The sequence below is a fragment of the Pezoporus flaviventris genome, unplaced genomic scaffold (assembly GCF_033815535.1).
Source record: "Pezoporus flaviventris isolate CSIRO_AGI_PZ_B2104156 unplaced genomic scaffold, CSIRO_AGI_Pfla_v1 ptg000021l, whole genome shotgun sequence".
NCBI classification, from domain to species: Eukaryota; Metazoa; Chordata; class Aves; order Psittaciformes; family Psittacidae; genus Pezoporus; species Pezoporus flaviventris.
In genome coordinates, this window is record NW_026892569.1 from 3,045,494 (window position 1) to 3,333,851 (window position 288,358).

The 288,358-nt window shown below is 40.0% G+C and overlaps 1 protein-coding gene and 2 long non-coding RNA genes across 6 annotated transcripts in view; 1 reads left to right on the top strand and 2 right to left on the bottom strand.

Annotated features, from left to right (window-relative positions):
* The first annotated feature begins 58,851 nt into the window (after window positions 1-58,851).
* LOC133270502 (contactin-3-like) lies at window positions 58,852-160,115 on the top strand. The gene is made up of 21 exons (XM_061455715.1): window positions 58,852-58,982; window positions 84,282-84,416; window positions 112,099-112,194; window positions 124,019-124,222; window positions 124,530-124,632; window positions 125,598-125,782; window positions 133,858-133,994; window positions 136,179-136,308; window positions 137,567-137,717; window positions 143,715-143,842; window positions 145,271-145,446; window positions 149,524-149,641; window positions 150,695-150,853; window positions 150,954-151,103; window positions 151,838-151,908; window positions 152,785-153,019; window positions 153,200-153,315; window positions 153,906-154,092; window positions 157,473-157,585; window positions 159,186-159,354; window positions 159,950-160,115. The coding sequence occupies exons 2-21, from the start codon at window positions 84,362-84,364 to the stop codon at window positions 160,048-160,050; spliced, it is 2,784 nt and encodes a 927-aa protein (XP_061311699.1). The 5' UTR covers window positions 58,852-58,982; window positions 84,282-84,361; the 3' UTR covers window positions 160,051-160,115.
* LOC133270503 (uncharacterized) lies at window positions 159,426-167,393 on the bottom strand. The gene is made up of 5 exons (XR_009743802.1): window positions 166,883-167,393; window positions 166,338-166,470; window positions 165,548-165,668; window positions 159,932-160,067; window positions 159,426-159,539 (listed from the first exon to the last, which is right to left on the bottom strand). It is a non-coding gene; the product is annotated as an uncharacterized LOC133270503 (long non-coding RNA).
* A 20,918-nt stretch (window positions 167,394-188,311) lies between these two features.
* The window catches only part of LOC133270505 (uncharacterized), a 120,285-nt gene continuing 20,238 nt past the window's right edge, over window positions 188,312-288,358 (bottom strand). Inside the window, exon 6 of one of the 4 annotated variants that reach the window (XR_009743808.1) lies at window positions 188,312-189,765. This is a non-coding gene — a long non-coding RNA (uncharacterized LOC133270505). Of the gene's footprint in view, window positions 189,766-252,825; window positions 252,867-280,207; window positions 280,861-288,358 lie in introns of those variants that run through there. The other 3 variants (XR_009743810.1, XR_009743809.1, XR_009743805.1) reach the window with 3 other exon arrangements.

A 288,358-nucleotide genomic window follows, 5' to 3' on the forward strand; every position in this document is an offset into this window, starting at 1 on the left:
CTATATATCTTCATGGATGCTGAAGGCAGTGTGTCACAGAGGGCTTACAGTATCCGTAGGGTGGAAGGGACAGACTTGCAGCCAGGCATAACTCTTTTCACTACTTGTGCAGGAATGGAAAGACATAGACAGAGAAAAAAAGGGAATGGGAGATAGATATGTACATAAACTGAGGACATTTTTCCAGACTTTTGCTGCGGCGCTCAAACATGGACATCTTCTAAGTAATACAGTCCAAGCCATTAAGTTAGACAAGTCAATTGAAACTTACGTCTTGGAGAAAAAAATTCCTTTCTTCATTTGTGTGAGCTAACAAGCAGAAACATGGAAAATAAAATCCTTGAGGACTGAAGCAGCTAGTAGTTTTTATCTGAATTAATAGCTTGGGGTAAATGTGAGGAGACTTCATAGCCCTTCTTGACCTGCTAACTTTGAATTAAACTACATTTTGCTGTCACTGTGATTTAACTTTCTGTTCATTGCCTCATGATTTAAGAATACACCTTTTCCCTGCTGAAAATACATCTCATTGGGTTTTAGCTCAGTTTCTTAACATGTTGATAGCAAAGTCTACACTATACTGACTTTTCTTACTTTATGGGGAGTACTTGTTAAAAGATAATCTATTATATCCTAGTCTAAAAAGCCTTTGAAAGACAGGAAATAATGTACTGCTCGCAGACCTGGGTTTTCGAGATGTATTGAATTTGCTGTGTAAATGCACAGCCTTATTAGCTTCAAAAGAGAACTAGGAGAGAGATTTTCATTGACAAATGATATCTTGGGTCATGAGTCAAGGATGCCTTTAAGAACATATCTAACTTGAAGCACATGAGTCGTTTTGGGGAAGAAATATTATACTTTCCTGAGAAGAAACCTCATTATTGTCTGCATGTCAGTCTGCAGAAAGACACAGAACTGGCACAGGAGGAAGAGATAAATGTAAGAAATGGTAAAGATTTTATTCTGCACTTGTATGAAAATGTTAGACTCTCCCTTTGCTATTCAACCCTGTCTCCTCCTGGATCTCATTTCTCTCAAAATCCATTTGCATTACTGTGGTTATGCCTGACGGGGAAAACTGTGGTATTAGATCAGATAGTCAAGATTAGCCATGCTAAAACATTACTGAGAGGACATATGATGGTTTGTGTGTCTTCTAGTATCTCACCTTGTCTGTCCAGGCTTGTACACAGGTGGAATGCATATACTATATGTGGACCAAATAGCTTTCACTACTGAAGGGTGAGCATGCAACTCATGAGTGGTGGAGCAAGGCACTGAGTCAGGCATGTGTGATCATCTTCAGCAGTGGAAAATAAATTGATTCTGAACCTTTCACTGTGTCTGCTGTATTTTCTGCTTTGTCTATTTGACTGTTTCTATTTCACCTAACAATGGGGACACTCACCTCTCTGGGACCATGCAACAGGTCTCGAGCTCTGGGTCATGTAAAAATAAAGTCTCCCATAAGCAAACTCATCTGCTGCCTCAGATATTCCCATTAAATCCCCCAGAGGCTTTTGTTTTCCACTTCACCTGCAAAGTCTGCACTTTGTGTTAAGTCTTCTGGCTTGTGTCACAGTCACCAGTCTAAGGGGGAAGCTGGTGATCCAGGGCTGGGAAGCATGAGTGAAAAAGGGAGCTAGCATCATCCAAAGTGTGATGAGCTAACATGGGAGATGTTAATGGCTAGTAACATAATTTGCAACCCTGGCAGTCTACTGGGTTAGGTCACCAGTTATACTGGGAGTAGAATATGTAAAAGGGCCTTCTTGGACTGTCCTCTAATCTCAGTGATACTGAAAATACACTGTAAATCTCGCTGAAGACCAACTAAAACACAAGCTATTGTTTCATTTTTCAAAGATGCGATGTTTCACTGTTCACTTTCATTTCTTTCAGAGGTGAAAGACAAATTCTGTTTCCTTGGTAATGCCCTTTGTCACGGGAAGCTGAAGATGCCAGAGGGGAGAGTCAAGTCCTGGATGTTTCGCCTCAAGCAAACAAGATTGAACAGGACAAGACTCCATCAGGGACACGCAAACAAAATGGCTTGAGATGATAAATAAATGAAATAAACCCAGTGTTTTTCTTTTGGGTGAAATAGCAACCTGTGAGGCAGAAAAGCTCCCATTCCACTTCCACATCTTGCTTAACAACCCCCTGTAATCGAGGGAACAGGAATCATCCAGGAGCCTAATGATCCCTGAGGAGCCTTTCTCCTTCTCACTGACTTCTTGCCAATGAGGCCGGGTGAGTTAAACATCCCTCCTCCCTATGCCGTTCCATTTCATTTTCTTCTCTCTCACGCCTAATCCAACTCAATATCTACTATTTAATGTTAACAAGATTATATATAAAGTTTCCTTTCAAAAAATGTCAGTTTCTTCCATAGCACTTCATTATGAGATCTGAATTGCTCAATCCTTTCCTTTTGTCTCTTTTGCTTGTTTCAGCCTCTTCTCTCCTCTCCTCTGCTATGTTGATTCTGGACAATAAAAACCATAAAAACATACAAATACTTAAAAAAAAACCTAAACAAACAAAAAACCACTTTTCCCATTTGTGCCTCACCCAGGTACTGAAGATTTTCACTTCTACTCCTTTGAAGTGTCCAGACGTCACCTGAAGAATTTGTACAGCTATGTTTGAGGCATGTTAAAACTGATGAGCTGTGGGCCCAGAAAAGCTAAACATTCTGTACTGAAATTTGTAATTCTGCTATTGCTGTCTTTGCTTTCAAAAATTTAGAGTGGAGGATTTTTTCCCTTTTTTTTTCCCCCATGTACATATTTGGGAGAAATTTCTACTCTGTCACTGAGCTATTCAGCTCCTCCAGTGACAAAGCTCAGTAGGGAAAAAGCTTTGCAGCTAGATAGATGAGATGGAAATGTTGGCATCATTGCACTGTATTAAACAAGATCTATGATTACACTTGCTACAGTTCTTCTTTGAATTTAATGGAAAACTTTATATTGATGGAATGCTTGATTAATGGGGATTTATAAGAGAAGCTCTGTTAATGTGAATGCATATAAATCTCATTTATCTGTATCTATTTCCTGTCTTTACTAGATTATTTTCACTTGCTTCAGAATTTAACTCTAGTAGAAAACAACTTCTGTGAACAAAAATGTCCAATGGCCATACCAAGATTGCAGCACCACAATTCACAACTTTGTTAAAGTCACTTAAACAGCCCTTCAGATTAATTGCAGCTGCATGAAAAAAAAAATATCAGAATAAAACACATGCTTATTCTCAGCTTTGTAAGGCTTCAGATTTACCTGCTTTTCTGCTAGGTTATGGTGATAAAGGGTTTCTTCCTGACATTAATGCAGTATCCTGTCTCAATCCGAGTCTCTAAAGCCAGCTCACGATGTGACACAGTGTAAGTTGTTTGAATTTGTCTTTTTCACACTTGCTTTTTCCCCCAGAGATTTTACTATTGTAGAGCCATCCACAGGTTTACACGGGCATAAAACTGCTGCAAGAGGGTAGAGAAAATCAGGCTGCTGTTTTGTCTGGACTCCTCCAGTTTTTGCTTTTCCTTGGCTCCTTCTGGCTCTGGGAGCAGTGCTGGGACAGACCTGGAAGCAGTTTGGATGGCTCCTGCTGTGGGGAGACCTCATGAGGTCTCATAACTTCCAAGGAAGTCATGGTTATATGGTACCATCACTTTTCTACTTGGAATAGATGGTTGTTATAGGCTCCAATTTAATTAACAGGCTAACTTAGTACTTGCACAGACGCAGTTGGTATATATAAAGTAAATTCACCAGCCGGTATACATGAGCTATTTCATTTTCCAGCCATTTCTGCCTTCTGGATCTTAGATTCAATCTGATTTTATAAGACTTACTAGAGCTTCCCTGCTTCATGCTAGATGAGGGCCAGATCCATGCATAACTGAAAATATGGCTGATTGATAGAATTTGAATGAAAAAAAAAAATCAAACCAAATTAATAAAGTTTTCAAATTTCAATTAATTACATATTTTATTGATAGAAACAGAAGGAATCCACATTTCTATTAAAGCTTTTTGGTCTGGCATATTGGGGTATCGATCAAAGTTGCTAAGAGAAATGTTTGCCTTTGTGGGAGATTGCCCGAATAAAGATTTCAGTACTGGGCTCTCCAGCACTTAAAATGTTTCATTACTCAAGATCCTGGAGTATGAAGATTCTTGCAGTGGATGTGTTTTGCACTGAAATGTAATTGAAACATATATCCTGGGCTAGAGATGCCTTAGACTATGCTGAAATAAATACATTACATGGTAGATAGAGTTCGTATTGAAATAGGTAAATGGCTTGCCTATTAAAACATGACATATTAAATCAGGTACATCACTGTGAAGCCTGAGTTCTAGGCAGTGGATTGCCATAAATTTCTTTTTAAAAGACAATTTTGCACTGCAAAAGTTAAAGCTTAAGTCTTACTTACATCAGACATGACATTTGAGGCATAGTAAGACAGCTTTGCCAAAGTAGAACTTTTCTAAATGAACATATTCCTTGATTAGGCTTTGGTTCTATGTCACTTGTTTAGTCAGACTGTGTAAAGCACATAAACACTGTTGCAGCATAAGAGGAAAAATGTGTGACATGGAAAAGAATGAGAGAAGGAAACTAATTTTTGGCTGTGAACTTTATGAACTGCATTTTGGCATTTAGGTAATTCTTAGAAACTTGTTTCTTCTACAATTATTTTTTTTTCCCTGCAGGTTTATGTATAGCAGAAAAGAAAAACCTCTGGGGCAATTATTCCAAATAAAAAATGCTTTTGCAATTAGTGTAGGCACAAAAGAGAAGGTCCTATTTTAAATTTTCATGTCTCAAAGTTATCTCAAAAGCTGATGTCTCAAATTCCAGTAGAAATCCACAGTCACTTTGCTTGCTCTGGTTTTAAAGAGTATATGTATGTGTCTAAATTAATACCCGTTATTTTTGGAGTTCTACTTAAGCAAGGCTGAGGGCAGTCTGAAGAAAACATGAGTAAAATTGGTGTCTCCATGTCACTCAAAGTTAGTGTTTAGCAAAGAGATGAAGCAGCATGCTGATTTATTCATATATATATCACAGCAATCTTTTTTCTTCTTTTCTTTTTCTATTACTAGATAGTGGCACAGTACAATATTTTGTGTGTCAAAAGACGAAAATGTTCTATCCACATTCCCTTCCCATGGGTTCGAGTGCGCCTGTCAACCAACCACAAGACAGAGAGGATAATGGTAAAGATGTTACAAAATTCCCTTCCCTGAAAATAACTGCATATGCATTCTTCATAGGAATATCCCTCAAAATACCAACAGGCTGGGGCGCCCCAGTCCAGCACAGTAGTGTGACTTTGTCCAGCATGTTTGACTTAAAGTTCCACCTTCATTTCACTAGTCTCACCCATTTAAAAGAACAAGAAGTAGTATTCTTTCCTTTCTAAAATGCATTGAAATGCAGCTTCTGAAATTTCAAGCACAGATGATTTTTATCTGTGCTGCTAGAGAAAAAAAAAAAGGTGTTGTTTTTCTTCATAGCATTTCTTTTTTCCCCTCCTCTTTGGCTTTGGAACACAAATGATGTCCCAGCTGGATGAACAAGCCAGCAGGGTCAGTTGGGCCACTGATCCCTGCTCACCCTGGCTGAGACTTCTGCATCACCACCTCGGTTTCTTCCTTTCATGCCTTCTTCACAGTAAGACTTTTTGCCACAGCACTAGTATTACTGCTCTGCAAACACACACAAGAACATTTTGTTTTAATTTAAGACTTTATTTGAAATAGAGTATTAAAGATTCCTTGGCTTGAACAATAGCAAAACCACCATAAATCCTGAGACAGATGGTAGACCAATGTAAAGTGTTTGGAGACCATCACCAGGAAAGATAGCACAACACTTTTCTATAGCTTCCCTTATGACCAATGAATCACAGCAAATGGGATCTGGATTTGTGAGCAAAACATTGCATGTTTGACCCAAAGTTTCATGATTGGCTTCCCCCAGCTGTTTGCTTGCATCCGGCGTGATAAGACAGATGCCACTTGTTATGGAAATTCATGGTACTTGAAGAAAGAATATGAATCATGAAAGGCAGCTTTTGGATCTGTTAAATATGTCCCCCTATGGGAGCTATTTCCCAAAGAGCTTTGCCAGTGGGTCTCAACAGCAAGGTGAATTTGGGATGATGTGACAAGAGGAGCACCTTCTGTCACCTCTCATGCATTTGGATAGCCCTTGTTTACTGCATAAAGAAGTACACTACTGGAGTTAAATGGCAAGGGGAATTAAATGTGGAGAGACAGGCTGCTGATAGCAGCCCTGCAACAGATACAATGACTAAGGGCTGCAGACTCTATCAGAATAATTGCAGAGCTCCCAAAGAGCTGTAATTAATAAAGACGATGAGTCAACATGGATTCTTTATATTTTGTCTTTCTTTCCACATGTCCACAAGAATGGCATAATGAACCATTAAATAATATCCATATCCCAGGACAGATTTGCTATTGGGGCATATTATCATAGCTCCACCATAAATATTGGTTCTGTGTCAGCAGGAGCCTCTTATGCTATCTTACAAGCTCAATTTCTCACACCTGTCTAAGAGCAGGCTCTATTTCAGTGATGGATGAGGAAATTGTGGTGGTAAACAAGTCTTTGATTTAGCAGAAAAAAAAAGATATTAAAAAGATTTTGCTGAAGTGAGGCTAATTCAAATTTGAAGTGAACATTTCTAGCCATTAAAATAACTTTTCTTGAAATTAAAGGGACTTTCTGCTCTGTAATACCCTTGAACCAAAAGGAGTCAACTTAAAGTACAACCAAAAAGTATGGGCTTGATTAACAAATTATGGAGTAAAGCTGTTCAGCCCACGTTATCCAATGTGACAGTGATTGCTGTGGTTTGATCTAAAAATCAGGAGGGGTATTATTTTCAGGTATATTCTATAGTTTAGATATTAGTTTTAAAGATGTTCAAATGTGATGTTCTGATTAATCAGTAACTGGTTATTCCTATGCTGAAAACGTTAAGGAGAGACTAAGAACTGCTTTTATTCTATCAGTATCTAGAGAGAATATGTACAACAGTTAAGAAAGTGGCGATCTAAGTAAAAGAAATGATGGAAGCTTTCTTCTGGGAAGGAGAGTGGAAGAAAAATACAAAAGGAAAAGAAACGATAATAGCTTGCCCAGTAACATGAGAGAATACTTTGCTGGCTTTAATGATTTTAAATTTTACTGTCGTTTCATGCCTGAAAAGTCTTGAATGTTTTGTTGCTGAATTCAGTTTTGCATTTCACCGTTAATGCTGAAGGATAATTCCACTGCCTTTATTTTGTAAAGAGGATGAAGAAAAACTCTCCTGCTGGCTGGAAATCAATGACAGTTTTACCAATGATTTCACTGGAAGCAGGATCAAAGTTTATATTTTTTTTTCTTTAATGGTTAATAAATATTATTTATTGCTGCAGCAAGATCCCTTAAATAACTTGTAAGACAGGAAAGGTAACACTGTCCTGCCTGCCCAAGAAGTTGTAATAACAAGAGACAGGAGAGACAAGAAAGCAAGATTTTGATGCAAGTTACCATAAAGATGATGATTATGAACAAAAAACCACAAAAACAAAGACAGCTCTCACTTGCTTGTTGCTGCCAGTGCCTAATACCTCAGAGATATCATATGAAAAGAACAGCCCACCAGTATAAAACATATAGACATTGCAGTATATTGTCGGACTAAGTAACCTGCTGTCTGTCTGATTCTAGTCCCAAAGTTAAAACTTATGGTCTGCTTTAACTTGCACATTGAATTTTGAGGGTTTTTTTAGACTTGCTGGAAGCATTATACATGCAACTCATGTCACTGGTCTGGCTCTGGGGTTTCTTTTCCTTCTGCTGTGTCATCTCTCATATTCTAGGGAAGATTATTTTGAGGTCCAAAACACATGACAGAAATCATTTTAAGTTTCCCCCAGTCAGAATAAGTGCCAGCCTCTAACACAGTGTTAAAGCTTCTGTTTTTTACTCTACAAACTAGTGGAAATACCTGGGGGAGGTAAAGCAGTTCTGCAATAATCAAGGTTGCTTGGAGGCATAGTGGTTGACCAGCCAATCTCCCTTCTGGGATCCATCTCTACTGCTTCTGCATTCCCAGACAGAAACATCGCTTTCCATCTCTTTTGGTTATTCAGTGGTCATTCTTTCAGGCACAAAGTGCAAACAGAATGAAGTATTAGGATATAACTCATTTTCAGACCCAAATACTTCTTTTTAACCACATATCTGCAAGATCTGTACACTTCAGTGTGTCTATGTTATGCAGATGTTAGGCATTTTACTGTCTGTAGTGCATATTTAAAGTCCTGTACTGTCTGTAGCCAGGGCAGGCTGTCAACAGTTGAACTAATGCAACTTTCAGCTTTCACTGAAATTTCTTTGAAGTTTGGGTGACCTTCATTTTAGATCAGGATTTCACAGTTCTTTCCTACCCTCTATATAGCTCTGTTTAATTGCAAGTCATGGCTGTTTGAACTAGTTGGAAATTATTTATGCCTGATAGCTAGGATTTTCTAAGAAGCCTAAGAAAGTTCAGCATTAAAATCTAATCAGACTTTAACAGAAACCAGGTGCTTCAACACAATGAATAGTACAAACTTAAAGAAAATCCTACGGACTACAAACTAGGCTAACAGATACAAAATGTGTGCACGAAGAGTTCTGTGTCTTTCTGCAGATGCCATTGAAAAGATTGAGGTTGTTTTCCAAAATACACAGTGGAGGAAAAGAAGCATATAAACATAATAATGGCAGTCTATGAAAAATATAGCAAGAGAAATTTCTTTCCACTTTATTCCCAGCAAACGGAGAAAGCGACAGTAGCTTTTTCCTCAACCCTCTAAGATTTAATTTTGCAGGGCTTTTACAAAATGTTCTCTTCTTTGGTCCTAAAGGAATTCTTAAGCAAGCAAAAATGACACCTGGATTTACAGTGTCTCCCCTCACCCACCTCCACCCCACTTGCTCTTCTTGTTCTTTATGGATAATGCTGAATTTATTCTGGGAAGCCTCAGAGAAAGAACTATGTCTGGGATGGGGATTTTTGTGCTTTTCATACAGCATCCATTTTCTGAGAGTGGTAAGGAAGTACTGATAAGTTTTCTGGCATCCACAGGCAAGACATACATAAAAATTACTCAAAATGGATATTGTGATGTTGATGGCAATTATTTTATAGAAAAACTAAGGTCAGTGAAATCACTCAGCAGAAAGGCTGTAATTTTTTGTTACCCTTACAGTAAAATATAATAACTTCAAATGTGAAAGAACAGATAGCAGCTAATGGAAAGGCTCTAATTCTTGCTCCATTAGTTTTATCACAGTGAGCTAACAGAAATCAGCTGATAATTTGCCTTTTGATTCAGAGGGAGATATTCCTGATCTATATTAATATAAATAGGAAGAGTATCAGGCTAAAAGTCTGTGGAGGTTTTTTTCAATATATTGTTTCTACAACTATTATATACATTTTCATTAATTATGCTTGGAAGAAAAGCTTGTGTGATAAAACATTCCTAGGGAGCCTCACTTACCTGTTCATCTTCTCAGAGTCTGAAAAATAGTCCCCTTCTATTTTCAAACAATATGCAGTATTTCATTGTCACAGACAAATGTATGCTGCAATACTTAGACTTAAATTATAAGACCCTGTAGTCCTAAATGGGGGGGAACATGCAGGGTGTTTCTGATTCAATTGAGGTATGATCTGAGTGCATCTATGCTGAATTTCTGATGAGTCCATACCCCTTCCAGGATACATGTTTTTACAGAAGGTTGGATTAAGACTTCAAATAAATTTTGCCTTAATCTTTATATGGGTATTTTTACATCCGCTTAGGTGCTTCTGAAGAGAGAGTTGATGCTTTGCAGTAATGTAATTTGAAACCAAAGAGAATGTACAGTACCAAATCTCCATCTGGTATAAAACAGTCAGACCCTACGTAGTTATTGGGATTTGTGCCAGCTTGAGACCTGGCATTTGAGTTTCAAATACGAAGAACAAGAGCCTGTTGTGGTCACAGGCCTGCAGACCCTAACTGCATAAATACACAGAGCAGTTTGACATCCATGGCTTGTGGCATCTCATACGCTGAGCCTGCAATACTGAATCCTCAGTACTGTGTTATTGCCACTGGGCTGGCAGAGAGTGCTCTACATCAGGAACTGGGAGCTGGGAGCTGTGCTCTTGGTGCTTCTGCCCCTGATTCACTGGTTGTCTAAGCTGCTCCTTTTGTACCTCTGCCACTGTCTTGTCTGCTATGACGACCCTCCCATGCACCATTCTCAAATCTCTTGTTCCTTGGTGTCTTTTTTTACTTTTAAATTGATGGCTCACTTTTACTTGCTTCCCAAGAATGGGAAAAATATCCTTTTCCTTACATACAAAATACCACATACTCTGTGAAATTCCTTTCTAGAGCATAGTCTTAAAGTCTTCTGAATGCAGCATGGGATGGCAAAAGAAGGAAAAAGTGTGGAGGAAAAAAATGAAAATAAATAGTCTGCATTTGCATAGATCTTGCAGGTACACAACCTTGTTCCTTCCCCTCTATTATTGTTTCCTTTCCCCCTACTATAGCGAGTCTAATGTTGCTGTTGTTGAATGTAACTAACTTGGCATCTACTAATTACTCTCCAAAATAACCAACAATTTTCATTAAAGACAACAGCAATTTTAGACTTTGCAACCACTAAACCTGAATGTACCAACTCATCAAAAATATGGAATATATATTTTCATTACAGAATCTTTAAATGCCTATTTCCAGTTTAACTTCAAATGTGCATCTTCAAGTGCTATACTCAGCTTACATAGTACAAATATACAATATCACAAAATTATGTTTATTTCCATAGTCCCCAGTCTGCAAACACTTACAAATGTGTTCAAGTTCAGATCTATGACTACTCCCACTGGTTTGTAAAATTAAGCACATGCATAAATGCTACCAACATCAGAGCCTTAGTTTGTGTTCCTTTGAACTGGCAAGGGGCCCATCTTCTACGTAGCTTTAATTCCACTAGACAGCTTCCCTGCTCAGAGAAACACATTTTAAAAATGGAGTGTCTGTATTAACAAGCATTTCCACGAGCAATGAAACTAATGAAGCTTGCTTTCGTATGGACTTGTCTCTTGTAGTTGGATTCTCTGGTGCCTAATAAAGTGAACTCCATCAGAAGTTTTTCACACAAAGGAGGCATTCATAACATCTCCTTCCTGTATAGGAGGAAAGGGACAGACAAATGAAGGTATTTTCCTCTTTTTTTTTTCCCCTGTTTTCAATACAAAAGCAGTGTGTGTTCCTAGTGCAGACATTTCATATCTTTTTTTTGTAGAACTTGGAGAAATAACTTATTTTTGAGATGGATACACAGTCACTAAAAATTGGTTAAAATCAGTCACGGAGCTCAAAAGCTATATAAGGGAGGAGAAGATAGCAAGATGAAGTACATCAAATAAGTTTTGGGGTGTTTTAGGCAAACGAAATTATAATTTTTAAAACCTTGTCCAATTTTGAAGTATATTAGGATCACAAAGGGACACATGAAGAACAATTTCCATTACAGTATCAGTGGTTTACACTTCTCTCCCAAGGCAGGTGAGAATTTAAACTTACTCCTAAGACAATTAAATAATTAACAGCCCCCAGTATTGTATGCAGCCATTATATAGTTAGCAAGTATTCTTTGGGTCATACAAAACTAAACTCTGATATCCATTTTGCAGGCAACCTGAAATCCTCAGTTCCCTTTTCTGGTTAATGTTATGGGGAGAGCCATGTATTATCAAAATCCATAATTACAGAAAGCTAGGGAAGTGTTTTCTAATGCAGAATGCCCATATCATTTGAGATTTCTGTTTCAAAATGCTCAGCAATGAGCCAGGACTCTTTGAGTTTGAAAAATGCTATTAGGCATATTCAATATTAACATCTTGTGCTCCAGCAGGAAACCTACAATTGATAAATAGACACTTCATTTGAACTTGGCACAACCTTCAGTCAGCTTTGCATAACTCTGGATGGTATTACAGATTGCAAACAGAGGAGAATACATCAAAGATGGAGCAGGTGATATCAACTCAGAACTTTCTAATTTCAGCATAAAATATGTCCCCACATATATTGGAGTATGTTTACTACAGGGGTAAGTACAACACTTGGAGGTTCGGAGGGGCAATTGAAATGTAACCAAAAATCTCCCAGAAAAAAACTTGGAGCTTGTTTCTCCCCTTCCTGTAATATATATTAATAACATGTTTCAAAATCTTCCACCATTTCTTAGCTACTTCTTTACTTGCAAGGATTCAGATGTCCCAGAAAAGTCCTCTTCTTGTATGATTTAAAAGATATTAAGTATTTTACTGGTATAAATCAATTGGGGCTTAACCCAAAGGCCACAGAAATCTTTCAGGATGTATTTTAAAATTTATATTCTTACTTAATATGCATATTTTAATACCAGTGTATCTGAGAGAAACTAATAGGAATTAATAGCTTAGATACAATTTCAAAAGCCTGGATTGAGACACTCTCTTAAATCAGATTCTTAATACTAAACTATAATTTTCTATCAAACCCAAGGCTGGTGGCTACAGTGTACCACACCCAGTGTTCTTTCTGTAGTGTGAAAGCATCAGTCTCAGCCCAGCAATTTTTCTGCTTTTTGAAAAATGCTCATATCTGGATCTCACCAGTCTATTATTAAGATATTACCCATTTGCAAAACTAGATTCATATCAAGATATAGCATATGAAATAGTGAAAGGAAAGGAAAGGAATACATATGCCAGTTAATAGATGCAGAGAAGAGAGGTTCTAAAGGTGATGTTGTCTATTAGAAGAACAAAAAGGAGTGATATCCCTGAAAAGGCTGATGGAAAATCAATTCCATAACATGTCATTAGTCTGTAAACATCAGAAGACTTAAGCCTGGAATCCTTGCTGTAGACATAATCCAATGTTCAACCTTTGCAATATGCCCTATAGAGAAAGTAAATCAACTGACTTTCTGTCTTTTCCTTCTTTTACCACCCCACCCCCCCCCCCCAAGAGAATACCTATAGGAATTAGGTACTTTTGAGTCCACACAATCCACATTTCAAATAAGGAAGAAAGTGGCAAAGGGAGGATTTCATAGCAGAAAGATCTGTTGATCTATCAACAGATATTCAAATAAAGCTGGGAGTAGACTTTTTCCTGCTACGCAGGATTGTAAATCTTTGAATGTTAGTGAAAAAATTTTCTGGGTGGAAGAAATAAATCCTTCCAGACCTCCATAAACCATGCAAAAAGAGGCTTGTACTGCTACACACTTGCTGTTAAATTTACAGTTTTAACAGGTCTTAATATAATCTATGGATGATGGTGGGTACAAACACAAAGTAATTCAGCACTTGTAGCAGACGGGTGCTGCTGTGCCTTGGCTGCACAGAAAAGGGACCCTTTCACCCTCCTGTGCACCAGGCAGGCAGTGATGCGGAAGACCCCAAACCACCACCACAGAGTCACATCTGCTGTTACAAAGTGACCCCTGAACCCCAAAATCAGAAACTGCATGTAAGTTCGAGTCTGAATCATACTGCCTATTTACAGCAATATCCTGACAGACCAGATGAAAGACCTGGCTTCCTCCTGATGGTCTTTCCAGTAAGCACATTTTTAACACAACCTGTGGCTTTCAAACCCAGGACGCCTTGATTTCATCTCTCACTGCCAGCCCCACATCTCTCTGTGCATTGCAGTAACTTTCATTTTTCCATCCTGCCTGGCGTCTCTCTGGAAAGGCAATTCATTTCCTAAGGACAAGTAATGGCTTTCTGAGTCCCAGCGCACACCAGCTGCTTGCAAAAATAGTCAAAATCTTGACAGGTGCTCACCAAAAAGGATGAAAAGGTGATGCATCTTCTTTAGGACAGAGATTAATGTTCAATGTAAGCCACATAACCGTATTTCCAAAAAGTTGAATGTGTGCAGTAGCTCTACATGACCCTTCCAAATGCTTTTGCATGGAGCTGGACAGTATGCATGTTTTTTCCTTGAGGTAAGCAAATTCTATGGATTTCCCACTAGAGCAGCAAATTCTTCTTAACATATCTTGCTGAGTCTCTCGAAAAAAAAGTAGGTAGTTTAAGGTCCTCATATTTTAGCTAGAATTGTGAGTTCTTCATCCAGCTGTTACACTATCAGATAGGGCCTTACCTGCAAGTTTCTCTTTTTTCTTTTTTTTTTTCCTGGGAGGAAGGGAAAAGTAATTATGTTTTAATGGCTGAAAAGAATATTTTTTTCATACCTATTATGAGTTCATGGAGGCTTTCTGACAGAAGCAGGGATAGAGTGCATGGGAAAGGTCCGCCACGATTCCAAGGGGAGTCCATCAGGGTCTGTTTTTATTAAGTTTAACACCAACTATATTTCTTATGGAGTTATTTTCCTCTCCAAGGATAATTTGTCAGAATCAGACAGGCTATTCATTTCTCTCAGCTTGTAAATACCCGACGTGTGCTCCATCACCAGCACACTTTTCTGAAGTACAGGGGGACTCATAAAAGCAAGCAAAGGTCTCATTAATAACTAAAGAATATTGGACTTTTCTTGTTTGACACTTATGTTTAGAAATAAAATTATTGGATTCCTCTTTATTTTCATGCAAAGTATTTTAATGCTAAGTCATCCACTTTGTATGACTTAATACCTTAGTTCTGATTACAGAAATAGAATATTAGGCACTATACGCTCTTTAGGGCAACCTTCTTTAGCTTCTGGATCCTCAGAGATACTCTGAAAAAGCCTAGCACTTGGCTTTTGTTTTCTGTATCTGCATGAGTTTTACTTCACAAGGAGTTCAGGCAACAGATTCTGGGGATGCCAAACGTTTCCTGCTCTCTAAGCAGGAATTAATTCACTCTTTAATTAAACAGATAAATAACAGACACATCTACTGCTGTGGCATTTTACCTCTCATAGTTGTGGCTGTCAGCTTTCTGTCAGCATCTCATGTGCAAAAACAATGTGCTTTCTCTGCTGACATGAGACCACTGAGCTACTCTCTTTTAATAGTCTTCCACCAACTTACATTAGTCCAGACTGCAGCTGAACAAATTAAAAGGTCCTTAGTTTGATGCAATACATGAGGTGAATTGCTGGTCTTGGATGAGTAAGGAACAACATTAGTGAATGGGAAATTTTTTTATCATTCAGTATAAGCTGTTTTCACTATTAATAAAAGGATAGGTTACTCGTCTTTGACAGAAGGCAAAGCTTCACAAAATTCCTTTCCTTCAGAATTCACTGAAACACACAACTCTACAATCCAGCTTGCAATATAGAGCAACATTTTCCAAGGCTTCAATCTTGCAAAATAATTGCCCTTTCCTATTTTTTTATAATTATTTTTTTTCCACCAGGTATGAACTGCTTGTTTCCATCAAAAGGAAAAATTCCCTTCATTTTCATTTCACCCTTAGCCACAAAGGGATGGTAAAAGCACGCGTGTGTGTGCATGTGTACACATCTCCAAGATATCAGCCTGAATCAAGTGAACATAAGATGTAGATCTGAACATCACTGCTTTTATGATTAAAACTCTTTATGTGAACATGAGTTTTTTAAGACTACGGTAATTGTTCATTTGGACTATATCTATATGAACATAAGCTTAAACAGATGGGGTCAAATAGGACATTTTTTTATCCAAGAGTTACTTTTAATTTTCCACTATCTTAATCCAGACAACTATGGACATTGCAGTGGTAGCACTTACCCAGCCGCTCTGTCCCCATGGGAAATGACGAACAAGTTTTCCAGACAATGTCTTGAAAGTAAAAAATAATTTAAAATCCTCTTTATAGAATATATCCTTCAAAAATACTGCTGAGTACAGAAGTGTAAAACAGTTCAGAAGCCAGGAGGTTAATCTGGTTTGTAGACATAGTCATTTGCTGGAATGGTAGGAATATAGCTGATTAGAGAACCTTAATTGGCTACTATTTTAATTACAGGAGAGATTTGCCATTGACTTGAGTGTCCTTTGAATATCACCCTAAATTTATGATACAATGCTGACTATAAATAATAAAAAACTAAAATGTCAGAATGTAAGTTTGATTTAAATACTTTGAGCTTTTGTTTGCATATAAGGCTCTGGGTAAACTGTAGCACTGAGGAAATAAATAATAAATTATGACAATTAATAATTTATTATATTTCTTGATCTTACAATTTCACATTAGGTGACCTACCTGGCCTCCTCTAAGACTACAAAGATTACCCACCAGCAAATGTCTTTTAATGGTTGCTCTTACTTCTTGTTTACTACTTGTATTGTGTCCAGTTCTGGGCCCCTCAGTTCAAGAAGGACAGGGAGCTGCTGGAGAGAGTCCAGCGCAGGGCAACAAAGATGATTAAGGGAGTGGAACATCTCCCTTATGAGGAAAGACTGAGGGAGCTGGGTCTCTATAGTTTGGAGAAGAGGAGACTGAGGGGTGACCTTATCAGTGTCTATAAATATATAAAGGGGGAGTGTCACGAGGACGGAGCCAGGCTCTACTCAGTGGCAAACAATGATAGGACAAGGGGTAATGGGTACAAACTGGAACACAAGAGGTTCCACTTAAACTTGAGAAGAAACTTCTTCTCAGTGAGGGTGACGGAACACTGGAACAGGCTGCCCAGGGAGGTTGTGGAGTCTCCTTCCCTGGAGACATTCAAAACCCGCCTGGACGCATTCCTGTGTAACATTATCTAGGTGTTCCTGCTCTGGCAGGGGGATTGGACTAGATGATCTTTCGAGGTCCCTTCCAATCTCTAACATACTGTGATACTGTGATACTAGTATTGTTGACCCCATTCACATCCTATAATGTAATTTTAATGGTGACTTTGTAATCAAGGAGTAGGACAGAGGTAATTATAGACCGGTCAGCCTTACCTCCAACCCTGTAAAGGTGATAGAACAACTTATTCTTGTCACCATCTCTAGACATATCAAGGATGAGGGGGTCATTAAGAGCAGCCAACATGGCTTTACCAGGGGAAGTCATGTTTGCCCAACCTTATAACCTTCTATGAGCAAGTAACTAGGTGGATAGATGATGGTAGAGCGGTAGATGTGGTTTTTCTTGATTTCAGTAAGGCATTTGATACTGTCTCCCACAGCATCCTCATAGATAAGCTAAGGAAGTGTGGGCTTGATGATCAGGTAGTGAGGTGGATCAAGAACTGGTTGGAAGGAAGAAGGCAGAGAGTTGTGGTCAATGGGGCAGAATCTAGCTGGAGGTCTGTGACTAGTGGAGTCCCTCAGGGGTCGGTGCTGGGACCAGTGCTGTTTAATATTTTCATCAACGACCTGGATGAGGGAACTGAATGTACCCTCAGCAAGTTCGCTGATGATACTGAACTGGGAGGAGTGGCTGACACACCAGAGGGCTGTGTTGCCATTCAGCGAGACCTGGACAGGTTGGAGAGTTGGGTGGAGAGGAACTTGATGAAATTCAACAAGGGCAAGTGTAGAGTCTTGCATCTGGGGAAGAACAACCCCATGTACCAGTACAGGTTGGGGGCTGACCTGCTGGACAGTAGTGAAGGGGAAAGGGACCTGGGGGTCCTGGTGGACAGGAGGATGATCATGAGCCAGCAATGTGCCCTTGTGGCCAAGAAGGCCAATGGCATCCAGGGGTGTATTAGGAGGGGGGTGGTTAGTAGGTCAAGAGAGGTTCTCCTCCCCCTCTACTCTGCCTTGGTGAGGCCGCATCTGGAATATTGTGTCCAGTTCTGGGCCCCACAGTTCAAGAAGGACAGGGAATTGCTTGAAAGAGTCCAGCGCAGAGCCACAAAGATGATTATGGGAATGGAACGTCTCTTATGAGGAGAGGCTGAGGGAGCTGGGACTCTAGCTTGGAGAAGAGGAGACTGAGGGGTGACCTCATCAATGTTTACAAATATGTAAAGGGTGAGTGTCAGGATGATGGAGCTAGATTTTTTTCAGTGATGTCCAGTGATAGGACAAGGGGCAGTGGGTGTAAACTGGAGCATAGGAGGTTCCATGTGAACATCAGGAAAAATTTCTTTACTGTGAGAGTGACAGAGCATTGGAACAGGTTGCCCAGGGGGGTTGTGGAGCCTCCTACGTTGGAGATATCCAAGGCCCGCCTGGACAAGTTCCTGTGTGAGGTACTCTAGGTTACCCTGCTCTTGCAGAAGGGTTGGACTAGATGATCTTTTGAGGTCCCTTCCAACCCTTAGGATTCTGTGATTCTGTAGGTACTCCAAAGCCTACAAAGCAGGCTTGCCTTAATACATCTCTGTTCACTTATGTGCAGGGTACAAGCAGATTTAATATCAGCTAAAGCAGTAAACATGTTAAGCATCCAGGGTCTACTGATTACAGTGGAATTCACAGAGGTTCAATATCACTCTGAAAACTTTACCCATATGTGCCCAAAAAGTGGTTTTATAGGAACAGGCTTGCTATGCTGGTGTGATGAGCATGAGGAACATAATAGAACAGACACCTGGGGTTTGCAGCTGCTGAGTCTGAATCTGCCCATAGGATGTGGCTGAATCACACGGACCAAATAACCATGGTACAAGGGATTGAGTTGATGGTGCTTTTCCGAGGCTGGCCGGATGCAGATAATACCTGATGTCACCACACAGCTCTTTGCTGTGAGGTCAGCCCTGAACACTTCCTAAGCAAACCTGAAGCAACAGGCTGTACTATACACCGTCAGTACTTGGTATTATCCAGCCTTGGGGATTCTCATCTGAACATAGAAGTCTTTCTTGCTTTGAACTATGTGTATTCAATTAAAGTTACACTTTCAAAGCACAGGTAGAAAGGCTATTGCTTGGATAATTCCCCCTTCTCCTCACTATGCACATATTCTTCATAATTGCTATTACTTACTGTAGTGGAAAACACTGCCTGTAATGAAAGACATTACTTACATTACCACTACCTACAGTACTGAAAAACAAAGAAATATTAGGACTCTGAGTACTACTCTGAACATTGGGGTTTCTGTCATTCACAAATTGATAAGAACAGGAATAATAGTCTCAAATGTAAATTTAATTCTTTCCGTTCTATCAATAGTTACTGTTATATACACCTAGGGCAGGCAATGTTATCTATATAGGAATTTCAGGAAGAAAGTTGATATGAACAAGAAAGCCTGACATCCATTTTCTTTTAAATAGTTTACTCCAAAGTCAACGCAGAGCAGCAATAAGCTATTCTGAAATTAAATGATAGTCACTAAGAGAGAAATCTGGAATAAACACTACCAGAAAAAAATTGATTCAGTATTTGAAAGGAAATTACAGTTGTGAATTTATTTTTGCTGATAAAAACTATTATGCTTGACAACGTGCTGTGGTTCTTACAAAATACAGTTAAGGAAAAAATTATGAGAATATAAGTGGTGTACACATTAGCAAACTGAAGCAAACTTTCCTTTGAAACGCCATGTGTATTCACATATATGTGTGTGTGCATACATTGCTTATGTGACCCATATGTATCCATGGATATCTAGTTATAATTTCTTATACATATATATCCTGACGTTCTGCAGAGTTGTCACAGTCCTCTGCAAATGTGAAAGCCCATAGATTTTAGCAACTTTCAGTACTACTTATTGGACTTCTCTGGTCAGAGAAAATGAGAAATCAGGAGAAGGAGGCACCAGGGAAAAATTACCCAAAGCCATGCAGCAGCATTGGGAAAGACATTAACAAAGCTGGCAAAAATTAACAGAATCGATTTCTGAATCCAAGTGGCACCACAGGCCTTGCAGAGTGAGGCTCAAGTTGATGTACACTAGTGTTTCCATATTATCATCTCAGTATAACCTTCATCAATGTCCATTTCAACAGCTATCTGGGAAACAGTATTGGTATCTTGGGAAGTGAAAAACTATCCCTGTTATTTAAGGCCAGGGAAGGAGCACTAGTGAAATAGAAGGATGCCAAAATCAGGAAGCTCAGTCTTCTCTTAGCACAGGAATGTGTGAAATATAGTCATAGCTCCCTGGACATCCTGATAGCAGCATCCACTTCTGCAATGCTGCGGCAATGCCTTGTAGGCTTTGCTGCAGAACTTCTAATGTGAACTTTCATGATTTAAGCTATTGAACAATTAAAGTGAGTCAAAGTGAAAATGGTAATTTCCTTCTGCTACTTATCATTCTGACCATTACTGTCTCACGCTTCCTTGGTAAATTTGTCTGAATCCATTGCTGTGTCTGCCTGTGTTGAATGGTCTTCCATTTTCTAGCACAGTGCGAATGAACAGTAACAAACTGAGCAATGAGAGCATCACCATCTCTAGTAATCAGGGATCAAGGAACCTTCCCCTTTAACAACCTGCTCAGCAGTCAGCAGGGTAAAATTGCCTTGTTCTCTTGGCAGTTCAGCTACCAGTAACTTCTAGAACTTCCTAGCTCAGCTTGCTCAAACCAGATAAAATAAGCAGGTTTTCCTCTCAGGATGGCCTATAATTCTCAAGGACCATAGTCTGCTTTTGGAGACCTCCTCTGGTCCTTCAGCAATGTGATCTAGCGTACTGTGACAAGCAGTTGGGAATGCTGTGCATACGATCTCAGCAATTTAATTACAATTAAATTGGTTATTTAATCAGGATATCAGCTTGAGACAAAAAAAAAAAAAAGAACTGTTTTTTCCTCTTCCTCCCCACACCTCAAAAATCAACTGATGAACATACAAAGCAGCGAGGTGATAATAGCTGTTAGTTCCTGCTGTGCAAAAGCTTCATTAAGCTTTTGCTAAACTCTGTTGGTATATCCCTTCATGCCATTCATCAACAGATAGCTTGAGTCTGGTCTAGCTATAGATCCACCTGTTATACTGATAGCTAAGCTACTCAAAATCCCATGTATTCCTTCTCACCATACCCCAGCAAAGGAAAGAAGTGATTTTCTACCTTTTACAAAGACTTCTGAATCTAAACTAGACTTAGCTTCTTAATCTAAACTAGTTACCTAGATAACATTGAAGATGCAAGTGAAAACAAATTTCAAAAGTCACATGGGATGTTAATGATGGGAAGGGAGAAAACCCAAGATCTTTCTGGTCCCAGACCTGCATCCTAGCCAATAGCTTATTCTTCCCTCTGACTCAGGACAGAGTTTTAACAGGAAGACAAAGCAATTCTTTTTTTTCAGTCTCAGGGTCATAAATCACTGAAGCATTTGGGAACGAACCACTAACCCAAACAAAATTCAACATTGTATTTTTGATAACTTTATGGCTAAAAGAAGCTAAGCTGCAACTCAGATATAGAACAACCTCACCCTGACTCACACTGTTCAGCTAATGCCTGTCCTCTACTTGCCTTCAGAGTCCCCAAAGGAAAGCCTTCTTCCCTTTTTTGCTAATTGTCTCTGACATGTAGTTGGCCAAGTGATCTGTACAGCCATGTCAAGGGTATTCTGAATTAGCCTCTTCACACACAGAGGAAAACAGATGGAAAAGCAAATACCTTCCTGCCCTGAGCAGTGAGTTGTCATTTGTGCCTGTGCTCAGTACATACAAAACGCTGCCCTTCTGGGGCACGTGTATTATTAAACACAGTTTTCACAGGTGCAAATGACTATACAAGGTAGAAAGCAGTGGCTGCATGAGCAGCTGAATCCGCTCCTGCTTGCTGTAGCACAGAGGGAGTCAAGCACTTGTTTTCTGCTTGACTTTATTACCTAAATTGCTTCATAAGGTGATCTAAAACACAAAGGACAGGGGAAAAAATGAACAGGTCGAACAGTTTTATTTCTTTTCCTTCACCAAAGTGAAAAATTCAGTTGTATGACATGCTTTGGGGGGATAACATTCCTGCTCCAGGAAGACTTAACTGTTCTTCTGTCCTCTCGTGTCTCTACCTAAGCAAGAGTTCAGCAGTTGTTTATGCACAATAAAGAGAAACATATTTTCAATTTCTTTTCCTCTCTGAAGAAATTTAAATCTGATCTCATCTCTGAGAATATTGCCCTAATCACCATCATCTGTCTGTCTCAAGTGCTCCCCGCTCTGGTCCTCCTCTTCACGATGAGGTAAATGTAGATAACGATGGCAATAAGAACCATGTGTTTCACTCTTGGTGGGGAAACCAGTTGTACTTTGAAAGATGAAGCGAGAGTGGCCTGACAACTAGCCTGCTAGGCACCTCTACCTGGCCACTGCTTTATATCTTGAAAAGAGTGCTTTTGTGGGGTTTTGTGCCTTTTTTTTTAAATTATTATTATTTATATGTAACACTTAAGTGGGCTACTGCTCCAACTCCATCTTCTTCAATGGCAATATTCACAATTTTGCTTTCTTACTGATGTTAATCATGGCTCATTTTCCTCATCCTGCTCATGTACTCTCTACCCTTACCTCTTAAAGTAATGCATTGGCTCAACATAGAGGGTGTATGTTAAGACTGCAGGTAGCAGGAGCTGATTTGGGCTTGCCCAAATGTCCTAGGATTAAGAACTGAGAAATTATAAGGTGGCAATTAGATAAAGAATTGTACTGAAGGCTAGAGACAGCTGGTTTTGAGGTGAGTGATTGCACTGCTGAACCACGTGGTAGATGAAGAGAGAGTCCTTCAGCTTCTTGATGTGTAAGTCAATGGCACTGGAAAAGAAACTGGGATAAAAAGCCTGATCTACCTGTTCTGCCTTTGAGGAAGTGGCCACAAGTGCACCTGCATAAGCTTATGTGTCTGGCAAAACATGGAGCTGCTTTTGAAACTGTGAGTCTGGCTGCAGCAGTCCAGCTCTCGGGTTTTTTGCAGTTTTGGCCTTGTTTCAACAGCTAACTGCATTGTGTGCTCCATTGATCCTGGGAATGATTTGCAACCAGATTAAATCTCTGCTAATGTGATTGTTGTAAATGCAAGCTTGGCCTGGTGTGTGTTGAAGGAAGCGTGCTGGGCAGTGCTGCGTGTGGGCTGTTTGGAAGCACCCAGAGAAAGAAACAACTGTGCAGCTATGAGTCACCTGTGGGGCAAGAGGAGGTGGGAGCTTATGGCACCATGTCTGGTGTTATTCACCCACAGGAATGTGGAGCATTCTCTGTATGTTTCTTTTGGGGTTTTGGGGTTGTTTGTTTGTTGTTTGGTTTGGTTTGTTTTGTTTTGTTTTTTTATGCTATTACACTTTTTCCTTTCACTCTGTGTCCCTCTTATGCCTGCCTTGAACACAATGAAAGTTATTGAGCAGTGATAGCACAAGGGTAGATGATTTCTGCTGACCTAAGGGGAATTTAATTACCATTTCTTTTGCTATTACTGGTACTGTCTATGTAAACTTCTGTCAAATCACACTGAGATCTCTATGGCAACAATGATCTTACAAACACAAGATGTAAATAGACACAGCAAAGCAGAAACCAGTTGTTTAGGATCATAGATTTTTCCCAGCTCTCCGGTAAGAAACAGATAAGCACTGTTTAGCTATGTCATGGTGGGGTAGGAAGGAGTGCTCACAGGAAGCAGAAGCATCAGTGTAGTTTCTGTCTAGCAGGAATGCTCTCCATGTGTCCCCTAGAAGGGACCACTGGCGACAGAGCTAAACATGTCCTGAAAAATAAGTTGCATTATCTGATTTTTACCTTTTGTTTTTAATATATATATTTTTTTAAGTCTAGTTCTTTTGTGCACAGCCGCTCAGTAAATTCTGTTGTCTTCTGTATCATGTAGGCTTAACAAAGAAAACTTATTACACTGCTACTTACAGCCATTGCAGGCAGCATGGCAGCAGAAAGCATGCAAGTTCTTTGGGTTGCAATACTTTGAGGACGTGACGCATCTACGCATGCAGAGCTACGCCATTCCCTTTCTCTTTTTCCTCCCTCTCTTCACCTTCTGTTCAATTCTGAGCTCCCTTTTGCTTGAGCAGAAGGCCTCCTCCAGTAATTTCCAAATTCAGCAGCAGGGGTGGTGACTGTGTGTTCATGTGAGGAGCTGCAAAGCCCCAGGATGCACCCTTTCTCAGGGCTGTTCATGGTGTCTGCGTTTGTTTCTAACTACAAATCCAGGAGTTCTCTACTGTGATCCTCTGGGGTTTTAACCTGCTTTCTTTTAAAACGTGACTCTCAGCCTTCAGCTCATATTTTTTGCTTATTGCTAACATAATTATGGCTGTTTCCTCCTTTTATTTAATCTATTTCTGTCCCCTTGAGTAGTCTTTTGGCGTAGTTCGCAATGAAGAAGACAAAAAGCTTTGTTCGCATCCTAATCTCCTGTAGGAATAACACATTTTTCAGTGCAGGGATGTCCAACCCAGCTCTCCAGCTCAGTGGCCCTGTGAACTGTCCAAGGAGTTGCTATGAAACATCAACATCTGGTTTAATTGACAAGATTAATCCCTTGCTTCAATCTAGCATTTCAAAAGCATTGTCTGATTTCCACGATATGCAAAAAACCTCCACTTGCAGAAAGTAGATTGTATCTGTGTATATTTTTCTAGTTATGCTATTTTGTATAAAGTACTAGTAACTCATCAGGTAATTGTTCTGTGATAATCCATAGCATAGGTTGAGTAGCAATGTGAGGAAGTGCAATGATATATAAAATGAAAATATTACTAATCATTTATGAGGTTATCTGGAAAACCTTTGTTGTGAGATAGGACAATGAGGACAGGTGTCTGTATTATATATGTCACACCATGAGGCCCTTCAGGATGGGACTCTGTGTGCTGGTTCAAGGCAAATAACAGTTATCAGATTGAGAATTCAAAGCTAGTTGACTCAATATTACTGGATCTGTATGGGACCTAATTCAGTGCAGGTCTTCTCCCTTGTACTCATTTCAAAGGCATTGATAGAACTTCTTTTTATCCAAAATCAGTAAACATTACCCAGGAGCTGAAGACAGTTACAGGTTATAATACCTGATAATACCTCCACATGGAAAAATCTTTCATAGCAGATTGTTCAAGGAATGTAGATGTCCATGTCGGTCACTTGCAGAGCAGCAGCCATACCCAGGCCACCTTCTTGTTCGTTACCTTACATGGTACATTAAATATTTGCTGCTGTTTGTCTTTTTTTTTTATCTTTTTTTTGCAAGTTTTCCCATATATCTTAGAATTCAACATTTCCATTGGCTGGATGTTCAGTGTAAACACATTAATCATCCTGAATTCTTCCTGGATCCGGTTGCCGGATATACACTATTCTGTAGAATTAATGTGGGTTCAGCTACAGAAGTGAAAAAAAGTAAGAACATTTAACTTTGATTAATTAAACTGTATTAATTTAACAGATGGTGTGTTCTGACACCCACCAGGCTTAGGTTTAGATTTGTGATATTTTAAAGAGGCATCAGTGCCTCTTTTTTGATATAAATTTTGAATCTCTATACAGTCCACAGATGTTCAACTCCGCTTTCCCCCCTACTTGTTTTGTTTTGTCTTCCAACTCATGATTGGTAAGGACTGATTCAGTCCTGGGACTTGCAGAGGTTTGACACTATTGTCTTATAAATCTGAATCCTCAATAAGGAACCACTGTCTCATTGTATGCAAACAAATCTTGATCTTTAAGTATCAAGACGGAAGGATTTAGTGGTGAATCTCCTTCCTACTAATAAAGTATTAATTAGTGTAGGGAACTCTGCTGTATTTTAGTTATTTTGAGATGAACTTTCTGAGAATTCAAATAGCTTTATTATAAAATTAATTTAGAAAGAAGTAAGACCTTGTCTTTACAGTCTTTCTAGAGAGACTCTCATCACAGATGTTCTCTTCCTGCTGCTCACTTTGATCGACACCTATGCTCTTAAATTGAAATACTGTGGGGTAAATCATATCTTACATTTAGGTAGCTACTTTCGGTTATGTCTGATACAGACACAGGTAGTGTTGGACTTCTCAGGGGTGCACTAATGCATTGATACCCTTTATTTCTGATGACCTTTGCAACACTGTCAGAAGTGAGCAGATTGTATTTATTTAAGCCTCTCTCTCCTACTTTTCCCAATGTTGCAGCATCTTCCAGTAACTGCCCTTAATAATAGGTTATTAGGACTATGCTTATGCAGCCTGAAACCTGCCAAAACCCTTATGATCTCCAGGAAGCACAGTTTGCTCTTTGTTGTTATTCCTGATTGTAATGACCTGCATGGAGTAGATTTCATTGGTGAGATTTTGGGTTTTCCCCCTGCTTCATACTCTACTGGAGATTTCTAGGGGATCTTCAGTATTTCTGTTTCAGGTCAGAATGAGGACTAGCTTGTGAGCATGTGTATTAGGTTACCTTGTGAGTCATCCAGCCTCACACTCCTTCACCAAAAGTTTTCTGCTTGTCAAAAAAAGATGTCTCCAAAATCAGCAATTTGTTACACATCTATAATTGCTATTATCTTTAGTACTGTGAGTGACAGAGCACTGGAACAGGTTGCCCAGGGGTCTTGTGGAGTCTCCTACATTGGAGATATTCGAGGCCCGCCTGGACAAGTTCCTGTGTGATGTACTCTAGGTTACACTGCTCTTGCAGGGGGGTTGGACTAGATGATCTTTTGAGGTCCCTTCCAACCCTTGGGATTCTGTGATTCTGTGAATTTGAGTCTCACAAGATGGCAGGTTCCTTGCACATTTACTATGCACCTTTGAAAAACAGTTTCATTAAGTACTTGTGTATATTTGATAGATTTGCTGTATTTGCTTAAAACCATGGATGGATTTGTAGTAAAGAACAGTGTTATACAAAGCAAAAATGCATTGGGGACCCCCTTGAGCTAGTACTCGTAAGCCTGTAAAACTTGCCTTTGCTTGCTGTGCCTGATCTTGTAGCTCCTTCTGCCCTCCTGCTCAAGGCGCTGGTGTGACTTGCACCTCATTGCCCAGGGTGGCACATCTTAGCCTGTTTCACTTGCTCTCTGCTCTTACATTGCTCATCCCATCTGACTGGGGCTGCTCTTGACAGTCTGTGAACACCCTCTGCTCATGGAGAAACATCTATCATCCCCTTTAATGAGTCCACTTCTGGGTTTAGGATCCAGGCTGTTTCTCTTTTCAGCCTCTTAAAACTCAGTGACACTACTCAATACCTCTCATGGTGCATAAGTTATAAGCATTACTGGCTTCTTCCAAGATTTATGACATTCAGTTTGCTTTGAGTTCTTCACAGAATTTACAAATGACATATAAACATAACAAAACCGCTGATTTATGAGCTAGGTTGTGCGATGCTCTGCACATCCTGTTATTTTTAGGACAACACTTCAGGGCCCACTTCTGTATGCTGGTCTTACAGGGTTGCATAGATTCTGCAGGCAGGAAAGCTGCTGAAATTTCAACTAACCCTGGCCCCTGGAGTAGCTTAGTAATTATGAATGGTTTCCCAGGCACAGCTCCCAGTACCAACCTCTAAGTCAAGAACAGCCAAACTGTACCTCTAAAGCAGCACACAGATTGCAAGTTGCTTCGGCTCAGCATCATGCAATAAACTAGCAAGTGTCACTTCTGGATTACAACCAATATTTATTTTGCAATTTATCTCCTAAAATGAATGCATATATCCAACAGACAGGGTGCTAACTTGTTTTAGCTGATGTTACTTTGGAAGGCTTGCTGTGAAAACAAAAACATTACCCATATAAGCTGGAATTACAGTGGGGGAATGGGACTTAAATATGTTAACCTTGGCTTAATTCATAGAGTAGGATAGAAAAAGAAAATCTAAGTATTCACTTCAGAATTTGGTGATTTCTTCTGGGTACCTTCAAAGGTTATTATCTTGAGATTTCAGCCTGTCCAGTACTTCTGTACTTAAACCCCATTCAGGAAGAATGGAAAAAAAAACCCATGTGGCAACACTGGTGGGAACACAGGAAAAAGGTACAGTGGAGGAAAGGCAGAAGAAAAAAGCTATGGCATTTAGCTTCTGTCAGAACTGGAATTAGCATCCGAGGCAGCTCTTACATGAGAAGAGGATCTCTCCACAGGATTACTTAAAATTCTTATGATTAATTACTTGAAATGAGTAAGAAATTGCATAATGAGAATTCAGTTATGCACTTAGTGGCTTAAAACTTTAGGCGGGTGAGGCAACAACACTGCTGAAGGTAGTTAGGAAGAACATAATAGAAATTACTTCTATTTTGTTGTGCTTTTTTCTGTAAATAAAGACAGGAAACAGGAGCTAATAATTTAGACAACTATTGGATAAGCTTGGGAATTGTGTCATTTCTTAACTAAATTCCTCCCCTGCAGACAGCTAAATCATTCTGTATCTGTGCCAAATCTGACAGCACTACTGGGATGCTATGAAGGCAGTGCAAGGGGGAGAAATGAAACTATAAAGGCAAAATGTACCTCTTTAAATATGCTATCTTGCATTATATTCTTGTTTGAACTAAAAGAATAAAGTATGCTTGAAACACATCAGTGTCCTATTCTTTTATGAGGAGAGCTCTAAGGAATTTTTCCTTAATTTTTTGTAAGCAACAAATGGGTGATTCAGTAGGCATTCCTTGTGCCAAAAGTGAACATTCAACACCAAGTAATTCAGGACCAAGTAAGGCAGCCTTAGTCACATGCAAGTATTTCTCTTGTCAGCATTCTCCAGTGACCCTGCTCAAAGCAGCACCAGAGAAAACCAGGAGTTTCCCAAGGCAGCTGAACCTCAAGTCTCTGCAGGAAGTGGTGATACAGTACTATAGCTTGTTAGGTTGCTTTGGATTTATAAATGGCACTTGTTCCCCCAGATGCGCGCACTGAGCTTTAACAGGGACTGCACTAGGAGTCTAGAGTTATATATCAGATTTACAATTCAGTTAGATACCTCATATCTTTATGGATGGGAACTGTCTGCATACAATTGTTAGGTTGGGGTTTGTTGTTTTGGTTTTGTTTCTTTGTTAAATCAGCAAAAAAGCAAGTTGAATGCTTCAGTCTCCGTGCTATGGCAGCACAGTTTTAAAGTAGGGAGATTTCACTGTATCACTACATAAAAGCACAGTCTGAACAGCTCTCTTAGTACAGCTATTATTTTGTTTCTGCTATTTACATGGCATGGCTGTGTAAGCCCATAAAACTTCCAAAATACAGATATAAAACCCTCTATTGCTTGGAGCCTAAGCCAAGTTCCTATTTGGGTGATTGCATTCTGTCCATTTAAAATTCACATGTCAATTTTCAGTTTGATATTGATAGGACTCTTCTTCATTTTCTTGTACTAAACCATCTGTGTGTTTTAGACAGTAACTGCAGTTTATCTTGCAGGTAGTTGCATTCCAGTCCCTGACACAGGGGCTGGATGAGAGGTGTCCAGATGCTCCAGTGTCATCAGTGGTTAAAGTGGCTCCTCAACTGCCTGATGAAGATTGCCTCCAGCCAGCTCTGCCCCTGCTGCTGCCCTGTCTGGGTACTGCCAGCTGCCCCTCTTCCTCAGCCAGAGCGGTCACCTCTGCTTCTGCACCAACATGAAATCTGCCAGTCCCAGCACAGGAAATAGCTGAGATTTTATTATTATTATTACTGTTAACTGGGGGGAGCATCAAGTCTCTTTAGAAACATGGCCTGGAAGGAACCCTGTGCTAAACTCAGTGCCCTGCTAGGTTGGCAACCATAGCTTATAAAATTATACTGTCCCATCCTAAGCTGTGGTAGGCTGTATTGCTCCCATTACTCCTATTGAAAAGCTGTCCTGGACTCTTACTGTTTTAGCAGTGCAGTCTGACCTCAGAACATCTGAAATGGCAATCAGCTTGTTTGCTTTTAGACTGCCTCCATCTCTGTATTTTAATATTCCAAGAGAATACGCTAACACGATGTGAACTTTCCTGCAAAAGCAATGCATAGCTGAAGGGTCCCAGACAGCCCAGTAGAAAGATCCACTAATACTCACTGGGGAGGGAAGATATTTTTTCCCTTTTATCCTGAACTTTCCATAAAGCAGTCCAGCAAATGCTTTCCACTAGCTACAGATAATTCACTATGTGAAGGAGAAAAGTGAGATAATATCTATTTCTTGCTGAATATATTGCTGATGAGCAGCTGCTGAAAAGCTCCAATGCACAATTACAGGGAGAGAGTCCTAGAGCCAACTGTAATTAAAGTTCTTTTGACATTACAGTAAATCCTTAGTAATAGTGTTTTATTCCACCTTTCTTTCACTTGCATGCTTGTAATGCCCACTAGGTATGGGGGAGGAAACCTCCCATGAAAACTCTCATGTATACTCTTCCTTTTTATAGTTAGCATGAGTCAACAATACTTGCAAGAATCTGCTGCAGCCACTAGATGCAAGCTTATCTTTGTGCTGTTGTCACTTGGAGTCCTTTTTAAACAGAAGATAATTATCAAGAAAATAAATACAGCTACATATCAACATGCTGCTCCCCTGTTTACATGTGACTATCAGTCTTCCTAGCCATTGAGATTTCTGCTGTAAAATGTGGTCCTCTCCCTGTTCTGCCTCTCCAGCATCTTTCCTTATGTTAGATGAGTTGCCCTCAATAGAGGTCTTTGTCCTTTAGCTACAAAGATAACCAGGCCCATAATCTTTGATTAAAGCTAGCTAAGAGTTAACTGTATAACAATATAGTTATAAAGATACAATTCATTATATGCAAGCCTCATTTATGTTTAAAATTTGCTTCAAATCTTCTCTATTAGTAGACTGTGTCTAACAATACAAGCACTGTAGTGTTCCGAGCTTTTGATGCATGTCATTTACTAGGTTTTAAGCTGCCTTATTTTTTTTTTTCAGGTGTAAACCAAAAAGAGAAAATCAGGCATCCTATTCAATGAGAAATTGAGAAATGTCCAAAAAGACCACATAGATTCTCTTAATAATAACAGGTATGAAAATTTCAGTGTTCCTTTTATATCTGGTACCTATTTATGTTGCAATAAATCTTGATTCTTCAGTATTTACACCCACTGTTAATATTTAAGGTTTGAAGGCAGTCAAATACCTTGAAAAGTGAACTATCTAGTGACATCCAGAACAAATTATCAACTCCCCTTTCCAGGCCAGATAGTTGCTTCCCACTTTTATAGCACTTGTAAAAATAAACTAGTAAATATATATAAAAGATACACGTAGTAAGATGCAGAAAAAGAAAGATAATTTAAAAGCAGAAAGGGACAAAGAAATGGGAAGCAGCTCAAATAAAACTGCTGGTAACAGATTTAGCAACCTGTTTGCTTCTGAAGGAAGTTTTTAACATGAGCTCTCACCAGCAGAGTTCAAAATAGGCATCATGCCTCAGGACATATGGCAAAGCAGTTCAGTGTGAGGACTTAAGGTCAATTGTCTCTTTTCAAGTAATCAATATAGTATTTATTTGTATTTCTTTGATTCTTGGATTACCCCGATATAAGCAACATACTAATGCTTCTATGCAATTAAAAATATATTTGTAAGTTGCCTGTAATGTCTTGAAGTAATGGCCTTGATAAAACAGCTACCCTGTGCTGGAATGTGCTCTGTCCTGTTGTGAATAAACTAGAACTGAACACAAAAATGTCACTCTTTTTTTCCTGGAAGAAAATAAAATGAAATACATGAAATTGTTCCTGAACTTCCAGTTGGTGTAGTTAAATCTATTAGAAAAAAAAGACAGACAGACTCAATAAATGGCTACAGAATAGCTCATTTAAGCCCAGGCAAACCAAGAAATGTACTGATGAAGAGAAAATAAAGATTTGATTATCATATGAGCATTGCTTTGCAGCAAGGTGAAAGTGTAGTTAACAATGCCATTGCTAACTGTCTGAAGGCTCTTCTGTGCCTTTTGCTGTGAACAAAACCCTCAAAAGGCAATTCAGAAGCCTGATATAGGAGACAATCATATCATAATTTCATCTATAGGGTCAGTTAATGTCTTGTGATTATGATATGTATTTCCACAATGATGAGGATGTTTGTGTAGTGTATACAGCCATCATAAACCCCAGGCTGCAAGGGGATTGCCTTCCAGTTCCAAAACAGTAACTTTTATTTGCTGAGTTGGCAATTGAAATACCATTTACAAAAACTGATCTGTCTTCAAAAGTAGTCTTATGGCTGATGGGAGACTGAGTACAGCTCAGGAATAAAGAAAAGGAAGCATTTGGTGTCACTGGCACATTGTATGAAACTATGTAAGATTTAAAGGCTGTTACCACTTTTTAATGAGAATATTTTTCAAGAGAAACATAAATAGAGGACAATCTGAAATATTATGCCAAGGAGCTAGGAAAAAGACGAATAACTTATTAAATAGCTAATTTTGTTCATTTCTGAGTATTCTAAAAGCATGCCAAAAAATCTTCAAAATTAAAGCATCAAGACATTGAAATCATATGTTTTAAATATGCTATATCTAAAAACTCTTCAGAGACTGGATGCTTTTAGGTAGTTTAAAATACTGTGGAAGATAATTATTCTGAGCTCTCCCACAAAACAAAGACCACTGAAATGGAGCTCTACCATAAAACAAAGACCACTGAAATGGAAACAGACCACCAGCAGCAAACAGTGATTTTTCCAGGTAGATTTGGATTGGAGCAAAAATGGTACAAATATTTAAACTACACCAGATGTTTCTGGGTAACCCTCACCTAATAAGCATGAATAACTGCACTGATAAGTAAGCACATAATATGTTGAAAAACTTCACTATAATTTGCTTATTTTGGCAAGTAAAATACAGTAATGAAAAAGCATGTGTTCATCCCTTACTTAAAAGTTAGCATTTCTTTTATTAAAATGTGGCATCATCTTCACACAGCAGTCAGCTATTTCCCTCCCACTCCTTTTTTATAAAGCTATTCTTTCATATATAGCTTTGAATTATTCCCTCTTTCACCATCAGAGTGGAGGCAGTGAAATGTGTCACAAAGATGACTGCAGCCCAACATCTCATAAGTTCTTCTGCTCTGTTACAGCAATATAATTTAAATACTGAAGAAACTTTCTTTTTTAAAGAAAATCTTTATTTTATTAAGAGGAGGAGTGGAGGATCAGAAATCTCTTGATATTGTCAGCGCTCAATCCCATTGAATGGACCCTACAGACTTCTCTAATTATTCACAAAACATTTTGAGCAGATGTCCACAAAATGAATTATCTGCTCTCTGCCAAAAACTACTTCTGGCAGACAATGTATCAGGTAAATAAAATGAGAGGTTGAAAACATGAATAAAACATGAAAAGAACAGCTTAGGGCATTTTGATCCTCATATATTCATAAGCACCAATTGGATCTTTAGAGGTGCAGAAGGTAGGGTAGGGCTACCATATGAAAAGATGCTGAAGGGAGTCAGCTTTGGAGGAAACACTCTTAAAGAGCATTTCCTTACATTAGTGGCAGTATCACTGTGCCAAGTAACAGAGAACACTTTAGAGCATGGGATGGCAGCAGTTTTCAGGATCTACCATGGGAGACAGAGAATCTGGACTTTCAGCAGTCTGAGCCCTGTGAGTCATACAGGCCAGCACCCTGGGTTCTTAAATTTACTAGAAGCTGCAAATGCCCATAAATCTTGCTATTCTGCCATTGGCAAAGACATCTGTATATAATTTAGCCTTAATTTGAGAATCCAATGAAAAATATTTAGTTTCTTGCCTTTCCCAGCAGGAATGTGCAAGATCATGAAAACATAGGCCCTACAAAAAGGCTGGACATTGCAATTAGTAAATTTCAAATAGAAATTATATTCAAGAAGCAAATTTTACATTTTATAACAATCAGCCTTATGTTGGCATATAGAGTTCTGAGATCACATTTCAAAAAAACCCATCCTTATGGCATCTTTTCAGACAGCTTGATATAGAATCAAACAAAACATGAATTATTCAAGAGGAAGAGGGTTCCCAAAGATTTTGTATCAAGTTTAAGTGTTCTGTGTGCTTTAGGAACAGGTACTGTCCTACATCCATACCATAATTTCATCACGTTGGATAAAATGCACTAGTTTGCTGTTTCCCGTAAAGTGGGAACGTTAGCAAGGATGGTAAATCTAAACATCAAGAAATATGAATGGTTTTGGAGAAGGTTGCCACAGAAGTGGTAGAAGAAATCATGAGAGGACAAAATGATTTGAAAATTGTAATTAAAGGAAATGAATGAGTAAGTAGGTAACTTCATAAATAATGGACTAGATTTATTCATGGTGGTTTCATTAAAAGCAGTGATAAATCAATGTCAAGCAGAAGTCTGTTTCTTTGCAATAGTTTTGACCTATTCAGTAGAATTATTGTAGTTACTAATTCATAAAGGATTATACATAATTCTGGTGCCCAGTTCTAACAGATGAGTTTCAGAAATGACAAAGTTCTCTTTTCTTCAAGGATCTGTAATTTATTCCATTACTTTGAGCTTGTGTTAACGTAATATGCCAAAATAAAATTTGCAAATCACAGAATAATAGAGTGGTTTGGGTTGGAAGGGACCTTAAAGATCACCTACAACCCCCGCTGCCATGGGCAGGGACACTTTCTACTAGACCAAATGTTTGGTTGCTCAAAGTTCTGTCGAACATGGTCTTGATCATTTGTTTTCTTAAATCCTGCTATCTTTGGTTCACACTGTATATGTGAAGGAAACACATTGAGAGGATTAAAAATATGGGAACGAATTACCATTTTAATACATTTGACTTGTTCACGAACAGACAATAGAAAGTTTTCAGCCTCAGTAAATCCACTTTAGTATAGAAAAAAAAATTCTATCCCATTGTCTTTATGGAAGCAATAGCAGCATCACCACTGCTAGAAAGGCCAAGATTAGTTTGTTTACCAAAGAAATCTGATGATTTATTTTGCAGGGACAGCTTTACTTAGTGTGTTTTGTGCCACTAAAATATTTCCTTACTACATTAATTCACGTGAAGTCTTAAGTATAAACTGCTAGCAGAAATACCCACACTTTCAAAAGTGTGGCTGATACCATGCTCCCCTGCACTTTGAAATTTCCAGCATAGAAGCCAATCTTAAATTTGGTGAATAGTTTTTAAGTGTTGACTCTTAAAGCTCCTGAGATATTAGAATAATAAGTAATTGAAGAAAAGCATAATCTATTTATACAGAATCAATTAGGCATTGCTATGAGATGCCTGGAGCTCTCAAATGAGGTTTCCTAGAATAGAGGAATTTCCAGGGGAGAGAATGGCTCATATACATTTGGGTCTTTCTGACTGTTGCTGTCTCATTACCTTTGTTCATGTGATGCTCAACCCTGTCTGCTTCAAGGGAGAAATTCCCCTCATGTAGATCATCGCAGAAGCTGGAAAAATTACGTGATAAAATGTCCTGTAAATGTTACAGGGATTGGATGAAAGATTGGTGTGTGAGCAGCAATGCAACAATCCAATTTAAGGGACAAGTTCTGTAGAGGGGTTGCCTTTGGAGGACCTTCGTGTATGCTGGAGATTTTTTAAGGGGGTATGCTAGCTATTGGGTTCCACAGCTAACTTTGTTTTCAGTATAACATTGCACAAATTGTTTCATTTGTGCTTGGATGGTCTTAGCTACAGAATGTGCATGAAAGTACATTTCTACATTTTTCCAGGGCTTGGGGAGGATATTAATATCTGTAGTATGTGACACTATTGTCTTCTGTTGCTACAGTGAACAGTTCTCCAACAGCCTCTAAAAAATGACTGATGATAAATTGGAGCGCTTTCCTGTTGAATCATGCAGGATTTTTCATGTGGGGTTAGCAAGCCTGTAGGCACCTAAATGATACAATAAGGACTTGTTCTAACCCTTTCTGCCTTCCTACAAAGGCAACATAGCTAGATTGTAAGCCCAATGCAAGGACATGTTTTGTGCTACTGTGCATTTTGTGTAATATGAACTGAAGGTGTCAGTCTCAATGTTGTTGGCTGGCTGCTCTTGCTGTCCTGAATTCAGTTTACAATGAAATTAATTAGAACAAAGCCTAAGATAACCCTGAATGTCAGAAATGGTATCTTTAAAGTGATTCTGGATGCATATGCAGCCAAAGAAGTTCCTTTTCAAAATCATGATGCAAGTATTGTAATGCAGATTACATTGATTTGCTACCAGTTACTGACAGCTAGCAGGAATCTTTTTAAAGATTCACCATAGTACCCATAGAATAAAAAACTCTGCATGAAAAGGAAGCTGTATTTTCATGCAGATGATCCATCATAAAAATAGTATCAATGTTATCATATATGTAAGGCAAAATTCAATTTTGTACAATATATTTTATGACTATGGCAAGATTCAGCTTAAAACACAAATAGTACTTACATTTAAGCACATAAGTAATGCCGCTGACTCTCGCTGGTTATTTTTTAGTAATTAATTTATTGCAGAGAAGCAATAAATGCTGACTTGAAATATACCAACAGCAAGTTTGCTGTGGTCCTAAACTATCCTTGTGCAGGACTGGTGTGCAGGTGTATGATGAATGAGAGTTGACAAGATTCTACAATAAATACTTGAAATACCAAAGCAATGACTACTGAAGCATAAAAGTAGTGCTGTACCAGGCCATAATTCAAAGCAGCATTCCATTTACAAATGTAATAAGAGAAATAGAAAAGATTAACTTTCAGAGGAAATTACAGTTTGTGTGCCTAAGTGCATGTTTTTATGAAGTTCAGCTTCCTACAGGCTTCATGTTTCTGCATCAAAGTTACCAGAACCATTTTTGAGTGTAGCTCCGTAACAGTCATGTTATGGCACTCTACACAGTGCTCACAAGGACTGCTTCCCACCAGGGACTCAGTTTTTGCAAAGATGTCTGTGTGTTTCAGGCTTCACCATAATATGAGCACTGTAAACTGCAGTGTGTGCTCATAGCTTTTATTTACATGTAAAGGCACCCGCAAGCCTTTGGAACTACACCTGAACAATGGCTGTAGCCTTACACGCAGATGTGCATACAGGAGGGATGTTCTCCAAAATCTGCTCTTGTATGGAGGAGACAGAAGTGATTAGACACAATCTATTCATCCAGTGCCACTAAATATGCTCTGTCCTCTCCACCTCCTCATTATATTAGGACTAAGTGAAGCAATGTACAAAATACAAATAGTGCAATTCACTGCTGGAAGGAATTGTCTGAGTGGCAAAAGATACTTGACTTTCTGAAGCTACAGATAAGAGTTCAGTGACTGCTCATCACTTGGATCTGTTTCTTCCCTGTTACAGTGGATACAAATGGATATGAGTTTCAAGAGATTTGCCAGCATTCATGACAGAGACTAAAGTGTGTGTCTTCTCAGTCTCTGGACAGTACTGCAGCCCTTGAGGTTTTCTTCCTGATGAAACCTCCCAGCCTAATAAGCCTATCTCAAAAAAAAGCAAAACAAAGCAACAAAATATCTCTGAAACCAAAACAAAAGCAGTAAAGAAATTACATTATTCAAGTGACCTTTAATCCAAAACAAAATATAAAATGTGATTATGAAGGGAAAAGGAAGAAAACTGAATCATTGTTCTGATTCTTCCTTCCTTCTTCTGCTCAGTGTCTGAGTTTCACAGAGTTGTTTAAAATAGCCATCATTAAAAAGTTGCTATTACATCTTTGACAGCTTTAATTTTTTGTGTGTGCTCATAGCCTGTCAAAGCTAGATCAAAACACTGTGAAACCTCTTTTGTTTCCAGTTGCAGATCCAGGAGTAGAAAGTATAGCTTGCTACAGCAATAATTGATGCCTTGGATTTCAACTGGCCACCCTCTAGCATTATTCACAAGACAGCTTTATTGCATTTTGAGATCTGATTATTAACTGTCATGAAAGCCTTGGTACCAAGATGGAGGAGTGACATCCCCACTGCTAAACATGGAGAAGCTGTCATCTAGAAGATGACATAGTCCTCATGCTCAAATATCACAGCTATTTATAATGCCACTGTGGTGGTCCTTGGTCACAGTAATGCTAAGAGATGTTGACTGGTGCTGAAATGGAGTGTGGCACCAAGGTGCACGTACTGGCAAGGTGAAAGCATGTGTTTTCTCTGAGTAGGTTTAACTAGCTATCGGCAGAAGAAATGTTATGGTTGCATTTTACCTCCGATTCACCTTATCCTGTTTTCAGTTTGGACAGCGTTAATTTTCCTCCTAGAAGCTGGTGCAGTGCTGTGTTTTGGCTTTAGTCTGAGAACAGTGCTGATAACACATCAATGTTTTATTTGTAGCTCAGTAGTGCTTCCCCTAGTCAAGTACTTTTCAGTCTCTCATGCTCTGCCAGTGAGGAGGGGCACAAGAAGCCAGGAGGAAGCAGAGACAGGACACCTGACCCAAACTAGCCACAGGGATATTCCATAAAACAGAACATCATGCCCAATATAGAAACTAGGGGGAGTCAGCTGGAAGGAACTGCCTGCTGCTCTGGGATGGGATGGGCTACGCATCGGTCAACGGTGGTGAGCAATTGTGTTGTGCATCTCTTGTGTTTTATTTCTCTCTTTTTTATTTCCTATTGTTGTTTTTATTATATTTTACTTAATTTCAGTTGTTAAACTGTTCTCATCTCAACCTATGGATGTCACCTTTTTTTCCCGATTCTCCTCCCCATCCCACTTGGAGGGAAGTGAGTGAGCAGCTGCCTGGTACTTAGTTGCCAACTAGGGTTAAAGCATGACACAAGTGCATGGAACAAAAATAAGCCACAGAGGGATAAAAATTACTAATGCTATCTGTTGAAACAGCTTCACATTTCCACACATTTTCAAATTATTTGGTACAAATCTTTCATTTTTTTCCCTGTATTATAAGAAGAAGCCTTTGACTATTCAGTGTTGTTTATTTTTTGTTAAATAACATCAAATGATGTTTTCTAAACACATCTACTTTTTTTAAATTGCACATAGAGCTGATAATTGAGATTTGGCTTTACTCCATTCAAAACAGTGGGCACAAAAAAAAATAATTAATGTGATCAACTTAAGGCTCTCTATTCCATATGGAAGGCTTTCTTCAATGTTTGTTCCTTTTACCATTTATAATAGGCATTCCTTCCCACCCCTAAATACCTACTGACTAGGAGAGCGATTTTCAACTTTCTGAGTGACAAAGACTTTACAACAGGTTGAGTTCTCTAGCCTAAATGAAAGAAAGAATTCATTTTCCTCTATATTTTGCTGTTATTTTGTAAATTATTCCATGTACTCCAGGTAAACTCCATATAGTTAATCTGGTTTTCAAAATACATAGTTCTGAGTCTGTAAGCCTTCTTGTTGTGGAACACTGTAGACTTCAGATATTCTGCATCCTAAGCACCTGCACAGCTTAAAAACCAGACTGGAGGCCATTGAGGTGATGGACCACATCTACAATTCTAATAGAACTGTTCACTGTAATAGATTGGGGGAAATGAGGTAAAACATTATAATTAATCTTTGTGCTAACTGCATTAACTCTCAGAATATATTTATAAAGGCAGGGGAGGATATTACCAATAAGATTTATCCAACAGTGAAGGGCTTTTTTCCCCATTAACCAACTTCAGAGTTTCAAAGTTCTTGCAGTTTAATGGGGGATAGTGGGATCTAGGAGAAATAATTATAAACATGACTACACAGGCAATATGCTACTATTAACACAAAATAAAGCAACTGTTTTGGGCTAGTAATTTAACCAACACAAAGAGAGAAAATTCAAACTTAACTTTCACTGGCAAATGTGAGAAAGATATTAAGGGAATTTTGAACAAGCTATCAAAGATTTAAACTGAATGCTATTGAGAAAAGCATAAATAAATGAAGCAAGAACAGATTGCCAGCTAAAACCAAGTAGCCTTATAGAAGGTTAGGGGCTGTTTTTTGCAAGGAAAGAAAGAGTTTAATGTCTGAAGTCAAAGTTAGATTCAATCAATACATTCAGGGCTCTTGAGAAATTTTGAAAATAGTTTCCTACTTGTAGTGATTTAGGGCAGTCAGGCATGTAAAAAGATTGAATCTGTTGTGAGAAATCAATGACCTTCCCCCCACCCCCAGGATTCCCACTGAAATGAAAACTTGCCAATTACAACAGGAGTTTTGATAAGGCCAGCAGGAGAGGGACGTTCCAGACTCAGAAACAGCATGTGAAATGTAATATCTATTATTTTTTTGTGCCATCAGGGTGCGAGATAGAGGCCTGCTAAATATCTTATCTTAAAACTACAGAATACCTCTCCGCTGGCAGATTAGCAGTGGTGATACAGTAGGTAAATGCAATGCTGCTTCTTTGCATCCTTTCAAACCTCTTCATTGCAGCCTTCCAAACCTCTTGTCAAATCTCCCTTTGGATGTAATGCAGCAAATCATATGGCAATGGATAAGTTTATGTTCTGAAACTACCATTCAACATGAGGATTGCTGTTTTCTTACTCATTCACCATGATGGTCTGTCTCTTGTCATGCTAAGCACTACACATTCTGTTGCATGGGGCTAGGTCTTCACCAGCAGCTTGGGCTAATCAGTAGCTGGTGGGGGGGACCTGACGTTTGCTCTGTGCCATCCTGGGGCTTTTTACTGCAAAACAGAGCTAGTCTCATCCCATGGGCTGAATGGCTCTTTCTTGAAGGTGTGCATTGGGTGTGCTCCTGCGGGAATATTTTTCCAGTTTATTTTCATCTGGGAAGAACCAATTAATACAATGTGAGAGTGCTCTGCAATGTGAGACAAGGTGTGATATGGGGGCCAAGAGTAGGATTCACTCCTGTCACCACATGACGTAGGTTCTGCCTTACAGGGTGGAAAGCACTGGGGCAGTCAGGACAAAGCAAGGAATGCAGGTTACTGTAACACGGCACAGCCCTTTCCCAACCCTCTCCTCCTCTTCTGCTCCCACCTCCTTTCCAATTTAGAAATTTCAATTTGAGCCAGCATCCTTTCTTGTCTTGCTATGAGCCACTTGCCAAAACATCTCTTGTAGAGATTTAAAAAGCAAACAAGTTGTTGCAAGGCTCGGGACAAAGCTGTGGCACCCCAAAATAACCAGAGACAAGGTGGACCCCCCCCAGAAAAAACCCTGATTGCTATGGCTTTGTGCAAGCATTCAATGATTCCTCCTAAAGGGTATGCACATTCCCTCTTTCTCTTGCCTTCCAAGAGCAGTGTTTCAGAGAAAAGCCAAACAGCTGTGCTTACAGGATCTCACAGAGATTCCTAAAAGCTGATAATAAGGTTTGACAGTCATGTCATAATTGTTAACAATGGTACTGGAGATGTGCCAACAACCTCACACTCTCACTGTTTCTCTGAGTGAGAGGAATTTCTCTATGACTGTAAGTCTGCAAACCAAATTTGACATAAAGGGACATTTTGTACAAGAGGAAACATAAAGCAATGTATTGTATTGTGCCAGATTATGCAATAGCCTTGAAGGAGGAAGTAATAAAAGAAATTACAGTGACACCACATTAATATTTGCTATTTCTGCTCTCTGTGCATTCAAACTTATTACGTAGTTAAAGCTTTTAGGAGCCCAATGAAACAGCCTGGTGTAAAGGGTGCCTGGTGTAAAGATTTGGCAGTGGGGGTTTGGTATGGTCCACCTATTTACAGCTGGTAAAGCCAGGAGTGATTGATGCAAGTTTGCTGATGAAATTTTACCCTATGAAAAGCCATTGCCTGTTCTCTGTTACCAGCATACCATACAGAGAAAAGTTTCTAAAAGTGTAATTTGCAGCTCCTTGTACTCGTCTCCTGTACAGCTATTTGTCCTGGTTAACATGCACCCAATAATGTAACTGTCAGAATAAATCACTGCAAATGATACTTTTCCATATGGGTGTCATGAATTTCAAAGCTCAAGGGTCTGAGATTTTTTTCAGGCCGATGGAGAGGGCTAGTTCCTTCTGAAATTTGTTGACCCTCAGACAGCCATAACTCTTAGCAACCTTCACAGCAAAAGGAATCAAAATACAAATCAACTCTATAAAAAGTGACATATGAGAACTATATCCTTTTTTGCCTGTATTTGTAATTCCTTTTCAATGGCTCTGTTAGAACGCATATAAGCAAACCCATGCATATTTCTGCACGATCTGTTAATGATTATAGACTGTTTACCTTATCATGGAAGCTGTCAATAGACAGTTAATGAAATTTTTTTTCTTGTCTTGCGAATTTTAATTAACACTTTATTAACTCACAAGCCAATTCCCTGGAGGTCTCAGCAGAATTCAGGAAGGTACATTATGCATATGCTCAAGCTTTCTCCTAAATTTAGATAATTTCTGGTCCAGAATTACTACATCAATTTCACAGCACTGCAGATACAACTCTGACCACTCCAATTATCCATCTACTCCAGCATATAGCAGCTATAACTTCAAGCCATACTAAAAAAGTTTATTAATTTAGCTCCACTGAGTGCCAACCATTTTACTGCAGTGCAACAGAAAGCGATCTGCCATGTAAGAAACCTTCAGCTATTTTCCTTTCAGCTTGGCTTTCTAAAAGGACTGTAAAAAATCTGCAAGGATGAATAGTAGGTCCAATTCAGAATCTGCATGGAAGCTTCCCTAAATCCCTGTGAGAACAAACAAGTATTTAAGGCAAGAAGCTGCTATTTTCTCAACTTCAGGAAAGCAAGGCTTGGCTAGGGACTGCAGCAGCACTATATCTCTCTTTTTCTCCTAATTTCTATGGGCTGACAGTTTGTTTACACACTTACTGGTACGTGCTGTTTCCTCTTGAGCAAGTTTTTGCTGGTAACTCTGGGTGCAATAGCAGAATATAGACTCCTCGGTTTGCTCTTATGTTCTTCCCACAGTCTTCATGTCTTGAACATTGGATACACCTGACTTTTAGTCAAAATTTGGTTAAAATTCAACTGACCATTGTGCTCTGGGATCATACAGTCACCTGGGATGCTGGACAGCCTGGCAGGCAGGATTAGAGGTGCAGGAAAAAGAGATGCCACAGAATAGATAAACACTAGTATCTAATGGCCAGTGTATCAGAAAGACCTCCTCTTCAGATGAACTGGGGAGCACAAAGCTGAGCTGCTGTAGGTCCAAGCCTGAGTAGGGGGAAGGAAGGGGAGAGGAAGCCACTCACCTAGACAAAGCAAGGTTCCTATCCAGGAAAGCAAGCACCAGCCTGGGACTGTAACATCTGGTTGCAAGCAACCGGATCTATGTGCCTCCATCATGGTTCTTATTCAGTATCATTCATACAACAGAAAATCTCACAGGGATCTCCTCCAGCAGAAAGGCTTGTGTTTAGAATGCAAACATCCCCTTTCAATGGGATTGCTTTGTCTGCAGCAAGAATGTTATTTTTCTGTGTTTGGGACAGATCCTATAGTTACTGAAGCACTGAAGTAAAACAAAATTCCCTGAGATCACAGTAAGTCTGGCTGCTGCAGCAAAACCAGCTATTAAAAGTAAGCACGCTTTGCAACTCTGATTCAGGTCTTACAGATATAAAGGTTCTGATGTGCTCTTTGAAAATGTTAGTTGTCATGAGTATTATGCAATTATACCAATCACTTGTCATTTTATATTACTGCTGGTCAAATATCTGAACCCCCAAATTCAAAGTCTTTGAATTACAGAACACAGCTGCCAAAACTGGCAGCTTAAATATCATAACTTCATCAGCTCTGCATCAGCCAACAGCAGATGCCAAGACTGGAGGAAGCACTCCCGCAGAGTCTGGCAGGAACACTACAGCCAGAATAGCGCTTTGGGGATCTGGGGATGTCCCAGATACATCCTGTGGAGGATGCAGAGCCCTGTATAGTGAATGTTGACTAAATGGGAGCAGGTCTGGTTTGCTTTACTGCTTTGAGAAGTCATGTGCAGACTCCCAACAGTCAGTGGAACAGATGATGAAAATCACTGACCTAGATTATCTGCTGAATGGGTGGAAAAGAAAAAAGGCAAATCCTGAGCATTGCTTGCAACGCAGCCCAAACTGACTTTAGAGACACGTACAGTTCCCAGGGTAAAGGCCACACTCCATTTCATAGGAATATCAAACGTATTTTATGAAGTTAGAAGGTCTTTCTCTGAGCTGAAATGAACTGTTGCAGTTCATAGGCTGTTGTTAGTGTAGATGGTGGAGGTTATGAGAGTGCAAAGTTAGATTCCTGATCTTTAGGCAAAATACTGGTGACAAGGCAAAATGGAAACTGAGGAAAAAAAACCATCTTTTCTCAAGTGTAATAAGGAACCAATGTGAAGTAACTGCTTCAAAGCCACTTAAGTCAATGAGAGTTTTCATTTTTCTCTCATTTCAGTAGCTTTTAATCAGGCCAATAAAGGAGAAACAAAATTGACATTAGAGAGGTGTAATCAAAATGGACTTTTCACTTTACACAATGGGCAATGGTTGTAATTTGAAGATACTTATTTAGAGCAATAAGACTTTCATTGGCAGAGAACACAAAAATCTAATGGGTTTTGCAGATTCCCACAGAATGCTGACTATAAAATACATCACCTATAAATTAAGGTTCAAAAGGTGACACAGAATCAGAATATTAAATAACACCATCTTTCCCTAAGCTGAATTAACTGTTACAGCAAAATTTATTGCCAATCTGGCTACAACATCTGCACAACTAAAGGACTTGTTAAAGAAAAATGAAACTTGTCTTTCTGCCAAAGTTTGGAGAGACTTAAACAGAAATTAATATCCATAAGAAATCCTGGAACATTTTTGAAAAATTATCTGGCTGGCAATACCTGCTGCTTTTCAGAGGGGAAAGAAAAAAAAAGGCTTTTAAAAAGGCATATTTCACAGCGCAGCTAAAACTTGCTCCACAAAAATGATGGTGCTTGGATGCAATTACTTTCAAATTTTGTTACTGTTGTTAAGGTCAATTTATGCTAATCGCACTTATTTCTAACAAAACAAATCTGATATGTTCTCTACAGAACAGACCATAGGCTCTGGTATTCACACAAAACATCGCACATGTTGATGTTGAATATAATAATATGGATGATAATGCAAAACCCCTTTCTTATGTGCAAGTTCAAGGTGTCAGTTCGAGATAGCTTTCTCCTTTCTCTCTTGAGTATGTGTTCTGGAGGAATACTGCCAGAGTAGAGGTACTGCAGTTGAGATGGTATGCAAATGCACACGTGGCTCCTGAACACTAATAATTCCAAAAATCAAGCATGAAAATGTAGCAAGCAATAATGACTTCCTGTACGTGCTCTTCTCTCTTGCTGTCCATGAGGAAAAAATGTGTTTGTGTGTGTGTACATGGCAAATTTGTCTTAGCAATTTCTGTGTACCTATTTGTTTTTCACAGTGTCATTTTCTCTCTTCCATCTAAAGACAACAAACTTTGCAGCAAGTCTTAAAGGCATAGACTTTATGGAACCTTCTGGGTTTTCATTTTGAAGACTGACATAGAGGAAAAGTCTAAATAGCACATTATTCACAGTGGAAGCTACAGCAACAAGGCAAACTAATTGTCCTTCATCCTCAGTCCACTGTGAATTCATTTATTTCCCCATTTTAAAATTGAAAAATAAAAATAAAACACCCAATTTTTCAGATTTAGAGACTGATGTTGACTGCACAAAGTGAACAGCCAAATCCAGAAGTCATTCAAGCAGTGAAAAGATTAAGTTGGCTAAAAATCTGTGTATATATGATATCTTAATTTGCACTTCCTAAATTTTAAATGAAATTACAAAGAAATTGTTCTTGAAGCAGGCTGGTACCTGTTCAAGAAGACACCTGGAATAGATACGCTTAAAAGTATTTAAAGTCCCATCTGACATTTAACCAATTGCCCGCTTTTTGCAACAAAATATCCAGCTGCTTATAGTTAAACATGCTAATGGCTGCTCTTTTCAAATCCTAGGATCCTCCTGTTCGTTTTAATTGCTAGCCTGTAAGGGATTAACAGTACCAAGGCACTTAGTCACTTGATGCCATGCTGCTTCTCTTTTTATCACTGAAATTTGATGCCCACAGCTCCTACTCTTTGTCATAAGAGACCATGGAAAAGAAAATACTCTGTGCTGTTAAATTTTTAAATCTGAATTCACTACTCTTCACTGAAGGCACCTCGTGGAGAACTGGGGTTTCTGGGCTGTTCTTCATTAGCCAGCAGGAAGCATGCATTTGATTACCAAGCAACATTAGACTTGCTAAGGGAGATGCCAGAATTCCTGGCTCAGGGTACAATGGCAGCGCTGCATACAGTTTGAAAACTTTGGCTTAAAATTACAAGGCACAGAGAAGAGAACACCAGCTATAAGGGAGCAGTCAACAGTCCAAACTCAGACCTGAGCTGACAGTGCTGGGGGTGGTTAGGTGCTGAGATGCTGAATTCATGACCTAGACAAATAAACTTTGATTAGCCAGTAGCTGATGGAGATCCAGAAACCAGAAAGCTAAGCATCCTTTTATTCAATGAAATAATTTCATGGATTGTAAAAGATACAGCAAAGAGATGGCATGAGCTTCAACAATGTACAGAGCACTCTTCATTCCTGTTCAATCAAACTGCAAGAAATTAATTCATAGCATTTAAGGATCATCAGGACTGTGAATAATAATTTCTGTTCATAATTCTTTGGTTGTTATGACACCTTCTGGCTGTGGATTTCAGCTAATTAACAGTAATGATTTTATCCAGGGCATCTTTAGCTCAAGAGTGACTTCGATGCCAGTCGGTTCAATAGTGAAACTACCACCCCCCTATTATTCCCTAAGCACTTCAGCATATGCAAGATCCAGTTCCACTGTGCTCACAGGGACTGACATCTCCCAATGTACTAACATGGACAGAACTGAGGAGACATGATTCTGGAATTTCAAACTTGCACAGTTCTCAAAGTGTAATGTAAGTCCCTCTTGCATATTTGATTGCTGCCTTGGGTGGTAATATCCCTGTCTTTAACGTATGTGCACATTGTGCAGTTGCTGTGAGAACTGTAACTTTGATGTTTCATGATTCAAAAAAAAAGAGAGAATGTATTTATAGGCTTTATTTATTTTACTTATGAATCAACATGTTAATATTGATGCAATGGAAGAAGAAAGGAAAACAAACTTCTAAACAGAAAGCACAGCATCAAACAGTGATCTGTTTATTTTTCTCTTCTGCAAAGTTCCCATAACAGCCAAAATCATTGCAACAGAAAGGGAAAAAATATAAAACAAGAACCAGACAAAAGAGGAAGAAAGCAAGCTGCAGATAGCTGAGTACTTGAATTAAGTTATTGAGAGATCAAGGTTTATCAGTCATAGATTATAACGAGCTAGAAGTTGCTATGGCATACTGCAGGCTCTTGCCATTGGGTCCAAAGTGCCATTGGGCACTTTGAAGCTCACCTAAGGCACCAGGTCAGTGCAGCAGGCTGCTCAGGTAATCGCAGCAGTGGTTTCTAGGTTCATCTGTTGTTTTTTGAGTGGTCTCAAAATGGGGATCTAGGTTTTCTTCTAGGTTTTAGGTTCATCTGAGCTTCCTTGAGAGGTGTATGCTCTAAGGAGCTGACCCAGCGCCTCTGTCACAGCCTAGCACTGGCCTCGCTGACCATGTGAGTGTGGCTGACATTTTAGGTGGTGCAATTCCAGCTTCATCACAGTGCAAGATAAAAATCACAAATATACTATTAAGGAGCTAAGAGAAGTCATCTCATAGGTGGCCCAGTGGAGTGAGTCTGTTACTGGAAGTGAGATGCTTCTGCTCGTCAAGCCATCTGAGGAAATCACGGTGGTTAATTTAGTGAGCCGGGTATCTTCAGAGAAGGATCCAGCATGGTCTCTCTTTATCTCTTAGGGCATGAGCAAGGTTTGGCTAGGCCAGTTTAGCACTTGCTCTCAGATGTGCTTTTCTGCATTTCCACTGCATGAATTACAGCCACAGCAAATGCTTGATTTCAATGGGAAGTGAAAGGAAAGGAAACTTATTTCCCCCATGGTTCACAGTGTGCTGGGTGTGTGTCAGAAAGTAGGAGCCAGACAGAGAGCTGAGGAAGCAGCTCTTGGCTGGATGAAATGTCATGAATATATATAAGACTTAAATCAGCTCATGCACATAACCAAGATGCCTAAAGACCTAGGTGTTCTGGCTAATTATTGTCACCAATTAATAAGTTGGAGTCCACTAGTGAAGTTCATATTGCCCCATGCAGCTCAAGAGCAAGAACTGAACTTGTCTGCAAAAGCTGCCTTGAGACAGGGAGTGCTTGGGGTTCCAGGCTACGGGCAGAGAAGGTCACAGCCAGGCTGATACCATCCCCGGCTCTCCTTGCTATAGGAGGTACCCATTCTGGGGCAGGTAGGGCTCTCCTGGTGCCTGGGGTTGGCTGGCATTGCTCTTAGTCCTGAGCATTTTATGCAGCAGTCTGAGCAATGATGGACCCTGGTTTTCAGAGTCCAATTCTCTTTTCTTGTGCTTAATGCATATGTCATGGCAGTATTCACCTTGAGTGCCCAGGAGGTGACTGGTGATCCAGGCTGCCACTTCATGAGCAGCACAGAGCACATTAGACCTGGCAGTTGGCAATTATTTGTGCCATTTGAACAGACATCCCTTTCTACCACCTTTCTTCTCCACCTTTTCTGTACATGGGCTCCCTGGATTCTTAGCTGCACAAATACAGCTGTTTTCTGTATCTCCTCTTCCAGTTTTATCCTCGTCGCTTTTTTTTTTTGACTTCAATTAAAACCTTTCCTATAGTTTCATACAAAACGTATTAAAATTGTGCATCTGCAGCATTCCTACATTAATTTTGTGGCAGTGTTTGTGGGTACTAGTAGCATAGTGTAGTTTTTATTTTGTGCCCCTACCATTTAAAATCCCTTTATCTGCCTCTTTGACTGTTTCTTTCTGCCTAGCCCTCCTGCTTACTCCTCTGAGCCTTTATCCTTTGTTTTACCCACCCATACTGCTGCATCTTTAGCTTTAAGCACACAATGGAAACACATAGCAATTCAAAGCAATAGTCATGCCTCAGAAACTAATATTTGCTTTTATTATACCACAGTGCTGCAGAGAAGCTGGCAGAAAGAATTGTGTTGTAAGAACAGGAGTCTATCCTCTGTTTCCATGTATGATTACAGCTCATTTTGGTAGTGTAGTTTTCTCTGGCAATGAAGCACTTAATAGTGGATTGAGATTTCTGAAAGGCTGACCCCATGCTATTTGTACCTACCTCATTTCCAGATGCAGTTACTTACGAATAAAGCCAGTTATAGGGTATGTTATAATTTAATTCTGTGATTAATGATTTTGCTTCCTGTGGTAAATAAACTCCCTTTCCGCTGCAGAAGGACAATGCTGGAGCCAAAGGAAGGGCTAAGAGTATGTTGGCCTCTTCATCTGTTAATTATCAAGTTTTCTGGAAGGAAATTATTTTTCTTCTTTTCCCTTCTCTGATCAATGGAGTCTGGTATCCATTTAATCCATAGTCCCTAGCTACCACATTTTATAAAAGGTGAAAAATGAGGAACCTGAAACGTTCCTATTAGGATAAAAGATAAGTGTGGAGCTGACTTTCAGTCTCTCACTGTTCTACACGTGGATGCTACAGCTGTTCTAGATAAGAACATTTTGGCACTGTGTTGAATGGATTTTATATGATGGTATAAATATGTCAATTAGTATTTCAATTAGCGTCAGTGACTGATCCTGCCCACGCTGGGAAGGTGCAGTATGCAGGTTTCTTACCAAAGGGTACGTTTTTGTTTCTTTGTTATTCAAGTGTAATGCCAGTTGACAACTTCAATAGTGGGGCATAGGACAGAAAATTATAAGCTTTCTTTTTCATGGAAGAGGAAGGATTGGCTAGAAGCATTTCAGCAGAGGTGAAGTCTTAATGCCCCTGTATTATATGAAATTCTATATTCTACTTCACATTATGCATCAACTCCTACAGACTTTCTTTTAAATAGTTGAAAGCTCCAAAGTTTTGCTGAACTTTGTAAGGGATTTTGTCATATGGCTTTGTTCTCATACTCACTAGCTGACTTAAAAGTCTCATAAAAATGAAGCTATTCTTAACTGTGTCAACAGATCATTCACACCACCGTGTCCATCTATGGCAAGGCCATCTTATACTGCCTTAATGGTGTAAATGGTTCTTTTTATTAAAAAGTATATAAAAAATAATAAAATCTCTGAGCAATGAATGTGCTGAGATTTAATGTTGAAAATAATTAATGTGCTAAGATTTAATACTCAAAATAATCCAGCCTTCAAACATGAGTAACGCTTAATGCAAAAAAAAACCACAAAACACAAGCCCAACCACAAAAAGTTGATTTTGACACTGTGGTTTGATACTTCTGGAAATAAGGTATTTCTTCCTCTTTTTTTTTTTTCATTATTTCCTTTATGCCAGTAGAGGGCACAACTGTTTAAATCACATTTATTCCCTCCACAGCATGACATAATAGAAGTGATTTAAAAATTCATAGGAAAAAAAAAGCAATATACCTCTATTTCCAATAATGAACTTTTCTTGTGGAGATTGACTGCAGAAACTGCTAATAGCAAAGAGAAGGCTATTTGAATAATTTTGCATTCCAGAACTGCAAGAGTGTTTGAGAGTTTCTGAAGTATTCACAATCAGAAAGCAGTATTTTGGGCAACGGGATCAAGGGAACAAAAGATAAAGAAATGGTCATGTGTGATTAATATAAAACCTGTACTGATATAAACCTAAACCCCATTGATTAGCTGCTTTTAAATAATAGGGATTGGAGGTTTGGGATTTTTTAATTCAAATTTTATATACAAACTTGGTAAGCTTTACAAAAAAAAAAAACATCTCTGCAATAGGAAACCAAATCTCTAGGTAATTTTTCATTGTATTATTCCATCTGACATCCATGTGATGGGAATGAGAGAAAACTTTGTATAAACCATGGGCTTGAAAATGGCAAAACAACAATTCTGCTTTTCATGCATATCTTACGACACTTTCATTCCAGTGCTTATTTCTGGAAAAGCTTTGAAACATCCTCAATTCAACAGAATAATAGCTTACCTGAATTTGTAAAAGAAAAATTAATTAACAGGAAAAGTATCCAATAGAACACAGTTTAAAAAAATACAGAAAAAACAGTAACTTCTTTTCTTCCACTTTCTGATATTTGTAAATTTCTGAAGATAGCTATGTGCAAGGTTTCAGTGTGTACAAAACCTAATATTTGATTTATTCTAACCCTGAAGTTAAAGATGTTACCTTCTGCTCAGCCGGCACATTGCTGTCAAAAAAACTTCGACAAAATTATTGAAGAATGTGGGAAAGTGCCAGCTGTGGAGAGAATTATTGTTTGTGATAAGGTCACAAGAAAGATCAACATAGCTAAAAGTATCAAGACCCCACCAAAACATCCTAAGGAAGGCTGAATCATCCAGCAGGATGCCAGGAAATGAGCCAGAGACCCTTGGCTCTGTGGTGAGCTTAGTAGGGATAATAATAATATATAGATGGAGAGTGAGTAATGCATGTGCTAGAAAAGAGCTAGCATTAGCAGGGACTGTGCAAACTTTTCTAAGTAATTTTTGAGTTGCGAACCTTTTCTCTTCACAATTTAAAAACTATTTCTTTTGTCTCATCACTTATTTTTGTTTGTGTGCTGCAGATGAAGAGCAGATTTCTCTGAGTGCATGCAGTTGCTCTTACAATATTCAATGTAGCTAAGTGAGCAGCAGGGTAAGTTAGAGTTAGCAATAGCATCCTTAATGAGTTCCAAGATCTCCAAATTCCCTCAGTTTTAGAATTGTAGAATCATAGATGACATCTAGAAAGAGATCTTCAGATGCCCTTACTAGATAGAGCTATAATGACTTTCCAAATGTTAGCTTGAAAACAATTAAGAAACAACTGTCTGCATTTCTTCCCTCCTGGAAATGCTTTTTATCAGTATAGTAACTGGCAAAAGAAGCAGGCTTAAGAAGTCAGAGCCCCCAGCCCCTCAGGATCAGCTTTATCCAGAGTCATGAACTATGGGAATGGTCTTTCTGTATCTGAAAGAAGCTCTCTCCTCACAAAGAGGATCTTATCCAATTTCATAAGAATCATCCTTTTTGATTCAGGCCATAAATTCCTACATGATCTGCAGGAGTGCTAACACCTTCTTCTTAAACATAATGGCCTACATCCAAGCTACTGCCTTTTTTACCATTCGTTAACATTCATATTATAGAAAGTTTTATGTGAAACTAATAGAATTGTAAAGCACTGAAGGTAAAGCAACTGGCAGCTTTAAAAAGAAAATAACTGTGTGCTGATTCAAGAGTCTGACTTATATGTGTATTTGGAGGTGTGTTAGTTGGATGGCAATACCACTCTTAAGAATTTCCAGCCATTTAGTGTGAGGAGCATTGGTAATCAACAATATTGGCAACTTGAATGTTCTCGGACTCTTCCTTTTTATTTTAGAATTCTCTAAAGAGTCTTAAATTTGCTTTCAGTATGTTAAGGTCCACAATTGCCCTCATGTTGAGATGCAATAACGTTTTGGTGGGAGGCCACTGACATACTGTTTTCTTTATTCTTTCTCCTCAAAGTGCCTTTGCATGGGGTCATTTGTATTCATTACAGATGCAGAGTTTTCCCATCAGGGTATTTATAGATCTGTAGAATTATTAGTACTGGATTTAGGATAGTATTCTTAACCTAGGAAGGAATTAAAGCATATATTTATACAGAGACAAACATAAATACTGGCTGAAATACTTCATCAAATTGAAGCTCTTGGGGGACTTTTTTGTCTTGTTCATCTTTTGAGTATGCTGGTTTTCATTTTGTTTCTTCATAAGCCAGTGTTATTTACGCTCATTGTTTTATCTGGCTGCATCTGATACTGCTGACAAAGTTTATGATTAAGTGCACTTACCTTTTTTTACTCCTGGACATGTTTGGGATGTCTGAGCTAGCTCGAAAATGAAACTGCATGATATTAAACCTACTTCATCATATTAAAATTTTAAATGTCAGATGATTTTTACAGTTCTACATACTGAACTAAGTTGCTGGAGCACCTCATGACTACCATGAATTTCACAGCTTTGGAGATGACTAAAATCCAGCATTGCATTTAGAACCAAATATTGAACCATTACACAAATAACTTTTAAAATATGCATTCTTTAGTGTTTTTTTTATTAGAATGAAAAATCACTCTAATGCTAAGAAGAAGGGAAGGAGGAGTACCATGCTGTTTCCTCCACTCCCCCTTAGCATGACAGTGAGAGTGATCACATTTCAGAGTACTTTTAAGGAGTATGTCTTTGCTGATCAAAAACTCTAACCACATCTTTATTGGCCTGTGTTTTGGTCTCTGTCTTCTAACTCTTAACAGCAAACTCAAAGTCGCCGTTTGGATACACTTATCCTCTGGGTGTCCACCTCTTCAAAAGTCAGTTTGAGCCCAGAAGAGGAATCATTTCTCATTCTGAGAGAGCCCTCATGCTGTGTCAGAGCTCCTCAGTACTCTAAACAAGGTATCTCATTTCTCTAATAAACTAAGCTGAGTTTTTGGTAGAATTAAAACCTCCAATCTACAAAATGTTCTATAAACTGTTGAACAGTACATCAGGCAATTTGTTTGAACAAAGTGTGGCAGGGGTGGTGGGAATATAATTTTGTATTTAATTCTATTTGATTAGGAAAGTTACACACCCTGTCAATTTAACTTTCAGGACAGACTTAAAATGTCTTTGCCTTCACTGAACTGCTAGCCAGGCCTCCAGGCATCAGGCTTGTTTCTGCTTAACACTTCAGCTCAAGGTTGCCAGTTAACAGGTAATGATAAGAACTGATCCATTGCATTTTAATAGTTATGACAAAATCAGGCAGAAGTACTGCAAAAATAACTTGAAATATAGGGAAGTCAGTAATTGTATTTTAATGTCTACTAGCTGCAGATGTTCAGATTACTGTAATGCTATTAAAATGAGTACCTATTAAAACACAAATATTTCAATGACACATAAAAGCAGAGCAAAAAAAAAACCTTAAATGAAAACAAAACCAAAATTGTTTGTTTATTGGAATTAGCCTTCAATCACTTATTAATGTCTAATAGGCAAAAGCTGTTCACCTGAAAAAAATCCTGTTCTTACTCTGTCCTCCCTCCCATAGTTCATAGATTGCTTTTATGCCTCCATCTACCTATATGTGACATCATTTCACCATTCTCATTTTCTCTCTCTGTGATTTTAAGATATTGTATATCAGTTTGCACTCACTGGGCACTTAACCTTCCTATTACCATTTTCTGTCTGTATCATGCTCTCCAGTACAATTGCATATAATTCAGTTTCTTTTATTGGTTTTGTATTAGTCACTGTGGTCTGATCTAAGTCCTGCTTGCATTAAGGAAATTTGCATCCATATAACAACACCTCTGTAGCTATTACAGCAGTGTAAACCTTTAATGCACATAGTCCATGTCAGGGCAAAGTGAGGCTTTCAGTGCAGCAGTTTAATTCAGTCACATAATTAATTCCTTATTACAGAGAGGGCCTCCCATTAGCCTTCCCCTCCTGGTTCTTTCCTTCTGCTGCACCAGACACCAGTTATACCCTCATTTGTTAGCATGAACAGGAGCTCATGGAGACTGAAATGGAGAGTTTAAGATGCTGGCAATCTAACTGATTTTATTTGATGCTAAAAGAAGTGTTACCATTGAACTTTGCTGAAATTTAGCTATTGCAGGATGCTTCTAAAACCGCTACCTTTTTTTAACATAATGTCTCATAGGCTTACAGAAAGCAGGATTATCATAGAAACATAGAATGGTTTGGGTTGGAAGGGACCTTACAGATCATCTAGTTCCAACCTCCCTGCCATGGGCATATATTTAGTACCACAGAATGGTTTGGGTTGGAAGGGACTTAAGTCTCATCCAGTTCCAACCCCCTGCCACGGGCAGGGACACCTTCACTAGATCAGGTTGCTGGACCAGGCATAACAGTGAATGAGGCTTATTCCCTGATCCCACTACAACAAGGAATCTCCCTCTGCTTTAAAGAACTGGCATGCTATCTTGCGATATACATATTAAAATATCATCTAGTTACTACAGTTGATCTTGGTCTTGAAAGAAATGCATAATCTGTTAAATGTGTCTGCAGATCAAGGCCTCAGATAAGTTGATATCAATAACGGGTTAAGGAGAGAAGCTTAAAATATTAAAAATTAGAAAGATGAAATTTACATTAAAGACTTCAAATAAAATTCCCGTAACTAGGAAAAGTAATTTTTCTACTCATTTAACTGCATCCAATGCATCATGTATTTTGTCCATGCATTTTCATCATTGACATTATTATGCCTGAATGTGTGATTGTAAAAGGAGGGCTACTACAACCCTTACACATAGTAAGACAGAAAACTGAATTTCCAACTCTTTTCTATTTATTTTATTTTTAATATTCTATTGTCTAGTGGCTGTGTCAGATTAAATTATTTGATTTACCAAACTCAAAAGAAACTGATTGCAGTGATTTACAGTAGTAAGACTAGACTAATGGTCCATCAAGTCCAATTGACTACATTCCCTTTTGACAACGTCCTAGAGGTCTTTTGCAAAACAAGTCCAGTTTTAGATCGAGGCGAGATGGTTTGTATTTCTGCTGGTGGTAAGAGAAAGCATTTGAAAGCAAAAGTATTCAGGAAACAGGTGATTGATTTTTGTGGAGGAAATTATCATGGATCTGAGTCTTAGTTGATAGTTTATGTCTACACCAGCTGGCACCAGAATGGACAGGGTTAAATTGGGTCTTCCAAACAAATTATTTCTTGAGAACTTTAAATATCATATTTATTTACCTGCTTACACCTGCTCATGAATTAAGGTGGGTTTTTTCCCACTTTAATCCTTAGGAAGCATCAATTAGACAACATCAGAGTCAAAGCATCCCTGTTCTCATATAATTTCTGAGGCATGTTGACACTGATGTTTGAATGACAAGTGGAAATGAAAAAAAATCATTAGCTGGAAGTAGCATGAGAATTGCAATTAAGTTGTTATTATTGAACATGTGTATTACAGTTGGTCCAGCAGCCACAGAAGGCAGAGGGCATCAGCAGTACCAGGCACTGTGTAAAAAAATACCACCTAGCCTCAGAGAATGTACTGTCTACAAATTGATTATCTTCAGTAAGTACATGGTGAAACTGCATGTTTGCTGTGTTTTCTGGAATGAATACAGGAAGAGCACTTACAAAACCACTATTTCTATGTGCCAGGGTTGCTATAAAATAGGTGAGGGGAAGAGTGCTTTTTGTCCCTTTTTACTTGTCATCGCAAAGATTAGAGTCATCTGTTTGACCTCACAATCTCATAAAGTCCTTGCTGACAAACTAAGAAAACAAACAAACAAACAAACAAGCATCTTTTAGTTGGTGTAATGTGATACCTACGATAGGAATCTGAAGACCTTGACTTAACTGAAACTGAAGAAACATATCACTTGGCCAATGTAGACAAAATGGGGGCTGGGCTGGAGGTGACAGAGGACAGCAGGGAGGGCAAACTGCAAAATGCATTTTCAAAATTTTAACAGCTCCTGCGGCCGGTCAAGCATAAAAATACAGGCTATCCTTCTCATGCGGTCTTGCACAGCTAAAGCTTGTATTTCCAAGTGCAGAGCTATGCCACAGGTCCATGACCTTGTCAGCTCTCATAAGGCCAAGTGAATCGGGTACAGTGAATATGTGAACTGCAGTCCTCTGAGGAAGCCAAATCTGCATTTTGGGCTTTGCTCCTGGGTTCATGCTCAGTCTGTGCCCTGCAGAGGTGTCCACAGCCACTGTACTCCTACCTGTGCTTGAGTCTGCTGTAAAACTAAGGTTCAGCCCTAGTCCTACCATAAGACTCTGTGTAATAATAACAAAAAGTTAATATTATCTTCTGGGCAAAAGCCCAAAGTGGAGTTTTAGAGATGTGATGGAGTTACTATACTGTAATACACCAGCTGAGCTACAGTAACAGGCTGAGTGCACCCTCCTGCTCAGTGCCAAAGCTGAGCTGAACCAAATTAGTGCGAATCTCATCACCCAGCTCATGTACAGTAACTTGCTAAATCATGGTTATTCTATCAACTCTATGAGTCCTGTGTGATCACACTCTGGTAATTAAAAATGTATCTTGTTTTTTCTGAGCTAATTTATTCTTTGACATCCCTTCATCAGACCACTGCCTAAGTTTATTACAGAAGTGGCTACATTTCAGTAATGGACAGTCCTTAATTATAGACTTGCACATGCATAGAAAAGCAAAGATGTCTCTTCAGGTCAGGGCTCCTACACCAAGTCTGGGTCAACCCATGCTGTGTTTATCTCTACTAGTCCCCAGCACATCTCCATAATTCACCACAAAAACAGAAAGGGAAACAGAGGTGGCAGCAACTTAACCTGTACTCGTTGCAGGAGACTTATTTTCCTCTTGCCCTCCCCCCCATGTCCGGAGAACACCACCCCTGCCTGAGTCCTCTGTGCAGCCGGGCAGAGACTCCAAGCTCTTCCCTTCTCTTACATCAAATAGCTTCACTGTGGCAGCAAAGCCAAATCTGTCCTGGGTGTAATTCGCGGCTTCCACCAAGGCAGAGCAGACTAATGTGCACTTGATTATAATGTAATACTTCCACTGTGCTTTTGGATCCTGAAAGATAACAGAGGCTTCGGGAAACTTATTACTATTTGTTATGTAACCTGCTAAAAAAAATAAAAAGGGACTTGGAGGAATTCTGCTCAGCCCTAATTACAGCACCGCAGCTATAATGCTGTGATCCGCTGGAGCCAGATTCAATAAAACCTCCATCCGGCTTCTGCACAGAGACCTACGTGAACCTAATTCTTTCCCTGGGCTTCCAGCCCAGAAATTAGATGGAGTTTTTATTTAAGCTCTCCTCTGTCAGTTTCCTCCGCCAGCCACAAACTCGCTCAGCCCGGGCAGGAAGGGGCAGCCCGACCCGGGCTGCAGGACTCGTGTCACCCGCTCTTCCCCTCAGGGCCCAGGTACGTTGTGGTAGAGCTTCCCCGGGCTCTCAGGAAAGCCGCCGCGGTCCCCCCCGGTCCTGCCGGTACAGCGGCTGGGCCGGGTCAGGCTGGGCTGAGCCGGGCCGGGCTCTGCGCGACGCCCGGGCCAGCAGGGGAGCGAGTGGGCGGGAGGCCGTGCCGTGCCTGCCCCGCCCCGCCCCGCCGCCTGAAGCGCAGCGCTCGCCGCTCCAGACTAGGCTGGGAGTGCGTCGGGAGCCGCAGGATTACGGCGGGTGGCTCCGCGGGAAGGGCTCCCCTCCCCTCGGCTCGGCTCGAGGTGGGCAACTTCGGGGAACAAAGTTGGGCTGCGCGCCCGGCGGGGCCGGCCCGGGGTCGCGGCTGAGGGGAGCGGTGTGGCGGAGGCTGCCCCCCGCGGCTGCCCTCAGCCCTCCCGCCCCGAGAAGCGGGGGGACGGAGGGAGGGAACCGCGGCCATCGCCGCGCGTGGGGCCGCCTCGTGGGCAACCAAGTTGCTGTCGCTGTGGGGGGGCAGCGGGGCCGCGGTCCGGGCAGTGCCGGCGGCCGGCTTTGGGAGAGCGGCCCCGGCTGCGATCGCCACAGGCGTCATCCGGCGGTGTGCAGAGCCGGCGGGCGCTACTTGCACCGTCTGGCTTGGGGGAACGGCGGCGGTCAGCGCGCTGCCTCGCTGGGCGCATCTACAGTCCGGTGTAGGAAATGAGGCTCTTCCAGGTGAGGCGCGGTGCTGCTGCAGCACCGGTGCGAGCGCACCGCCTGATTTCCGCTAATCGCACTAGCGAGGCAGCTCTCCCAGCCTGCGTCGCTTTCCCTTCCTTGAGTGTTCCCCCCGGGTGCAGACCTCCCAGGCTCCGCAGCCGTTCGGGTCGGATCGCTGCGGGGCCGGGAGTCTGCCGCTGCTCCGCAAGACCCGGCTGCCTGAAACCGCGGAACATTCTCTCGTCTGCATGCTCGTTCTTCCCCGAGCATCGCTTTAAGTGGGTCTGGAGTTAGTCAAGTTCTAAGCTGTGCTTCTCGAGCGTTGCTTTTCATTAAGCACTCGTAATTGTCTCAAATTCAGAAACGTGAGTATACGAGGTTTTTCTCCTCTCTCTGCGAGTCGGTGGGAGTGCTAGTATGTTGGTTTAATAAACCCAAACAACCCCACAGCACTCTAGTAAAGGCTTTTGAAAGCGTTTGTTCTCTTGGGTAATAACGTTGCTCTCTCTGTGCATCATTCGGGGCCGTTCAGTTTTGACTGTATTCTGACTAAACCAGAACTTTCCCGTCAGACACGCGGGAAGGACGGAGCCAGACACGAAGTTTCCGGGGAGGGGGGGGGGGGGGGTCTCTCGGTAGTGGCGGCGGTAAGGTAATGTGAACAGCTGAGGGCTCTGCTCTCCTTCCGAAGCCTCTGCTTCTGCAATAGCCTCTCAGCCGGTTTCGTTTGCTGTGGTGTGCTCGTTCTTTAACTAGTGACTTGCATTCTCGTTTGGAACTTTTGGGGTTTTATTTGATTCGTGCCTTACCTACTGGGTATGAGCTGCTTATGTCCCCAGTATCACTTTGTGACCTTGTTGCCAGTTAAGCGTGGTGCCTGGCTGTGATTAACCTAAATCCGAACACCATTTTGTTGCATGCATCGGAGAGAGATCGGTCCATTTCGGATGTGAAATGAGCCAGCTATGGCCTTGGGTGCTAACTGGTTAGTCGTGATTACCTTACTGATGACATTGAGGAAATCAGTATGCTGGTGATTGTGTGTGTGTCAAAGTGGTGGTTTTACAGAAGGGGAAATAATGTCAGTATCTTTATTATTAGTGCAAAAATATAAAAATCAAGACCTTATGAAGTACAAGCAAACTCTACAAAGTATTCACTGCAGTATTTTGTGAGAGAAGCTTGAACTAGAGCTGAAGCTGCATTCCAGGTTAGTTCAGTGATGTAGTTTTTTAATGTATATGGAAAGTTATGAACAAATAATTAAAATTATAACCGAAATGCTGAACTTTTAAGCATTGCAAGTGTATTGCTACTCCGTGTAGAATTATTCTAGGGAGTTATTTATAATGAGAGAGACTTTCCATACTAATGTGGCAAATGAATTTATGAAAGCATGTGAGGAAAATGGTTTAGTGCAGGTGTATAATTCTCAGTAAAGAAAGCTGCTGACTTGATTTCGGGTCTGCAGCTTAGAGGCATGTTGATGCGCTTCCCTGTGCTGTGAGCTCTCTGTCGTGCTATTCAGGCTCTTGCTCACCAGGGCGCCTGCAGGCTTTATAGTGTATTTACTTCTCTGAATTACTCCTGGCGTTGCCTTGCTGTGGGAATGAACGACAGGCTTTGAGCTGAAGGCGTGTGTAAAGCAGTAGGAGGTGCCACTCGGGTCCGTGTTGTCAGAGCAGAGGAGCTGTGAGTTGGCACTGGGGTTTGCTGCTGGATTTTTCCAAAGTTGGTTTTGTGTCTTGTTGCTTAATGAATAGGAAGCACATCAGGTAGGGGTTGTCTGATTAACGTGCAACTTGGTACGTTTTATGTTAAGGGCAGTAAAAATAATAGGGTTTTTTAAGAGAGCCTGTGGGGTTTGGAGCCGTTGCAGTAAGCTGCCTCTGCACATAGCTCCTGTAGCCCTGGCAGTAGTTCAGTTCTGATACTGGTGACCTTCTGTGCAAGTTGGGGTCTTGCACAGAACTGTGTGTGTGTTGGCTGCGTGCTTTGCAGATCAGTGTGCTTGCGGACTAATGAATGTGTGAGTTATGAAGCACAGAAAAAAACTGTTTCTTAATTCCTGGAGAGCAAGTCACTGCAGTTACGTAGTGATGCCACGTTTTCATGTTACTTTTCTATAATTTTTTTATTGGCGTTTCCTCCCCTCATAAATGAGTTTCCAACCCCTTGTGCAGGGGGGGATGAGTTTGGTGGTTTGAGGGTTGGGGTTATTTTTGGTTTGGGGTTTCACTTTTTGAGTAAGGTTCACTGTCTTTCATGTAGTGTCGCATCTCTTTGTTCTTGTGGTATTCTAATGGGGAATTTTTGCAGATAGGTTCAATCTTGTACTCTTATTCCTGGAAGAGGCGGCTTCTTACAAGTGGCATAAGGCAGTGATTTTATGTGAGCGTAAGTAATTATCAGGTCTTACTTTGATACCAGAAGACACAGATTAACTGCAATCGGCAGACAAGATTTTCATGCATTTGAAATTATGAAAGGCATGGTTTTGTGGTGCTGCTGTATAAGGAGCCAGCAAGCCTATAGAGAGAGGGAAGAAGTTACTAGTTATGAGGAATGACTATGGCTGGTGGTGAGTATCTCTTCTGAGTATAAAGAAGACTTTGGATGACTTGAGAAATAATTACAGATGGGGCTTGATTTACTGGAAAGTGCAAGGAAAATGGGAGGTTTGTTCATCTGTATAGTCGTTACTTTTTGTGTGTCTTAGTTTTCATCCTTGATGTGCTGACCTTAGCAGCTAGGTCTGTCTTGTTCTGATATTGAAGATGTAACCTTCTAGTTTGTATTAGCTTGTATTTGGAAACAAGCAAACACTAGATTATAGTCATGTGCATGTGTTGAAGTGGAACACTACTAGAGTTACAAGTGATGGGAAAGGACTTACTCAAGATGCTTTTGTGATGAATGCATTCCTTAAGTTCCTGTTTGTACAGGAGTGATGTCAAGATGGATTAAACAGCAAGGTACTTCAAAATCAACTTTTGTTTAAAGAAGTTTAGAAATTTATTGTTTTAATTCTTCAAAATGGGATGTGCCACAGTAACTGTCTCTGGAAATGGTGGAGCAGAAGATTTACCTTGATGCTCATGCTCTGAAATGGTCACTCTGTTGCTACTCTCCTTAACAAAACACATCTGCAATGACAGTAAGTCCTTCCCCAGGTCTTTTTTTGTTTGTTTTGCTTTGCAGTTCTACAGCTTAAGTTTCCCTCAGAGGCAACTTTTTTCAGCCCAACCAAGGAAAGATCAGTCAGTGATTATCCCAATTAAAAACAACTGAAATGCAGAAACATGAAGTTGACAGAGCTGCAGTCTTCCCTTATGCTAAGATCTCTACCTTTGATTTGGTGAAACTATTTAGAGTCATAGCTAATAGTCTCAATGTAGATATGTGGTGTAGGGGAATGCGTTAGAGGAAAAAAAAAAAATAAAGAATCATCATAATGTGCTTTAGCATAGGAAAGGATTAGGTAAAGGCTGCAGGTTTGCACAAACTGAGAAGTACTTTCTTGCTTACAGGTACTGATTCAGTGCTCAAATGGCCACACTGTTCTTGTGTCCATTGAGACAGATGAAAACCAGATCAAAGTTGAAGGCCTTTTAAATGAAAGTGTATCCAGGGAGACTACTGTTTGGATAACAAAAATGGGAGGGGGAGTGGGAGAGCTCTTTGACTGCAGTCAGATTAAATTTACTATACATCAGGTTTGGGTTTAGTGTGTTCTTTAATATAAAGAAGAGAGGAGCTAATGCAGAATAAAGGGAAGTGGCAAGAGTTCCAAAAATCTCAGTGGATTCTCAGTCTTGTACTTGGTTGAATGAAGAGAGAAGGTGGTGGACAGCTGGTAAAATAATGCAGATAATAGGGGTTTAATTTGCGTCAAACTAAAATGTGCATATTGAAATCTGGTGTAAGAAAAGAGCACTTAAAGTACAACTCAATGTCTGTAGCACTGGCTTTATTTGAAAGAACAGTTTTATACTTTTAAAGTGTAATAAAGTATATTATTCCTTAAAAAAATCAATGACACTTTCATTTTTTTTGTAGCAGATGTGGGATTTTTTTTTTCCCCTAAACTATAACTTTTAAGTATTTTTCTCTTGAAAAATGTATCTGCTGATCAATGTAAACAATAATTAACTGGCAAAATTGCTGCATTTCCAGCTGAGCCAGACTGCAGTTATATTGAAGCTGTGCTCAGCCCTGAACAGTCACATCTGAAGCCTACATGTGCTTACCTGGAGGAACTTCTTGAGAACAGACAGTATTTGAAACTAGATATGTCTTTTAGTGTGGTGTTAATCCTGTTTGCACACAGGAGATACCTTGTCTGTGTTTGACTGTAAATCATGGAGCATTTAAAACAGGTACTGCAGAGCAATCAATATTGTGGGCCCTCAAAAAATCAGCCAGCAGCATGGGTTGTAAAGGGCTTTTAAGCAAGTGCTTCAGATAATAGGAAGAGAAGACAAGAGGTGACAGGACTTGTCTGGGAGCGTCTTATTGATTGGTCAGTTACTGGGTGCTGGAAAATACAAGGATAATTATTGGGTGCTGGAAAATACAAGGATAAACCTCAAGGGTTTTCCTTGAGAATTACACCGCTACCTCATACCCCCTGCACCAAACTCAGACCAGTATTTCTTCTGACTGGTACTTTCACAGCAATAGGTTAACTTTTCCTTTTTTCTTTAAATACTGGAAATAAGCAAGTTGTTGTCAGAGAGACTAATTCCAGACTTAAAGGCTGACATTTATGGTTATGAAGAGCATGCTATTGAAATTTAACAGTTGACTGAATTGACTTTTTTATTTTTTTCATTCCCCTGAGCTGTTACCTGCTTTATTTCTTGTGTCTGGAAGCCTTGTAGCTGAACCCAAATGCTGGGGAAAAACAACCAAGCAAATCCCCCCAAAACCCCAAGACAAGCAAACAAAAACCAATCTGCGAACTAAATGGGGGGGGGGATGGACACGACAACCCCCCAAAAACCCCAAAAGAACCCACAACCAAACAAAACCCCTAAACCAACCCCAAACCAAACCCAAATATGCCTCCACCCACAAAAAAAAAGGTCTCCCAACATCAGATCACGTGCTGTGCAGTGCTAATATGACTTTAGGTGTATCTATAGGTATACAGGGGCTGAAACAACAATGTGAAGACACAGTGGAAAAGGCTTGTTGCTTCTTGTGTGCTGCTGTGATGGGCAGAGGGCAGGCATGAGGGTCTCAGTAATACAATGCATATTGTTTAAATGTCTGACTTGCTGTTTGAGGAGGAAGTGCACATTATAATGAAAAGGGGTTAATAAATGTGAGCATGAAGGAGCTTATGAAATCTTTGCGCAACTTAACCCTGACTTACAAGCAGCTGCCACCAACCTCCTTATGCTGGGGCTTGTGCTAGAACATTCTAACGCATTGCAGCTGAGGATGGAGCAAGGCCCCCTGTGCTGCGCATCCACCCAGGTGTGTCTGATTGTGGCAGGTGTGTCTCAGCTCCTCTGATTGCAGCTTATTTGCAGCAGAAGTCTTTTTTACCCTGTTAAGTCACTTGCATATTGTGGTGCCAGAGGAGTTGTGGAGTCGAGATATGTTTTGCTTCAGTGAGGTGGATACAGCACAAGAAGCACCAGAGGCATCAGATATGGGCAGGTTTTGTATCTATTGCTATAGGTATATTCCTATATGCTGTTTCTTTGGGTTTGAGATGCATAGTTGGGGAAAGATACTTGTACGTTCAGTTATAATGAAGAGAGAAATCTTGAATTTTGCTGTAACTTTAGAACCGTAGTTTGGGCTTCATTGAAGGTTTATGGTTAAATCCAGATTACTTTGCCGTCTATATCTTCATCCAAGCAGTAGATGGCCCACCCTGGCATTACTTTTTTTAATGCTCTTCTCCTTGTTCCTATTTTTTGTGTACTAATTTAAAAAATAAATGTTATTTCTCTAGCACTGCTGAAATCATAGTGCCATGTTCATAATTTAGGAGTATGCTTGAGCTCAATAGGCCTTGACTGTTCTGAAGAGTATTACTGCTCAACATGTTTAGGTCTTTTATGAAATTTAAAACCTAATAAATTACAGCTGTTTGTAGATGTAAACCTCTCTTTGGAGTAAAGTGGTGGGGAAAATCAACTGGTTTTCCACAATCTGACTTAATATAAAGCGTGGCCAGCATGCCTTTTGCCTGTGCTGTGGTCAGGGCAACAATAATTTTCAGTGTATTGTGCTACTTGACTGTGTAAGAAGCAATCCCATCTAATCCAATCCAGAGCGGGTCAGTAAATGATGAATTTTGGTTAGCTTACAAGCATACTGATTTTCATAGTTCATTTACAGAAGAATCAGGCAGCTCTGCATTTAAAGACACTCCGTTTGTTGAAGTCGGAGTCTCTTAGCGTTTCCAGTAAAACGTGCAAGATGAAAAATACTGTTTTAATGGCATATTGCTGTGGAGATATTTTACATGGAGAAACTGGGAAATTGGACTCGCATGGTTGATGCAGAAACCATAATTTAATTTTCCTGAGTATAATAACGTTTTGATTTCATCCTGGCTTCTTAAGCCTTATCGTAGTCACCTGAATGTGCGTGTGTCCTGCTGGTTGAGGACAGTCTGTTGCTAAAATCATGAAAACTGGGTCTCTCTTTGCTACATCCCAAACACTTGCTGGTGCTCTCACTTGAGGGGGGGGCAAGCATCAGGGTGGGCTTGATGCTTATTAGATGCTGAAACAGATAGTAACCCTGGGTGGTCCTGAACTTGTAGGTGCAAGACAGTAGCACTCCTGGGTGTTGGGACTGTGTGTTGGTAGAACATACAAGTGCAGGGCCTTGTGAAGTTTTCACATCAAAAGCTCATGACAAAAATGTCACTGTTTGCTGTGGGGACTTTATTTAAATGGTAACATCTTGGTGCTTTTTGCTACAAGTCTGGTGCAGGTTCTGTGTCAGAAGCTGAGGTTACCAGTGGGAGGAAAGCTCTCATCAGGAACGTGGGTTATTTAACACCTCAGGCAAGTGTGGTGATGTAGATTGCACATAACAAAATGGCTGTATATTTGTGTATGCTTTATCAGGGTAATTTTTAAGCAGAGCATAGGTTGACTGCATTTCTGCTAGGTCACTCTTTGACACCCGTACCGGTTTCCCACTAACCATGTTATGCTGTGGGAACATGGTGGACAATTAAGTAATAACAGTAAAATATTTGTCGTGCTTTTTAAAAACAAATGCTCTCAAGAAACCTAGCACAGTGATCAAGAGCTGTTAGCATATACACTGTCATGTATGTGCATGCACTTTTGAGTCTTCCTTCCATTATTAACACCAGAAGTCCCTAAGTTCCTAAGGTTTGTAGTACTTCCTGCGAGATCTTCAACTGTGCAGTCCCCAGCATCTGTTTGAGCATTTAACCGTATGTTTTCAGCACTGTGCACCTCCTCCAGATAAAGATTTATTGCTTCTACAGAGATGTTTTAGGTGCTCATTAGGTTTGTGTGCATGTCATTAGAAAAGCCTCTGTTTGTATACCAGACTTTTTGCCCCGGAGAAAAATGTATGTCTTGTTGCTGTAGGCTATTGATCTCATGGTTCATACCAAAAGAAGAAAGATATATATATATTTACTTGACCAAGCATCTCCCTGTTAAAACTGGTAGAAGGTGGCTGTCTAAATTAATGCTGACAACCTTTTTCTAGTGTTAGGATTGGGTTGGGTAATAGTTTACCTGGACCTGTACTTGGAGTGGTGCTGAAGCCTGCAGAAGCTGCTGGAGCTCAGCGCCACTGCATGCAGCCCTGGTGGGCCCTGTTGCTTTCGTTGTCCATATGCAATGGCAGTGCACTGAAATGTCTCTTTCTTGACAACATAAAGGGCAGCAGCTGCTCATGTGTAACACTTCTTCCATTATTGAACGTTTGCTTGTTGTCCATTTTCTGCTCTTGACTAAGCAAGAGTTAGCTTTTGTCCCAGAAGTCGCTAAATTAATGTAAATAGGAGTTACTTTCCTCTTCTGCTTTTGAGGGTCTGCCTCTCATATAGCGCTATTCCTCTTGTAGCTACTCTTGCATCTTTCCTTTCCTAAAAACTCTGCAAACTGCAGGCACAAAAAGCTGTGAAGACTTACAGAGAACTGGTAAACGATTCGTAGAATCAAATACAATTACTGAAGTAGTTGCATATATGTGCTAGTTTTCCTTTTATATGTTTAGCTTAATCTGTGTATAGATCTTGCAGTTTATCAATTTCTCACTGTAATTGTTGTACCTATTGGATTTTGAATCTTATGTTGACTGTCTTTGCTGTTGTATTGCTAAGGAAAATTAAAATTTGTATGGCTGTGTATGAAGAGCTGGTGCTTTGAATGCTTTAAAAGCTGTTTAGCTTAGTCTACTTGAGCATCCTTTTTCCTTGATAAGCTCAAAAAGTGAACAGAGGTGTATTAGATCTAACCATGCTATTCTTCTGTGACTGTTACATGAAGAACAAGTAGGGTTTCCTCCTCTTTTCTCCTTTGGACAATAACAAAGGATTGTGGGTCTTGCTTGTCATTTTGTTTTGTATCAAGTTCTTCCCTGCCATGTAACTGTGGTTGGCACCCCAAAATCCAGGTACTAGAAAGCTCCATGATGTGTGCTTGCAGACTGGAAAGCCATTCTGCAGATCTGTCCTACAAAACAGCTGAAATAAAGGAATTTTCGTCAAGAAACACACTATCTTGTTAAAAAACACAGCCCCAGGAGCCCCTGGTTAGAGAGGCAAGTGGTCCTAGTCTTTCTGGGACCTGTGTATCTGCCGTGGTTTGTGGTGTGCCCTGACCTGGTGTTGGACACCACTGTTGTGATTCCTCTGGGAGTGGTGATGGCATTTGGCACTTTTCCATAAGGCGCTGGGTTCCAGAAGAGGATCATGGACTTTACTCAGCTTTTTCTATGTTTTCTTCAACAGCTTCCAAGACCAATGTAGCATCTCTTTCATGGTCATTATTTATTCAAGTCTCAGCTTTGAGGCAACTTAAGACCATTGTAAGATGTTAATATTTTGACCTTGTCCCTATCCCATCCCAAGAATATTGTTGAGTAGGTCCATTGTGGGTAGATTGGTTTATTTTCAGATGAAGAATTCTTAACAACTTATTGTAAGTCTGCTTTCTGACTAGAATAACTGCCCTATTTATACTCATTTCTACAAGTATTTCCAGATGACTGTAAAGCAGCCTCTTTGTAGTCAGGGTTCACTTAGAAACCGTGAAACACTCTTGCTCGTATGCCAAAGCTCAGAAGCTGGGCTCCTGTGCAGAAGTACTATGTCAGGCAAAGGAAATAACAAGGAAAACAAGTATGGTATTTACCTCCTCTAATAAACGTTGCCTAGCTTTTACTGAGTATTTCTTGGGTTTTTTTGGGGGGGGAGGTGTTCATATTTTTGACTGCTTTCATTGGTAAGAGGGCAGAATGACACAGTGCTCAAGAGGCATCTGTTCCAAGTGTAACTTAACTTGAAAACTATTTTGATATCACTTGCTGAATGTACTCCAGAGTTAAAGTTGCATAAGCTCCTTATCTGAAGCTAAGCAGCTTAAGGAAGTTGCAAAGCTCCATCACTTTGTGCTTCCTACTGTTGAGCTATTTTAACACACAATCTTCTCTTCCCCAGCATCTAAACATCCTAATGTTACAGATTTTGCTAACTTGCATAGTTAGCTGCTTATGCTTATATGTTATCCTGAAAGAGAAAAAAGCTCCCAGACTTCCCATGTAGTTGTGATTTAAAAAAACAAGTATATTGGTAAAGTGAGTGAAACTGATAGAAAACTGTAGTAAAGTTTGGTGAGGTTCCACCCGAAGTTTTCTCCAGTCTGCCTTCAATCTTAGATGGACTCTTGATTGCTTAATGCATATTAAGCCTGAGTTCTTGTCTGGGTCATTTGTTCCCCTCCTCATTAGGTATCTGCTGCCTTTCTGGTAACCTCGAATACTGTCATGGTAGAAGTTTCCAGCTGTTCCCTGAAGCTTTTTTTTTATGCTATAGAGTGAAAAGAGTTGTATAAAAGGCTCACATGCATAAGTCGCTATTAACTTAGACATACTTATCCTTGTGTGTCCAGGGATGCTCTCTTTCCAGCAGATATCAGTCCACATTGACATTTTTTGAGAGAACCAGGTTTGTAATTTGTAGTTGATGTATGCAACATCATCTGGAAGGGGAAAATCCTGTTTTCTCTGCAGGTATCTTGGCAAAATAAGCAGAAGAAAATAATCTCCTCTTATCCTTATGACCCTTTACAATACTGTAACTAAGGCGGTCTTCTCCCAGGCCTTGGTTCTGTGCAGCAGGGAGGGAAGGACCAGCATTTCCACCATGTTTTCAGGAAAGCTTAAAGTCTGGGGAGTAAGCACTGCAGACAAGTCACTGTCTGCAATTCTAATTTGATTTCCTCACATCCTGAACTCATAAGGATCCACATTTTTCATTTCTGAAAGACTCAGCAACTCAGTCCAATAAGCTTAATTAAGGTGCTAATGGATTAATTTATCCCTATACTTCCTGGGCAGTAGTATTATTTAGTCATTTGGACCAGCTAAATGGCACATGTCAAAGGTATTTGAACAGGTATTGCAGCAGAGAGCTGATTCTATTTATTTATTTTGTAATTTGCACAGAAGAAGCAGTGTTATGATGCAGCAGATTTTTACACTTTACGTAACATAGAATGGTTTTGATGGACCTTCAGATCATCCAGTTCCAACACCTCTGCCATCGCAAGGGACACCTCACACTAGACTATGTCACTCAAGGCTCTGTCCAACGTGGCTTTGAACTCTGCCAGGGATTGATCATTTATCACTTCTTTGGGCAACCCATTCCAGTGCCTCACCACCCTGACAGTAAAGAACTTCTTCCTTATATTTAACCTGTTAAGTATAACCCATAATGGGCTTATGGAAATGCACTGTGTTACTTGAACTGGGGGTAGAGAAGTGATATTGTTTATTTTTTATTTTGTCCCTAACCAGGTTAAATTTTGCTTTGTCAACAAAAATAGCAGTGACTTTTTTTCCTTGTCATCTTAGAATTGCCTTTTGCCACCACTTGCTGTCAGAGTTACGCAAAGTCACACCCAGTATTTGGGTGGGTGTTCTGTGCCAAAAGCCAACCCCAGTCACCTAGAGGAAGGTGCAACATTCCCCATGAGGGTCTCTGGGTCTGCAGCTACTGCTCTACATAGCTGGTTCTTCCCTCTGCCTCTGGCATCTACCAGGTGCTGGCACCAGCCCCTGTTTACTTAACAGGCAAGCGCAGAATTTAGTTGCCTGCATTTGTGATTTGTGTTACTTGCCTAGTTCCTTTGTGGATCCTCCTGGGTGATGTATTATTCTGATAAATTCCACAAATTTTCTCTGCATTGTGTGGAGGACTTCTAAAAAATACATTTCTTTGTTTCACTGGGATATATTTTACATATCTTAGACTTGTCTGTCTAAAAAATGCTGGTACTTCTAGAAACAAAATCCCAGAAAGGCTTCTCATCAATTGTCGAAGTTTTATTATGGTGTTGTTCCTCTCTTCTATGTCAAATATATGCAGATCCAATTAGTATTATAGGAATGTGAAAGAAGTCTTGAAAGCCCCCTTTAATGTTAGGCTTTGAAAAATCCTGCTTTCTGAATTCGTTGTTTGTGGTCAGGTGAATTTTAATGGTATATTAGTCAAAAAGGCTCCAAAAGCCTTTGTAAAGTTAAAATTACTTTTCATGACTTAAACATATGCATTGTAGGCACAACTTCAAGTACTCTTGTACAAAGCTTCTCACAGATAAGTGTACTTTTTCTTGCTTTAATGATAGCAATTAAGCCAGACATAGTATGTTCTTTAAGGCTCTGTTTCAGCATAAATTCCAATTTTCACCTTTTCTCTGCTGTAAAATGAAGGATGCAGAGATGTCCTAAATGTTTTAGTAATTTCATGCCATACATCATAGATCTGACCATTCAGATTTCATATTCAGCTTAGAATCACTTCTCCCTGCAAGGCATAGTGAGAGCTGCTTTTATATATATATCTGTATGTAGATATGTATAAATATATATACATATATAAAATGTGTTGAGACACACACATACCCATTCCTCATAGAGGAGCTTTCCTTTTTATGAGGATAACTCCAGAAAAATGTCATGCTGAAGATACTGATTATCTGTTGGAATGTTTGGAAAGTGCTAAGGGATGCTTCCCTATGTCCTGGAGGATTAAAAAAAACATTAGGTAGGACTGTCCAGGAGCATCTGCTTCTTTGGCTGTAGCACAGGAAAATACGAATCTGGTGACAGATCAAAGTTACGTAGCGTGTTTGTAGTGTAGCTGTGCATAAAGCATTTCAGTTGCCTGTGGCCTCTTCCGTCCTTTTCTGGCTCAAAACACAGGTATGTTGTTAAACTATATAGGCAGTTTCCACTCAGTGCTTTAAATGAAAGGTGGTAGTGAATCTTGCTGTAGGGAGTAAAGCAGTTTGGCTGCTTGTAGCCCACTGCAGAAGGGCTGAACTTTCTGGTTCAGTGGGTTTATTGGTTCTTAATTATGAATTTAGTCTGAGATCATTTCTGGAAAAGTGCCATCTCATAGTGTGCAGTACACGATTAATAGAGCAGTTCCAAGTGCATTAATATATGAGGTGAACCTTGGGGATCAGAAAGAAAACCAGCATCTTCTGGGGTCTGGGGCTTGTTGCTACTTTCCCGTTAGACTCAGCAGAAAAGAATTTTTCTTGTCTGAAGAAAAGGTAGTGACATTTGGGAAGTGGAGCTTTTTGGTGAGCAAAGCTCCAAGTGTAGGCTTGCTGAAGCTGGTATTTCAAACTTGCTTTGGTGCCATGGATTATGTCAGTGCAGTAGTAGTATTATGATGGTGAAATAAAATTTCTGAACCTCAAATTTAAATTTGGGGTTGTTTCTGCATCCCCCTCCCTGATGCGAACTCCACATGCTCTCTGTGGATGACTTTTCTGCAGGTTTGTTTTCCTGCCAGGGCATCATGTATCAAGGTGCTTTTAATACTTTACAAGCCAATTAATCTCCTCCTATCTTCTTTTCCTTTAGTGGTTTTCAAACCTCTGTTGGACAGAGATTTCCTTACTTGAATTTAGTCCCTCATTTAAGAAATTGATTTTTCAGTACTTCAGATATTCTTGGGTTCATCACCTGAATGCTATCTCAGTGTAGCGCTCTGCCCCTTCCAGTTTTCTTTGGGCTCTTTTTAAACCAAAGCTATCACACTTACCCAGCAAAGCCAGTGTAGCCTTTATCAAATATAACCTTGCACTGACATTTAACGAAATCTTGCTAAGTAATTTAAACTGCCTTTTGTAAGGGCTTTTTTTTTTTTTTTTAAGTGAGGCCACGTTATGTGAGAAGGCTAAAAGGTGTTTCACAGTTGTTTGGCTAACAAGTCTAGTAGGTCCTTTACTGCTTCTTGTGGCCATAGAGAAACTGTGGTTGCATGCATTAATCTTGGGATGGACCCTAACGTTCCTCTTTAACTTTTAGTATTCTGCTTTTTTCCATTTTATGGTCTTATGGTGAGGTTTGGTTTTCTGCCTGGAGACACAAGTAATTATGCAAAACTGAGATTACCTCCTGTCGCTTTAGTTTTCATCGTGTTTTTCCCTTCTGTTTTACTTTCCATCATAGTGGTCCTCTTAGTGGTGAGTTAACAAAGCAAGCGTGTATCTAAGCTAATACTGAGGGGTCTTTTGCCGTAAATGAAGGGGAGCATGGCATGAGGAGTGGGAAGAAGTGGAGAAGTGTTCTATTAAAATAAAAAATATAATTGAAAATATCATATTCTGTGGTCTTAACAATAATCAGAAAATGGCTTGGTTCTGTTAAACAGTGCATTGTGGTGTGCAAGCTGATCAGCCCTGCTAATCAACAGAGCATCTGTAATGGCTTTATCGTATTCTCCAGTGGCTGTTATTCTGCCTGCTGGTCAGTTTAAGTGGTTAATTTCTGTTAAAATCTCATGTGGGGGTAATATCTCTGCTACTAGTTTGAAATTTGGGTGAAGTGCCATATTTAAGTTTTCAGGCAATATCTCATAGGTTTTTATTTTATTTTTTAGAGCTTTGCATAAAAATATTTGAGCATTTTATTTCTAATCATAAGAGGAAAGTCTCTCAGGCTGAATAACTTTTAAAGTGAAACTTCATAGACATCAATGCAGATTAAGCTGCCTTGGTCTCAAGTAAGAAGTAGAAGGGGAAAAAACCTGCTGAAATGGGTTCAGCCGTAACCATTCAGCTGTGACTTTGAGCTTTTCTTTCCTTTCACATCAGTGCTCTATGCTGCAGGGGATTATTTTCTTGCATGTGACTTCAAGTGAGATAGTCACAGACAGGCTAGATTAAGGGTACCTGTGGCTGTATCTCCGGAAGCTCAGTTCCTTGCTAAAATTGGTGAATCCTGTCTAGCTCCTTCATTTCCAAGTTATAGATATTTTAAAAGAATAAGAAAAGGTTGATGAAACTGTATATAAAATGTAAATTTTCCATTTTTAAACCTTTGTTTATCTATATACCTGAAGCATTTATGCTGTTTTGCCCTTGTTTGGAATTGATTTTTCTTTTGCAAGTAAGCAGAGACAGTACATCTCCTTATCCACTGTATGTCGGTTGCCAGAATGTAAACAAATGTTATGGTTGAAGCTTGTGGGTTGTGGGGCTGGTCCTTCAGCTTGCGGGGTGAGGTCTCGGCTTGAGGGAGTGCATTGGTGCATCACCCAGCGCTGATTTTGGCCATGTAAGAAGGCTTGATGTGAGTTACTCCCTGTGAGTATTTGCCTTGACATAGAGTGCTGTGCCCAGGGTTATGCTTACCTTCTCCATCACTAGAGGTAGTTTGAAGAATGCATTGAGGTCTGGAGCAGAAGACTGTCCAGAGGATCCTGTTTCTGTTGGCTTCCCCACCCAGACTCTCCATGCTCAACACCGAGTGCCATTTTCAATAAAATCTGTCCAGCACTTGTAGACTCTTACAGTCAGAGATGTCTGCTGACCTTAAAATCGAGGGTCTACTGCTGGTTTTGTGATGTATATACACCTCATCCTTGTACAAGCCTGTGGGGTCTGTCTCAGATCAGCTTGCCTATAGGTCATCTCTTCCTCTTGGCTTGTGTCTGCTCAGACGAAGAAAAAAGAGACCTGTGTGTGTTGTGTACGGAAAGAAGAGAAACTTTTCCATCACTGTTCATAAGGAGCAGCATGTCTAACCAAGAAGTTTACATCAGTTTTATGTCAGTTTTGGTCTAGGGAGTTTCTCTTCTTCATATTAGTCAAGAAGAAACAAATGTATAGTAAATACAAATAGTAAAATGTTAAATTCACACCTATGTACAAGTGTTCAAAGGTGCCAGAGGACCATGTAGGGGACAATCATCTGCCTTAGAGGCCTCTAATACAATTGTTTGTTTGGGTTTTTGACATTACCCTCTAATGTCTCCCTGCCAAGTTACATAAAAAGATGAATTAGTGGTTAAAAAAAAACAAAACCAAAAGTAAGCAAACAACCCAAACACTGCAGAAAACCTTACTGTATGACTGCTGAAATGTAGTGTGGGAAAGGCTGTTCTTTTTTACTGAGTAAATTGGCCATAAAAGCCTATATTAAAATGTATTATTAAAGACTTTAAAGTAGGAAATCTTGGAGACTTTTTCCATTTATAAGCAAAGTTGAGTCCAAGGCTTTGTGGGAAGCCACAAGGCCTGTGGTTGGTGATATTCCGATGGGAGAGGTACAGGTGGTGCCCAGGCACATAGAGGCTCTTGTCCTTAAATCTCAATTAGGATTTTTTGTTTCCTTTTCTAATGGAAACAGAAGTAACTGCATTGGTTTTTCTGGGAGATGCCTGCTTAATGCTGTGCACAGGTCATGGGTTTAAGATTTGATTGAGTGTTTTGAGTAATTATAGAAGTGGTCGTGCATTGAGGATTTCTTGCCTGTATTTTTATGCATATATCAAAAATGCCATTAAAATTGAGGAAATTTCTCCCAGTTATTTGAATTTTAATGAAGGAGGGAAGAGGGTGAGAAGGAAGGATTTTTTCTACAGTTCTGTTTAGTGTATATTATTAGATCGTTACATATTTTTTATATATATATATAGTTAGCTGTAAGTATATATGTATACATATACACAGCTAGCAACAGGTTTTACTGTTTAACCTAGAAATCTCTTCAGGTTTTTCAAGCCTAGTGTGCACTGAGTGTTGAGTTTGTCAGCTCTGAAGTTACTGGGCACAGAAGGGTTTTTCTCCCATGTTGCTGTTGAAATTCTCAGTTTAAAGGCAACTTTAACAGGACAGAAATGTTGAGTTTCCTAAAGGTCTCCTGTAGTGAGGGAGACCGGTAAGGCTAAAGCACACATTTTAATGAGTATTTTGGGGGTCTAAAAGCAGCAGTATTTGCTGCAGAAAGCTTTGTAGATCAGAGTAACTTCCTGGGAAAAGTTAGGTAAACACTGGGTCCTGTTGCTAGTGCTTTTGGTGCAGTCTGGTGTTGAGAGTATTTGCGTTGAATTTTATAAGCTTTTGTACTGTCAGTGTCCTGACAATAATGTCAACACCTTTTATAAATGGATTGACTACATTACTGTTTCATCTGGTGGCATTTATTGGTCTGTCTATGGCTTTGTTTTGTAATCTTTTGTGTTGGGACAGTGATTAGGAAATGCTTGGGGACTGTATTGGATTTTGTTTTTGCAGCTGGTTGAAGACAGTCTATTATTACTCTGTGGCACTTTTTTGCTTCCTAGATGCCTCAGTTCAGGTAAATGGAACTACCTGAATTTCAGTTACTGGGATTTGAAGCCCACCTCAAGGGTAGGATGAGCATTGTTTGTCCTATATGCTCATTTTATGTAGATCCTGCACTTGTGTGGGAGAAATGTGAGGGGAAACGAGACGGTATTGCTGTGGCCAGTAGGATTATTGAAATGCAGCAGTCTTTAAATTTTTGATGAAGAGGGAACTGCTGACAAATTGCTGTAGGTAACCCTTGGAGCCAGGTCAGCAAGCCCTGGTGAGCATTTGTGGTGCTCTGCAGCTAGGCGAGGTATTGCCCTGCAGCAGGATCAACTTTGCTCTGGCCGAGGAATATCAAAGTGAAATTATACATGCAATGGAAAGTGATGAGTTATATGTGGGCAAGCATGCAGCGTACAAGAAGCTTTTGAAGTTACGATTTGTAGGAGGTGGAACCAAAGGTGTTTTGAAAGAAATACTGTATTATTTGTACCTTTCCAGAGACTGCTATGCATACGTTAATGCCAAGGCTCCTTATGTGAGAATGAGCAACAACTAATAAAAGTAACCCTGACTGCCAAAGGTCAGTGTTATTGTAGGACGCTAACTAATGCTCATCAGCAACATCTGTCATCCTAAGGCTTGCCATGGTAAAGGTCAGCATGTACTCCAGGAACCTTAGAGCAGCAGTAATGCAAATACAGACATAGTTGTCCAAATTATGGAAATAGAAATCACATGGAAATGGCAGTAGAAATCGGTTAAACCATGACAGGTAGTTAGTTTCCCCCCACTTCAGGTACACAAGGCATAGTTCATCTCACTTCATATTTGATTCTCCCCCTCCCCCCCAATAGCTTTGATATATTTATCGTAATTCTAGAGCCTTGGATTATTTTGAAGTGATTTGTGACATTTTGTGATGTGGCTTCAAAGAATTTCTGACCTCTGAAAGTACCTGTCTTGGAATGCCTGCTTGAAGGTGATGACCAAAGTGTATTATCAAAAGGGTGTCTGAAATTGGTGAGTTACAGGGGGAAAGCCTCAGGCATACAAATTATAGGCATGGGGGTCTGAAAGTAATGGAGGAAATACTTTATTTGTGATAGGTCGCTCTTGTGGAGGAAAAAAGAAAAAGGCTTTTTGAAGTTGGTTATTGGATTGAAATACTGTTATTCCAAGAAAGGAAGAATTAATGGGCAGAACGCGGGTCATGTCATCAGGGCTGCATTGCAATTTTAAACCTTGTGGTACGTTAATCATAGGGTTTTGAAATGCAAGAGGTTATTGCACAGGCATTGTGTAGCCTGGGTTGGGAAGGTATTTAATAACCTACTGAAGTATAGAGGAATGTGTCTATATAAGGGTAATAAATGGAGGTATTTAAAGTAGCAGCAGAAGTTAGCTTTTGGCAATGACTGAATATAAATATATGTATTTAGATTTTAATAACACTTGTAGGGAATTTCCAGCTTTTCTTTGTGCCAAACAGACAAGATTCCTGATGACTGTAGGTAAAGAATTTGATCAAGAAGTTGCAGCCTGAATGTTTTGGTACACTGTAAAACACCCTTTCCTCCTATATGGTTTGGAAGTACAGTTTTGGCACTGAAAGTAAGATTTTGCTTGGAAACTAGAAGTGAGCTTGATCATAACTAATAACTAAGGCACATCAGGTCTGTATGCAGATGAGCACTGTAGCAAACCCATAAGTCTGCTCCTTGGGGCACGAGAGCCATAGGACAGAATCTGCACTTGCATCCATATGGGGACCATGTTCTTGCATTTGAAATCAAATGTCTTGACTGATGTCTGTGCAGTTAATGTCATAGAAAGTGTTTTGTCTAAAAGGTGTCTTTAATTCAGTTTCTTCTGTGAGGAGAGATCTCGTTTGTTTGTTAATAGTGGCAGCTAATGTAGCTAAAACTCCTCAAAGTATTATGGGTAGAAAATACCTAATATTTTTGTCTTTTAAGTTGGTTAATCACAAGCTGACTGGCAGGATAGACAAAGCAAGTAGTGTCGGTAAGATTTTAAGGTCTCAAAAGTGATTGTTTCTGCCAGTCTGCTTTGTCTCATCAACTTTCACATTTACCAATGTGTGGAAGTTTCATGAAGTAATGTGGAACAGAACAATGTAATTGGGTTTTAATACCTATGTTTTGAATTTGCAAAATTCATCTACCCTATCAGCATAATGCCTTCACTATATCAACACCAAAAATAAGTGTAATTTAGTTTTTAATGGCAGTAACTAAACGTGTCGTCAAACTTGATTCACTGCGTTTAGAATGGATCCTCCGTGTATGTTGGGCCTGGAGTTGCTGTTGCTTAAAAGACTTTCTAATTTTAAGTTGTATCACGTAATTGGCTTAATTGAAAAAGTTAAGAGATTCTGATAAACATTCCCCTGTAATCTTAAGGGAAAATGCAAAGCTGGTTCTTCTGTGAAGTGTTCCCATGGGGGTCCCAACAGTGATTGAGGCGGACTGTCTCTGCAGGTGTTGGGAAGTAAAGACCTCTGGCTAGATTTAAAGAGCCTCTCAAATTGTTGATACAGAGACGTGGCAGGTCTCAAAATAAATGAGGATTCCTGAGGAATTTAAGATAAATGCCATTCCTTAATTATTTTCTTTTTGCAACTTTGCTGCTTTTGTCAATGTTAAATAACTCCCTGTGGAAAGAGACTCAGCTGAGTTAAAGCTTCCTGCAGTGGTTCTATCTCTTAAATGGAAGATCTGCAGATACTGAGTTCAGTAAACTCTGGTGTATTCAGAGAGGGTTGTAACAAATAAAGAGGTATAAAGCAGACATGCCTCATGACCCTGTAGAACGATTAGTATACAGCGAGAGTGGGCATTCAGTTACTATGAACATTCATTGTTCAAGTGAGCAAAGGAGGGATTAAAATAAGTATAGGGCTAGGGAAGATGCTCTGTAAACCAGAACCACCAGTGTGGTCCATGTACTGGAGAGATTTAGATAAAATGCCAGGGTTGGATGGGCAGGTGAAGAAGGGGACTGTGGCTGAAAAGGTCGATAAATGCAGTGAAACAAGAGAAGCTGTATTACAACTCTCAGCAGAACAGTTCATGCTGCTTCTGCTTTAGGCTTTTGTAAATTAATTTTGTTTAAAATAATGCTTTTAATGAAATCTCTTCTAGTGACACACTGGAGATGAATTTAATCCTACTTAGTGCTTGGTAATGGTGGAGTTTCTCTAAAACTTTGTTCTTCCTTTTGTACTTACAGTCCAGCTTCTTCAGAATCATTTGTCTATTTTTAATGCCCCTGTAGGGATGGGAAGGCTGCGGAAGAGCCACAGGCAGCCTCACAACTGCTACCTGCAAAGGCTGCTTCCTAATGAGTGGTGCTACCATGCAGCTATGGAATAAGAATTTAATGAGACCCCAAAGGAGTCAGAGCAACCACAGTTTTCCTTGGAGCACCATTTTAAACTTTTCTTTGGAACAAGCCATGGTATTGCTTAGCAGTTTCTTTTTTTAACTATTGTTTGTCATTCTGCTTTTAGGTTTTAACAAGTCAATTCTTACTTATTAACAGTCTTTCAGGTAAATTAGATGTGTTTGCATTTCTTTCAGAAATATGCTGGCAGTGCTGGCTCCATAATATTCAATATTTCCTTTGTATTTTGTTTTTCCAAAGCCTTTCCAATCTCTGACATCAAATTACTTGGATAACTTGCCGTCTAGATTTGCCTGTTGGATGATGTCAGAGTTGAATTAACTATTTCTTTCAAGTGACAAAAATCTCTTCTGAGCTCTTCTCTTGAGCTGCCACCATGTCTGCATCAATGGAACAAATAACAGGTACTGGTTTGAATAAAAAAATAACTAAAAATAATACATTTTGTCGTCTGCTCTAGCATTGGATAAATCTGCCCTTGACTTGATGCTTCCATATATGTTTAGCACTCTTAACTTGTACTTAGCAGAGATGAGTCTAAGTGAACTGGGGTCTCTTAGTATCAAAACAGACTAGAGGTTAGCTATTAGAGAAAGACTAACTTGATAAATTATGTGGAGATGTAATTCTTCTGTAGTTGGGTTTTTTTTGATTTTCAGAAGCCTACAATTGTGGCATTTTTTACTTATTTATTTTTAAGTAAGCATAGAGAAGTGTGTTGTTACCATACATAGCTAGAATATTTTCATAATGACACTTGGTTCATTTTAGTCTTAGAGTGGGGACTATGAGAGGCAGAGGCTTGATTCAGTAATGTGAAAGGTAACAGCCCACCATGTAGGTATTCTTCATTGAAACAAAATGTATTGGGTAATTTTTCACAGCCAGTAATTTCTTTTTGAGGGAAACAAGAAATGTATATTCCCCCCAAAAAGCAGAAATGAGACGCTTGAGGTTGCTGAGAGGTGTTACACAGTAATCAGTACATCTCATTTTTATGATGCCCTATGGAGATGACTTTAACATTAACTAGAGTGTTAATCTCATAATTCATCAAGATGAGTTTCTATTAATTCCCTTTGCAAAGATAGGCTGACCTCTAGTGTCAGTACATCAGTTTTTCTGTGATGTGGTTTGTGATCAATACAGAGAAGTAAGTTCTACATCTCTGTAGCTCTCCAGAGTTCCAGGGATTTCTGATAAATTTAGACTTGGTGATGTACAAATGCCTCTAGCTCAAACTCAAACTATGACTTGAACTTGGCAGCTAGATCTGACGAGTTCCATTACTGTATATAGAGATAAAAGTTCCACCTGTAGGGAACTACTGCTTTTTACACTTGGCTCTGGGTAGTACAAATTAAGGTCACTGAATAAAATTATTGACTCTTGAACCTTTCCCAATCTTCCTATTTCTTTCAGACATTCCTCTCCATCACTTGTTATATTGTATGATCTGACAGTGCATAGGTTTGGGACAGCTAGTTTTATGGGGTTTTTATGTGTGTGTGTTCATTGTATGTAATTTGTCTGATGGTTTATTTGGGTTTTTGAGTTTTTCTTCTTATTCGGTACCCTGCAGTGGTTGTCTTCAACAGACAGCTCAGAGAAACTCATGAGAATTTACTTACCTCTGAAAGTCAAAGAAATGTATAATTAATTAAATCTGTTATTTTTTCCTGCTGTGTTCTCACCACTTTGCAGTTTTGCTTTCTTACTTTTTTGAAATATCTTTGGCTTTTCTTGAAACCAGAGCACTTTCTAATACTAGGAATCTTTCTAATTTTAAAAATATATTTCCTTTTATGTATTCTGTGGTTGTTCCTCTCTTTGTTTCTTTACCATCTTTTCCAACCACAGTAGGTGCTGCTTGCCTTTTCTGTTCTTTTTCGCCTTTACATACAAAGTGCTGAATTTTTGTGGAGGTAACTTTTAAGTCCAGTTATTTCCAAACTACCAAAGGGATGATGTGGATCTACCCCTTTGGTTCTGCAAAATGAGGGGGAGGTGAAATTATTCTTTGGTATTGATACTACATTAATCTCAGTTTGTAAGATTTGATATATTTGAAACATAAGAGTCAAGAGGAAAGGAGCTGGGACCTCTTTTTTTGTACTCTTCCTCACCACTTTCTGAATGTGGATGACTTGAAATATAACCAGGGTTGTCTAAGGAGCTTTGAAGGTGACAGAGATGCTCAACGTTGTCATCTGATTTTGAATCCCTGCCTTGGCAGTGAATAACTTTGATGCAGATTACTTTCACGTGCCGGAAAATTGGAATACATATATTATGAACAGTAACTCACTGCAGCCTTTGTAATATAATGGATTATCCTCTGTTACTTCTGATGGGTGTCTAATTTTTAAATTAACACAGTAACTTTTCTTAATTTTTATTCTGAAGTGGGTATAGTAAAGCTGAGGTGCAGTGCTACGCATGATTTTTTTTTTGGAGTACTTTCAAAGCAGTGAGCTTACTCCAGTTACAAACAGTCTCTGAGGGTCTGTAAACAGCCAAATACCATCCTCCAGCTTGTGTCAGAGGTGACCTCGGTGCCAAGGAGAGGGCAGGGAGCCCATGGTGGGTCTTAGGTACTTGAAGGGCTGCAAAGCAAATCAGCAGCAGTGGGATGGTGTCAGCAGAGAAAATCACCTTTTGGCTTCCATTCTTCAATGGGAAGGCTGTTGCTCAGCAATAAACTGAGGATAAACATCAAGACTTTTATCCTTTGGTGTCTGGTTGGTGTTACATGGCTGTGCATGTGAATTTGTATCTTCCTTTGTAAAGAACTGATGTGTTATTAAACATAAGGATATGTTTATCTGGCTTAAAGCTATAAATCTATCTGAACGTTACTAAGTGTCATGGTTTAAAAATGAAATTTTTGTATTAGGGCATAGATCCTAGATTAGCAAAATCTTTCAGAATGGAGCGAAAATAAAGCATTTTAAGTAACTTAAATCTTACAATGTTTGCTAGCTGGTAACTAGCATGGTCTATTTTAGATACTAAAATTTCTTAACATATAATGGAGGCGGAGGTTGGGATGTATTTTTATGATTTTTATACCCAAATATAAAACTTCTCAATTCTTGTAGCTTCTACCAAAGCACTTCCCACCCCCATCCCCCTTCCCCCAGTCTGAATTGAATCTATCACTTTCTGCTTTGCCCGGAGCACTAAAAGTACAAAATTAAATTAATTTGAGCTTTTCCATGGTTTTGGTTTTTTTCGTTAATTCCCTGTAAGACTGCAAGAAAGCTGACATAGGAGAGTGACCTACTTTGTTTAGTATTCCTACTTTAGTATTACTTCTTCCCCTCTCCTCTTCCTAGCCCTTCTGGCTATCCTCACTGCTCAAGGCAATCACTGCAGCTCCTAAAATCAGTGGTTTCCATGGGCTAGCATCACAGTGCTTGGGCAGGATTTAATGTTGCAGCCTAAACCTGGGGGTATCCTGAGATGTCCCTGCACCAGGCTGGTGTGGCACTGGCATGGATGGCTATGGGAGTATCTGGGGCTGTGTCTTGGACTGGTGCTTAGTTGTCCAGCTGCTGCTCTGTGGCTGCCCTGAAAACGCAAGGCAGGGAATGCCCAAACCCAAGTTTTTAGTTTCAGCCAAAAGTCTTTTTTTCATTTTCTGTTTGTTTGGGGGTTTATTGCTTTGTTGGTCATTTGGATTTTTTCCTTAAAAAAAAAAAAAAAAAAAAGAAAATAAGTTCAAATCTGACACAAACCAAGTTTCTACTTCCCTGTATGTGTTCTCTTCCAGTATGTGCATCCGACCTCCAGGGAGGTTTTGGCTCCAGGCAAAGATGAATTATAATGTTGCGAAAGCACTGCTGTGGTGTTTTTAACATGCAAACTTGACTGAATTGATTGTAGTTGCATGACTTCCTTTGGAAACCAATAACGTTAGTTGCATATGGTAAAACTTGTGCAGAGATTAAATCTGAGAACTGCGTGCGATTGCTCAAACTGTCTGATCCTGAGAGCTGCCTGGGGGTGGGCTGTTCCCTCCTTTTTTAGGTACTTGGGAATTGCTGTACCCCTACAGTAAGCTTTCCTCTTTGCTGGCATCAGCTACCTGCTGAGTGATCAATACCTATTACTTGATAAAAATGTGAGGGTTTGGTTTTGCTTATTTTCTGGTGTAGAAACACATGAGAAAATAAGAAAGCAACACCCTGATATTACAGGGGAGAGGATGCTGCTGCCGGTGCCGTGTCTCTTGCTGTGGAAGCTGATAGTGCCCCTAGGTGAGCCAGGGATGAGAAAAAGTAGGGTTCTTGTGGCAAAGTGCCCTGCAATGGTTTTTTGGGGGGAGATTAAATTCTGCTGGTGAATCATGGAGTGGCAATGTATCAGAGGAGACCCTCTCTGTGATCTCTTTCTGGGGTACTTAGCTTGAAATTCAGACACTCGATTTACAGAATTGTTGAACACTTGTAACTGTAATGTGAAATACAGTTCACGTGGAAAAATCAAGTTCAGGCATCTCAGATTTGGTTCCTTAGAATCTGCTTTCTTGACCGTAATATTTCTGTGCATTGTCTGCAGGCCAGTTTCAGAAGGAACTACTTGGTCTGGTTTATGTACTGCAGAACCTCGCATTTTGCCTGGCTGTTCTTTCTCTGTAGAAAGAGGATGCTGTGTGAGCAACACACACAAAATATAAAGGCTGCAGTTGTCATAAAACTTCCGAAAACTTACCGTAAAGCTTTTTTAGGAAAAAATAAAGGTAAAATGATGTCCCACCCAGGCTGGTAGACCTTGGCAAACAGTTTATCATCTAGCCGGTAACAAAGGTAGAAATGGAAGCTGGTAAATTAGTTCATAGCATGTTGTTATACCTGATGCACTAGAGTGTGACATGTTCACTGGTGGTGGCATCAGTCTTTCTTCCTCTTCAGATTTATGCAATGCCATTCTGTATATCAAGTACAGATTCAGTATTGAAAATAAAAGGAATGGGTTAGACATGGCTTTAAGTAAATCAGTTATGGCCTTGGATACGCTATGCTAGCTACAACATGAACGTGTGCGAGTGCAATGCAAGCTGCTCCTGTAACAAATCTGTTAAGCTTTTTGTATGATTGCACTTCATGTACTCCGTGTTCCTTTAAAACTAGTGTATTTTACAAAGAAATAAAAGCTGGAGATTGGTGGGAGGGAGGAACTGTAAAATCCACTTATCCATCAGCTCTGCTTCTGCTGGGCGATGTAATGTCTGCCATCTCATACATGTGCCTAAAGGTGATTCATACACCTACCTTTCTGCTGAGGGTTAAGTCACAGGAAAAAAGAGGAACATCAGATGATCTGTCTGTCAACTTTGTATTTATTGAAAACGTCATTAACAAGCAAGTTCTTGGGGATCATCAAGGGATTCATTTTTATGTTTGGGTTTTTTAACAGGTTAAACCTTGCCCCCTGAAAGACTGCACATATGGTTTACCTGAGACTGGACCAGAACTACTGAATTCGGCTCACTGAAGATGCTGCTGCTGTGGAAACAGTTGTTCCTGGTATCATTTGTTGGATGTCTTGGAGGTAACAATGTATAATAATCTCTAACTTCAGTTTAGAGCCATGCATATGTCCTCCACATGAAAAGGACATGGAACTGTTGGAAAAAGCCAGAGGAGGGCCACGAGGATGATCAGGGGACTGGAGCACCTCCCATCTGAAGATAGGCTGAGAAAGTTTGGGCTGGTCACCCTGGAGAAGAGAAGGCTGTGTGGAGACCTCATAGCAGCCTTCAAGTATCTGAAGGGGGCCTATAGGGATGCTGGGGAGGTACTCTTCATTAGGGACTGTAGTGACAGGACAAGGGGCAGTGGGTTCAAACTTAAACAGGGGAAGTTTAGATTGGATATAAGGAGGAAGTTCTTTCCTGTAACGGTGGTGAGGCACTGGAATGGGTTGCCCAAGGAAGCTGTGAATGCTCCATCTCTGGTGGTGTTCAAGGCCAGGTTGGACAGAGCCTTGGGTGGCATGGTTTAGTGTGAGGTGTCCCTGCCCGTGGCAGGGGGGTTGGAACTAGACGATCTTAAGGTCCTTTCCAACCCTAACTATTCTATGATTCTGTAAGTCTCCAGATTCCAGATTTGAGCTGCTCTTGAGGAATAAAATCGTGGAGGCTTTGAAATGCAAATGTTACATAGAGTTTAGAAACCAAGTGTGCAATAGATATCTTACTACAAAATGTTAACATTGAATGAATTAACAGTTTTTTTCCAAAGTAACTACGTAGGGATATGCTTTCAAAGCAAGTGAAAGATATTTGAATACATTAAGTATGTTATTTATAATGCATGCATTGTAGGTATGCTGATTTAATAGCTGTGATAAGTCGCTAGAACTTGGAAGGATTGCTGCAGCTTTTGTCAAAACTTTGTTTACTTAAAAATGGGTTTATTCGCAAGGAGGAGCACTGTGTCATCGCTGCACCATTTCAGCAGTTCAAAGGTTTGCTTGTTCTACTATGCAGGCAATTCTGTGTTTGGAACTTGCGCTGCTTTTCAGGTCTTCCCTTTCCTGATGCATTAGCTCTTCTGAGTAATTCTCTTTACCTTATTGAGGTCAATGCTTAAAGCAGCAGCAGAAGCCCCTTGCTTTCCTTGGTGATCCCTTCGTTCAGCATGTGTTCTCTTTTGAGCATCCCTAGTAATGCCGAAGTGTGTGTGAGGGGGAAGGGAGAGGCCCCTGTTCTGCTCTCGAAGGCTGGCTCTGTTATTCAGTACGCATTGGCATTACCAGGGTTTCAAAGAGCACGTATAACTGGTAGTGCCCAAATTACCTACATGCATCTCCTCAGAAGGTCCAGCACTACTTTGGGAAAGAGGGTAGTACATGTGCATGTACTTAAATTGAAACATGTAAATCAAATGGTTTGTAGCTTGAGTCTGTTGTGAATAGATGCATTTTCCTTGCAACAACTCTTAACGCAGGGATGGATAGAGAGATGCTGGCCTGTGGATAGAGATGGATAGAGAGATGGTTGGCCTGTGAAGTCACCTGGCTGCGATTACTGCTACTGCAGCCTATGCTGTGCCAGCCTCTTCTTTCCCTTCCTCCTGTAACCAGTGCTTGTGTTCTGGCTGCCCTCAGGAGGATTGAATTCCTGCATGACATGCTCAGAAACACAGTTCTGACTGATATGTGGGTTTAGCTTTATATGAAGATTCAGAAGGCCAGGATTTGCTTTTGCCTTAGTAAAAAACTTTGAGGAAAGGGTAGTCACATCGTTAAACCAATCTGTAAAGCGAAAGGCACTAAAATTGTCTCTGTTTCTATAGAAAAAGAAAATCCTGAGAGACTCAAAAATATAAATTATTTTTCCTGCAGGACTACTTTATAGATTGCTCTCTGAAAGATGTCTTGGCCATTTGTGGTACCAAAACAATCATACAGACTTGCACAGAATTATTGGTTGAAATAGAAGGGCTTAGCTTTTCTCTCCTTTAAACTGCTGGGAGAAAAGCTGCCTTTTTAGTACTACTTCTGCATAGATCCTGCCTTGCTGCAGGGTCCATGCTTTGCCTGTGTCAGTCTGGCCCATCCTGCTGCTGTGGCAAAAGCCACGCAGTAAGTTGTTACTTCCTTTGAGCCTGCAAAAATTCCAAAACGGCAAGGGAGAATGTGACAGGGAGCTGTTTCCCTATGGGAGGATGAAAGGTAGTGTTATATTGCACTTCTCGATCCCACTTGTACTTCCAGCTCTTATCTTGTAGCAGCAAATGTGTGTAGAAGCAAACGTCCCAGTCAGGGCTCTGCCTCTCTTTTGGGCTGTATCTGGAAATACTTGAAGCTGAAAATGTGGTTTTAGTCTTCAGATGAAGTCTTGGAGGAAATAAGTCCAGTCTCTGTAAAGTCTACCACTATAGCTCTGTTACTGGTGAGTTACTTACAAGGCCAGTTAGCCATTCCACGTCTGAATTGGCAAAATTCAACATTATAAATGTCAGCAAAATGATTTGTTATTGCAGAATGTATGTATGTGCTTCTGAGTCCCTCGTGTAACTGGATTTCTGCTGACTGTTCAGTAGAGCTGTCATTCAAAGGAGATACATTATTTTTAATTTAAATCTAGACTAAGCCAAACTTTTTTCAAGTGCTTATTTGATGTAATGAAGGATACTGTAGGGAAAAAGAACCAACAGGTAAGACTGAAACATTAAAAATCATTAGCTACCTAAAGCTTTTCCTCAGAGTGTAGCCTTGCTGGTGTTGATCTGCTGGGTATGGTTTTTGTTATATTTTAGTTAAGTATTGCAATATAAATTATGAATAATTTTCATGTGATATTGGTAATGGGCATTATGCATGTTATTTGTAGTAGAGTGAATGATTTCCGTATGTTTTGTGGTTATGTTAGTGTCAGATGAGTATTGATGCTAAAAAAAGGCTCAGTTTTTAATTGGTTAAAAATTTCTTTTAAGTTTTTTGGTTAGTAAAAGGAAAGGAAGATAAGGACTAACAATTTTATCTTGCTGAAGCTTTTAGTGACATTCATACAATTTAATAGTTATTATCCTTTGAATTTTAGAATACGTCTGAGATACAGGTAGTATGAGAAGGAAGGCTGAAAGGCCCAATATTCCATTCGTAGATAACGTACAGTAAGATGTTCTTTTGAAAAACATCACTTTACTGAGGTTGTATCTTTTTAAATTGCAAAGCATGCAAATCTTCTGGCTTGATGTGTTGAATTTCAATATGCTTCTTTTCAAAATGGAATAGAATTCTTTGGGATTTACATGAGACTTACATCCAGACCCAGCAGGGGAGGCTAACTTTAAAGCACAGGGTCCTCCTCGTCCCCCAGGCACTGCTGATCTGTTATGAGGAGTAATATGGAGAAGTCTGTAAACATCAGTGTTTGGAGAGTTGTAAACAAATATTTGGAGTGTGAGCTGCAACATGTGCAGAACCACCCTCAAAGCTTTGCTCAGATTGCTCGGGCCATAGTTTGTGTGGAGAAGTACATAACCTCCTCCTACAAGGATGAAAGATTTTCACCCATCTCTTGAAGGGGTTTTTTTATCCTTTAATCTCTTAGATTTTTATGTCATCTCGGTTCTTTTGGGTCAGATTTAAAAGCAACTTAGATGAAAGCAAGTTTTGTTTTTGCTGCCTATGAAGAAGGGAGCTCTTAAGGATCTGGGATGAACAGGAAGACTTCTTATGTTCAGATGTATTAAACCAAGTGTACCAAATGATTTCCTGAAAAAAAAGTCTAGTCATAAGCAAGTGGTTCTCTGCAAATTCCTGGCAGTGTTTAAGGTCAGGTTGGACGGAATCTTGGGTGACATGGTTTAGTGTGTGGTGTCCCTGCCCGTGGCGCAGGGGTTGGAACTAGGTGACCTTAAGGTCCTTTCCAGCCCTAACTATTCTATGATTTTATGAAATGTAACTGTACAAAGAGACATGGAATGAAACGGATGATGTTAACTGCAAATTCAGCAATTGGCATCTCTCAAAGTAGCGAAGTCAGCTGCCTTAGTCAAGGTTTACCTCGACTACCGTAGTGTTTGCTAATACAGAAATGTTTGCTGATTAGCTCATTATTAGTAGAACACTTAATTTCCAATGACCCCTTCAGTAACAAGGAAGATGTTGCTGATATGTTGAAGTGCAAATGCATCTTTCAATGTTCATCCTGCTAGCTCTTTCTTTGCACCTATTTCACGTCATCTTCCTTCAGGTGGGTACTTCCTAAATGTCAGTTTAGTAACTATGGGGAGTTAGACTGGAGGACCACCAAGAAGTCAAGGAAGTTATTTTTCGCATTGCCAAAAGCCAGATGGCTTGAGCAGAGCAGGGCTGCTTGGAAGCCTTGAGTGCCCATAATTGATATATATCCCTGACTTAATATTGTTATATTGACTTCACTGAGAATGCTGCTTGGAGTTACAGTCAGTACTTGCAGAGACAAGAGTTTGAGCCAGGTGTAATTTGCTGAACAGCCTGAACTGAGCATTTCCAGCTGTCTAACACATCTCACTTGAAGCTCCATGGAAGCTCTCAATCCTGACATACAGATCTTCTGCTATTTGGAGACTGGGCAGGTAGTTAATGCTAATACTACCTGTTTGTTTCAATTGCTTGAATATTATTAGTGGACCTTTGAAACAGTATGCTTTAAAATTCACTTGGGAATGTGGTAGTTGAATTTATTTCAAGACATTTTAGTAAAAGCACATTGTAAATATAAAAGGGGTTAAAGAGTTTTGAGCATTTTCTTATCATTAAGATAGATCAGCAGGTATTATGGCACTCTCTATAGAAAACAATTTGTCTTATACTCTGCTTATAAGGAAAAAGTTCTTTTCAAGACCTGTCTGAAGTTCAGTGTTATGAAATAATGTCATAGCTACAGAAATGGAGATGCTGCTGATCTTGGCTTATAAACCTTGACATTCTCCGTCCTTGCAGATAATATATTTCAAACTAGTTCCCTTATTGCAGTAGCCTATATTGAATTGTTTTCTGTTTATCTAATGTGCATCTTCATAGCTCATCAAAGTTGGGATGTGAGAATACCTAATGGAAAAAAAAAAAAGGCCCTTGGGTTTTTGTTTATTGATGTATGCTTAGATCTGTATTACTAATGATCCTGCAGTCTTTTTGTCCATTTACCTTGGGGAGCAAAAAGGTGATTACTTAGCATTAAATATATATGTATGTATGGAGTTTCAAAATGTCTACCTTGTTAGGAAAGGAATTTCAAAACACATACTTCAGTAATACTGTGTTTAAATTACTCTGTTGAACAACTTCAAAGGTAGAAATGAATAAAACATGCAGAACACTACGAACAGTTGAAGTGCAAAACTAAGCCATGATCTTTGGTGAAGTCATGAATTGATTCTGGGTGTGGTACTTCTGGTGCTTGTACGGACTTTCATCCCTCCCGACCTGATTTCATTTACTCTTTTGGTGAACTGGGTAGCATTGCCTGCATTTCCAGAATGCAGGAGGATAAGTGTACTGCAGACTGGGATGTGCTGCTGTTGCAGAGACTGGTGAATACGGTGAGCATTGAAGATAATTACAGTAAATGCCTATCGCATAAGTGTGTCAACTGCTTCTCTGCAGTCTGCACAACAGCTGGCTTTTCTTATCACTCTTGCTAATTTTGGCTTAATTTTTTCTGCTACGGCTTATTGCACTGCTCAGCTTGAGGGAAGCGGGAAGCTCCATGGGGAGTGCTGCCTCCAGAAGCCCGGGATGGCAGGAGGGCTCTGCATTTGCTCACCCAGCCTTTCACAGCAGCACCTCATGCCTGCACTAGTTTCTTCTGCTTTCTCCTAATTTTGCCATTTTCAGCTGGTTTATATTGCTAAAACTGACTATTCTTGTTCTCCCTGGAAAGGTATCTTTTTTAAGTTTCTCCCGAGAATTAAGAGGAAAAACAACTTTTGAAGGATGTTAGAAGGGAAAGAGAGCTGTGAATAAAGAGAAAGTTCAAAGAAATGAAACAAGGAGAACTATGTGTGCAAATGCATGAAAATTTTGCTATCCAGGAGATGAAAGGGCACATCTCAGGCAGTGTGACCAGGGTGAGATCTGTAGAATCCCTTTTGACTTTTCCTATGGTAAACTTCTAACTTGTTGCTACCACAAGCACTGTGTCCTAACTCTGTCTTGACTGTGCTTTTATCCAAACAGAACAAAAAACCCCAAACAAACAAACTTCTTCCCCCAGCCATTACAAGCCTTGGCAAAACAAAAGCCCTCAAACAAAATGAGAGAAATGTGCCCAAAAATCCACCATGTAAAAGACTATTGTAGCATACAGAAAGTATTTTGGACATTGAAGCCCAGTTCCTATTCTGGCCCTTTACTCCAACATTCGCCAACAGGGAGGTTTTCCTTCTAATTCCTTATTTAATAGTCTATTTGAGTTTCAAACTAGACTTAATGTAAATTCAGGTGTTTTCACTGTTTTCATTTTCATTTTTTCTTCTGTTGGTTTTCTCTGCCTAATACAGACACAGCTCTGTTAAACCCTCAGGCTCAGCAATCTCATGTTTCAGATCCACAGCTCTTCTTAGTATTAAATTTAGGAGACTTATGAAATGGGAAAGCCTTAATTCTTACTCTTTATTTTCCAAAGAGAATGAAAAGAAACCTTCCATGTTTTTACTGATATATTGTTGCTATTAAATCATGCCATTAGGTATCCTTTTCAGAGGAAAAGCTTGGCTTTCCACACCTGGAATACCCTTTTATAAAGTGGTGGGTGATTTGCTTGAACACATGCAAAAGGTTTTGGTCAGGTTAGTGTTTTGACCCTGCTTCTTCTGTCCTGTATTGATTTGGAGAGTAAAAAGGGAGTCCTACAGAAAAACAGTGTGATATGGGTCCTCTTTTCTGTGCTACCTTGCATTTATGTGTGCTGTCTGTTTAAGAGAGTCTTCCACCTGATACACATGAATGCATCTGTTACCTTCCTCTTGGTATGCGCTCACATAGTGAGATGCTGTTTCCTAGTGGCTAAGCATCTTTTGAAGGTACAAGAGTGCATTTTATTTATTTATTTATTTATTTATGGCTTTATTATTTCTTAAAACCAAGGGGTGTACTGAATATCAACATTTTGTTGATTTAATGTAGATAAGGAAATAACTCCTGCATTTCTGGCGAATTCTTGTATTGAAAATAATCCCATGTAGGAGTCATATTTGCAGTCATAAACGTAATTCCTAGTGTAGGCTTGTTGGACGTTGGCAGAATGTCAACGTCTTCCCTTGTGCAAAACAGATATAGGTCTTAGAAACTTGCAGTAATTTTGATTTAGTTTTTGGTGAGGAGTTTCTGTATGGGTGAGATCCCATTTGTAGGAAAAATAAATAGCTATCATCACTTACCACTATGACACTGCTCTTGTTAAAATTCTGTTTTCATTACGAGTTACAGCATTCAGACAGAGCTAGTCTGTATCTTAATGCATAATGATTTTGCATATTAATAGTAATATGCTTTTTGTACTTACAGATGCATAGTCATAATGTTAAAATGCATCTGTGCCAATAGTGACTGTCAGAATTGTTTAGCTTGAATTGCTTGTATATTGCTGACAAGATTCATTACACTGAGAAAATTCTGTTTGCTTATTGAATTAGTTACAAAATGAGGAACTGACCCTAGAGTTCTGGTTTTCTATAAGTTGTTTAACATCATGGGTGCTTCATACAGACCTGGTAACAAAATTGCTGCTGTAAATCTGAAAAGGCATCCATTGTAGCTAACCCTTTGTACCTAAACCCAGCATTCGTTGATTCTATACTGTCAAGCCTAACTACTCCTCTATTATGGTGAAGAAAAGATATAGCAAAAAGCCTGGTATGTAGGCTTTGGGAGGCAAGAAGTTTGCCCTGCTGCAGGCATCTTTGCCTGTAAACTGACGAATGGTGGTAGCTTACTGGAGAGACTCAGTTCTACCTTTTGTTATGAACCAGTGTAAATCTTTCCTCTGCCTTTCTGCAGCTTGTGTAGTAGTTGTAGTTCCTACCACTTGTTTAGTAGTCTTGTACATTGTGTGTGTGCCTTAGCATTGCAAGCTTTCTGTTTTCAGCCTACCAATGGAGCATATTTGTTTTGAGAAAGGCTTTTTCTTTGTTTGGTTGTTGGTTTTCTTTTGGGGGGGGGGGGCTTGTTTTCATTCCTTGTCAGTATGGCAGTAAGGTGAGTAGTGGAGAATGATGCTAATCTGTCCACTTGAAATTAAGTGAGGGAATAAATGTGTCTTCTTCATAGGATCATAAAATGGGTTGGGATGGGGGGACATTAAAGCTCATCTTTTTCCAACCCTCCCTGCCACAGGCAGAGACACCTTCCACCAGACCACCTGTGGTCATGATCTGAAGGTTTTTTTGTTGTTAGCTATACATAAACTCAGCACAGTCCAAGTCAGTGAAAATGGTGTCATTGATGTAATGGACTCTTTCCAAGTTTGGTGGATTTACAGGAGTCTGTATTTTTATGGTGGGTATGCTCCCATCAGTAAAAATATTTAATTCTGTAAGTGTGGAACTTGCTGTGATATTAAAACTCTTTTAGAAGACACCTTAGGTACCTCTGAAGAGTCTCCTCAGTTTCTCCTTTGTCTTCCAAACGGAAGAAAACCTTCTCTTGAAAAGCAGCTACTTCTTGCTGCAGATACTGTTTAACCTTAAGCTGAATCCTCACCTCCAGACAACTAATGCTTCATTGCTACAGACAAATGCTGTCTTTATCTTCATTAATTAAACTTAATGGAAATTTTATGACATTTGAATGGAGACATTTGGGATAGTGACAGTTCTGATTTTTATGTAAATCACAGAGAATAAATTTTGAAGTGCTTTGTCTTGCAATAAAATTTTGTTACTGCAAATATTACTAAGCATGAAGGCTGTACATCTGTACTTCTACAGTGCTTCTGCCTAGTGCAGTTTAAAGGGCAATACGATATAGCAAGTAATTCCAATATATTTCTTGGAAAAGCTTATAGAGCTTGGTTGCACTGAATAGTAACCCCTACCAGAATACTTACATCTATACCCTAAATGTATATTAAATAACACTGGTGATAATTCCAGTGCCTTAGGAATTATATTTGCTGAATATCTTGTTGGATTATTGCCTGGTATTTAGTGTATGGCTACTTACTTGTAAGGCTTCAGTTTACTGTTCCAGAGGCCTTAGCAATGTAGCATACCACATGTGGTGAAGGTAGGACAGGAGCTTCTTTACAGATGCTGTTTGGGTTAGCATGGTCCAACACTGGCAACTCTTGAGCTTCAGAACAAGTGAGGTCTTGGAAGTTGTTGCTGGCTTCCCCCCAAACTGCCTGTCTTGTGCTGGTTTGTGTAATGAAATGAAGATGGAGCTTTCACATGTTACCTGAGTAGGCATCCTATTGCTTCTTCTACCTTTTGATGACAAACTAGACAGAAGTATCCCAGGCTTCCTTATCTGCCATCTTAATTGATTAAACGAATAATTTGGCAGATGTTCAGGAAAACAACAGAACTGAGAATAAACAGTGTATTTTAAAAAGCCTTCCAGAAGAAACTGGACTGATTTTGTTGTTCTTAATGATAATGTTCAAAACGAATGCTTTAGATTTTTATTTTTTTTGGTAATTTTAAATGAGCAGCTGGTAGTCTCTTGGACAAAAGCTTTATTTTTGCCATAATTAACCTTTGAGTTTCTTGTCCAATAACAAATGGAATAATATTAGCCTTTAACATTTCTAGTACAGAGTGTACATATCAGTGATGAGATTTCAGGGACTAGAACACAATTTTCACACTGGGTTTTCAGTAAAAAAACACAAGGTTGTAAAGCAAAACCTGAAGCTCAACCATGTTAGTATACACATTCAAAAAGCTAAGCAAATAAAAGCTCATTTATATTCTTGTCTGATTAGCACAATCAGAACTATTGATGCTAAAATGAGCCAAATTTCCATAACTATAAACAGAATATTAAAATATAGCTGTCTAATGTAGCATGATTTATATTTTTTTTTTTATGTTGTGAATGGAAAAAAAAATAGTTACGACTTTCTTGTTGACTTTTTAGGAGTCTTAAAGTCAAAAGCATTTCATGTCTTTTGGCTGGAAAGTAAATCCTTTTCTAGATAAGTGCTGCTGGCTCTCTTGGAAGAGAAGATGACATAGAGGTAAATGCGTTTGTGCTTGACTACCCTTTCCTTTTTTATAGTCGAGGGTCAGGCGTTTAGGAACTGAGAAGCCTGTGGAGGAACATTTGAACATAGAAACCACTTTATTTGAACCAGCCACTACAAGCATTTGTAGTGTTCTAATCCAGCTGAGGGGAAGAGAAAGTGTTAGTGAAGTAGGGGAGGTGTGGGGTAACTTTATGCATGATACATGAAGTAAGGAACTCACTATACTGAAGCCTACTAGATATTACCCTGTGGTGTAAAATGTGAAACCTGGAACAGCTTCATGCACCGGGTGTGGGTTTTAAGGAGATCTGGGTGCCAATAGTAATGGCTGTGACCTTGTGCCGGGTAGCTTGTTTCCATTCAGATTCAGGAATAAGCATATTGCCACTTAACAAGTTTTTGTGGAGTCACAAGGGTCTATGTGAAGAGTCACAAAACTGAGACTTACTGTGGTGGCCTAAATATGCATCAAGGTTTGCTCCTGTCTCTAAAGTGACATTTTGTTAAGAGGTACGAAGTGCGAAGAATCGGTGGATCAACATCACTTTTGTTTAGGAGAGGCAGTGGGCTATGTCAGGAGCTTATTTTAGGAAAGCAGAGCACTTTATGACTCCTGTGCCACTCCTCCGCCATTATAGACTGGAGAGGCTTGAAATGCCTCCTTGTCCCCAGCGCACTGTGAATCTTGCCTTACACATAGGGCACTTTGTAAAATAATACTGCATCTTGGGGTGCTCTGCAGCAAGTGGCAAAGGACTGCAAAGAAATTGTGGTGTCAATTTGCCTTTGGTGGTGATTGTGCAAAGAGAACTTCATGATGTTTTAAACATGAATTAAAAGCATCATTATTTGCATAGTCCAGGGTAATTAGTGTATATTTTATCCTGGTTCCTTACACGACTATTTATAACTCTGAAAGCTGTATAGAAAATCCCCAAGGAGTTCAATGTTAGGTACAGGTAAGGATTCTCCCATATTTCAGAGGTGGCAGACAAAGATGTTGCTATTGGTAAACAACTGAATGGAAAAATTTATTATATTGAAGATAACAGGCAAATTATTACACTATCAGCCTTAGTACCAAACATAGGATTTGATTCACAGTGATGGGAATATACCCCAACATAAATCTCGCAGTGGCATCTGAAATCTGCCCCTTGATCATTTTTAGGAGACCTTCACGTAGCTTGGAAGAGCTGAAGTGCAACTGAGTTTGAGGTCCCTTCCAACCCTTGGGATTCTGTGAAAACTGATCTTTTAAAGCTCTGCTGTATGAGACATTTTTTTAGCTAGTTCATTGGAGATTATTTCCTGGTCTTTATGTTGCCAGAGATCATCCATCGGTAGAGACTTTATAAATTGGGTCTTTGAAGTTTTCATCACATTTCTAAGTTTCACTGTGTAGGGAGATCATATGTTATTTAATGAGTCAAGGCAGCTATGGGGATGTGCAATGGAAGGAAATACATTTTCCCTACGCTTTTCAAAATGCCAAGAAACATCCTGTATCAACAGCTTAAAAATGAGACAAATTCATTTCTTCCTGCAATGTTCTGTGCTAGCTGGGAAGTGAATCCAGCAACCTCTGATAAGAGACGGTGGGTTTTGAGATAAACTACTGACATAAATGGTGCCTTGATTTTTTTTTGGGGGGGGAGGGGGATGCGGGCGAATGTGACAGCTCTTTATGCCCTCAGAATTTATAAGAATTGCCTCTGATTACGGCTGTGGGGGCGAATATCTGAATTTACTTACTAGCCCGTATAAAATTTCAGACCATACACTAAAAGGAAATTACATGGCTTAAATCTATTTTTAATGTATATTTTATATATAAAATCAAAAGATTAATCCCAAATTCTGGATCTACATCCATAGCGTTGATGCGGGGTGGGCATATTTCAGCTTTTTAAAGTTTGAGTGGGTGCCAGTAGTGGACAACATCCTGGAAACTAGTACTTCTGATTTGTAAAGTTTCTTGAGTCTTAACTGATTTATGGTATTCTGTAAATTAGTATGTGAGGAGAAAATGAAATTACATAAAAGCAAAGAGTAAATGAGGGAGAACAACCTGATGTTTCATAACCTCACCGTTTGGCTTGAAGGTTTCAGTTCCATTAGAGTTCGCTCCAGGTCTCATCCTTTTATGTTGGATTAAGTAACAGTTTTTGTCTTATTCCCATAGCAACCTTATCTCTCTCTCTCTCTTTATTTTTTTATTTCATTTTTTCATTTTTGATGTAAATCTGCTTGTCTCTTACTATCTTTCAAAGCTTGTGCATGAATAGCTTGTGAAGGAGGGGAGTGTGTGGTGAGGAGGGAGCAGAGACTTTCTGGCACAGGAAATAAGGGAAAGAATATTTTGGAGAGAGAGAGGTCTCTCTACACAAATCTTTTTAACTTGGAGATTTTTATTACATCATTTTTCATTGTAGTTTTTCATGAAGACTGAAACCTAACTCAGTTTTAGTAGGTTGTCTGGGCAAAATTCTGTCAGGAAGTCAAAGGCCAATCTACAAGCCCAGCCAAAAATACAGATTTAATGACCTGCAGCTTTATGGCTTCTGTAACAAAAGAAAACTGCCACTTTCAGTGATGAAAAGTCTTAACATGCTGTGATTTTGCTCTTCATGTAACATAGAAGACATTTGGGTGCAAGCAGAGGTGGGTGTTGTGTTGATCCCAGCTTTGTGCCCAGCCCTTCTGCCTATTGGTCCATAACTGGCAGTCCAAAGCTTCATAGCTGGGAATATATGGCCTGGGACAGGTCTTTGAATCCTCCTTATCACACCAGGTGAGAGTGTAAAACCAGCGTGTACAAAAGTGTTCACATCCTCTGTTAGCTGCATCCACTTGCCATTGTAAGGCAGTGAGGTTGAAAAAAAGCAGCTTTTGCTTCATCTATGTACATCTCTTTCTCATATTACATATTTCACTTGATTGGACTCGCTTAATGTAAGCGTCTGAACTGAAGTGCAATAGAAGATAGTTATGTAAATTGATCTGAATCAAAATGTCGTCTTCTATAACTGTAATGGAAATACTTTTAACTCTGCTACCTCAGTTCTAGCAGTGACAGCTTACTGTGAACCAGAGGTGCAGCCCAGTTGCATCAGCATTAGTGAGGACACAAAGAAAGAAGGGTCTTCTGGAGCTCCAGTTTTGCATGCAGCTTGATATTTGCCTGATTTTGCTTGTCCATCACCTTTTATTGATTACTGCCAGAGTCCTGCTGAGAGCCGCTTTGCTACCAAACTTCCTGTATGCATTCAAAACTGCCAGTGGGTGGGGAATGGGCTGTTTATTACTCCATTCATGTTTCATCCTTGTAATCCATCTTGTTCATTTCTCTAAAAGTATCTACATTTTGGCAATAATTATTTGTGACTTAATAATTCTGCTAACTTAGATTTTCTTCAGAGAGATACTTTTAAAACCTAAAAGCTTTTTTTCAGTCACGCAGTATACATAAAGATTAAACCAGTATGGTCCATTCTGGTTTTAGATATTTAGACTTTATGCCTGAATTCTGAAATCTTTTTAATGGGAGCCTTTTGAAGTGCTTAGAATTTCTATAAGTAACTAATAATTTTGGCATTTCTTGCATGCCCCCATGCCCAGTAAAGTTCTAAACAAAAATGCTTTTCTTTTAATTCAGGCCTTATTTTATTTGTCATAATTGGCCTAATGGGGTCTTATTAGCCCATTTAGCATTCTACAGGTAATGCTAAGATAATGCTTAAACACATGTATATTACCTTAACACTCCATTGAGGGCCTGATCTGAAGCCCATTGCCACTGATAGGAATGTTCGGTAGGAATTTGATGCTTTGATCTTTCAGCTGTAGCTTTGCAACTTAGAAAATCCGACATAAACATTTCAGTTAACATAAACACATCTGTGTTATCTGCATCATACTTTACTTTTCATGGTTAAAACTATTGGATTGGGGCCTCCTCAAACTGGATAAATATTTAAAATGGTAATTCTGAATGTATATTATAGCAACAAGGTCTGATATAGAAAGAATAGTGTTGATAAAAGATGTGTAACAGGCGCAGTTGTCTTGTGATGTAATGAATAATATTAACACTCGATGAATATGTAAATATATAGCAAACTTTGAGTGTAAGTAATCTATGGCTGCAATACAATAAATGTCAGACTTAGGAGGGATTGAGAATAGCTATTTAAATGTCTTTACTGTGTATCTTATTACTTTAAATATACTCTTTCAGGGCTCCAGTTTGCTCCCAGCTGCCTACCTTGCTCCTGATGTTTACTGTTGAAATAACTACTTGTTAAGCAAAGCAGGTATCTTAATACCAAAGCAATGGAACTAGCAGAACTCCTATTAGACTGCATTGCTTCTGTCTTTATCTTTGTATTGATAATATATTTATGTAATTGCTCTAGTAGAACGTGGTAGCAAGCGGTGACAGAGAGCACAGGCTGTGAATTGTGAGGAGTCTCATTTAATAACCAGGGAAATTCTTGTTGCTTGCAAGAAGAGGTGCAGTACCTGTTCTTTATTTTCCTGTTATTACCTCTCAGCCCTGTGCAGTGAGAGATCTTCTGTCTTATTTCTTTTTTTAATGAAACTGTATTTTTTCAGCCCATGGCTGCTTATTAAATTGTAGTTCATGATACACTTTTGAGGTTTACATCACCCTATGTGGAGCAACTTGGCTTAGGCTGGAGATCAATCTGCACAGGGCATCTGTCACGTAATGATTCTGCTTAGTTACCAACAACACAATTTGGGGTCCCACTGTGTTTTGGGGGTTTTCTCCTTATGTACGTGCGTCAATACTTGTTCTTACAAATGGCATAGCAGAACAGGTGTTTCTGGGTGGTTGTTTTCCTCCACTCCTGCAGTTTCTGTTGTTGTGTGGTCTGATGCTGAGTGTATTAATCTGTGCAGTTGCTTGCTCAGGTGTAATTCCTTGTTCAGCCACGTTTACTCATCCATTGAAGGATGTGCACATTGGTACATCATGGCATATTAAAGGTTTACTGCCGCCTGCCACAGCTGTCATCATTTTGACCCTTCAGTAAACTAACAGTCTTCTACATAATTTTGCTTTCATTCAAGTGTAATGCCATTACTGTGGAGGCAGACAGAAAGCAATTCTCTAAAGAACTTGTCCCATTCCCTCCTCTTCCAAGGAGGTTAATGTGCTCAAATGATCCCTACATTTTCTTTTTTTCACTCTCGTGCTGCAAGAAGAGTGAAGGATAGTCTGTGCTCGCTTTAGGGGGATGGAGTAAACTAAAAGGTTGCACTCAACAGTTAAGTAGAAGCCCTCTTTACCACTTGAATTTCAAATGGTTTCATTTGTTTGTTTCTTTTTCCCTCCCCCCATTTGTTTTCCACTTTTATTTTTGTAGCTTTTTACTAAAAGGTTATGCAAATTTCTGTCTAATACCACTTACCATGGAAATAAGCGAGTGAAAATCTCTTTACTGAAAACCAGCTAAACCACTTTTAAATATTAATGGTGTATGAGAATAACTGAAGACTTACTTCAGTATAATCAGTGTTTTGTTCATAAACATTTGTCATTTACAGGTGGTACCTTTTCAAAAAGCAAACACATATCCTCTCAGCTTTATATTAATGTTTGCATTATATTAGCACTTTGCAGGCAGTGTGGGTTTCCTTGTGATCTTGCAGAGCTGATAGAAAGAGCTTGTAGATGATGGGCTGTCTAGGGACATCTATTCAAAGCCTGGCATGTCAGGCAGCAGCTGTCATGTCAGTGAGTGCAGTTTCTCTTTATGAACTTATGGTCGTAACGTCAAATGATTTGTATTTTCCTCATGCTTTTATATTGATTGCTTCTTCTGTATGTACTGCTATTTTACCCAGTAATGAAGTTAAACAATCAAATGGGTCGGTGATTTTTATTGGGTTTCTTGGTTTAGAGACTGGATCTACACTGTCACAGCTTCTCATCAGCTCTCCGAACTCTGGTTTGTGATTTGCTAGTAGGCTTCTTCACTGCTCCCCCAAGTACCAAAGAGGTATGATGCTTTTAATTATTAATGATTTGATACTAGCTGCTGTGTTTTGCATTTCCTTATCAATTGCTCACGCTCCTTTAAGTGCAGCTATTTTTGAACCTCCGATTTCTTTCTAGTTTTATTTCCTATTGCTTTCAGAAGAATTTTTTTTAACATTCAGTTTTTTTGGTTAGCAGAATCTAGCAATTTTCTCCTTAGGATTTCATAACTTCAGCTCTTAATAATATATGCTATGCTCTTATTTACCCTTTCTATATAACTGTTTTTCACTTCCATTTAAAAGTAACTGTAGCTTCTGTTTAAGCCATTGCTGCCTTATCCATTTTGTACTTTCTCTTAGCTTTTCCGATTGAATTACTATCTAGTTTCTTTTAAAACCCTGTTTGCCTGATAATAAATCCTCTTTTACTGAAAAAATTGTCTAGAGATTCCAATTTTGAGCTTTATGTCTAAACTGGGACCTAAACATACTTCCAGACTCCAATATTTACTGACTATGGCAAGGGTAAAATCGATTTCTCTCATCCCAGTGTCTGTGAGAAGATGATGTTGGTCTAGGAGGCTGGAAAAAGGCTTCTATGCATCCCAACTGTTTTCAGCTGAAAGCCAGACACTTAGCCATACTGTGGTACGTGTCTGCTACACACCCTGAATTGCATTGATTTGTCACTATACAAGGTGTCCAAGTGATCGTTAGAGTGAGTTCCTACCAAAAATCATTGCTTTATGTAATGAATTTAATTTATTCCCAGTCAGGCTTGCAAGGGTCTCCAGTTCTACCTTCAGACAACACAGTATCAGAAACAGTTCATTCTGAGCAAGATCGAATGTGATTTTATCATACACTCACCCTCTGCTTAATCGCATAACAATTGTTTTCTTTGCTTTTATAAACCAAAGCATGGGATTATTTATCTGCATGGGAATTATACTGCATTGGGTTGATTGGTTTGTTTGCTTGCTGCCTTTTTTTTTCCTTTAATGAGTGTCTCTATTATATCTGGGTCGAAACAATGATTAATATTGGAAGAGAGGTTTTGTACCTGGCATATGTACTGAAAAGGCCATTCTGATTTTACAGAGGATATGAGGGGCCAAAGTAAATGTGTGACAGAGCCAATGAAATTTTGTCTTAATTGCAGACTTTGTAGTTCAGGTTAGTCTGAAGGTTGTGTTTGTGTAGCTGGGTAAGAGTGGTTCTTCACTAGGATAGAAGGTAGTGCTTACAGTACTTCAGGTTTGAGCAAATAAGCTATGCTATAGGTATTCATGTCTTGGTGAGGTGAAAGATCAGAAAAAACTATTGGACTGTTTTGACCTCCTGCATATTGCGGTACAGTTTTACTCCATAACCCTTGTATGAAGACCTTATCCAGTATGCACTAACTTACAGCTTCTTTTGAATTGTCTGGATTTTTAATGCTAACTTATCTGGCTCCAGCCTTTGGGTTTGTCTTACTTAAGAAATGATACCAAGAGAAACTCCTATGAATATGCAGTAGGTAGGTGAAGAGGCAGCGTGCTGCTGGTGGCCTCTGCAAAGCCAGCACTGGCATGCAGGTCTTGGTGGTGTTTACTCCTCCAGGGTGCCTTCACTTTAAATGATTTCTTTTATTGACTGCTGCGAGTCTGTTGATGGGAAGGTACAAGTGTAAGCAGGTTGCTTACAGTGAAGTCATATTTCAGCATCTGTAAGTAGGGATGCTGCAGTGAGTCTTGCTGTGCGTGTTGGAGCAACTGCTAGTTGCAGCTGCTCACTGTTCCTTTAAACATCCTACCAGGAGCACATAGCCAGTCCTTAGAAAGAGCTGCCATGCACTCTGCCTGCTGTAGCTTGCCATACGTGCAGAATAGTTTGACACCTTCCGCTGAATATCCAGACTTGAAAACTAATTAAATATACTCAGAAGCTCTTGAGGAAAGGGGAGGTTTCCAGATAAGAAACTGTCTGCTCTAATAGCAGGAAACTCTAGTACAAATCATCAACCCCCTGTTCTGAGCAGCTCCAAGATGAGACCAGATGGCCTTTAGGCTATTTTGGTTGAATGGACTTTTAGTATTTGCTATTTAAGAAACACATTCATCAGATTCAGCTTCCTGAAGCTTCCCAGCTTCACTGCAGCATCTTTTTCCCTCCATACCTTATATACAGGTAAGAAAATCCCTTTATAGATCTTCCTCTCCATTTGAAGTCTTATCATGGGGTTATGTCCAAACTCTGGATTGCTCCCCTTCCAACAAGTTGTTGCTATTTCTCTGTAACATTCACCTAATGGAATCTGGCATTGCTGCTGAGATCGGAAGGTCTGTCTTGTGTTCAGATACCCAGCAGCAAAACCTATGAAATCCATCTGGATGAGAAGTAAAAGGAGTAGATAGAAGAGTTTAGTTGATTGTAATTAATATCATGATCACAAATGAGGGATGGGTGGAGTGAGCTTTACAAGACTGGGCATAAAAGGATTTTAAGAAAGATTGAGGAATGTGCTGAGCCTAAGTTTTGGTAGGAGTTGAGGAGACTGGAACTGGTGGGGAGCAGGGATTGAAGGGAAGCTATTGGGGAGAGGATGGAGGTGTTGTGGTTCCTATGTGTTTCTGCCATTCCTCACATCTCAAGTGAAAGCATTCCAGACCCTGTGAGAAACCATGGCATTAGGACTGGAGCTCCCTGGACCAGGTGGATTTAGGGTTCTGGGGGGCTGCTTCATGGAGACCTATGTTGAAACATTCTTGGTGGCTGCAGCATGTCCCCAGCCAAGAGGGACCAACCCATGTTCCCATCTTAGCCATCAGCACTGAAATCTTACCGCTTGGGGGTATTTGGATAGGGGTTTTTTGGTTGATATTTATGAGCTGAGGCAACCTTAATTCTGGCATTTTCTAGTGGTAAATAATTGAGTTTGCAACCTCGCTATGTTCTTTTAACTTTATTAGGGACTATAGAGCAATATGTTTGCACAAGACAACCGAATTAGATTATGCAGTGGTTTTTGGCTTTTCATTAAGTTTTTTAAAAGCTTGTGTTTGTGCATGAAGTGGAGATATGGCTTCACTGAAAACTTAGTCATTTGGCTTTCATCTTCAGCATTCAAGAAATTATTCTGCCTCTTGGACTGGACAGTGTTCTGTCTCCTGAAGGGAATTTTATCTTTCATTTTTGCATTTTTATGTGAACCTGGCAAATTTTTATTGTTTTAAATATCTCTGCTGTCAGCATCACAATGGTGTGGGGTTTGTTTAATTTTTTCCTGCCTTATCTGCAGCAGAAAATACCAGTTTTGCTGCTCAGCTGTAAATGACATTGTGGTAAGAAATGCATTTCACTGCATCCCTGTCCCCTGGAGTCTGTAAGGAAAGCAACTTCAGACCATCTGCTTTAGCCACTTCTGGCTACTGTAAAGGAAATGAACAGAATATATTCTGGTTTGCTTTGATGTGCTCCTGAACATCCATTAAGCTACAACTTTAGTGCGGCTGTACGGTGCCTGGATAAGAAATAGATCATTTTTCTTATCTATCCTGTCCTCCTGAGCCTGTTAATGTAGTCTAATCCTAGCTAGTAACCCAAGAGATTTATAGTCATAAATGTTTGCAGCAATTTTCCAGGATCTGTTTTATGCTGTGGCAATGTCTTTGTTACATACTACTGCAGTTGTAGTGGAGCACTCAAGGAAGAGTGTATTATATCCCTGTGCAGAAATATTAGATTTGAACATCACAGAAGCAATTAATGTCAGTATTATGTGCTCTATTCAGGATACTAAGGCTAAATTATTTTATTTGTCAAATGTGAAAATTCACTTACCTCTTTTGTAAAATTGTGATGCGAACAGTTAATACAGTAAAATAACTGTTCTTCCTGTATGTGAACCAGGCAGATGTGCTCCCATGAAAATGTATTACTTTTACTTCTGCCTCTGCATTGTTCATCTACCAGGAACTTGGATAATAAAGTTAAAAGTTTTAATTTGCTCAGAGTTCCTTTGTAAATATCATTCTTGATACAGTATTAATTTCTGTCCTTGCGCTCTATCCTCTCCATGGCTTACTTCAAGGAGGTTATTGAAATCACCTATGCAGATCTAGTTGTCTTCTCTAAGATCCCTTGTATTTGTTTTATTAAACTAAAGGGGTGTGATGTACCTGAGAAACCCCCCAGATTTTAGTGTGAGAAACAATATACTGGACAACTATTAACATAAACCCAGATCTTTGGTGTTAGCTTTTCAGGAATTCCAACTCGCCAAGTTAAAAATAGCTGGAGCAAGAAATAAAATCCAGCAGATTCTGGAAAAGAAGATGGCACAGGTGAATTTAGTAGGACAGGTCATGCATGGGTTAAGGTTTGCTCTCTAGGCAAATGACTCCGGTATTGGACATGCCTGGTGGCTGAAAGCTTTGGAGAGGCTGGTCCTCAAAGAGGTGGTCCACTTCCAGGTTGTGAAAACTGGAAGCTCGCTGTAGAGAGCTGGAGCAGCTCCGTAAAGGTTGTATAGTTTCCTCCAGGGATTGTTTATAATTAGCTGTGTTAGAGGTAAGGGCACTCATTATGTTTGCAGCTGTATATAAACTTGTGCATTTCATATTACTTTGCTTAACAATAAATAATTTTGATGGGAATTACAAACATTGTGAAGGTCTGTGCATATTGGGGTTTTATGCTGACTAACAAGCTAGTGTCTTTTTAGGTGTGAAGTAGCAGCTGTGGTAAGACATCTGCTGATAGGACACTTAGTCATCTGCTGTATCTGTTATTTGTCATCATTACATCTGTTATAGTCCACATGGCCCTAATCAAAGCAGTGGGGCACTTTGCCAGGTGCTCCATATAAAGTGAGATGGGGAAAATGACAGATTTTGGTTACCCATATTCTGGCAATACTTTCTGGTGACAACCCAGCGATATTCTATAATACCTGTGGGAGAATCCATCCATTCCTTTAAGGAAGGTGGCTGTCTTTGGAAAGGTAAAGGAGTGAAGTAAACAGCAGGAAAAAAACTCCTGTTGTTGTCAGCATGTTCCCAGTGCTTCAAAACTGAACTGTTACAGGATGGATTTCATTGATTTATTTATTTATAGAGAGGTCTTCTTGGAAGCACTGCCACTTACTTAATAACTAAACAAACCTTTAGGTAATTAGACCTAAATCTGGCAAAGCATTTAGCCATCAGTTTACCTATTAAAACGTGAATAACCTGGTGTTCTTCAGCAGTGAAACTGCTTTGTGGTCAGGAGTGGTTACTAATGGAGGTGCTTTGTAGCTTGTCAGGGTATTTTTAGGGTTTGTTTTGGGCAAGTGTTAGAGGGGAAGGAATCCGTGTTGCATTTGTGAACTTGGCTATGGTATAATTTCCTTGAGCAAACATCCTTCCCTCCCGAGACATTTCTCAAATTGCTTGAATTGCTTTGTTCAATGCTGTGTTTGCCTGGAGTTGAGTGGCGATTCCCAGATAGGATGAATTTATGGAAGGCATACTTTTGGGAATACCTGCTGGAGAATGTTTTTCTTTCAAAACACGCATTTCCTGTGTAACACTCTTTTTTGTCCTGGTCAGGTCATTTTTGCCAGTGCAAAGCAGGTTTAAAAATTTCCCTGCTCATCAGATGTTGACTCAACTTTCATGCAATTCATGTTCCTTTACTGCTTTTTTTTTTTTTTTTTTTCCTCTGCTGTCTCTGGTCTCTTCCTTCAGTTCCACACAGCCCACAAAAGCACTCTGATACATCCGTGCCAGTTTCCTGTTAGCTTTTCCTATTTGTTTTTATACAGCACAGGCTTTGCTGTGTGACTTTCAAATGATTCCTGTTTAACTGGTATAAGACTGTTTATTTCTTTCCTGGTTTTCTTTTCTTGCTGAACCCCAAGTGATTTAAGGGGAGGGGAAGAGTTTAAAAGTGTTGCAAGTTCTTGGTGCTGTTCCCTGGAACGGGCTCCGGCAGACCCTTAAGCCCAGAGTGATTCACTTGTTAGATTTCTGCTTTTCACGCAACGGAAACAACCTGCAGGGTCTCTTCCTTCACCTGTATTCTCTATGTGGAAGTTTATTGCATTTTATTGACAATATTTCTATGGATGTGAGAACACGGTCTTGGATGGGCTTTGCTGAATGAGATTAGTGTCATGTGAGCAGAGACAGGAGCAGTATTTCAAACTAAAAACTCAGTTGTCTAAGTAATAGGTTGTGAATAAAACATGCCTTCAGGGTGGGAGGTTGTTTCTTCTTGTCCTTTCCTGGAGCTTTTGGGGCTTAGAATGCCTCTGACATCCTTGGCTGCAGGCACAGGGCTGCAGAAGTATGTTCCCCTTTCCACAGTGGGATTTTAAAAATACACTGCACTGTGTGGTGTAACCTGCTGTACTGTTGCCTTCGTACAGATAAATGTCATACCATAAAATGGAAGTTCAGCAGTGTGTCACAGCATTAAGAGATTTTGTAGAGGTTGCTGTGAAATGATATGATTTCACTGCAACACCAACCTGACAAAAATGAAACTGTGGAGATGGTTCCCCAGTAGCCAGTGAATCTCTTCTCGAGTGACAAATCGCCCTCATTCCTTGTGTGCTTTAAGTAATGTTCACTTTTGCACTGTTAATATTTTTCTCCTCTCTACCTCCAGCAATTGATGCTTACAGAGATAATTTTTGGTCTTATCCCCCCCTCCCACCCTAGCACGATTCCCCTGGGCTTGATCTGAAGCTCAGGGAAAGCAGCAGAAAGTCTCACTTGCTTCATGTGAGCTCTGTGCTTTCTCCAAGTTCTCTATGTCTGCAGGCAATCTGTTGGGGTTAACAGGCCATGTATTCCGACTATTCTGTTAAGGGGACACATGTATTTTTAGGAAACTTATAATTATGCCAAGTATGCATTCAGTTTCTGGTATTTCTCTAAAGTAGTATAAAAATCAATAGCCATGGAATTGCTTCTGTATAGCTAATTTGGGGAGGTAGAACCGTGGGGAAGATGATTTCTTATATTGCATATATGCAATTTAGGTGGTGGTGAAGAAACAAATTTGTCTTACTCTGTTTTCTCCAGAAGGTGTCATTACCAAGGTAGCTATTACAGCACACTGAGGCTGTTATGTTTCCTTAAGAGCTGAGAGACTGGTATTTAATTTCTTTTTAATAATGTGACTTCTACCAGGGTGAGCGGGTTGCGAATTAGTGCTTCATTATGTGCTGACATCAAGCTAAGTCCCTACATCGGAATTGCCTATTCAGGAAAACAGTTAAGAATTGGTTGTCTGACTCATTTAGGTACTTGAACATGCTACCAGTGCGGAATTATACATAAAGCATGTTTAACAAGTTTGGCTGCTTTTAATAATAATGAGTCTAATGAAGTAATGAAATAAATATTTTAGTGGCTCTTGGGATGATTATGTTTGTAGAGCATGAACCCTTGTTCTGCAATTATCAATACATGGTCAGATTGTTAATAAACTATGTTGACAATACATATCAATTGATGTAAGTGTAGTAAGATACTTCGATGTCGCTGGGCTTGGAGTTGGAGACCTACCGAGTCCCCTTTCTCTCCAGGGAGTGAATGTGTCATGTGCAGTACTTAAACAACAACCAAATAATTAGAAGTTGGTATATTTTTAGTAGCTTCTACTAATCCTTTGGAGACCCTGTGTAGAGATATGTGTAACTAGGGGTCGAACATCGCATAGGTTACTTGGGAAATGTGATACAATTCAGTGCTGCCACAAGCTGTGAGTCATGTGTCTGGAGCAGCTTTGCAATCAAAACTTCTCTGGATTTTTTGTAACAGGGTATTCTGTGCCTTTTCAAAGCATAGGCATAGCATTTGATCTGATCTTCTGTGATCCATTTGCTTACCTTCCTTGATTATGCAAGGTTACAGAAGCCAGAAATGTTCTAGAAGGTACTTGCAGTGAACTGCAGTGATTGCAGTCAGCAGGCATGCGTTGTGCAGATGAAGTTGTTTTTAATTCTTTCTCGCATGTTGATGTCAGACAAGAACAAGGTCTGTTTTACCTTGTACGGATGCTCTATGTAATGTATTCTTTTCCCCTCCAAAGTTCACAAACCCGCATCTCTTAATTGTCATGAATATCACATGAACTTTTAAATGCTTCTGTTCCAAATACATAAAATGGGTATTACAGGGTATGATGCTAATGTTACTGTTACTCTGTGTTTCGAAATGCTTCTTAGTATTGTGCTTGAGACTTAATTTATGAAGTGGAAGGGAAGAACCTACTGGAATATGTGGTTTTCATATCCTTGCTGTTTGTGTGTGCAAGAACATGTTTATTGTTCTCCTTCTTGGCCAAAATAAAAGACTTTTCAATAAAGCTGAGTTACGTTTTCTTGCTCCCATTTTACTGCAATGGCATGTGTAGTTCAGTGAATTTAACTTTATGTACTTGGTACTAAAGAAATGAGGCAAATATGCAGGGGAAGGGAGAAGAAAATGCTTTTTCAGGAGTCAGGAAAGTCTAAGTTGCGAATTTTAAACTTTCTTCTATATAGCAAACTATAACCAGGCAATAAAACCCACTTAATTTACACAGTTCTGGACTGGTTTTAAGTTGGATGTTTTGTTTTTTTCTTTTCCTCTTCCTCCTTGTGAAGTCAGATATTTGTAACATTTTTACCAAAATAATTTCAGTGTTATGATTACAGGCAATCATGTAGGCAAGAGAAACTAATGAAAAAGCTTTATTTAGGTGACCAGTTTGAGAAAGTAGATGGAATTTTAAACATCTGATTAGACAACCCATGTGTGTGTGTGTATATATATGTATATATGTGTGTGTATATATATGTATATACATGTATATATATGGTTTTGCCCTTTTCTTTCAAACCAATGGGATATTGCTATCCCTTGGGGTGCTGGAAAAGAAGTCCTGTTGTCACTCATCACTTCTCAAAACTATCTTCTGTTCCTATCCTCATCCTTTGTTTCCAGTTTTATTTTATCTATTAAGACATTTCAGCAGAGTAAGAGCCTTTTGATTCAGAGATATAAATCCATCTCTGAAATGTAAACAGTCATTTCCATTGTTTGCCCACCTTTTGTGACATTTTATTTACCCTGTCAGTTTTCCGAGAACTTAATGTTCCTTCCCAATGATTTCATGCAATACCAAGTTTTGTTAGAAGATACAGCACTACTCCCTGGTGTTACTGCAGTTAGAACACTGGCTTTATTAGTGAAAAAAAAATACAAGAAAAAAAACCCAGAACCAAATAATCTCTGCTGCTATTCTACCAAGCACAACTGGCTTTGACCTTTAATACTTGAGTATGCTACAAAGATGCCTGAAAATCAGACTAGAATCTTGCATGTAAGCAGCAAGTACTTTCCAAGGTCAGAGGTTCGGACTTTGTTGTATAGTGCTAGTAGCGAATTAACTCATATTATTTTGCATGGTGAGTGTTAGTTATTTTCAGAGTGGTGCCAGGCAATGTGTCAAGAGAATATACAAGTATATAAATGAATTAAGTGATGATATTTCTGCAGCTGCATGATTAGTCTGGTACTTGCGCCGCTCTAGAAGGTAGGATGGAGAGCTTCCTGATAATTAGTGACAAATTACTCTTTCATTGTAGCATAGTTCATATCCTTCATTTTCTGATGGATTTTGCATTGCTGCTTGTTTCCCAAAAAAACTATTCCCCTGTGACAGCAGTCTTCATCTGCAATCAGTGATTAATAACTTCTGCAGTACAACATTGCAACAGATCAGACTGCAGAGCTGTGGTTGGTCCCACTGAGTACCTGCGGGATGATAAGGATATGCCTTTCTGAATGCCTCGGCATGTTCCCAGGTCACATCCCTTCCGGGGGTGCTCCCAGCCCAATCCCATCCTGCTCGTACGGTGTGTCGGGCAGCACAAAGATATCAGAGTTTCTGAAGGTCTGTATTTGCAGTAAAAGAACACGTGTGGTTAGAAAGCAGTGATATGAATAATTCCATTTTAATTACAGAGATTATATGTATTATGCAAGATTTATGGCCCACAGTGCTTGTGAGGTGAGGGGGTAAAATTTGGGCGCAATTCCTTGTGTATGTAAAATGGATTTTTTTTCTTTTTGTAGATCTTAAAGTCCAAACTGCATAGCTCTTTTCATCCCAATATAGAACAGCGTGTGTCCTCTGGGACACCATCAGCTCTTGGCTCTTCCTTTCCTGACTCAGGGGAATTGTGTTGGGGTGGGTAATCAATCTGTATTGTTACGGAGGGCAGAGAAAAAGATGCTTAAGGGCCTGAAACAAATTGCAGGGCATGCTATTTCGATCTGGTGAAATCAGTTTGGCTGTGGTTGTATGTGACCTCCACAACGTGTCCAGCAGAAGGTTCACAATTTATTCTGTGCATGAAAAGGTAGGCCTTTGATACCTACCTGCAAAGAAATTTAGTTGAAAAGCTGAAAATAGGCTTTTTAAGAAACCCTCTTATGAGCTTTATGTGCAGTAACAAAGACTAATACAGCAATATCTTATTGCAGCATTAAATGTATTTTTTTTAAATGAAGCATTGAAATTCTAATTGTTCTTCAGTTTTCTGACTGTAACAGCTGTTGCTTTTCAATATTAAAAGATACTCTATTTTGGGAAATAGCTACTGTTGGTCAATTCACTACTTCTCTTATGCTTGGCTATAAAAACAGCCTTATTTTGAAGCTGTGTGTTAGTGTCCTGTAAAAGGTTATAAACAGACAGTTTTTTGATTTTCTCCTCTTTGGCTTTATTATGAAAAGAAGTTGTTTATTCATGGAAAAAGTGTAGAGTCTTGATCTCTGTATTGCATGTCACATCTAGCTTAATTCAGGGCTATAACGGGGCCATACTTTCTTGGATCTTGAGTCACCAGTTAAAGGGAAAGTTAGTATAGATTTGTGATAAAATATTTGCCTATTTACACATGGTAGCATTTGTTTCCCTTCTTATACAGCTTAAAGTGATAACAGAAGACCTAGAGCCAGACAGAGCAGATCACTGTTTAGTACACTGATGTGCAAAGTCCATGCCTTCACAGAGTTTAGCAATGTTACGGGGATTAGGCTGCAGGGAGATGGTCGAGGGTTTTCTGTTTTAAAAGACAGATATCCGGTTCCTGAATAGCTGTGCTATTAGTGTTATTTTACGGTTGGCTATGGGAGCTCATTTGGCTTGTGATGCTATTTCCATCAGAGCCTTCATTTTGGAAGAAACAGTGGCTTATGGACCTATTATTAAGTTACACTTATGGCTCCTTTTTCATGATCAAAATTACAGTAGCATAAGCCTGGTGTAAGAATAAAATTCTCCATACTATCTGTTCAGTCATGTTCTTATAAATTAGTTGACTTCAATCCTAATTCTGGCATCCTTCCTTGTGTTGATCAGTGATTTCTTTTGCAACCAGTCCGCTGAAATTGCTGAAGTTAGTGGTATACAAAGAGATGTGATTCCGGGATTTGAGAACTTGAAGCTCCTGTATGTTTAAGTCTTTTCTGCTTCCTAATATCCACTTCACCTTCCTTTCAAAAACAGATCTTGAAAACTCCAGGACGAAAATGAGAAGTGCCGTGTCAGTTCGAGAGGGGCAGGGAGTCGTGCTGCTCTGCGGACCACCCCCCCGGGCAGGAGGTAAGGACCTTCCAGGCTTTGTGCTTCAACCAGAGCGGATTGACTGTAAAGTGGAATATCTCCCTGGAAATGCAGAAGGGAGATCTTTCAGAGAGAGCAAGATAAAATCTGGTTTGTGAAGTAAATACAGAGAAGAAGAATAAAACCAGAAGAGGGGGAGGGAAATACTTAAGAGGATTTACTTATATCTTGAAATGCCTTCCTAGTTCCTAGTAATTCTTGTGCACTTAACGTGTCTGATTTTTATGATATTTCTAGTAATTAATTGAGTTTTTTTCTGGAATTAAATTCTGCCCAATCACAGTTACCAAGCCTCGATGAATCTAGCTTTTTCTACGTCTAGACAATTGCAAAGAGTAGATTGTTTTCTTTAATTATGCTGGTATCTGCCTATGTTCTTGCAATCAAGACGTTTCTTAGTGTAATGTAATGATGCGGGCATAATTTAAAACACTGCTGTCTTGAGAGGGGTGACAAAACTGCCTGTGTGGATACTTGCTGGACCAGAAATTGCCCGTACACTTTATCATTCATTCTTCGTCTCCAGTCTTTGACTAATTGCTATTGAACCTCAAGCAATATTTGAAAGGAACTAGGTTTATTTGTTTTTAATTGATGTGGAGTCTCATTACGGAAGGGCTGTGATGTTAAAACATTAGATTTGATTGCAAAGACAAGGTAATATAAGCTAAACATTGACTAGAATAATATAGGTATTGTGGCCTCTTAAATTTGGCGGAGTCCAAGCAGACACAGCTATAAAGTGGCAATTTTACAACTGTCTGAGCTTGCAGAATTTTTCTTTCTCTAAACTGATACGTACTCTTAAATCATCTTTGTAGCCTTGCAACAGCTTTGTCTTTTCAGTTGCTGAGAAAATGGGTTATTCTCCCAGCTATCTATAAGAATTAGAATGATTGAAATTTGCTTCTCTGTGCAGTCTAAAGACCATATTACCCCAGCCTTTCGTATACTCACATCTCTTGCATGGGTATACACCCAGAGGTGACTGCCAAACTGACTACAACTTTGCCTGACTCTGGCAATGTTCAAGTTTGAAGTGTTGAACAGGAGGTGATATAAAACATGCTCACATTGCGAAGAACAGTGGTTTAAATCAACACGTGGAAGAGGTGAGAATTTATTTTGCAGTCAGCAGATGGTGTATGATTGACACCCCCACGCTGTGTTATTTGTGCAAAAAAAGGAGAGAGCTGAGGGCTCCCTGAGTTATCAAGTGGAATTGGGGGTTGGTACCAGAATTATTTAAGGTCCTTGGATTCGTCTGAGGGATGGAGGATTAACCAGTAAAGTTTTCAGGCAACATGGGACCAAGTGGAAGAATTCCTTCCTCTTCTTTCTTTACTAAAATATACCTACAGCAGTGACATCAAACATAGAGTGCCTTTAGATCTGGTGTGGTAGAATGCAGGTTGGTAAGCCTTAGATAAACTATCTATCCATTAAGCAAAGCTAGTTTATTATGAATAGCAGGAATGGTTTAGGAACAGCTGACCTGGCCTGAGGGCTGTTCAGCCCTTTCCAGACCCTTTTTTCTTTGATTCTGTATTTGTTGAATGGAGTTATTGAATAATTTCAGAAAATACTAATTGTAAAAACCTTCTCAAATACTTTTTCTCTTCCCCGTTAACCTCCAAAATATTGTTCTTTAATATTCTGTCATGTTTGTGTAATTTCTAAGTTCTTGCTAGCTTAATTGCGCTTATGTTTTATATTCTTAGTAAGAAGTCTTCAAGAAGAGATGGATTAAATGGGGATTATTCCTCCATATACAGCATCCCAGTTACAATAGTGACCGATGTTCATCCCAAAAGAAATAACCAGTTCATAGTATGGATAAATAGGAAACTCCTTCCCCTCTGCAATATGGCATATTTATTTGTTGTTGTTGGCTTATCTTAGCCACGTGTATTTACATAAGTGATAAGGAATATCCTCCTTCAGTGGGGAGCAAATTATTCACGTGGTTAGCCATACTTCGTTCCTTTGGAGGTTGCAGTTCCAGTTCCATCAGGGTATGGGCGTGTATCATTTAAACCAAAATTAAACTTTATTTAAGCTTGTACACATTAACTCCTATCCTGAGCTTGTATTTTAGCTTTGTTTCTGTGTTGGCTGTTTGTGTGCGATGGGAGGAAGATGGTGCTCAGTATTTCCAGTTGAGGGTGCTCCGATCAATTTTACATTTCTGCCATTAAACATGAGCTATGTGGCAAACCACAAGAATATTTTCTTTAGAGTTAGTGCATTTCATCTTTTTTAACAGTCTTGTTGGAAATTTGCTGTATGGGAGATGGAATAAATGGCTGCCTCTGTGTTTAGACTTCCCCCTAAATATCTTACTAATTCAACTGGGTTTTGTGTTGGATAATGTATGTTGTATTATAATTAAGCAGTGAGTTTTGGATAATTAAGATGGTCATCTGTCATCGTTCTGCATGACCATACTTCTGTATATAATTTTAATTTTGTTACAGAGAGCCTGTTAAAATACCCTGTGTTCTCCGCAGATCAGTAAGTCCTCTCACCCACATACTGGAGATAATCTGACATCTAAAATTGACTTATGTAGAACTCCTGCCATCTTCTTCAGTTGTTATAACCACTAAATTTGACTGAAGTCTCTACAGCTATTTTCACTTTTTACTGGGTTACTGTTACGTCTTGATGGTTTTAAAGGACTGTTGCTATAACAAACATCTCAACATACAAAACTTAATATTGGGCACACTTAACATGCAGCCAGCTATAAAGCATTCATGCGATGCTAATTTTTTCCATCCTGCCAGGAACAGAGAAGGCTAGGCATATGGAGAGCTAAAAATGATTTTTCTCTGGTATTGATTTTGTTCCAAAATTGGTATCTAAGGAGTGGCAAAGCCCAAAGTAAAGCAAATCTGCGAGTTCCTTTAGTGTTTTACCTACTGTTACTACTGTGTGTGTACCTTGATTATCATGTAGCTTGTCTTCAGTTATTTCTGTTTGTTATATATTGTGATTTGTATTTGTTTAATAGAGTCAGTTTTACTGCTCTGGCATTAATTTTGGACTAAGAGGTATATTCTGCTTTTTAGGAGGGGAGGAAGCAATGAGCCATAGTCCTTTTCTGTTGTCTGTGGTGGGTCAAGAGCTGCTTTATACACAGAGGAAAAGACGGGTTGTTTTTTTTTAATGGTAGAAGTGAAGATTTGCTTGATAGTTATTCAGTTATTTCAAAGAATTAAGGCTTGCTTGGAGAAAACGGGCATTAGACTTATGTTGGTGGATATACTCCCTGTTACCTTGTTACTACGTGGAATATGACCATAACCCGCAAGAACTTCAGTAAATGGCAAGAACAGTGGGGAGCTGACAAGCTGTTGCTTGAAAGTTGCAAGGAAATTCTATTTAACTTATAGTCATGATTAGCCTCAGTGTTCCTATTTCGTGCAACATGGCCAGGATATTTCTACATATAAAGCAGAAATGTGTGCTCCATCTTACTACTATGCCCTGATAAATGTGGACCTAATTAATAAACGAGGCCATATTTGAAGGATAGGGATCAATTTAGCTTATAGCATATCTTTTTAAAGTTGTGACATGCTAACAGGAAATATTAGATCATGAAAACCTAGGACCCAATTTATTGCTCACTGTTTGGTATGACAAGTCATTCCATGAATAATGTCATGTCTCTTGCAAATTAGTATTTAGACTTGCAAATTTTTGCTAATGTCTCTTGTATCACCATTTGGAGACCTACATGTTCCAGCAAGTCTATGCTATTCATGAATAACATGGTGTGGAAAGTATCTCGTGCCAGAAATATTTTGATGCTTTGATTATTTTTCTGCAACTCCTGAATATCAAAATACTGGGTTTGTTTGGTTTTTTTTTCCTGTAAATGGAATTAATTTTACTTAATTTGGCTTTGGAAACAGTTCATACCCTTAAAGCAAAGCAAAACCAAACTGATAGGATTCCAAAAAGTCCAGTTTCAGAAGGTTGAAAACACCCTGGTTTTCCACTTATACTTTTTGTTTTGTTGTAGATTGTGGATGACACCTATCTGGGCAAGAGCAATAAATCATACTTTCAGTAGGCATATTATGAGGTCTTTGCACAAAAATGGATTCTAAAGAGGCTAGTACGCTGAATATTGTAAAAGCAATGGCCATAAAACTGGTTCCGTAGTGTTGTCGAGCTGTTCTCAATCTGCCAGGGAGAAATGGTATTTTTATTTAAAAATATATTTTGCAATAGTCCTGCTGGTGTTGTCATCCTCATCTGCACAAATTTCAGCTGACAGTTTGAAATCAAATGGTACCCAAGAGGCACTTACATTTGTCCGTATGAGGGACAGTAATACCCATTCACAGCTGGGTTTTACAGTGATTTCTATCTGTCAGAGCATTATTTTTACCACTGGTAACAAACCAATCCTACAGAGATTCTCTGTCTGTTCTGCACTTTATCAAATACAGTCTTTCCAAAACACTTTCTTTTGATAAACCTGTGCTCCAGTTTCACCGATAGCCCAGGGAGGAGTTTTGCATAAGATTGGATCAGCTTTTCCTGTCTGCAGTGCATTTGGTTTCCACTAAAGATGCACCAAGAGTTAAGTACATACAGTAGCAGCATGTATAATGTAGCTGCTGTCAGTGAGCAAAGAGTAGCGCAGGCTTTTGTGGGAATAATACTGCACAATTTTTGTCAACCAAATGTTCGTGGGCACTCCAGAAGACCTCAAAAGACTTTGGGGTGTGCACTTTATTGCTGAGGCTGGCTCTCATTAGCCCTCTTTCCTGAACAAACTGAAAGAGGCATTGGTATGGGATTAGAGCATTTTAATGGGAAGCTGTGCCTCTTGCTGTTGGGGTGTTTGTTGGAAGAAGGGGTTGGGGATGGAAAGAAAGAGGGACGGGTAGATTAGGATGAACTAAATTGCAAGAAAAAAATTCTGTTCAAGCTTTTTCACTTGGCTCATCCCAGGTATCTGAAGTATGCCTTGGGGAAAAGAAGAGAAACTTGTAGAAAATAACTGCGTTTGGCCCTCTACCAAGATTATTTTTATCCTAAACTGTTCCTGAGGGGGGTTTCTCCCCCGGCTCTTTATTTTCTCTACTAAAATATTAGAGTTTTTCTTTGGAAGCAGAGTAATTGATTAGGAAGAGGCAGAAGGGAGATGGCTGTGGTCCCAGCACACAGCTGGAGCTGATCATTACACTCCTTAAGAGTATTGAAAGTGATTTTTGGGTTTTGCAGGGTTTACCAAGTACCTTCTCCTATATCAGTGCAAGACAACCAAATAAAAATTGTCACTAATTACCACTTCCACCTACCAACATTAGTGCATTCCTTGGAAAATTTACACTGGGGGATTTCCATTAGTTTCCTTTAGTTTATCTTCTTAATATTTAGCATTCAGAAGAAATCAGTTGAGCAATAAACTAAACTGTGATCTTTTTAGCCTCAAAATTATTACAGGCAGGAAGCAATTTTAAAATACTTTCAACTACTGAAAAAGCACAACAGAGTTGTTAGAAATGCTCTGAGCAATTAAATATAAAGTTATAGGGAGGTGATTAAAAGAACAATTTGTCATTTGAAATGGATATGGCTAATGGGTATGTATTTAAATATTGCTTCCTAAAGCAGTTTCTTACTCTGCTGCATACTTCCAAAGTAGAGGCGGTTTGATCGGAGCCTGTATACATTGAGTGACACAGCTAGTCTGAAACAGTTCAGAGGTGTGATAAAGAGAATCTAATCCATCATCATCCAGCACAACCACAGGGGAAGCCAAACTGAGTTTTTACTCAGCACCAAAAACTAAATGTAGAAAAGCATTTTCTTTGACTTTCCCATTAGCATCTGGATTTCCTTTGGAGCACTAAGGAACATTTAACCTGCCAGTTAAGGGGCACTTTGATGTTAGAAGGTCAAGTTCAGTTTGAAGCAGCACTGACTAATGGTCAAATCCCCTGTGTGACAGGAGAGCAGGAGTGAAAAGGCAGACAGCAGGCAGAGCTGTGTCACTGAGCTGCTTTTCCAGTGGATGTGCTGTTTGGAAATCTATTTACTGTGAGGGTTTTTCTGGTATTAACAAAACAACACTTGCCAGGCTGGCACATCTGTGTTTCACAAGGATGAGCTTAGAAATGTTTGTTTTAATTAGAATGCTGTGCTTTGCTTTCAATGCTGCTTTGAAAGACTTAGTAAAAACTTGAGTGTAGAGAAGGCAGACCTTCAGTGGGCTGTTCTACATCACCAGAGCTTTGCCACCAGTGGCAGCCAGTGACAGATCACAGAGCAGTGTGTGCAATTCCTCCTGGGCCTGTTCTGTGGTTGTGGTATGGGTAGGAGGCAGTAAAGATAAATACATTTTATGCTGTAACTATGTGTAAAGAATCACATATTTTATTTACATCACACCAGCTCATTTCTAAACGAGAGAATGAGTGGACTCTGACCACGTTCCATTTAAAAATGAAAATTAGGTATTAGCCTGAAGTAGGAACCTTTTGATTTCAGCTAAAACATTTTAATATTCTCATTAAATGTGTAGACTGAAATTGCAGGATATTACATAGGTATCTTGCACTGCTCTCGTTGGTTTGGGTTATTCCATACACAGAAGTTAATGCCTGATTACCTGCAGAGCATGCTGAATATTGATCTGTTTTATTTTATCTATAAAATAATTCACCTTTTATGCCAAAATGGTTAATGGCCTATGTTAGTTTCCAGTCAGTGTTTCCATTGCACTCTGGAATACAGTGAATTTCTCAGGATATATTCGTCACTTTTTGTAGCTGGGCTTGGATTCCCATTATGGAATTTGCATTTTGCATGAACAAAAACATCTTCAGCCAAAAGAAGGGAATTGTTCTAAAGGGTTTGGGGGTGAATTTCAGAAGCATGCACAAATCTCCAAATCATTTTCCCCACGCTGGGAGGACATTACACCTATTTTAACCTTGTCTTTTGCCTGAGGTGGATAAGATTTTTATTTGAAAGCATCCTTCAATGTTTGCAAAAAAGCCCAAAGATGTGATTTATTTTATGGCAGAAATAAAGTATTACCTATTTTCTTGGCTAAAGTCCAGTTGCAGCTGGTTGTGCTGGCTTGCCAAAGGAAGGATAGGCTACTTGAGGCAGAAAACTAAGTGGAATAAAACAGCTAGAGTTTGCTCAAGTAGGAAAAGTAGTTAATGATATGTTTGAAGGTAGTATATGTAAGATAGAACATAGTGTAATCGTATTGAGGGTTAGGCTACAGTGCACTAAGGCTGGTTTGCATCAAGGTTAAGAGCGTCCTCTGGGAGCCTGATGCACTTTCACCTCATGCAGATTAATTTCCTACTTTTAAATACTTTGTTGGCACTTTCCTAGGGGTTCCTTTGCAGGCAGGCATGCAGAGCTGTCCTCAGCAGTGATGACTGCGTGTGGCTGCCCACAGAACCACACACGATTGCTTCCGGTCTGTGCCTCGAGAGCTTATGCCTTCCTGGGTGATGTTCATCCACAAAGCAAGAGGCTTTTCTCCATTTTCTGACATTTCGTCACAGTTTGAGCTGAAACTGGGCCAAATGATGAGCTAATTGGTTTCTTCCTTAATTATGAAATCTGTCAATTATCCCCTCAAAATCAGTGTTACTTTTCCATTACTTTTAACTCTAAGGTAGGTAATTCAGAATTCAAAGTAGCTGGTTGTTACCAATTTCAATGTCCTTAATTACAGTTTCTGTCATTGCTAAATTTTGTCTGATTGCTTTTTTGCACACAGTTTTTTAGAAGCCATATAACATCCTGCAAGTTAGGCAGAGTGCCAGTTGAAGACAGAAAATACTAGGGTATTTCAGCTTGTCCCTATATCTCAATTACAGAATATAGTAAAATCTGAATAAGAGAACTGTATGAAATAACATAGATTTGGATATCAGTGACTGACAGGAAACTTCTTTAAAACATAAAACCTCTACTTCAGTGAGTCTGCTGCATTCAAAATCAAGTGATTTAATTTCTTCTCAGGACTGTTTATGAAAACATCTGTTTCAGAAGAACATTGTTCGCAGCATTTACTTTTGGTTATTTTAGAAGTCTAATTTAGATGTGAATTATGGGGCTAGCAGATACTATTAAGCAGGTACGTAGGAGTGATGGTCTGGAACAAAAGGAGCAAGATATGACCTGTAAAATTTGTGTATTTGGTGGATAAAACTTCATCCTTCTCCTTCTGGTCATATGTCCGTATGCCTTCCCCTCACACCCAAACTTTTGCTTTGCTGAATTCATTTATGGTTTTGGATTTTCACAGAATCACAGAATAGTTAGGGTTGGAAAGGACCTTAAGATCATCAACTTCCAACCCCCTGCTGTGGCCAGGGACACCTTGCACTAAACCATGTCACCCAAGGCTCTGTCCAACCCGGCCTTGAACACCGCCAGAGATGGAGCATTCACAACTTCCTTGGGCAACCCATTCCAGTGCCTCACCACCCTCACAGTAAAGAACTTCCTCCTTATATCCAATCTAAACTTCCCCTGTTGAAGTTTGAACCCGTTACCCCTTGTCCTGTCACTACAGTCCCTAATGAAGAGTCCCTCCTCAGCATCCTTCTGTTTACAGTAATGAAATTGCCCTGGTTCCATCAGCAGTCTCCTCCTGATGTGTTGCAGCCTTTTGGAGAAAATGTGTAATACAATTAAAAGCGATCTTTTCAAAAGCATGGAGATGAGCTTAAGGCCTAACTTTGAACCCAGTTAAAAACTGCATGTGTGGGGCTTACCCCCTTATGTTGCTTTAACAGCATAGGAAATAAAGGTATGTGTTGGGTTATTTTTTTATGGCTCGTAGATGGCAGACAGTGACCATGGTGGACCTCAAAGGCCTTGCTGATTTAAGTGTTGAGTTCTGTAAAAATTAAGTTAAAAAATGACAGGTGATTTTCTAAGCGGTTTTTAATTGAACACTTAGGGGAACAGCTTGCCTGGAACACCGTGAAGCTGCTGCGTTGTGGCTTGTAGACTGCACAGTAAATAATAATCAAATAATGCAAAATAAAGAGGAAAAGCCAACCAAGATATAGTAAGCAAATAAAAATTGAGTAATAACTGTAATTTCCAATACCTTATCCACGTATGGTCACCAAATAAGGAAAAAATGTATTGGAAAGCGAAGGCTTAGATCTTTGAGGAAGCCCAGGAGAGACATATTGCTTCCATTTATAACAGGAAATCAACTGAAAAGTTGTAATTGACAGAAAGGGAGGGAGTTTATGTCCCTTGAGGTGCGCTAGGATCAGCAACAGGCAAATGATGTAAACACAATAAATCACGGAACAAGTCGTTTAATATGAATTTTTTTTTTAGAAAATAAGAATACAATTTTGTAAAGTACAATAAATATAAAACACGAGCGTGGCTGTGGGGCACTGGTAAGGAAACACCCTGCTCCTTTTTTGAGAGAGTTGATGAAAATATATTTTGAATGGGAAATTAGGTTTCCAGGAGTGCTTATTCATAGGCTATTGAAGGATCCAATTAAACTGGAATACACTTTGCATGGCTTTCATAATCATAATGATTGATTTCGGTGAGTTTACTCTTGACTTAACCCAATATAATATGAATTAAATCAAGCTGCTTATTTTCCTGCTGTGTACCCAGATATGTCTGTCCCCTTTGAATGCTTTGAATTATGTCTTCTGTTTTATTTTTGTTTTTTTTTTTAAGAATAAAATAATAGTTTGTGCTAAGGAAAACAAGTAGGTCAATAAATAGCAGAACCAATAAAGCCTGGCTTCCCACACGTTTGTGTCTTGTGGATGTCTGAGCTTGATGTAGAGCTGAAAATGTAAATTTGTTTTTTAATTACAGTTCTTGAATTGATACCTAACTTGGTCTACAGCCTCTCCTGCAGCCTCGTGCTCACCCTCTTCATCCAGCTGCTCTGTAGAAATGGAACTATGCTTTATTTTCTGGTCTTTCCCATTTAGCAAGACCATATAATCTTTGCTGTTGAAGAGGTCGCAGTCCCCTTCAAACTCGCCATGTGTACTCTATTACTATTATTATTACTATTATGTATAATTTATTATTTAATTAATTTGAACTGGCCAGTAGATATAGGATAATGCCAGACCACAGCCAGAGCAATGTCCAGATGCCACCTCCCCACTGCACAGCACTAACTCAGCATGCCCTCTTCCTTCAACAGCAAACCATTGAGAGCTACATCTTGATGTTTGTGTTGTAGGATGGAAGAACAGATGTACGTTTTTTCTTGGTGGTAATGACTGTATGAATATTCTTTGACTTGTTATGGGACTCTTGTGGCACTTGTCAAAAGTCTGACTGAAGTCAAGCTAAATCCCAGGGTTTTACTGCCCACTGTGCTACTTACCCTTTCTTTACTTGGCAGATCCTTGTTAGCCTTCCTTACCATAAATTAATTATAATTCTCTTGTCATGTAGGAAGGAACTTTCAGTAAAAGCCATAGTTTCAACTGAGGAGACACGCTGCAAGTCTGGAAGGGTAGATAGCTGGTCTTTAACAGTAAATACTTCCCAACATGACAGAAGTTAAACTCTTGAGAAAAGTCCTGACCCTGTTAATTGTTCATACACACTGCCCCTGTGAAACTATGTTAATGGAAGGAGTTTAAATATTGATAGCATTAAATCCAATTATGATAAGCCTTTTTATTTAGTGCCGTTTCTGCATTAGCCAGTCCATAAATATTTTAATAATTTCATTTATTGTATGTTTTTTTCATCCACACAATCCTACCTTGTGTTAAGTTGCCCTGTTAGCACTTTCCTGAGTGTTGCATTCGTACTCAATACTGACAGTTAGGAAGATGCCTGTTCTCCATTTCATGGCCGTACCCAAATTTATGCGCTTTCAAATTAAACCTGTGCAAAAAGGGATGATCTCCATTTTGTAGGGGCAGTGCAAATGCTACAGGATATTTTAACATGACAGCAGGTCGATCAAGCTATAACGGTCTCCAATTAGCACTTGCAGAAGCTGTGAGCTTTTTATAAACTTGGGTGAAAGATTATGTCTTGCCTGGAAAACCATTAAAAATTGATTTCCTTTGATAATGTAGGATAGGAATGAGACAAACACATGGCCTCACACAGGAAGGAGCTTTTGCAATTAAAATTGGACACACAGAGCTCAGAGTTCTAACACAGTTTTTGCCAAATGTTATTTATTTTTTTTTGAAGTGTGGTTTTTCCTTTCTAATGACCATAATGAAGGGTAGTGAGGGCTGCTTTGCCACGATATACAGAGATTTCTAAAATGTAATTTTAATGGATTTTTGTTTTAAAAATACAGATTTGTTGCGTGTTGAGCCCCACTGGAAATTTATGCTTCTTTTGATATTCCTTTCACTTGCATACACCTACACTGTTCTATCTGCTAAGCATCTAGCTAAGTTGTTAAGTAGCTACTGAATCACAGAATAGTTAAGGTTGGAAAGGACCTTAAGATCATCTAGTTTCAACCCTCAAATGAATGATGCTTCCATTTTAGCCAAGTGTGGTCTCATTGTTGCTGCCTGCTTTTTATTTCCATGTACATCAAATAGTAGATAAAAAAAAATTATCTGTGCGTAAATCACTGAATTCCTTTTACCTTTTTCTTCTGCCGGAGGAGATCCAGATTTTACAGTCATTAGCTGTCTGGTCCTGTTCGTTACACAGTACAGTATTGTAAAATATGGTAATGAAAAACCTAATCTTTGAAGGAAAAAAAAAGTGAAAAACCTTACCGAACACCTTTACTTCTTGTTTTATTGCCAACTAGAACTGTCATTTGCTTGGATCTTCAATGAATATCCATCATTTGTGCAAGAGGACAGTCGGCGATTTGTATCTCAAGAGACCGGTCACCTCTACATAGCCAAAGTGGAGCCGTCAGATGTGGGAAATTACACCTGCGTTGTAACCAGCACTGTGACCAACAGCCAAGTTCTGGGGTCACCAACGCCTCTAGTGCTGCGCACTGATGGTATGACTTCCCTTCTGCGCTGTGACTAATACATCTAGTTGTCATCTGTGAATGTTTTTGTCTCTTGCAGTGTAACTTTTCATGCATTCTCAGAATATTGATTGCTTTATAAGAAGATAAAGTATTTTGTGTTGCATGCTTCTCTTTCTCTGTGAAGCCTGGCACTGAGTTCACTTGCAGGTCCCTATGATTCTCTCTGTAAATGGAGTGTGAGAGAAGTAAACTTGATTTTTAATGTGATGCAATACTAAAGTGAGAAAAAAGTCTTTTAAAACTAAAAAATACCTTTTTCAATTGTCTTCTATAGGTGTGATGGGGGAATACGAACCCAAAATAGAAGTTCAGTTTCCTGAGACACTTCCTGCAGCTAAAGGCTCAACTGTGAAGCTAGAATGCTTTGCACTAGGAAAGTAAGTTTTCAACTTCATCCATACTGAAAGTTGAAGCAACATAAGGGTTCACCTACACAAGAGATACGGAGTTCTGGCAGTCATACGTGGTCTGAAGATCATATTTTGGTCATCATAATGATGGCCTTGGGATAAGAGGGCAGATTTTTGGAGTAATTCTTGATTTTGTTTAGAACTAAAATGCGTATGTTGCCAATGCAGGAATTTACGTTTAATTTCAAATTATTTTGAAATTTAATATCAGTGCAGTTTTGCATATCTCCTTAGACCTAACTCAGCTTTCTCTGTGTAGAAGGAGATGAAGTCTGTGAGTGAGAAGTCTCTGTTTTACTGTTAAATGTACTTGATGCTGTCATAATATTGTTCTTCCTTTATACCTGAAGTAAAGATTAAAATGCATTTCACTTCTGAATGATATTTCACACACAGTTGATATCTTTTCTACTTCACAAATGATCTGAGAACGCATTTATGTTACGGTAAATGTATTTACGTACCACTTTGCGGTTTATTTGCAGACAGCTTTGTCAGATGTTCGTAATTGTAAGTGCCAGATTGATAACTTGATCCCATGCTATTGCTTTGGCTCCTCAGCTAGGTGAGTGAAGGTTTTAAAATCAGAGAATGACTGTTGTAGGATAGGAATTTCAAAAGACTTGCCTTGATTCTCCTTCCATGGCAGTCACTGGTAAATCTCACCTGTCTTAGGGGGAGCCAGTGAAGAGTTACAAGAAATTGCCGGACATTCACACAGATATTCTTGAAAAATTCAGTATCACAAATGACAGCAAATGAAACAGAACCGGTGTATGCAAATCTGTTGCCATAGTGTCTGCCCATCTGTCATATACAGTACGAATACCACTTTTAACACAAGCTTTTAGTCACTTCTGAGTTAAGTATCTAATTTTGACAATCACATACTTTATGCAAAGCTGTTTAAAATCCCATTATTCTCCCTTTAGCCCTGTGCCTCAGATTAACTGGAGAAGAACTGATGGTCTGCCATTTCCAAGTAAAATAAAACTGAGGAAATCCAATGGCATGATTGAAATCCCTAATTTCCAGCAGGAGGATGCAGGACTATATGAATGTATTACTGAAAACTCAAGAGGAAAAAATATTGCAAGAGGGCGTCTCACTTACTATGGTAGGAAACTTTCTTTCTCCCTGTCTCCCACTCTTCTTTGCACATGAAATGCAAACTACCCTAGGGTACTTTGGGATTTACAGCTTCTGCAATACTACCAAGCATTTGTGCTTAAAAATCCATCCATGGCATCTTAACTGCTCGCAAAGAATGAAAACTTCTGCACAGGTTTTTTATAACATTTCTAATAAATGCCCAGGCTCAACAGGGTTGCCAAGTGTAGTGCATTTATTTGCACTGCAAGTGTAGTGGATTTATTTCAGGGATCATTTAGGCCTTACATTTACAGGAAATGCAAATTTTTCTTGCTTTAGGAAAAGGTTACTGATAGATATTCTCAATTCTTTGCTTTCAAAATGCCAATTTTATTTTAAAATTAGTAAATAAAGAGATAATACAATCCAGCATAGAAAATTAAATAATAAGAGATTTAGTAACTTGGAAAAAGACAGGGTCTCTTGTGCATTTAAGGCTATAAAGTGGAATGAGTATCAGCAAAGCACACTGGTAGTGTTTTACAGCTAGAGTGATTTGCAGCAAAGTGGTAATTGACAATTTTTGTTAAAGCCAGATCTCAGCAAATACAATTTTCTTTAGGTAAATGGTAATTTTAAGAGTGTTTCAGACTGTGCTTTGTAATGTTACCCTCATGTAGGAATATTTGAGGAAGGAGATGGTTTTTATGTTGTGTAAAAAAGCACAGAGCATATCTACTCTGCAGCTTTGAGCAAATGTGCTTTCTGTTTACTACTTGTGTATGGGAAGCTGCTGTTTCCTAGAACACAGAGACTGCTGCAATGTAGATATTACCAATGAAGGTTTTAGTTCAAGACACAGCAGGTTTTATAAGGTTTATAAGGTTATAAGACTTCCAGCTTCTCAATATTTAGACTGAATCAATGCTCCATCATGGAGTTGGACCAGGGGACTTTGAGTAGCCTGAATTTTTAATATACTAATTGCAATTACTGCTTTTTGAGAAATCCTATTGATAACACAGAGCAAATAGACCGAAGATGCTTCATCTGCCACTGTCATCTGTCATTCCAAACTTGGCACTATGCATTTGATTCTATAAAATGACTTTTATTAACTACTGGAAAGTTTCGAACAAGTTGTGGTTTATATCTGGCTCAGTATTTCTACCCAAGTTTTAAATCAGGGCAGTTGTAAGACACAGTGTTAACTACATGCAAAATTGAGTAGGTTTGTTCATTAGTCCTTGGGGTATAATTACGATAGTGCAGAAGCTTGATATATTTGGTCTGCTTCCCAAGTTCTGTTTGCTCAATAAAGGAGCTGAAATAAAGGATGTTGCTAATCACTAAAAGCAGCAAGTTGCAGTTTTGTGACAATGTGAACATTTTCATTACAAATCCAGAAAGGGAATTGAACCCTTGAATAGAGTTCATATTCCAGTATAAATGTCTGCCCATCTTAGATTCATCCCTTATATGGATGTTTATACTGAAAAGAATAATGAGACCTGTAATGGCATTAATGGCACTCCAACTGTTTCGTTTCATTTGTTCTGCTTAATGAAACCCATTCTGCAGAATTAAGTAGATTTAAGTAATCTTTCTTATTTTGTTACTTGCTTTGTTGTTGCAGATAAAATGCGAATAAGTCAGTATTCAGGATGGGATCATTCTAACACTTTTTGATTTGGAGGATTTTAATTCTGTCTATAGCTTAATAACGTATAGCTGAAGTTAGTATTTTCTGATGGCTTGTCACTGCACCTCTTATCAAACCTCAGAAATCTGTCTGGTAAAGAAATTTAACCATATGCCACTCAGTCTTCCAATAAAAGATCAATGTTTAAGGAAGTTGTTCTAAAAGCAGATGAGGATTTGGGGAAACTAATGCAATATACTGAAGACTCAGACTAAAAAATATCCATCTGCCAGAAAGTGGGTACCAGTACTGGAAAGATGACACAAATCTGTGTGGTAATGTTAGTGGTTGTTGGCTGCTGTTAAAACACTTTATTGGTAGAAGTGCAAGACTAATGTCTGCTAATCATATACAGAAAAATACAAGCATTGCAAATGGACAAATGCCATTTTATTTCAACAGTGACATCTTTTATTTTCCTGTCCTCAGTAGAACAAAGCATGTTTCTGGCTTACCCAAAAAAGAGTCAAGAATTGGGGTTAACGTTTTCCAACGTTATGTCGTAGTGAAATAATGTGGAAAGTAAATTAGTGGGAGAGGAAAAAGACAATAATTTTCCATGTGACTGAAAACCAGAATGTTTTTCTTTCTTTACAGATTTGAAAGATTCTTTGTAAGGGAAATACAAGCTAATCCTAAACAAAAGCTTGAAACATTTCATTGCTTTGCTGTGAAGCAAAGCATTCTTATTTTCCTGATTAGTTTCATGAGCTGAACCTGTAAAATTTGAAATCTGAAAATTGGGTTTTTCAGGCCATAAACTTTTTTGATTAAAAAAAAAACACAAAACCAACTCACTTATGTTTGCCATGCTGTCCTGCCGCTTCTTCCAATCATGAATTATGGTCTTGAAACCACAAATCACTTGAATGTAGGCTCAGCTTTATTCATGACCATAGCAATTTTCTCAAGAATATGTATAAATATGTTTGGTTTAGAAGTTCTGTGCACATCTGTAACTCTCGTCATCAAAATGAGTTGTGGGGTTGTTTTTTGTTTTAATTTATTGTGGGTTTTAAATATAACTCTCAACCCCTAGTTGAAGGCTATCATTAAAACAGATACTCTAAAACAGATATTCTGAGTTCTTTCATACCATAACTAATAGGCTATTAATCTTTCATTTTTTCTTATGAAGCATTTTAACAAGAAAAGCCCAGCATCAAATGTTCAGGTTTTTGTCCTTTGTACAGTTCCAGCATTTGTTTAATGCCAGTTTTCCCCTCCAGGGAGTTCAGAATGTGCTAAAAATTGGACAAATTATCTAACTTTGATTTAATATAAAACCTGAATATGTAAATTATTTGGTTTCACTTTATTAGTATATTCCATTATTATTGCTATTAGCCCTTTCCATAAAGAGATAACAGGAAGAAAGACTCCATGTTTCATGGCATGGAAAAATGAGAAGAGATAAAACAATTACATTTTTGTATTTTAAGATGCAGTTAAACATAGAATCATAGAATCACAGAATAGTTAGGGTTGGAAGGGACCTTAAGATCATCAAGTTCCAACCCCCCTGCCGTGGGCAGGGACACCTCACACTAAACCGTGTCACCCAAGGCCTCGTCCAACCTGGCCTTGAACACTGCCAGGGATGGAGCATTCACAGCTTCCTTGGGCAACCCATTCCAGTGCCTCACCACCATTACAGGAAAGAATTTCCTTCTTATATCCAACCTAAACTTCCCCTGGTTAAGTTTGAGCCTGTTACCCCTTGTCCTGTCACTACAGTCACTAATGAAGAGTCCCTCTCCAGCATCCCTATAGGCCTCCTTCAGATACTGGAAGGCTGCTGTGTGCCTAGAGATATATGAGGCAATTAATTTAAAGCATAATTGAAGAGAAGACATTCTTAATTAGTATGTGCTGTTTTAATGGAACTCATTCTTGACACTGCCAAGGCAAAATGTTTAACGGGGAGAAAAAAGTTCTGCTGCTGTGGTCTGTGATAGCAGAGGCAGACAGCCCAGTAATATGTAATTTTTGTTGTTCATGGAGATGTCCTCAAAACATTAACTACAAGGGTTGAATGACTAAATAATATTAAGGAATTGCTGTGTTTGATCAATATAGATTTTAATTGTTGATTCTGTCTAATAATTTAATTGCCTTGCTACAGAGACAAAACTTACATCTCTTTTTACATACTAAAACTTTCCTCAGTGATGTAGCAATTACCTGTAACTTGAGACCTTCTTATTTTTGAGTTGGATACACATAACAGACATCTTCAGGGATGTTTTTGATGCTTCTCTAGGCACAGCTTTAGTAGAAAAGTGTAATTCATGCTTAAGATCATTTGAAGATAAATTTCATCACTGTGGTAGGCACTGGAATGAGTGTCATAGCCTGACTTTCAGATATGCTGCACAGAAAAAGGAAGGTTAAATTTTCTGGTTGTTTTGGTTTTTTTTTTCCCAGTATGCTTCATAGCTGCTTTCTCTTGAACTATGGAAAGTTCCTTTTGACTCTGATTTATTGCCCAACTGCTGAGCTGTCCAAAGGTATTTTCAAAGGAGATTTCCAGTCCAGTTTTCATACTGTATATTTCAAAGTAAAGGTATGTGCATAAGCAGACTGCATCTTATGTGCAAGCCCCAATTAGGGACTGTTCTGGAAAGGCTTCCCCTAGTCCTCTGCCTCCAAGCAAAGGCGTGGCAGACCTCAGTACTCTCTGGGAGAGCACGGTGCCTAGACTAAATCAGGGGCCTGAAGCTCTACCTTTTCTTCATGCTGTTCTGTGGCTTACAGAAATAAAAGGAGATTTGACTTGGACCTTCCTACTTTGAAGGAAGTCCTGTATAAAACCACGTGTTGACGTGCACTGTGCATGGTACCTCACAAGCTACTTGCAAATTAAATCTTGACATCAGCTCCTTCAGCTGCTTCCAAGAGCTTCGTCGTAGTCACTTATTGCAGTTGGTCTTTGTTCACATCAACCTCCTCAAACAGTCATTGCAAAGGGTTTCTTAAAGTATGAAAAAATGGTGCTTCCTTATGGCCTACAGGGATGGCCTAGAGCATAATGGAACAACATTTGTTTTCTTCAGGAAGACCTGCCAGCTCTAATTAGCTGGAAGAAAAGGGTGATCATAGCCACCAAAAACAAGATGACTGAATCTTCTCACTGGGATAAATTGTACGAAGTTACGTACCTGTATCACTTCTTGCCAGTGGGACCACAAGTATTGCAAGGAATATATTAGGCAAAAGCAGCTGAAGCACAGTACAGGTTGGTGCTTTTCCAAGTGACTGACCATGAGGATGACAGATAACCTCCTTTAGAAAATCAGTTACCTACAAGTGTCTCATCCTGAGGGAACTCTATATGAATCTTTTATGAAGATCATACAGCAGGTTCCTAAGAATTCTTAATATTATCATACAATATGGATTCCTGTCACAGTCTTAGATCCTGCACTACAAACTCCATTAACTTCCAACCTCTTGACTTACAGGATATCATCTTTTTTTCATCTCAATGAAAATATGTTACCTGCTTGCATATTACTTGCTTAAGGAGGAAGAATGGAGTCTCCTCAAAAAGATCTAACTTACAAGCCAACACAGTAGCTCCATGAGAGAATGAGGTCTTGTTACCAAGTCATTAGTCTCCCTTCAGGAGCACGGATGTGGCAGTGGTGGTGGAACCAGATGTTCTAAGCAAATGTGCCTGACGGTGACTAGACCTCAAGAGGATTAAAGCTTTATATTCAGAATCATTTAGGTGCAGTCAGACAGAGCTCAAGAAAAAGAACATTGCTGGGCATGGAATGTCATGCTTATGCTTTGAGAGGGTGGACAGGTCTACTGATAGATGACCTGTGCACTTCTCGGCTGCTGCCACGTGGACCATCTTTATTTTGGCCAAGATTCAGAGCATTCAGTGCAATATTCCCAGCTGGAATTGCCCCTGTTTAGCTGCCTTTTCAATTTTGAACTGATTAGTTGAATTGTTCTTTTTCAAAGAGTTTCTAATACTTTCACAGCCTTTTTTAAAGACTTTTGAGATGTGGCAGATTGAAAAGGGTACTTTTCGTTCTGCTGAATTCCTTCATCAGTAATTTAAAGAGAAAAAGAGCCTTCCTCAAGAAAATCACTGAAGTCTACATCAACACTCTTGCCAATGAACAAGCACCATAAATTTCTCACACTGTGGCTTAGATAGCTCTGTTCTGTTCATTTCTGCTTTGAGCGGTTGTCTTTCCCACTCTTTCCATTTATCATATGTACCATGGAGACTTCAGAAGCCCTCCTATAGAGACTGACATGAAGAGTTCTAAGATGAAGATTTATGGTGTAGGCAATGTTTTTCTTATTAATGGAATTGAATCCAAGATCTGGAACTTGAAAGTAGGTTATAGTTAACCTACTTCCAAGTGAAGACAGGCAGCAGATGTGAAATACTGCACATGTATGGATTCATCAATAATTCAAGCACTGTTGCTTGTTGCATAATACTTAGGTATGCAAAGTGCAGGAAGCATGCCGACGTGGAGTCCTGAGCTTATCTCACCTTGACACATATGGGGCAAATGACACAAGATAAAGCAATGGCTCTTTCTTGAACTCCAGTGTTGTTAACAGTAACTTTCAAGACTGAACCAGAATTAACATCAGTAAGATACTACATTTGTCTGGGTCAGGTTATCCAGTCTTTTAGACCAGACCTTGATAAAGAGATAAAGATCAGTGAAATGTGTTAACCCACATTGGGGTATAAGAGATGTACAGAGCAAAGGAACAGAAGGTTTCACTATCAGCAAATACCGGTTGAGTTCCAAAACCTCCTAAATTGGTATCTCAGTGAATACATTTTAGTAAGTTCTTTTATGAGAAGATAATCCTAAGTATGTATACGTAAATCACAAATAGCATTAATCCTTGATACTATAAAAGCATGATACTGTATATGATGATGTTGAGATCCTATCGCTGCATTGCAGAATATATAACAGAGAGAAAATTCATATACTAGAAAAGAATGAATCTTTTTTTGATGAAGTTAATACCAACTCCCATCCAGCTGTTGGTCTGCTGGTTTTGCACCTATGGCAATGGGACAGGTTCAGCTCTCAACTGTACTGTAGACATCCCTCATGTCTATAAGCAAGTCATTAATTTCCCTGGTCTGAAATAATTGCTGGCATAGCTCCATTGTAGTAGGAAGTTCAACAGGAATTGATCTGACCTTCTGTGCTTCCAAAACTCACCTATAAAATAATATTTTTTCCTAATGTATCACCAGTTATTCCCCACATGCACACACACATATGTGTGTGTGTATATATTGATGGTATATATTGATATATATGTTATATAGATGTATATGTGTTATATACATAGATATGAGTGTTAGGAGATTCTCCTAAATTACCAGTTTAGGAAAATCTTTAATCAGATCGACTCTGGAACATTCTTCTCCCCTTAGCTATATATTTTCAACCAAATTTCATCATACTTGTTATCTGTTTTCTCCATATGCAACGGCCATTTTCTTGGAGAAATAGCATATATAGGTATTACATATCTCCATATGATACATGTAATTCTTGGTAAATGAGTAAGTTCAAAGGAAATTCACACGAATTAGCTGTAAAACAGTATTGTGCCGTTGTGTGAAATAGCACTAAAGGAATATTCTTGTATTTCATGCAGCGATATCTGTTTGCCAAATGACTTTTTTCCCCCCTACCTTATGAAAGCTGTAACAGATGTTTTAAACTTTATCTTTATAGTTGTATTTTAGGTAGTTCTGAAGGCTGTATGCTATTAATAGATCAAGATTTCATATAAAAATTAGCTGTTTTAATGGACTTTTTAAAGGTCATATTCTGGTTTGCATCACTGAAATGCTGTGATAAAACTAATGCTTTCTAGAACAGTCTCATATATCCACGTATTCATCCAGTTAAGTACCGACTAGAATTAGAAAACAATTTAAATGGTATTTAGACCTGAGGCTGACATGCCATTAATTTTTTTTTTAGGGCTTAAAGGATTCTCTTCAGCATTAATTTGATGATTTAGCTACATCAATTTTTTAATTCGAGTATCATCACTCATTTCTCCATCTTACATTTACCTCAATTTCAAAGTTGTGTTGTTTAATCATGACTGATTTCAGTACTGGTTTCAATACTAGTTCAGCTTTAGTGATCTGTAATCTCAGTTTTCTTTGGGTTTATTGCTTGTAATAAAAACGTATAAAAGGAACAGGGAGCAATTTGTTTCTTTAGGTGACTTGAAGCCGAACCAGTGAGAATGTCTGTTGGTATAAACCAGTCTACACAGCAAACTGATGAGTGCCATGCAGATTAAACCTTTGATTTTCATATGGAACAATAGCTTTTTAGGGTCTTTGTTGATGAGGATGTATATTTCATCTGCAGCAAAACCTCACTGGGTCCAGACAATAAAAGATACTGAAGTTGCTGTAGAAGACACCTTATACTGGGACTGCAGAGCAAGTGGGAAGCCCAAACCATCGTATAGGTGGCTGAAGAATGGAGAACAACTGTCAATAGAGGTAACACTGTGTTTTGAAAACATGATGCTATGTAAAATTAACAATGCTTTATGTGAGAATTTGCAGAGGTCCACGTAATTAGTTGAATTACTGGTTTCTGTATGTTTGTTAAGAGCATCCAGATTGAAACATCAAAAATTGCAGTACCAGATGCACAAAGACAAATGGACAAATATATCCCAGCTAAAAGCAGATTCAAAAACAATGATAGAAGCGTCAGAATAAGTATGTAGGGAAAGATTGGAGAGGGAAGTTTAACTGAAGTTATACCTTAAGAACCATGAATAATCAATAGAGAACTTAAATTATTTTACTATACTTGCTGTTGGTGTTTTGCTAAAGGTAATGAGAAAACATATTCAAACTTCCTGATGAAAAAAGCAAATATCCTAAAAATTCACAAGGTCACAATCACTTGATGCAAAAATGAAATCTAAACTTCAGTGTGACACAGATTTTTTTTTTTTAATACAATTATTAAAATAAATTAATGGAGAGTAAGGCATTTGGTGACAGGAAAAGATGCTGTACTTGGAAGATAAGGTACTTGGTCTCCCAAATCAGAAATGCAGAAAAGCATCTGATACCCATATTGATTTTAAATCTGCCCAGTTCAGGTTATCAGGAATATAAACTATGAGCAGTAGCCCATCACAGGAAGGCATTTTGCCTTTGGCCAGTGCATTGTCCTCAATATTGGCACTCAGAGGTGAAGAAGAAAGAGCGACTGTTCCAGTAAATTTAGTGGATGGTTATGACATTTGATCTAAGCACTGAAAAACATTTCCTGTCAGAATGTTATACTTAGATGCTCACTCAAAGGAATGGTAGTGTTCTGTGGACAGGTTAAATACAAAATCTCATCTCAGTGACGAGTATTAAGTGCATTGTTATGGTATCACTTAGGTAATGTTCTTTTTTTACCTTGGTAAGTACAAAAATATCTTCTCTTGTTCAGTCTTCCCATTTTTCCACTTTTGAGTATTGCTGTTCAGCTTTTTGGCATGATGTCAGGGCATTAGCATGGCTTACTCTGGAAATATTTAAGGACTGTAAACTGTAGAACTAAGTCTTTGAAAGCTGGCATTGAGGAGACGTCAGAGAGGAGTACTCTGTGTACAGTGATCAGTTTTCTTCAGCTCGAGTGCAATAATTCTTCATGCTGGGTCTCCACCACCAAAATCTGCTGAGGTTGTTCTGCTTAGCTCCCCTTCTCCATCTTTGGTAAGGAAGAAAAAGAGGAGCAGCATGGGATGCTAGAGAGAGGATCAGGACATGGAGACTCAGGCTTGTTCCTCTTTGGGATTGTTTTGTATGTGGTCTAACTGGCTGAGCACCTTGCACTAAACTGGGAGGGGACCTGTCAGGGAAGGAGCTGAGCTAAGTTGTTCTGTCTACCCAGCTGTGGAGCCAGCTCTAGGTACATGCCCTTAGGAAAAGGCAGAAAGTGAGTACCATTGCATTAGGCCTGGTAAGCCATGTCCAGATCCACAGAAAAAAGAAATAATGGGAAAATGGTTTTTTTTTGAGCAAATAATTTGTTGTTTTGTCAGTTATTGTTTCCCAGTTTTTCCTCAAAGAAGAAGCTCCTTTGGTTTTGTCTTTGTCATTGGTTCCTTTTCTAACCATTTCCTTTCACTCCATCCTCAGATTAGTCACTTCTTACCATAATTCATACAGCTTCCAAGAATAAACAAGGTCAGAAGTTCCCTGTTCTTCAGTTGCTTTGTCGGCTCTAAAGCACTCAAATACGTGTTTAATGACTTGGAATTTTTTCTGCATAGTATTACAGAGAGCTCATTAGCAAATGGCATGTGTGAAATCTCTAAATAGTACAAAATGCCAGTGCCATCTGTGTAGTTTGGATGCTCTGGTCTGTCATGAGGAGCCTCGTCTAGTTTTTATCCATATTTCTGGGGAAATACAAGGCTATTTGCAATTGCGAAGCCTCTGTGAAACTGAGCAAGTTCGAAGAATCGATTTCATACTGTGTTGCCAAGTCTCCGTATTTGATCACCATTTCCATACCATGATGCAGTCGTGTCACTTACTTTGGAGCTGTTGTTATGATTAGGCTGTTACATTTACCCCATTTTTTTGTGTTTATGCTGTCCTATTTCTTACTTATTTTAAATTTTCCACAGGGAATATATCATCAATAAAGATATTTTTCTTAATATTCAGGGAAGGATCCAAATTGAAAATGGTGCACTTACAATATCAAATCTAAATCTGACAGATTCTGGCAGATACCAGTGCATAGCTGAAAATAAACATGGTCTCATCTATTCAAGTGCAGAGCTCAGGGTTGTAGGTAAGATTTTCCTTTTTCACTAACGCACAAGCTTCATTCTCCCACTCCACGCCCCCTCCGCCTGCCTCATGTTCTACCGCATCATGATCTCAAATTTAACTCACTCAGCTGTTATCACTGAAATAAACATTTTTGTCAACCTAATATCTTTATCTGCAGTGCCCAGGAATTGTCTCATCTGCTTCCAGAGGATTTGCAGTCCAATCATTCATTGCTTTAAAACGGAACACAGCTAAATTATTCATTAGGGGGAGAGCAGAGATGGGAGCTTGGACACGGGCCTGAAGATTAAAACCGCTTGCATGGTCTGGAGGCAGCCCTGACTCCACACATCAGTCAGCAGCACTAACCTCCTGCACTGCGGTTCCAGTGCTCGCTCCCAGGGCAGCTACATCATTTTAACAGCAATAGGTTGCTCTTGTGTGCAGCCTTTCTCAGTTGAGGGGACAAGGGGTTGTTGCTCTGTCATTCAAAGAGTGCGTGCTTCAGTCTAAACGAGTGACAGTCATTTGAGGGAAACACTGAATTTGGGACTGCCTTACATGCTCATATGCTCGTGCAATTTCTACCTCCAATGTAGACTGATTTCAAAACAGAGGCCTGTAAGAGCAGTGTGTTTTGGGGACATGAGTTCTTTCTTTCCTATCATTCCGGTTACAGTCAATCAGCAGACTGCTCCCTCAGTCGTGTTCCCCTAGAATACTGAATTTCCTTTAGAAGTTCATTGTTAATATAGGTAGAAGCCAGGTGACTTTTCCTGACTGTCAGTTAATGAAAACAATACACACTCAGGATGCGCTGCACTGTCATTTTATGTCATTAAATCTACCTGGTCTGGCATGCACTTTCACACAAAACTAGAAGCCAACCAGTACCCTGAGTTTTGATGGGACTGCTGGTGTTGACTGCCCTCCCTGAGCTTACTCAAATCAAGTATGCTCACGTTCAGCAAAGCACAGTGTTAGGCACGTGGTTAATACTTGTTGGGTTCACTGAGCTTCACTTCAGCTGAAGTTCCTGTGATCTCATGTGCAGGCTTCATTAGGTGATGTACTTTGCATAACTGAGACCTTTATTTAGTACCAGTATGAGGAGGAGATATGCATAATTCTCCAATAGAAAGGTCTGTTTGAACTGACGAATTCAAGTTTTTAATTATGTTTGGAATCTGAGAAGTGTCATGTAAGCTCTGAATAGTAGTAGCATTAATATTATTAAAGATGCTTTATTTCACTGTTACTGTACCTTCTCTTTGTAGCTTCTGCTCCAGATTTTTCCAAGAATCCAATGAAGAAACTGATTCAGGTTCAAATAGGCAGCACGGTTGATTTTGAATGCAAACCCAGAGCTTTCCCAAAGGCCAAAAGTTCCTGGAAGAAGGGAGGTGAGCAGCTACACGAAAACGAAAGGTATCAAGTTACATTGGTTTATTTGTTTTAATCTTACAAAAAGCTTGTTTCTGTCTTTTAGTGCATTAGTGTTGTCTATAGATTGAAATAGTTGTAAAGTCTTTCTGAAGACTGTCTAGCTGGTGGAGTTGTTTGGTTGGTTTTTAATCGTCATTGTACCTGAGCACTGAGAGTGCATGCGTATTGCTTTCTTTAAGGTATAGGACAGGTTTTATTTTCAGGGTGTTTTTAGAATATCATGAATAAAGAGAACTAGACAGTGAAGAGCAGTGGAATACAGGGAGAAGTGAAAGCATAGGAGTCACTGTAGAACATGCAGAAGGAAAGACAGAAAATGGTAATTAAATTGCCTACTGAAAGAAGAAATGCTTCCCACCAGGATGCAGCTTTGCACCTCTGAAATAAATAATTTGGGGTGATGTAATAAGCAGAATTAGCAAGAATTCTCTCCTCTGACCTGGCAGAGGTCAATTATTGCCCCGTATTATGGTTATAGTGTGTATACTTGAAGCATCTTGTACTTACTCAGGCTGTTCATTGCCAAGCATCTTGTATTATAAAACCTTTACAAGTTTTCTCTGAAGTACCTCTTATCTGCAGTCATTACGCCACAACTCGGCTTTGTTCATTCCAAATTAATCTGGAGTAGCTTCTACTCATAGCAGACCATAGTCCCCCAGGTCTCCAGGTAGAGAGAACAAAGGATGCAAACCGTAGTTGCCTTCCTGTATGTTCCTCTGTGATGAAAAGCTGGCCTAAGTCATGTATATCTCTTGATGGATGAACTTCTGTTTTATTCTTATCCTCCAGAAAAGGAGGATTAGACAATTAACCAAGGTTGAATGCACTTGATGCTCATTTAACTCATCAAAACCAGAAGACATATCAAAATGTGATGCAACCTAGATAACCCCCTGAAAGATTTATTTGTTTTATATACGTATATGATTGTTAACTGATCTGTAATACTGGACAGTTGCTGTGTGTTGGCTGTAATGGGTTCTGTGCTCCTGGCTCTAATACCTGTCTGGACACAGATTAATACAAGGGATTTTGAGATCATGTGGAGGAGCACTGATTCAGCTGTAAACAAATCCACCTTTATCCCCAAATGTTTCTAGATTTACCAAGACCAGAAAAAGACAGGAAGATGCTGAAAACTTTAACTTCTCTGAAAGGCATTCCAGTGTAATTCTCTTAAAAAAAAACCCACAAGTTTTAGCATCTTTATTTGGGGCGAAATGATGTCAAACTGGGGGGGGGAGAGGAGAAATAATTCATAAAATCCTGTGTGATTCTTAGAAGTATCAGTTACTGGATTTGTCTTCCCTACAGTCTGAATTAAGTATTTTCATTTCATTTTGTGTTGGAGTTTAAAATGCTGTATTGTGGGAATTAATGCATTTACTTACCAGGACTTCAATGGGAGCTTTTTTTTTTTCCTCTCCCCTGGCTTTCTTGTTACTTAATCTGGTTTAATTTAGTTTGAATTTGATTGATACATAAAAGGCAGTTTCGCCCCACTTTTCCACTGCTCCTTTGTACAGAAGTGCTATGAACTGGAAAGCAATATGTTTGTCCTTATTATCATATCAATAAGGATCTAAAATATTTGGCTTTTCTGCTGAATAATCTGTCAAATAAAAAAGGCAGTGATTACATAGTTTGTTTATTTTAGTAATAACTTGTTCCCATTGACAATGCCTTTTCAATGCCTTTTCATTCATTAACAGTTTAATTAATGACACCAAGTTTCAAGTGACAGTCTTGTGGTCTTGGACCTTGAGACATATTCCAGTCCTTAGCAGTGTATGTGGTTACACTGCACTAACAATTCAATTTAACAGGATTTTGGTAAGGTAGTACTATATAAACCTATAGATAGGTCCCCGCTCTGTAAACCAGCGGATATGGGACAGCAAATGCAGAGTAGCTTGAATACTCGTACATCACAGATACTAAAGTTGATAAATCTTGGATTGGCATCCTGGAGCACCACTTGCTGTCTAGTACCAGATAATAGTTGTTTTGATAGCTGGAAATATGAAAATGTGGGACAGGTTGTGACAATAGTAAAAATTTATCAGTATGAGAAGTACATGCACTCATTTCACAGATGGATTTCTCCATGGTCAGTTATGACTAAGGTAACTAATAACAAATTACAGTGCCACGAATAAAACCTGACAGACTGGGCAGAATTAATGGACAGTGTAACCCTATGGAAGTCCCTCAGCTGTCTGGAAGATCTGTAATACAAAGTATGTTCTCCCAGTTTGGGTGGGAAAGGAAGACTTTGATAATTACACCACCATGGGCCTCTCAGGTCAGGAACCCTGAAGTTGGTTAATCCTTCTTCCCATTCTCAAAGAGCATGGGCATGAGTTGAGACATTTGGCACTTGTAGGTTTTAGTTGGGGGGTGGTTGGGTTTATGCCATCCCTTTGACTATGGAGAAAAAGAAAATTTTCTCAAAGATTATTTTGCTCCAGAGTTAGGAAGAGATGATTTTGTTAATAGTTTGATCTGATGACTGAACAGGTCCTAATCGGTCTCCAGTGGTGCAAATGGGCATGTGCCGAAGCATTACTCCATCATTTATCTCTGGTTTACAGGGCTGAAAGTTTCTGCCATTTGCCAGTGCATCAAAAATGTGCAGGTTTTGGAAATGGAATTCAGTTTGAGAGTTGCTGGCCTTCAGCAAAATGTATTGGAAAAACGACTGCAGATACAGGGAACACTGAAGGATGCATTAGTTTCTTTAAGAGATGTAGATCACTTCGTGGCAGCGGGCCAGCCACAGTACATCTGTTTTATCACAGTGTGTGAATATCTAATAATTTTAAGTATACTAAAAGCTTTGGTTTGCCTAATGTTTGAGCAGGAGGGGTAGGCCTGTTTCTGGGTTTAGGGTTTTCATAGGCTGTGTGCTGCATTTACTGTTTTGTAACTGAAAAAGTGAAGTATTTCTCTTTGGAATTTACCAGCAAAGATTTTATTTTGACAATATTTTTGTCTTGGATTGGTTTGGTGGTTGGTTTGGGGGGGGGGGGGGGGTGTTTGTTTGGGTTCTTTTTTGTTGGTTTTAATTTGGGGAAAACTTGAATCTTAATTATATTTTGGTTTTAATAAGCCTGTTGCTTAATTATTTCAGGCAAGCTACACTTGCAGATAGCTCAGAGCACTCTAAATGTGATTTGGTTTAATTAAACAATAGACATCTTCTGGTCTATACCCTGATGCTGGTGTTTCCTTTGTTTGATCTCAGGCTTTCTCAACACTGTTGGGGTTTTATTTGGTTTTGCATTTTTCCTACTGGAAACTGCTTCAAACTAGATGTTGCAATACAAGGCTTCCCAAACATACAGATAGCTAGAATGTCCAACAACTCAGTAGCTTGCTTGCAACAGTAATTGATATATCTTAACACCTTTTATGGATGTCATTATAATTACCTGTACCGTGTATTAATCATGTCTCCAACACATTTAAAATACTCATAAACCATATGGTAAGATTTAATTAATTTAAAATGTTCCATCTAATATAAAGTGCAGCCAAATATTACATATTTTCTAAAGTAAGTTAATGAGCCTGTGAGAGGTCGGCTGTGCTGAGACTGGTGAAGCACATCACACATATGCTTCCAACACCACCACGTTGGCTCAGGTACCTCAGTACTCTGGAAGACTCAAGGATGGTTACTTTCAAATGCAAATGATTAAACCATGTATTTATAACTCTTTCTCCCTCAAATAAGATGCTTTTGTCTGTTGCTCTAACAGGCGACTTGTTATATCTTCTAATTTGCATCTGTTAATGTCATTATTGCATCATCTTTGCCCAGAGGAAGTGGATCTCAGCTACAGCATGAAGTGTTGCAACACCTTTTTTTAAGAGAATACAAAATTCAATTCAAAATAGTTAAGAAAAGCAACTAAAAGTTGCATTTATACCTAGAGGATCTTTAACTGTAAAGAGCAGTGCAGCTGTGGAAGGAATCCATGTAAAATGCACTCTCCATGTGGCTGTAAGGGTTAGGTGAATTTGCTGTTAGGGCAGGGAGCACCATTACTACAGAGCCATGATAGACTCCCACTGCTGGGGTCTGCAGTTAGTGAACATGGGTTTGGAGGATCGGAGAAGTTAAGGGTGAAAGATAAGATCACCGAACCCATCAAACTTGAGTCATGTGCTGCTGCCCTTGTTTACCAGCTTAATCATTCTCTGAAATACAGATTCAGCTGTATTGCTATTAAAAAAAAAAACATAGCCTTGCAACACTGTATTATTTATAATCTACCAGTATAAATAATTAATGGCAATGCAGCTTACTGAAGCATATACCTTTTATGGGCCAACTTTTATTTTGGGAATGCAATTAACTTTTAAGATGGCGCATTCACCAGGGCTGTCCTAGCCGTGCTACTTGCACGTCTTCACAGGCCTGCCCTGCAGCAGTTTCGAGCTGTTACCCTTCATCAGCTACCACAGCACATGTGGAGCTTCGCATGAAGAATTACTTACACTGGACTGTTAGTTACAGTGCATGAAGATCAGACGGAATCTGTTGTTTTCAAGTGAGCTTTCTGCTTTTCCCAGGCTTGGGACAAGCCTTGAGAAGAAAGGCAGTGATCCGAGCTCCCACCTAACACAGCAGGCTTCCCTGCCTACTTTTTGTAGTACATATTTAACTATAGAGAACTGAATCTCAACTAGGACGAATGATGGAGCTCCATTAATACTCATCTGCCTCAAGTATGTTACAGAAAGCAGCAGGGGTGTGTGTTTAATTAATTTTGCTCTGAATACAGAAGCAGGTTAACAGTGAAGTACATGTAAGTGAGAAGGTGAAATCTTCCTGACTTTTCTGAGAAAGGGACGATAGCAATGTTAAGTTCTGTGGTATTTGCTGCCTTCTCAGCTGATAGTTACTCTGACACCTGTGTAAGACTGCAAGTGATGTGGTTAGAGGTTTGCCTGGAGTGTTAATGGTGTTTGCTGTTCTGCTGATTCTGTGTGTGGGTGTCTGGGGCATTTCCAACATACCTTTTAGCTAAGATGCTTAGGGAACTAACATAATAGCCTCACTGGGATTTGTTTGGTGCCTTTGAAATGGAGTGATGGGTTCTGAGAGAGAAGCTCTGAGGCTTTTTTGACTTAGGTGTATCAGGAAAAAGTTTACTTTTTTTTGTTAATTAATCTGGATGTTTTTATATACAGTTAGTTATATAGCTGCTTCGGGTTATCTTAGGGAAGACTTGGTAGAAAGCTCTGCATCTAAGGATATGACAGATGGGAGGTCTGGAAACAGGGAAGGAGGGATTCACATTAGCCTTACCTTTGCATTCCTTCAGTGCTGTTGTCTAGGATGTCATCTGCTGTTGGGATGTCATGCTCTCCTGTGTCTTTACTGTGGGTCGTATTTTGTCCACATTTAAACATGTCTCTGGTTTGTTCCATGCTATCTGTCTGTTAGGCATGACTCTCACTTGCAGAGTCCATGTGGGGTGGAGGGAATTCTCTTTCCTTCCAGGCCTTCCACAAAGCATACCTCTGTGATGTCTGCAGGTCACTCCTGCTCAGCATAGCTGGTAAACTGAGACAGAAGTCTGCAGCAGTGTGAAGCCTCGGTTTCCTTTCTAAACAAGTATGGAGTTTGTACTTGCTTGGGCAGAATCCTAGTCTAGAGAGTCAGTTGTGCAGATGAGCTATTGATACCAGTGCAGTCAGAGCTGGGCTTTATCTATGAATCCTGAGAAGTGAAAATGTGGATTGTTTGTGAACAGTTCTACTGTATATCATACTAATGGCAAATGGTTATTTCAAAGTTACTGGGCAAGGCATGCAGTCCAGTCTAGTCAGATGGATTTTAGATTGCCAACCATCAGGTTGGTGATTGATGCAGTTGTAGATACCTGTGTAGCAGTGTGAGGAATAAAGTATTTGTCTACAAACCAATGCTGAATCTGTTAAAATCTCTTCATAATTTTGTAGAATCAAGTTATTGAAGGATGGAGGACTAAGAATAGCCAACGTGACCAAAGTTGATGCTGGAAGCTACACGTGCCTGGCAACAAACCAGTTTGGAACAGCCAGCGGCTCAACAAACTTAATAGTTACTGGTAGGTGAGCTGGAACGGAGGGTCATCTGTGAGTTGTAAACTGAACTGCAAACTCTGCAGCAGAATTGTGTGTGTAGAGTCTGAGTTTCCTTATTGGAAAAATAATACTAAATGTGGTGGAAAGTAAAGACTGAGAAGTTGCGAATTTAACAATATAAAAAGATAAAAAGATCTTTGTTAGAAATCTTTTATTAGTTGAGAGGAGACTGAGGGGGTTTCCTTGAAAGAAGTATGTCTCAGATGCGAGGGAGTTCTGAAGGCTTTTCCTCCCTTCTCTCGCTTATCTAAGTACTAAATAGTGCAATTGTGCTTTTTAACTTTGGGGGATTTTTAATTTGCTGGGGAAAAGAAATATGGGAATATAAAAAATATTTGAGGTAATTCTGTATTCCAGTCCAAAATCTGTTTAGGCCAAAGGAACTGTATGCTGTTTGCTTATGGAAACAGATGTGGTAGAAACTCTAGCTGCAAGGAGCATTCAGGGACTCCATTGGCAGTAAAATAGAAAGTCTTTCAAAAGCAAATTGTATACATAATTTTCAAAGGGGTTCTTGTCCCTTCCTATGAATCATCCATTACTTGCTGCTGTCTGAGACACTGGACTGAAAGGACCAGTAGACTGTGAAGTTTATCTGAAGAATTTTTTTCTCATTATCTTCTTTTTAAAGACTGGAGTATCTGAAAGATTTTCCAAACTCGGAATGATCTAATATCCTACTGCATTACATATCCTATTTATCACATAGATCCAAACAGAGTTATTTTGTTCAGTGAATTAACAGCTTCACATTTTCAGACTGTGCTCCTAAATGATTCATGTCCCATTTTATACAAATAATAGAATTATGTACAAAGGAGCTCTAGAATTAAATTTTATTTACACTATTTACAGTCCTTGACATCTTTCTTCATTAATGTGATTCTGGAATAACAAGCAGCTTTTCTTAATGACTCTACTTACATTCTATGCAATATATAGACCCAGATATCTAATGTGTTGTACCCTATGTGGATTTCCTCTAGTTTCCAGATTTTATTAACTCCTTCGCTCGCTCCCACTTCTTAATCTTCCCAGTGGCTGCTGCTACAGCTTCCTGCCCCAAAATGTGGGTGTTACTGCTGAGAACCACACATGCTCTTGAATAGCAGTTTCATTGCTGTGGGTTACAGTGCATTTAGCTTTCTAAAGTATATTGGCCTGTACATCGCAGGTAAAAATTTGCCTTTTCAATGTCAAGGAGCTCCTGCTGATAAACGTGCAAGGACACAATGCTCCAACAAGAGGGGTCCGGCAGCAGCATTTATATCCCAGCTGCATAATTTGAAGTGCCTGTCATTAATCAGATTTGAAGTACTTGGTAGGATATTAGTAGCAATCAAAGCTCAGCAGTACAGGAATCCAGTAACTGATACTTCTGCTCTCAACAGAGCCAACAAGGATTATTTTGGCACCTTCCAACATGGATGTCACTGTCGGAGAAAGTGTCGTCTTGCCTTGCCAGGTTCAGCATGATCCTCTACTGGACATCAGCTTCACCTGGTATTTCAATGGAACACTCACTGATTTCAAGAAGGATGCTTCCCATTTTGAGAAGGTTGGAGGGGTGAGTTGCAAACACCTTCTCTTCATTTGCCTTACGGATGTATTCAGTATAGCAAGGCTTGATTCTTTTCTTTTGTCAACACAGTAGAAATAGGACTTGGAGTATTGTGTGCAATTGTGGTGTCCTCAACATAAAAAGGACATGGAACTGTTGGAACAAGTCCAGAGAAGGGCCACGAGGATGATCAGGGGGCTGGAGCAGCTCCTGTATGAAGACAGGCTGAGAAAGTTGGGGCTCTTCAGCCTGGAGAAGGCTGCATGGAGACCTCATAGCAGCCTTCCAGTATCTGAAGAGGCCTACAAGCATGCTGAAGAGGGACTCTTCGTTAGGGACTGTAGTGATAGGACAAGGGGTAATGGGTTAAAACTTCAACAGGGGAAGTTTAGATTGGATATAAGGAAGAAGCTCTTTATTGTGAGGGTGGTGAGGCACTGGAATGGGTTGCCCAGGGAAGCTGTGAATGCTCCATCCGTGGCAGTGTTCAAGGCCAGGTTGGACAGAACCTTGGGTGACATGGTTTAGTGTGAGGTGTCCCCTGCCCATGGCAGGGGGTTGGAGCTTGATGATCTTAAGCTCCTTTCCAACCCTAACTATTCTGTGATTCTATGATGTTTCTCCTCTTCTGGGCCTGTAGAATTTTCTTTTGTATTGAAGGGAAATCATTCACTGAGCTCACTTGCTGCCCATAACCCATCGTTCAGAAACCTGGTATTATAGACCTGATGTATTTTAAGTTCCTACCTCTGTTTCTGCATCTGACCCCACATGATTTTACTTAAGATCACATAAAACACAGCACTGAGAAGTTAAGGGGCTTGACACAGACTTTGTGAACTTCAACCTAAACCTGAACAAAACCATCCCATCTTTCCTTATTTTTCCTGCACTTGCATTGCTATTATATCCCTCAGTATTGTGCCTGAGCCTCCTCAGGTGAGAAGCTGCGTATTTCATTAAATATTTCCAGCGCAGAGATGCTGTGACGGGTAGGGTGACGTTGATAGTTTTTAGAATTTAGCCTTCTAATCAAAACATGAAAAGATGAAAAGTAAACCATTAAGACAGATGAAGGATCTATCAAGAGAATGAAATTAATTACAACAAAAGATCTTGCAGAGCAAAAGCCATGGCCAAGTGAAAACAAAACAAGCACGAAACTGGCCATTATAAGCCTTCATAAAGTTTCCTTTCACATGTTCTTGCCGGACCTCTCCTGCTATAGAGGAATAGCAGTGGGTTAGACACTGCTGCCATTGAAACCGACATTTCAGCACCTAACTCTTTTTGCCTGTAAAACCTTGAAAGATTTAGCATTTAATCAGCAGACACCAAAAGCACAGAGCATTCTGCGGTTTGCAATTGATTATATATAAGTGCATGTGGAGATGATGAGATTTCCTTGTAGGAGCCATGAGATACTCGTATATCATGTACGTTCTCACAGAAATGTTTTGGGAATTAGGAGCTGACCATCTGTCATGTTGTAATGGGAATGCTCCGATTTCATAGCCCGTTACCTCCCAGGATTGCTACATGGGCTTTATTTATTTAGTAATATTTCCCCCCGCTGTACTCTGATTGTGTACACAAATAGTAATATTGGATAGGGAAGGTTAAAACCATACCAAACCCTGGCTGTGACAGTTCTACTGGCTCAGTTGAGGCTTCAGAAGCTGATTGGAAAATGCAGTGCTTTTTCTCACTATAAGTTCCATCTTTTTCCTAAAACCAAACACAGACATAATTCCAAATTATGTCTTGTTTAGGTGTGGGTTTTTTTTCACATTTCCCCCACATACACACACAAAATCCTCAGTCAGTGCTGAATTAAAATCCAGGATGAGTATTGCCTGACTCAGAACTCTGAATCTACAACTTCTTATTTGGAAGTTTGTCTTAAGGGACATACAGAAATGGAATATAGACATTATAGGGTGCTTTTTTAAACTCATATTTGAGTAAAGAGGGATTGAAGCTTATTAGCAGAAAACTTCATAGGTAACCAAGAGATCCACAAAAACATTTTATGGGCTTTGTATCACACTGGGGTCAGTGGAATGATTTCACCTGGAGTTATATGTGGGTCATGGTAAGTAAATACGTATAAATATGTTCTAACTCTTCCAATAGTTGCTGTGTGTATTTGTTAAATGAGAATCTCTCTGCAAAAGTAACTCCAGATTTCTTGGTTGTAAACATGGCTAAAGGAAAACAGTTTTTCAGTGGATAGATTTCTGTGTAGTGATGTCTTGGAAGTCCCTGTCACGCATGCCTGAGGTCTCCAACATGTAGTAGTTAGCAGGAATGTTATGGGACCACCACCTGGTCTTCCAGATGGTCAGAAAAATACAGGATGTAACACTGTCTTACTGCTCTTTTTTGGGTTGTTTCTTGTTTTGTCAGACACATGATTTACACACAGAGTATGGCAAGCCAAGCAGATGCCAAATTTTGAACAGGCTGCCTCTAAACTGTTTCAGGTTATCACCTGCACATGGAGCCCAGCAATGGCTGAGCTGGTTATGCAGTGGGGAGGAGCAAAAGCAATTTCAGCAGCTGTTCATACTGCGTGGGCTTCTCTGTATTTGTATTCTGTGTAGTGTGGAGAAAGGAAGGTGATCTTACTGTCACCTGGACTTGTCCATGCTGACAGAGATTCAGTCTGGCCAGGCAGGAGTGCAGATATCACTGATAGTCTGCAGAGCCATGGGAGGTGAGGGTGGTGGCTACACTGGAGCATATTTGGGTGGGGGGGGGGTATTTCCAGTAAAATTACTCTATTTGACAGTCACCTTTGTCAAGATGTTTTAGATTTGGTTTCCTAAAGTAAGTTTGTATGGAACATGATTTGCTTGTGAGTATGCATTGCTGCTGTTGGTCATTGTCTGAATATCCACTTAGATGGATTTTTAGATTGCCTTCAACCCAACTTCTAATGTGTTGTACACAATCACTGCTCAATTGTCCTGCAGATGCTTACATCTGCTTTCACAGACCAGCCATTGTGTTTATACACACATGGAAGGGGATCAGGCAGAATTGTTTTCAGCTTGTGTTGAATAGTGAGGCATTGTACTGTTGAAATAATGGGTGTTTAAACAAAGGAAGATAATCAAATGGTTGGAAAGGTGGTTATTTTTTTTCCAAGACTAAAATAAACTCCAGATTTGTGTCTTCCCCTTTCTTCCAGACTACTCTGCACCCCAGAATCTGTCATGTGGCTGGAGTAGCTTAAAATACCCACAAAAGAGGGTTCTGTCCTCAGGTGAAATGCTGCTTCTCCAGAAAATTAAAAAAATCCCAAAACAACAAAACAACCACACTTTTTAACATTCAGACCTGAGAGATTTTCCTCTGAAAGGAAACAAATAGTACACAGTAGCCTTAACATGATAGGAAGCTACAGTTATCACTCAAGTTTTATGGATGTTTCCCTTGATTCAGGAGATCAACCATATGCCATGACATAAGTAAGTCAGTGGGAAAAAATGACCAAAGATTAACTATTCATGAAGAACAAAGAATAGAAATTTAGATTTATAAAATGGGGAATTTAGCCTGAAATGTACAACCTGTAAATGAAGATGTGCTTGCCATAGCCTGTGGGAATGGACCAAATTCAGCTTTGCCGTTCACATATTTGAACTCCTTAAAAATCTGTGATAACCAGACATGCAGATTCTGTCTAGAAGTAAAAACTGGTTAATGGTCACAGAAACCAGGTTTTTCTCTTCCTTAGGGTTTTGAGGGAAACGGCTGGTCCCAGGGCACTAACTTTCTTCATGGTTCCTAATAACAGTCAGGAGGTGCATTCCCAGTATGAGCTAACCGTGATGTAGCTTGCCTCTCGCCTAAAAGAGGAATACTATGTCATGTTTATAAGGAAAATGCTTACAGGCAACTACCATGGAGCAGCTGATAATAACCTGCTATCCTGCAGGCTGTCTGCCAGTGCAATTTTGGAGCAACTTTATCTTCCACATCTTTGGTTGATTTCTTTTCTGTTTACAAACACGATGTTAATATTAGATTACAAGGTAGTACATTTACGTTAATCAGAACTGTGGTTTTCAACAGAGTGCATCGGGAGATTTAATGATTAGAAACATCCAGCTGAAACATAGTGGAAAATATGTTTGTATGGTGAAGACAGAAGTGGATAGCGTAGCATCTGCAGCGGACCTTATCGTACGAGGTAAATTTCAGCTTCAGTTACCATGAATCATATTCTCTAACTTTTTTATACGGTAGATTACAGAAACAACTGATGCAGATTGCAAACCCAATTCAAGGATTACTGATGAATGACTGTGAATTATGTCATTCTGCCTTGCAGTTAGGGAGAATTCTAGCTCAGTTTTAATTGGAAGCCTAATTTTTCCCAGAGAAACTAAGAGCTGGAGGATATAATTTTGACTACACATCCTTCCTCACTGACAGTCCTGTGGATCACTGACGGGAGGGAACTCTGTGCTGGCAGCTGTGAGCAAGTTGTGAGTTGCTGCCTCTGCAGACTGAACCTGCAGAATCCTGCCTGGAATTGGGCAACGGCTACCACAGCCTTGGAGAGGCTTTGTCCTAGGGACCCGCTGTAGTTTATAATGCAGGCTTTTTCCTTGTCATTCCGAGCTGGAACGCTCACATTTAAGCCAGAACTGTAAATTTCTTTGCTGATGATACAGCTGCATTGCAAGAGAAAAGCTCTGGTCTTTGAAAAAGCACATTGTATGGTTGACACTCAGTATATTTTAAAGTATGCCAGATATTTTTAATTGCTGATGTGCTGTTAATTATTTCAGTCTTTGCTGGAGACATTTTTGCTAGGCTGCCCAGAAGTGGCATTTTCCAGAAGGCAGTAGAAAGCTTGCCTGACGAATTGCTGCTCAGGGTGCTGATCAGATGTTGTGCTGAAAAATTGCTCCAGTGCATTGTACAGTAAAGCAGCCGTAGATAACAAATTGGCAGGCCGCAGAGATGCCTTAGTAGATTAAAGGGAACATAGAGGGATCAAAAGTTCTTGTAAAAAACAAAACTCTGCCGCCTGTGCTGCAGTTCAGAGTATTTCAGAATTAGATTATCAGAGTTAAGTTTAGTAAATGTAAAACAATAATTACAAATGTTCTTATTCCAAGCTGAATTGTTTTTTTCCTCCCACGGCGCTGATAAAATGGCAATCCATACTGCTCTGTTAGTGATTTCCAGGGTACTGGCTTTACAAAAGACCATGTGTTTCTCAATCTGATTCTAGGCTTACCTGGGCCCCCTGAACACGTGAAAGTGGATGAAATAACTGATACCACAGCTCAGATCTCCTGGCAAGAAGGCACAGATAATCACAGTCCAGTAACCACTTACACCATACAAGCAAGGACGCCCTTTTCAGTTGGCTGGCAGCGAGTTACAACAGGTAAAACACAATCCTTGTCACAGGCTCTGTTGCAATGTTTTTGACCAAAGACACTATATGCTTAGTTTCCTTTTTCTTCTTTCTTTTTGTTTTTGAATAGTTCCAGATGTGATTGATGGGAAAACATTCACAACCACAGTAGTGGATTTAAATCCTTGGGTTGAATATGAATTTCGTGTAGTTGCCAGTAACAAAATAGGAGGTGGAGAACCTAGTTTACCCTCAGAAAAAGTAAGAACTGAAGAGGCAGGTTAGTGGGTTCTTTTATTTGCTTTTAATTCAAGAATCTTGAATATTAACAAAATAAAGCATTCATATCCTTGCCTCTTTGCAGACAAGCTTGGAAATGACATTGAACATAAAAGCCTGTAACTAGCTTGTTCGTGATTTTTCCATTTAGCTGCGGGACAGTTTGTGTTGCATTACTGAACATCACAGAAGCATAACATCTAAATACATTTAAACTGTATTTAGTATGCCAAAGCCTTGTCAGTTCAGGCAGAGCTGCAGAGTCTGAGGGTATAAATAGGTGGAAAGAGGTTAATTTTGATTGATAGGGTTTTTCATTCCTAGTGTTTGATCAGTGTACACCTTCCCTGTAATAAGCAGGTGGCTCAGAAGAACACATGAATTAAAACCCCAGGAGTTTACTTGGAATAAGGCCATTGCCCAATACCTCTGCATAAGTTAACTCTATTATAAAAAATGAAGCAGGCCTACAGTTTCTAGAAGTTCATAAGCATTAGTGGAATAGTCTGTGAGCTAGTGAGGTTCTTTGAGGGCTCATTAAAGCACTGGCCTGCCTGGTGGTAGAGAGCAGCAAGGGGAATGCAGGACAGGGCTGGAGTGTTCCACGACTGCCCACCCTGCCTACATTTGCAGAAGCAATACGAGTACCACCGGGTTAACAACATTTTATGATATCATATCATATCACGTCTTGTACTGCCACTCTGTAGACAGCTATATGTTTCCTTTTCACAGTTCCTGAAATTCCCCCCTCGGAAGTCAGTGGGGGAGGAGGCAGCAGGTCTGAACTGGTCATAACATGGGATGTAAGTTTTCTGGCAAGCAAGTTCCTTCAGAGAATAATTGTTTTCATTTGAACTCTTAAATGATGAATTTCCCTGGCTACAGCAGCATCCCAGCTAGGATGTATATGTGCTCAGTAACATTCTGTACTGTGAGCTATGTGCATTTGCCTTCCCTCTGTCATGTGTTAGTGTGCTAGGTGGCAATTAGTAAGGAATTCAGTTAGTTTGAGATTGTTTCTGTTCTCAAACAAACGTTAATGCTAAAAGGGGGCAGGAGGGTGGGAAGAAGGGGTATTACTCAAAGGCTGAGCTAAAGAATTATGCTTTTCAATGCAAATGTGCAGTTCTTGCTTTCCTACCATTAACTCTGGATGTATGTGTTAGCCAGTGCAATCAGATAGTACTTTATATTATGTATCCCTGTCTTAATGAGTTAAAAATATGTTAGCATTCTTACTGACATTGACTGCTCTGTGTGGCTATCTATCTAGTCTTTATCACATCAGAGGAAATCATAAGCCACTATATAAAGGATTCTGTAAGAGTTGACTCAGTAATTAATTATTCATTTTTTAAGAACTATGGATTGTGAAACTGAAAAAAAACCCCAAACTGTAGTTACTGAAGAGCGTCTTAAACCAGGCTGCTTAGTGGAAAACAAGGAATATACCTGAAAGTCGTTCTCTTACTGAAATGCAAACCTTAAACTAGGTTCAAAGGAATACATTTTGCTCTGCAGTATCAGAGCTAATTTGCTGATGGGCAAGATCCCAAGTGCAGTACCAGAATCTGGTTACTATCATGTATGTTTGTCTGTCAGCACTTTCTTTCTGCCAAACACGTTCAGTGCTGGATGTTGGATCACAGATTTAAAGTCCTCTGCTGCTTTTCTCACAGCCCATCCCTGAAGAGTTACAAAATGGAGAAGGATTTGGCTATGTTGTTGCCTTCCGCCCCTTTGGCACCACAACGTGGATACAGACTGTGGTCACCTCTCCTGACACACCAAGATACGTCTTTAGGAATGAAAGCATCCTGCCCTTTTCACCATATGAAGTCAAAGTTGGTGTCTATAACAATAAAGGAGAAGGGCCATTTAGTTCAGTGACCACTGTTTTTTCAGCTGAAGAAGGTATGTGGCTCGAGTTATCTCCACACTAATTGAGTTACTTCCAGATATTTAATCTGAGATGTTTCATCAGAGAATCCAGCAACAGTTAATAGAAATGAGATCAGTTTGAATACAGATATGTTTATTTCCACAGTCACCAGTGCTGCTGATCACCTCTCATTTATTGATTTCTGAATACAGAGCCTAGCATAGCACCCTCCGGTGTATCTGCGATCAGTCTGTCATCCTCAGTCATTGAGGTTTCCTGGACGGCCATTCCTTGGAAGATGAGTAGTGGAAGGTTACTTGGCTATGAGGTAAGCTCATTTAAAAAACACTCCCATTTCTAAAGGAGCCAGAAGGGTCATGCAGGCTGCAGGACAGCAGCACAAATGTACAATACATTAACAGATACCATGCTTCCTTGCTGCTCCACCTACACCCAGAATGAAGATACAGTATCTTTGAAACCAAAGAACACAGAATGAAATTGTGTTTTGCTTTCTGTGCCGATACCCATGCATCTGTCTAACAGTATTTTCAAACTGACATTCTTTCAGCATTACTTCCAGAGAAACTATATTGTCAGGTACAGGTTTCTGTTTCAAAACAGTTTTAACATGTTTACTTTTTAAGATAAAGTAATGGTTTTCCTCCTGTCCCTGTTTAATTCAAGCAGCATCTAATATATGTTTCCTTTTTCCTACTGTCACACTGAAAGAGCAGCAAGTGTGAGAAGCAGATGGATAAGTTTATTTTTTTACACAGTAAACATTTCTGAACTTTGAATGTATTTCTGCCTTTTTCAGCTGAGAAAAAAATGCACTTAAAGGAGTCAAATGCAGTGCTGTGGATGAGTGGTCCATTTGATGCAAGATTTCACATGGTTTTGGTTTATATCTACTAGGTTAGGTACTGGAATAATGGTGAAAAAGAAGACTCTTCAAACAGGGTAAAAGCTGCAGGGAATGAGACATCGGTAAGAATAACAGGTTTGAAGAGCAACTTAGCATACTACACAGCTGTCCGTGCTTACAACAGTGCTGGAGCAGGTCCCTTCAGTGCCACAGTAAATGCTACCACAAAAAAGACACGTAAGTATCTTGAATTTCAAGTGCAGAGAGAAATAAAGGTGTGTTAGCACTTGCTGGGAAATGAAAAATAATATGAATCACAACATGTGTAAGTGGCCTAAATTTTCCTACAGACAAGAGGAGGTAGTTACAAAATTGAATCAAGTGTAGGGCTTCTATTTTCTACCCTCTGTGACTTAAGCAGGATGAGTAAGTAAAACTCAACAATGCCATTTGAGCTGGAAGCTGAAGTAAGATCCACAATCTCTGCATTGACCCTTGTAGTGACTAAAAGAATTTTAAAAGAAAAATTTATGTTACACGAAAGGAAAAAAAACCAAGAGACTTCCTGAATTTTTCAGGGTTTTGTAACATATTCGTAAGTTCTCTAGCACATGGCCTTTGAAATGCAATCCTTTATGTCCACTGTGTCCTCTTGAAGAATCAAAACTTTACTGTTAAAGAGAAATTCAGCTAAAGAACAGATTGTCAAAGGCTACACTAATTTTTCTACAAATGGAAATATTTTCAGTATGCTGTTGTATTGTAATACAGCTCAGAATCAGGGTCATCAATCTTGAAGTATTTCTGTCAGGCTCACAAGAGCCTACAATTAAATCTGTCTGAGAGGTCAAATTCCTTGGAATAGTCATTAAAATCCGTCTACCAAAGTAGTTACATCCTCAGTATTATGAAATAAGCTATTTGATCAGAATTATATGCAAAACCAAGTATTCTGTCACAAAGGACTAAACAAACTCAGATTAATTTATATTATCTAGAGTTTTTATATATATATATATATAAAATATATAGAGCTATATAGATATTTAGGTATATATAGATATATCTAGACATATGTATAGAGAATTTATATATGGATATAAAATGTATATATAAACTTTAGATCATGTAAATCTGAGTTAAATCTAGAATTTATATATATAGAGGGAGTTTATATATGTATAAATCCTCTATATATATATTTAGAGCTTACATATGGTAACATACATGTTTCTAGATGACAACAAGTATTCTAAGGACTAAACAAACAGATTAATTTACATTATCTAGAGTTTATATATAAAAACTCATATCTATATATAAAAACTCATATCTATATATAAAAACTCATATCTATATCTATATATAGATATAAATAGATACAGATATATATGAGTTTATAAAAATATAAATATACATATATAAACTTTAGAGTTTATGTATGATAAAAAGTATCATTCTGTCACTAAGGACTAAAATAACCAATTATTTTAAATTTTCTAGAGTTTATATATATATGCTCATCTATATATCTAGATATAGATATGCTCCATGTATATTTATATATAAACTCTAGATTTAACTCAGATTAATTTACATTATCTAGAATTTATATATATAAGAACTCTAGATATATCCAGATATCTAGATATACAGAGATATCTTTATATACATAGAGATATACAGATAGATATCTAGAGTTTATCTATTTAGATATAAATATATATATCTAGATATATATAAACTCTAGATAATGTAAATTAATCTGAGTTAAATCTAGAGTTTACGTGTAGATATGTGATCTCTAGATATATGCATTCTAGAGTTTATATGTGATAACATATATATGCTTATATATGATAACAAGTATGGGTCCATCACTAAGGACTAAACCAACTCAGATTAATTTACATTCTTTAGAATATAGATAGATATTTATATGTATAAAACTATATATATAAACTCTAGATATAGATATGTAAACTCTGGATTTAACTCAGGTAAATTTACATTATCTAGGGTTTTTTTATATATATATATATATATGAACTCTACATATATCTAGATTTCTGTATCTATATAAACTAGATATCTATAGATACATGTATATAAACTCTAGATAATGCAAGTTAATCTGAGTTAAATCTAGAGTTTATATATATGTGTGTGTATATATGTGTGTGTGTGTATATATATATATATATATATATATATATATATATAAAAATTCTAGATAATGTAAGTTAACCTGAGTTGGTTTAGTCCTTAGTGACAGAATGTATCATTCGTTACAGGCACTGAGTTACCATATTAATATTTGGGGAATTTAAAAGAATGACTCATTTCTTTTGAAATTCAGCTTTAATATCTCAGTGTGAAAACTATTCATATACGCTGTAATACTTAGTGCTCAGGTGTAAAGTAAAAAACAAATTAGATTTACAAAAAGTGGCTATTAGTGCATCAAGTTAAATTCTATTTTGTATATAGAACAACTCAAATGCTGCAAGAAAATAATACCCGTGAGTGGTCGTTTGACTTTAGAATAATTCTTTTGAGTTTCACTCTTAAAAGTTTTGTGTCTTATAAAATATAATCAGGTGGGTTTTGATCTGACTACTCGAGGAAAGAAGGCAGGGAACTACCTGTGGGAAAGAGTTTAAAGTGGGGGGGGGGGGGGGGGAGAGACAGGGAAAATAAGCAACATAAGAACATGCACAGGGTGTTTAAAACCAGTGTTAAATGCTGGAACTTTCAGCATCAAAGTGTAGCACAGTCCACCTAAGCAGCAGTTGCCTCCACTAGGTGACAGCAACAGTAAATTGTTTTCCTTAATGCATTTAGAAAAGATTTTAATCATTGATTGTGTCACTGAAATGACCTGTTTTCTGGGAAACCAATTTGAGGCATCTTAAGAGGTTCATATTAGCCAAGCTTTCAGAAGGCAAAGGTAACTTCAAGGTATTTTAAAGTGTACAGCCAAAGGCATGCTACTTCCTTTGAAAATTACAGTCTCAGATAGATCGTTAATGAACAAAAACACCCAAATAGATGTACTTGGACAAAGCCACTATTGTCCAAACTGCAGGTACAGAAATGGTACAAACCGCATTTCAAAATCATGCCTCAAGTTAAAAGAGCAAAAAAAAATCTGTCAGATATTTTTTACACTAGAGACATGTTACAGTAAATCAGCCCTGTGTAGATTTGAATACTCACTAAGACTACATTTGTCTAACAATTTATTGTGAAATATTTGCATATTCTTGGCAATATATTGAAGGTACAAATTGTCTTTTACCATCGTTGAGTTTCATCAGAGTTTGTTCTAATTGATCAGCCAAGTCTTAAGATACATGCTTTTATCTGGCTGTATTTAATGAAGGATCATAAATGGATAATGCAACTTCAGAAATAACATCTATGTGCCATTCTGATTTTCTTTCCTTCTGTTTTTTTTTTTCAATGTAGTCTTCTGAATCAGGACGTTTACAAAGGCTTTTGTTGCTTTTGCATCTGACATGCAGTAACAGTCAATTACCTCAACTATTATTTGCTAATAAATCACTGCTACCAATTAAATTAAAGTCATGCTTTTATTCTGTATTTATTTGAAGCACCCAGTCAACCACCAGGAAATGTTGTGTGGAATGTCACCGACTCCAGAGTAATCCTCAGCTGGGAAGAAGTGAGAGCTATGGAGAATGAGTCTGAAGTGATTGGGTATAAGGTAAGTGAAAACAGACTCAGAAACTATCTGAAAGTTCTTGTCTCTTTTCAAGGCAGCAAGTTCAGTGGATGCACAATACCACATCTAAACCACTTCAGTAGTGTCTCCTTTTTATAGATTTTACATCATGTTCTAACAATTCACAAGCAGCGGCTCTTTTACCATTAGTGGTACACTTAATACCTTCTCCTTACACAAACAAAACTGGGAGCTGCAGGTATAGTTGCCAGTTCTTGAGATTCCACTTATCCAGATATATAACACTTGACTGTCACAACATATATAACAATACTTATCACATGTAACATGTATGTATCCAAGTGTATAATATTTTGAAAGAAACCAAGTAAATCCAAAATTTAGATGATAGGTATAATTCCCATTGCTGGCCAAGTATATTTATTAGTACCACATTTAACAAACTGATATTCTAAACTCTTTTCTTCTTACCTACTGTGGGACATTCTCATTGTCTTGATACATTGCTCCATCTATTGTAGATCTGACTGGTGCACAAACATGCAAGTAATTAAATGCCATATATAAGAGAATAGCAAGGATGTTCTTCAAGACCTGCATACAGTTGGAGCCTACATGATACATTCCTGCATAAAAAAGTTATGCTGAAGATCTGAATACACAGTATTCTGAGTAGTATGGACAAGAACGACATGTTTACAGCTCAGATGAGCCATCTAGTTTCATAGATGGTAGCTGACCCAAAAAACACACCATCAAGAGTCTCAAACTGCATACTCTGCCTCCCAAAACAATTTCAGGTTCCTTTGCGTAACAAACATTGCTAAGTACACAAGGATAAGCAGAATTTTGATAAAGCTGGTTAATTTTACTGAATGAATTTACATAGTCCACTTACATAAGACATAGAATGCAGTGAAGTTTCATGACAGAGTAGTCATTAAGCAGTTGGGGAGCATCGTCCAACATAGTCTGTAACACTGATTAGTTCCCTCCTTCCCAAACTACATAGTGGTGATATGAAGCTGATCTAGATAATGACAGACTGCAAACAGTGGGATAATTTATAGAGCAACACATTAGGGTACTCAACAGAATATATTATTTGTAGTCAGTAGAATCATAGAATGGTTTGGGTTTGAAGAGACCTTAAAGCTCATCCATTTCCAACTCCTCTGCTATAAGCAGGGACACCTTCCTCTAGACCAGGTTGCTCTAAGCCCCATCCAACCTGGCCTTGAGCACTATCAAGGATGGGGCACAGCCCCTGCTTCTCTGGGCAACCTGGGCTAGTGACTCACCACCTCTTATATTACATTATTTAATAATAACAATAATAATTATAATAACAAAACAAATTATATAAAATGTATAATGAAATAATATGTTGTCATTATAAATTGTGCCATTTTTTATTAAAGTTAGAATAAAAGCACTTGATTGATGTTACCTTCTTTCTTTAAATGCAGTTCTGCCGTAGTATATATGTTAACCAAAAATCAGGTCTTTTCTCTCACCCCATCTTTTTAAAGACTGAAACCTTGTTCTAAGAAATAAATATAAATTGCAGGGCAGGTCCTACGGGAAGATGTCACACTACAGCTCTTTGCTTGTATTGCAGGTTCTGTACAGGACCATCAGTCAGAGCAATATGAACGTGCTGAACACAGACAAGACAACAGCTGAACTTGTGCTCCAGTTTAATGAAGATTACATTATAGAAGTAAAAGCAACAACAGAAGGTGGAGATGGCACTAGCAGCGATCAGATCCTGATTCCCAGGCTAGCTAGTAGGTTAAAACTGAATCTCTTATTATTTTGTTGCTGCTTATATAGGCTCCCCAGCCAATGACAGCCCTCTCTATACTGGCCATAGTACAGATGCATCTCTGCCTTAGTGTAGTGAATCATTACTAAATGTGCAGTTGACACCCAGCAGCTGTCACAGCTTGTCTTTGCAGGAATTCAGTACTTACTGATGGGGAGAAGAAAAGAATACTTGTATGTTGCATGGTAATAAGGTAATAAGGAGAAAGGCAGTTACGGTTTTTCATGCACTTTATGCATGACAAACTTCCTTCTATTGGCCTGGTAAATTATAATGTAGATTGGTATTAAAAACATTAGATTTTGATTTTTTTACCTTTTTTTTCTTAGTATTACCTTGAAAGTAAGGATCATTTGTACAGTTTCAGTGTTTTGCAAGGCATTTCTATAGTTTTACAATATTTACTGTAGTTCTGGTAAATCTATTCTAAATTTTCATTGCTTGTCAGAAATAAAAATATACAATAAAATTTTTGCTTAGTATCTAGAAAGAATACTAATTTGGCATAGACAAAACTCATGCTTTCATTTAACCCATACCTTTTTCCTTTGTCACAGGTATGGATGCAAGAGGTTCTGGTCCATCCGTCTTGAGTATCTTCAGTGTATCCAGCTTCTTTCTAATGCTATTTTCCCTGACTCTTAATTCAGTGTTGTGATGATACATTTTCATTTGCTGGGGAAAAAAAAAAAGGAATTGGTTACTACAGAAAAGTGCTTTTTTTTAAAAGAAATCTGCAGTGTTTAGTGCATGTTTTTCTTCTATCCTGACGTATTTTTAAATTCTTTGTATTTCACTGTAGGTTGAATTAAAAATACCATGTAAAGTTTAGCAAATCCTTTAAAGAGGACTCTAAAATGCCTTAATACTTGAACCAAAGCAGTTTACATATTACATACTTCAGATACAATGTGAGGGAGAGCAATGGCACTGTGGTCAGAGTTTCAGGGGAGAGCTTAGCTCAGTGAGAAACTCCATTTCTGCAGTGATGGTGTTTTGGGTATGTTCTGCATTGTTAGGATAACATCATTCTACATACAAAAGATAAAATCGGAGACACAGTGCTTCTATCAGATAGATAGTAACAAACACATGCACCAAGTAGCTGTTCTTAAGCCAGTGTCAGAATCCAGTAGGTTTGGATCAGTTTTCCTACTGCCCATTCTATAAGTAATTCTAAATACAGCAAGAAATCAAAGCTGGAAGATAGAGAAAAATCACAGTATGGATGTTAGTTCTGCACAGTCCACATTGGGATGTCTGAGAGGTAGGGCTTCCACTACTGCTCTTAAGAAATGATTTCACAGCTCTCTGCTTTATCACAGCATGTATTTATGTACCTTTTCAAACACCTAACCTTCCTCTCCATCAATAGATTTTGAAGTTAGTTATTTATATCCCCACATTGTATTTCTTAACCAGGTTCTTTATTCATAACCAAATTCCCCCAACTTCAGAATCATTTTTATTGCCCTTTTCTGAACTCCTGCCAGTGTGTTTCACTAACAAAAGTGCCCAGTTGTAAGCATTACTTAAAATGCAGTTGCACCATGGCCTTACGAAAAGGAATTACTACCACCTCCCTACTTTGTCATGTGGTGCTTCCAAATATATGCAGCCCTGAATTATTTTGCTCTTTTGTCTATTGCACCACACTGTAAATGCATCCTTAATTCAGTGTCTCATTCATAACTCCCCTTCCTGATGCTTTTTAACTAATTCACAATATTTCACCTGGTCTGGCACTCTGATTCACCCCATTAATGTCATACAGTTTAGTAAGTTTGTGGCAATATTGTAGGTTATAATAAAAAATAACACAAGGACACTTCAGGCTTGCTGTTATGGAGAAATCTATGCTTTCTTTCATAGCAATACATTAATGATACATTAAACCTGGTCCATTTGACTTCCATAGTTGTGAATTTAGTCAAATCAGCCTTTGAGACACGTTTTAGAGAGCTGCCTACATACATGGCAGAGCACAAGTGTTCATGACATAAAACCATATCCTTTTAATGACTTATCTTTCTTTAAAGTCTCACAGTACTATATTACAACACACAGAACTATAAAAGGAGAGAACCAGGATTAATGAAATTACAGTAGCACTGTAGAAAAAATATACCTTATATGCAGTCAAATAGCAAATTACCTTATTAGTATCACATCCAGATGGAGATACGTGCTAACTGTTGAAGCAAGCAAGATCTGTATATACTGTACATACATAGTTATAAATGGCTAGTTGCTTTTCAATGTGGCTAACCAGTGATGTTTTCGGACACTTGCAAATGGGGTGGGGGGGAGTGGGGGGGAGATGGAAAAACAGGTGTTACTAGTAAGTATATAGTTATGTTTCATGCAACAAAGGGTGACTCTTTCTATTGTTTCACAAAATTCTAGTCCAAGTTCCTGTATTGCCATTTTCACGCAGTTTACATTGTATTAGTTAATTTCTAGTTATATATCTCCATGAGATATGTACCAAGTACCTTGTTTCATATTGAAAAGTTTGAAATTTATCCTTAAACTTCCAGTTGTGTGTGTATCCTATGGTTATCTGTATGCATTTTTTCTATTACTCTAATAAAATATTTATTACATTGAGGGATACTAAAATATTTCAAAGTATTATTGCTTGTTTGGATTCTGTGTTTCCACACATGGGATTTACTGCATCTAAAAATGATACTTACAGCATCTTCATGATATTTCTGCTAACTGGTTCTTCTTGGCAGCATAGGATCTTCTGTTCTGGTAGTTCTGCTGCAAAGAGACTAAAATCCCAACCCATATACCCAGGCTTACCTGTACAGAAAGCAGGGCAGGAGGGAGAAGGAAAGAGTGAGGATGTAAATACATCCCAGTCTTGTCCCGGAGGCAGACACATGGCAGAGACCAAAGGCTGTGTGTGAACTTATGAGGTTTTCCTCTGCCTGCAGGCTTGCAGCCCTGGAGAAAAAGCCGCTTCTTTCCCATCTATCCAATTAGGCTGTTTACAATGAAAAAAAAGTATGTAATTATATTGAAGAATTAGTCCTTTATAATAATTTATTTAGTGCCTCAACTCTCTGGTATTAAATTGTATGGCCTGTTTTCCCCTGCAAATTGCCTATTCCTTACATATTGCAGCTTCCCATTTTAAAGCCCAAGACTTCCTAGCATTAAAACCTTCTCACTGAGAACACAGACAAATCTGAACTATGTATTTCAAGCTTTTAGAGCATTGCTTCTACCTACCTAATAGGGAGCTGATCCAAATGCTGCAGTAAGAGTTAGTTAATAGCAATCTCAACACGTTTACAAATGTATATGCAAGACTGAAGTAATTTTTCTCGAGTAAAGAGGGTTTTAGTGGACACCAGCCTTGCCCTGTGTTTAGATTAGTCTTCCATTAAGCTGACCTCTCTGTTCCATCACCTTATGTTGATTTGGTCAATGTTTAGTTGTGGTAATAGCACAGACTTGATTCTGTAAGTCAAAGTAAGTTGTCACTGGGAAAGGATAGAGGAAAAGGTGAAGAGCTGGTAAAGGATGAGGGGAGAGGTTTCTGAGCATACCATGTGCAAGCTTTTCCAGAGCAGCTTCTGTAACTAACCAAGGTTTGCAATTCAGTCCTGGGGAGGAGAAAGAAAAAGAATCACTAATGAAAATGTGAGTAACATCAATCACTTGTGTGACTGGAACTGCGGATGGTGGGAGGGTATTTCTGCCATTCTTCTTGTACTTGCACCAAAAATAGCCAACATTTTATCACTTACAATTGCTATTATGCAAAATCGAGTAAGAAAGAACAGTTGGACTGAGTCATAGTTTTTAGGGAAACAAACGCTATTGTCAAGTACATTCTTTTCAATACCTAGAAGTGTAGCTGTATTCCTCCATGCTGGACAGTAACACCAGAGGCTCCCAAAGCACGAAGCCAGAAGCTGGGGGGAGTGGGACAGGCAAGCCCCAGGACAGATGAGCCAAGCCTTTCTCTGGCTCCTGTAGGGTGAGAGGTGCGTGCTGCACCCCCACAGCAGCATCACCACAGAGGCATCCACAGTGCAACACAACACTGGGCAACCCGCTGGATGTTTTCTGGACAATGAATCAAACCGTCCTTGTGGAAAGGAGAAAAGATACAGGAATCCTGCCACCAGCTGGATACACGCTCCAAAGAAAAAGGAATTGAAACTGCTTAAAAAAATATCTATGTTTGCAACTGGGTGTGCCTCCTCTAGAAGCAAGAACGGCTTCTGTGGGAAGCCAGTACCAGAGGCTATAGGTGTGCAGTGCTTTAAGACTGGGAGGTCTGGAGGGCAAGCGCTGTTTGTGAGGTTATTTTAAGTTCAAAGTTTCTCACCCTGCACCCCTCTTCTCCCAAGATTTGTTTTCTAAAGGGTTTATTGTGCTTCAAATGTGATTTTTCCATTCTCACCTGACAACTGTTCATAAGCAGGGTCTCAATGACACCTCCTTGTGCTTCCAAAGTCTGACTTCCTCAGAGATAGCTGGTATAAGAATTAAAACACCCACACTTTTTATTTGCACAGTTTACTCTATCAGATGTGTTGTGAACACACATAGGATCCTCTATGAATACAAAATGAGTTAAAAACTAGTATTACTTTAGCCCTAAGAAATACTGGAGATTTACATTTTTTACTTAATTTGCCTTCCACTGGTGGAATGCAGACATGGGCAGTGCCTGTCAGGTTATATATGTTATGAGGGAGTGCATTAATCTGACAGCTTTCTGACCGAAATAAGTAACAATGGAAAATTGTGAAAATAAAATGAGTTTGTAAACAGGCACTTACTCTCTTAGGAAAAACAACCTCCTCGATTGTTTTATGCTAATGCTTTGAACTCCTGAAAAGCAATAAAAAAGGATATGTTTAGCAGAGATATAACAATCTGTGTTAATTCTGTTTTATCAAGCCTGTTTTATAAGAAGAGGCACTGCTTTCAATCTGATGCATACATATGCAAGCTGCAACATGATTGGGGGTGGGGGGAGTACAGCACTTCAGTGTATCTCTAGATACCAGTCTTACCCTCTCAGAGAAGAGTTTTTCTGCAAAGACTTCTCAGAGTTCATAGCTGCCTCCCTGGTGTGCATACAGCCTTGGTCTCACCAGGAAGCAAGATGTGAATCCTATAGAAAGGGACAGATATTTATCTTTTTCCAAATTCAACAGCTATTTCAACTGCCAAAGCAAGCAGAGCCTGCCTGCACTCTGTGCACGCAGGAGCTGTTTCTCAGAGGTGCTAGTAATGTCTCACCTTTGGCTTGGAAGTGTTTCCCAAGGTCAGCTAAGGATGTAGACACCTTGATAGTAGTGCCAGTGGGACTGGTCACTGCTGCACCAGCTGGCTGCAGGATGAAGAGCTGCAGCTGACACTTCCTTGGTGGCATCCTCTCTTTCATTCCTCCCACACAGCCGCTGTCTTGCCTCTGCTGCTCTCTTCTTCTGACACTCACAGTAGGTCTGATCAGCAGGTAGCATCTCATCTTTCCAAGAGGAATACATGTATCTCTAGGAGGTAGTCTCAGAGTAGATATATCTGTCTGGGCATACACCTGCCACAAAAGCAGACTGGCAGTAAAACATAGCCCCAGGCTGTCACCAATTTTGAGTCTATTTTCATATTTTCCTGTTGCTGACAGTGGTTGTATGTTGCCAGACTACTGACTCTGTCCTGCCTCTTGTTAGGTGCATCAAAAAGCTCCCCTCCTCAAGAGTCTGGCATTTTGATAGACAGACACTCACTTTTCCTTCCATAGGTCCTCTACACCAGCTTTAACTGCCACATTGCAGTGTCTGCAGCGGTACTTGCTGTAATACACACCACGCTTTTCATTTGCTTTGGTTTTGAACACTTTGGTTTGAGACTTTCCAGTTTGTGAATGAGTTTTCGTAATAGAATTTCACAAGACCTCATGTGCATTTTTCTTTTGTCTTTTTCCCACCCTTAGGGGTCAAGAAAACTTGATAAACTCATTTGGTATTAAATTTCTTTTTCTGAACTGCTCGCTGATCTTCTTGAGATCAGGAAGTATCTTTGAAAGTCTCTTAATGCACAAATACATGAGACATGCCAGTAACCCTATGTAGTGTTACTAAGACACTTTCTTCCCAATGTACCTAAGATTATGTTCTTACCCTTCAAAAGCATAGTAAGTCTTGTGAGATCTGGACTGTGCTGTTCTCCGCGCTGTGCTCTTCATTCCATCTTGGCGATTAATTCCCCTTGGGCAGGAGAACATCAAGGCATCGGCAAATGCTGAAAAAGGAAGAACCAAAAGCATCCCATTAGGCACCAACAGAAAGGATGTAACTTCCAAGATGTTCATTAAATCAGCTCATGATAATTTAAACTCAAAGCATCTCCTAGGGCAGGGAGACATCCCAGAACCATCCATCAGGAAAGAGTAACTGCCGAAACATTCCAGCTCCTGGCTGCCCACTTAGCTTCCAGCCTCCCATACCCCATTCCCCTCAGGGTTCAGAATGACCCAGCTGCAAGTGGAGAAGGAACACTGAATTGCTTCCCCTGCTCCATTACCAGCTGAAGGTGCAGGATGGGAATCCTCCAGCTGCACACAGGGAGGGTTCGCATGCCCTTGGTCAGAGGTGGGACTGGAAGCCAGCTACCAAACCATCTGGCCATTAATGAAAATGCAAACATAAAAACACTGCCTTTGAATGAAAGCAACTGGCAGCTGTGCTCCAGAGTGACAGCATGCAGCATCCTCCTGCTCCGAGACTGGAGCGGCCTTGGACACAGAGTTACAGTACACCAGGGCACTTCAGAGCACACACAGGGACCTGTTTGTAGGCACTCTGAACTCACTGCTCTGCAGCCAAAAATAGGAGGGCAGATTGATTTCTTTTGTCACCTCAGGGAAGGTACCGTGAGTGCTCCTGAGGTTTGAGCATATAAATACATTACCCATGCCCATTAATTTAGATAGAATATTGACAGGAAGGAAAGGCATTCATTGGGATTAATCTCCTGGGGGATTTCATTTTTAGAGGATCTTTCAGTTTTATGCTGGAACACAAGCAATGACCTGTTCCATCAGCTAAAGACATAAAAGGAAAACAGAGAAAATAAGGGAAATCCCTCTCTTTCATTCCCTCTATGATACAAATAATATATCACTTTTCCCAACTGAAGCCCTGTAAAAGGAGCCTATCAAAAGGGACGTGTGTTTAACAAGAGTTGCTCTCATTAGCAATCCGAGGAGGGTCATGGTTAAAGCAGGCACATAATTTAATTGTAGTCACAATTCCTAACATTGCCACCAAACTGAGGCAGTTAAAGTTACACTTGTCACAACACTAATTATCTGTTTGAACAGCAGAGCTCTCAGCTGATGGAATGAGCTGTTCTGCAGTGAGAACAGATCATTTCATCAGCTGCATCTGACTGTCATTACTTTGTGGATGTAGGATGTAAATTGACTATAACGACAGAAAATATGGCTTTGGTACCTTTACAGCAGCTTCATACGAGACAGAGGGGAACTCTTCTGCTGCAGCCAAAAGATTCTGGTCATGTACTGGAAAACAGTGTCTCAGTGCTGCCTTGGAAACATGAAAAATAAAGCACTATTAATTACCTATTTTCAAGCAACCAGAGTATCCAGTGCTGAGGGCCTGATCCAAGGCTAATGAAACCCTTACCCCAGCTTCAGCAAGCTTTGATCGGTCAGCCCTTCAAAACAAAAGGACCAAGGCAGAACTTCTGCTATATAGTTCTTTCTGCCCAAAATACTGCCAAATAACAAAGTCCCTACAATTATATCCTCTGTATAATCATTTTTACTGTTATTTAAATGTTTTTTAACTACGCACTGCTTGCTTCTTTTCCTCCCATCTCTACAAAACAGATGAAGACTAGAATCAACCTCTTCTTGAGGGAGTTTGAAGTTATCCTAAAATTTTCTTTTGGAAAGACTGTTCACTCCCCTGCCAGCAGAGCCCACAGCCATCAGCTAAAACTCCAGCCACAAAGGTAAGGAAAGATAAAAGTAATTCCATAAAATCTTCCTAATTTTACCAGGAATCCTTCTCAGTTATGAATTATGCAAAGTGTCCCTTCTCTTTCATTTCCAGTGAATACTAATCTTTGTCTACCAACCCAAGCATTAGAGTATTCTAATTTTATTCTAATAGAGTAATTCTAATTGGAGAACCTAATTTTAGAGTATTCTCCACTCATTCACATTCACAAGGTTGACCATCTTTGCTAAAGGACTTTGATTATCTGCTTTCAGATTTGGGCCAGGTTTAGCACAGCAGTACTTGACACCACTACATGTATTTCATCAAATAGATGCTGAATTGGGCTGAAATCCCATTCAAAGATGGGCACCCACATGGATAAACAGCAGAGCCAGAGGCTCCACTATTTGCAGCTGGGTGGAATGGCTGCATGTGCAATGGGCAGAGAAGGGGCACGCAGCACAGCCTGGGCAAGTGCAAGCATGTGGGACCTTGCAGCACTGCTGACTGCTCCTTCTAGGTCTAGCAGGGGGGCACAGTAAAGCCATATCAGCACACAGCTCCCTGCTGCTCTGTGATGGGCACACTCATCCACACCAACCCCTCCTTGTCTCCACAGGCATGGCCTAGCTCCAGCCTCACCTTCACATCAGCTGGCACTGAAAAGGGCACAGTTCAGCCAGAAACCCAAAGATGACTTCACCTCTTAACCCTAGGCATCTGACTCATCTAATTCCAGCCATACCTACAGCTTTTCCATCATATATACACACTGTCATAGAACCACAGAATCATCAAGGTTAGAAAAGACCTTTCAGATTACCGAGTCCATCTGTCAACCTAACACAGCCAAGCCCACCACTAAAGTCCACCACCGAACCATGTCTCTGTAAGGTACTCTGCCCCACAAGCATTGGCATTTAGATATACATGAAGTGGAAGCCCAATTTCAGGGCTTGTAGGCAAAATGTGCCAGCAGCATTTCAAACTGCTTCCTCCACTTCGGAGCTTAATGAGCAAAACACACTGGAGGCTGTGACTTCTCCCAAGTCTCTTGCAGCTTCTTCCCCTCCTGAGCTGCTCCACTGCATACTTCTGAAGAAGCATAATTAACATTTTAAGCAAAGTTATCCACCAGGAACGCACACTTGTGGAGAAAATCATCTACAACCAGACTCAGACTGTCCCTTTCCTCTGCTGACACTGTTCAACAGCTACAGCTGAAAGGGGTCATATAGGACACTGGTGACACTGTTCAACAGCTACAGCTGAAAGGGGTCATATAGGACACTGGTGATGGTCCCCACAGGTCAGTGTGTGTGTGTGTGTGTGTGTGTGTGTGTGCGCGCACGCTGGGGAAAGCTGCAGATCCAGCCCTACAGACATCCAACATCTGGCCATACCCTGTACCACCACCACAGCCCAGGGGACAGAATCTGGAGATCCTGCCCACAGCACAGGGATGAGGCACAGCCATGTCCTAGGCTGCTGGAAAAGCACCGCTTTCATCATTTAACACTATGCAAATGTGGAAAACACTATTTTTACATTTGGCCACAGCTATTTTAAGCAAAAAACTGCTTATAAAGTCTCCACAAGATGTTTTCCTTTCGTTAGCCACCCATTTCTAAATGGGCTATATTGGCAATTCTGAGTTTTCTTTTCTCTCTCCAATTTCCTCAAGAATACTGCCACTGGCAATCTCCATAAATCTCTTTTGACTCTTTCTTAAGGTTAAACTGACTGCAAGAAAGCTGGATCAAAGGAAAAGAAACATTTCATTCTAGAAGCACAGAAATATTTACATAACACAAGATAAGTTAGAACTCCTCATTTCTGCCACACAGACTTGCTTGTAGAAAGATTATAGAAATAGAGCATTTTTAGTGCAGTTGGGGAGGGGAGGAAAAGAGGTACGTTATAGCTCATTTAAGAGAACAGAGACAAGGCTAGCAATTAGCATAGTTTGTAATGCGTCTAACTGAAAAGATAGAGTTTTCAGGGTTTCCTGCCTGAAGGAGAAGAATCCTTTGGAGCCATTTTGATGCTCAAGAGGAAAAGAGAATAAAGCATCTCACTGCAGGCTGGGGCTGACACGTTCTACAAGCAGCAAACCAAGGACCACAAGGAGCCTGGCTAAATAAGCCAAAGGTGCAAATATCAAATGATAAAGCTATCAACTGGGAAATGACTGCCAGAACAATTGGATTTGAGCAGGCAGCCCTCAGAAAGCAAGACAAGAGCCTCATTTCAATATCCTCTTCTGAGCTGCTCTCTGAGCTCCACAGCTGTGGCCACAGATTTTGGCAGCAGTCTACTAATAGGACTGATGAGAGAGAACACAAATTGACTTAGGGTTAGTCATTGCAGAGCAATAATAAAAATGAGATGAGAGACCTTTTTTTATAACATATTTCTCAAGAATTGTCCTCTTTTTTGGCCAGCTCTAGTAAATTCAGAATACTGGGAAGTTCAATACACTTACCAATATTTATTCTAACGAGTTCATCATCTCATGGATGCACAAGAACCAAACCCATCAACGTTTCAATATCAAACACCCACTTTTGGCTGCCCTGCCCGCAGAGGAGCAGAGCTATCTGTTCTGCTATTAATTAGCTATCCTCCAGGAAGAAATGAGAAAGGCCGTGTTTTAAATTGGACCCATCTGGTAAAGACTTTCTTGAAAAGATGAGACTTACGTCATGTTTTGGAGCTTTCACAGGCAGAGGTTTCCCAGCAGAGGCCATCTGTCCTTGATAACTGCTGCCAGGCCTCAGGATTATCAATTAGTCCATAATGATTGCTTATATGAAAAAAGTGTCAGCAAGGCCAGGAGGCTGACCCCCGAATAGAAACATCATGGGGGAGTCTAACAAAACCTGAGGTACTGAGACAAGGAGCAGCTCATCACTTCCCAGCATCTCCTTTTCCTTCAGGGAAATAGCAGGTCTCTTCCTTGAGTTCAAGAACTGAGATGCTGCCGATTGTGGCCACTTTCCTACTTCACTGGAGTATGTGCTAAAAAGTGTGCAGTAGGTTCAGGTCCCTCCCCTGTCCAAGGGGTTTTCACCCAGTATCTCAGCCTCATGGATGAGAGCCCTCCCTTACACCTACCTACAACTTACACTTACCCTATAACTCCCAGCTGCACATTCGGGATAAAAGCCCAGCTTTTAGAGATAAAGGTACCATGATCTCTACACCCAGATAATGTGCTAACTGGGCTCTGTTACTTACAGCCCATAGCATGGGCACAGCCTTAGCTTCAAGAGTAAATTGCCACAAACTGCACTTCCCAAATTGCAGAGAAGTCTCAGACCACAGCCAGGCTTGGATCTGTTTTTAACCCCTATTCTATGTAGTTTCAATTCATTTCCAGCATGCCATGTTCTCTAGTCTCTGTTCACAGCACAGCTGAAACGCAGCTGACAAGTCCTGCCGTTACTAAAGCTGCTTCTCTCTCACGGCTCTTATCAAGGCAGCACAGGGCTGGGACCAGCTTGTAAGGGGAGAACTTGCTTACACAATTTACGGTGTCTCTTGTTGCCAAAATAACCACACAAGCTTAAAAAAATATAACTAGACATAGTGAGGAACAATACGCTTAAAATGTTGAATTATATGGTAGCGGCATAGAATGGGAAATACTCAAAAACAGAAGAGAATAAAAATGTAAGGGATTAGAGAAGTGTCAAACATCGGCTGTATTTCACAGCTCAATAGTGCATCAGATATTGCTTTAAAGACAGAAGATGATGATGTCGAGGTGGCTCAGGGAATACATTTGAAGTGCCAAATAGGCATTACAGCAGCAAGCAGACTCCACTGGTGGTGTGCCACACCTGGAACCTCTAGGGAGAGGACCTGCCTGACAGCTGCTGTATATGGGCTTCACCAGCATTAGCAATAAGAAAACAAAGTGTTGGACATCTATTTCTCTCTGTGTGCAGAACACTTAAGTTATGTGAGCACCGTAACTTATAGGCAGAGAACGAAAGTGAATGTTGGAACTAGGTGATCTTAAGGTCCTCTCCAACTCTAATTATTCTATGATTCTATGTGTCAAAGGTCACTAGAGCATCAGTGTTCACAGAGTGAAAATCTTCATCTGCACACCTATGGCAGGACAGGAGCTCTGGCTCCTGACTTCAAGATTTACTCGCTTAAACAGATGAGGACAAATAAAGTATAGACACAGAAAACTGAGGGAGCAGGGGGCTGTTTTCTAAACACCAGGAGCAGAGAAGCTGCTGACTGCCAGGTTGCGGATGGACACACACATTTTAGAAATTACATTCCAAGTTGTAGGGATGGGGGTTTTACCACGTCATTTGGATTTCTGTGGGAAACTTTTCCTCAGAGAGCCTCTTTTCACAGAAACAGCAGGGCATGCAGCTGTAACAGCGTGAAATGAGAGATCCTGAAAAGCAGCGCCGTTCCACAGGAAGCCCTGCATTTGCATGTTAAGCTACATCTATTCCCTGAATGCTCAGACACATGAAAGCAACCCCAGATTTTCGTTAGCATCAGATCTTTCAGCCTCAGCCTGAATTTAAAGCTCATGCGTGTTTAGAGCTTTTTCTGCACTTAGCTGGAGCAACATTACACAGATCTCCATAGGAAGAGCAGTGAGGGAAGCGCCAGCTTAGCCATGCTGGGATGTCAGGGTCACAATCCCGTCCGTAGCCAACAGTGTCTGACATCAGCCCCCGTTCCCAGTGACGATGGCCCCGATACTGGGATGTTGTATGAGAGACACTTCTCTGATATCAGTGACCTTAACAAGACCTTTTTAGCACTTGTCAGGGCTATGACAGCTAAACCTTTTTAGGCATGTAAATGCAGTGCAAGCAGAAAGCAACCGCATGAAACCCCATGTCCTTTTCACTAAACACAGCCCTGATGGCAGTTCAAGACATTTAACATCTTCAGAAATCAAATTTATTTTTTATTAGGCTGTAGGTTTCCTACCTGATGTGGCAATTCTGCTCCTCAGCTTTGTGCCATGTGGCTAGAGGGGCAAGCAGGGCTAACACCTCCCATCTCCCTCCCACCACCATAAGCAGTACCATCTCACCAGGGCATGGATACTCAGCTGAGCTCCTTGCTCTTCCTCATCCTCCCATCATGCCCTAACAAACAGTTGAGTATTGCAAGGTTGTCATCAACACCACCCATCTCCCCAGTACAGTTTCCTCCCTTCCTTCAGCATTCAGGAACAGGTGAAACAGGACATAAAGACTAAAATTATGACCCTTGTCATCATCTTCCAAATGAGAAGCACTGATATAGCCACATATCTGAATATTCAGGAATGGGGCAGGCATACATACTGGATTTATTGATACAAAAATTGTCCTCGGCTACTGAATTCCTGGTGCTGATGAAGGTTGCAGAAAAACTGTATGTATGCAGAATGAATAATAGGTGAGGGCTTGCTTTTGCCTGCTAACAAATAAAGGACTTGATTAATCGTTGGTTTGTTTGGGTTTGTGATTAGATTGATATGGTTTATGCCTAAGTATACTGCTCATATAGATGAGCAATTAAATAGCACTTGAAGCTAAGATATCTGGATTCACCCGAAATGCACCAGGGAGCCAGTAGGGAAGGACCCATGGAGAGACTGCTTTAACCCCAGAAAGGAGTGGATACCCTCCAGAGGGTTATTATTCCAGTTCTTCTAGACTATCATTTTTCTCACACACACTGGTCTCATCTCCTCTGAGGTGGAGCACAACTTCTGAAGCCACAAGGTAGGGAGGTGGGGACCGCTCATCTCACACAGTCACATCAGCGACACACAGTCACATCAGTGACCCACAGCCCCGAGACCTGTGCCAACCCGCCCCCGAGACTTCCCAGCACAACTGCATGTAGAAGGACTTAAAAAGACCTGTTTCAAGATGCCTTGCTTCCCCTCCTACATCTTCCTTTTATGGTACTGAGAGGCAATTTCTCACATAACTGGTTAAAAGCACCTAACCTCAAAAGAATATAATTGCAAAGATGAGCATGTGTTACTCACAAATCCTCAATATATTTGTTCAGCGCTTCACTGAAGGGTGAGTTCAGAGAGTTGCTGACAGCAGCTACTCTCAGGGGTACCACCAGTGTTAGAGGGGCGGTGGTAGGTACAGCTGGCATCAGCAAGCAAGGAAGTTTGCTTAGCAAGGCGGAACACCCCCCTGGGGCTATGGAACACTCAGTTTCTGGCCCTCTAGTTCCTTTGCACGAATGCATTTACGCTTTGCTCTGGTGCCTCCACAAGCACTGACGGTGCTGAAGTACCTGCTATGCTGAGACCACTACTTACCCTAATGACGTACATGACAAAACTGCTTGGGGTTTTCAGGGGTTTATAGCTGTTTGCTGTATCTAGGCAAGTCCTTGTCTTACACTTGGAGTATGCTTCCTGCTACTTTCTGCCTGCAAACCTCCTAGCCAAAGGCATTTTCTTCCATTACTGCAGTCCCTGGAGCATCTGTTCATGGTAATATTAGACTCTGTGAGGTCTTGGTGGTTTGCTCTGTCTGAAGAGATTTTCCTTTTCACTCTCTTCCTTCAACAAATCCACACCTAGTCAATCATGCTGGCTTATGGCATCTGATGCTGCTTTGCACCCTTTGCATTCACCTCCTACCTCATCTGGTCCTTGGGTATGTTATAAACCTGTTACCATTTCTGGGACTCAAATCATACCAGCATGCCACTGAACTTCCCCATCACTCTTTTCCTTTTCTACTATACCCTCTTTGTTCATGTTGCATTAAGTTACCCCAAGCTTCACCGATACATTTAGTGTACAAAGCAGAAGTTACATAGCACAGCAGCATCCCTGTAAGGCAAAACTGATCTTATGTACAGGATGGAAACATTCGTAGCTCACAATGGGCACCTGAAATAGGGATATATAAAATTGTAGATAGTACTAAAAAATTTCAAAATAGAGAAGGAATTCTGACAGACCTATGAAATGGAAATATTGCCTATTAATTTTAAACACATTACCCTATAAGAAATGTGGTCATTCTGCATTTAAATGTGTGACTACCTCAGGATTTAGTGCATCACTTTAAAAATGTTCATGGTCAAGATAAAAAATAAAAATTAAAAAGCTCTGAATCAGAGTTGATCACCTTCAGCATGCTCATCTGGGGTCTGTTCAGGCTCTCGGCACAAACAGCTCCATGCCTTTCAACGTGTGAACAGCGCGGTCAGGGAAGATCGCCTTTGGGAAGAGTTGAGAGAAAAGAAGCTGAATCACTGCAGAGACTCAGTAGTGTCTGGGGAACACTGAGGAGTCACTGCCTAAGGCAGGCTCTAAGGTGGGCAACACAAGCAGGTACAAAGGCTGCAAAGTATGTAGCCAGTGTTTGCACCTTCATATAAAATATAAGGGAATTTTTTACAATTTATGGTCTGCTTCGATGCAGCCTAACTGAGGAGACATGGAGTAAAGAAGCCTGCTGTCTGCTGGATATATAATCTAGGGCGAGTCCTCTTCTCCTTCATGTTTCCCAGCCAGTATTACCCTGCTTTACCCTCATGGACTACTGCAAAGTGGATCATACTATTTTTAATAACACTCTACAGATTCAACCTTACTGTTAATCCCTTTCCATGTAGTCTCACATGAGCGGCATGCAATTCTGAATGATCTCTTGCGTTCACAAAGAAGCAGAAAAGTCATCAGTGGGTCTACACAAACAGGAATTTATCCATTTATCAATTTCAACAGAAAGATGCAAATTAATTAAAATAGAATTTTTTAGAAGCAAAAGTGCTTCTGGGTTACAAGAGGATGAGAGAGAACTGACAGAAATGTTTAATTCTGGTTTTCACTATGGAAAACCTGTAATTAAGTTCCTGCCCCACCTCTCATTTAAAAAAAGTTTGATTTAGCATTCTGCAGGGGGATAACAGGCACTGCCACCAAACCGTTTTTCCTCTCAGTCTGGCACTCTTTTTGCTACCTGTGTTGTTGCTTTACCCCTGGTGATCTGGTGCCCATGGAACAAACATGCTTCTATCTGTTGGTAGAGCAATACCAGATATACTGCAGCAGCACTGAATGCTGGATAACCAGCAAACCAAACTTCACCAGGAGTCATTAATCTGTCACAGAAGCTTAAAAAAATAAATATAATCACAAATTGAAACAGTGCTTTTACACATCAGCCTGAGACCACCAAAATATCTGCACATCCTTGATTTTCTATGGCAATTTTTATATCATCAGTTTAAAACATCATTTATTATTTGGAATAAAGCCACCAAAATTTAATAGACTTTAACAAAGGCTCAGCCTTAGGTTGAAACCAGCTGCATATATGCTGTCCTGCTGTTTGAAAGGCAGGGATCATGCAAACCTCAGCCAACATGCTCCAGCCTAAACAAATAAAGATGTCCCATGTAAACATTTACTGATTTGCTATCCTTAGATTCTTATGAACAAGTTACTGACAATATCTAGTTCCTTTAGTGCAAATTCAAAGCCCACAAGTGAAGCCTTTGCCCATCACAGAAACATGGGAACTGCTTTTCTAATTGGTATTTTTTATTATTCTCATTACAGACTATTAGGCTGAGGGTCTGCATTTATAATTCATGTTTATAATTCAATTATTTACATAATGGGCAAAAATGTAAAAGCAAATAGGGTATAGAGTAGAAATATTTGTGGTTTCTTATTACAGTAAAAGAAGACTACTTCAAAGCATAGCTTCCAAAATGAAGGCCAATATTATTTCTAGATGCACAGCTTTTAACAGTCTTTGAAAAGACACACTCAAAACTAATGATGAGCAAATGTTGGAGATACAATACATAACATTCTGGATTAATATGCATGCAAGACCACAGTCCAAATTAGAACTCTTGTCTTGAAAACATGCTGCCTTTGTCAAGTCCCAAAGAAGTTAGGAAACAATGTATCTTGACTCTTTTCCCTATACCTGCAGTGGGCAACAGAGAGCCCAGATCATGAAATGACTTTCCATGTTATCTTTTTCTTAAAACACACGTAAAGCTCCCCCCCCAGAGATGCTGTAGGACAATTTGGAAGGACCCAGTTCCTATCTTCCCATGCCTGTGCAGACTGGATACCTGCACAAGAGAAATACCAAGGTATCCCTAAAATAAGACGCTCCCTTTTACATCTCAGAAACGAGGGTTGATATGTACTGTGCTTCATATTTCGGTCTTAACTCTGTCTTCTCATCATGCGTGCATTGCTAAATGGAGTAACGCATGGGGCTGAAAACTACCAAGCAGGTGTTTAAAAGACATCCCGTAAGCAGTTTTGCTATAGTCTAATTAGTGTTCTAATACATATTACAGTGCAGAGTCATCATTATTTCCTCTTCATTAGCTGCTGATATACAATGCATCTTCAAAAAAAGTCTAACCCATTTTCTTTTTTTATATAAAAAAAGAAAGCTTATTTCTCCCATTAACATAACAAAGACAATAGGAATATGATTAATGCATCCAATCTAAACTATGTGCATTAAACATTAAAAACCAATGCACCATCTCAGCCTAATGTGCTTTTGCAAATTATAAAATACACTTGTCAATATTAATGCTTGCACCAAATGAGATGTTGTTTAGAAAGAAAACAACAGAAAATATAAACCTTGTCTTCTAGCTATCTTTCTGTCACTGCTGACCTCTACTCCTATTATTTGGAAAGAGACCACTGAGTCCACCAGAATGCATCCTAATTATTCAAAGCGTGTTCTGACCTGGTGGGTAGAGAGCTACAGGATGTATCTATCTTGTAGTCACTCCCATGAGAGCACTCTCTGTCAGCTCCACAAAGTTTTAGGTTAGTTTTGGCTAGCGACAGCACACTCTGCCTGAGCACAGAGCTGTAGGATGAAGAAATTGCCAAAACATTGCCATTCCTCTGAGGTTCTTGGATGGACTTCGCAAGTGCACCGAGCTCAGCCCTGCTGCAGCTGAACTGCTGCAGGATCCCAGACAGCTACTGCAAAGCTAACCCATACCTAAACTACAATCACAGCAACACCATCAGAGCTTGGATCTGCCAAATGTTGACATGTGCCATTAGGAACACCTCCATTCATTAGACGTACATCTCCTCATTGGGATAACCTGTGCCAAGGACAAGGTCATCTCCAAGCTTGTGGTCCAAGTTTCCTTTAGTGGTACTTTATATTTGGTTGTTCAAAGTCCAGCTACCGAGGGTACAGTCACTTACCCAGCCTGCTGTCAGCACATCCCCTAGAGAGCCCATAACATAATGTGGAAGGACCCAGCTCCTTTCCTCCCATGCCTGCACAGACGGGATACCCACACAAGAGCACGAAGAGATACCGAAGTATTGCTAAAATAAGATATTCCTTTTTCCATCTCAAAATACAATTCTCCATCAAATGCTGAAAATTAAGATGAACTCACCAGAGGGGACAGCAGCAGAGGAAGGTACATTTTTATGCCTGCTTAGCCTTTGACAGCAGCCCTTTAATTACAGCACATGGCAAGTCTTCAGCAACTTGCTAATTACGTCTGATCCCCCAAACTCAACTTAAAGCTTCTCTGCCGTTCTGCTCTCCACCTTCTCCGACAGAGCAATAACAGATGCTTCACAAACTGATCCCTTATGAAATGTAACACCAAGTCTATAATGAGGTTTTATTGCAACAGCAACAGATTTTGCTCTCCCTCTAGAGATCTACAGAAATCTGGTCAATTTTCAGATTTCAAGCTTTGGGGAGTAAAAAACCACCAAAGTTGACACCAGTCATGAAAATGATACAAGCAGCAGAGACATCAGGGCTGTGGGACCATGCCCTCTTGCCTGCTCTGCATCCAGGAACCATGCAGACAGGAATTTTGACCTTGAACTAAAAAACAGTGGGTGAATTCTCATCCTGCTGAAGTTTGCTGATGCTTCATCACAGACGTGGCACTGCGGTACCACTCTATCCTCATAGAGCATAAGCCACGTCCATACCAACACCATCAAGCAGCTGGAAATAATCCCAGGATTTGCTAGGGATGTTTCTGTCCATCTCACAAGGAGATATTTTCCCTTGGGTTACCCAAGGACATCAACTTCAGCCAAGACAATAGGAGATGCTCACCTGGGGCTGTTGCCTCACTGAGGGATACGGCAGCACACATCACACCGTGTGACTGCAAGCACACACCAATGGGGCACCCAAATCCCTTGTTCTCATGATAGGGTGAGAAGAGGGATTTGCCACCAAGATCTGCAAAGCCACACCAGGACCAATTCCCTGCTGTGTGCTCTCATGTCTTAGCAGATCCACATACTTCATTGCAACATTACAGAGCACTGTGTTTTAAAAACATCTCACAAATACAAGTCAACAAGTACTGTGACTGATGCTACACATAGGCAAGACTTAATATGTCTTCACTTTAAAGGCAGGATATCAGCAGCAAATACGCTCAACAATTTAGCATAGGTTGTTCAATAAATCAGTCACAGACCCTGGGTTGGAATCCAGAGATCTCCCGTTATTGTCTTGATTTAACTTTGCTAGAATCACCTTAATTATTTTGTTTTGTTGTTACAGGCAAAAAAAAATGAGCATAGGAAATAGTATAAAGCCCTGTGCAATACTGAAAAGAAGGTTAATGGGATTTTGTGTCTGATGAGAATACCCAGGACAAAGAGCAGAAGGTTGAAAACGGATGAGCCAAGAACACTGAAGTTTCCCAAGGAAAAGGGTAATAGTGTCAAGAAAATTTAACATGTATTTGAGATGAGTTCCATACAGCTCTATTAGTGTTAGGTCACCTATTTTTTGTTTTTTTTTTCTTGTTTTAAAGACACATTTACATCTCATCTTAGAAACTACTGAACCACACAGAACTGGTGTGTTATACCTCTAACCATATTAAAGTAGCCAAGAAGAACAGTAGTTTGGTAACATCTTAATGAAGCATGGATATGGCATTTGATTTCATATATTGATCACTTTATGCAATTAGTTGAGTATGTGCAAGTTAACAGTCAGTGCTGCTCCTTACTCTTGTCTTCTGTAGTGAGTAAAACTGACTGAAGCATAACAATAAGCAAGCAGTCATGTTTCCTATATTTGACAAGTAAAAACTGAAAATATGTTTAATATACTTGAGGGGAATAAAGTTTTTCTTCCTCTTTTGTCTGATTAAAGGTTGCAGATATTTATTTTGTATTCTAATTGTTGATTACTCAACAGATACGGATGAATGTCTTTCATCCTGAGACTTTTGACACATCCACTCAGACCAACACCCACTTAGCACATGAGGAAGTAACTGTAAAAATCAATTAATTTAACAGCTATTTCTGCAGTCTGAAGTGTAATCACCCACAAAATGTTTTTCAGGATAGCAGGAATTCACCAGTTATGCTTAACCTGGACTATCTTTTCCCTCTGCACATCCAAGAAGCAGTGCCTGGATGTGCAGACAGAAAATGGCAGATGCAGGCGAGCTGGTTCTCACCTACTCTGGATCAGTTTTAACACCTAGGAAGGTGTGGTGGAACATGGGCAGATCTTGCAGATACAAACTGAAATGAAATCCAGATCCCTATTAGTGAAGACGCTTGTCCCCTACACAATGCCTTCCTTTCTCCCCTCTTCTACCTTTTCTCTGCTTCTCGTCCCACTACCAGAAAATGTGTCTGTAGATTAGGAGGTTTCAGAGTAATTTCTGTGAACATCTGTAGGGAGCTATCTCCTGCCTTGATGAACACATGCTTTCACAGCATCACCTTCATGACAGCAACAGCAAGTTACCACCTGCCAGTCTTCAAGGGCGTGCAATGAGGCAGTATCTCCAAAAGCGCTCTATGTCCACTACATCAAGAAGTTTGCTCCAGTTACGAATGCTGGATATTAACAACTCCAAATGTAATAATTAGTTCATCTAACTCAGACTTACAGTAGCCTTCGTGTAAAAGTATTTTACAGTTGAATAACTTTGATTTTTTTTAGCTCTATGTAAACCAGGCAACATCAGTATAATCCTTAGAACCTAATAATGATTCCATCAGTATAAATCATTATCCTTAGGCAAGAAGGATATCAATTCAATTATGATGTTGGTTGAAAAATCAAGGGTGAAAAGTTGTAGTACATATTAAACTTGAGGCTGGAAAAGTTGTAGTACATATTAAAATGGTTACTACAAAATTTGTGCATCCAGGCTAACAAATGTTAATACGTTCTTTTGTTACCTTCTAATTTATATGATTCATATAAGCCTGCAGCAAGAGAAACTTGTTTTAAAATTCATCCACATTAAAAAAAAAGCAATGCAATGAATTGTAAAGTTATTAGCATTCATATCTGGTTGTGTTATTAAGCTGTACACATCAAATCTGGTAGTACAAGTACAGAAATGTCGTAATGAAGTAGAACAGCATTTAATCAGAGGAATTTCTAAAGGTCGTCAGAGCGTCATATAAATTCAACCATGCATGACAGCAATATGAAATAAATAACTCAAAGAACACAGTAAGAATAAACTTCAATCTTTGAGCTTTGTTTCCAGCAGAAGAATTAGCCAAATTTCATGCTGAGAGAACAGCTAACAAAAACTACAGAATTCTGTAGCTTTAATTAATGAAAGACTAATAAGACTCAGATAAGGAATTTTACACAAGGGAGCTAATGAGGTATGTACACTGATAGCTTCCAGTGAACAGCTGATCTCGCATGTCTCTAAAACTGAAAAGAAGTGTTCAGTTTTTAATTCCTCATTAGCCAGATGAGCCCTAAATGATTCCATTTAAATAACCAATGATTTGTTAGTATTTCTGCATTCATAACAACAGTTCAACTGCTTTAGGATATGTGTTATAGGCCTGATACTTGGCAGCTCCAAACACTGGAGCCATTTTAATAATTCATGCTTATGTAGCGACAGTTCCTGCTTTCCTGTGATGCTCTGGTATGGTCAGAGCAGATGCAGCGGTCACCCAGAGCCAGGCTCTGGTACTCATAGTCCTGCTCAGCATCCCCTTCCTCTGCGCAAAACCTAATTGATTTCACTGGGATACAACCCAGAAAAAAGTTCACTGCGATTAAAGGCACTAGGATCTGGCTTGGAAGGTGCATTCACATGATCTGGGAAGGTGATACAGCACAGTGGCACACAAATGCACACAGGCTAAATAACTAATTCATCAAAGACTGTTTCTGAAGCCCTACATGCACCCATGGCTTTCACCTAATTAGTTGTGTTGGACAGAAAAAGGAATAGGCCCTTTGGTCCGATCTAGTCTCCAGCCATGAACACCACCAGCACAGGGGCTGGAAGGGCATGGCGGGTGATGAGCCCTGTTTCTCTTCTCCAAGTAGCCACTTTGGGGCACGATCAGGAGCACTGCACTGGGGACCTCATCCTTTATTCTGTTTGAACAGGACCACTGGAATGTTTTAATGAGAAAGACTTTTTTCTTTTTGTAATGGCAGTTCGTTGTCAGAATTCAAGCAAGCAAAGTCCTGGTGCTGCAATAACAGCATCTGTGCTGGTGAAGAGAAAGCAGATTAAATGCTTTACTACTTCCATATATTTCAGCTGGTCAAACCCCCAAGCATGGAGAAGCCTTTTACCTTGGACCTCTGAGCTTTCTGACCCTAATCACAAATAGGAATTTCACAAAGCAACTGCTTCTCTCCTAACGGACCTCTAAACTCTCTGAGTTCCTGTGAGTGCCTGTTTTTGCATTGGCCCTTTCCCCGTGAAAGGAGCACTGATAGTCACGGAGGACACTCAGGATTTAGCACTATAGCAGAGACAAAATACAGATGCTATGTACTTCTACAGTGACAAGCCAGCCGGATTATCTGTGTGACTGTGCATCACCAAGATGAAAAAAGAACATGCTATTCTACATTTCAAACTAATTTAGAAAATCCACCACTGTCAGCCTGGAGAAGTGCTTGCTCGTTTCTAAGATTATAGAGAATTAGGTTTTTCAGCTTGGCTTCCAGCATCCTCTTCTCTCCATTCTCTTCCCTCATACCCATGCTGGTGCCCTCCAGCACAGGGCAGTAATGACTGGATCTTAGACTTCAGTTCCCTTCACCAGAGCAATTCCTACACTGGGTAACATGACACACTGCATCAAAACACTCTAATCTTAATCTGTACATCACCCATCTACTAAGGCAGGACATGACACACGTGAAGACTTTTCCATCTCCTTGTATGTCCCCTTTAGGCATCATCAAGAAAATAATTCTTTTTTATTTTAATTCTAATAAATGACTGCAAAAATCAACAGACAACTCCAGAGGCTGAGAATGGCCTCATGCGTCATTTTCATTTGTTTTAATACATTAGTGTCTGCACTGAATGAAAGACTTTATAACCACACTCAGGTTTCCTGAGAAATCATCCTAGCAGCATGTTTACTGAATCAGCAGGAAAAGTGAATAAACAAAATGAAATCAGAAAAGAAAAAGCAATATCTCAATGGAAGCTGGAGGAGCTGAAAAGAGCCATGAGATTATAATCTTAAATTAAAACCGCAGTGAGGATAATATAGAAGATATTCTAATCACTATATCCAATTAAATGAAGTAAATCACTAAAGCATGTTAAGTGCCTTAACTATTATAATAATTAAGAATCAAACAGAAATCAAGCATCTTTGAAAGACTGATGATGCACATTAGTGAACAGGAAATACTGTTTCCCATTCCAATGCAGAGACAGAAAACACAGATTTCCCAGTGCCTAATGCCAGCAAGAGTGCGAAAGTGAGCATCCTGTGTGGAAATCCCCACTGGGAACCAGCATGGCCTCACCCTCACAGTGCCAACCATGTCCTGCTCCCGAGGTGAACGGCTTCTTATTCTTGGTACATTTTATGGTCTCACTGTCTGAAGCTCCAAAGCAAATGCATGAATTAGAATCATAGACTGGTTTGAGTTGGAAGGGAACTTAGAGATCATCTAGTTCCAAACCCTGCCACAGGCAGGGACACCTTCCACTAGACCAGGTTGCTGCAAGCCCTGTCCAACCTGGCCTTGAACACTGTCAGGGATGGTGCAGCCACAGCTTCTCTGGACAACCTGTGCCAGTGCCTCAGCACTTTTATCATAAAAAAAAAAAATCTCTTTCTTATAACCAGTCTGAATCTACCCTTTTTCAATAAACAACCATTACCCCTGGCCCTATTGAAACAGGTTCCTCCAAAGTAGAATGGCACCCAGTGACTCAGTGACAGAATTACCAAACCCGAGGTAATGCTGTCAGCACGTGTGTTATTGTCCAAATTCACTCAGTACACATTTAACATCTCTTGAGCACCGGGAATGTCACGCCCGTAACACAGTGATAAATTACAGCACAGGCATTCAGATAAGAATCTGCGGTTCATGTACAACTCCTCATTAAATTAAAGACAGTCATCTTCCTATTCTAAATCAGTCTGAGGCCGTGTGTGGATGATAGATATTTTAATTAGTAAAATTACCAACCAAGAAGTACAATTTACACACAAGATTTATCTACAAATGATAATTCCCCAACTTTTCTGCAACAGCTGGAGCTAAGCTTTCTGAATACAAAACATTGCTATTGTGCTAAGCTATGGCATGTACATGGACCTCATTGATGACTCCTCTATTTCCAGAGAGGTTTACAATAAATCTTTTTTTGTTTCTAAGTTCCAAGCATCCCTGCTTATACAGGACCCATTTTTACCAATTCCACACAGCTGGGGTTTCCTTGCATTCAGAAAGCTCTGCTAAATATCAGCGGATAGTTAAAAATAGGTGAACTCTCCAACTGGAGTCAGAAGTGTGCTTTATCTCCACAAAATGTATTTGGAAAGAATAGCTACAGACAGAACCAAAGGTGGGAAACTTGTCCTGCTGGAGTCCTCAGCTGCATGAAGACACCCTGAAATGAAGTATGATGTTTTCATGAGAAGCAATCAGCACAGCAAAAGAGGGATCATTTGCACTGTGTTTTCTCCTTGTTTTGCTAATGCCATGGCTCTGATGATTATAAATAATCCAGAAAGTTTATTTAGCCACATTGCCCTGCACTTCAGGGAGGAGGAACTGTATTCGATAGACTAACATACTGGATTTTAAGGGTTCTTCCTCCATTTTCACTTCACACATCCCTTCTGCTTGGCAAAAGTTTGTACATGAAAAACACACTAAGAAAAAAACAAAACTGAACAAAAGCAACAGTGAATTTTGTTTCCATTCTTTTTCATATTTGTTTTCCTTGTACAAAAAATGCATTGAAGTGCTCAGTGTGGGATTTCATATGTTGCAATTTTATCTCAGGAAAGTAATCTCTCCCACACCACATTGTATGAAAAGGGAGAGAATACAGCAGTAATGTGGGCTTTTTTCATTCCTACAACTTCTTTATTGCCAGCGGGTAAATACAATTACACATTGTGCAGAATGCATGCTAAAACTATAAAATACCTGGAGTACATCTAAGTCTATTTGAGATATGTCAAGCCTCTATTCATGTAAAGAAGAAAAGAGAAAAATATTACAGAAGGATGGGCTCCCGTGCTGTTTTGGCAGCAGGAAAGCTTGGATAGGAGTGTGAGCGATCTGCAACCTGCAAAGCCATTGCACCACTCAGCCAGTACCGAAAGTTTTCTTACAGGCTGTAACACTGCTATCGCATTTGCAATATTACTTTTAAGAAGCTCATTTTCACTAAGCCTGGCTCATAATCACTTTTGTGTCTTGAACCATACAACATTAGACTTAGAATAAGTATTTCATTGGCAACACTCACCTTTGCATTCTTCCTTTAGTACATTCCCAAAGCATAGCATCCCAGTGCTGAGAGGTCCTGGCAGCCTTCAGCTCTCTCAGAAATAAATAAGATTTCCCTCCAAAACAGTACTTATGTCCTGACTACAACCTGCTGGCACTCTTACCCACTGCCCACAAGCAAATGCTCCCTATCCCTCCAGCGATGGTGAGCCCCATTCCCATCACTACAGGTTGTAATTTCTTGGTCTTTGCACAAATACCAGGTTAAATGAAAAAGGCTGTTCAATGCATTCAAGAACACAGCCTTGCAAAACTCAGGTTGAGTACTAATGTGACCTGATCTGAACCACTAGAGAGGATAAACCCACTAAGAAGGTATGAAAAATCAGCACTAGCTTCAAATACACACCATGGTGAAGGGATTTAACTACAGCCTGCCAACTAAACCTGGTGAGCATGAGGCTCATTTCCCAACAGAGATGGATGCATTGACTCATTATCAAACCATGTGCTGGCCTCAGATGTGGTAGCTTTCAGATCAGGCTCACACCAAAATATAGTCCCACTGAGGGGGTTTGCAATGTGATGCTGCATTAAGAAAAAGGGCAAGTTAAAGACAAAAAGCAACAATAAGTAATGTTAATCCAAAAAGACGCAGTAGAGGAACCCCTTCAAAATAGATGCTTTTATCCACAGTCCAGTTCAAACCTGCTCGATTTTACCACAAAATATTGCAAACTATTGGAAAAAAAATCCCAGAGCCCCAGAGACAGCCTCATCCATCAGTGCTACGCCATGACCAAATCTCTACTTTAACAGAAGGCTCTGTCCTGGGCTCAACCTAATTTTTTAGGGTTACTCTTGGAGAGCTCCCCAATTACCTGCAGCTCCTCCACTTGGCCAAGCAATAGTTTGGTCCCTCCTGCCATTTCAGACCCCACAACCACTGCAGCAGGGTGGTATGGCTTCAGACCTGCTCCTGCAGCTGATTTTCACCTCCAATGGGCCTCTTCTCCCAACCTGCCTCTTCCATTATCTGTATTATCTAAGTCTTCAAACTCTCATCCCCAAAGATTTAACCAGCCTCCCAGGTCTTTCAAGCAGTTCCTCACTCAAAAGCCTCCAATTATCTGCCAAAACATTTTTACCTTTCACCATATAAAGCTTAGTTTTTCCTGTGTTTGAACTTTAGTCTGCTCTATTTTATCTTCTAGCAATCTCAGTGCCTTCTACATTTCCTGGTTATGTTATTATGCATTTGAGCAGGTCTCCCATAAGGAATGACCTTATCTATAGGTATGAAACCTGACAGCTTTCAGCTGTTCTTTTACTGCTGGATTTGTTCTTTGGGCTGGGAAAGGGGAAGGCCAGGTTCAGTTGGATAACCAGTAAATATCAACTGAGACCTCCCTGCCCAGATTCAACCCTTTTCACAGGCTCTGTCTAGAAAATCTTGGATAATGGCTCTGTCTTTTCTTACCCCAAATTATCCCAAGAAAGATAAATTTGCATTTCTTGCAATATTTTGGAGGTCTGCCATTTCAGAAATGAGGATTGCTTCCCCAAATACAGAACAGGAGGATTTGAATATAGCAGTGGTCTGCATGCACGTCTGACACACCGACCAACCGCTTCAAAGAAAGATGCCAGCAACACAGAAGGCAGTAACTGGCTCCCTAAATGTGCTTCCATTAAGAGGTAACATACAAAATGTTACTTTCAATGTAGTTCTTCAGCTCATCAAAAATATATCCTTATTAATGGAATTCTAGGTGTTCTCATTATATATGCTGCTTTTTAAGCACAGTAAATAGTGAACCTAAATGGTACCTAGTTCTTTAAGTAAGTTCTTTAGGGTTCTTGTGTATAGTACTGCCCTTCCCATTACATTTCCAATAAATTATTTCCATTTTTATATCTGAAATCTCAGAAATGGCACTAGAGAAACCTAGCATTTAACTCTTACATTTAAGACAAACTATTTCACTCAGCATGAAAGCATTTTAAAATGCAGACTGTGGTTCACTGTTGTACTTGGTAAGCTTAGTATGTCCATGGCAACTGATGAATATTACTGCTGCTACTGCTATAAATAACAAACCTATTTGGCAAAGTCTGAGATGTAAATATTAAATCCAGCACAAAGACAATTTTCCATCCCTTCTTTTGCTCCCTTCTGAATTAGAAACCTGTACTTGCATGTCAGTGGATTATTTCCAAAAAGAGCTGCAGGTGTCACAGTACTGCAGAAACTAGCAATTCTGACTGACGTTGTCAATAAGAATCACACGTTTGGGGTCAGGATGCTGTGTAACACCAAGCTGGCTGTAGCAGCCAGCTACATTTGAACCAATGAGCCCTCCCAGTCCCAGCACTGAGATGGTACAAACAGAGCACATCTTTTGGAGAACCATCAAAATTTGTGGCCATTTGTAGCTTCATCTGGAAAAAGTCAAAGGTAGAGTCTCACCTGCGTGCAACTGGGTCACTATTCTGCATCTGCAAATTAGGCACAAGGGCACGCAAATGGAGCTAATGACCTTTCCAACAGATGGTACAATTGACTGAGCCCCTGTTTTGCAATACAGTTTTTTGGAGGGAGTGCCAGAAACAATACACATGATGGGAGAACTGAGCACAGTTACATTGCCCGGTGCAGTTGGGATGTCGCATACTGTCAAATCTCTACATATTTCTCTGCTCCTCTTGGTCACTTTCCCATTCCTGGCAAGGGAGAGGGGGACATCCCTGCTACCTGCCCGTGTTATAATGCTGGGATCAAGCACAGCAGCAGCACTCCATAATTGGGCTCTGATCAGCTGGGGACAGTGAGCCATGGCTCCTCCTCATGAGCCTGGTGATCACTTGGTGGAGCACGGATGGAGAGCAGATCTGTCACTTCCCCAGCAGTGCCCTCCACAGTGCTACAGCCAAGCTCTGGCAGGGATGCTAATTGCTTTTGAACTGCCACTGTGTATGAAGAATTCAGATGAACTGTTAGAAGCACTTTGTCTCAGTGCCTTCCTTGGCTCTGCCACAAAAGCCGCTGGCTGCTGCTGCTATCACTTCCCTCCAGGAGTTAGACCATTGCCCCAACCCCAAAGCGGCAGCTCTACTAAAGGCTGATCAGAAGCAGCATCTCACAGTTGCCATTCTGCTCCTGCTGCCCATCAGGCTGGCTTGCCTTCCACTGCTGGGATCTGGAGGCTCTAGAGAGATGGTCTACAGACCTGCCTGTGTTTAATGGACATGACAAGTGAGGAGTTGGTGAGCAAGCCTGTGCCTAGATCCAGGTCAGACACGAGTAGCAACTGCAGCAAATGCAACATTTTTCTTCCTGACCCCACTCTTTCTATGCAGCCACTCTCAACAGCACTCAAAAGAGGATCAGTATGTTGTGTCCTACCCAGATCTCAACTTCCTGCCATTCTACCAAACCACCACCAATTCACTGGGACACTGCAGCTTCACAGCTCTGCCACACTGTTACTCCAGGGTCTACACTGAGACACCAGCCAGCTACACCTTACTCAAAGTCATGCTGAAATATCCTCTGAAACACCATCAGATAAATCAGTCATAAAACCAGCCGATTCAAAAGAAAAGTAGTAGCATCAGCACAGACCTCACTTCAACCCAGGAATTTGCTTTTTGTTGTATTAGCTGAATCTCATCTTGTTAGGCACAGTGGCCTGAGCTGAAGTGTGCAGCTCCTGACATTTCAGGATGTGGGAAAACAAGGTAAACATGAGTGTGGGAGAAATAAATGGGTACGTTAGAGAACTGCTGCTCAGACACAGTGCTAAAGCCTCCGGCACTAAATGCTACATACAATTCTTTGTCATAAACATGTCAACTACAGTGTTTATATCAAAGTTCTCAATAGATTATACTATTAATATAAAAATGACAGCTGTCATGCAACACATACAGCAATGTCACAGTTTCGGGGCCTCCAACAAAAATATGGGGTTTGATTCTGCAAAACTCAAGTTTGAGCTCAAGCAAACAGTTGATTATATTCAAGCAAACTACTTGGCTATGTAAAAAAAAAAACAAACCTCAGAATCAGTGCCAAAACAACGCTTGTAATGCAATTTAAGTACATTATTCTCAAGCAACGTAACTAATTTTTAACATAACAAGTAATTAAGTTGTAAATGTGAGCAACTATGGGGGTTTTAGTGTAGGCAATATAACATTTACAACAGCAGAATCACTGTGAAGTTTTCTGGACTCATCTGTAACCTTGACTGCTTCAATTGCTTTCAATGTAGGGATCAAAACCCCTTCGACTTCCAGCTAGGCACTCAGTGAAGTGAGGTCTCTTCCTCTTGAAAGCAAAGACTTTTGTACCTGCTTGTAGGTGAAGAATGCTCTTAAGGAAATCTCAGATACGTGATGTGCTGGTTGGATGCCACAGTGATAACCACAGCCATGACCTTACAGAAACGCACCTTGAACCAAAGTCAAGCACGCAATAATTAACATACTTGCCACATGCTCAGAGGCTCATGCAGTGCACTCATAGAGGTCCTCTTTAAGCATGCTGCTGTTTGGACATGTTGAGGGTGAGGCTTGAGGAGTCTCGAAAGAGAATCCAGGCAGTAGCTGGAATTCAGAGAAAGGCTGGATTTAGAGCTAATGCTCTGTAATATGTTGCCAACCACACGTAAACATGTTAAAGTGGATGAGGCAAAAAGAGGATCAACCTTGCTTGCCCAGCACCCACGAGCAGTCAGCTCATGCTGCAAGCACCTATAGAAATGCATGGCAAACCCTCATAAGGTCTCCCCTGATGTGACTGCAATATACATATGGTTGTGCATCCATGCAAATAAACAATTGAGACATTAAACACTGTATTTACTGCATACAGCCAGGCAGCGAGACCGTTTCCACAATTACTTGGAGAATAATTCATTATGGGCCGTAACTGCTGGCTTGTCCCTGGGACAATTTGTTGGGAAAGAATAAGCTCTAGGTTTCTTTACAAATCTTAGAGCTGACAGCTTTAAAACAATCAAAACCCAACCAAAGTATTACCTAATTCATTTCCAAAAGTTTAGGGGAAAAAAAAAAACAAACAATTTCTCCGCAAAGGCAATTGCATGGACAGGGAAAACATAGACTTTTTGTGCAGCAATTCCTTTACAAACTGCCTCAGTGGAATAGATGGGACAGTTCAGGAATTCAGACTCTGCTCTGCATGATGGAGGGTAGCAAGGTCTGGGATATGGCTTGGGCAACCGGCCCTGAGTAATCAGATAGAAATGCAGATACTAGGATAAAGAAGAGGTGAAAACATTCATCTAAAAAAGCAACTAAAGCCCACCATGAAATATACACATGAAAAGCATTTTAATTTTCACATTCAGGCAGTAGCTTCTTCCTTATGTAAACAGGGGTTAATAAAAAACCCTCGAACAACAGTTCATCCACATTTAACACCAACTTGATTTCTTGTGGATTTTTTTACTAGAATAATTTATTCCTGTTCAAAAATCTCCACATGGGAACCTATTTACTGCCAGAAGTTGGAAGAAGCTGTTCTTCAGCTTCTTCTCCAATGTAAATCCTTGGAGTAATGGAGCACTCTGAGAAAAGAAAACTCTGAGCTGAGATTTCACTCGGGAAAGGCTCCTGCCAGGCTGGCTGTCACCTACAGGTGCTGTGTTGAAAAGGAGATAAAGCTGAACAATAAACGCAGTACTTCCATGTTTCCAGACTCTCTTCTACTGAGAGTGGAAGACTGGAGGTGGCCTATAGCACAGCAATGGAAAACTTGAGATATTTTCATTCCTTTAATTACAATTAAATCTAATAAATCTCAGGAAAACTCACCCACCACATACAGCAGGCAGTTATAGGCTCAAAATACGGATGTGATTTCTACAAAGGCTTGAATTCTGTTACACTCAGCTAAGCTGCAACACTTAATATTCTCCTCTGAATCTTGCTCTGGGCCATTTTAGATATGCAAACAGATGCAGAATGAGTCTTTCCACAGTTGAAATACCTCTCAAGAGCCTAACCACCTTCCAAAGAGCTTTGCATTTTGTTTACTGAGTTTTATCGTCCCTGTTTCCCAAGTGCCTGCTTTTAAAATCTCTGCTGCTTCCTCTACTGTTGCTAATTTTACCAGTTTGGGCTATTTTAAGTTTCTTTCTGCCACCGTCTTTGAATTCTCCACTAATACCAAAACGTTCACATCATAAACCCACAGACATTCCCAAATCAGTAATTCCTTACATCTTTTCCATTCTGCCATGTACACACCACTGGTTTCACCCTTTCTCCTCACCCGACCAGGACCCATTCCCATCTGCTGGGGTCTGAGGTGCAAGAAGAAGTTCACTAAGTTATTCTGCAAGCCTTCTTTATCTCCAGGTTTCTGAGCGTGTAAGCAAGTCTTCCAGAGGAAAGAGGTTTTTCTGCCACAGACACTAAGGAAAATCAATTTATCTTTGTTCTTATCTACAGCCTTATCTACAAGGAAATACAAGCCAAATATTTCCATATACTGCTGTCAGTTCTCACTGTCTGAATTAAACACTCCCATTTTTCTAGTAATTGCCGGACTTCAAATATTTTATTGCCAAATGGAAAGCTCCACTGTTTAAGAGAGGACTGGCCATGCAGTACTAGAGGGAATCATTGCTTTATCAACTGAACAAAAACAAGTGGAGAAAGAAATTCCCACTGTCAGGAGCACCAGCAGCAAAGACCTCATCCCCCAAAGGCCAAACTCAAACCATCTTCCTTAGTTTATAATTATTTTTCTCCCCTAAATTACAAGGACAGGAACAGGAAACAATCTGAAAAAGCACAAGGTGACAGAATGGGAGTTATAACCAGACCTGGCAACCAGGATTTGACCCTGACACAGGGCATGTTGGTGTCCTAGCCTCAGCCCCACCAGCACACCTTGCTCCCAGGATCCCTCAGTTCCCCTCTAAGGGCAGCCCCATCCCTATCATCCAAATGAGCAGTAGCATGGAGGACACAGTCAGGCTCTCCAAGGGCTGCAAACTCCACGCTATTCCAGCATTTGCCTCCAGAACAGGTCCACGTGTGTCTAAGGGAGGAACACTAACCTCAACACTGGCTTCACAAGAAGGAGAAGTTGACGGAGAAGGACAACCTAGGAGCAGACTCAACTTCCATCAGCCACCATAGCTGCTAGTACCGTAACCCATCAGATGTGCAAACCCCCCAAGTCGGGTATGAACTCACTAATCCAGAGCTCAGGCAATCAGTTGTACTGATGTAAATATGATTTCATCATAGCTGCTACTACTACCTTTGATTACTGGAGTTTCTGTTTTCATGATATTTACATAACTGTATTGGCCTGTTAAGCATTTGCACCCAAGCTGAATCATTCACTGGATAATCCACAGGCATTGACCAAGCTGCTCCACTTGGAGCTGACAGAGCACCAGGACTATCACTGTTTGCTGCAACAGCTCTGCTTTCCCTCACAGCTGGGGTAGGAGCCAATAGCACCTCTCCCAGTGCGACACACACATTGCTTTGCGTTTCCAAATGCACAAGTGTTTTCTGATCTCTGCGCTGTCGATTCTGAAATTGTTTTACACCCCAAAAATTCCATAATGTGCCAGAGTAAAGATCTGCAAACCGGCATCATTTAGGATGATACACATTTAATTTCATCAATAAAGCTGCTAGCACTTACTACAGCACCTTTCCTAGAAAACAATTTGGTGTCGTCTAAACTGCATGTCTCCTGCCTGCAGCTTTCATACAGCACAGAGCTGGGGGAGATGGGGTCAAATCTGATCATAGGAAAGCTTAAACTCTGTCAAGGCAGTAGAGCTGCAGCTGCTCATGCTGAGCCTGAGCCAGCACAGGCGGTGCTGGATCCATGCAGCTCCAGACAGGCTGCCCTGCGGAATAGAGCGAAGTCAGAAAGGTCTGAGGCAAATATCCAAGCCAGGAAGTTTTTTTGTCTGAGTGAATTAACATGCTGACAGCTCACGGGGCCTTCTGAGCTCACACTGTCAGCCTGCTCGCTGCCCTGTCTGAAGCTCGTAGTAAAGCTTGGGTACAAGCCCTATTCGGACCTTTCATCTTTAAAACCTATCAGGTGCTCTCGCTTTCCATTTTCTCTAGATGCCTTGTTATCATTTCTAGCTGCTGTCCTCACAATAGGTGGTCTCCACATGGTGACAACATCAGGTTTCTGTTCCAGCTGATGATGTGGAGACTGCAAAACCTCATGCTCTGGGCTTGACATGGCAGCACAGACTTGGGCTGCAAAAAAGCCAGATACACACGCTCCAGCCCTGTGGAATCAACAGACCCTAAAAATCTCCTGCATCCAGGACCTACAAAGGAGACAGATCCTCTGTCAGCATCGTGTCCGGGTCCCAGGCTTGCCACATAAACAACACAGCAGGAAGACAGTAGGTCCACAGGACATGCAAACATACTTCAGCCTACTGGTACAGACATTAGGAGCTGTGAAGAGCTGAACTGCCTGGGCTACCAGTCCAACAGCAAATACTGCTACAGCTGATACAAAGCAGGGGAGAGGGTGAGGGGAAGCCCAGACCCTGATGTATGAATGAATAGCACCCAATGTACAAATGCATAATGAAATAGACCACAAAATCCATGCCACATATCCTCATGCCCTGCTAACTTACCCTCTTCCTTCTCTGGAGTAGTCATTTTACGCAGTTTTCCTCTGGTGAACCCCTCCTTCCAGCATGATTTCATACCTTTCAGGCCCAGCTTGCGGTTAAATTTCTTTCCATAAATTCATTGGACTGCAGATTATTTTACAGTAAAACATTTCCTTTGCTAGTTAATGTCTCCCATGTGTTTGAGTATTTAAAGCAACTTTCAAGCATGCTTTGCTATCTCTCCCTAGCATGCACACCGAAGTCCCTACACAGGGTTTTCGGTGTGGAAAAGTCTAGCACGGAAAGAAGCTAAACAAAGAAATACTGTCAACAAAGAGGAGAAAAAAAGACAGAAGAGAAAAGCTGACAACAAGAAAAACTGACACTGGAAAATTGCCAGCCCTGTACAGTCAATCTTTGGGTTGGCAGGAGAAATGCCGTTAAGTGCAAAAAAGAAGAGGATCTCTGATGACAGATGTATGCACAGGCTTAACACAGGGTTGATTAAAAAATAAACAACAATAAAAAAGCCACATTTCTCTCTACTTAGCGTTAGGAGCAATCTATTGCAATTCACAGACACAACTCTGCAGAAGTTTATAGCATGCCATTAAAGAGAGCTCTCTCCCAACCCCACGGATCAGAAGAAACACGTAAAACCACCCAGCCCAAAACACTTCATTTTCTTCAACTTAATCTTTTTTCCCTGCTCTCTGGGGTAAATCCTCCTCATGGCACCAAACGCAAAGGAAACTTTCTGCAACACTGGGTCAAGCCTTGGCAATTTCAGCAGCTCTGGGCTGTGCCAGGGTGCAGCGATGCTCCTCTACCATAAACGTCCCATGGGGTGAATCACCTTCATCCTAGTTCTGTCCATATGGCAACTTTCCAGGGATGGATCCACTGGAACTGAAGAGTCCTAAGAGAGTACTCAAGCTCCTGCATCTCTGCCCAAGCAGACCAGGGGAAAAGCAGACCTTGTTCATTCTGCAACATAGCTGGTGGAAAAGTTCTTTATTTATCAAGCATCAGTCCAGGAAGCTGTACTGTTAAAAACTTCCCTGCTGCAGAAAGGGGAACTGTTTTCCAACAGCTCATTCAAATATATTCCATTTCAGGGCCTTTTCTGAATGATTATGAAACTTAACCTTTTTTCCAGAATTACCTGTATTAACCAAGATCTTTAGCTGTTAAAAGCAATATGGACTTGTTTAATTATTTCAAGCAAATGGGACAGGAAAATTAAGCATTTAAATGCTAGTTACATGAAAGTAGAAGTTGAAGGACGCAAATAGTCACCTCGTCAGATTTTTATTCTGAGTGCATCTGTCAGTATTCAAATATTGATGAAAACTGGCCCACTGCCACATTTTAGAAACAGGAATATGCAGCGAGATCTTTAAATGAGTTTAGATACTCAACTCCCATACATTTTGTCCACAGCTCCTAAATCACTGTGTGGTTTTGAAATGTTTATCATCCAGCTGAACAGTATCAGTTGTCTGAAAATCATAAACACAACTACCTGCCACAGTAAATTACCCATCCAGCACAGCTGGCTGGTAACAGGGTAACCCAGACACATGATTAAGTTGCCATGGATTAACAAGCAACTACATTTCACTAAGCTGACTGTACCAACGCTTTCAGCTCAATGCAAATTAAGAAAAACGCGTTAGCATAAACCTATTGCACTGGGGTACAGATATGTATTTGTCACAGGCAGAGGACACAAGCAATCGGTTATTGCGGCTCAGCAGAGTCACAGTAACTCTCCAGGACTTTACTTGGGAGCTCTGACAACTACATCGGTAGGGTCCAGAAACCAGAAATCTATACCTGAGAGTGGGAAAACTCTTCCAGGAGATCAAGGAAAAGACACCACTGGTGCCTAGTGGTGAAGGACAGAGGAGAGGATCAGTGATGCTCTTGCCATTTCGCAGCAGCTGAGAGCAGGAAGCTACTTCCCATCAAAACCCCTCAAACCCAGCCTGCATGGCAGTCAGTGGGAGCAGCTTCACAGCTGGATAGGGAAGGAGTCAATATCATACATTAAATAAACCAAAGCAGCCTGGTAATGATGTGCTAAAAAAACCTGATTAAGCACATTGCTTATGAAATGCTGAAGTCCTTGCCAAGTCTTACCGGAGTAGGATGCACATTCCTCCCCCTTCCCAGGCATCTAAATAAATACTGCAGATGACTTAAAATGAATAAATAATATGCAACATAAATGCTCATGTGGGAGGAAAAAAAATAGCCCTACCGATTTCCCTGGTTTTCTCAAAAGTAGCTGGTGCTGGCCACTATGAGGGAAAGAAGGTCTTACACGGCATTGTAATGTTTTTGTTCTTCATCCACTATGTCAATATTACATCTTCGATTCATTTATTGCAGTTGGTATAACAGCCTAGCTTCTGACCTCAGCAGAAAAAGGTGGTCACATCATTCTCACATCATTTTCTGCACAGACCTTTAGAAATGAGGGACACAAGCCTTTCTAGAGACAACTCCCTGTCTTGCTTTGTTTTTCTCTTCATCTAAACCAAAAGACGTTCTTGACAAAATGTGCAGTTTTTGTCAACACAGAACTATAGTTAGAATTGGCTGAGTGACAAAAAATTGGGTTCCTCAAAAACTACACATATTTTAATGACTGCTCTGATTCTGCACAAGGATAGGAAGAGGCTGAAGGAGCCCAGTGCCCATCAGGGTGGGGAAGGTTACATGTGTGTCCCTAGCCTGAAAAGGAGACACATACAGAGCTCCACAAAACCGTTTCTCCTAACAGGACATGGATTCAGAATTCAGTCCTATGCTTGGGTCACAACAACCCCATGCAATGCTACAGGCTTGGGGAAAAGTGGTTGGTCCAGTGGAAAAGGACCTGGAGATGTTGGCTGACAGCAGTTGAGCATGAGCCAGCTCATGCCCTGGTGGCCAAGAAGGTCAGTGGTGTTCTGGCCTGTACAGGGGTACAATCACTTGCCTGGCCCTGCTGGCCACACTACTGCTGATATATGCCAGGATGCCATTGACTTTCTTGGCCATTTGAATCCCTGGACCTCCTTTTACCTCCCTCTTTTCCCTACAAGTCTCAAAATGTTTTCAAACAGCTGTGACTGCACTAGTAATTCCAAAAGACAAAAGAAACGGCCAACTCAGTGCATTGGTAGAAGAGCCAACAACACATGTCCCAAGGGGGAAGCAAATCCCATTGCGTGTTGTTCAAGCGGTGCAGAGGCAAAGCCGAAGTTTTTATGTCAAACATCAGCTTGGAAGTAACTCCAAGTACAGTCCAGACAACACAGAATTAAAGAGAAAACAAAAGCCAACTAAACAAACAAAAAGCAGTGACAACAACAACAAAAAAAAAAAACACAACAGAAGAAAGCTCTTGTTTGGGGAAAGAGAGGGATTTTAAACCAAGAGGCAGGCAGTGTCCATAGTGGAAACATTCAAAACTGCCCAGAGACAAAACAAACAAAACCAATTCTTTGCTGGCATTTGGGACACTTTGATGCTACTTCCCCATGGTACTTAATTTAATATAAAACAAATCACCCCAGAGTAAGAAACAGAAAATTTGCTAGTAAACAAGACAGCTCTAATTATTTAGCAGTGTAATCGAGAATAATTAAGTCACAGCAACCAGAGAAGCTAAAAGCTAATTATACAAGTGAGCATCCAAAATATTTCAGTTATCTTTTGAAAAAGAGAAAAACCAGGCTGTTTCATTTCAAGAACAGAAAGTAGCCAGCACCTCTAAAGACAAGCCTTTGGGATCATGCATCTTTGCCTTTCCCAGCGGCTGTCTGGGATTTGGACTCCTTCCCTGGAGATGCTGGCAGGCCACTGCCTATCACAGCAGCTGGTCTCCCTCCAGCCACATTGCTGGCAGCTGTGAGGGCTCTGCTCCCAATTCCCTGTCCCCCCTTTCTCCCTGGGATACTGCCAGGTCTGTCCCTCCACACCAGCAATTCTTTTTCCTGCCCAAATGCCCGCCCCACCACTCATATTTGGTCTAGGTTCAGATACCGAGTGCTCAGCATGCACAAGCTTCCCCAGCACAGGGCTTGATGAAGCAACAAGGGTTTTGGACTTCAGGGGCACAGGATGGAGTTGTTGGCACCACAGTACAGCCTTTAGGCAGGCACCTGGGAGGCTGGCAACTCATCTGCTTGGCAAAGAGCTTGGAGGCAGCATCATGTCATCATGCAATTTTAGCAGCTCAAGGGAGAGATTTGAAAGATGCCAGGAACATGTTAGATGCCAGGAAAGGTCGAGGCTGCTGCCTGTGGTCCAGGATAAAGCAGCCATTTCTCTTGATGCAGGGGAGTGTGGCACTCAGGAACATAAAAGCTCTCAAAGATATCAGAATCAAGGGCTGGCTTGAGGTTCAGCTTCATCTGGTACTTTTGTGTCTCATTACCCTGACACATGGCTAACGCTAAGCACCATGTGATCATGACACAACTGCAGGCAGAGCATCTAGGGTAATGCTTTGCTCTCACAGTGGAGCTGGGACCTACCTGTAAATCACTTGGGGTTAGGTGCCTGAACCTCAAGGATTTGGGACTCAGTTCCTTGACTTCCTACTGTAACACAACACACATACACTGCCTCTTATTTCAATTTCTGCAGTAATCTCAACCCAATCAGCTAATGACATGAGTTTTGTCTTAACGTCACTCCTTGGACACGCTCAGAGCCATAGGTGGGAACAGTGGGGCTCTCAAACACAGGCACTCAGGGGCAAAGCTGCTGGTAACGAGCACATCTGGCTCCAGATCTCCACCTCTTCCTGCATCCTGCTGATGAGCAAAGATCACAGCAGCTTTGCAGATGTTTTTGGGCATATAGGCCCTGTGCCAAATCCACATACTGACCTTTGAACAACAGCTGGTTTTCCATGACTGTGCTTAGAGCATCAGCCTCTGCTGAAACCATCAATCTCAGAAGTAATGATTCAGTCTCTGTTTCCCTTCAGACTCCATCATTACAAGGTCATCAAGCACAGCATGTTTTAAAACGCACATAAAGCAGCCACCAGAGTTCTTACGAATATCAAGCAGTTTCAGTATCTTTCTGCAATACTTCAATCTGGCTGCTGATTAACTCTCACTTTATATTTAAAATCCCCCTTGCCAAAAGAATGCATGGGGGTGTATGAAAGCTGAACGACATGACTATAATTATAGCCAAATGGATGTCGCATGGGTAAAGCAGGATGGCTGCAGAATCACCAAGGGGTGAAATTAAATACTTGAGACAAGTATTAAAAAGCAAATAAAGAATTAAGCCCCCAAATTATGAGGATTTTAGTTAAATGCTTTTCCAGTTCTTTAAATTTGCCTTTAGACTACCCTGTTCAGGTTTTTGCCAGTTACGAGAGTTGGAAACATGCTTAAAAATAATACCAAGTCCCTCACCCAATCCCATGAGTCAGAGAACATAGGCATTAAGAAAGGGCAAGGTATCGTATGTTTCAAACTCACATATGGAAGTTAACAGCACAACTGTTTCACAGGGTCCCTGCACTGAAGGAAAGTCACCAAAGGTTATCACCATCTCCCCTCTGCTCCCTTCCACCAGTATCCGCATATTGACCAAATGCGCCGACTTTCTGCCAAAAACCATCCTTAATTCCCTCTCCTCTTTTTAAACTCTTGCTCTTCCTGTCAAACCTCAAGGTTTTTCAACTCCCCTTGCATACGCCAAGCAGAGTAGCCAAAATACCTGTCAATCTTCTGAATTTCAGCCCCTTTTTGAGCCAGTTTTAAACTGCCTTCACAACATGTAGCACAGAGAAGCCTGCTGATGTGGCAGATCCTATGTGCCTATTGCTTTTCAATAACATGCCAAGTACTCTCCCATCCTTGTTCCTCATCCCACTTCCACACAGGATTGGGACCACACCATGCAATGTGAAGCAAAGACGTGGCTCTGTACCTCTTGGATGCGCTTTTGATGCGTCCAGGGACTCCAGCCCTTCCCTTGGGCTTTTCCTTACATCTCACACCATTTTCACAGCTGCTTCCTCTCCTGAGCCCAGAAACCATTTCTATCCACAAGGCTCTGTGCAGATCAGTGTAATTGTCAGTTCTCAGCAAATCAAGGGTTAGAGGCACTGCTGCTCTTAGGCTGGGTTGTTCATAGCTGCAATACATTGCTGCATTGAGCTTATTTTAGCTATCCACATTCCTGCTGAAAACTCACTTGTTCGAGGTGACTTACTTATTATTTGAGTTGTTAATTTTACAGTTTTACTAAGTGACTCTGAATGAATGCCATTAAAGCACATGGTAGTTTGTTTGATTGAATGATTGATTTTACACAGTTGTCTTTTTCCTGCACTCCTAAGTACTTTCATTTGTGATTAACAAACCTCACCATTTTGCTATTCCACTTCACAGCTCCCGGGCTCATTTCAAGCTTCTCTTTTTCACATGTTCTTTAGGGAGCAAAGATCCTGCTTAGCCATCTCTAAATAAAAAGCCAAAAGAAAAGAAGAAAAAAAGTAGCAATCCAAAAGACATCAAACTGTGCACACACTTTTAGGAGTTGAAGATGCAGGCTCTGACAGACCCTTTTTTTATCAAACTAAGAAGAGGTGGGGACAGTAACCACTGCTCCAGCTTCATCCCTTATCAGTCTGGAGTTTTGTATTTTTGTGCAGTATAAGCCAGGAGCAAATGAAGAAACAAACCACAAACCAAACCATCCTTGAGATACAACATCCAAAACTGTTGGCTTCATTTTTAGTAAGGAGGCCATTTACTTCGGCAAATACTGCAAAATTGTTACTATGGAGCACCAAATATCCTAAGACATATATATATTACCATATATGATTTCAAGTATCTTGCTAAAACTCAATTCAACTAGGAGACAAGGTTCAAGAACAAACAAAAAAGTCATGGGTTTTGCTGACATATTGTTGCTGGAAACAAAAGATGAAGTAAAGTAAAACATACATGTCATTAGTAAAGTGTTTTTCAGAAATAAATATCCAAAAGCTTTTCTCATTCCATGAGAATTTGACATTTTGGATTCTGTCTTCCTGAAACGGGACAAAAAAAATCATAACCTTGACATTCAGCATAACTCACTGCAATGTTCCATCTCCACTATTGCTTGGATTATTATTTCTAAATTCTCTCAATAGAAATAAAACAAATTCAATACCTACTGCATTTTTAAAGCAAAGTTACTTTGATCCAAAACAGGTATTGCACAAAACCAAGGCATGCCAAGTCCTGAGCCTGAGGCAGACAGAAGAGGCAGCGAGCTTTTGGCAAGATGAAAGTACAGCAGAGAAGGAGCACTTGCTTTTAAAGATCCTTAAAATAGAAGAGACACAAAGATAATATCCCATAAAGAAGTGGATGATTGGAGGGCTGCATAAACGCTTGTTTGGAGAGCGCAGAAAGCAATCAGAAGTTTTAGGTAAGTTAGAAAACTTTATACTGCTCACCCAAAAAATGGAGTATTGTTGAGAAAATTTGCCCTCAAGTCCTCAAAGAATTAAAGGGCACAAGGAGCTGTTGCTCTTGGACTAAGACACATAAGACAGTTTATATTGCTTTACAGTTATTTTAGGTGGAGGATAACAATGCGGGGAAAGGGAAAACATTAAGCAGAAAGAAAAGCACAGGATGACAGAAGTGGATTTTCAAAATGCTGTGTGTGGCACCAGCCTAAGTGGCCAAACCCCACAGCTGAAACCTTCCTTATCCCCTTGCAGATGTAAAGTAGTAACCGGGTTTGGTCCCAGGAGGGAAAACGGACACTAGGCAAAGATCCCACAGCTATAGACGTGAGGCTGGGTTTGTGGGGAGAGGTAGTATTGCCAGTGCTGAGCAGACGATACAGCTGCAGACAAGAAAGCCTCTGGGTGTCCAGCCCTACACTGGTTCCTTGGGATTAAGAGCCAGAAGCTAAAACCCACCCAGCCAGTTGGCTGGACCAACATCAGTGTAATGGAAGAAACACTGTAATTTGCACCCATGAGACTCACATAGTATTTATTAAGCCTCCCCTGAATCCAGAACACAAACTTGGCACAGCACTCGGAGGGACAGCAAGGCATTGCACAACACACATTTCAGCCACCTGGGTACTCCCTGGGGCTTTGCAGCCCTCAGTTAATCACTAGGGGGATATACAGGTCATGTACAGGGGCAGCTAAGAATCAAAAACATGACCTGCAGGAGCTGCCTGCTTAGCCAGGAGGGAATATTGAGCAGGGAAAAGGATTCAGGCATTTGTGGAGCGCACGGAGCCAACTGCTTCATTTGGGATATGCAGATCTGAGCCAACTTCTTGTATAATGGAGCAAACACGTTTCTTTAAAACATGGGGAGAAGGATCAGTGGTGTGTTACAGCAGAGGAGAGAGAGGAGCAGATCTGCCTTCATCTAATAGCTCAGCAATTTGGGTTCCATTTTCTCTTCTCCACTGCTGGACTCAAATACCTTTCATTTCCCAAAAGACAGCCCTAGCTGCCAGCCTGTAGGATGTGCTGAAGCTATTCCACTTTGTACAGGATAACTAAAGATTTGTTGTGCCATTCAGAGAGAATTTATCATCATCATCATCATCTGGCCCCTCTTCAGAGCATTCACCCAGGAAAAGGAAGCCATGGGGTCCCAATCCATGCTTCAGTGATTATTTAAGTACACCAAACCTCATTAGATAAGGTAAAAATCAACAAATATTCACCAGGGGATGGACTAGAGAGGAGTAAGGAAATCAAACTATTAATTCAATGGGCAAGAGGAGGATTTCCGAGCAAAGTATGAAGTCTTCTAGGGAAGAAAAAGCAGCAACACTGATGAAGAGGAAGAAAGGAGAGGCAGGAGATGTGATAGATTCTAAGATTCAAATAGGAAAGAGTTTTGAAGATAAATAAAAGGAAGAATAAGGAGTCTGAGTGTGTTGGCGTGGAAAATATAAGTAGAGACGTGACAAGGTGAGCCAGAGTGAAAAGCCCCTTGGCAGCTCCACTGAGCAGGACAGGGAGGTTGACATACTGTGTGTTTCTGAGAAGGGGTCGCTGTCATCCAGACATAAAGGAAGAGCAGGATGCACAGATATGGGCAGAAAAAACAGAAGTTTTGGAAAACAGTACCTTTTGCATGGACAAACATGAAATGGAAACAGAAAGAACACAAAGTTACAAAGCACAGATAAAGGAGAAATTCCTGGACACTCTGGACACTGCAGTGGGATGGTGGGATGCTATCACCTCCTCCCTCATCCAGCATCAAGCCCAAAATGCACAGCGACACCACTGTGTATCTTCTGACCCAGAACAGCTTCAGAAACAGTTAAATGTTTGTTAATTTTATGACAGTGTTAAGACAGCAAACAACAGGCTATAGATGGGATTAGGCTGATCCAGTTTATCCAGGTCCTCACACCTGATGTTTTGAAGGCAGGCTTGCTTTCCTGGTAAACCGTTTTAAAACCTCTTTTTGTCTGATTCTGACAGAATCCTCTTCTCCTATCTTCTAATTATACTCCTTACCCCAGAAAGACACCGCACAAGTACAGTCCTACTAGTAAGGCGTAATATTATACATAATAATATACAGTATTGAACTGCTCCATCACAGTAATTACCACAACAGTAGTGCTTGATCTGGTTGAACAAAATCTATGTACATTCACCAGGAACAGAAGTTACAGCTGCTAGAAGTCAGAAGCATAAAAGCAGCATTAGAGAAAAAAAAAATGCAGATTTGTGAAGGAGGGAGGAAAATAAATCTATTGTTGCAGATTTACCCATGTACCAATCTATTTTATCCTCTAAGCAGAAACAGGTTCTTGTTTGGTGACTGACACATATTTGAGTCACAGCTGAGGGAATAGAATAATACCCTCCTGCTGTCATATTGTTCTCCAGCTGATTGTCCTCTTGATCTGTAGTGCTCACAAGCGCAACAGGGAGTACACGAAGAAAGAAAAAGGAAGAGGGGGTTGGACAAACGGGAGAAACATGTTAGATAGAACAGTAAAAAAATGCACAGAATGGCCTAATCAGCAGAGTGTAAATCAGGGTGTTTGCAGGAAGGGAAAAAAAAAAGAAGAAGAAGAAAAGATTATTGGGTGAGACCCTTCTTATACAAAACCAGTATGAAATTAAACCTTATATATAATATAGCTAAACAGCTAAACAGCTCTGACAATCTTGGTCTCTAAGGGTGCTGTTCTCTACCACAAGCCAACAATTCTGTTGACATTTTTAAGCATTAGTCCACCTTTATAACGCTTCTAAGTGGACCTGTAAAGATCATCACACACAGGCACTCTTCCAATAGCCCCATGCATGTGAACACGAGATCAAGCAGTTCTCACTCAAAACAAGTAGGTTTGGGGTTGGCTTTTTCCTTCCTCTATCAAGTATTTCTATAGACTTGCTCAGGCTGACCTTCCCATTACGTGCATACAGAAATATTCATACAGCTGACAGTTGAAAGACATGTCCATGCAGGTCCTGTGGAAGGAGAGCTCCAGCTCAGCCCAGAGCAGGAGATGCTCGGAACTCCCTGTGTGTCCTGCAACTGTCACTGCAAGACAGTGAAGGGATGAGGGTGCAGCATGTTCCTAGAGCTACACTCTGATGACATTTTGAACCTTCCTGTAGCCGCTGTAAATCAAGAGCCCTAATACCACCACAGCCCTTCTGGCAGTCACATGATATCATCTTAACATGAGAAAGCACCTAAATGCTCACAGACTAGTTGAGAACCACGGGCCTGCTAGAGGCTGAGTATCAATATGAGAGTGTATCTACTGAAGTGAGACAGCTCCTACACTGAAGAGCTCTCCGTTTAAATTTGTACAATAAATCAAAGTGTGACAAATGCAAAAAACAAAAACCAAACCAAACCAAACCAACAAAAAACACAACTTAAGCTAAGTTTTCCAAGTGTGGTCAAGCTCTTAACCCTACTGGATGGACAGTCCTGCCATGCTCCCACCACCAGGAGTTCACAGCTGCCCCAGCACAAGGGTGTACATTGTAACTGCCTTCATCCTCAAAGCAAGCGATGCCTATAAGCTATGTTTTTGCAGTTTAGTTGTTTGTACAAATGAAAATGGAAATGCCTGGGATCCCTCTGGGATCCCACCTGTGGACCCAGTCACATGGAGCTTTGTCTGAGCCCAAGTTCAGGCTCGTGCTCAAGGCTGCACTGCAGCCCAGTGCCCCGCATCCTCATTGCTGTCGTACCCAGAAACACCCCAAAGTGTCAAAACCAGCTGAGTTAAAAGAAATTAAATGTAAAATTCATGTTATCCATAACAGACTGGGGCTGCTTGGACAAAAGTTCGGCTAAATTACAATGTTTCAGTTCACCCATGTCTCTTTAATGAGGAGGACTCATTAATATATACAGTCAAACTCAGGTTTCCCTACCTTGTAGCACATCTCAATCTTACACTGATCCATTACGTGCTGCACAGACATTCATTAAGTATGACATAGATTTGTTACACTGCTGAGCTGGCTGTAAATTGAACTTGTCATAGTGAAGTGCATGTTTTCCAGTTCTTCATCTCTTTGGCTCCTGTTGCTATAGTGACCATCAGAAATCGGAGCAAAAAAGGCCAAGAGAAAGAAGATCCCTTCTCTGTCTAAATAGTACCTTCCATCTATAACATTAGCAGTATTCTTCTGTTTCAGCTTTACTTGTTAGGATAACTACACAAAAGAACTTAACTCTTCCAGATTTCAGGGTTTCATCCATATCTGCTGAAGTCAAAAGGCAGTCTTTTCAATGGCTTCAAGGAGCTCTAGATCAGGCCTACACTGCCTCAAAGATGAATTCAATACAGATTTGCAGGACTTCACAGTTCATGTTAGCTTTAAATCCCCACTATACATATATGCTGATGTCCTGCTTAGAACAGTGACCGATGTTATGAGCAGAGCGGGACATATATACATACATTCATCAGTCTTGTGAATAAAGCCAGTGCTGAAGCTCACTTGTTAACACATGCCCTTTTCATCTCCTGGCTTTAGGTACCACTTCTTTGCTTAAAATATAGAATAAGTGCTCCTTAATGTTGGGCATTAGTGCTAAAAGACAAAAGCAAGCCAAGCTTTAAATGACAGGCTTTAAGATCTGTCTGACCAGAGACACATGAATACTAAAACATACATTAACCGCCTTAACACAGTATATGCATGAGACTGATGAACTCAACCTACTTAGCACTAGAAGAGTGCCAGGCTCTGGTTCAGGAGTCCGCTGTTACTGTTCAAAATGTGGAAGACACTAGAAACCGTACACTGCTTTCACTGAGAGGTAAACCTGAGGCAGCTTAAGCAAACTCAGTGCCAGTTAACTACAGGTGCACAATTCCTGAACATTTAACAGTGATAATTGCTCATTAGCAGTAATGCTGTATTAAACTTAAATACTGCTTGTACTCAGACTTCTCCTCTACCCAGTGGGGATCTGCGCCAATTACAGACCCACTGCAAGCTACCACACTCAGCTAAGTCTTAGCTTATTTTACATATGCCATTTCCACCTTTAGATACCCTGTCACATGAAAAACATGGCTAAATATGTTGATGAATTGTAACTAGAACTATCTTCAGTGGCACCCAAACAGCAGCATGTACCATTCCTGGTAAATGAGCTTCTTCTAAGCTGCACATGAAGATGGGCTGTTCCTGTGCATGAGCTGGTACAGAACCTGCACTCCCACTGCTGCTCAATGCGAGGCTGCGGCAAAGGGCAGGGAAGCCTAAATCCGAAAGCAGCGAGGACTGTGGCAAGAGACATCTGTATTGAATAAAAGATAACTATTGCACACATTAAATTAATAGCCTTGACTCCTGCTCCTTCCTGGATCACTGGTACAAAGAAGCAGTTTTGCTCCTCTGTGTAAGAACCAGAGTCAATCCTACAGGCAGGTCAAGATTTTTCAGAGTGCAAACCCTGAAGACAGGAGTTCCAAGGACATAGTTTGCATGCATTCACAGCTATATTTGTATCTCTCCATGAAGACCCACTTTCCTGTAGTAAGAAAAAGCCCCCTGGTGTAATTGCTAGCAAACACAGTGCTGACAGCAGTGCAATCGGTGCCATTAGCAGGAGCACAGCACCCACAGCAGCATGGCAGGGCAGCTGCAATGTCATTCTGAAAACAGTGATTAACAACAGCATTAGACAGAAGAAATTTGGCCAAATGCTGCTAATGCATCATAACTAAACAAAAGAAAAACCCTCCCCACTCAGCAGGCAGCTGCTGGCTGCTGACAAGAAGCTTAACAAGAAAAGCAGTCTCATGGACACTGCTGATGGATGATGACCCACCAGCACAGCTCTCCGCTGGGCAGCCAGGAGCACCAGCCCCAGCCAGGGAGGGAAAACCTTCAGCTTGAGGGATGAAGCACCCCTCAACTCCAGCAAGGGGCCTCACAGGTTGATGGAAATATTTTCAAACAGACATCAAGAAGGCAACTTGCAGGGGACCAAATGCAACTCACATCTATGAGACCTCCAACAGCTCTGGCATGGGATTTGGACAGCACTACTTTTCTGTAACAGCAGTCAGAGAAACAAATTCTGACCAGCTCCAACAGACTGTGCCCCAGTAGTGCTGGACTGTAAGGAAACCCAGGGCTGTGTTTTTCTGCAGATAATTTCAAAGTTATTTATGTGCCTGAGGAACATAGCTTCTATTTTCAAAAATAAGTGAAGCAGGATCCAAGAGTCTTAACTCTGATATAGCTAGACTTGGTCTAGGTTTATAACCACTAACGTCTATCAGTTTTGATTAGAAAGATGTGGCTTGTAATCACATAAAAGTGAAGCTATAGTAGACCTCTAGCATGAACTTCCAACTACATAAAAGTGCTCTCCCTATTATAGCTTGTGCCTGTTCAGAGAACCTGCACCTCTTGGACAAACCTTTATAGCAGCATAACTGGTCAAAGCATAAGTGCTTTGAAAGGTCACCCAGCAAGGCCTCTATAAACAGGCAAAGTCATCAGGATGATGTTTGAAAGTGGAACTCAAAGTTACATTAGCACCCTCTGCAGCTGGGCAACTCGTGTACAGATTCCTCTTCATACTTTAAATAAAAGGTAGTAGAGTTACCCTTTGGCCTATACATCAACCATGTGCTTCTGAAAACTTGACACTACACACTGCTCATTGTGGCTCAGACTTCTACCCCAGAGGTTCCCACACTCGCGCTGCTGATGCTCCAGCCCAGAACATAACTGCAGACAGAAACATTTCTGGTCATGTTCGAAGTGCTCTATCTATATTAACATCTGTCTGGTTTAAAGTCCATGTTTAAATGGTTTGGGATGCAAAATCATATACTCAAATTCACTTGCTGATGGGGTTTCTACTTCCCCAAATCCCGCCTACAATAAATACAAGCCATCACCATAACACCCTGCAATTTACCCACACTTGCATTTTATGGAAATATTAAAAATGAGATGCCAAACAGATGTTCTACAGACCTGTTATGATAAGAAAACAAATTAGAAATACAAGTTAGGAAACGAATGTCTTCTTAAGGGAGAAAATGCAAAGAGCTTGAAGTACGATGGTTTGCTTTTGGAAACCAAAAGTTTATGCTTTTTAAGAATAGGCCAGAACCACAATTTTGCTTGTGCCACAAAGAGACACAGCCAATTTCTTGTTTGACAGCAGGTGGCAGCAGGATTCCCACCGTAAATTCCAGATTTAGGATGACATCCCCTACATCACATTTGAATACCCTCATCTGTGCCCTCAGTTTGTGTGATAAGTGGGATGACAGAAACAAAACTGGGTTGAATACATCTTCATTTACACAACTGCAATCCACTTAGCTGCCTATGTAAATTTGTAACACGAGAACTGAAAATACTTGGTATATAACATTTATGAGTAACTTCACTTTTTTCCACTATAAGCCCGGAGTCCGCATCATACATTCAAAACCGTATGTTGCTGCTACATCACAGCTCTCATTGCACACAGTCCTTAGAAACACAGGCTGGGAATCTAGTGATGAAATACTTTGAGGAGGTATCAAGAAAACATTGATAAGCATATCTAAAAAATACATGAAGCTGTGTTCTGTGAATTTCAACCCAAATAATTTCAGTCAATTCAGGAAATCATCTGGAAAAGGGATGGGCAGATGACAACTGAAGTGTGCCCGACATAGAATCACATACTGGTCACACTGGCTCCTGTAGAAGCCTGATTGAATTTAGGACTGATCAGAAAAAGCAGGAAAAGATTATTATTGATGATACAAGGTTTTGAAACCTTTCAAGGAAAGTGTATTACCAATCTTATTCCTATTTATTATAGCATGCTAATCGTTTCACAAAACATAGACATCAAGCTGCTAATTGACTGAGCTGACTACAACAAGGCAGCCTGCTATAAGCTAGTGTGTATGCCCCACAGAGGGTTTTAATGCTATAGATTTCAAAAGCTCAGAATCTGGACTCAGCTCTGCTCCCCCAAAAACCAATGATAACATTTCTCTGCTGTTAACACAGGAAGAAGCAAATGAAAGCTAAAGCAGAGAGTTTCTGAGTCTTGCAGCCTACATGCAGGTATTTCAGATTAGTTTGCTACAACAACCTGAAACGCAGTTAATGAAAAACAAGGCCAAAATGCTTCAAAATATCAGGAGGGGTGGGTTTTGCTTTTCTTTTTCCTTTTTATTTTTGTAGTTGGCTTGTTTCTGGAGCTTGTCCTTCAAAACTGCTTGAAGTAGGAAACAACTGTTGCGTTAATGAGAGTGAATGGGGCCAGCTGGATGGAGCAGGAGAAAGTTAAGGACAATAAACACAGAAAAAGTCACAGCTGGGACAGCTGATCATGGCAGAGCTGACAGAAGCTGTTGGCTGAATGCAAAGGTTGCAAGAGACCCTGAACAATGACCCAAAGCACACCACAGCCAGGAGTAATCACAGTGTATAAAGCTCACAAAGAATAGAAAATCCAGGGAGCCAAAAGCCAGAAGGAACTAGGTCTCACCAGAGGCTCCTCTGCCAAAGGACTCATAAACTCAGCCTTGACAGGCTCTTCACTTTGCTTTTCTCACTGCAGTGTGCAGAGCAAGAAGGGCAATGGCCTCCTGCTCCTCCTTTCCACAAGAACTGTCCCCCCTGCCATGGAAAACGGAGTGCTTTCCACCCAAAACCTGGGTGCCTGCAGAGCCGAGAGTACTGGGTAAGCAAGGCTGAGCACTTTACTCAACTCCTGCTTTTCTTCCTGTGCGGCTCTTCCTTCCTGCCTGTCTGCAATTCAGAACTAGCCACCACAAGACAGACCTTGCTCCAGACAACCAACGGCATCTTGCCACATGGGCACCAGAGCCAAACCAGTACCTTTTTAGAAGCCCAGCTGAGGCTCCACTCTGCAAGTCCGACTCTTGTCACACCCCTGCCCCGAGCAAACAAAAGTCATTTGGAAGAAGCAATTATCCCAGTCTGAGTTATCTTCTGGCTCCAGCAGCTGTAGTGACTCCCATGTTGGGAACAGCCTGGTGATTCCAGTTTGCTTTTTGGCAGGTTCTAGTCCAATGGGCAAATGGCAGTGAGTTTAGCTCAAGAAGTCTCTGCTGCCACATCTGAGCCTCACCTGGCTCCACTGGCTACCCAATCCAAAAGTGTCTTACAATAAGGGAGGACACAGATCCCAAAGTGCAGAGGCTGTTCTGCAAATCCTACTGCTCTCTTGTATTTTTAAAAATCTTTGACAGAAAAGACTTGAAATTACTTAATCTGAAAAAGAATTATTTAGTAGTTATTTCTAGGCTTAAGTAAAAATTCCACCAACGTGAGAGGCAATCCCCTCATCTGTCCCCTTGTCATCCTGCTTTTAAAGGATGAGAAGCCATTAATATTACAGTGACTTAGCAATTCATTTATATATTTTTACTGCTTTGAACAAAACACAGACAAGTTCCAAGCCTCATGCATTGTTATCCACATAATTCATTTTGTGCAGCTTCAGCAAGGTATTTGTATTTGTGCTGTTCCCATTTGAGGTTGAAATTTAATTCAAAATTCATGTGTAAGCCACATGGATGAGGCAGGTCTGAGCACCAGGAAGTGTCAATTAAATTCACCTTCCAGTCTGAAATAAAAGCTTGATGCAAAGGCCTTGAAAAAAGTCCCCATTGTTATATTAGTTGAAGACAACAGAAATAACTCAAGCAAAAGGTGAGTACAAGTTTACTTCAAGACATGGTAATAAAATTTCAATCTATTTTATTAACAGGGCAAACGTTGATTGCTGTGCATAGTGAGAGGGTATAGCACAAGGATTTATGGTTTTCCTATTGACAACGTGTACTTATTAAGGATGTTATTGATTAAATGTAAATTAGTAACTCACTGATTAACTCATCTCTCATCTTTACACTTCTATCATAGCAAAGACTATGTAAGCAATTTAGGAACTTAGATATTGCTATGAAGCTGTATCAAACTGATAACCAGACGTGCTGTCTTGGAGAAACAGATACGAGGCGCTTTGGGGAACAGCATTCCTCTGTTGTGTAACATTTGCGCTCCTTTTTAGTTTGCTGTTTTGGTGTTTGTGGTTTTTTTCCCATGAGCAACACTTTTGGGGTTATGTATTGTATCAAGCCAATATGAAAAATCACTATGAACAAGCAGAACCCGCTTTTCTAGTGACAAGTATTACATTGTTGGAGTTTCGGTTTACTCAGCAATCCCTGCATTTCTGATGCTTCCCCCAACCTTTTCAGCATGCACAATGTAACTAAACTCCCTTGTAGGACTTCAGGAGGCTGCAGGTTTCAGCTAGTTCCAGACCATACCTTGACATGAGGTTTCCTGACACATTAACATACAGAGACGCAGGACTAAAATAGAACCCTTAAAAAAAGATTTGCAACTCCATCTTCCTAAAAGCCTTCACAGAATTACGTAAATTATTACCAACCCTCTAAACAACCACCTCTGAAAGAATATTAAATCTTCATCTTGTGTCAATGGTACAAATGGTGTAGAGAGCATCCTTCACACAGGCAGATGATTTGCCATTACTTTTTAACCCTCCCACAGCAGTACTGAGTCCTGCCTCCACAAGATGCAACCCTAGGCCATGGCTCTGCAATCACATCCCCACAGGCACATTCACAAGAGGCTGGGACTCGGAAAAGATGTGCCTGCCTTTAATGAGACATTTTGGGTAACAAGAATTAAAATCATGACAATAATTTCACACAATACTCCTTTCACTTCTGTGCTAGAATGTAATCAACAACCTACTACAGTATTACCTCTTCAACTCAATATTTCTGACCCCTCAACAAGTTTTTTCTGATTATTACTAAAAGGTACCAGGAAAGGATAATAAAAAGATACCCAGATAGCTGATGGGGTTTTACGTTTGATTTTGGTTTTTTTTTTGTTGGTTTTGTTCCTGAACAGTTTCACTGGCTTATAGCTCTCAAAAAACTCATGAAGAAACCCACCCACCATCTTGATGGCTGTGGTTGGAAATAGCCACTTAGAAATAAGCAATGGTTTCTCTTGCTAACACCTGGCTAAAATAGCATTGTGGATAAGGCCACACTGAGGCTACATGGAGAGTGTAATGAAAGGCCATTTGTAAGGAAACTGTGGCTTCCTGTTTCACTATTGCCAAGATTTTTCAAGTCTCTGTATATACCTGGTCCTCAAAAACGTCTGCAGCACTTTTCCCTTCAGCAGAAGCCAGGTGAAGGGGTGCAAAATCTCTTCATGCAGTTGAGTTCCCTCTCAGTGTAATTTTAATGCACTAACAATTCATTTACATGTTTTTAAGATCATTCTGGAGAGCCCCTACAGAGGAAGACATCAGCTGAAGCAGGAAGCCACAAAATTCCTGCTTTCTCGATATAAATCACTGTCTGCCCACAGTTTTGTGAGTCCAAAGAAGATGGTAGATTGGTTGACAAGAAGCTTAATAGGGCCCCACAATGCACACTTGCAGCCCAGAAAGCCACCCATATGCTGGGCTGCATCGAAAAGAGCATGACCAGCAAGTCAAGGGAGGTGATTCTGCCCCTCTGCCCCGCTCTTATGAGACCCCACCTGCAGTTCTGCAACCACCTCAGGAACCCTCAACATCAGCAGGATGTGGAGCTGTTGGAGCAAGTCCAGAAGAGGCCATGAAATGCTCCAAGGGCTGGAGCACCTCTGCTATGGAGACAGGTTGAGAGATCTGGGCTGTCCAGCCTGGAGAAGAGAAGGCTCCAGGGGACCTTATGTCAGGGAGATGGCACATAGAACCCTACACCTCCATCAGTGGGATCAGCAGATGAACTACAAAATACAAAGCTTCCTTCTTTACTTCCTGTGTGCCATTTTAACTGTAATGTACCAGAGTTCTGAACGGATAAAGGAGTGGTACAGAGTGACCAGAGTCGCATCAGCAAGCCACCTGATGGGCAAGAACTTGTTTGTCTGCTCATAGGTCCACTCTCCACAGCCACGGCCTAAAAGACATTTTTCTCTTTCTCCCTAGCAAGCATATATAAAGGAGACTTCCTATTCCTATACTAGAAAAAAATATACATACTATGTTTACTTGGAAGCTGTAGAATCAAGTCAGCTGCCAAACTTCCATCAAAGCAGGAGTGACTGTCCATAAGCATGCAGATGACTAAAATTTCTACCCCTAAAGGCCACTTGAGCCATTTCTGGATGAATAACAAGCTACAGAACATCACTGTTCCAAGATCACAGAATGGCTTGGGCTAGAAAGGACCTGAAGACCATCCAGTTCCAACCCCCCCGCTATATTCAGGGACACCTCACACTAGACCAGGTTGCTCAAAGCCCCATCCAGCCTGACACTAAACACTGCCAGGGATGAGGCATCCACAGCTTCCCTGGGAAACCTGTGCCAATGCCTCACCACCCTCACAGGGAAGAATTTCTTCCCAATGTCCAACCTAAATCTCCCGTCAGTTTAAAGCCATTACACCTTATCTTGTTCCTACATACCCTTGTAAAAAGACCTTTTCCAGATTTCATGTAGTCCCCCTTTAGGTATTGGAAGACTGTTATAAGGTCTCCCCTGAGCTTTCTCCAGGCTGAAGAAGCCCAGCTCTCTCAGCCTGTCTGCATGGGAGATAGATAATATTAGAAAAAAGGACAGGAAGATAAACCTGTCACTTTGAGGTTCTGGAAAACAGAAAGGAGTGCTGAAGTTACTGACCCTCACCTGATCGTGACAATAATACTAAGTGTTGAAGTTGCTTTTTCTCATTATTGACTATTCAGCTGCTCAGAACTACTACAGGAGCAGAACGGCAAACGGAAGTGAAGGTTGTACCAAGATCAACAAAGCTTCTAACTGTAAGTGCTATGTATTTCATATCAATTTTAGTATGTGTCAAAAATTCTCAGCTATAAACAAAATCTGAGCATCCCTTTCAGTCCCACAACCTCGCTGTTGCCCATTCTCAGTTCTGACCCTGGCTTTCAAGATACATGGGGTTCTGTAAATTTTCAGAGCTTTTGTTTGTGCATGTGTCCAAGTCCATGCACTGCCTGGAACATGCTGTTCAATATATTCCTTACAGAAGCACACATTTTAAAGCACACTTTAAGCACATTGGAAACTGGCTGGGATAATTAAAAAAGCCCAAAAGAATACCACAAGCTGTTCTACATTCAAATGTGACTCAAACGAGCATATCATATTTAAAGTTACACATCTATTCCAGAAGAGTTATTTCATTCACATTTCAGAACTAACTATCTGTAGCAATACAGAGTAAGAAAGTACCCAGAGAAACAATTCAGAATGTAACCAAGATACAAACCTTGGAAATATCAGATCAGATTAGACTTGCTTGAATGAAGAAGGCGATTTGGGGATCATGCTTCTAGCAAAATTTCAATACATTGGCTATAATGAGGGCTTGATTTGTTCTCAGGATTCACTTGGCTATAAAAGATATCCCACCGTGGGATAGAGCTGGTGAAATGACTATGACCATCCCCTCATGAACCTCTTGAAAGAAACAGAGGAAACAGGAAGCATACCAGGGACCAGAGCCATCATATTCAGGGTTAGTCCAACTTTCACTCCGGGGAAATAGCCCTGGAGTCCTTAAAATAGCTTAAAATCACATTCCCTTCCTCCACGGTCCCTGGGCTATTCTTCAGAGAGATGCACCTATAGGTCAGAAATTGCATTTCTCACCAATTGACCTAGGGACTGCAGTACAGCCAGGCTGACAGCCCATCTGGAAACAGAAATACTTCAAAGTCAGCCACTCTTGCGTGAGTTGCATGAGATGCACAAACCCTGCAGGAGTCAGATGAATGAAAAATCGTACTCAAAGAGCTGCAAACAGGATGACCAAAAACTTCCTGGCAGAATATTTTTTGTTGGGTAATTCTGGCTAATCAAAACAGAAGTACCACAGAAACATGTCAGAATTCGCATCTTGTTTAAAAACTGCAGAGAGCTATTTACTAGTGTTGTAATGAAACATTTTAACACATCTGAAACAGAATGCTGCAATATTCAGTTCTGAAAATGCATTATCAAGATTATTAAACTAAAAAGGCAACACTGGGGAAAAAAAGTTACAGGTTTGTACATCTTCGGTGGCCTGAAAGAGAGCTAGATTTTGAATAGAATTTGTTTTTCAGGAGGCAAAAAGGGTCATTGTATGAGAAAAACATGCAATATTATAGCTTTTTCCATATTCTGGGAAGTCCAATTTCCATCTATTACTTCTCAGGTACAGGTGGGGCTGCAAACAAATAGATACTATGAGCAAGAACACAACATGTTGCTAGAATTGCTTTTCCTGACCTGACTTACATTAAAGCCTTGGGTAAGCAAAGCATTTTTTTGCATGAGTGTAACTAATATGCAAAACCATCATCCACTACTAAACCATTTGCATGCCTTCAAACGATTTCCTGGCTGGAACCTAAACTCAATTTGCTTTACAAAACCAATTGTAGCCATTCCAATACAGCCTTTGCTACAGCTACAAATACCACTTTGAAGGAAACCCTGCTGGAAATGCAGTAATCAAATCACAAGCAGCCCAGACTGTGCCTGCACAGCCTGCAGAACACTCTGCTGAAAGGTCTGACCACACGAGCATTTGTCTTAATGGCAAAGTAATGCCCAGATGAGTCGGTAAAGGTGCTGTGAGAGCCTCCCAGCCCCACCATAGGTCATTAAACTATGTACATGGCTGCACGACTGAGAAAGGTGCACTCAACAGCAGAGTTCATTTAACACCTTGTGCACCCCATTTGGGTTGTTAAGCCAAGGGAACTCAACACCAGCTCCTTCACCCTGAAGCCCACATCTCATTTGCTTCACCTCTGTATGCAACCCAGCTCTAATTTGTTGCCCTTCCTTCTAGACAGAGATTGAAGCAGCAGAGGCACAAGGGTTCAACTCCACTCTCGTAGGAGGGAGGCTACTTTCAGATTCCCTGACATTCAGCTCTCCAAGTAAGATAAAGGACAAGTAGAAAACAGTGCCAAGAAATCCAATACACCAGCAAGAAAAGGATGAAACAGCATATGTTGAAGTTAAGAATTGTATCATATGAGGGAACAGAATTATGGTTGCATAGAGTAATCCAAAGAGCAGATACAAGCATCAAGTTTTTCTGCTCCAAAAATGATTGAAATCCTTTCACTAAAGGGACTTGCATAATTTGGAGTCCCATCTGTATCTATCTATTTTTGTCTTTAAAGTATGGGCTTCTTCACAGTAAGGAACTTTCTGCAAAGTTTTAATTTTCTTGCTTTAACTTGACAGTACACAAGGTCCTTCTCACCTTCAACACACACAGACTCAGATACCATGTATTACATACTGTGTTTTGCAGCTTCTTTTCCTTTATTTTATTACAAGCATCTGAATTCCAAACACTGAAGTGTTTTGCTCTTCTGATTAACTATGTACCTGAATGATGCGTGCTTGGTAGTAAAATTACAGCTTTTCATCCCAACAACTGTCTGGTAGTATAAATCCCATAACATCATTTTGAGGTAAGTTAATTGCAGACTTGAATTTCAAATGCCTGCTTCATGTTCTTATATTTTGAGTCAATAATTCCTTTGGACTGTGTATTATCTTGTCATTTAGCTGGGCTGGTGGATAGATACCTGACAGAGCCTGCATTTTCTGTAAACCCTCCTGCCTTTCATTGGGAGTAATTTAACACTTGAATATTTGTGTTAATTTGCACATTCTAACCTGCAGCAATGGAGATATTCGATCCCTCCAGCAGTAGCTGCTTTAGTAAAGACTTTTTTTTGCTGCGGTTTAACATATGCTATTAATGATATCTATGCCAGCACATCCCCAAGAGTTTATAAGAAAAAGTCCGATTCATCAGCATCTTTTCCACAAGTAGGATATGCAGACACAGATACAGGACTTTTTCAAACATTTACACTCAAATCAAGCCTCTAGGATTCAGGAATCTATTTTTCAATTGTAATTTTCTCGACCAAGCATGCTGAATTTGGAAATAGGAGAATAAAGATGTTAACACTGGTCATTTCCCATGTTTTAGAGGAGATGGAAATGTCAGTCTGTACCGTACTGCACAGCCTGTGGTAGGAAAACTTCCTGGGTTTCTCCATGACCATTCACAATTATTAACTGGCATGTGAAAGCAACAAAAATCTTCAAGATATTGCAAAACCTCTGCATGGTACAGACAAAAGAAGGAGCAAGTGAAATGAGCGTTACAAACGTAACACAACATCAGTAACCTGTTCACTCAAAGGGTCTAGGAGCAAGAAGTCCCAATTCCATGGATGTACATGGTAACTCTCCTTTTTCCAGGGCTTTTGCTCTTGTATGCAGCTGGTATTTATTCTGTGAAATATTGTTTTTAGAAAAGACAAAATTTTCTGGGTTTTGGCTGTGTTTTTTTTCTTTTCTTTAACTTTACATGCAGCACATTCACTTTCTCTCTAATCCTCATCACACTTCTACATAATATGTATAGCCAAAAAACCCACAACGTTTTTAGTGGGGGTGTAGGGCCTACAGAAAGGAATTAGGCAACAGGAGTATTTTCTGTTTCTGTAACTCCAGGCATATGGGCACTTTGCCAAGTGATGGAGGGAAAGCTAAATACTCCCCAAAGAAATCTGCATGTTGATATGGACTCAGCATGGAAGGCAACGTGAGTCAAGAAATAGCAAAGCTTTTCTTGAAGGCTGCCAAGAAAATAGGCAGGCAATTTATATATTTATTTTCTGATATATTTATGTACATATATATATAAAGAAATGAAATACAATATAATAAAGCCTAGCGAATGCAGCCAGAACATGAACAATAATATATCAGAAACTGACAGGAAGAAAGATAAAAGTATCTGACACTAAACTATGTAATTGATAAGGACCTTCCTTACCCCTGCCGCAGTCACATTAGACATCCCTCAAGACGACCTTGCTTTGTCTACAAACTACAGATTTCCCAAATGATCCCATCTGTAAATGTCTATGCAGGTATGGAGGGGGAAGAGAAACTGAATTGCTTTACCAGCATCATTATCCTCTCACTGAGAATGGTCTCAAACCCAGCAATTTCACAAGAAAATTCCATCACCCCATGGACAATTTAACACAGGAATTGTCTAACAGGACCCCTTTCATTGCTATTACCAGCCGTAAGTGATTCATATACAATACTAGCATATTCTATTTAAAAATCTAAATATTCCTATATGCTATATATTAATTAGTTTTCTTCCTTGCAAACATCTTAACTATATAGTTTCACAGAAGTGTACTTGCCTGTAAGTAAATACAAGTTTATCTCTGAAACCAACCTATAATTTTAGGGAAGGAGAAAAAGATTAATTCTTGCACATTAACTGATGAGTGCAGAGTTTTTGTCACTAAAATGAGATGGGTTTTTATGCTGTTTCTCCATCCTAATTATAAAATGCCACGAGACAGAAGTGAATTAAAGTGCTGTGATCAACAACACTGACCTTTCTGCCTTTTCAGTACTTCTGCTAAGTCAGTTAACCCAGAGAGCAAAATTAGAATGCAGACTGACACTGGAGTAAACACTAGGAAAGCAGTGAAAATGGTGGGAAATTACCATTCTCCCTCCTTTTTGCAGCATTAGGAGCGGTCTTATTCTCAGCTGAAACCTTAGTCTGCTAAATTAGGTAGAGGTTTGGAAAAGAATGTTCTGATTGTTAATCATGACATGTGCTGTAATCTTCTGCAAGGCAGCTCTAACCTCCTCAATCAGCAGCATTTTCTTACTTAATTACATGATTTTAAGTACTGCTAAGGAGGTGCTGTCAGATTTACATTGGAGTTCTCTTAGACATTACCACTGTAGCCATGGTGATGATATATAGCAATGGACAAAATGCCAGAGACCAGAGAAAATGACAGCTACAGTACTCCCACACTTGCTCCTTGCCTAGAACTTACTATTTTTCAGTTAGCTTGAAAGATTATCTCTTAGTGTCCTAATATACCAAAAAAAAAACCCAAGATTAATAGTATATATGTAATCTTATTGCTAAACACATACAATTCTCACCTCTAAGTGTAACTTGGAACTATTTAGAAGACCCACCAAACAGGGCACACAAGAGAAAAGGGAGATAGCGTGTGCAGGATGTGGAGTGAGGCTGGATACAGTCGCTGTATCGTTCTCTCTGCAAACTCAGCAAGCCAGAGGAAACAGATTTACTTTGCAGAAACAAATCATTTCCATGCTGGCAGTTGGCTGTTCTGGCCTGGGAGCCAGGTCCCATCATTCTGAGCCCTGAAAGCTGCTTTCAGGCTACTAATTATTACATCCTCAGATGCAGAAAATTATTACCTGCATATTTATAACCAGGAGAAGGAAAACCAGTGGTAAAAGCAAATTAGAAGCATTTATTTAGCAAGCTCTTGCCAAATCTTCATTTTCTCCAAATATTCTATCAGCATCCATTTTACAAGACCCTTGCTACTGGTGACCTGTATACTTTGATACCATTAAACCTACCATCATCTACATGAATTCCTAATAGAAGGGCTACATACTTGTTCCTTCAGGAGACTGTTCAGCTCTTTGAGGCTTTGTCGAACACCCCGAGTGCCAGTTAGCCAAGTTTCCTCACAGAGAAGCCTCCATTTAGACCAAAACAAACATGGGGTTTTTTTAAGATAAGGCTAGATGACAGCAACCAACAACAGAATTGAGCTCCTGATTTATGCTTGCTAGCAAAGGCAAGAGTTAAATTTCCACAAGTAACTCCACAGTTAGTGTAAACAGTCTCCAAAGACAATGGGGTTCTTAAATCATACCAGCTGTAGATCTCATCTTCAGCTACTGGAATTATCCAAGTTGAATAAATGGATGTTTAACTACCATCTTGGCTTTATTTGCCTTTCATTCCTAGTTCCCACAAAGTCTGACTTCCATTTCTGTAGCACCTGCACAGCCCGCACGTGTAATAGTGTGGCTTGTGCTCTGATAGGATCTGAGAGCTCCAAGATACAGGTATCCGCAGCAATCGGCTCAATATGAACTATGTGCTCCCTATTACAGGGAGACAGTTCTGAGAACATCATTCTTCACCACATGTGAATATAGCTGAAATTCTGATTTTTATAGAGTAAGGAGGTCAGTATTTACTATTGCATGCGCAGACAGCACACAGTACTACAGTCATAGTTCACCTGTTCATAATTTTTATAGTCTGCAATACATTTCAGATTGAAACACTGCCATCTTTACAGGGGTCATGTGGACAATTTTTGTTACGCTGTTCCAAATAGGTTTTTGTTGTGTTTTCTTCCCCATTTTGCAATGAACAAAGGTACAGAACACCCTGAGGAAACATGAAACTGGATGCAATCAGTTCTCAGAGTCAAGGGGTAACAACTCTTTTGTGTTCTCAGAAAAAATTAGGGGATAGAAATCAAGACGAGAGCCAGGAATTAGAAAAGACCACATGAGCTAGAAAAAAGGAGAACCTATAAGCAGCATAGGAGCAGTTACCAAGGTAAAGCAGCTGTAGATAATAATGGCCTATCCATCTACATTTATCACAGTATAGAGGTATTCTGGAATAGAAAGTAACTAACTGTGCTCAAGCTACAGAGTTCACAGTACATAACATGTGACCCGTCACATAATGGATCTTACGGGAAAAGGGACTGAAATCTGATTTCCTGGCTAGACCATGGCCATTGGTCCTGATGTCTCTTTCCTTCATCCTGCTGATCGCTGATAAGTATTTGCTTATTACAACTTTCTTGTCAGTCACAAAGCCATCACTGCAAGTTAATAATGTACCATTCTGCCGGATCAATATCTTTACAGATTCTCCTGTCCCTCATACAAAAAAGTTATAAGAAAGATTAGACTACTTGGGCCCCATTCAGTCATTTTGTAATGCAGGTGGCTTCCACAGGATTAACACCAGGGACAATCCAGTCCATCGTGAATAGACATAAGAAGAAATAGCTTGAGAATATACTCACAGCACAAATGAAAGAGTGTTGGGTTGTTGTTTTTTTTTGTTAAGATTAACAACTAAATCAAAGCAACAATTACAAAGATAACTATTAACTTCCAGCAAGCTTGATGCACAAACTCAATTTTCATTACAAAGTACTTGTTATATGGAGGCTATATTCTTACTTTTGTCTGCCCATGAACTAACAGAGCTGTTGTGATTAACTAAGACACTTCAGCTAAAGCACCTGATTTACTGGGAAACAGTTAAGTGTTCTTTGTAGAAAGTCTTGAGTTTGGCATTTATTCCTACATCAAGTCAAAAATAAGGACATGCTAATTATTACAAATCTATATTATTCAGGTATTTACTTCTTGTAATATGTCTTGATTAGTGGATGAAACTCCTGTTAGCAGCCCTCCCCTAGCTGAACAGCCAGATGTCTTTAGTGTTGCATGAGACTATGGGCATAAGAAAGACAGAAACTGCACTCTTCTTACAAGAAAGTACCATGTAAGAGAAATGAAATAATATTAACATAGATTATACACTTTCTTAAACATTTACCAATAATACCACAAATGCAGAGTAGCTGTCTCCAGTGTCGTGCTGGCTTCAAAGACCCATCTCCTCAGCATTATCCCCTGCTCTGTGTGAAACGTTTATCTGCTATTAACATGACTGGATTTCATTAAAGAAGGCCAAGAGGTATTAAAGATCTCCAGAGTGTTTGCTGCTTCCTGCCTAGGACTGCTGCACTCTTTTCTTCAATGAAGTCATTAATACGTATCATCTCCTTGCCCATAATCATTTTCTAGCAACCGCAACACACCATTGTATTGTGCTGATACATGGCCCTCTGAAACGTCAGAGCATCGCTGGGTTTTTGAAATTAGGAGCAATTCCCCTTAAATACAATAAAACCTTGGCAAGTAAAAAGGTTGAAGAGTCACCATGATATAGGACTTAGGGCATCTCAAAACAAGACTGAATCCACTTACAGTTAAGTTTTGCTGTTAGTAGACAGCTGTATTAAATTTTACATAACTAAAAAACTTGTCTGACAACTGACAAAATCCTAATTAGATGTTCAAGGTACTACTAGAAATAAAAGAACACTGAGAAACAAAAAATGAAGCTTACTTCTTTGCTTCTCTGTAATGTATTAAAATATCATTACAGAATGTATTTATGATTTGATGGTTTTAATCTTTGAACAGCATTAAGACTTTCAAATTTCATCTTTGCTACTTTTCCTACAGGACTTGTTGGAAGACTAGAGAAAAATTACTACAAGGAATTTCTTTCCTTCTCTCAATAAATAGAAAATAAATTGCTGAATCTTTCAGAGAGAACAAATTCGTATTTATTCAAATCAGCTATTTAGAAAAGCATGAAATATCTTTTCTTCTCTCATCTGCTTAGGATTAAGATCCATTTGTAATCACAATACTGTAACATCTGTCCTCTAAGGAAGGAAAAGATACAGTTTCTCTGGACAAATAGCAATACTTATTAAAAATCAAGTTATTTTGTATATCAAGAAGAAAACCCGGAATAAATTCCCCCTTTTTCTGCACAGCACATCAAGCTTCATAACTTATTACCTCCTAATTCCTTCTGGTTTACATACTGATAGTGAAAATATTCCTTAATTTCTTAGTATTTCTGCCACCTGCTGATACTGTGCTCTGGTGACAAAAATAGAAATTGGTCTTCTGTGGGTGAGGAGGAGGAATTGAGAAATGTTTTAAATCAAAATTAAATTAATTCCTGGGAGATAAAAAGCAGAAATCTGCAGCAGTGGCCACAGATTATCTTAGTCTATAAAATTGCAGTACATTAAAAAGCAAGATTAACAAAATGAACTCTCTAAAAATTAATTTTAAATAAACTAACTAAGCAGTGGTTTTAGTACAGTTACAAACAGTAGCCCAGCATTCATGACACCACCTTCAAATGTTTCTGAAGGGTTTGAAACATCCTCAAATTTAAGTATTAGAAGATCTTAGTAAGAAAACAGAACTGCAACTACTGCTGTAAAGTTGAAGATATTACAAGTCTTACATTTAATCATCTATGAATTTAAGATAAAACTAGGACTCATGACCTATCAGGCAGCAGTCTACATACTCCAGGTTAGAAACATTTCTATTGAGTTCATTTTTCCAGCAAGAACAGAAAAGGAATTATAGTCTACCTGAATAATTCTCCAACTAAGTTGCAGCTTTTCAGTGCTTCATATTCAATAGGCCACAATAAATGAACAACATGGGATCAATATTCTGTTAAATTATCTCATTTAAGAGATTATAATGCAAGATCCAGTCTAAGTGGTATGTTACCTTCTTGTGCTTCTGGAAACCAATCTCTACTAAACAGGCACCAAGCCAACATAAAACAGACTTGCTGTAGAGAGAGATTTCAATAACTACAGCTAAGAACTGTGGAAAAAATAATCTATAACAAACACAGACCAATACAATGCTCATTAAGTTAACAGAAACCTCAGTTCCTGCAGCCGCACTGATCTATATGGCAGGTCTATGTCAAACAGTTTAGCTTTTCTCCTGCCATCTCCTCCTGCTGCATCTCTCTGGTAATTCATCAGCCTTCTTTGGTTCTCAACCCTGTACAGTTATGTTGAAGTTCTGTTTAGCAGGAATATTAAAGCAGTTTTTGTGGAATGTTTATTAAGACAAACAAAGCCAATCAAAAAAAAGTAGGTGCAATCCATGAGAAATTCTGGGGAAATTCTGGCATAAGGTACATTTGGCAAACTGTTATTTTAACATGATCAATACTCAGCAATGCATATTAACCCTTCTTCCTTAGAAAAGGATGGAAGAACTTCACTCATGCCAATGGGAGGGAACTCAAATCCATAATTCACTAGCAAGCTCTTGCAAACCTTGGTGAGAACTGACATCAACGTCCATTCTCTATTTCTTGCTTTGAGCCCTCCTGACATAACTCATGCCCATCTTACTGAATGGCAGTTCCTGTTCTCTGCAGACCAACAGCATCATAAAACTTTAATGCAAAAGAGTGTACAAAACACCTCTCCCTGCATTCCCTATAGCAGAGCACAACATATTCTCCAGTGTAGCCTATACTATGAAGACTGTTATGTGCCACCACAAGCAAGGTGATGCTGTTGCTCTGACCTTTGCAACAGCAGAGAACTGGGTAAGTGGAAAATTGGTAACACTTGGAGCTTCTGCAGGAACATGCCTATGGGTTTACAGCACAGGTGGCAAACAAAGAAAACACTTTTCAGACAGTGCAGAAGGCCAGGAAGTCTGCAGAGGTGTTCACTCCCAGGAGAGTTCCTTCACACCTCATCCTGCTCAGTCAATGCTCCAGCATTCACTGATGCCCTGGGAGACCAGAGCCCTACTGCTCCCCCTTCCCTACACCTTTTCCTGAGCTACACAAACATCCTGTATTTCAAACATAATTACTGCAGTCACTACAAAACAGGTAGTACACAGCATCCTCAGCCTGCACACATGCACAGATCAGTACTTAACCTGGACATGGACAGTTTTTCTCTTTCTGGGTATATGCTTATTGGTTTAAAGACTGTAAATCTCCTCACAGTTAATTCAGGAATTGCTGATTAGGGAAGTGTCTGCTTACCCATGAAAAATGGGAGTAATCTGCCAGCACCATCATTCATTCCCATGGTGGAAAGAGCATATTCCTTGGGAGGCAATAAAAATCCCACCAAAAACACCATCTCAGCACCTTTGCTCCAAGACTGTCAATTTATGAGCAGTAAATTGTCATCCATACTTTTACTAGTAAGTGGTTTTAAGTCTGTTCACACTAGACTGCAATGTTTTGGGCCAAGAGTGATCATTTTGCTGTCTGTCCAGCCTCCTTGCCAACTCCAATTACACAGAAGGGAAGAGTAACCAAATATTAAATCCCATTTCGTAACTTGCTTGTTTTCATAAGGTACTTTTATTCATTTTCAAGGATACTTCTGTCCACATTAAAGGACATTCATGAAGCATGAACAAATGTAGAGATGGAAGCTCAATACATGTCATCTCAGCCAGGCACAGAGCATATTAATCAGTGAGATTTCTAAAAGAGAATATTTTCTCTATAAATCAAGCACCTGTTCATGCAAAAATGTCGATAAATCAAGGGAAAAGAAAGGAAAAAAAAAAAGGCAAGAAAAAAGCTTCCACCTTTGTGTATGGAGTTTGAAATAGAAATCCAGCAAGTCTGACTTTCCCTGGTTTATGAGTTTCAGCCTTCCTCTCTTGTTCAAAATGGAAGCTCCACCATGAGACCTGTGATCTGTGAAAGTGAATTAACACAATGCTCCAGCTGGAGGGAAGAAACAAATCAGTTTAGCATTTTTATATTTTTAAATCTCTTGCCTGCTGCTGCTCTCTTCCCTCTCTGCTCATTTTACATTAAAGCTTTACTGTTGTTCAGCTCCTGCTTTTATTTGTTAATATTACAGTAATCCGATTATGAAACAGGAAAAAATAGCATGCAATTTAGGTGGTGAATCACACAGCCTGAATGTCAACCTGTAATACTGGAAATACCTGGGAAAAAGGCAGTTTGTGGCTGATCTGGAGGCAGCTGACGCTAATGGAAACAGCGCCAGTGTAAGTCAAGCCCATGGTGAGCAACCAGAATCCTTGTAACTGTTTATTGCATGAATGCATTCATCAAACATGTTAAAGGGCAATTTTAGTCATTTACCCAGCAACAAAGAGTTAAGTTCAGCTACAAAATTGTTTACTTCTCCCCTTATCTAAACTACCAAGGCATACTGTGATAGGCCAAGAAGCCAATTTCTTCTGATGTAAATGCACACCCCTCTGCAATTTTCAAAGCAGTAGTTCAATTTGCACCAGCAGGGAATTGGAGTTTGTCTCAGTTTTAAATGGGTCAGGCTGATGTGCTTCCCTACATCTGATCAGAGTTAAGCATCTGCTATGTACAGATGAGACAAAAAAACTATGACCTTAAAACAGGCAGGGCATCCACCAGACTCCACAGCTGGAACACGCGAAAGCACAAAACCCAACGGCTGCGTAAACTCCTTTGCCTTGCATAAGCTTTAGTGAGTAAACACCTGGAAGACTGAGAAGGAAAACTGTAACTGAGACAGCTTCAAGCTGTTTTTAGGGATCTGAATTTATTTGCTGAGGTCCACACATGGACCTTATGGGTTGATCTAAATCAGGACTTGTTTAGATCACAGTATTAGCTGAGAAACCTGCACCATGCCCCACTATACGGATTAAATACATCCGTATTCTTTACACATCACCCTTGAGATGGAGACAATCATGTCCTAGCTTTTTATCCATTGTCCCTTTTGTCTGTTTAGATGGCATTTTCTTGGGAACAGGACAATAACTTCGGTTTGTACACCACCCATTACAGTAAAATGAGTAGTGTGATAACACAATAATGTAGCTAAATAGAAACTAAAATGTACCAGAAAGTCCCACAGGCTGATCATATCTTTTCCCTGAGCTTTTACGTGTCCTGCTTGTTAAAAACTAAAAGGGCCAGAGGATATTATCAAAACTGTGAAACGAAAGCACAAACACAGGTGAAAACTCCAAGACAACTTCTAATTGCCCTGCTATTTAGGTTTTGGTGAACAGATGCAAAGATCCTTCTTTCATCCATTGATTGACAGTAGCCAAAGCAGATGTGATTTGGTTTGTAAATATTTCTGGCAGGACTGACAGAGTTACACAAGTAATGAGCACTGCGGTGAAGCAAAGCAGGTCATTCTTTCCTTTCAGAATGATCAAGAACTTTGAGCCATTTAAAGGCTGATATACGCAAAGCTGATGCACTGAAGACCTGCACAGAAGCAAACTACTTCAGAGATTTTCTGTAGAAGTTTTCTATTACTGGAGCTAATCACCAAGGAACCAAAAGCACTGTGGAAGCTCTTAGATTCAGAAACATTCAGAAGCAAAATTGGCAGGCTGTCTGGTGAGGTGTGCTGCAAGCTTTGAAGTGGTTCAGTCCATTTGGAATTTCATTACCAGATGTAGAAATATTGAAGATACCATTTTAAAAGCTGTTTTAAAAGATCTCTGCTTGCTGGATACTCCCAAGTAATATTTCTATTAATAAAAACTTCTGATAGCTCAAGAAAACTATAAAAGTCTTTAGAACCTGCAGAAGGAAGTGGCATAGGCCTGAAGCAAAGTCTCTTTTTAGCCCAAAGACACACTTCAGAAGAAAAAAAAAAAATCACAGTAAGCAAGACTATAAAGAGGGACCTACATTCAGAGAATGAGTATGCAGCTCACCTCCTTCTTTAAAGGACAGAAGTTATTCTCACTTTTTCTCCCTCAGGACTTTCTTACTATTTTTTTTCTTAAATTAGCTACTTGCACATCATTCTCCAACCTCCTCCGGCTCCTGAGCAGTAATAGTGAACAGTAACGCGGTGCAGGCAACAGTAACGCGGTGCAGGCAACAGTAACGCGGTGCAGGCAACAGTAACGCGGTGCAGGCAACAGTAACGCGGTGCAGGCAACAGTAACGCGGTGCAGGCAACAGTAACGCGGTGCAGGCAACAGTAACGCGGTGCAGGCAACAGTAACGCGGTGCAGGCAACAGTAACGCGGTGCAGGCAACAGTAACGCGGTGCAGGCAACAGTAACGCGGTGCAGGCAACAGTAACGCGGTGCAGGCAACAGTAACGCGGTACTTTATTCTTCTGTTTGCCTCAGATTTACTTCATTTTGTATTCCTTATAGCATCTTTGGAAGAGCTCACAGACAAGAAGCTGCCAGGACAGGCTGGGTAAGACTTTACCTCATCCAACAAAAGAAGAGGCAAACACAACTCCAAGTCACTTATCAAAGATAATAACTGCCCACCCAAGTCTTCTCACTAGGTGCAAACTGCAATATGCTTTTCAAACACGAGGTTCTCTGCTCACCAGTATCCATACCCACACACATGCCAACAAACACCTGGCTGCTGTATTGTGAGTTTTTTTAAAGAGTTAGTGGGAAGAGGTAAGAAAGTTTCAATTCCAAATTTCAGCAGCAGGTACATCTTACTCAACACAGCAACTAGGCATCTCTTATCCAAGCTAAGGACTTGCACATACACATTAGGAATGTGTTTGAATTCTTGTTGGTTTCAGGGATGTATTGCACTATGCGGAGCTGAACAGATGGATGCCTGAATTTCACCTGGATTCTGTATTTACATGACCCTCATGCAAAGTCAGTCCCTCGATTCACACCACAAAACACACAGCACACTGCTTTAAACAGATCACCTTTCAGTCGGCAAAGATGCATCTCTCAGGGAAAAGAATTTCTACCAGCTCTGTAGACCACTAGCAACAAATAACTTCATACCTCTGCTCCATCTAACAAGGGGATTGTTTCACACCACTGCTAACACCACCCACACAGCCACTGTACAACTTCCCCTCTCATTCATGCAAGAGGAAACATTCAACAGCCTCCCATTGAATCCGGGGTCTGTGCTCTTCACTGTGTTTTCTTCTTTGTGTTTCTCAGCAATTCCTTCTTATCAATCAGTATGTTTGTTCTTCAGCTAAATTACACTCTCAGGCCTGGTTCAGTCTCTTTTTGATCTGTCAGTGTGATTTCCATAGTCTGCTATGGCATCTCACTTCCACCACTTTCCACTGATTTACATTTCAGCTGCCTTTACAGTTTGGCACATAGCCTTCCTGACACACAGAGCTCCTCTCCGTGCTTCTATCTATTGTACACAATTATCACAAAGAACATAAAACAGGGTCAGTATTTGTGTTAGCCTAAAAACCAATTCCTTCTGTACTTGTAGCCCTCACATCCAGACAGCAAGTAATCTACAGCTCTCTAAAGCCCCGAGACAGATATCAAAATCTTAGTCTAAAAAACACCAACCTTCCAGCAGGGATGGAAAGGGAAGAACAAGAGACATGTTTTTAAGATGCCCAAAATGCAGCAATAATCTTAATGGTCACACAGGGATGATTTAACTTCAATTTTCTCTCCAACCCCCGAAAAACACCTTACATTCATGTATTTTGAATACAGGACAGATGCACAACAGGCAGCTCCACTGTGGACCTATTAATCTATTTTGTAAATTAAAAGCATCTAGAAAATAGACCTGCAGGAAGAGATTAGCGAGCAAGTCCCTGACTCTTTAGGGAAGCAGGGCAGCCTGTCTGATGATACATTGTCTGCTGCAGCTTTATCTAGAGAACAATCTTGCAGAAAATGCTGCACTATGCATTGCTCTCCACTATACATCGTGGTAATGTAAGACACTTTTCTAAGTAGGGGCCATCATTTTTGTCCTAGAGGACTATTTATAAATAAAGCTGATGTTTGTCAAACCTCTGACTCCTGTTACAAAACTCACAACTACGGTTTTTCTCTCCTGGAGACTTACTGCTGAATAAAACCTCACTATATATTTGAAATGCAGTTCTATAAATGTCAACATAATGGAATATAGGATAGGAGTTGATTCACTGTGAGATACTCCGGTCCGGGTGGGTTTCTGGCTGTGCAAACCCCCTTCCCTCCTGCCAAGCACAATGTCAGTGAATTTTCTCTGTATGAGAAATAGCCTATACATTTATTTATAATATTATTTATTATTAAATATTTCTGAATAGTGTTTTTTTATAAAAGATCCTATGTTGTTACCCACAACTTTGTTTTCTCCATTCAAATTTAATGCTATTATCAGTAAATGACTGGGTTTTTTTTCCCCTTAATAACTCTTGTATGACAGACAACCAATCTTAATGATACCAGATCTTTGCAGTACATACTGGGGACCAGGAGGAAAAAAAATGATTATGAGACAAATCATGCATTATGGAATCACTATGACATGCTGTATCCAACCACTCTTTTTTTCCTCTGAAGACAGGAAAGTCCTCCATCAATTTTATTCTTCAGAGGAAGAAAACTGCAGTGGGACTGTGTGAATAATCACAACCTTAATTATAGTGAGCAAATATAATGAAGGTAACCACGATACAGTAAGAAAAATCCTCTAAAATGCTAATGAACCTTTCTGCTTTAGTTTTAGCAAGTCATTTACAGGAAAATGTCATGAGGTTACAAAGAACTTAGGTGCACTGCAGAGCCAGGCACAGCTCTACAAGTGCCATTTACGTGACTTCCAACGTTTTGTCAAAATGACATAGTGACAAATGAAGGCATTTTGCTCATCAGCTAGAATACTACGAAATGCTATTTCTTTGGTTTACAAGAGGTCATGCAGATACATAGACAACATAATATATGCAGAGATGGGCAAGATGACAGTGAAGGACAAGGGGCAATACAAACAAACGAGCGTTCAAAGCAGTTCTGTCATACCAGTAATCTGCCTTTCCCTCTCTCAGTGTCAAGTGTTGAGACTTGAACATGTCAATCCAGCAAAGTGGATGAGAGCTGAGAGAGCTGAGGGGTACACGTGCGTATGTCTGGGAAGGATGGACTCAAACGCCCCACTGGTCTCATTTGGACGATTGCCATCACCTAGTCTGAGTGAAACAAGGTTCAGGCAGATATTTCCTCTTTTAGAGGAAAGTAATCACTGCATTAGCTTCCTTTCTACTTCACTTTGAATGAGGACAAATAAATGATTGGCATCTGCCAGATAACAGCCAAGATTACTCATTCTGAACATTATATTCATTTTCCAATAACAGGAAATATCCAGATTCATTTTGTGTGAAGTAAATCTTCCTGCTAGAAGAAAAATGATCCCTGAAGAACACGCACCATGAACCTTTCCTATTGTTTCGACTCACTGAAGAGCTGCAGAGAGATGTAAGGTGTTGTTATTGTGTACCACTGCTCTGTCTCCAGGATGTGAAGCCAAGGTGTTGCTATCATACATACCTTATGGACGTGCCACCAAATTAAGGATTTGAGTCCACTTCACAGATATCACTTACCACATATACACTCTTCATGTTTGGTGATGTTATAGGACAGAATTTAATTCATTCTTACAATATCCTAAGCTACTCTGTTTCCACTGCCTTGAAGTACTCATGTACTGGGACACAGACCAATTGTGCTCTACAGAGTGGATTCTGACCTACCTGAAGGGCTTAGCAGTGTGTGATTTCCTACAGCATTAAACCATAGGAAAGAAAAATTGGTGCTTAATGTAGATTTTGGTTTTATTAGCTTCCTTCCACACTTCAAGAGGCAAGTGTATTGACTAACATAAATCAAGCGTTTGAGACTTTAAAATATATCTCTTCTCCAGCCACCCCTATGGAAGGGAAAAAGACAATTTCTTGCCCAGAAATTACCCAGTACACCCATGTCCCCTCCCAAAACCAAAGGGCTCTTCAGAGAGTCTCAGGGCCTGTATCTATCTTGGCAAGCAGTGCAGCACAACAGGAGTAGATCTACAGAGCAACACAGCTGGTGGCATGGGCCATCCCAGCACCTGTTCAGTACCTGTTTCAAGGATTTTACTTTCCATTGTAATTCCATGGCCTAAATGCCTGTTAGAAGCTAAAGTTCTTCTGGCTTTGCACTTGGAGACAGCTGTGCCCTGTGAGCCAAAGCACAGTAAACGGGGACTATTCAAAGATCAAGAGTGCATTCCTGGTCCCTTTTGGACTAGGTCAAAACTTCAGCAACAAAAAAAGTACCCCTTGGACACAGTGGGGTATGGTCCTGCTTGGGTTTCAGGTGGCGATTCCCAGTGTTGAGTTCAACAGCCAGGCTCCTCACCCACTGCAAAGGTCTGAATTAGGAGCTGCAGAATAAAACCCAGTAAATCAATATGCAACCACTGAGAGGGAGCAGAGTGCAAAATCACAGCAATGCTAATTTAGACCCCATTAAGAATGTCACGGAGCTGTGTCCTCAACACTGACCAGTTCAGCCCTGTCTAGATGTAAACACTTCCAACACATGCAAAGAAGCCAGTCTTCAAGAAGTACAGGAGTTTAAAGATCAAAAGCAGGGCACCTGTGAAATTTGCCTGCTCCTATGCACAGAGGGCTGGTGTACAAAGTTTACTAGATAAATCCCACTGCTGATACAGAAGTGTCTCTTCCACTCACTGCCCCAGACCTGGCCTCCTCCTCTGTCTTCTGGGGGGAAATCTACTGAGTTCAAACCTAGGCTGAGAATACCATTCACTTCGCAGCAAAGCTAATTTGCTTTTTTAATATATGTTATCATGAAGTAGCTTATGCACAGATGTTCCCAAAAGTAAAACCAACAAACACTAACCCTTCCCTTCTAGCTTTTTTTGCCAAGTGCAACTGCAGTGTCTACCAATCACACATTCAGTCAGTCTCGAGAGTGAAGTCACCTGAGAAGCAGAGAAACACTAGGCTCAAATGAATACCTTCCCAGTGCCTGCAACACTGATAAAATAGACTGGAGAAAATGCTTCTGCAAGCCAGAGCTGTGCAAAGTGCATGACACAGCCTCACTTTGTGCAGAGGCTCCCATGAGGATAAGGATGCACCCTCAGCAGTGTCAGGGGAACAGAGCAGGAGCAATGCTGCTCAGAGCAGCTGTAGAAGATAAATGCCAGCATCAGTCCTGCTTTTCCCCATCTCAATTTTCTGCCTTTTTTAAGCTGGAGCACATACGTTATATCCAGGAGGACTGAAGACACACACACACACACACACACACACACAAATCTTTTTGAAACAACTTCTGAGCTATCAGATTTCAGTTCTTCCCAATCCAAAAAAAAAAAATATAATTGAACTCAAAGGATCTCTAATGGCCTGTGGAGGCTTGTCTGACAAAAAAGTGCTGCACTGCTCACTTTAAAAGAAATTCAGGTTTGCTAGTATGGTGAACACAATTAAAACACACAGCAGTCCTTCTGTAATAGTATGTAAGAGGCTTCAGTAGGATTGCTTGACTCTGAACTCTGCATTTTTCCCTAAAACCCTCTCTGTATTCACATCATTAAAATGTTTCTTAGAAACTCTGAATAACCAACATAAAAGACTTTTTTACTGCACATACAGGACAAACCCCCAAAACACCTAAATTTCAACAGGTTCATCTCCGAATTTCCATAACAGATAATACAGGTAATAGAGGGATTCATAAGCCTTTGTCATTTAAGGCTGAAGAAATGGTGGCAGCACCTTGTTTATGGGGTTGATGAAACAGACTGAGCACTTCCCTGCTTTTGTCTCCCTGCTAATTGCCCTTTAATGAAAACTACTTAGTTTATTGGTGTAAAAAATGCCTTGAAATAGACTTTCTAGGCAAAAAGCCCAGTGCTCTAATTAATACCTTGAAATGATCACTGATTAATGATACCCGTTTGGGGCTGCTGCACAAAGGTTTTTTTGCTTGACTTTTCCTCAAATCAGGCAGATTAATGATGTTATCACTGGTACAGAAAGCTCCACCCCGCAAATACTTTGATAGAGAACACACACAACACTTAACTGCTGTGGAGATTGAGAAGGAGGAGAGGGGATACCGCACAGGGTGTCTTCAGGAGGAACAACCAAACGACCTCATAATTAATGCTGTGAACCTTTCCCACAGATTTAAGAAAATCACATTTTTTCCACCATCTTCTACTAGCTATATTTTTCAAGAAGTTGTCCTCTTCCCTCCCACAGGAGAGGCTGGAGAAGAGATACATTTCAAAGTCTCAAACCCCTGAGTTATGTTAGTCAATACACTTGCCTCTTGAAGTGTGGAAGGAAGCAAATAAAGCCAGAATCTACATTAAGCACCAATTTAATTTTTCTTTCTATGGTTTAATGCTGTAGCAAATCACACACTGCTAAACCCTTCAGGTAGGTCATAATCCACTCTGCAGAGCGCAGTTCATCGTCTGGTTACAGAAAATGATGCAAAACCCAGGGTATAAGGGTTGTTAAGATGTTATGAGTAGATCAGCTGATAATTACTAGTCTGCTGAGCTGCTGTAGGAGTTGTCATCACACCAGCGTTGAACATAAGAGGCTTTAGTCCCCTAATCTCCATTGATGACAGTTTAAGACACTGGTTCACACCAGCAAAGCATGGGTCAGTCTATATGAAATACTCCCTTTCTGGCACCTCCTCCTGCCATATCCATGTCTCTGTTCTTGTATCTGTTCATCACAGAGCAAAACAAACGCAGTGTAAAATCACACTGAAAATGTCCTCCTCTGCCAAATGCACCAGGAACAAGCAGGTCCCAGATCTCTCACAACCTCCCAAGCCCTGCTCACAGAGACAGGCTTTGCCTTCTCTTTGCCAGGAGCAAATACACAAACAGCATGGACATGCTGGCTGCCTGCGGCATATCCTGTTTTGCAAATGTTGAGCTGTCTCAGAGCCATGGATAGTCCTGAGAAGCCTCAAAACAGACTTTCCAAGCGCATGCAACTGGACTCTACTAGGACAGCCTATTCCAAATACAGCTGTGCTCTCCCCATGCCACCATTTCAATCCCAGCTTGGGGAACCTGGGCATTTCATATGATGAGGAGATTTGAAGTACTCCAATGTCCTGGAGCTACCATAAAAGCTTATTCAATTATTAATCAACAAAATTAAAACACGCACGAGCTACTATTGTGCCTTTGGGTGCTGGGACTAATAGCATCTGCAGCTTTTACAGATTTCCCCTTGTGCCCAAGATGTCTGGATACTGCAGTCCCTACATAGGCAAAGCTCCCACTGTACAAGAAAGCATTCTGCTTAGTAAGGACAAAGAAACAGCATGTGGCTGCCCAGCATCGGTGCCTGTTCTAGCCAAACAGCTCCCTTCCAATTTTCTATCCCTTTGATAACATGTGAGGCTTTATTCAGGAGCTGAATACATTCAGCAGTTATTTGCCAGTGTTGTTATTCCATCCTATACATGGTTGCACTGTTCCATGGAAATACTGCTCATTCTCAATGCAAAAAGCACACAAGGAGAGAAGTGGATCCTGTGCTATGGAAAAGACTGCTGCTATGGAGTAGAAAGGCGCAGGCTGAAGAGAGCATCTAGCTCACAATGTAATTAATACGCTGAAGACTTTTACCCCACCTTTAGCCCCATTTAACTCTTCGAAATGAGGAGAAGGATGTACAATAAATGCAGGACCTTCTCCCTTCAGCCTCTTAGCCCCAACAGTATTCTCTTCATCAGAGCCACAGCCATATGGTGCACAGGGAAGGATTCTCCACATTAAATCTCCCGATACCCATCATCAGTTGTAGGAAAACATTCTCTGATAGCACCTGCAGTTTGTGCTGATAGTTGGAGCAGTTTTGCCTGCCAAAAGCACACATGCTAGCTGTTTCTACCAGAAGGAGAACAAGATCAGATAAGGCACTTCTAATGACATTTAAATAAACAAAAGTGTAAAGAATAGATGTAAAATATCAGCCTTTGTTTTTTATTTGCCTTGAAAAATTAAGAAGGGCCAGGGCAAGTATAACTGAAATCAAATCACTCCTGAGGACTTCTCTGCAATTAGAAGCTATACTTGCAAATGAGGCCAGTATAGAAATGTTTATGCCACAGAGGGCCATTTGCTGTTATGACTCACGACACTTGTCCAAGTGAGATAGCAACAACACCAAATGACTTCTGTGCCAGGGTAAATAGGAGCATTACAGGGACTTTAATGGTCCACTGTGCCAGAAAGCAACTGGACATGTAGCACACATGACAGGAGGTGCAATACTTCAGGCACAGGCTAAATTTTCCTGTTCATAAAATGCTACATGCCCTGTGGCTCTCTCCACAATATATTATTGCAGCTTGAGAAATTTTCAAGAATTACAAGTTTCAGTAACTATCTATTAGTTCTTATCTACATTTCCATTCTATTACAAACCCTGCTATCGCTATCACCTTGCATCTTAATCAGAGAACTGCCTACTTTATCTGTACAGGGATCCAACACTGCAACATATGAGTAGCACATTCAGATACTTGAATTATCATGCTCATGGTAGGTGTAGTACAGCTTTTAGAGTGAAAAATAACTCTGAATTCTTCCCTTTCATCCTCTGAAAAGAAAGCAACAGATGGCAGTGTGAGGAGGGCAACAACAAATCAGTCCTTTGGCCTTCCTGCGGTTCTTATATCCTCCTTGGAGACAGTCTCACAAGATTCACATAATGAATGAATAGCAGGGTGCTATCATCATCCTTCTGTTTTCCTTTTTTCCTAGCTACTTGTTATACTGCAAAGAGCTTCTGCACCTGGAATCACAGACATCTCAGCATCTTTTTCTCCTCAACAGATCATGGAGCATCTATGCTTGTACTCTGGCCTTGCAGAAATGTATTTCCCTAGAGAAAGATGAGCTACAAACCAATATGCATAGGTAAGGACTTCATTACCTCAGAAGCTCTTCAGAATACAGAACTTTTTGTACTCTACTGAGACCAGAGAACCTGCATTCAGGGTGGGCAGGGTGCCCATCCTGCTTTGGGTGCTGTGACTGGCATGTTTGATTACCCAGGAAATGAGCCAGCTAAGTGCAGGCTTCCAGCTACATACATAATAAAGATCTTTGGAGCTATTTCCTATTTTCATTCAAGTATAGCATTGCCTCTGTACTGTGGGTTCAGCTTTGTAGTTATTCACAGGGTTTTAAATTGGTCCTCATAAGAGCATTAGTTCCCCATTGGGATATTTCATCAAAAAACATGAATACTTGAAGATAAATGATGTGAATAAATAACACCACAATTTTCTTAGAACCAAAATGACAATGCTAAGATGGAAAGCTGCAAAACTTTTTTTACAGCTACCATTTTTTTGTTCATTTCAGTTTTTTCTTCCTTGAACTCATACAGAAAAAGAAACTTTGGACCCCCTCTCTTTAGTTTAACTGCAATAACAATGAATATATAGATAGCCTCTTTTTTTTTTTTTCCACTGCCATTGCATACTTCAATGAGCATAATTACATCCAATGTGTTGCTGGAGAAATTAATGTCAACATTTTAGCTTTGGAGTCTAACTTATTTGATCTAAACTTTGAACAATTTGGCTTTGATCCTAAGAATCTGCTGAGCAACTACAAATCCTACTGAAATCAACAAATGTAGGCTGGGTACCACCTCGATAGCAGATGCTCTCAATAAAAGGAAATGTCACAATGTTGGCTAGTGTCTCAAAACAGTTCTGTCCTCCCAGAAGCATCACTTCCATGTTATGATATATTGCCAACAAGTATAACTTCACTCAAGTTTCCTTTCCTGTCTGTGAAACAGCAGCTGCAGAGACAGTGCCTGCAGCACGTACGGGAGAGATGTATATTTAGTTTTCTGTTCTCTACATTGGGTTCATTTTGGTTATAGGCTTGGTGGAAGCATTCATCAGAAGTGGAAGCATTTACAACGCTTTACAATTGGTCTCCTTATAGCTGTACAGCTACCGCTGACAAAACATTTGGACATTCAATTACTTCTTGTGTAGTACGAAGAACATGATTCCAAGTTAAGGGGGTTTGCTCTGGGCAAGGTGGAGAATATCATTATTTGCACAAATCACTGCAATGATCTGATTATAGCTAGTGCTGGTGTGTTGCTATCATTCAGCTAAGTTAAAGCTTTTGCTTTTTCACTGCTGCTATTGGTGGCTAAGTAGATTGATTATGTACGAGATGAAAGAGCACGTAGGAGTATGCTAATGCTGATGTTAAGAGCACACTTTTATCTTGCAGCATTAAGTGAATGGAGGAAAGAATGACAGAACTGGCTGCCGTGAGCTTAGGAAAGATTCCTTTTTTCTTTTCTTTTGGTCAGCCTGATGTTTGTAACTCACCTCAAACATTCATAACAGACAATTCAGACTTAATGCTAGTGTCCAGGGTACAGCACCAGGGAGTACTGATTGCTCACAGCAGCTGTACCATGGTACATACAGTCAAAGGCTCCCTTTTTTTACTTTGCTTTTGTCTTTACAGATGGGATAATATAAATAAGCCACCGTAAAAATTAAAGTCAAGTCCCATTGCTGAGACTATGAACATTCATAAATTCATTTGATTCCAGCTAAGCAGCCAATTCTCCATATGCTTCCCCACTTACCTCACCAGAGCTAATGGGGCTAATCCTAACACAGAAAGACAAACGCATGGAGCATTAATGCATTTTCTCTGCATTGACATTTATGTGAGACCTGGGCAATACATTCACAATGACTTCTTGAAGATTTTCATCGTACGGTCCCTCCAATTAAAAGGAGTACATGGCTTCATGAAGAACATATTTCCCTTAATCTGAAACAGCAGCAGCATTTCTATGCATAACTTTTAATTGGACAGTTTGTGTGGGAAAGGAAAGAAATCAAACGCATTGTTTCCTGAGTTTTCCATTATTACCACTCAAAGGCTTTCCAGTTCCCACCCACACCAAGGAGCTATACATACATTGAAGGGCAGTCATTTGGACAAGGTCTGCTGGAATCCTCCCACCACTTTTGTTCTCCTTCAATAATTCAGTCATCATAAAACTAGGTACGAGGCTATTTATCACAGGAATGTAGCTGCTTACATCTTCTTTAAAGTTCAAAGCAATAAGAACTAACTGGGAATATAGAGCTTTGTTTTTCAACAAGGTGTTAGAAATGTTATGTGGCATTCTAGCAATTTATTTCTAATGGCAGAGGGAGGAGAACGTCACCCAAGCATGCAGCAAGCTCTCTGGAGTTATGACAAGAGCCACGCAAGCACGCAGCTGCAGGACTGTAGCCTTCATCACCTTTTAGTTACACTTCAGCAGCAGGCTTGGATTGTTATGCCAAGATGAGGTAAGCATCATAAAAATAATGTGCTGTAAACTGTAAGCAGCATTTGTAATCATATAAAATAGATATTTGATAAAGCATAATATAGAGACAGTTATCTTTTGAAAACTAGAGAAATTTTAAGCACAACCATAACAAATGAGCTTTTATGTCAACTTAAGATACCCCCAAAAACTAATGTGGCTTTTTTTATCTACCTCCTTTCCAAGGAAAATAGTCTGTTTTAAGTTTCAAAGAAACATGAGCCATTATCTCTAAGCAAAGAATGTCTGCGTCCATACAAAGCTTTCTTTAAAATACTTCACAGCTGTGAAACTGCAGAGATCACTCTGACTGATGTTACTTTATGGTTTCTGTTCTGCATTATAATGTGTACACTCTCTTGTCCTCTGATAAAACTTTAAACTTTCTGAAGCGAGAACTCCTTCTCTGCTTTATCTCTGAAGCTCCTTAGGATGTAAAGTCTGTGACTGAAACTCAAAATACAACACTAATACAAATAAAAACACTTTGTCTGAACTGTCTCACTGCTGAAGTAAACCTCTTGTTTTCAAGCATCTTCCAGACACTGGAAATAAGCTGAAACGGCTGATTCTGAACAAGTGAATATTCTGCTGGTGGTGTGATTTACATCAAAAGAAGTTATACCCATTCTGCTTATCTATCAGTGGCACTTATAAAGCTCAAGTTTTGATTTTCTGATAACAGGTATGACAGAAGATGGAATCCTTTCCTTTGGCTTCAACCAGCAGAGAGGGCACAAGAGATGCAAAGCACACTCTCTTGCACTGACGGAATGCATGAGTTATAATGGAGGACGTGAAGGTTACAAGAAATCTGCAGAAAGCCATTTCATAAAGGACATAAACTAAGCAAACAATAAGAATATGAAATAAGGAATTGTATTTTTGGAAGCAAAATGCAATTTATTTGGAAAAGCATTCTATAGTGATGGATGAATCATCACAGAATATTTTACCTACAAATAAATAGAGAGGTGATAAATTGGCAAATACTGGTCCCTGCAGACTTATCACTGACACTGGAGCTTACAGCAGGGAATCCAATCAGCTGGTGTAAACAAAGATACTGGAATTCATTCACTGAAACTTGGGAAGGTACTATGTTGTGCTGGGTGTGGGAAAAACAAGAAGCTCAGGGAGTCATATCATTGGCTTCATTTGGGTTTGGATTCTTGCACACACATACTCCACTGCAGTAAGCACTTTTCATTTTGTTACTTAGTTTGTATACCTTGATAAAGCTTTTCTCAGCCATTACTAGAGAGAATGCCTGGAACTGTTTTTTCCTTTTATTGCAGAATACATCCCTTTCACCTGCCACGCCCAGGTCCTACAAGATGCTAAGATGACTAAGACACCTGCAGGCTCTGTTGTAGCTCTCTGGCACTTGTTATGTTAAATTTCTCTGCCTTGTCCCACTTCCCCAGGTAGGACAACATTAATGACACAAGATCGAAATTAAAAGAAATGAAGAAATTGGCCCCTCACGCTGTTTCATGCTTCTGCAGTGACAATAGTTTCCCTGCATTTACTCAATGCTCTGCCCAAGTGCAGCTCACACGGCTGACTTCTGTCTCCTGCTGCCAGCAAAGAATTATTGTGCATTGTGGTTTATTTCTAAATATGAACCATGATGCTCCCATAGTTCAGAAACTGAAGCTTTAAAAGAAATAAAAATAAATAAAAAGACAATAAATAAAAGTCATGGGGATTTGTACTGTTGGTTTGCAGGGTGGGCACTGAGATTAGCATCAGCTCCTGATACAGCTTTTCAGCACACCTCAGGGTGCAGGCTTCCAACTTATGGTTAATACCTTGCCCTGCAGAAGACTTCAGCCTTCAAGACAGGTAGCACAGGCAGACTCTGCATGTCCTTTCTCTACGTTTTTTTCCTTGGCAAGCACTAGGTTTCATGCATAGTCACTCGCTGGATGTCCGCTTCTCTTCAACATCTCTCAGCAAGGGCATAGAAGCTCCTCACCTATTGACCAGCACTTGTCAGCAAATCACATGCTGCATGCACAGCCCTGAGGAACCGTGACACGGGCACTGCAGAAAAGCCATGACAAGCATGGAAAGAGGCTTCACACCCGCCTGCTCCTTCCCCCAGAGGGTTTTGTCTCTGTCAGTGGGGCTGGCGAGATGCCCACAGGAATTGCCACGCTCAGACGCGTCAGTAAAGGAAAGCAATGCTAATGAGCATTTTAATGTCTTGGAAATAACAAAGCAATAAAAGAGCTAAAAGCTAAGCAAATTCTTATATAATTAGTTAGAGCAGGGCAAAATACTCTGCCCTATACGGAGGGAAACACAAGATCCATTAACCTCTCAAACATGAGCCTCGCAACGCTGGAAAGCAGAACTGAATGGGCTCAGGTCACAGGCCAGCAACTCAAGGCTGCCTCACCAGCAGTGTGGGTTATTTCAGGGTGGGGGTCACGGCATTTTTAAGACAACTCAGTCCACTGCACCAGGCAGAGCTGATTTAGACCTTGGCCAACTCAGCCTGTTTCTGTAGGAAACAGTTACTTAAAATGCTCCATTTCTTTCCCTGATGGATACAGATCCCACCAGCTCCTAGGGCCATGCCACACACAGCACAGAACAGGATGAATGCCATAGTAAAGCCAAGATGTGGGCTCATGGCAGACAGGGCTCTGGTCCCCAGCCCACAGCACTCTGGACAGTGTGGGGCTATAAATCCCATTACCAGACAAGGGTTAGCTCCCTCCAACCTCTATTTCTTACTGCAACTTATTCCACAGGACTGTAAATCATTTCATTAGCCAAAGCACCATGGATTTTGCTACTCTTTCTTTGTTAGCTGCAGCACCCCACTGAGAGGAGAAAAAGATGAATTAGTTAAGGCGGGTGCAGTGCCCCTGACTGTACAACATTATCACTTAGCAGTTTGCTGGTAGCATTACAAATAATACATGTTTCAGAAATAAATCTCTAAGGCTAACAATTCAGGGAAGTGTGAACCTGGTCTGACCAAAAGGAACCTGGTGAATTTCTAAAAGAGGATAGATTCACACTTGATATAAGGAAGACAGATTTTACGATGAGAGTGGTGAAACACTGGAGCCGGTTGCCCAGAGAAATTGCAGATGCCCCGTCTCTGGAAATATCAAGTGACAGGTTGGACGAGGCTTTGAGCAACCTGATCTAGTTCAAGATGCCCCTGCTCATGGCACAGAGTAGGACTAAGTAGCCTTTAAAAGTCCATTCCAACCCAAACTGTACTATGACTCTATGATTTGCACCAGCCCAATCCTTGTCCCTTTCCTTTTGCTCACTTGCTCTCATCCTGCTCAGGATCCCACCCCACATCTCCCCAGTGCTGAAATTGAACCTGGGAACCACTCTTAATGCATGGATCTATGTTTTGTAATTATAAGGCAATAACATGATAGAAACCAGTTTAGCTACCCCCAAACTTATTTCTTTTCTAAGGCTGCTCAGGGTTGCTCTTGGTTAATATCAGGATGCTTGGAGAATCATGCCCCATTGACCACATGACAAATGAACTCCAGAGTACAGGCACGACAGCATAGAAATCTTAGAGAAAAACAAACAAAAATGTTATTACACTTGTAAAAAAATAAGAAATTTAGATGGCATTAAAATATTACTTCTGAAAATGGGAAGCAGTAATACTGTGTGAAGATCAAGAATATATATAGAATAAATGAACAAATAATTCTCATCTATCCAAACACTGTTACAGCATCAAGGATGTGTCTGTAGAGAATATAATCTAATTCACCTGCTTTCATTTGTGTGATCTTTCACATTTCAAAAGAAAACAACAGATGAAAAATTCAATGCTGCATTTACTTTATAAAAGTGAAGAAAAGGTCATTTATTGGCCTTTTTCATTATTAATATCTGTCTAGGCTTATATTTTAAATACAAAGAATCTTTGCAACAGCCATTTAAATTCAAGGCCTCCAGCAGTTTTACAAGTGGTTGCAAACACATCTGCTAAGTTGAGACAAATCTCATCCTTTCAAATTAATCATGCTTGTTTCAGCTTTTTGCAAGTAGGAATCAAAAGAATGCTATCATAACACAATGCAGATTTTCCAGAACTCTACACAGTAAAAAGAACTGAACTGAAGCAAATGAGATGGCAAAGGCAATACTGAATCCAATACAAAGTGCAATCTGGGGACTAAGCTCATATTCTAGAGCCTTTGAAAAACTTAATTATCAACTATTTCAATTAGCATTTATTGAATTAAGGCTTTTTAATGTGATACAGATCTTACTCAAGTTAATAGCGATGGTCTTCATTACCACAAGAGTCTGAACCGGGTCCAAACAAAAAAAACTTGGAAAACCACTGATTTTCAAGCCTTTCAAGCCTGAACATTTGCCTCACCTCTCCCTCCAGCCCCAGTCAGAGTAAGCTGAAGCTCTCTCCAACCAGTAGTGCCCAGGTAGCACAATCCTGCAATAATCCTATTTTCATCTCTCAGGGTTTCCTTCCTGCCTTTAGCATTAATGTCAACACATAGCTGAGGGAAACAGGACACGCAACAGGAGCTCTCTCAGATGTTAGCACGTACTATGGCCTTACGAGTCAGAAAATCTTATAAAACTGCTTAAAAATGCACGAGTGTGATGGGAAAGCCCTCTCCCTCCAGGGTTGGTTGCTCAGTACCCCAGAATGTGTCATACAGCTCAGATGGTTGTGATAAACACAAAATACAGAGGTAACAACATGATGTGGGAAATGCGAAGGCAATCACCCTGCAAGCACAGGGCAAACTTAGGTAGAGAACCAGGAAAATTAAAGAGGGGAGAAAAAGAAGGGTAGCAGCAGCAGAAATAAAAGTCCCCCATCCTATATAAATAATTCAGTAGTAAGGTTTAATTTCTCAAATACCTATTTACATTAATGCATTGAAAGACCCATGGCTCCACCTCAGATCTGGCTTTTGTTTTAAAGAGGAAGTTTGCATGAATATGATTGATCACAACATACACACTACCAAAATAATTCCTTGTATAATTCTGGCAAGCACAATCATAAATCTGTAAGCTGCAGAGCTCATGTATGCATATCTTCAGAAATAAAGTATGATAAAAGGAAGCTGTGGACTTTTAGGAGCTGGTTCAATAAAATACCCCTTCTTTTTGGAACAGAGTACAGTCATGCGGCAACCAGTTGAATATCTGTGGGGTTTTCGATATCTATTTTTCTCCATGGGATTCACATTCATATTCATGATTTCCAAGGAAAGTCTCATTAATCAGGGTGCAAAAAAAATGAGACAACTTTGATTTCTAAAACTTCTGCATATCACAATAGTGCATATAGACATAGTATGTACTGTCATTTTAATACAGAACCAATGTTTGCTAATGGAACTTCACTAATTCATGTTATATTAGATCAGTCCATGAAGTAAGTAAAATAAGCTTCAAGTTACACACACTATTATAACAATATAAGTCAAATTACTTCCAAGAGATTTGGAATCAGACAGAAGTTGGCAGTTTTGAATTTGCAGGATTTCTGAACACAAAAAGTCTAAGGTGCAGCCTTCCTAGCATGCCGTTAGCACCCTTAACAGAGTGTAAACTGAAAGATGTGGCACACTGTTATAATTGTGTTTGCATCAAAAGCAGTGGCTGTTCTCTGTTACCTTTGCAAATTCAAAGCACAGAGACCAGTTAATTCTCACTCAGCTCTTCTTTACATTGCATATATTTTGGAAAATGAAGGACAAACATGCAGGAATAAATAAATAAAACTTTGCCAAAGCCAAGTTAAAGGAAATAATGTTATTCTTCTTTCTGGCCCTGAAACACAGAAAAACCCAACAAATAACCCACAACTCCAGAATACACAAACCACAGATATTTATGCTCACTCTGTTATGAAGTTGAAGAAAGCAAAAGCTGATCAGTAATGAATTAGCTGGTCACCTACACCCAAATAAACTTTCACCTGCAAAATATATGCATTATGATAATACCAACTGCTTACCTAAATGGAAATTTCCTAAAGATGTAAATTAAGGTCCACATCATAAATGATTATAACCAGAAAAAAAATTGCCTTTGACTTTCATGAGTATATAATTACATTCCAAAATAAATTACTGAAGTAATGAGAGACCAGAAATGCAGCTATTGAGAACCTCCCAATGCATAGGAGTCCCTGAACGAAGACATCCACTGGTAGTCAGATACTTCTGTAGAAACTAATATTATTTTCCTCTTTAACTAACTTGATCAAAATAAGTGGAGCCATTCAGAACACAAGATACATGTCATGTGGGATAAGGACTCAAAATCTTGCCCTTCCAGATAACTTAAAGTCTGGTTTGGACCTGCATCTCTGGTCAGGTAATTTGCTCAGCCAGATAAATTCTTCGGTAGATATGGGATTTTTCTCATTGCCTTTCATAGTAAATCAATCCTTGTAATAGTACATAAAACCTAATCATTATCCCGATGAGTCCCTACTGATCAGGTCATTTGATGACATGCTACCTAAACAAATCTCATTTGTGAAGTCTTCTCTTATGCTTTCGATGACATGCCTGAATGTGCAGCATTCATAATTAGCAGAAATCCATGCTCCAAAGCAATTCCCAGATAAACTGAAGAACAGGGAACTGCACCTTGTGCAACACATAGAATCACAGATCATGATTAATGTTGTTATTGTTACTGCATACACATGTAGGTCTTTGAATACAATTGGGGGACAATCTTCAAACCTCTCTACAACCTGAATTTGCTGTGAACATTACTGATTAGAGCATAATTCCCTCTTTGTATGTTTTTCCAGAAACATACAAATTTCTTTTTACCAATGAAAGGGCATTAACAGAATTCTAACCTAAAAACAGGCTATTTAGCAGGCAGTGATTCTCCTTTCCTTGCCCAGTTGTGCAGAACTGATCTACAACACAGCCTTTCATTTACAAAAACAGATATTCTTTGTCCTAGGGATAAAATATCACTTTTAGAAAACCTAACTTGTTATTAAGAAACTCTTCACATCAACAGATATTACCATGCAAGTCTTGTCTTGATTTGCCACCAGGATGAAGCACTTCTGATAAATATTCCAAAGGGGAGTCTTTCCATCCTTATTTTAATGCCTTTTTAGCATTGCCTTTAGAGATGCAGAGATAACGATATTTACTCAGCCATCTCACCTTTCCCCTCTACTTCTGTGAGTGGCTCTGATAAATACTGGTAATTCCAAGATTTGATTTTGAGCTCCTCCTCCCCTAAGAAAAATGTTAATGTCATCACCCACCCCAGGGAGAAGGTTTTTGCAACAATATTATCTCTTCCTCTTTTGAGACAGAAAGGCTGTTTGCGCATTGATAGCAAATTCTGTTTAGTGTTTTATTACACGCAATGGAAAAATATTAAATAGATCAACAGGAAAATGAAGCTGTTGCAAGTTGATCTCCACGGAGTGAGGAAAAAATGCTGGTGAAATAAGAATTATTAGGAAAAAAGAAAATTGAATTTACACATTTGAGATAATAATGCATGTCGCTTATCCTCAGTGGTTTCTCTAATCTAGCTTTACTTAATTGCATTCTTTGTAAAGACATATTGTTTCATTTCTTTCCCCGATGGATCTTCTTTGTTGGGGGAGTATATAGTGTAATTACCAGCTCCCAGCATTATCTCTACTTTTATTATAAAATGCCATGATTCTGAAAAGAAAAATTTCATGCACTATATAATGTCAATCATCTGTCTTTATGAGATGGAACAGCATTCACTTTGTTCAAAATGGTTTTTAAGAAGGAGGGGGGAACTGCCTTTCATGTACGGTCATTTCTTAAAAGCTATATTCCAATCTGCTTAGCATAAGAGCAGAGTCACCGTTATCACCATCCACTTTAAAGGAGATCTGTGTGTGCCAATAACAGCTTTTAAGTCTGAACGTCCAAAGTCATGCTGGTGAACAAACAGGAGAGCAAATTTTAATATTTTCCTCAAACTTCAAAGCTCTGTTTTCATTTCAGAATCTTTGTGATTAAAATCAAAGCCACCGCTTCTGCGCAGCATCCGAATTTAACTTTGGGAAATCTGACACTTCCTTCCCTCATTATTTCACTCACCAAAGAAATTCCAAAGACAAAGCTAGCACCTGTTAACAGCTCTTCAACCTTTAACCCCCACAAACAGCAAAGACTTATTGTGTTGGTTGGGCATTCTCATATGTGGTGTTACTATACGACATAAAGGAGGTGACACAGAAACGAAGGAGCAGTTTGTATTCAGCCAAGGGGGAGCACTGACACCCACATGTAGGGCTTGGCTACCCTCTGGAATTCTCTATTGTTTAATAAGTATTTCTGGAAATGCTGTTTGGCTTCAGAGAGCTTGACCCTGTAATTTACACTCAGCTAAAACTCCCACTGAAGCCATGACATTTTGTAACAAAAATGCATCAATCACTGCGAGTTCTACATTTACACATCGACTAAAATGGGCCCTGAAATGTCACTGAAAAGACAGAAATTTCCCAAGCCAAACAAGAGCAAAAAGATAATAGATTATAACAACTGATATCAAAGCACAAATATTTTGGTCTTGAGTCTATGGCCTCCTAAACTGGGTTAAATCACCACAATCTAATGAAGTGAATGGAATAGACGTCATTAGAGTATCAGGAAGGTTTTTTTGACTATTCACAAAAATAAGAGATATCTATTCACTACTGGTTTACTTACTTATACGGTTAAACCTATGCTTGTCACATACAAATGCATATTCATGAATAATTCATAGCATAATACATTTATTATATTTGTTATAATTTATTTACTTGGATTAAAGATATTTCTCAATTTATGCACTGCCCAAAACAAAACCCACTGAACACTGAAGACAACTGACATTAACTAAGATTCTGCAGCAGTTCCCATTACATTCCTGTGATGAAAAGGACACTTTAAGTCTTTCTACATACAAGTTCTTTCAGGCCCGCATTATCATATTCTGAAGTTTAGAATGTCACTATTTTAAACACAAATTACTATGGGAAACAGTTTCATTTTAAGAGCTCTCTGGGATTTTTCTACATAACTCAGATATTTTAATGCTATTCCAGGTCCTGGAAAATTATTTACATGTTCTTGTATGTACTGCTCTATAAACCTGGCTGTTAAACAACACATTGCAAACCTGGAAGTCAGAGTGAGCTTATTCTGCAAGTGGTGACTGTGTATTCAAGCACATTTTATGCAAGATCCCATACATGTTTTGAACTCAGCCATCAGATACTTGCCTCTCAGATGACACCTGTCAAGCATGGATTCCCACTTTGAGTGCACTTGTACTTGGTACAGCAGTGATCTGGGAAATAAGATCATGTCAGAAAAGAGCTGACAGTGGGAGGAACTGGCTTGTGGTCCCTGTTGGAGACCCATAGGGTGCTCCAAAGCAAGCCCAATCCTGCACCCTGGTGCTGCAAGCAGTCAGGAGAGAGGTGGTGGCTCTCTTACTCATCCAGCTTCTTGCCCCATAAGCAAGCCTGCAGGGGAGGTTGTGAATGCTCCATCCCTGGCAGTGTTCAAGACCAGGTTGGACAAGGCCTTGGGTGATATGATTTAGCGTAAGGTGTCCCTGCCCACAGAAGGGGGGCTGGAACTACATGACCTTAAGGTCCTTTCCAACCCTAACTATTCTATGATTCTATGTTTCAGTTAGCACCTAACCTGCCTTGTGAGAGGTTCTAAAAATGGAGAATACAACCAGAGCATAAGCAGCTCAGAGATAGCCTGCCAACAGCTAATAGCTTTCACCTATTATCACGTCAATTTGAAAGGGTGGGATTATTATTTTCTGTTCTTGAGCACCTGTATCATACAGTTAAAAAAAGGCAACTCATACCTTTGGATACAAGACACTTACTGAAACTCTCCAATGTTCAAATTCAGATTTGATAGGATGTTTACCATCTGTAAATTAGCCTTTGGGATTTTATCCTAAGTCTCATAATATTGCAGCACCAGTTGCTCAAGACAAATGATTAACTGCAGAAAAACTATGTGAAAGACAGATTGCAGTCATTTCCCACACACCTGAGTGGAAAAGTATTCTAAGATGAATACTGGAAAAAATTAGAGAGCATCTAGAATGGCAATACAAAGGCATTCTTCAGATGAGGTACTCTAAAGGAGCTTACTGTGCTGGAGAACATTATCTAACAGCATACGCCTGCAGTGATTACACTTCAGACAAGTCGCATTCCTAAGAATAAGGCATCCGATTCCTCTCGTTACTGAGGTTATGCCATCTTACAAAAAGAATTAGTCAGGTCTGCACAGCAGTGTGCCTACACCTTCTGTTTTCCTGCTGGATCTGCCAAGAGATCACAAGTTTCTTCTCTTATAGCTGACAGCGTGAGTCTGAGGGTCACTGAACACAGGTATTTTTCAGTAAATCACAGTTAAAGTCCAGTGCTATACAGATAATGTCACAGGGATTTGCTGAGAAACAGCCTAATCATTCTTATTTCATGTGCTTCTCAATAAAGGTGTATAAAGGTTATTAAATTACTCTTCAGTGAGTTTTAGAATAACGCCAAGTATAATACTTACATGCAGGTATGCAAATGGGAGATACAGGGAGTTTAGACCTGCAAACACATCTATTTGAGTTTAGGAATTGACTTTTCTTTCAGCATGTCATAAAAGTCATTGTTCTGCTGATGGAGGTGAGGAGGAGGAGGAGGAGTGCCCAAGTTGGCACTGTGGGATGAGAGCAGTATTTTGTTTTCAGACATTTAAGAAAAGCCTCATTGCAGGCACAATATCCATAGACCACATACCTCACCTCAGTAATAAATCAGTACTAGATCAGTATTAGAGTCTCTGGCCTCCCAGAGTATAGTTCTGACAACTCGCAACCATTAAATATCAGACAGTAGACTCCCCTGAAGATCCTTCTCACTGTCTAGGGAGGAACAAGGCATTCTGCTTGCCAGCTATAATTTAAATGGAGCAGGGTTACTCTTCTGTTATTAGTGCCTCTTTCTAGGGGAGGAAGCAAAATACCCGCCCACCCAAATTAAGTGTGCAAGGAAAGGTAGGATGGGCAACTGCGCATCGGTATTTTCCTGTGAAGATTGCACTTGTCATCATGAACCAAGACAGCACTCGCAGGCTTTTATGGCAGAAAAGTCTAGGCCAGGTTAAAATCTTCGCTGTTCTAAGAGGAGTCACATCCCTGAAGTCAGTAAGGTGGCCTGATAAGGACTACCAGAAAAGCTCCAGTTTTATATCTTGTCAGGAGGATTTGGATGTTGTAAAACCAATGATCTGCACAGACTCCAGGGGCACTAGCTCAAACAAGCCAAGTATAAGCTTGACTTTAGGCTGTCTCTAACACCAAGGAGGCATCTGCTCCTCTGCTCAGCACTGGCAAGCTCCTCTGGCCATGTTCTGCTATTTCGCCACCTCTACTCAGTTATCATTACAAAATGAGCTGGCCAGGCAAGTGGCTTGCCAGTGCATGGCTCTTTTGCATTTAACCTCTCTGCCTGTGTCCAAAAATGGGCTGTTACGCTACATGCAGGAAAGCATGACCTGGTGTCTTCTCCAGTAACATCAGCACCAATGGAATTACTTTGATTTCCCCAAAACATTAGAAAAGTGACATCCGAGGTACACAGTGTGACAGCACAATCACGTATTTTCCTTTGGCTGTTTATGAATATTATCCACTGGACTTTTGACCTCTGAATTGCCATACAATCTCCGGGGCTCTTTATACATCACTGCACTGCAGTTTATACAGTTTGCCAGTGGTAAGATCACTTCCAAGTATGTTTCAATCACTTGTGGTTAGAACATGATATTTTATTACATGAAATAAAGGAATTCTTTCACATGAAGTACTCATTCCCTTGTAGATTTATGGCATATTTAATTAGTCATTTGGAGTGCAGATCACTACATTCACTAAGGATCAATATATAGTAACTGACTGCAAGCTGGTAAGAAAATATGGTTGAGTTTGTAAGGATAACTGAAGCTCAAATCTAAACTGAGAGGGTGCAGACAGGAGACACAGGAACACAATCTGCCCCCAGGCATATGCTGTTGATGCCTCTAAGTGAAGCAACCAGTCCAGCCAAGCAGCAGGAAGGCCGGGTGATGTTAGGTGATGCTGCCGAGCCTCACCAAGCAGAAACTACATGGCTTCATGGAGCAACTTGGCCCTGCTGCCACTTTCTGTTCCCTCCAAAAATGGTAAGCAGCTCCATGAAAGTCTCCACCTGTTCCAAGAGGATTGCAAACCTCCATTTCTCTTCCTCTTTAGCAACCTACATATTTGGATTGTGATCTGCTGCACTTACTGTAACAATAGAGCTGTGACCATGCAGAATTCATAGCCACCACCATCATCATAAACACAAACCAGCTAGTTCATAAAATACATTCTGAATATTAGCATGGATTATCCAGTATATGAAATATGCCTAGAAACAAAAAAAAAACAAAACACAATATTCCCCTTCTGACTGCCTATGATTCCTTATAGTGTACAAGAAACAAAAGCAAAGTTTAACACAAAATAAACTTGTATTTATGAATGCATCTCTGGGAAGAGTTTTATTAGGGGGCCAGAAGTTAAATTGCATTCTCATGGGTAATAATAAAAGCTATACACTGTAGTCCCTGGTAATACTGGCTTAGAAATAGATACACAGCTAAGGTAACCTTCTACTTCTTTCATACAAAAGGCTACTGAGAACACTAGAGAATAAAAGAGACTGTGGTTAGTTGTCATACTGTGTCTATAATTACTTACTTTGTTCCTGAAGCCATCACCATGATAAATTTGCAGTTTCTCCCCATCTGCCAGGAGTAGTAATGCGCAATACATTTAACAACTGAATTTGCATATAGAAAGTATCATTGACCCTTGAATTTAAAAGGACAAAGATTTACAAGGACACCCTTTTGAAGCAAAGTGCTTAGTTTAGGAAAAATGAAACAGTACAAGAGGAATAAAACAGACTTTCTCCTGCATATAGGAAGAGTTGCAGTTTTTACAAATAAGGCATTTGAAATCCCTATGAAATAGCTCCCTCATGAGTGGCCACATAATAAACGAAACAACTATCAAATATAAGGAAAATACTATGGCAGGATTTGGAATGTGTTTAGCATTGGTTAAATGGGATGTTGCAGTGCATGGGAGCTTGCTGGGAGGCAACATCTAGACCTGTGACTTGGGTAAACATAGGGTGACAGTCTGTGCTCTGCCTGTTTGGGTTTATTTACAGGGGTGTCTAGTGACAGAGGCTTGATCCACTCCTGCACCGAGCTGCGTGGACCTGCAGAGATGCACAGGTAGCGCAGGGAAATGCAGAGCTTCCCAGCAGTGCTTCCCCCCCACCAGCTCATCATGCTCTTGGTTTAAAGCTGATTTGCATCCAGACAGTGCAGAGCATAGGCTCAGGCCAGCCAGCAGCAGGCTTCCTAAAGAGAATGCAAATTTGCACTGGGGTGAGAGGCAGGGACTAAGCTGCACCAAGGTAGGTGCGGGAAAGCCCTTTCCCCAGTGGAAGTAGCTCTATCATGCCAGACTCTTACACTCACTGCAAACTCACTGAACTGCCCCCAACCAGCAGCATCCCAACGGGCACCTCTCCTGACACCAGGTTAGCCTCAGCACAGGCTGCGCCTCCACCCACTTAATCCCAACACTTCCAGAAAGCTTTCAGGAGTCTATGTAGGGGCATCTTGGTGGACTCCCTCTCTGGTCACCTATAGTAATGTAGAAGACAAAAGCTGGACTTGAAACCCACTCACGAATCAGCAGGACTCCAGCAAGAGCTGTAAACACTGGCTTAGAAAAGTACATTTGAACAAAGTGAATTTAAATCGATACTGAACCCTGACTCTTATGCACTCTCCAGCTTGCTTTGGCACCATGTTATTAAGAAAAGGAGTCAAGCAGTGTCTCAGTATCCACTAACACCCAGCTGCTTATGCAGTGACACAATAGGAAAGTGGAATTTAATTAAAACAGAGTCAAAGCACCTCAAAGTTAGCCTTGTGACTTCAGCCACGGTGCAATGTGTAATGCATGTCCTACTAGTTCCCTACAGAAGAGCCATTTTGTACCTATAGTGATCTTGACTGTCCTTCCCTGAACCTTTCAAATTCCATATTTCATAAGAAAGGACCAGCATTTCACTCAGTGTTCAACATGCAGAAAAAACACCAAACTATTACTATGCAACTGAGTAAAATCTGTTTTGTTGTTAATTCTGTCCTAATAATTTCTACAGTTTGACTGTTGCTGCCATTGAATCGATTGTCTGGGGAACTAGTTCCATTACCAAATCTTGCTCCCAAGTGCTAATTTTGAATTTAGACAGAGATTCCAAGTAATTCTCACTTTAGCAACTCAATCATTTTGTGAGGCTGCTACAGGCAACCAGTTGTGAAGCTGGCACACCTGGGATACAGTACTGCATTCAGACTTTAGAATGGAGTTAAGGGGTGGGGAGTTTTGGAGGAATATAAAGTACATTTCATATTCTGGGCAGTATTCAAATTAATGAAAGTAAGAAAAAACTATAAATCCCAAGCTATTCCCAAGAGGCTATATGCAGACTTCCTTTCTCTCTCCAACCACTCTCTACTGATGTCCTCTTGCTAACATTAATTTTCATATTGTCAATAGCTCTTCCAAATAACTCTTGGGAAGAAATTGCTATAGTTCTGCTTTCCATGTCATGAATAAATTATTCATAAATGCCACTTTGTCTCACAAAAACTTAAGCTATTAGTTCAGAATGTAATCATAAATACAACTTTAACACAGACTGCACATCCCTTAACTCCTACACTACAATACCTTTCCAGGAAGCTACGATGAGTCAAGACAAAATGACACTTGCAAAAGCAAGTGAAATTCTTGGAGAGTTCTTGATGAATTAGGAATTGGAGAATTCTTGATGAATTAGGAATTTCTTAGAACATGGGTGGTTTTTTTTAATTCTTAAATGAGTTTGCCAGCACTTGTTACTGCATCCCCTTTCCATTCTCCCTGGAGCACCCTGTGACTTCAATGTACCGAGCTATATTTTCCCCTCCCTCTGTTTACACCAAAGAAAAGAATCAATGCACTATTTTCTTACAATATACTCCCTTGTGACTCAAACTGCATGTGTAGTTTTTTGCGTGTACTTTAATAGTGGCTCAGCAGGCTGGAGAGTGGCATTAGCTGCATTGTAAATCAGTCTTGGATAGGAGATAAGAGCAGCAAGCAATGACTACTACAGACACTGAAATGGTTTCTGGTCCCCAGCAATGTAAGATACACTGCAGATGCAGGGTATTTCCATTATTTCTTTTCCCCACACTGAGAAAGAACCCTTCCTACAAAGGGGCAAAGAAATAGGAAAAAAAAAGAGAGGAAATAAAGGCTTATTTTAAAAAGACGACCTGAGGAGAACACGGTGAATAACACGCAGGAATTGCTGTCTTCTCTCCAGCTCTAAATAAGCTGCTACAAGAAAACAGTTCTGGTAAAGAGAACATGCTGCTGAGAACTTCCTGGAGCTATTACATCTGGATAAACTCCGTGCTATTTAGCTCCCTACAATTATTTTAACAAAGCCTACCTCCAAGCATCAGCAGATATGGGAAAGAGCAGACAGCCTACCACTCATTTAATGTTATGCTTTCAGTTGGTTTTCCCATGCTTGCTTTTTACAGCTTGATCTCAAAAGACACCCGAGTTCTTACTAATATTCCCCCTCCCAATTTCATTAATAGTTTCAGCAAAGAAATCTTAGTTTATATATTCTTAATCCAGTGAAGTACTTACACATTGCCTCAATTTGTTATCCCCTCTGCTGTCCCTCAAAAGATTACATTGCATTAGCACCTGTATTAGGTTTTCTGGCACACATTGCATTGACCCATTCCCACAGAAATATTGCAGATAATACCTGAGCAGCATTTCATTTTAATTAGACATGAAGACTTTCCCAAATCTAGCAATTTTTTTGCTTAATCCTCATATTCAATAACTGCACCTGGTATAAAAAAAAAAACCCAAACACACTGAAATAGTTCACAACTATTTTTCTAATGCTTTCTGCATTAGCAAACATCTGCTGTGAAGAGTGTTTTCTGGAAAGCATACAAGCAGCAACAAGAGGGACAGGAGTTTGTGACAGGAGGAATAATCAGGGAGAATTGTCAGAGGCATCTGCTTAACTCAACAAAGCAAGACAGGACTGCGGAACGATGTATCAGGTTGGGTAACACTGGTAGGTGTAGTTCCACACTTATCTTTCACCAGATGTGAGTTTGGCTCACTGACTGGAAGATGTGTCATAGCTTGGGCTCATACACTGAACATATGGTGGAGTTAGATTACAAGCACTGAAAGAAACTCTGTCTCTACTGTCTCTACAGTAACCGTGGTCCATTTTCCCTAAATCTGCCTGCTATTGGCTAGTTATCAAAAACAAAATCAAACACCTGTGTACCAGATATAGAGTTGTTTAAGTGCCAGCACTGATATATCTGCAAAGCATGTCATCAGCCAATTTCTTTTCTTTGGGTGAGATGCAAGACATTCATCAGAGCAAACACACAGCACCACTAAACGAACATTACGTGTTCCCAGCCTACCGCTCTCCACTTCTTTCTTTGCCTTTTCATGCAGCCATAATGGTGATGAATAGCTATAAAATATTAATTTCTCTCCTCCTCATCAGGTAATTCTCCAAGCCCAGGACCAGCACACTGTGAGCATCATTCCCTCTTCTTTATTGGTCCACCTGCCACTTTATTGGCAGATACTTCCAACAGGCCATTCCCTCACCTGACTTCTCCTGCACTCCAGGCAAGCGAGATTTTTCAGAAGTATTTAAATGCTTCTGTATTGGGTCTGGTTTCTCTGAGAAGGTGCCAGAAGCATCTACTCTTTCCCATCCCTCATCTGACTTCCCCTGGGAGCACAATGTCAATCAAGTCATCATATCTTATGCACAGTTCATGACAGGATCTATATAGGCTGGGATTCATTTAGGATTTTTGACTGTCCTCAATTACAAAGGCACATCCTATATATCTTTACTGTTCTTTCAGAAGTAAGATGCTGTAATGATACACAATCATGTAAGGGTTTATTATAAGATAGCATCCTGTTTGCCCTGACAGAGGCTGAGGAGGGATATTTCAGTTATGTTTTTAACATGAATACAAAGAGCAGAAGTGAACAACTTGTGCAGAGCTGATGAGGCACCATCACCCTTTAATTTGCTGAACTGACATTATTCAAAAGCTTGGAAAGATCTTGTTCATTGCAGGTGCACACAAAACAACTTAGGCAAGAAGCAACAGGCGTGAACAGACACAGAAGACTGTTAGCTGTGAAAATGCAGACGTACAATAGCATAACACATTTAGGTTGTCAACTGCTTTCTAAAATAGCTGTCATTGTGCATGCTTTCAAGGACCAGAGCCAGAAAACTCCTTGCTGCTGAGCACTGCATGTCACTGATGGTTTTGGTTGATCCCAGAGTTCTAGAGCTAAAAATCCCATGGAAAAAACCCAAACCCCAAAACCCTCCTCAAACCAGTCTCACCCACAACTAATAAAAACACAATCTGAAATCATCTGCAGGGACTGCACTGCCTGGAGGCTGCAGCCTTGACTCAACACCTGTTAAAGTCACAGCAGCCCCCGACATGAGGCATAAGAAGTCCAGACATGTTTGCCAACAGCCACTGGGGATCCCAAACATGTCCCAGCCTTGCTCTACCCTTTCTCATGCCTTGCTTGCACCCCTTTACATGACAGAAGGCTTCCCATTCTACGTGAAATATGTATGTCAGGAAACAGATGCACCCAGGCACCAGTACGTAAGTATTGCAGGGTACACCCCAGCATAGAGTGGTTATATCAGCCTTCATTCCCAATGAACAGGCCCAAATTCAGATGCCTTCATTTCACATCTGTTTGGCTTTCCCTTTAACCTGTTGTGATCTTGTAACTACTGGCCTTAGCTTACCGTGCTTTTTCTTTCATTGGTTTCAAATTCATCTGTAGTAGGCTTTCATTTGGTGAAATTCCTATCACCCCCTAGTCAAGACAGCATTAAAAAGGAAGACTGAGCAATTTCTGCTGCATCTTTCAGAGTCCTAAATGCTTGTTACCTCTCTGAATGCTAAATCAAGTCAGGCAGTACAGCTAAATAAGTTAGCTGCATGCCGAGGCATTTGCCAGGAATTCAATCCACCTCCCTCAGAGACTTCATAATAGCCTCATGCACCTAAACATGTAATATTTGCATACACAAAATACTAGCTGAAGTAAAGCGAATATATGGAGTACTCCCTGTGTATGCAAGAGAAAGAGGAATATCAGCCCAGGTCTGCTGAAAATTATAAATAAGTAGAGATTCTCCTGGGAGTGGTGTTTGTTCCTCGCTGTTAAAATTTAAGATTATATTTCAGTTTATCCCGTGTCCCTCACTCCTACCTTCTGACAAAAATCTGCAGTATCCAACCTGTCAGGTTGGGATTACTCTTACATTTATCCTAGGATAAAAGATAAAGTTCCTTTGGCCAGTTTATGAGTAAATGGCTGGTAGTTTTCTTATCTGCTTACAATTATTCAGTTGTTATAAGTGCATGTAAACACCATCAACCCATATATGGGGAGGGGTGATGTTATGGAAGTGAGACACTTTTTTATCTCTGTGAAGAGTGATGAATCCCAAGGCTGAAGAAGGTCACAGTTAAATATGAAAGGCAGAACGAATTAAAGTACCCACAATCTTCTATTTGCTTGATACATCATCCAGTGAAGTCAGCAGAATTTCTTTCCAATGGGCTAGGGACCAGATCCAAATCCTCTCCCCCTCTCTCTTTCACAGGGACCTAACACACCTTCCAGTACAGAAAGACAAGGTAGAGTTTGCAGATAAAACAGAGAGCGAGTGTACTGGAGAAGGAATAGTAAAGTTGTTAACAAAGATGCAAATTCATCCTAGCAATTTCCTTGAATTAAGCTAAACTAAACATTGATGCTAAAGACAGCTGTTCTGTCACACTCCCCACTCCCTCTTGTCTCTCCTTTGTCAAGAGTATGCTTACCCCATAACTTTATACAATACTTGACCTAGTAGCAAACTAACCCAGCAAAAAAGAAAACACACCCACTTTTTCATGGTTGTTTTATTACTGTATTTAAACCATCAACTCTTCCTGAATGGGTACAGTAACATTGTGTGGTCACAGTCCCTACTGCAGAGGATGCAGCAAGGCTGAGGGGCTACTACCTTCACTGATATCATGTTATCTTAGGTCTGCTTCAACTGGCTATTAAATTTCCCTCTTATTTGTAGAGGTATTTTGCTGCAGTGTACAAGACGTGTATAGGATGGAATAGCTCGCTGAAAAAGAGGCAAAGAATAAAGGAATCTACTGCAAAAAATATCCATCCTCCCTGCTTCTCCCAATCCCTATGTCCAAATGAGCCATTACACACCACCTGCTTTAGCCACAGAGTAGACATCAGGATTTCATTCTGCATAACCTACTTGGATGATGCTCTGAAAAGGCTTTCATTGACTCACTCCACTTAATTGGTAGAAGAGCAAACACAGAAGAGCCTGGGGTTTTGAGATAGCAAAAGACATTTTGTTCAAAACTAGGATTACTTGATAATAAATCCATTTGCAAGCAGATAATGCCAGCAAAGAGGCTAGAAATAGGAAGTGTATGTTAAATAAAGCAGGTTACTAACAAAAAAAAAGGAGATTTGGATTTAGTTTGAACAAACAAGCCAGGGTTTAAAGGTCACTGAACTAAAGCAAAGTATAAGACAAAGCAGACTGTTATCCTATTTGGTATAATAGGCCGTAAATTGAAGAGTTGGTATTCCTACAGTACATATTATTGTGGTCCATGTTTTGTGTGGTAAATATTTAAGCACATTATTACTCTTCATAGGATACAGAAAAGAGATTAATTCCAGACTTCATATTTAAATTCTTCTGCCAAACTGAGAACCCTGGGTATACAAGAGGAAACTTCACAATAAGCTGACGTACCCAGAGAAGCAGAGACACTACACTGACCTAAACAAGTTAACCTTTCCAGTATTCTGACTGATCCCTCAAAGTAAACTGTATCGAACTCAAAAGGAATAGGTCTATGGACCAACCCCAACATTTAGAAGATGCAAGCATTATTATTTCTGTAAGTACAACTTGGGAAATTAAGATAAAATACAGCTAGAACCATTGTTACTAAAAGAGATATAACTTTCCACTGATGGTGTTCATATCAGTACCGTCAGATGGTCAAATTTTGCTTGCATTAGACACTCTTCAGTTCCACAGTTATTCCCACCACTTCTCCACCTTTTCCCTGCAACCATGTTTCATTCAGATAAGCTATCCAACATCTACTCTTAAATAAGAGAACATTGCTTTGTTGTAGCCCTGCCTTTTACTGATGTTATTTTTCCCTGTATAGATAGGAAGAAATACATAATCAAATATGCATGTGCATTTCTGCTGGGAATTTCTAGGCAGTAGCCAACTTCTGCATTATCTTTCCCATCAAAGGGATACATATGATGCACATCAGAGAAATAATACATGAAGAGATGAACAGAACCATTCAACTTCCATCTAAAATTAAAACAGGTAGCAAAAAGAGCTCTCCATGCATAAAGCTCTGCAAGGGGTATAGGGGGGACAGGGAGGGAAGGCATTTTTTACCTTCCTATTCCTAATGCCTTTCAACAACATGTATTAATTTCTTCTGAAATAAGGACAGGACAATTACATGCAGTCTTTACTACTAATGGCAATGTAAGCTGTTACAAAAGGGTTTGATATCTCACAACTCCCACACAGGTAAGCTCAGTCAAAGCCACCATGGTGGCCAAGGTAACACTCCACAGTAAAAAAAGGCATTAAATCAACAGGCCAGCAGTAAACCCTCTATTTAAAAAGCCTTGCTTACTGTATGTGATCTGAATACAATGAACAAACATGGCTCCCTGCAATTGAAGGAGCTTTTAAAAACTGTGGGATAGCACCACAGATTAAGGCATATATGTCAAAATATAACTTCCCATAAGATATTTGGCCAGTCTAGAACATGAAGTTCTTAAGATTTCACTCAAAAGTTCTCAGGACACATGTTTACAATTGCCTTTAGTTTTTATCTTAATTGGCATTAACTACAACATTATCTTAGTAATTCTCTCTCTCAAAAGCACTCCATTAAATAGCACAGCTATAATTGGAGCCAGAATTCAGTAGATGGAATGGACAACCTACAGAGCCTTTGTACATGGGAAAAGTATAAAAGGTTGGGGTTTGTCCTAATTACATTGGAATAAACAGATATTCTCTTTAGCAACAGATACACTTTTTAGGCACAAGAAGGAAAATGTGAAAGTCAGAAGGATCCACCTTCAGATAACCTTTACATTATTCTCAGATACACAAACAAGTGTTACAGTGACCCAGTGTATAGCGATCACTTTGCACATGCGGGACTGTATTTCTCAGGCACTCTGGCTGAAGCTCCATTTTCCTGTTGCCCTCACAGCTTGTTCCACAAGCTCTTCTCCACACGCAGTACCTCTTTGCAGAAATCACTCTGATGGGTTGTAATTACAATGGACAAATGACTTTTGATTCAGCACACAAATGACTGTTTCAAAGCACTTGAACAGGTAGGAAGATGCCTGTAATTTTGTGTCATGCAGCTGACCCTCTTTTGCCATCGACAGTCCTGTGAATTTTTAATTACAGACTCCCTCTTTGTGCTAAAGCTGTCAGCTGAGTACAAACCCACAGGACACAGCTCTCCAGGTGTTCAGCACACCAGGAGGCTCTTGGCACACAGAACAGAGACGACTCCAGAGTGCACTGTATGGCACAGTATGTTTCACAGGAAAGGGGGGAGAAAGAAACAAAATGCACACAAAAACACCCCAAAGCTCCCACACCCATACTTCCTCCCCATTCAAAAAAGGACAAAAAGCCCTACAGCCACAGAGAGTCAATGACAAAATAATTCCTGTACAGTTACAGGAGGGATAAACCTGACCCGTATGCTGGACTGGAATGCACCAGGGAGATGACCACTGCTGTATTTCAGTGATTTATCACCAATTAATGGTGATTCAGAAAGAAGAATGCAAATGCAAGGAGCTGTTCAGCTGCAATCATCTTCCCAGCCTTCTGTCTAGGCTCCTACCTGCCCTTTTACACCCCTACGACTGCCATATCCAAGACATTACTTGCTCATTTTGTCCAAAGTAACACACAACATGGTATTTTTAGTGCTGCCTGGAAACTGTCCGAAATACACCACTATGTACTGTGGTCTCTGGACCCACCTCTTCCCTTCTTACCACCTTTACAGGCATAATTTGCCCGTTTCTCCATCTACAGGTGCCAATACAGGAGTGACACCTTGGGTGTGAAAGGGTCTTCCCTGATGTATCACTCTGCAGAGCAGTTTATTTATTGCATTGCAAAGATTTCAATTTTTGCTACAACACTTTACTATTTTAATAGTACACTTTAACACTGTTTAAATGAAACTATTCTTAACAGTGCTCACTATAACCAAATATAATGTACTTGAGCTGTCACCCTAATACTCACTAGTTATTTGAATTAGATCCCATTGTGCTGTTTCACTATTTAAACTGAAGTCACTTCTTAGAGAGGCTACTGCAGTTCTCTGAAATGCATTTCCATTTTATCTCACAGCATACGTTTCCATTTTCTTAAGCCCCTCTCCTCAGCAATACCTCCTTTCATTATGTGATCAAATCTTCCTCTTTTGTCAAAAAAGGGTGTTAGTCATCTGGTGTAAGAAAATTGGGAAGTCTGGAGTTGTTGCCGCTTCATCTAAGGACTGACCACGAGCCTTTAGTTATGATGACTAATGGCAAAAAATTAGCGTAAAATCCTTCTCCTCCCACCCCCTGCTTGTAAATTTTTTGCTGAATTCTATCTCCTGTCAGATTTATCTACCAGCTCCCTGTAAATCAACTGTTAAAGAATGCTATCCATCAACAAAAAGGACTGCAATAACAATAATGTTGCTGTTAGTGATGCTTGAGAAATAACAAAGAATTTGAAGGCTGCTTTTTTTTTTCCTAAGACAAGCAGCACTGAAGTTTTGCTAAAATGAATTTTTGGAAAAAGTACTTCAAACTTTAAGAAAAAAAAATCTTTGCAAAAAGAAGTATCAAATTTAAACTGCATTTTAATAATTTCTTGGTTCAAATTCAAACAAAATAAAACTGTACAAAAAAATCTAACACGGTTAAAGATGGCATTAAAATAGCACGTGAGGATAGCGGAGACTTGGAGAGAACAGTAATGTTTTACACTCCCTCTCAAGCCAATTTCAAAATGGAACATTAACTACAATGGGACGAGTACCTCCATAATAATTGAATAAAACAGCCATTAAGAACCTAATTTCTTGTATAGCCTGTAAGATTCAGAATTTTTAACTAAATGAGGAATCAGTGTTCAGCTAAATTGTGAGAAAAACGATTTGATGTTGCAGTGCTAAATGCAGGAAAAGATAAACTCACAAATTAATTTCAGCTCATAAGCTAATAGGCTCACAAATGCATCCTTACCCACAAGGTAAGAAAAAGCATGAACTGAGTCAGTATTCATGAAGGAAACCAACCGTTCAATGAGCATCAGGCACTCATACCTCCAAAGCAGGAGGCCGAGACACAGCGCTCAGCATCTCATTACCTTTTTATTTGGGTGAAGCCAAGAACCCTTTCCAGCCACAGTTACTGCCCAGTGCAGCCCAACACAGGGCTAAGTACTTCTGAGGATATTTGTAACTCATTTACAGACACTCAGACCATGACACCAATGTCCTCAAGAAAAGACTCAAAATCCTCAGGGTCACTACAGACATTCCCAGTCACCAAACCAAGTTTTGGGGACCAGGCTGGCTCTGCCAGGGAAGTAACTCTGCTCACAAGCACAGCAAGGAACTCTGGTAAAGGGTTCTACACAGACACAATCACCACACATGTTGAAATATTAATTTTACACAATTTAAGAACCTGACTAGGAGGCTGCAGCAAAATGTCCTGTTTCTGAGTGAGTTTATGAGAAGCTAGTAGCAAACCACTATAACACATTGAGAGTGGTGATCAGCAATGACTTCTAATAACCAGCAAGGGCCTTTGAGAGAAACTGCTTAGCTTAATTTTAGGTGGGAAAACACTCATATTCCAGGACTGCAAATTGAGTCAGGTATAAATAATTCAAAGGCACTTGCTGTGAGAGACAATATATGCAGCCACTGGCAGTACTCTACAAGAAATTGTGGTACTGATAAGCTGAGCACAACCTCATTCTCCTAAAACTACTTTTGCTGCAAAACCATGGTGTTAGCAGTCATTGGGCTACTGTAGTCAACAGCACTTCCATACCAAGACTGATTTTGGCTCTTGGACCTTACAGCTGACTGAACTGCCAATTCAGGGACCTTGTTCATAATGTAAGCTCACAATGCCAGTACTCCTGGCTATCAGCAGCCCCACAGTAATTAGGGCAGCCAAATCCAGTGCACAGTGAATTCTGCTTCTTTTTCAGTCGCTGCTCGTCGATCTACCAATCCCATTTGGGATAATGAGAAAATACCAAGACAGCCTGCAGTAGGTCAAAACTAACATCTAAATAGTGAGTGACCCCTCCCCTCCCGTGCCCAGCTGCAGTATTAAATAGATGCAGTCTCTAATAGGAGGATTTCTCCTGCTCCTTGAATCAAAAATGGTCAGTACTGACCAATTTATTCACTGCATTACTATCCAAGCAATGAAACACAACATAATGAAAAGGCAAAGAGTTTACCCTTAGCCTCTACTCATGCAGATAACTGAACAGTTGGGACCTAGAGCTATCAGTGAGCATCCTCTCCTGTTGCTATAAGTCTACCTGAAAGAAGGACATGCTAGACCGCTGGAAAATGCATACACCAACTGCATATGTAAACCAATGCATACATAAGCATGCAAAAAGGAGATGGAGAATGTGCTCTTGTTTTTACACAACCATTCAGTTTCTGAACTGTTCTTCCAGGGCAGGGATGACAGAGGTTCAGCATCTTCCCTTCACCTCTCTCACATACCTGGTGTCATGTCCCAAATCATGGCTGCAGACTCTAGTACAGAAATCATCTCTGTAACAAGTCACTTTAAGTATTGCTGATGTGTGCAGTGAGTTAATTGCATCTAAAATTCATTTTATTAGCAAGAGACTGCCCAAGATGGTACAGGAAGCATCTGGTAGTGCAAGAAATACAGCTTGTGGTTTCCAAGCCCAGGAAGCAGCGCTTAATTTGTGCTTTCACCAGCAGCACATGTGACTATGACCACTCACAGCTAGAAGAAGATGCAGATTATTATCCAAGGAGTTCTGAGGTACAAATGAATAATAGAGCTATTCCAATTTAAAATCCCAGATGGAGAATTGCTTACAAGCGCCTGATAGCATAAAAGTTTTACCCTCCCATCACACTCCCTAAGGGAAGCAACATAAATGCGTCTAACTGGAAGTTCTGCTACCAATAGCTAGTTTTCCCTCATGCCTTCAGAAAGCCCATGCATCATACTGCTTTTAACTAGCGGTTTATGTCGCATCCTCTCCTAATGGCTCTGTGAGAAAATACCAAATTAAAACAGCAAAACACCAACGGCTTGCAGTGATTATAGCTGCAATTAACTCTCTCTATGTATCAAAAATACTAATCAGGCAATGAATGTGGGGCAGTCCCAAGAGCAAGCACTGAAGAGCATAAGGTGGTTAGGCAAACAATGACAAGATAAAAGTCAGAGTGACTACAGAAAAAGAGAAATGCACTTTTTCTGATCTTCTTGTAACTTAAATGCTGAACAGGGTAGAAATATCAACCTGCTACCATAACTTACAAAACACTGAACTTAAACATTTCCCATGCACAGCCTTTACCAGTAAAAAGAAAAAAAGTACTAGAGAGCCTATTCTCAATTATAACATGCACCAGTGATTTCTGAAACAGCAGGCAAAACAGATGTTGTACTAACTTCCATGCAATGGCATGTGACAGCCACCTTGATTGTCCTTTTCCAGCTATTCAATTCAGTTACTGGGGAAAGCGGTGACACAGATACATCTGCAAGTTCCATGTTCCCATAAATCAAGCATTTATATGTCTTTTTTTTTTCCCCAGGAAAAGCATAGACTCAATTTGGAAGATACTTAATGGAATATCACAGCAGCAGAAGCACCAGCAGGTGTGATGTAATGTGGCTCCCACATCTCCAGAGCAAACCAACTGCCTGATGACACTGAGCATCTGAACATGCCTGTGGATTCACATCATTGTGGGGTAAGTGCAAAATAGAGCCCTATCCAGTTCTAATACAGGAAGATTCATGAGGTTCACACAAGAGGAAATCTATCAGCTGCAACAAGCTGTCATTGGTTCTGTCCAGCCACAGATCTGCACAGAGGTCATCTTCACTTTCTACAGCCCAACATCAGTCACAGGCAACAAATAAGAATTAACAACTTGATTTTTTCACCAATGTTTTTGTGTTAATATGAGATATATGCAATACGAGTTAATTTACTTTCACCCAAAAATTACCTGCACAAACCCTAGCACTGTACTAGTTCCAGAGACATGGAAGAATCTAACATAGACAGTAATAGGCAAAACCAAAATGACATGAAGAACAAAAGAAAGAAGTCAACTTCATAAAGACAACAGTCTTGCTTTCCAAAGCTGATAACAAGGAGCAAAATTTTCAGTGCAAGACATTCTCCTTTCCTGTTCTCAAAAGCCCTTCAATCTTCCCCTCTCTGCAATTTTTCTGAGAGTGAAAATATACAAGAAAAAAAAAAGAAGTCTTTGCTTTTAACCAGACAGAAATAAATGTATTGTGCAATATTGCCGTTGAAGTTCAAGAGTAGGGGAATCCACTTTGTCACAGTCACTTTCAATGAACACTCCAGTTTATGATAAGTTTCATAAATATTGCTTAATTCAACATTTATGAAAGTACTGAAGATAGATGAAGGGTGTAGAAATAGGAATCTCACCAATCAATCATCCCGTTGAATATGAGCACCCAGAATGATAAGAATGAAGATAGGCTTTTCATGTACATATGGTTTGCCAGATAGAATGATTGAATATTCCTGCATTTTTAATCAAAATGTTCCTACCACTGCACCATACCATTCAAACTATTTTCTTCCGCCACTGAATATTAGCACTCTTTTCCCCTCGCAATGCTTCACATGAGGAAAGGAAACGTCCTGTGCGGAAAGTGCTCAATAAAAACCTGACAGAGGAAAACCTTTTGGGTGCTCCTTTTTGTAAAAAACCTTTTCAAAATAAATGCTCAGAAGTGAACCCAGAGGCCCAGCTTTCACACATCATAACAAAGGAGAACAAAACGGTGTTACGCCAGATCAAGCACTTTGAATCTTAAACTTCTTATGCTAGAAAAGCTTTGGGGAGGAGCCTACTTTTTAAATAATGATTTCTTAATAGCTTTTTGTACAAGAAGTCTTCACCAGAAACGATGCTCCTAAGCATAATCATGCTACAAAACTACTGATTACAACCTAAATATTCAGGCGAAACCATTCTAAAATGCCAAGGCAGATTCTGCCTTCTTCCTTCTGTGAGGTTCTTCATGGGCTAAGAAGCCAACCTGTAATAGAGCTGAGAACCTAATTTAGCCAGCTCTTCTCTCAGAGCTCCAAACTACGAGCAAAGCTTTATTTATTAGCTCCAAATCAGGAAATAACTTTTTCTGTCCTTTCTCTACAAAAACAACCATGTGACGTCAGCCCAACTTGGTACAAGAAGGAGCTGATTGGAATTTTCCTATTCCTTTTACATTTCTGCAGGCTCCATGAGGCAAGTTCAAGTTCCTAAAATAAAGGAAAGAGAAGACAAACTCTTCTGATTTTAATATTAACCTAGCTCCCCTCCAATGAAATTGTAAAAGTTTCAGGTCAAGACTTAAATGGTAACATATGGTGCAAGAAACAGTCTTATCAGCTTGATGAGTTATTGCAAGTAACACCCAGCTTACCAAACTATTTTCATGGAGTCGAACAGCTGGAATTGAATGTAGATTTGCTGTAATTTCACAAGTGGGAACATTTATCACAGTTAAGTTTCAAATGGTATCTGCCAGTTAATACCCTGTAACTGCCAATGTTATCCTTCTACGCTTGGCATATCTAGTTGAAAGGTAATGACTCTCTTAAAATTTTGATTGTTCCCATTTGATTAATAAGACAAGCTCATAGTTTGTAAATAGTATGAGACAAAGGCATAGGTACTGCCACTTCAAATAATCTGCACTGGGTTCTTAAGTACTTCTTATTCTGCTGCTTCAGTTCTGCACACAGAGCAGTAAAGCTAAAATAATAATAATACTTAATTACTACTAGAGCCATAAATGACTCTACAGAAAGGCAATTACCTCTATTCAAGCCCCTCCTGTCTGACTCTTCATTTGGTGCAACAGAACAGTTTGACACCATTTGTTACAAAAGCTTCAAACCTCTAACTGAACAGTATTCACATTAGGACATCCTAGAAGACATTTAACTGCAGTTAATTAAAAATTACATATTTTTGTTCTCACCATTGAAAAGATGCACATTCACAGGAATAAAAGAAGGAAAATATTCTTTCCATTTCTGGCATTTGACAAGTTTTCCAAAGTAGCAGAGAAGAGGCAACCTATTCATGAAGTCTTTCCACAACTTCAGAAGGTCTTGCCAAGACAGATGAGGCAATCCATCACCTTGGAGTCAGCTGCTCCTCCACTGAACTGGTATTACAAAGTAGGTGCATGAAACACAGAACAAGCAAAGCCTTGTGGGTTTGTGATGCTGCATTGGATGCTTTAAGACCTTACAAGTTTTGTGTTCTGGTTTGGGTTTTTCCTCTGGATTGCAACATCTGTAACATCTATGGCATCATCTTCAACCATATGTCATCTGTTGTCTAACAGGCTGAGCCTGTGTTTTAGGTTTCTGCCTGACTAGGAGTACGTGTGGAAAAGAGCACAGAAATCCTAGACATTTAGGTTCACGAAAAATTTTAGGAATTTAAATTGTCTGAAAGCTCCACCTCTTGCTTCATTTGGCCAAAACCAACCTGCAGATTCCGTGCTGGTTAGACGCAGAGCACACCACTCAGCACAGACCTGCACACAGGCACCTTGGTCACACATTGCCCTTCTCCTTAGGAAACAGTGCTAAAACCCCCAGGCAGCTAACCTGGCCTTCCTGCTGCAGCTCTGCCCCTACAAATAACACACGTGGACAGCACTGAGCTCTAACACATGGCAGAGGAACAGGGCCACCACACACCAGGATGGGCTCCATCCCCACCTCCCTGGGGCACTGCACGCCCAGTCATGTACCACAACAGGGCTCAAAGTCACATAGATCAGCAGTAGGGACAACTTTTGGGCTCCTTTGGCTTTAAGCAGGAGGCTACCCATCCTCCTCATAGACAAAAATACCACAAAATGTGACTTGCTTCCATCTAATGAAAACCATTTCTATTTATCGGGGGGGGGGGGGAATAACCAATAAAATAAATGCAGGCTGATTATTTTGAAAAGGACAAAGAGAGTGGAGGTGACAGAGGTGTAACTGTGAGTCACCCTTACAGCACTTTCCAGTAGAGCTATTTAACATTTGATTTCCCTGATAAGAAAAATAAAGTTATTATGAAACTGTTCTGTCAGCCAAAAGTCCAGTGAATCATTTATGAACATGTACCCAGGGCTTCTCTCACTTCAGTTCTCTTTTCCCATCAGAAACTGAAGCTAGTTACCTTTTTGGTTTAACTGTCGCTTTTATTTCTTAAATCAACCTGTAAAGAATAAAATATTGCATGGGCAGAAATACAAAATAAATGTTTGTAGCTCTGTAATTCTTCGAAATGTCAAAGAAAAAAAACAAACATAAAAACGTATGCTCGGTAAGTTTTCAGCTGAACTTGGCATGACAGTCTATCTATTATTTAAAAGATGTTGAAGCTCAATTCATGAATTATTAAATTTTTGTTACATTTAGTTTCCAAGTGAAAAAAAATATTTCATTCAATAAAGGAAATGCAGCTTGCTCTGTAGGACTTTCATAAAAAACATGGGATCTGAAGTCCTGAAGTTACTCTAAAAAAAATGAAAGAAATTACTAGTCCAAACTTCATAAGTAGCCTTATTGCCTCATTAAAACGAGGTCCTGTATATCCAATAACCATCAACAACCCTTCAGCATTCCCACATCCACTGCACAAATATCCTGAAATTACCTGCAATGCAGAAGAGGGGTTAGCAACAGCTGCTCCTGAACTTCTAATTTATGCAAGCTGCAGAAGTCAAACATCCTCTGGATCCAAATGTCCTTTCCACACTTCTCATGACCAACCTGAAAAGACTGCTCACACCATGCTAAAGGTGTGAAGGTCCAACAGCCAAAACAAAGCTCTCTGCTGCACTACTACATCTGGACCTGGCAAATTTTGATTACAAATTGCATCTAAGAGCACTCAGAAGGTACCTCAGAGGTGAACAGCTGCCCACTAGAGAGACTCCGGGCCCTAAGCCTGATAAAATGCAGCAAGTCGTGAATCTAAAAGAATCATAGAATGATTAGGGTTGGAAAGGACCTTAAGATCATCAAATTCCAGCCCCCCTGCCATGGGCAGGGACACCTCACATTAGAGCAGGTTGCTCCAAGCCCTGTCCAACCTGGCCTTGAACACTGCCAGGGATGGTGCAGCCACAGCTTCTCTGGGCACCCTGTGCCAGCACCTCAAAACTTTAACAGAAATTTCCTGTGTCAGTCCAGGACAAACAAACCAGGCTTGACGCTCAGCAGCCTTCACCACAAGGATCCTAATTATACCTTAGCTGAAGCAAGAGCATCTCTGCTTTAGATTTCAGAAACTTTGTATAGTCTTGCTAATACAAAATTGGATCTGCTCTAGAATGAGGCTTAATAACTATAGGGATTTAAAACAAACAGCTAACTGAACTGATTTAATAAGAAAGACACAAAACAAACTCAATGGCACTACTTATATCGCCTAATAAAGTTATTTCACTGTGCTCTGGAGGCAGCTATTCAATTAGCTTCTAAAAATCTATGCCAATATTCTTAAAAGGCTCTGAACAACAAACTGACACAAGTGCAATGGTTACTCCCTATGACAGGTATTTCAAAGACAGCTACTCAAGCATATGATCCCACAGACAGAAAACAATAAAAGTTTATGATTATGAAGCTGCCATAACTATCAACTAAAATTGCAGTGACTGATTAGCTTACACAGATAAATATCCCAACACCCACTGGAGTGTTTTTCCCAGTAAGAAGATAAACTGTGCCGGTTTGCTGCATTTTGCAAACTACCAGCATTTCGAGAACAATCCAAAAGAAATGTTGCTATTTAACAACCACAAATCATAGAATCATAGAACAGTTAGGGTTGGAAAGGACCTTAAGATCATCTGGTTCCAACCCCCCTGCCATGGGCAGGGACACCTCACACTAAACCATCTCACCCAAGGCCTCCTCCAACCTGGTCTTGAACACTGCCAGGGATGGAGCATCCACAACCTCCCTGGGCAACCCATTCCAGTGCCTCACCACCCTAACAGGAAAGACTTTCCTCCTTATATCCTTAAATCCTCCTCTACAGAACAGTTAAGCACAAGCCTTGCAAAATAGCCATTCATTAGCTATGTAAATGTCTATCACAGCATCTATGACATCATCATAAATGCAAAAGCGTTAGAATTACTTTCTTAAAGTGATTTACCAAGTTTAACTAACGGTGTTGGCCTCCTGACATTCCTCTTGTGCTCCAGCCCCAGTTACTCATCTCTGTAATCATCCCAGGCACAAGGATGTTACACACCAGCCTCTCTGTCCCCAGGAAGCACAGTCAGAATGGGCTCACGGAGAAACTTCAAAGAGCTTTGTCTTTCCTGCCCATTTGTTCACCCCTCAACAACACCCTGAACAAATATTCACACAGTACTGCCAGTCCTGCATCTTGACTGGAAGCAGGGAATTCACCCTGCACAGAGCTAACTGCTGGATGAAAGGACTTGGATCATTCGCAAGGGAAGCACCGGCTTGCCTTCCTCTCATTCAAGATATAAAGTTTGTGATCTGCGTCTGAACAATATGTGTCTTGGTAACAGTAACCAGCTTAATAACAGACAGACTCCTCCAACTCCTGACTCTTCTGGTCTTTTCAATGCAACAGGTTTAGTTTTCCAGATTACACCATCAACTGTCAAGGAAAGGGCTTCCTGTTCAACTGTTACTCTTTTTATTGTGATACATGATACCACTCTCAAAGAACAGTGATTTAGTCTTCTTTATAAACAGAGTTAATGACTGGAATGCATTTTGCCCTGGACTGCCATTCGCCTTTCCCAGCACTTTTAACACCTTTGCTGCAGTCATGCTCTGTAAAATGATGAGCCATTTCTGCTCTGAGGTCTTTGCCAAGATTCTTGGTACAACCCAACCTTCCAGCTCAGAAGCATATTGAAAAAGAAATAAAAATGCCTGCTGAATATAAAGTACCATTGTTTCTCTTTAGACATTCTGCATTTCAGGTTTGAATCCATGAACAAACCTTGGACATGCATGTAGCAGTAGAAATAGCCTGTCTCTAGGCAGGTGTGATACTGAGTGATTTAGACATGAGTACCCCCACTCCCTGCACTTAGTGGAGGGCATCTCATACAAGGAGCTGATATGAGCCAGCCACATCCTCCTGCAATGCCAACAGCAACCTTCCTGCTAACAACAATGCAGCAGTGGGCAAAACCCCATTTCTTTTCTAGGGACAGTGCTTGTCCAGACTATGAAGCGATATTAGTAATATTATAGCAATAGTGGGCACAGCATAACCACCCAAACTGTTTGAAAAGCTCTCCATGCTTTCTGGTGTAGCCTGGGACGTATTTTTCCCCTTTAACTGAGGCATGTTGTAGGTTCCTGATGGGAAGCTGCCAAAATCGAGGTTCACTGCATCTTTGTTCCTCTCTTACTAAAACTACACAGAAGTATTTTGGTAGCTTTGAAGACTACTGAAAAATATAAATAACTTCTGAAACAGTAATGGCACAAGCAGTAAGCATTCCTGATGCAAGGATTTTAATAACTGAAGCAAACAACTAGCCAGGACAGCTTACAAGCCAATAGTAGTAAAGAAAGGGCACATGCATTGCCTCTGGGGGGGCAGGTAGCTGGAACCGAACCCTCAAAAAAAGCAGCAAAGGTTTATTTTGAGAGTATTATGTTGCAAAGTTACCTTACGACTTCCCTGCAAAATGCTACCAGCTCAGGGTTTATTAGCCAATTCAAACTTGTCCTCTAACTTGGGTAAGAGGATACAGTGGACAAAGTAGCAGAAATCACATTCTCTCAGAAGTTGGAAATGCCAGAATCAAAATTGACTGTGCAACCTTAATTTGCTCCCTTGTGCCTCTGCATAATGATATGTGTTTAATTACATGAACAGGATTTTCAATTTTAAGATCCTGCCTTATTCAGCACATGGGATGGATGAGGACTGATGTCTGTAGGACCATTTTATATCATAGAAATGGGAAATCCTTACAAATGACAAGAGGAGGAACGCAAGGGAAGCAAAAAGTTGGTCTCATGAATAAGGCAATTCAGCACCAGAGTGAATTTGTCTTCACAGAGATCAAGGGAGCAAAGTAAAACATTTCAAACTTTGGGAGTTGCATTTTTGGGGGATTTACATTTTTTTAATGCCTTTTATGAAGGGGAAACATGTACAGGCACTGGTGTCCTCTCAAACCAGTCTAATTCATGTCTAACCTACTAATAGGAAGCTACTACCTGACCTGCTACCTGCTAGCTTGACACTAGCTCAAACCTTATCCATCTCAAAGGGACCAGATGTGAACAGGGGTAGGTATAGACGACTGGCCAGTGCTAACTCTTCCCTTACTTAAACTTCAATTATCTACTGGGACTTAACTCTAAAAACAACTAACAAGACTGTGTCTGGATGGTGCACAATATGAAGGACTCCATCATACACCAAAAAACATTATACTACCTGAGACCAGGGAAAAGGTTTATCTGGTTGTATGAAAGATTCCTAGCTTCCCAGGAAAGAGATTAAAGGAAAAACCTCAGCCTTTTTTGTCTCTGTTGCTGCCTCCATAGCTGCGAGTCTCACGCTCAGTAGGCATTTCTGTTCTGGTTGAAACTCGTGAAGGTTTTACTCTCCTGACAGTATTTTTTTAGACCAGAAGCTTCTTCCCAATGATGAAAATTGTTTTCAAGATTGTTTTGTCCTTACCATTCCTTACACAAGCACTTCCAAGCCAGACCTAAAGTATCCACTAAACCACTGTCCTGTGGCAGCAGGAGGACTCACTGGTCTGTAAACTCATCCCAGCTCTAACCACCATCCATCTCTAGGATGGAGTCTCTTTGCTTTATTTTCTCCATTTAAGAAAGAGGACAGGCAAAACACTTTTTGGTTGAAATCAGAGATAACTGATCGGAAACTGGCAAGTAAAATAGTTAACATTATTTAACACATGCAGGCTGGTTTTCCAATTAGGGCTCCAGTTCAAAGTGTGATCTCCATGGCCCCTCTAGCATCAGTTTTGGGCAAAGGGGGTTGTGCTCTGAAATTTGCTACAACTCAAAGCCATTTAATTCTTAAGACTTTATGTGTTTTTTTTTTCCATTTATCAGAAGAAATAAAGTACTAGTGTTCAGTTTTAATTCAAAGCCTAAAAGAAACAAAGAATGTTTCTAGAAATTCTTCTTATTAAGGAAGAATCATCACGTCTCTACCACCCCTCCCGGCCAGAGACCAAACTCTCCCATGTTGCTTGTCTTTTCATCTCATACTTTTGAAAGTGGGCAGTACACAGCATCCATCCAACAGAGAGTGAAATCTATCCCCGTGTAAGCCTGATGTAACTGAGGAGCTCTGCCCTTACCTCCAAAATGGGCTGTAGCTTCAGAGTAATTTTTTCCACCCCCTGTAGACCTTGTAAGAGCTACAAATCCCTGGTTGTTTTTGATTTACAATAGAGGCAAGGTCATTCTTATAATGAAAAAAACAAGGTCTGTTGATACAATTTATCATACAGATCAATGACACTTTTATTCTCTATAGAGATGAAGTATCCATTTTGCAGTAAAATTATCAGAGGGATTTTCTCTTTTTTAAATCTTTTTTTTTTTTTTTAAAAAAAAAGGCCTGTTGTAGGTGCTCCATCATTTGAAACCCAGCTTGGAACATTTTAGCACCCAGTTCTCCCAGTTGCCTTTCTAAAATACAGTTCACTTACATAGTGGCTGGAAGAAAAGGGAACGGTGAAATCAGCGAAATAAGACCTGTTTGGATGGCAAAAGGTAATACTAATGGTACCCTCAACTCAAGACTATTGCTAAACTCTTTTAGTTAAAATAATTGCCCCTTCCCAGCTTCCAGTCTCTACTCACCTCTGCAGATTCCCACCAGTTCACACCAAACTGAAGCAGTCATGGTGGATTATCCATATGGTTACCCAGCATCACCTTCTTTCTGATAGGACTTCTTTACTTTTTTAAGTCTTATCTGAAATTCTCCCCAAGCCCAGTGAAACATGTCTCACACCTCACCTTCAGCAGTACTTCTGAGCATTCAAAAACCACACTGGGCATTTTCATGTACAAAGACCAGCTACCTGTTACAAGCTTTTGAGTTTATTTAGATACTGCTCAGTTGCCTAGCTTTGCAAATATCACGTAGGTATCTTCTATAAGATAGATGGAACCATACACCCATCTCACAGATATGCCTATTATAGCTGACCCAAATACCATATGCCACTGGTACCTAGGGCTTAAGTCTTCATTACCGAGCTCTACCAGGTGGCTGCACCCCCTACTGCCTCATGGAGAAAAACCAGATACCCATAAGCACAGTTAAGACTGTACTGACAAGACCACTGATGTAGTTATAACTGTATGAAAATTTCTTTATCTTTTCAAACTGCATGAATAAAACCATGAAGGAAGAGATAAACAGATAACATTTGGTAGCAAATATCGTACCTGCATCAGACAGCTGCATCAACAGGAACTCTGCAGTAGAGACAGCCTAAATGTTTTGAAAGGTAATAATCTGGGCTCCCATGCTGTCTGAGTTACAACCTTCGTCCCCTCTGCACACTTTATCGCATGGTAAGATAAGTCTATTAGGAAGATAATCTTTCTTAAAGTTACTCCTTCAAAGCACATGAAACTCCTGGTTTTATTGATGGCTGCCCAGGATTAAAATCTTAGATGAACTTCCCTTAAGCTATGTGCTTGCCCCAGGCTATCATCATAATTGCAGGAAAGGAAGGTATTGTAGAGCTTTTTTAGTGTTTCAGTTCCACTGGTAGAGATTTACCAGTTGTTCAGTATTTTCACCTTATCTGTACTTCCCAAATGGCTATTTTCTGTTTACTGATCTTAGAGCTGCTGAAGGCAAAGTAATTTTGTGTATCCAGCACTCCACTGCTTCTGTATACATTTCTAGTCAAACAGCTATAGACAATAACATGTTTGGAGATATTGACATAGACAGGACAACACTTGTTCATAAGGATTTCTTTACTTTGATGATTCCCACATAATAAGAGTTGAAAGTTTAAAGGGAACCTTTTTATTCTCTGGTTTATCCTGACAATTATAATTACTTTAAAAAAACCCAAGCAAACAAACCAAACAAAAAAAAAAAAAAAAACACCCAAAAAAACCAAAACCAACCCCACTGGACTTAGTAACTCCTATGGCTTTGCCCTAAGCTGTTTTCAGCTACAGCTTTCAAAACGCCATCTCCAGGCAACAAGAAAACAATCCATGTGTTTATGATGATATGCTGCACATCTTGAGGTTCTAATTCACCTTTTCTGTGCACATCAAGTGGAATATTTGAGAGGAAAATTGCTCTCCTCACATTCTTTTTCACTGGCATTACAGTTCATTCCTGTTTGCTCCGACTTGGAGGTCAACGTGGACCCTGTGGAGGCACTTTTGGGTAGCATTTTAAAGAGAGAAAAAATGCTACAGAACAATAATGGGGGTGTCTTAAATACTCTGAACATTCCTGAATTAGTTATTCTGCTGTTCATTGCACTAGAGGGATTTTCAGTACTACTATAATACACAAATACTTTTCTTTAGATACATATTAAAAATAAACTCTTCTAATAAAATACATGATTGGGGCCCCGATTCAGCTCCACTTTGTACTTTGCTCATTTGCAGCTACAAGAAGAGAGCTTAAAATGAGTGCAAAGTGCCATGTGAACCACCTGCTTGTTCTATTTTACAATCACTTTACAATCAGCCTACAAGGTATTAAATGACTGCAAAAACGCATGACAATGGAGAAGCAAGGAAAGAGAGATACAATGACATGATAGGCTTGATTCAGCCGTGTCCTGAGAACTGGCGTTTTCAATGCTTAAGTACATTTGTAGGAGTAAACCACTCAGCTTTTAGAAGTGAAGAATATCAGTGGATTTTCTTCACCATCATAGATCAGAGACTTTTTAGGACAGTTGCTGTTCTTGGATAAAGCATTGCCCAGAATGGAAGCATCAATCTCCCCAGAACACTTTGCAACCCAGCGACAGAAATACTGGAGCTTCTCCTGCCAGCACTGAGGTGTCTCCCATGGGCTGGGTTATACACCAGCATTGAAGTGTGTCCCAGAAGTAGGACTAGTTCCAGCACAGTTCCACACTGGTTCCAGTCTCCTCTCCAGGATTTGTCAGTGCATCCTTCTCTCCCCTTAGCCCAGTGCCAGGAGCTGGACCAGACACCCATAAAATCTGTGGGGAACAGATTACCCTCATCACTTGTATGAGGTATCTCTGCAGTGACTCAATGGCAACTTTATCATTTACCTATCAGGCTGCTGAGAAATTCACTTTAAAATAAATTAATAACAGGAGAGACATTAATAGGCTAACAGAAAAAGTGGGAGGTTCTGTGGTCTTGGGTTTTTTAAAGCTACAGATAAACCATGTTGCCTTTCCCTTGCTTAACTTCACCAAACCTCCTGTCGTTTCCATATTTCATCAGTAGTCATCCACAAGAGGGTCAGCCTGAGAGACTACTTGTCAAGCACATGCCAGAGTAAAGTATCCCAGTGTTTCGGTATTCAGAAGCCAGCATTCAATTTATCAGAGGTAGCAGCAGATGGGAGATCATCACAGAAAGTATACTTTTCAATTCACAAAACATACGTGCTGAAGCAATGCAGCACAGTTGTACGACTTTTATGCAACTCAGAAGTTTCTGTACAAAAGATACTAATTTTGATTCATGTTTCACAGCAAAACTTTTGTCACGGATTGTATTTAAAAACAATTTCAAAGTACAATGGAGAAAATAAAAGGCAGTGTCTTGTCCACACACCTTTAATGCTTGCTTTTAGATTCAACCAAGACCAATGCTGAGAGCAAAACTTGAAGACAGACTTAAAAATAAAACTATTGAAGAAGAAAAAAGATCCATAACAATGAGATAAAGACCTCAGCAAAGCCAAGCACAAGCTGCTTGCCAGTTTAGAATACACAATACAAACAGGCAGATGGCATTTCACAACTCCTTTAATTCAGTGCCTACAGCCAGCTTAGCCATATGTGTTCCTAAATCTCCTAACAGCTATATAGAATAGCTCACGTTACTATGGACTTAAGCTTCCAGGTGCTAGATATTAAAAGCAGAAAGTAGTTATTAAGGCTACTCATTTGTTATGCCGTGAACTCCATATTCTGAAAATTTGAGCCCTCTGATGATTACTTAAAGCTACAACCAGACAGTATCTCCCAGGAGAACGTAGAGCAGTAAGCTGCCTGATCCAAGCCTACATTGCGAGGTAACAATACCCCAACAATGATGCTTTCAGCCCATGCAGGCATCTACCAGACCAGAATACCCTGTACATGAACAACCATTCCCTTCCCCACCTTCTCCTTTGCTATAAGGAAATGAGAGATTAATTGGTGCAAAGCTACTTACACAGATGTCACGTTACTTGACCCTGATGGAGCTCTCTCTGGTCTTGTGTGAGCTGGAGAAGCTGACCAGAATTCAACTCAGCCTCTACTCGGCACTGGCTTGGAGCAGCCACTGTCTCAGATGGAGCTGGCAACATAGTCCACTTCATATCTCAGGCAGTGAGAGGGGTCTTGGTGCCTTTTTTTGCACATTGTATATGTTTTATAGACTCCTTAAAACCTTCAGCAGAAGTTTTGGATTAAATTCTATTGATTCTGCCAATGATTCATAGTCTACAGATTAAAAAGAGACTTCCTTCCCCCATTGCCTAGCTCAAACAGGAGCAATAAAGCTCCTCAGAGAAGAGATTAGAACTGGCAATAAACAGCCAGCAAAATTCATCAAATCATCTTTTACAAAGTTGCCTGAGAGACAGGAAAATACTTGCTGTGAAATAACTGAAAAGTAAATATATTTCTAAGGCAACACATCATATAGGGCATAGGAGCCCACAGCCGCTGCTAAATAATCATCTGGGCATGATCTCTGCAATGTAGTAACGTAATACAACTGAAACAGTGGGTTGGGAATATACTGAATAATAAAAGCAAGTGGCAGGCCTTCTGCTCTAGTGTGTGTTGCTTTTGACAGTGAAGCAAAAAATAAGCAGAGATAACTACGTCTAGAAACTTTCTGTCAGGGAACACAAAACTGTGGGAGTAAGGAAAAGGCTGCTCTAGGAGCATTACCAGGTGAGCCCTGGGTCTGGCAGCAGCCGTGAGGCACCACAGTGCGGCAGATCAGGATTTTCCCAGAAACAAGGAACACGAGCTCCCCCTCTCCAACACACCTGCTGCCAGCAGGCATCTTCCTGGTAGATATGTGGATCTCACAACCCCCAGGCAGACCATGCCAGCAAATACACTAAGCCAAGCCTCCCCTTTGCCCTTCCCACTTGGGAAAGCAGCCATAAAGCAGAGCCCACCACGACCACTTGCTTTACTCGCTTTCCTGTAACACAATCTGATTTCAGCTCCAATTCATGGTTCGCTTTAGATGAATCACAATTTAATAGGTTGTTCTAGGCTCCTTTTCACATTGGAAACAGTTGCCACCGTTTCTTTATGCTTTGTAATACACATACAGTAGTTTTGTGCTTTTGTCCTCCTTAAATCCTTGTGCTGTGTTATGCAAACAGATCAGTAAAAGAATCAAAGTCGCCATTCTATGCAGTGAGATTTTTCATTTGTCTGTTACTCATCTTTCATTAATGATGCACGAGGTCTTATCTTTCCCTTTCTCAATACGTTACCCTTCACGATTCTTTGTATTTTGTGATGCACACAGACTTTTGTGTTACAAACTCTTCAAAGACATCATTACGCTTTACATTTATACGCACTGAAATAATCTTTGTAATCTATGATCAAAGACTTGCTATATCCGGCTGCATTCATTTTCTTTATTTACTCTTCCGAGTCAGCCGTTTTTTTTAATATATGTTATTTTTTGTTACCAAAAGAAAAAAAAAGCCAAGGCAATTCCAGGTTATACTAGTCAATGTGCCACTGATCTGACTTCAGTGCAATGCACACTATACAGAAAGGCAGAGGTTAGTCAGTAAAACTGTTTTTTACCTATTAATATAACTGACTGTCACTCAGCCTCAGTAATCACTAGGCATTATCCCCCTTAATTCATGAGAATTACAGTAAAGCCTTTCCTTCCTGAATTCAAAGATTTAGTTTGCCCACACACACATTGCCCAATTAACATGTGCCACCGAGATAAGAGTTCCCCCTCTTTTAAAAGCAGCCCTAAGCTGAAGCAAACCTTCTGAAACAGCATCTGCCAATAGAGGCAATTTTCAAGCCCTTTGACAGTCAGTCCCTAATGTGCGATGCTTTAGTCAGTCATCAGGTTGTCTTTGGAATCTATTAATTAGGAGCCATGTTCATGCGACAAAGTACCAACTTTATTTGGACTTCCTTCCATGCAAAACTCTTCTGTGTAGAGAAGGTGATGTTTAGGATGCTGAAATTTCATCATGACTCTAAGTATTGCACTGGTTTTTAGTTTTTCTGTCCTAAACAATACCCAATTATTGCTTTTTCTTAGTGTTGTGTCTTTATGTGGCACTTGGCATTGTTGAGTCCCAGCCCATAAATTAATTAAAATAACCCTGATCAACTCTGACAAGTAACCCCAAATCTTTACTAGCTGTGTCCTCCTTCACCCAGAGGCATTAAGCATTAACAAGACAGGCACAGACATAAGAAAAAGAGGTGGGTATGCAGCTTAGAAGCAGCAAAGCTCATATCACATTAGGGGCCTTATGGAAAACAAGAATGAACTCATGCCCTCAAATCACTACCCACATCACTTCAACCTTTCTCCAAAGCCCATTAGTACTAACCACATCAATTTCTGAGTGCAACCCCTATAATATATTCATTAACACACAAATGTGCATCCTTACCTCACAACAAATACAGGTATTTATGCTCTCAGTATGCTCCCAGTGCATCACCAAGCAAATTTTGCCATCATTCTGAGGAAGGACCAGGTTTTTAATCAGGGAATTTTTCCAATAGGCATTTTCATTTTTGGTGGTAAACTGCCTGAGTGGAGGCAGAGCACAAATTAACACTTGGCCTAATAAAGTATGCGAATGATCACTGCTATTCCACAGCTAGATAAGGAGTGCAGAAAATAATTCTGTTGGTTGGGCTTTTAAACCAATAAAATGCTGAATTCCCTTTGTGGCTTTAGTCCACACACATTCCTCTTTATTGTTTAATATTTATGTTCTTCTGTCATCCATTTCTGACCAGTTTCCCTCTTTGCTTTATTTCCTTAGCCTTCCATTTCACAAGGCTGAAATTTCCACTCGCCCCACAATTGTCTCAACATTCATGAATTAACCTTGGATGCTGAAGTTTGTCATAACTGCTTTCTGAACCCAACTTCTCATTTGGAAATGCGCATCTGTGCTCCGAAATATTTTTCAGCTCCTCAAGGTTATGTTATCTAGCCATTTGATTGCAGGGTGGAGGTTACTGTAGTACTCTGGTGCTTTCTACATCAATACGCCTGGTTTAAACAGGGGGTTTGGGGGTTTTTTGGTCAAGATTTGGTTGAGATCTGTGATTCTGTGAGATTTGTTGGTAGGCTTTTTGCACAACAGGCGACTGCAATACAGTTTTGCAGGTAGACAGCACTAACAAATGTACTAAAATACATCATGATTTCATAAACAAGGTGAAGGTGATAAACAAACATTATTACTTTGCAATTTGCAACTATTTTTAAAAGCCCATATAAAAAAAAGTATGTATTTAATAGACATCAGGACTGCATGATTAAACCTCAGTAACACCAGAACAAAACACATCTAAAGAATGTACAGACACATCAGTGAAAATACGCACTCATATGTTTTCAGCCCAAAAATAGGAAGTACAGAACTCAATGACCATATTCAAAACCCTGTGAAGCACAGGTCTTCTGAAGATTTTTTTTCTGTCACTAACTGGCAAGTTGAACAGCTGCTAATTTTAGCAGCATTTGGTCTCCTCTGTTTGCAATTCTGTTGTATTTAATGCAATTCCACACATTCAGCAGCAGAGCAGCAGTGAACATTAGCTATACACTGCCCTGCTCTATCAGGCACCTGAACCTCCCCTTTCATGCCAGTGAAACAGTATTTCATCCCTGAAGACAAGCAAAAAGTGGCTACAGTATTTATTTACACTCTGATGTAATGAGAGCCATTGAATAGAAAACGTAGCAAAACACCTTCATAAATTTAGCTACTGCATGTAGCAAATGTGGTTTTATTGGTGCTCCCTACCTGCAACTCTGCAAAAACATTGCAAATAGCAAATACATTAAGTCTGGCAACATGCCTTTGAAGTGCCAGCCCCGCTGTAGAGGGTCAGGAACTTGCTAGAGAGACCAGAGATGCTCCTTGCATCAGGAAACATGGATCAACTTTGGGTGCCTGCTGTGAGTCAGCACTCTCTATCAACATCAGTCCCAGGATCAACATTCCTGGATATAACCCTCATGCTCATTCAGCTCTTTAGGGGTCAAGAAGAATGACATAGATATGGGGAAAAATTTTCTCTGCCTAATATAATACTACAGACGATCAAAGTGTAATTGGTTTAAACTGAAACAGGGGAAGTTCAGGTTAGATAGAGGGAAGAAGTTCTTCACCATGAGGGTGGTGAGGCACCAGTTGCCCAAAGAAATGGTAAATGCTCCATCCCTGGTAGTGTTCAAGGCCAGGATGGACAGAGCCTTGGACAACATGGTCTCTGGTGTGAGGCATCCCTGCCCATGGCAAGGGGGGGTGGAACTGGATGATCTTAAGGTCCTTCCCAATCCAAACCTTTCTATGATTCTATGATCACAAGATCATGTGCTTGAGTAAGGCAAAACATTAACAACCTCTATAAATAGTAATATTATCTTTAAAACTGTGGCATAACACAAAAGCCATATTATGCCCTCAAGTGCATTAAAAAAACAACAGGAAATAACTCTTGCAGAGGGGTTGGAAACATACACTGCAGGATTAGAGCACTGAAAGGACCAATTATAAAGTGGAGTCCAACACCATTTAAAATGTCAGTCTTTGGCGTTAACAACCCACAAACCAAACCATGCCCTTCGCCAAGCAAGTTAACTGCAGTGGGAGCACTCTACATGCTTTTTATGGCAAAAAGTTAGCTCCAAAGACAGACAAATTCAAGTAGTTGTCACTGATGTTGAGCCAAAAAAGCTTTCCGGCTTTAGCATTCTTCTCTACAAGGTCAGAGGTAACCACAGGACCTTTATTACTGCTCTTAGTTCACTCTGAATCATACACGAATACAATCCAAGGTGCTAATTAAAGACATAAACCTTCTCTGGATTGGATAAAGGGCTGTCATTTTTTTCTTTCCTGTAGGAGGATAATTTTTTACAGCCTGAAGTACAGTTACATATTTTCACAAGACAATACAGAATGAAAAAGGGAAACAAAGAAATACATGCTTTACCGAAAGCCAATAAAAAGGAGACAGATTAGCTTTCAATCACACGTCAAAGAAGTAAATCTAACTTTGCAGAGCTATAAAGAAAAGATCCATCTTTGTCTCTGCAGTTTAAATAAAAGTTTGACAAGAAAGTTAATAATATGAAAGGGAAAGGAGGATTTATAAAAATCTTTTTGCAGAGTAAATAACTGAAACAAGTCACAGACCTCCAAAACTACTGTAGCTCCAATGCAACATGAAAAAACCCTGCCAAATTTAGCACAGCACGCAGAATGTCACAGAGTGCCAACGCTTCAGAAAGCCAGCTTGCATAAAGATGAGGCAATTTTGGAAGTTACACTGCTACAAAACTGAGCCAAAACTTCACTGACTTCAGCACCTTTGAGCATGTTCTCATGCTTAAAGCAGGGATAATAAACACAAGACTCTAAGCCCAAGTCACCCTACGAATTGGCTCTCCCTTGTCCACTTCAGTGCAACACACATCTTTGTAACCTGCTTAATTAAACTCCACTGTCCCTCCTTGGCAACAGGCCCACAATAGGAGAGATTTGCCAAGATCAAGCTGTGCTTGCAAGTGAAAACCTTTTCTAGAAGGTCCATCATGCATCCTGAAGAACAAAGTTTCTGAGAAAATGACTATGGTTTAGGTAATAAAGTACATTTCCTTCAGCTATAACTCACACGGTTGATTTCTTCTGCAGCCACAGCACAGAAAGATTTATCTCTGGCCATGTCACGGAAGCAATTTCCATGAAAACCTTTCAAAAAGGTATTCTCTCACCTTAAGCCTGAACTGCTAAACATTTTTTGGGAGACAAAAAAAGCCCAGAACCTCTATTAGGAGGTCCCCTAGTCCATCTCGCTCACACACCCAGGAGTTAAATGGACTGCTCGTAGAAGGAATTATCCTCCCTGTACAGCCTGGTAGAGGCTTTGAAGTTGGGAAAGCAACTCGTTTCTTAGCACAAGCTGGATTTTTTTTTAGCTAACAAATTTGCTGCTCATTCAGTAGTTCAAGAGATCAGGAAGAGCTTCCTATTTCTTGCTTCCCTCTGGCACATCACAATTTTTTCCACTGCCACTGAAGGTCTGGAGTTTGTTACCGTGCCCAAGCTGGGCGTGTGGTGAGGCTTACTGGGGGAGAGCCAGAGGTTTTGAAGCCTTCTGGACTGGTTTTAACGGATCAAATGGTCTCCTTTAGTCCCAGATTTTTACCTCCATGTTATCATTGCCATTTCTATCGCTGCACACCCCTAATTTTCTAGCAGTATGCAGAATACATGCATTCCTTGGCTGTGAGTGACTGGTAAATCGCTCCAGCTTCTGCTGTTGCAGCTTTATTCTCCTGCCTTGATTAACTGAGTCTTATATTCCTCAAAGCTGCTTAGTGCAGTATCTGATTCCCCAGGATCCTAAATTGTTGCTCAGAAATGAGTGCAGATTATTTGGCCTGTCTACTTATCAGCTTTGAAATGCTAATCTAAGGTGATGACTACCTCATATTTTTATGTTTTCTCTTAGCCAAGATTGTAATTTCAAATATTATCTGATTATATTCTTCCCCTGATGAGTTCAAAGGAAACAAAAGGCAGTAACTAAGATGCAGGCTTTAATTGCAGGAGGAGGGGAAAAAAAGACTTCAGAAGTTTCATGAGGCAAAATCAGCAACAAATGTGATTTCTCAGGAAATAAGCTGTCATACCATAGAGTGTGTGCAGATGAGTATCTTCCACAACAAGAAAGTGCTTGCACACTGGCTGCAAGATCTGGAACTTGTTTCAAAGAATTGAAACACACACACACACAGCCATCACAACTGAAACAGGGTATTGACATGTCCTGGGTTCAGCAGTAGCAGTCATTTTTCTCCTTCTTAGTAGCTGGTGCAGTGCTGTTTTTGACTTTCAACCTGGAACAGCACCGATAACACCAATGTTTTTAGTTGCTGTTCAGTCATGCTTACTCTGACCAAGGACTTTGTGAGTCTCAGGCTCTGCCAGGGAGGAGCAGAAGCCGGGAGGAAGCAGAGACAGGACACCTGACCCAAACTAGCCAAAGAGGTATTCCATACCACAGCATGGCATGCCCAGGATGTAGAATTGGGGGCAGTTACCTGGAAGGGTGAGATCACTGCTCGGTCAGGCTGGGTATCAGCTGGTGGGTGGTGAGCAGTTGTATTCTCTTCCCTTGTTATTTCCCTTATCATTATTATTATTGGTGGTAGCAGCAGTGATTTGTGTTATACCTTAGTTACTGGACTGCTCTTGTCTCAACCCCTGGGAGTTACATTCTTTTGAGTCTCTACTCCCCATCCCTCCAGGAGCAGGGTGGGGGGAAAGAGGGGAATGAGATTGAGACTACATGGTTCTGATTTACAGATGGGCTTAAACCATGACATGACAGACAAACAAACAAGTTGTGGGGGTAGGGAAATGTCAGTTTCAACTGGCACTGGAGCTTGTTTGGGTCCAGATTACTGTAGCAAAGTACCAAGATTGGATATTGCTAAAGCCTGGATTAGAACCCCAATTTAATTTCTAAATGCACATTCATTTCCAAATACACATTTATTTCTAAAGTAATATTTAGTATTAGGTCTAATTTTATCCAGGACTTCTTGCACTGTGGAAGACCAATCTCCCAGGTAATATTTAAGTCATAGTACATGTCTATTTCAAGCTTGATACCAAACATATTTCAAACACTCTTAATGAATCAAAAGCAGGTGATGGATACTATTTTAGGCACTAGAAAAATATATTCTAGATCAAGAGAGGTACAGACTGGAAAGAGTAAAAGGAGTGCAATGAGGCTAATCAGAGATCTGCAAAGCATAACCTGAAGGAAGATTAAAACCATTAAGGGTTGTGTACCCTAAAAAGAAGACAACTCAAGGGGGTACCTCAAAGGCTTCAGATACAGAGTAGAACAGAATCTTTACCCCATACCTGGGACATACAAGACAAGTTACTCAGTTATTCTAATTACAAGAACAATTCAGAGTAAACTTCAATAAAACCTTTCTAACGGCAGAGATGAGGAGACAGAATAGATTAGCTGAGCATCTCGCTACCATTGGAGATCTTTCAGAACACATTGAATAAATATTTGTCAGGATTAATATATAGTTGATCCTGCCTTGGGGCTGATGGATGTGTTACATGACCTCTCTGATGTCCTTCCAGATTATTTCACCACGATTCTGTTATGCAGTTGCTCACAAAATCAGGAACTGGATTTAATAACTGAAAATGCTGTTTCAGAGATTCTTTAGGAACTCACAGCTGGTACAAGATAAAACTAATTTTCAGGTAGCACAGAGCTATTGGTTTCCCTGCTGTTGCAATCACCATCTTTAGGTAGCTGCAAACATACACAGAGGTTGAGGTAATTTCTATTACTCAGCTTGGAAGCCAGTTCTGAAGAGTGGCAGATTAACTGTGTTGCAATTGTGCTAAGGAGCATTTCACAAAGTTATATCTGTTAAAAGCACTCTTGAAATGCAGAGATCTTTAAAGCTGTCCCCTTGAAAGACTTAATTTTCACAGAAGTGATAAAGGTTTAACTAACACAGCTTGATACCCAACTTGGGAGATATCGGCGAAACAAATACAGAGTTTAAACACCATTTCGGAGAACTTAAATGCAAGATCTCCTCCAAGTCATTTACTGGCAAGGCTCCCAAATCATTCTTGCTTAATATAGAATCACAGAATATCTTGAGCTGGAAGGGACCCGTAAGGATCAATTAATTTCCTGGCCAAGTAAGTTATTAACACCTTTAATGCAGCCAGAAGGCTCCCTTGAACCAGATTACTGAAAAACAGAATCTTCAGCATTTTTGAGATCAGGTTCACAGCAATAGGAAGATTTAGTATCATTTAAATAAAAATTATCTCTGCTTGTAGGAGTCATTTGCCCAAGAAAAGTATTCTAGAAAGCACTGGTAATAACTTTAAAGACTCTATCCTCCTAATGATTCTTGTCATGTGTATGCACTGACCACTGGTGCTTCTGAACATCTGCAACCTGAACTCTCTTAAATCTGTCAGACACTGGGAAGAGATGGGTTTTAGAGTTTCCTGAATCTATGGCCTCTGTGTCTGTAATACATTCCCTTTTGGACATCCTCAGGATGAGCGAGTTTTGTTTGTTAACTGAGGCTAGAATTGACTTCCATTGTTATAGCCCGTGAGAGCACTTCATGTACAGCCACATCAAAGCAGTTCTTCTGCTCCAGAGGTCTATACAGCACCACATGAGATTTCTATATCTTCAATGGCATTTAGTTACATCTCCACCACCTCCACCCTCAAGCAAAAATATAACAGAGCTGAACTGTCCACAGGCTTTCAAAGCTCATGATTGAAGACCAGAAGATGAAAAACTGCTTGCACTGCCAGCATCATGCCCTGCACAGTCCCACTATGGGTTAAGGATTAGGTCTTGGCCGTGAGCTCCTCTCACTTGGCATTGCTCAGTCTCTCTGTGAGCCTACTTACAATGCAGGATGTTTTGATCACACAGGCCACTCCTCTAGATCCCATGCAAAATAACTTAAAGCATCAGCTTTCATCAAAACAATCCTTGTTGTTGCAAGATCTGTATTTTGATCTCATCATAGCCCAAGCCTTGAAACTCTAACACCAACACCACTTAGCCACAAGTAGTACCTGGTATTGCTCACCTGTTTACAGCTATCTCCTGAAGTACACTCTTGAGTATCAGAGAAGACAGCTGTTCGTTGCTATTCCTTGATTCATGCGAAAAACAGAGAACACAGGATATCCCCTGTGCCCTGGGAGTTTGGAGGCATACCTCTTTGGAACAAGAGGTTGGGAAACAGACACAGGGTGCCAGGCTGGGCAGCCAGGGAGCATGGCAGAGGCAGGCAAACAAGTAGCTCCTTTCCATCACCTCTGCAAAAGGCTTCTAGAAATCAAGGAAGCTTCTGATTTTGAAAACACAATTCCAGAGGAAAACAAACCTAAAGACTTTTCCTTTCCCTGACACAATAATGAGCAAGAAGCAGACTGGTCAAAAAAAACTCAACAACCAACCACACAAAACC

Coding starts and splice junctions, on each gene's coding strand:
- LOC133270502 (XM_061455715.1), top strand. CDS start 84,362: ATGCTGCTGCTGTGGAAACAGTTGTTCCTGGTATCATTTGTTGGATGT. Junction 151,909..152,784: donor AACTGGTCATAACATGGGAT/GTAAGTTTTCTG, acceptor CTTTTCTCACAG/CCCATCCCTGAAGAGTTACA. Junction 157,586..159,185: donor CTGAAGTGATTGGGTATAAG/GTAAGTGAAAAC, acceptor CTTGTATTGCAG/GTTCTGTACAGGACCATCAG.